Genomic DNA, 273,757 nt, shown 5'->3' on the forward strand with positions numbered 1-273,757 from the left:
AACAGATCCCTTTCCATTCCAGTATAATCCTACGAGGAAGTGCACTAGTCCAAATTCCCTGCATTTTCCGTTTCCTAAAGGAAGCAATGTTCCTAAACAAGCGGCATCCTAAAGAACATTTTAGTCATTATGCAAAAAAAAAATACATTAAACCTTGTTCTTAGCGCATGGCAGCATTAGTCGCTTATGTGCCATAAAAATCAACACAACGCTGTTAGGTATACCTTGGTTAGCTATACTATATGAGAAGCCTTTGGTCTGGTGTGGTCTATTCACATGACAGCTCTGTCATGCAGCTCTAATGTCCTAGCAATCGGAAAGTGACCTTTGGCAATTCTACAGATCTCTAAAGACGTGCGGGTGTTTGGTTTTGACTGGAGTGCTCAATTGTTTTGTAAGCCCGGTAAGCCTAGCATGTAGTGTGTGTGCACCAGGTTTCCCCCCACGACCACCAGCCACTCTACTCTGTTCATGGCCGTCGTGATCTTTGCCATAGCCGTATCACCGAATAGTTCCGTTGTTTTGATTTTTTCCAAGACTCGCATTTTTATGTCTCCCAGTACTCTGTCCGTCTCGCCCGTGTCTGTCAGAATGGTGTACACTCCCAGGCTGAAGAGTATGGCATGCAGCACTGTGATGGTGTAATCCAGGCTTACCGATGGTGTCTCCTGATCCGAATCCCATGTCCAAATCCCTTCCTCGCTCGTGAATCTCTGTCTCAGGTCCCTGGGATATCTGGCATAGTACTTGGTCATCTCATAAACCTGGTCGAGCTTCACCGCGTCCTGCCTTTCCCCTTTCGGGATGTGGTAGGTGGGCGTACCCTTCTTCATCAACAGATATTACCTGGTCCCTGTCTATGTCCAGCGAGGACACCATGTACAGAATTCCCCCAAACTGCAGGACCGTCAGCAGCATCTTGGCCACGTCTGTGGCCCCGTGGTACTGTATGGATGGCAGAGCCATCACAATTTCCGCGAATCCCACCATTGTTGCTGTCAGGAACACCGTTGCGGGGTTTGGCTGATAGTAGGTGAACCCCACCGTGGCCGCTACAGCCACCGCTGTTATCCCAACTATCCCGAGGCGGCCGTTCTCTATCACAATATCTCGTCGTTCCTGTGGTCTGGGGCTCAGGACTGCGAACGCCAGTGACACAACCGCAGTCGTCGCCAGCAGTATTGCCAAATAGTAGTAGCCCGTGAGGTACACCACTATGGCAAATACCATTCTGGTCCATTTGCACGTTGTCAGTGCCATCCCCACTGCCACCATAGGCAGCAGGATGTCCATAAAGAACGTGGTGTCCAGCGGCACATTCCTGTCCTCCAGGTACCTCCTCAATACCGTCAGCAGCGAGAACTCCTTGGATGTGGGGAAAACCTGGTATTCCGGATCACAAGTCTCGCAGTCGTTCTTGTCTCCCCATACGTGTGTTATCTTTCCTGCCTGTACCGTATAATGTCCCTTAGTTACTAGCACGTGTTCTACTCCTCCCCACACGCTCCTTGGTGTCAAGTCCGCGTAGACCAGGTTGATTGGGTCGTGCTTGGACATCCTGGTAATGTCGGACTGGTGTGGGTGGATGGCCACCATGTGATCTTCTTTGTGACCGTCATACAGGGCCGCGTACATGTCTGCGTAGGACCTTCCTCCGTTGTACAGCCCTCCTTTTCCCGGCAGAGTCCTCGTCGCCGCGTACACTGGGTAAAGCCCGCTGGGGTGAAGCCTGTAGCTCCATCCGAATTCCATCAGATCATTCAGGACCTCCTCTCCCGTTATCAAGAGCGTAAGCCCAGGGATATATCTGTCTATAGTGAGATACTCTCCCACTGCTCTTGTCCACTGGTTCATTCTTAGGTTGATTGACTCTTCCACTATGGCCTTAGCGGCTCCTGCCGTGAGTGCCACCCCCTCTCCGGTTCTCAGTCCAACATAGTAAGTGGTCTCATGGGAAGGCAGCTCTTTTATGATCAATTCCGCATAGTACCTGGTCTTGTCCTGGTTTCTCATCGCTATCCCTAATTGTAGTTGCTGTCCAAGTAGTTCGATCTTCTTCCAGTCTGGCTTGTCCTGTAGGCCATTGACGGCCACGGTCGCCAGAAGGAGCGTCACAATTACCTTCATGTCGTCTTGTCTTCCTCACCTTTGCTTTGTTTCCAATGCTTGTGTGTGTGTAGTAGTTTGTATGAGCTTTTCTTGTTGTTGCGCTGAGTCTGGAGCGATGGCTTTGGCTATTGCACTTGCTACCAAAGTAGGCTCCTTTTAACCGCATGAGGCGACAACCCCTAGCGATCCGTCGCGCGACGCCGCCGCCAACGCCTGTTGTTGTCGCTGGTATGGTGGCCAAGGCCAAGGTGGCTAGAAAGGTCTCGGTATGGAAAGGTTTCGCTGGTGCATACCGCTGGATGGATGGATGGATGATAGTGGCTCTGCCCTTTGTATCGGACGGCAGCTTGCGCCGCCTAGTCAAACTTTTGGACTCAACTAGCTACCAAAAAAGTTAGTCTAGCTACGAGTAGCTGTTTTAGCTCCTTTCTTCAAAATTTAGCTACAAACCTAGCTATTTTGGTGAAATCTAGCTTAAATCTGGCTACATTTCGGTAAATTACTATTCTGGCGTGAAAAATCTTTCTACAGACGCTACACATGATAGAACTGACATTGACCCTGGAACTGATGTCAGGCGCATAGCGCCATCTGGTAGTTTTTAAACAAGACGCAAACCAGACAAACTTGAGAGACCTGCCGGTCGCACCTGAACTTGCAGAGAGCCGGCTCCGTGAACTGCGCATGCGCGCCCAGAACCAAAGTGGAAAGGAGGATGCGTTGATTCTCTCGACGGATGTGACGTCAAACAACTTTTCAGTTCAGTTCAGTTCAGGCGTTCAGTCGTGTCCGACTCTTCGTGACCCTATGGACCATGTCACGCCACGCTTTCCGGTCTCTCACTATCTTCTTAACATCACATAGCTTCATCTGCAATGCCTCGAGAATGCCATCTAACCATCGCGTTCGCTGCCTACCCCTTCTCCGGCGACCCTCAACCTTTCCCAACATCAAATCTTTCTCCAGCGACTCCTCTCTTCTCATCAGATGACCAAAGTAGCTGAGCTTTAACTTTAGAATTTGACCCTCCAATGAGCAGTCAGGGTTTATGGTCGACAATATCGACTGATTTGATCTTCTGGCAGTCCAAGGAACTCTTAAGAGTCTTCGCCAGCACCACAATTCAAACGCGTCAATTCTTTGGCCGTCAGCCTTTTTCACAGTCCAACTCTCGCATCCATACATCCCAACTGGAAAGACCATAGCACGAGTTATACGGATCTTGGTTGGCAGACTAATGTCTCTGCTCTTTACAAGGCGGTCAAGGCTAACCATTGCTCTCTTTCCCAGAAGCAGGCGTCTCCTAATTTCATGGCTGCAGTCTCCTTCCGAGGTAATCTTGGAGCCCAAGAAGAGAAAATCTGTCACAGCTTCCACTTCTTGTCCATTGATGCTCCAGGACTTGATAGGGCAAGACGCCATGATCTTTGTCTTTTTAATGTTCAGTTTAAGCCCAAACTTCTCACTCTCTTCTTGTGCGCGCATGAGAAGTCTCTTGAGTTCCACTTCACTTTCTGCCATTAAAGTGGTATCATCCGCATATCTAAGGTTGTTGATACATTTTCCAGCAATCTTCACTCCAGCTGAAGACTCGTCCAGGCCGGCCTTCCTCATGATGCACTCTGCATATAGGTTAAATAGGCAGGGCGACAGTATGCAGCCTTGCCTCACCCCTTTCTCAATCGGAAACCAATCAGTAAGACCATGCCCAGTTCTGACTGTGGCCTCTTGCCCTTCATAAAGGTTCCTGAGGAGACAGATGAGGTGAATTGGAACTCCCATCTCTTGGAGAGCTTGCCACAATCTGCTGTGATCTACGCAGTCAAACGCTTTCGCATAATCAATAAAGCAGAAGTAAATGGGTAAACAACTTTTAGTATTTGTTTTTTTCTGGAAATAAGCCTCAAACCCAGATGCCAATTACCCCGTTTCGAGCCACCGGCCCACCGCACCCGAGCAAAAGCTGGCGCGCTTTTCGGGCAACGGGTGCTCGCGCCTTGCGAGCCTGACAACGGTACCTAGGTCGCTTTTCATGCGTCGGCTTGTTGTAGTTTGCGGGGCATCATTCCGATAGATGCAAATTCGGTGAAAATCTGATTCAGTTTGTGGATTGTTGCCCTAAATTCAACAGCGTAGCCTTCGGTCCTGTCCCTGGCCTGTCTGCAGCCTCCGACTACGGTGAGTCGTACGCGAATGATGGTGTTTCGTACATGCCCGCGAGCTCTAGGTAAAGCATTTGTCGGCGTTCTGCTACAGTCTTGCAGTTTTTTTAACGAGTTTTTACACGGCAGTGCAGCTATGCGGTAGTCACAATTACTGACGCGGCGTAATCGCGCGACAGTCTCCGGGCGAAGGCATGTGGAGACTGCATAATGGCGTCGATCCCGTTTCTTCGCGCTTGAAACAACCGTTGCATACCTGCTGCTGTGCACCGATCGGTCGCCGGTTGCTGTTGTCTTCGGGGTGCACTGGGGTATTGGGACGTACGCGGCGACTTACAGATGATGTGAAACTATTTGTGAGTCGAGGGTCACGGAAGTTTGTAATTTGCTTTTTTTTTTTTTTTTTTTTCAAGATTCTTCGTTTGTGGCCTAGTTTGTTTGGGCAGTAGCAGGCATTTTGGTGTGCGCCAGCGTGAACGCGCTGGTTTATGATCAGGAGGTTTTATTGCCTTCCTCGCAGCTTCAGCAGATAGAGTGGCTGGGCCCATAGAAACGGTCGTGCTTCTGTCAAAAAACTGTCGTAAGGTATTTATCTATGCGGCCCATACGTGGTGCTGCAGTGCAAGAGGTCAGCTTCTTTACAGTGTCGACGAAGTGCTAAAGGGGAGTTGCTGGCTAGCTGAGAGATAGTATAAATGTAAACTGGCCCAGTGCGAAATGAGCCCCAGAGTGAAACGAGCCTACTGCTCAGCATAAAATTGCCACAAGATACGGGCGTATACCCGCACGAATTTATTGTGCTTATATGCTCACTCGTTCCACTGTCGAGTACTCACATCGGTGCATGCAGCAATGAGGGTGGCTCTTCGGCTATCATAGGTTCTTGCCCATGAGAGTATCTGCCCTTTTATTACGAAAATAACTGCATTGGTAGAACTCGCTGAGATTATTTATATAGATTTAACACTTCAGATGCATGTCGCTACCGCAGAGTTCCCTAATATATATCTTTTGCCTGCTCCAACAGCGTCATCACTGTGAGAAAACTGGGAATGATAGCAGAAACAATGCCTCCATAAATAGTGGGCAGTGCTTGGCTTCAAGCTGCTGTCAAGGCCATTGACAGCTTATTTGAAAACAAAGCAATAATTAACCTGAGGTGGTACGTTTTGTTGAGGAGAGTGAGGCACCGTTGCATGTACAGCCAAAAAAGTGTCAAAAGTGTAGAGCCCGGGGGTCCGTTTCTGAGCCGAATATTGGCACTGATGTAGAATTAGTTGAGGCCTTTCCCACTGAAAGGGATAGGACAAAAAATCTTCTTGCCATCAACAAAGTTGGAATACCGGAAATTCATTACAAGCTGCAGGAACTGGCCCAGAAGCAGACCCCCTGGGCTGTACACTTTTGACAAAGACTGTACCTCGTAATCCTGTCAAAGAGCTTGGCAGTTGCCGCTATAAGCACTCTTCATTACAATTCCATGCAAGCCGCAGCATATTCCGCACTTACTGCACACATGATTTAACTTAGTCTCTCTGTTGCTATTTCAGTGTTTTGCAAGTGTGCTAAATATTTGTATTTGTGCTAGCATTGACTGCCAGTCTCGTTACTGCCTTTTTCCTTCTGCGGCAGGCACTCTCACTTGCTTTACTCAAATCAAATTCTACTGTGAGTGAGTTTGCTGAATTTATGCAAACTAAATGTAATTGCTGTATTACTCATTTATTTACATTTACAGAGGCAAGGAATACTCGGGGCCGACGTACGAGTTTCCTCCACCAGTTGGATTCCGCCGCTACCTCAATAGTGCAGTGAGCTGTAACTGGTGTGACCAAATGGACACTCTCACTCCTTCTACTGGTTTAGAGCGTGCTCCTAGTTAAGTTTAAAATATCTTGCTTGCAATGTATTTAATCTTGTTGTGGAATATTGTCACCCTTGCATTTGCTGATATGTTATTATTTGGAAAGCATTCAGAGTGATTTTGGACGCATGATTTGCAGTGGCGGGAGGTGAAGCACAAATGTGTGAATGCAATTTTTTGCCTCTCTAGTTTTCAGCCTTTAGAATTAAAGCAACAGATTGATATGTGAACAGGCCTGGCATGGATTAAAGAGTTTGTCATATACAACAACACCTGACCCTTGCGGGGGTAACACAGCTGTGGTTATCTGAGCAAAAGTTCTCTGTATGTGATGGTGTCCGAAACATGGCATTGTCTTAAGTAACTTGGCATGGAATCGGCCACTTCTTGCACTCTCTTGACAGCATCTATTGTAATGTGTGCTAGGCGACATGCCTTCGGATCTGTTGTATGTCTGCAGCAGTTGCCTTGATGTATCAAGATGGGTTGGTGGAAATTCCTATTCTCCAGACTACACCAATAAAATGCAGTGAAGCCAAATACCAGGAACCAATGTGTTATGTGGTTCATTGGGAAGGCTTGCCATTCTCGTAACTTTGCCAAATTGCTAGAAGCATTATTTTTAAGCCCGGTCTTCTTTTGCTCATAGCACAACTCATTTCGTGCATTTGTCAACTTTTTGTGGTTTATAGTTGGCACATTTTGCAGAGGGTGACAAAATTTGAGCTGGTGTGCTACGAAGGTTAAATATCTGCTTATTGAACTCTTCTCGGGGAGCTACATGCAAATAGTGCCTAATGTGGCTGTGAGGGCTTTGCACTTGATTGATGTACCGGTGCATTACTTGTGGCAGCTGGTCTACATTGTACAGGACTGCCACTTTGAGGAGCACCAGCACTGCTATGAAGCAGATTCACAGCATTGTTCCTGGTGGAAGCAAACCACTGCAGATGTTGTCCTCATTCCAGTGCAGCTTCAGCCAGTGAAGTTTCACAATGCCCGTGTTGGACAAACAAGAGGCCTATGAACTTGAGCATTTCACTTAGTCATTTCTTCCAAACATCCGTCAAAACAAGCAACCTGTTGGTTTCCCCAAAATCCCTGTACAATCATATTTATTTTTATTTTTACAAATAGTTTGTATCATAAGCTGGAGAGCCTTCACTCAAGTATACACTAGGTTCCTATCTACGTGAAAACTACACGCTTGTGTGCCAGTGTCAGCAGATCGTTGCTAACGATTGTGGAAACCCTCCTAAACAGAGATAAAACTGAGAACATGCAGCGATCATGTGTACATACTCAAAAGCAAGTGGGTACGGAAACCATGTGCACCTTTGGCCACTAGTTGGCATTACAGGTGGTTGTAGTACCTGAATCGCTAAAAGCTGAAATCAGAGCTTCTTCTGACAGACTCTTCTGGCTTCTTTGCTGCTAGTGCGATAAAAAAAATCTGTAGCTGAAGTTGCTGAATCACACAATTTCAGTGTTTTTTGTTGTGCGGCCTGATATGAACATTTCTCCATCTAAGCTGCCACCATTCTTCAGATACAGATCGCTTGTGTGTCACCACTTGGTGCGATGTTACTCTGTGTCACCAGGGGTAGAGACAGACAATTGGAGGAGGAGGATACGCTACAACAGGACATGTATTTGCAGACTAACAGGAAAAATAAGGAGGCCTTAGGAAAGCTAAAGAATACGGTAAACGCCGCTATGAGGCTCACTGAAAGAATCGCCAATCTAAAGAGAGGATTGCAGGAAAAGGAGTCAAGTCATTTGGTACAGGCATTCGTGATCAGTAGAACAGTTTATGCGACGCCTTGTATGAATATGGACGTGACGGAGGAAAACAAGGTGGACGCTATGATTAGGCTGGTGTATAAGGCGGCCCTTGGGTTACCTAACATTGCTTCTACCGAAAGTCTGTGGGATTCATCATCATCAGCCTGACTATACCCATTGCAGGGCGAAGGCCTCTCCAATATTTCTCCACTTAACCCGGTTCTGTGCTAGTTGCATCCGCTTCACCCCTGCGAACTTCTTAATCCCCCTGCTACGCTTTCCTTCCCTTGGAATCTAGTTTGTTACCCTCAGCGACCATCGGTTATCCTCTCTTCGCACTACATGTCCGGCCCATGTCCATTTCTTCTTAATTTCCACTAGAATGTCGGTAACTTGAGTTATTTCTCTGACCCACTGTGCACGCTTCCTGTCTCTTAATGTTACCTCTACCATTTTTCGTTCCATAGCCCTCTGGGTTGTCCTCAACTTAAGTAGAACTATCTTGGTTAGCCTCCACGTTTCAGCCCCATAGGTGAGTACAGGTAAGATGCAACTGTTGTATACTTTCCTCTTGAGCGATACCGGTAAGCTGCTAGTCATAATCTGCGAGTGCTTGCCAAATGCGCTCTATCCCAATCTTGTTCTTCTTGTTATTTCCTTTTCATGGTCCAGATCTGCGGGTACTACCTGTCCTAAGTAGACATATTCGCCTACTACTTCCAGTACTTCGCTACCTAATGTAAACTGCTGTTCCTTTCTGAGGCTGTTGAACATTACCTTAGTCTTCTGCATATTGATTTTCAAGCCTACCTTTCTACTTTTCCTGTCTAGGTCATCAATCATTATTTGCAGTTCATTCCCCGAGTTGCTTAGCAAGGCAATGTCATCAGCAAATCGCAGATTACTGAGGTATTCTCCATCTACCCTTATCCCTCACTGCTCCCATTCCAAGTCTCTGAATACTTCCTCTAAGCAAGCTGTGAATAGTACTGGGGAGATTGTGTCTCCTTGCCTAACACCTTTTTTTATCAGAATTTTGTTACTTTCTTTATGCAGAACTATGGTTGCTGTGCAGCCACTATATATATCTTCCAGCACTTCAACGTACGGTTCGTCTACCCCCTGATTTCGCAATGCCTGCATCACCGCCGAGGTTTCAACTGAGTCAAATGCTTTTTCGTAATCAATGAATGCTATGTTTAAGGGCTGGTTATATTCCGAGCATTTTTCTATCACCTGATGGTATAGATATGATCGATAGTAGAGTACCGTTTCCGAAGCCCTGCTTGATCCTTTGCTTGATTGCAGTCTAAGGTTGCCCTGATTCTATTAGCGATTACCTTAGTAAACACCTTATACGTAACAGACAGTAAGCTGATTGGTCTGTAATTTTTAAGGTTCTTAGCATCCCCTTTCTTATGAATGAGGATAATGTTTGCGTTCTTCCATAGTTCCGGTACTGTCGATGACACCAGGCACTGCGTATACAGGGTAGCCAGTTTTTCTAGCACGATATCCCGCCCGTCCTCCAACAAATCTATAGTTATTTGATCCTCTCCAGCTGCTTTTCCCCTTTGCATAGTTTCTATTGCTTTCTTCACCTCGTCCTTCGTCACTAGTGGAACGTTTGACTGTTTTCCCCTGCCGCCAATCTCATTACGGTCCCGACTATGTTGGCTACTGTAGGGATCGGTATGGAACGCCTCGGCTACTTTGACTATCTTGTCCATATGACGTTGCCCGCCTTGTCCCTTAGCGCATACATCGGATTTTTGCCTATGCCTAATTTCTTTTCCACTGTTGTAAGGCTTCCTCCGTTCTTTACAGCATGCTTAATTTTCTCCATGTTATACTTCCTTATATCGGCCACCTTGCGCTTATTGATTAGCCTTGATATCTCAGCCATTTCGATCTGGTCTGTTGGATTGGAAGCTTTCATACTCTGGCGTTTCTTAATCAAATCTTTCGTCTCCTTAGACAGCTTACCGGTATCCTCTCTAACTATCCTACCGCCTACTTCTACCGCGCACTCAGTAATGATATCTCTGAAATTATTTTTCCTTGCTTCTAGGGTAATGTCGCCATCCTCGGTTAGAGCTGAATACCTATTCTGTAACGAAATCCTGAACTCTTCTGCCCTCCCCCTCACCGCTAAATTCGTGGGATTAGGGGTACACAAAACACAGGGATGAACCATGGGGGGTGGGGGGAACTACCACCATTCCTGATCAGGGTTAGCTTTTTCTGCAGAAGACTTGTGGCTGCTGTGCGGTTTCCATACACTATTAACAGTGTTTCTACATATGCCTTTCCTATGCCATGGTTATGTAATCCATGCATGATTCATGCTTAGACTGAATCAAATGCTTGTAATATAAGCAGGTTGTATGTAGGGCTTGCGTACTGTATTTATATGATTATAGCACGAGTTACTTTTTTAGAAATTGCATCACTGAAACAGCACTTCATGCTATGTTCAGAAGCAATACCTGAATTTAACACTTTTCTTTTTTTGCTGGTCATCAAGATAGCTTTACCACCAGGCAAGCCAGTTGCGAGGAGAAGGCAAATTTCTGGCAACTTCGAGGCTGTAAAATGAGGCAAGGTTAAAAAAAGGTAACCATGGAGAAAGACAGAAGGTGGAAGTGAAAAAGAAAATAATAAAAAGGTGTAGTTATTGAGGGTTCGAACTCTCCTGTTTAATATCATTAGATCATGGCCAATGGGCACAACATGCAGGGAGCGATGGGGGATTCTAAGCGAGAGAAGAAAGCATGTAAATCTTGTCTAATCAAGAGGGGGGAAACGAGTGGGGGCATGTTCATGAACAGCGATAAGGAACTGAGTAGTGACAGTGAATAAACCACTCGGATACTTTTCTTTTGGATTTTTAAATGCAGTCTCCTTTATTGTCACATCCCCAGCTATGGTTGCCCTTAATGTTACGATTTCATGTTATAATCGTCAGCTTGTGTTGGAATCGTGACAGAATTGTTTTCTTTATATTCTCGACACAAACTCTTCCCTCGCATCATATATTCATTACGGAATTGTTTAACTGTAAATACGGTATATTCTGTGGTTCCTCTTTCATCTGATTGATGCCGTGAACATCGGCTGTGGTCAAGTGGTGTGCCTGAAATCCAGCCTGGCCTTTTTGTTCACTAAAGTCTAGGTTTCCTCTTAATCTATCGGTGATTACCTCATTGAATACATTTAAACCCAGTTATAACCTAACTAAGACAGGTCTGCAGTTTTATTTCTTGGTTCTGTGAAATTTTTTCGTGAAGAAGAGTGGAAACCAAAATAAGGAGTGCATATAAGTGAAATCACCGTGGGAATGTTTACAGCAAACCCCCATTTCTCGTAGTCATAAACTTGGGAAAAAACATTTTGCAATTGCACTGATAGGGCAACTGTGGCAGCAGCCTCCACCATCTCTCGCTGCAGTTCGCGCAACATGGTTATGAGAGGTGTGAGGAGGGTGGCCAGAGACACTTCGCCTGGGAAATTGTGAAGTCATGCCACCACTGCTTGAGCTTGACTGGCCGTGAAGGCACCTGTGTCTTCACGTATGTTCCCGCTCATTCTGCCCAGCACAGCCGCCCCAGGAAATACATACTTGCCACTCACATTGCCACTGCTTTCCTCCGTCCCCATTCCAACATGGGAGAGCTGTCATTGGAATCTTGCGAGCAGTTGCATGGTTGTGCTGTTTACCTTTAAATCTGTCAGTGAAGAACTTAGTGATAGATACTGATTAATAATGATAGTGACAGTGATGATAATGACAGAGATTACTATGATGTCATGACGTTACCAGGCGACTCGAGTACATGTGAAGGTTAACCCGATCCAGTCGTCAGTGCAGCGTCTTTCATTTGGCGTTTGCTCAAACGCCACATGACACAGCATACAAAAGCAGACGCAGTACAGCAAGCATCAGCAGCATTTCAAATTGGTTTACAGGAAAGAAAAGGCGTAGTATCTCACACTTCTCCGCGAACACCTGAATCGAGCCATAAGGAAAACGAGGAAGGAGGTGCCATAGTGGAGGGCATCAGACCACCGTGCAATAAAGGCTTTCACCACATTGCTCTTTAGTGGTCCAAAGTGCCCCTAAAGCTTTTACTTTTTGCTCGTATGAGCATTCAGTTCAGTGCTGCATAGTGTGATGTTAAAAAAGCAAGAGTACCAGGGACCGATGCATTTGTCACCTGTAGTCGCTCACTGCGACCTTGGCTGTTCCTTTTATGTTATTTTGTGTTTGTCATGACACATTCATATGTTACCCCGCCGGGGTGGTGCAGTGGTTAGGGCGCTTCCTCAGGATGCGGGATCGAATCCTGGCCTCGGCGACCGCTTTTCGAATAGAGGCGAAAGGCAAGGCGACCGTGTGCTGTGGAATGTCAGTGTACGTTAAAGAACCTCAGGTGGTCGAAATTTCCGGAGTCCTCCACTACAGCGTCTCTCATAGCCCGAGTCGCTTTGGGACATTAAACCCCACAAACCATTCCATGTGGTTCTGCCAGATATACAGTAACTTGGCACTAGCTAACAGAAAGTCGCTGTAGAGAGTAGTGATGCGGTACTAGCTGGTATTATATTGCGCAGGGCCACTCTAGCATTTTTTTTTTCTTTTTTCCCGGAAGCTTAAATGGAATTCTTTTTAACTCGGGCACAAAAGTTTTGCAATTTGCACGCCCATGCTCTTCTCTAGCGTTGCTCTGTGCCTGCACTTCACTGCAGTGCAGGCTTGAGCCAGCGGCAAACGTATACATAACCAGTGCTGCCAGCTTTGGCGAATTAGTCTGCTCGAGGTTGCGGTTACAAAAAATAAAAATAAGCATCAAGATACCCCGCATGCTCACTCGAGATGCAGACTAAAGGTCGTTCCTGCAGGAAGCATAATCAAATTCAGATGTGGGTTTCATTTTGAGCACAAGCAGAGTGGTGAGTGCTTTTCCACATTAACAGTGTTGAGCTGCCCTTCTGCCAGGAAGTGCTCTTTGCGAACTGATAAGTACAGTAGAACCCCATTATAGTAAAGTCACCGGGACCGGCCAAAATCTTACTATATCAGTTGTTAGTGATGACATGGTCCTGAAGATACTATCTCGTAATTAAAGTCTGCTTACTAAGCACATCTTGTTGCTTTATGAGAAGAACGCTCTAAAATGCCTTCCATCTCTCTCTTATCGTCTCTGTGCCATTTCCTTTCTCATTTTTTTTTTTTTACAGCTTGTAGAAGTACCTGTTTAGCATGAATGCAACATGGATACGAATACAGCCGAGCTTGATTTCAGCTGAGAACCAAAGCATTGCGTCAACGCGGCATCATCTTCCGCTGTTTCCATCTTTTAAGAGGCAATAGATGAAAAATGCGCGACAGTCCAGCACTGCAAAACCACACAAGCCACGCCTCCAATTGTTGCCACTACTCCTTCGTGCTGAACAGTGTTGTGTGAATGTTCGGCCGTTTCTTCGCTTCCCTTTTTCTTGCTGCACTTTTACTCTATTTTTAAGTGACCGGCCGTCTTCTCTTTGTGTTTGTAGTCAGCTTTACATTTTTCCCCCTACACGCTGCATGCTTTCCCTCACGGCTCCAAGGCCTTAAAGTCGACTTCTTCTCAGTGCTGATGAGCCTAGCGGTAAAACCATAAAAAAAAAAAAAAACACTACTTATTTTTTTTTAAGAAAAAATTTCCTCGCGATTCTATGTAATGCGTGTGCAGCAATGCCATTTCGTGAGAAGTCGACGCCATGGCCAGACATTGTTTAGTATAACCTAGTTTTACCAAAAGCATGATGGGACTTCAGTTTCACTTTACTATAGCAGGGTTCTACTGTACAATGATAACCGGTCATAGAGACTCCTCCATATTTCACGAGTGGAATGAAGTCCAGTTTTGTGCCCATTGCAGAAACAAGCTGAACAAGCTGGTCATTCTATGTTTCAGTTTTCTGGAGAAGGTGCTTTGCAGCAATACCTAGCCTTCAGGGGCCATACCTCCTAAGAGATATTCAAAAAAACTTGTCCAAGAAAAAGTATAGACAATGAATACGATCTGTGCAGGGGAGTATGAGCTAGGAGTTAGCACTGCTGTTCTCAATGCAGCTGATGGGTTACGACCATGCAAGCGGGTTGTGCCACCTAATCTACAAATCACAGTGCGACACATTGCACCCGTTCTCCACCCTCTGCCTCCTACCTTCTCTTCATCATCCCTCTTGTCTCTACTTTGCCACCTGCCAATCAAGGTCTCAAAGGGACGAACAACACAAGCTGTCTAAAGCCACCACTTGAAGGAAACCAAATTTTGGTTACATGTTGATATGACAGCGTTAAAGGCTGCCATTCACCAGAAAATTTGGTATCAGGGTTGTGAATGAAAAATTGTGGGTGATAGCCGGGAATTGATTGGTGGCAGGGTTGTGCAAAGTCACTTGATCATATGATATGGCAGATTTGGCAGGAGCTGCCAACTCGAGCTTCTCGAATCAGATGGGTAGGTGAAATGAATCGAACCCTCCAGGACTCTTGCATTTCAAGTCAGACATGCTACCCGTAGGTCAGAAAGGCACTTCATACGGCTAGGTTAAGGGAGGCTTTATATTTGTGTCAGGCAGTCTTTCTCATAATGTGGTAGTTCATGACTCTATGCTAAAGAGTATGTATAAGATAATGGAAGTACCACCATTGCCAAAAATAGCCAGGCTGCGTGCTCCGCTTTTCAGCCAAGTAGCAGATAATTCGTACCACTTCTGAAACTGTAAATCTGTGCAAAGTAGTAAAGGCAAGCTGCAGTCCTCACTTCTCAACAAGTTGTGATCCTCTAGAAATTCATGTTGACCTTGTAGGGCTCGTGGCGCGCCGCGCATTCGAAGGCCGCGCCACTTCCCAATGCTCCCTGCGCGCGTGCCTGTTTCCCTCTCCCCACTCGCGCGGGGATAACCGGTCCCGCGCGAGGGGGCTATAAAAGAAGGCACGCGCCGCCGTCGCGCTCTCTTCTTGGTCCCTGGCGCTTCCTGGTCCCTGGCTCGTCGCTCCCGCTTCCCTCCCGGCTCTCCACGGAAACGACCCGCAGCCACCCGGACGACAAGATCCCTGTGAGATTAAATATGTTTGTTATACGGCCCACTGTGTGTTTGTCGTGCGCATCCCTCGGGCAGAGGAATCGCCCACAACCTTAGGATACAAGCGAAAAGCTAAACATGCAGCCTGGTTACTTTTGGCAAAGATTGTACAAAGCAAGGGATTAGTGATTAGGAGAGTGCATGTACAGCTGCCGAACTCTTTACTAATGTGCACGATGGCCGCCTTTTCTCTTCTGCACATTGAAAAAGAGCTAACTTGCGAAAAGATTAAGTCTAACCAGAGGCTCACCAAGGCCTTGCCTTATTTTTACCTCTCTGCAAGGTCGATCCCTGCCAAGGCGCAGGGGTACAGAAAAAAATTAAGGCAGATTGCAGTCGTGTACAAGACTGATGACACAATGATGCTGTTTCTGTTTGCCTCAAGTTATCCGTGATTATACTTCGAGACTCATCGTGGCTATCTGTTGTCAGCGGACAAGTGTAACAGATATTATGCCTTTTCTTTCCTGTAAACCAATTTAAGACACCGCTGATTCCTGTGTGGTACGGCGTTTGAGGAAGCGACAAATGAAAGGCGCAGCACGGATGCCTGGATTGGATGCCTGGCAAGGTTAGCTTCATATATGCGTGAATCGCACGGTGAAGTCATCGGTCATGACCGGACATGATGTCATGTGGTTACCTCAGTTCAGGTTATTAGACATGACTGGATGTGACGTCATGATGTCACATCCGGTCATAGTGACATTACTGTGAACACATTAAGCTGCGCAGAATAGATGAAACAACCTCCAGCTTAAACAGCATCACTGTTGAAAGTGGCCGTTGTGCAGTCTAGTTGAAGGTTCGGGCGGCTGTATGCGAGCAAGGAACTGAGTGCTGTGATTTAACTTCCCAAAATAAATGCCACCGAGTGGTACTTTTTTCTTAATACAGGTCATACATTTACTAGAACCACCTTACTGTATTTTACAGCTGTAAATGCTGCAAAAAGCAAATTTTCTAAACTTGAGAATTTTATTCTGGCATGGCTTATATTCTCTAATCTCCAAAACAATTTTCTTGGGTTCCTTTACTTCTGGAAAACTTGAGATATTGTTGGAACAACTACGATGAGAACAGCAAATTTTACAAATTTGAAATTAAAGTGTATGAGAACATGCAAGATGGCGACCATGGCACAAACTTTTTTTTTTCCGCCTAAAACAAACTGGGGTAATGTTTGTCGTAGTAACCCAATACAGTCCTTTTCTGAACTGACGGCGGTCGAGCGTAAAAATTGCGTCAAATGGCATGATATGGGTCTGTGTGCAGGCTTCACACAACTCGTACTCTCAGGCAAGTCCAGTAAAAGAATCTGACTGCTGAGCTGCTACCCAGCACAACAGAACCCAGAATGCAACCTAATCCTACGTTAGCCTGAATACTTAATATTTTTGAGACAAAGCATTCATAAAAGGTTGAAAAAACTCGTACATGCAGAATGCGATCAAAAAATCTGGAACAAGTTTCATGACACGCATGCCATTTTTCACAGCATATCACACAACTTGGAAGAAAGTCGACAACTTCACTTTGAAAGCAAATTTTTGTGAAAATGTACAACACCACTGGGAAGGAAAACAATTGAAGCAGTTGAAACAAAAAAATTTGGTAGCGTATGTGTCAGTGAACCCTCAGTGTCTATTAAAGAAAGTGAAATCAATGATCTTCGACACTAGTAGAACCTGAATAGCGCTGTGTGATAAGGCTGTCCACAAGTGGCAATAAGCAAAGTTAAAATCAAAACAAAACCAAACTTGACAGAACTTGTACCAATATCACTGCTATGCTAAAATAAAATACACAGACACCATATAACCACTGTTCACAATACAAGTTCTACAAACCTGATGCGAATTTTTATATCATAGCTGTAGCGATACTAGCACAGCCTGATAATTACAGTACACCTAAACAATCACTCTACCTGCCTCTATGCATATATTGTATGCATATAGGCACTATGCACATATTGTACTTGACTACAAAGTTCAGCATGGTAGTTAACCAACATGCACATGAAACAGCTCGGTTATTGAAAAGCCTCTTCCAATCATGTTCAAAACCAATATATTCTGATCAAATCAACATGCAAAATGTAAATCTTTCGTAAAAAATTTCATTTTGCACACAAAGACAAAGGTAGCTTTACTGCACATACTGTAGCACGAGTTGAATGCTCCGGGCAAATTCTCATAGTGCTGCAGGGTTTTTATGTGTTTATTATATGAACGATGCAAAAAAATATCTGTGAACTCCATAAAAGGTGCCACATTAGAACAAAAATTAGCAGTGCTATGCCTAGATAATTCCACTGCAAGAATGCATCTGTGCTGACTCATGTTCTATTGCCATAAACAAAGTACAGTATGTAAGGAATACAAGGGATGGAGGTTTGATTCCCAGTGGAGACAGTATTTATTTATTTTATTTACCCCACTAATCACACATGTGCTCTGTGCTGTCGTACAGTACAGCAAGTAACGGCATATGGTACCTGTAGTAAGACATAGTTCATGCTGGTTACATCGGCTGTCATGCAAAGATGTAATAAATGCAATTAACACTTTTTGTAGTGGCTTGAAATTGTTGACGACTGCAACCCCGAGCAGTTCGCACATGAACACTGGCAACCACTGTGATTTCGTAGTATCGATGACAGTCGCCACAGGTGATGAGGGGAATGTCTGGTGCCCTCACAATGCATCAGCCATCTCGCAGATAAGTGCTGCCATTCAGCGCCACCATTGCAATTCTTGTTTAAATGGCTATGGGTTGTACAAACTGGAAACTCCAGCAGACTAACAATCTTGTGCATTCACAATGCCGTAATAACAACATTGTGTGGGTAGTAATTTAGAAAAAATAAATACATTCACAGTTAAAACTGGTTCACTGGACAATATTTTGTAAGTAATAATTCAACAATACTGCACAAGAATTTTCAAAACTCCTCTGAGCCTCACTAGGGCACCTATGAATGTTGTGCAGCCTTGGTGGATGGAACCGTGACAGATTATTGTAGATGAAAATGTAGCCATTAAATACTGTCCTTTTTAAAATGCGTGATAGAGCGCTACACTGCAGTGCACAGGTGTAGAACATAAAAACAACATGGCTGCAGCTGCGAGCTATCAGGTGGCTGTTGCACATACTCCATGATAGTAAATCAGGTATAGGTATCTTCCATGGGGCAGGTAGCTAGTAGCAGGCTAGGCAGGCAAACAGGGTTCGTTCATGGCTCTGGTCCACCAACAATGTGACAGTGCTACAAGTCATCTATACTTGGGCAGATTACCTAACATGCAGACAACTACTGTAAAGTCAAACACTGAACTTACAAAAAAAATTAAGTTGATAAATGAAATGTACTGCCTTTGGATCTGAGCAAGAATGAGAACAGAGGCAAGCCTGTTTCGATGCATTCCCTAAAGCCACATCTCTATGCTGTTCTGACCAGTTTATTTGTTTTACAAGAATACACTAGGAAAGAACCAAGCGATCCCACATTACATCTACGTTGCGCACTACAGTTATAAAAATAAAAATCATAGCTAACGAGTATGTGACCCCGTTCGGTAATGAAGTACATTTACTTCGCTGTACAGCGTACCACTCGTCTCGGGACTGACGGACAGCGTGTCAGGCCCTTATCATTTGCCAAAAAAAAAAAAAGCGAAGCTTAATGTACAGTAAATCAACATCACACACTATTAAGAAGCGGTCAACACACTTGAAACACAGTTCTATATTCAGCTAGTCTGCAAACTATTACCACAGTCATCATACATAAAAGCAACAACAGGCGCATACATGCAGCATGTGCTGAAAAGGCGCGTCCGATGCAAGTGCAAAACTGACGTTGGCCTCGGTGATCTTACGACTGCTAGGGGAAAGCTACATGCCTCACATTGACACTAAAAATTAATTCAAAGCACTTCTGACACAAACGTAAGCCTTCGATGTCTCTGTAGTCATTATGCCTAAACACAGCGCTTTATTTAGTTCTGCGCAGGCAAGCTCAGAACTTATCTCAGACAACCTCAAGTGCAGCAAGAAAGTAACCTTGCTGCAATGTTCACAGTTAAACGTCCCGAAACAAATCGTTCCCAGCTAATTTCACACAGCGATTCGCGGAAGAATCGCGGTTCTAGCGCAGGCACCATGCTTACCAACATGGCACTCGAGTACGTTAATGTTCCACAAATCAATATATTAACTGATTTCCTTCCAAAGAGCAATCAGCTGGCTTTCTATTCGACTTACCAAAGTGATGCTCACCGTGCGAAGTGCGTCGCCTGTGCTGTATAAACACAGAACACAGCCATTTTATGGTTCGTTAGCATTAGCAACAAATAGATAAAGCGCAAGACAGGCTCCGTAAAGCACTGGAAGGAGAATAACCAGAGTCAATAACGCGTCAAACATTTTTTTAAAACGTTTCATGTAACGCGCCGCAACTCAAATAATTTAGCGGAGGGGGCGATGATGATGATAATGGCGCACGCACCATCGTATCTGAAATTGTTGCAAATGAAACTATACAGTTTCAGTTAAACAAAGGAGGTGGTGACGCATAAACTACAAGTGCGAATTTTAATTATCTAAAGGTTTCCTTTTACTGAATTAATTTTTGTTGGTATTGGACGTTTTCGCCACCTGCAGCGCTGTCACTCAACCGTTGCAACGGCGCGTCATTTGAACCGGCTGGTTGTAAGGTGCTCGCACAAGTCTCTGCTGTTCTCTCGAGTTCTCTCTTCTCAGTTCAGCTCTCTCTGCAAGCCTCCCAGAGGCTGTATGACTCATTTATCTCGCCACAAGTAACTTTTAAACCACAGTTCAGCAATGCGACACTAGAGCCATTCAATGAAGGACTACACTTATTCCTAGTCTGGCAATTATTTCCTTTGCGCATTTTCACTCTGTCCATTCATAACAAAAACTTGGAAGAAAAATCAAGTGGCTAAGTGGGCTTCCCACAGTGCAGTTACATATCTATAGTTATTTCATAAATTGGCAACAGAGTTTTGATTCATCATCACTGCCTGCATTAGGTATGCTGAAGGGAATTAATGGTCTGCAATCATCGCTGCTTCATGCGTTACCTGCAGCCGCCAACCTTGGCTCATTTGCCGACATTATCTCTTCATCCCAGTGTCTGGTATCCCTTGCTTGTTTCACTCCCTCGAAACCTAATCGATTAGCTGAAAAGCTCTGTTTCCTGGATTACATGTCCCACTCTAATGCTTCTTTTCAGTTTTCTGCATCTTCATACTCAAAGATGTGCACCATGTGCTGCAATCTCAACTGCAGGTTCTCTACTGCAAGATGCCCAGCACTCTGTGTCATATGGTATGGTGTTGCGGCAGCATAGAAGTACCACCCACACAAACCATCAGATGAGGACCTGCTTATGCCCTCACCTTTTTGGACCAAGGACGCCACCTGCCCAGGGCAAATAGGGCCTGCTCATTTCAATAATAGCTGATTACTACTTCCTTGTTATGATTACCTTGAAACTGTACTTTAATCCACATCTGTGTTTGTGAAGGTTTTCCAAATTATTTTACTTTCTATAACCAGCTGCAGTCCTTTGCTTAGGTATTTTAAACTAATGTTTTAATATCCACTTTTCAGCCTTTCAAATGATCACATGATAGCAAGCTGCCTTTTATTACATTATATGTACAGCACCTTCCAAATTTACATTCACCTCTTTTTGCTCTTGGGGAAATGTTTCTCATGGTTCAGATTCAGAGTGACTACCTGGCTTAAAAGCATTACTCCCTTCCTACATCCGAAACCTTCCTACCTATGTGCAGCAGTGACTTTGTGGCTATGCATTCGACTGCTTATCCTAAGGTTTTAAGATTAAATACATGGCTACATTTTGGCAGAGGCAATATGTAAAGACACCTGTGGGCTATACAATGTCAGTGCATATAAAAAGGACACCAAGCAGTCAAAATTAATTAGCTCTTTCCCATGCTTGCCGTCTTTCATAGACCGCATTAGGTTTTGGCATTCCCGATCCCTGTGTGCCATGTCAATACCTCTACCTGTTGTAAAGTTGCTCTCATCACAAAGGGTTGAAAAATAAACTTTCATCTTGTAGTTTCTTTAGGTCCTTGAGCATGTGCTGTTATTGAGGCAGTGGGCAATATTTGGCTGGGGCCTTAGACATGCAATAGCCCAAACCAGATTCGAAATCGAGGAAACAGTTTAGCTGAAACAAATGTCGATTTCAGTCTCATCGACATCAACTGCAATGCCCGTTCTCTTTTTCTACAGGAATATAATGTAGACATGATAGAATGCTGTTCTCCCAAATGTTTTCCTATTGTCATGGCTACTACAGTTCAAAATAATGAGACCAAGAGCACGACACACAAGGAATGCTTATTCGCAATGGAAGCATTTTATTGCAAGCTATGAAGTAAATACATTTGTCGTGAAGAGCAAGCAAAAGATTGCAAAAAACCATCAAAACAAAATTTAAAACCCCATCTAGAAAAGCAAAAATCTAATGCCATGTTTTCATGGAAAGCAGCCATTTTTTAAAAAAGCCTGCTCTTTGAAGCTACTCACAAAATTATTTCAGCATAAATGCTCATTTGCTACAATCCTCTTTTTTTCCAACTAGACACAAAGTCTACAAGACCTTGTGTATAAAATGTCACCAACCAGCACACAGCTGCCATGCCATCAGCAAAACCCTGCGCCCAACTGCTCATTGCACACCAGCCAAAACTCTGCACTGCCTTTGGGCAAGTGGAAAACAGCTGCAAAGCATCTTAAAACCCATCCACCTTTTGTTTCTATTTTAAGGTGCTATCATTTCTCCTGCTTCAATCATTCCTTTCGTTTTCAGGTGCGATTCCATAAACTGAACTTGTTTATGAACCACCCTAGATTCGGAAATGTGTTCAAACCTGCTGTCTATGAGGCAGCGCCTTCAGAATGCGCGATTGCCAAAAATACTTTTGCAGCAGACTCGTTAATAACAGAGCTACAGCCATAAAAACCGGTATGTTTCTCTGCTTCCCTTCCATCACCAAAGAGTCTCTCCCTCCTCCCTGGTTGACTAGCCTCCACAAGAGACAATACGCGTAGGGCTGGTACATGTCATCATCATCATCATCATCATCATCAGCCTGATTATACCCACTGCAGGGCGAAGGCCTCTCCCATATTTCTCCACTTAACCCGGTTCTGTGCTAGCTGCATCCACTTGACCCCTGCGAACTTCTTAATCTCATCCGCCCACCTAACTTTCTGCCGCCCCCTGCTACGCTTTCCTTCCCTTGGAATCCAGTTTGTTACCCTCAGCGACCATCGGTTATCCTCTCTTCGCTCTACATGTCCTGCCCATGTCCATTTCTTCTTCTTAATTTCCACTAGAATGTCGGTAACTTGAGTTATTTCTCTGACCCACTCTGCACGCTTTCTATCTCTTAATGTTACCCCTACCATTTTTCGTTCCATAGCCCTCTGGGTTGTCCTCAACTTAAGTAGAACTCTCTTGGTTAGCCTCCACGTTTCAGCCCCATAGGTGAGTACAGGCAAGATGCAACTGTTGTATACTTTCCTCTTGAGCGATACCGGTAAGCTGCTAGTCATAATCTGCGAGTGCTTGCCAAATGCGCACCATCCCAATCTTATTCTTCTTGTTATTTCCTTTTCATGGTCCGGATCTGCGGTTACTACCTGTCCTAAGTAGACATATTCGCCTACTACTTCCAGTATTTCGCTACCTAATGTAAACTGCTGTTCCTTCCCGAGGCTGTTGAACATTACCTTAGTCTTCTGCATATTGATTTTCAAGCCTACCTTTCTACTTTTTCTATCTAGGTCATCAATCATTATTTGCAGTTCATCCCCCGAGTTGCTTAGCAAGGCAATGTCATCAGCAAATCGCAGATTACTGAGGTATTCTCCATCTACCCTTATCCCTAACTGCTCCCATTCCAAGTCTCTGAATACTTCCTCTAAACAAGCTGTGAATAGTACTGGGGAGATTGTGTCTCCTTGCCTAACACCTTTCTTTATGGGAATTTTGTTACTTTCTTTATGCAGAACTATGGTTGCTGTGCAGCCACTATATATATCTTCCAGCACTTTCACGTACGGCTCGTCTACCCCCTGATTTCGCAATGCCTGCATCACCGCCGAGGTTTCAACTGAGTCAAATGCTTTTTCGTAATCAATGAATGCTATGTATAAGGGCTGGTTATATTCCGAGCATTTTTCTATCACCTGGTTGATGGTATGGATATGATCGATAGTAGAGTACCGTTTCCGAAACCCTGCTTGATCCTTTGATTGATTGCAGTCTAAGGTTGTCCTGATTCTATTAGCGATTACCTTAGTAAATACCTTATACGTAACAGACAGTAAGCTGATTGGTCTGTAATTTTTAAGGTCCTTAGTGTCCCCTTTCTTGTGAATGAGGATAATGTTTGCATTCTTCCATGGTTCCGGTACCGTCGATGACAACAGGCACTGCGTATACAGGGTGGCCAGTTTTTCTAGCACGATATCCCCCCCGTCCTTCAGCAAATCTGTAGTTATCTGATCCTCTCCAGCTGATTTCCCCCTTTTCATAGTTTCTAATGCTTTCTTGACCTCGTCTTTCGTCACTGGTGGAACGTCTGACTGTTTTTCCCTACCGTCAAACTCATTACGGTCCTGACTACTTTGGCTGCTGTAGAGATCTGTATAGAACTCCTCGGCTACTTTGACTATCTTGTCCATATTAGTGATGACGTTGCCCGCCTTGTCCCTTATCGCATACATCTGGTTTTTGCCTATGCCCAATTTCTTCTTTACCGCTTTAAGGCTTCCCCCGTTCTTTACAGCATGCTCAATTTTCTCCATGTTATACTTCCTTATATCGGCCACCTTGCGCTTATTGATTAGCTTTGATATCTCGGCCAATTCGATCTGGTCTGTTGGATTGGAAGCTTTCATACTCTGGCGTTTCTTAATCAAATCTTTCGTCTCCTTAGACAGCTTACCGGTATCCTCTCTAACTATCCTACCGCCTACTTCTACCGCGCACTCAGTAATGATATCTCTGAAATTATTGTTCCTTGCCTCTAGGGTAATGTCGCCATCCTCAGTTAGAGCTGAGTACCTATTCTGTAGCGAGATCCTGAACTCTTCTGCCCTCCCCCTCACCGCTAATTCGTTGATGGGTTTCTTTCTTACTAATCTGTTGCGTTCCTTCTTCAGATTTAGGCTAATTCGGGACCTCACCATCCTGTGGTCACTGCATCGCACTTTCCCGATTACCTCTACATCCTGCACAATGGCGGGGGTTGAACACATTATGAAGTCAATTTCATTTTTAGTCTCTCCGTTAGGACTTTTCCATGTCCATTTCCGGTTCTTCCGTTTGCTGAAGAAGGTATTCATGATTCGTAAGTTACTGCGCTCTGCAAACTCAACTAGTAACTCCCCCCTGCTATTCCTAGAACCAACGCCATAGTCACCTACTGCCTTGTCTCCTGCCTGTTTTTTCCCTACCTTGGCATTGAAGTCGCCCATTAGTACAGTATACTGCGTCTTTACTTTTCGCATTGCCGATTCTACATCTTCATAGAAGCTTTCAACTGCCTGGTCATCATAACTACTTGTAGGTGCATAGGCCTGTACAACCTTCAGTTTATACCGCTTATTAAGCCTAATTACGATGCCTGCAACCCTCTCATTAATACTATAGAATTCATCTATATTACCCGCTATATACTTATTGACAAGGAAACCTACTCCTAGTTGTCGCCTCTCTGGTAAACCTCGATAACACAGGACATGCCCATCCTTCAGTACAGTATATGCCTCATTCGGCCTCCTAACCTCACTAAGCCCTATGACATCCCATTTCATGCCCTCTAGTTCCTCTAACAGCACTGCTAAACTAGCTTCACTAGCTAGGGTTCTAGCATTAAACGTTGCCAGGGTCAGTTTCCAATGGCGGCCTGTCCAGCGGAGCCAGGCTTTCTTAGCACCCCCTGCTGCGTCACAGGTCTGACCGCCGCCGTGGTCAGTTGTTCCGCAGCCGCTGGTGACTGAGGGCCGGGGTTTTATGGAGCTTATCATAGGAGGTTGTGGCCAATTACTGCACCAGGGTGGCCAACTCCTGTTCTGGTGAGGGAGTGCGTTGCCGGAGGTATTCACCGGCATCAGGTCGCACTTCAAACCTGTTTTTATGCAATTCCATCGACACTCGGATTTTTTTTTTTTTTTTTTTTTCATCCGGTGGAGAATTGCGCGGCACCGGGATTTGAACCCCGGTCCTCTTGCATGCGAGGCGGATGTTCTACCGCTACGCCACCGCTGCACCGCTGGTACATGTAGGCTCCCTAAATACGCGAAATGTGGAGCGCCATCTCTTAGTGCTTTGAGAAACTATGCCCGCCATGTTGGTTCGGTCAACAAAATGAAAACGCTGCCCTGTGCTGAGTAAAAACAGCTACAAGAACGCATCAAATGCAGTCATTATGGCCCCGACTTTTACAGGCATTCTTTTTTTTTTCTTGCTGGTTGGTTTGTGGGGTTTAATGTCCAAAAGAGACTCAGGTATGAGAGACGCCATAGTGAAGGGCCCTGATAATTCCGACCACCTGGAGTTCTTTCTTTAAGGTGCGCTGACATTGCACAAACATGGGTGCCTTGCTTTTTGCCTTCCATCAAAGCGCTACCGCCGCAGCTTTTTTTTTTTTTTTCTTGCTTTCTGCTACCAGCACCACCAGTGACCTTTGCTTGAAGGTTGAGAAGTGAGCTTTGGCTCATCCAGCTACAATGCCAATAAGGAGGAGGAGGGGGAGAGGCTGAGCTCAATGGGTGGCCGAAGCATAGGTGCGGGGCCTCTGGCCTTTCTTAGGAAACCAAGCCTGTGCATGTATGGATGTTCTGTGTTTTCTGTATTCATGGTTATGCATGGTGTACCATGGCTGGATTCGAGTGGCGACGGTGCGCTCTTTACGACCTACGCATGGAGGGTGCTTCCTGTCTGCTACAGCTGCGAAATCGTGGCACTGTGTGGCATTGACGCGTCTACTCAGTGATGCCGTCATTTGGTGTGCAACAAGCTGGAAAAAAAAAAAAAAAAAAGCGGAGGCTGGCCAAGCCTGCGGCTGCAAGCCTGCACTTTCACCCGGTTGTGATTCTTGCCAACGAGATGTCATAAACATGAGCGTTCAGAGCGACCTGCAGTGATTTTTGCCACTGTACTGAGAGTTATAGATGATAGGTGTGCCGGCCGTGAGCCATTCTTACAGGCTCTGGCTGTGTATCAGAATCTTGCCGAAGAGCCAAAACCAGGGAAAAACTCGCATAAAATATAGCTAAATTATTGGAACAGAGTTCTCCATCACTCGGAAATTGATGAAAGGAAACACCGCAAGTTTTTCAAACTTGCAGGCGTGGGCACGTCGTTCAGCGGAAATAAAGTTTAAATGCGTTACAGAAAACATACGTATGGGTCCGGACCGAAGGAAATACCAAAAGCACACTGCGGCCGAGAAGTTCAACTATTGTCATGAAGTTAGCTTCGTTACAAACTAGCCGCAGAGTTTAGCAACATAGGTGGCAGGCAAAGACAAGGGTCGGAAGGCTTTCCTACTATCCTTATATGAGGATGGTGATGAATGTCTCCTGTTATTTCGAGGTGATGTTGCGCACGCCTCAGAACAGGAAAAGCAGTTACAGTGAATGCGCTGTTCAAAGTGCACAAAAAGTGCAATAAGAGCAGGTTACCTTTTTTTTTTAATTTGCACTAACAACTTAAAACAGGTCAACGACCAGCCTGACTTGCAGACACGTGAAGGCGCCCGAAATTTTGGTACATGTGCAGAAGCAGACAGAAATGTGCCTAAAAGCGAAAAGATGCCGTCACACTGGCATATCATTTGAAATAATGCATGTAGGCAAAACAGGTACTCCTCCTTGCTCGGCCACTAATTGTAACAGGCCTGGCAGAACAGGCCCGAGAGGCCAAAAACGTTCATGTGATAAATTCTGTGCTTCTGTAGCCATGTCAATGCATTTTTGACAGTTCCCCTCATATCATGAAGGAAACAAAGTTACAGCAGGAAGAAAAAAATCAGCTTTTGTGCAGCATAATGGGACTGACCTTACAATAGTATGCTGCTACTTGCCTTACTGCAGACTGATAACCCGAATCACTGTTGTATTCAGATGGTAATTAGCACATGTTGCGCACTGTAAGAAATAAGACAAAGTAAGTATTACTACGATCAAAATGTGCTAAATAATACTGTTGCCTGAGCCTACACTGCACCGCTTTTGCGCACACAAAATTGAGACTACATAATTTCTCTAAGTATTTCGCTCACTCCGTAAACTGAACACTTGAACGCTTGAAGGCGCGAACGCAGGTGCGCACCGGGCGCTGCCACAGAAGCGAGTGGCCAGGGTTGGGTAAATCCTGCACTAACTTCACGGGGAAGAAGAGCTGCCATTATATCTGCGGCGAATGCGCAGGCTGTATGAAAGTGCACGCCGCTGCCACTTGAGTCTAGCCGTTGGTGTATGAATAGCACAGTGCACAGAACACGCTGAAGCATGCATAGACAAGGGCAAGAAACTAAAAGCCTTCTTTCTTGTGTGAGTGTATGCATGAGTGAAAACGAAATGCAAGACAAAAAAGTGCGTGACATCAGCAGACCAAGTGACACCCCTCGCCCATCAGTCAGAGAGAAACCAATGGATGCAGTATCTGTTGGTACCTCATCGACAAAGTTCGATGGCCAGCGCAAAGGATGAGGAGGTTTGGCTGCCTTATCGGGCTTGGTTAAAATGTCAGCCTGGTCAGTAGACCTTTAATATGTTAGCTCTCTTAAATGAACAATCAGAAATAAGCAAGGACATAAGTTGTGCTGGCCATATTGTGGACTGCTTTCAAGAAAATGTGTGTAATGCCAAATAATCTGAGGAGTTGAATAAACCGTTTGGGGCGCCCTGTTTTGTTTTCTAAATATGCATTGTAATACCATTTAACACAGCTTGGCCACCCAACTTGTGCACACCAGCTAACACAAAGCTTTAGCTGCGCTACACTAATCCCTCTGTCACACAAACACTTCCGATCGTCATTGAACTCAATCTGCATTCAGGCTTTCAAGAAGAATCCGGTGCTACATGGGCATTTTCAGTCAGCATTGAGAAATTTCCTACGTGGTCCGTCGTCTGCTGTCAGTCGCAATGAGTCTCAAAAGGAAATTTAAGATTGGGGTAATGATTGCACGATTTCAGTGTGCACAGCAGCATTCCGCTTTTGGCGCCTCAGGTCACCTAACCTATCTTCCCAGCGGTCAAGTGCTACAATGCAGTTTCTCTTCCACTCCACAGTTTCCAGCTGACGCAGTCGAAGAGAACGCCACCTTAGCTTCCACTGGCAGTAGACTACGGTGTCAATATTATAAAATTGGCCGTTCTACGAATGTTCTATCATGCCTTTTAATGCATTTATGTGTTATTATGTGCAGTTCTATTGCATTTATTCGTTTTCAAGTTTTAGAGCTCGTTGATGACGAGGGTGTCAATGACCGTGAGTGTGCTTGAAATCTCGAGAGCGATTGAGGAAGCAACCTTGAGTCAAGCAGGCTCGAGCTCAACTGCACTTGACAGTTGCCGTGTGACAACCTCGATCTACAATGAGTTGAATGTAGATCCAGTTCAATGAGGATTGAAACTGTTCATATGAGAGCGGTTTAACTCGCATCTTGCAGGAACAAACAGTCTATATACACCTTTTCATTAAGTTTTACTCGGTGCCACCATATTGTTCGCTCCTCCTCTCTGGACTGCTGCAAACCGGCTCTGCTTCCACTGTGCTAGCACCAAATGCACAAAGCAGTCCAGCAGGTAATATGGTGACACCCCGTGACCACTTATTGGAAAGGTGCACACTGCTATGACTATGCTACAGTATGCTAAGGAAGTGAACACACAAAAAAGCCAGGCAATCATGTTACTCTGGTAACGAATGTTTAATTGTGGCTGGCCTTGCATATGGCGGGCAGTAATGCATGTACCCCTGTCTTCGGACAGGACAGCAGGGTTGTAAGCATCTCCAGCAAACACTGAGCGGATGTTCGTTTTGTTATAAAAATTTAGGAGACACTTGAGATCTGTCTTTAAGAGTATAGCATGGTAGCGTCAATGGCTCCCGTCTGCAGCTTCCCTCAAAGATCCTTGATCGCATACATGCACCTTGCTATTTTATAAATGAAGTCGTTAAAGAACTTTGCTGCAACCTACAAAAAAAAAAATGTAGGAAGTGCGTAAGAGCTCTAAGATCGCTAAGGCAAACACAACCCGGCACCAGAATTAGAATATGTGACTAATAGGTACGGTGCAGGGAATGCAGCCTTATAGTTACGCGCGTCAAATGACAGATCGAATACCACACGCCCATCCTCCGAGGTCCTGTGTATAAGCGCATAAGTGGCCCGAGTATGCATGGGGTTGCCATTAGCCTCTTTGTCACCTCTCCGCGGCGGTTTGCACAGCCAGGATGCCTCCTTTCCTCCTCTCTGCAACGCGGCAACAGAGCACGCACCTGCCAGAGCTCTTCACACGCAAGTTCCAGTATGAAGGACGTTTTTTGATGACAATTTCTGATCACACTTTCTGTACATGACGCACATGAGCCAATTAAAATACAGCTATTTAAATGCCCTCTAAACACGTGAATATTGTGAATATAGGCATAATACATAAGATAAATTCTCAGCACTGGGTAAAATATTCACCAAGTATTGTCAAACATGAATATAAAAACAAGAAATTGTAATAAATTCTTGAGGATATACAAAAGGCAGAAAAATGCTCATTTCTTAAACTACAGCTTGAAAATGAAGAAGTCTTTCTTTTTTTTTGCCTCAACTCCTTCAGCACCATGTAATTTGTTTATTAAATAAAATATTTACACAATCTTGCTATTAGATAATACTAAAATGCAGGTATTTTGATCCTCACTTAAATAAATGCCCATGTTTTTGTTTTGGCTTTATATATAACATAAAAACCTTTTTCTCAGAACTTTGCAGAAAAAATCCAAAAAGTGAAAGAAAAGGCGGCATGAATATCAAAATAAGACAGCAAGAAAAATAATTCAGAATACTAAAAATATGCTACACTGCCTCTTTTATTACTAGTAAAGATATGGTGCACCTATCGGCAGATTTCTTTTTTTCGTAGTGCTGTTCGGAAGCAGTGGTCATTCTTGATTTCCTGCAGCAGTTGTTGAGAGTCTCATGTACCTATTCTCCAAATCACACTAACAGAATGCAGCGAAGCCCAACTGCCAAGGAAGTAATATTTACGTTCTGAAGTTCATTTTGAAGGTGTGCTGTTCTCTCAAAAATATAGCTAAGTTGCTGAAAACACCCATCTTTTAAGCTCAGCCTTCCTCTACTCATTTTACAGTTTATAGCATTGGCATTTCCAAACCTTTCAGGATTTATGACTGGATTATTTGGTGATATGTTTTCCACAAGGTGGGAGAGTTTGCCATCAAATTTGAAAATCTGCAATAGGAGCTCGGTGTTCAAACTCCACTCGATTTGCTTGAAGAAGTTCCACACTTGAAGTTCTGGAGAAGCCATATCAAGCAGTACCAAGCTTTCATTGCTGCTGAAACCCAGCGAATGGAAACAGAACAGTGGGAACACAAAATGAGCACGTGTAACTGACCAAGAGTGATCAGAGATTGAAACTAAGCTTTTCTTGGCCACTAGCTGAAGTCCGAGGCTGACATTTGACTGATTCATCATCTGAGCTGAACTGAGAGCTAGTAAAATTGTCTTCAAGAGACTTCGCTACTGCTCTCATAAAAAGAAAACTATAGTAGAAGCAGCAGAATCGTGTGAATGGCGCCAAATACCTCTTTATTTCGAATAATTTTTTAAATGTCGCACTATGCCAGAAAGAACAAAAAAATAATAATAAAAAAGTAAAAAAAAAAGCTGCACACAAATAGAAACTATGGTTGTCACAATAGCCCCACTGCAGTAGTGCAGTGGTTAAGATGCTAGATTACTGTGCCGGAGTACCCATGTCCGAACCCGACCGCTGGCGGCTGCTTTCGATGCAAACGAAGTGGCACCCGTGTGCTATGTGATGTCAGCGCGCATTAAAGATCCCTAGGTGGTCAAAATTACTCTGTAGACCTCCACTATGGCACCCATTTCTGTCTTTCCACTTTGACTCCCTCCTCCCTTCCCTTACGGCACAGTTCAAGTGCCCACAGAAACAAGTGACAGATTCCGTGCCTTTCCATCCCTGTGAACTAGTTACTATAATTACTTTTGTCATACTATCTGCCTAAATGGGGCTACATGTTCCAAACACAAAAATTTACGTCTGCCAGTGTGTGAGAACCATCATTCATATATGAACGATTGGCTTAAAGCGGTCCTGAAAGGTATAAGCCCTAATCCCTTAATTTGTGCCGGTATTATCTCACACATAATCATCAGCATACAACCATAATCTACCACATTGTGCCTAAGACCACCCAACATGGGTATAAAGCTCTGTTTTAACCAAGCTGTATGAATGTGGAGTAGCACGTCCGATACTGGATCCAAGGGTCTCGGAGGGTTCTATTCCACCTCACCCTCTCACCTCAAAGGAGCTGCCTGAGTTAGCAGCTCCAGATAGCGTCGTCCTCTCTTTTCTCGATTCTTTGTCTCTTTTGCGCTTTTCCACAATATGAGCTCCAGCCAGTTCGGCCATATCATGTGGCCTCATGACATCGCAGAACCAGACAACCAATCAGTGCATGGCCATGTCACCTGCCAAAGGCATGGTTGTGATTTTTCTCAAGGGTGACGCCTTTTACGCTACCGCAATAAAGCAACCATTCTACAATAAGTCACTTCTTGTGGAGCACTTTTCACTACTGCTGCTGCATTGTATGATATGGGCAGTTCAAATTATGTCCCTTCTGTAAAGAGCAGTTTGTTTGCACAGCCTCCTATCCAATGTGGATGTAGGCTACAATCCAGCACACAACAGCGGCAGGGCAGACACATTAAAAAACATGGCAGCCCTTACGAAAGCCAGCTGCTCTTTCAGCTGATAGAAAGTCCGAGATTTTCCCAATTCTATTATCTTGTAGGCAATGGACAGTAACCCGATCAGTTTAAGTTCGCAAGTGCTTGACAGCCCCTTTTTGTTAGGATCCTTCCAAGATTTTAATACGCTTGAGGTCGTGAGGCACTACACACACAAAGCAAGCAGTTTTTTTAGCACAATCTCCCTACCACTCTTCAAAGATCTGCAGTTGCCTATCCATACCAGCCGATTTCCGGAACCCTTTACATTGCTTCTAAGGCTTTTTTACTTACTCCATGACCAGCATCACGTACAACCTGCTCACATTACTGCCCGTCATCCTGACTGCTCCAGCTGCTGCTGTGACTGCTTCAGGGCAATGTCATCAGCAAATTGCAGATTACTGAGGTATTCTCCATCTACTCTTATCCCTGAAGGCATGTCATCTAGCACATAGTACAATAGATGCTGTCAAGAGAGTACAAGAAGTGGCCGATTCCATGCCAAGTTACCTAAGACAATGCCATGTTTTAGACACCATCACACATGGATAACATTTTCTCGGAGAACCACAGCTGTGTTACCTCCACACCGGATCAAGTTTTCTTCTAATGACAAACTCTCCAATAAATGTCAGGCCTGTTCAGGTATTAATCTGTTACTTTAATTCGCAAGGCTAGAAGCTAGACTGGCAAAAAATTGTAGTCACACATTTGTGCTTCCCACCTCCCCCCATTGCAAATCATGTGTTCCAAACCACCCAGAATGATTTTCAAATAATAGCATATCAGCAAGGGTGACAATATTACACAACAAGATTAAATACATTGCAAGCAAGGTGTTTTAAACTTAACTGGGAGCACGCTCTAAACCTGTGGAAGCAGTGAGAGTATCCATTTGGTCACACCAGTCGCAGCTCACTGCACTACTGAGGTGGCGGGGTAATCGAACTGGCGGAGGGAACTCGTTCGTTGCCACCAAGAATTCGTTGCCTCTGCAGATGTAAATAAATGAGAGTAATACTGCAATTACATTTAGTTTCCATAAATTCAGCAAACTCACTCACAATAGAATTTGGTTCGAGTAAAGCAAGTGAGAGTGCCTGCTGCAGAAGAAAAAGGTAGCAACAAGACTGGCTGTCAATGCTAGCACAAATACAAATATTTAGCACACTTACAAAGCACTGAAATAGCAACAAAGAGAATCTAAGTTAAATCACTTGTGCAGTAAGTGCCCAATATGCTGCGGCTTGCATGGAACTGCAATGGAGAGTGCTTATAGCAGCAACTGCCAAGCTCTTTGACAGGATTACGAGGTACTCGCAATGGTGCCTCACTCTCCCACAAAACATGCCAGCTCAGATTAATTATTGCTCTCTTTTCAAATAAGCTGTCAATGGCCTTGGCAGCAGCTTGAAGCCAAGCACTGCCAACTATTTATGTTGGAGCAGGCAAAAGATATATATATTAGGGAACTCTGCGGTAGCAACATGCATCCAAAGTGTTAAATCTATATAAACAAGCTCAGTGAGTTCCACCAATGCAGTGATTTCGGCAGTAAAAGGACAGATATTGTCACAGGCATGAACCTATGCTAGCTGAGGAGTAATGAAGTCACCCTCATTGCTGCATACACCGAAATAAGTGTGAGTACTTGACAGTGGAAGGTCTGAGCAAATAAGCACATGAATTCGGTCATGTATATAACCATACTTTTGTAGCCATTTCATGCTGTGCAGTAGGCTTGTTGCACTTCGAGGCTCAGTCCGCACAGGGCCTACTTACGTTTAAACTATCTCTCAGCTGGCCAGCAACCCCCTTTTAGCAGTCCGCAGATATTACTCATGTATTGCAGCACTACCACGTATGGTCTGTACAGATGAGTGTCACTTACCTTCCAACAGTTTTCCGAAAGAAGCCCGACATTTTCTATAGGCCGAGCCGCTCCATCGGTTGAAGCTGCGAGGAAGGCAATAAAACCCCGATTATAAACCAGCGCGTTCACGCTGGCGCACGCAAAAATGCCTTATACTGCCCAAACAAATATAAGCGAACTCAGAAATAGTTTTACGTTATCTTTTAGTCGCCTCATATGTCCCAATACTCCAGTGCATCCGGAAGACAACAGCAACCGGCGACCGATCGGTGCACAGCAGCAGGAATGGAAGTTGTTCCAAGCGCAATGAAACGAGATCGTGGACGCCAATACGCAGTCTCGTCGTCTCCTCACGCCTTCGCCTGGAGACTGTCGCGCGATAGCGCGATTACGCCACGTCAATAATTGATGATAACGCATGCTTGCGCTGCCGTGCAAAAACTCGTTAAAGAAACTGCAAGGAAGGCGATGGCAGAAAGACGACAAATACTTTACTTAGAGTTCGCGGGCATGTATGTACGACTCACCGCAGTCAGTAGGACTGCACCGAGGGCTGCGCCCTTGAATTTAAGGCTATAATCCACGAACTGAATCCGCATTTCACCGAGTTTGCATCTACCGGGATGATGGCCCGCAAACTGCAGCAGACCGACGCATGAAAGACAACCTAGGGTGCCTAGGGCTCGCAAAGCGCAAATGCTCGTTGTCTGAAAAGCGCGCCAGCCTTCCTTGTTTGGGCCATACTTTGGGCGGCTCAGTGAACATCTGGGTTTGAGGCTTATTTCTAGAAAAAAACAAGCACTAAAAGCTATTTGACGTCACATCCGTCCAGAAGAGCAACATATCCCCCTTTCCACTTTGGTCCTGGGCGCGCATGCGCAGTTCACGGAGCCGGCTCTCTGCAAGTTCAGGTGTTCCGACGCGGCAGGTCTGTGTGCTGACATCTACTACATCTACTGATGAATGGATGAATATGGATGATATATAGGAGCGTCCCCTTTGAACCGGGGTGGTAGCAGTAGCTATCATGCTCATTTTTCTCCCTGTATCTTAATTATTGATTTAGATTGGTTAACTAAACCATCAGTCTATTTATTAAATTGTTGTTTCTACATTACTAACATTATGTCACTTCTCTGCTTTTAAGCCACCAATCTTCCAGTCGTTTTTTGCTAGTTTCCAGCGCCGGTTTATTCACCTGGCCACTGCCTCAGAGCTTCAGGAACAGTGATTGCGCCTGCATCAACTTCCGGATGGATACCATTACATTCGAGTATAATATGGTCAATTGTTTCACTGGAGTTACCACATACAGCACATGTGTCATCTCCATTGTTAAATTTCTTTTTGTAGCTGCGTGTTCTAGCTTCAAAAAGTAGGGCCCTGCCTCTTGAGTTATCAAAGAAACCTTCCTTCCTGATCTGCATTTTCCACTTTCAGTATAATTCCACACTGTTTATTTTCCATCGAATTTATCAAATTTTTACCTTCTGTTTTTTTCACCTGTTGTTTAATGACATCCAGTATGTGGCGCCATCTGTCGGTGTCAAGGGGGTCTAGGCATGCGCAGTGGAACGCGTGGTGGCGGATCCCAGTAGCGGATCGCGGATCCCGGTAAGCTAAAACTCTCTAACATCAGGCGACACCATGAAACAATGAAAAGTACAATATTCACAATCGCGCGGTGATAGCGATGATATAGTAAGGCGTTTTTTTTTTTTTTCATGCTGAAAATGGGCGAGACCAGTGCTTTAGTTTTCCTTCGCTTAATGACAGCGCTGCAAAAAAAAAAATTAAGTTCGCGCAAAACAATATGCTTCAACAAAGCCTGCTTGGCGTTATTGGCTCAGCGACGGCGATACTACGTTTTATGTTATTTTGTTTACGCTGGGGGGGGGGGGGGGGGGGGTCTCGGCGAACCTACTGCTTCCCTTTATGTTGCTTATACAAAGCGATTCATGGTTTTAGAGCGTGATAACGATCCGCCCCTCGCTCCGGATCCGTGTTTTACCTTGTCCTGCCCCGCGGCGCTGACGGACGGCATTCTCCACGACTTAACAGTATACACACAAGTTCCTGTGACCTTTGCTAACATGCTATTTCACACTTGGTCATTTTATAATGTTGTAACACCCCAGCATTGTGCGTAGAAAACAAGTCGATTCAAAGGGCTGGGGATTTGCAATAGTAGCGACCTGCAGTTTTCGCCGATCCACCCACGTACTTATTTTTCCCCTCAATTGCTGACTACGGTTAGCGACCGCACAATCAGTGTTGGTACTGTTCTGAATAAGCACGCCAGAGCCTTCCCGTTTTGCTGAGTTTAAAAACACGTTCAAAGCCTATGAATGCGGCCACTCGCCGTTTAGACACCGCGGCCGGGCCCGGCGGTCTGGAAGGGAAATGGCGCCCGCGGGCACCTTTGCGGTACTCTGAAAATTTTCCAGTGACTCTATTAAACGCCGGCCAAACCAAAACCAATACGCAAACCTTTTTCATTGCAACAACTGAAGAGCATATGCTAAACCTCCGACTGGATTCAGTAGTGATGCGAAATTCACCGAATACATATTCGCTTGTGCCTCGATAACACTTTCTGGCTCTCACCCTTCACAACAGTGCTGTGCTGGAGTAGGCAAAGGAGGAGGAAGGAAAGAAGAAAAGGAGGACGGCTGAGTCGTGGTTCATCTTGGGTAGAATGACGAATAAGCGCTGACACATGGGAAGGGAAAGAAAACAGGTGCATGTGCTATAACTAGCAAGGGAATGGTTTATTACGAAATGGGGCTCCGCGGTGACTGATGCATTATCCTGCCAACCATGGCTCTATAACCCCACTGGAACTGGCTTTTCTTAACCCTTCCACTGCCGCTCCAGAGATTATTCGGGAGACCGTACACGCAGATCCCCTGCTACTTTCAAGTATACTCGTGTTGCTTTTTAGCTCACTCACTGCTGCTCTTGATACTGCTTGTCTAATAAAATAATGTGGGCATGTCGCAGCATCATCTATAGAGGGGCCACATAAACACTTGGAACTTCTTTGTAGGGTAAGTTTTAGGCAGAGCGCTTAGAACTTGTAAGTTTTAGACAACAAATGGAGCGGTTGTTTCGATGTTCACATCAAGATCATTGCAATGTAGCGCATCTGAGCAGCACGACCATGGCGGGGAAGTTTGCAATGTGCGTCCCCAGCGACAAACAGAGATTATTCGGGGCCTGTTGAATTTTGAATAAAATGGGAAGTGATACAGCAGCTCAACTTATTAATGGCTTATCGAGTGAAGACAGTTGGGAAGAGCCTCTGCCGCCTAATGAGTGGAGTAAGCATGTTTACATGTCGTTCAGAGCATCGTAGTGCCGCCAGACGAGCGCCGCTCCCTCGCAGGTTCGTGGGCTTGCCAGCAGCGGCCGGGTGATCCCCGGGAGTCCAGCCGAAGCACTATAGCGAACACGCCGTAATCACTGACTGACTGACTACACAAGCGGCGCGGCCTCCATAAATAGGGCACGCCGCGTCTGTCTGTTAAGGCGCGCGCTAAGGCTAGCGCGCACACACACTTAGCTTCGCTGGTTAGAGCGCTCCCTTTTCCTCCCGTCGAGCCGCGCGTCATCATTGGCTAGGTCCCGTACAATTTTCTGGAGACGTCTGGCATCTTCCAGACTGATGAATCACCGTCATCACCGGGTGATGAGAAAGAGCTATAGGGTGACGGCGGCGCGTTCAAAGTTATGCGCTCTCTCGTGCGGGGAAGGAGGCTTTTCTCGAACCTTGTGGAACTTTCGATGCAGCGCCGCACATGTGCGCCGATTTCGTGACAAACTGCGACGTGTCAAAGCCAAAATACATAGATGTGCAGTGATGGCAGAAGTCAGCATCTCGGTCCTGCTGAATTCTGTGAATTCTTCATAGCTACCTCCTAAGTTATTTTTTGGTGCGTAGCACTACTAGCCGCAATTACGGATTTTGCCGATGTCTGTCCGAAGCCGCTCACTGTCTCTCTTTTCGGGAACTTGAAGTGGAGGAAGAGAAGGTGGCGACGCGCGCGTCGCGCGCGGTTCAGTATTGGGGATGCGGACATCCGCACAGCAACAGCAGAAGCCGCTCTCTCTCTGTCCTTTTGTCTTTCCATGAACTTGAAGATGAAGGGAAAGTGGCGACGCCCGCATGGCGGAGCGGCCGCATAGATGCACCCAGGGAGAGTGAGAGAGGAGGCGTGTCTGTTGCGGGATTGGCGGCCATCACTGGGCAGTTTTGCACAAGCGTGTTACTCCGGGTGTCACTCGCGCGTCTTCAACTTCGGCATCTCTCCTCTAACGTCCCTAGATTCGTTTTTTAGTTAAAAAACGGATCTATGGACTTTACTCTCTCCTTTCATCAGTAACTCCTCAGCCTACAGATAGCAGACGTTCACGCGCGGTGCTCCCTAGATCTCGACTCCAAGCTGCTCGCCGTGTCGTGAAGCAGCTTGCGCTCACCTCCGTGCCTTAGACTCTCGCTACCAAGCGCGTTTCTCTTTCTCTTCTCTACTTCTCTCAGAGCAGTGCATGCAAAGGGGTACATTAATGTCCGCTTTCGCTCATTTCTGAAGATGGTGTAAGGACAGCTGAGGACCCGGCTGCGCCGCGCGTATGCTTCGCGTCGCAATGGATAAAGCCCTCTAGCTGACACTGCGGCGCAGGTTCACCGTGCTCGACGTGCTGAAGTACAACGGTTACGAAAGCAGCGGGATCGTGAGTCTACTGATTCTGATATTGGAGCTAAAGTACGGTGCAAGGATTTAGAAGCAAGGAATGAGGAAGCGTGCCGAGGGTGCTCAGGAAACTGCTCAAGACATTGAGCGTCGTCGTGAAACGGATGGCGAAGCGAAGAGGAACAAATATGTGCGGTAGGAACTACAGGAAAACGCGCTGCGCGATTGCCAGCGATGGAAATGGGATATGCAGTGCTGCGCACCTATTTCGCATTTGATTACCTATTCAAATCGGCCGTAATTTTTTTCCGGCCTGTGCCCATTTAGGCATTTCGTTACCTGGACCTTTGGGGCAGAGCGATAGCTGGGCTTTTGGTGAAGCGCCCGGCTGGGGACCCAATTGGATGGATCGTTCGATTCCCGAATGGAGACAATTTTTTTATTTATTTATTTTTTTTTTTTTAATGAAGAGGAGTCGTACACCTTTAAGCGTTGCTAGGCAAAACCGGCAGAGCTGCGCAAGGGGGCTGCGCAGCTGGCCTTGGTTGTGACGCCACTCGGTCGCGGCATACGGAATACGCGAAGCTCAGCTCGTAGCTTTTCGCTTCAAAAAACATCATCTTTTGTTTCCGGCTGCTTCCCGGAACCCTTGTACAGGGCCATATACAGGGGAGGCCCTGGCACAGATGTATTAAAGAGTAAAGAAAATGCAAGTTCCGTCGGGAGCTAAAACGTTTTTTTTTTTTTTAAATTACATACCGGAACATTACCAATAAAAAGTTTTTGGAGGGAAGGGTCTTTTTTTTTTTTTAACCGTAGGGATCACATTGTTTAATCTGTAAGCGCCACGCCCCTGATCGCGAGACGTTCTTTATAATTCCCCTTGTTTAGTGAGAATGATAGTAGGATTCCGCAAGTGAAAGATACTGCGCCTTTAATTTAGATGAATTTTATGTGTTCAATGAAATGCTGGTTGTGTTTGACAAAGGGTGCGCCGATGTACAGTCACGACAAGATGCTTCCCCAGAACAGCCGCGAAGGTCCGAAAAACTGAATCTTCCCAGAGCGCACTGACAGGCGCTAAGCCACTGCCAATTTCGGACTGATAATTAAGGTCTGCTCAATATTTCAAACCTACCTACACAGCCATCATCCACCTCATAGGAATTTACACATATGCATGACTTTATACCCTGGAGAGCTTACAAGTTCTATTTTCAGGACTGATGTCACGAATGGACACCCCTGCTGCAATCAAGCAGTCTTTCCAGTGCCGAAAACGTGTCGCTCTGGATTCAATGGGCAAACAGATTACCTTCGTTTGGCATCACCATTTCTGTGCCTCATTGTTGCTATTGGGAGGTTGCACATTAATATTTTCAAGGTGGTGTAGAATGATAGCTATGCCTACAAAAATGACTGTGCCGTTAAAATGACACTGGAAATGTCCTTTCATACTTTGTCATCAGAATAAGGAGCAGCACAGTGAGGGGTGCTTATATCCTAATCTTCTCTTCCCGCGTGTTCCCTTTCTCTGTCCATTGGGCACGGCTGGGCAAATCAGTGGCAAACATTGTGGTGTGGTTATCAAAGAACTGCTTGTCCTTTCATAACATAGCTTGTGCGCTAAAGTCTGGGCGCAATGCAAGCATGACTCTGGTATACACACCATGGCAGAGAACAAAATTAGCTATTTTTTTCTTAGGCTGATTAAACCATAAGCAATTTTTCTGAAGTAAGTGGTTCTATTACCAAGATCATTTCTCAGGTCTGAAAAATCAGTTGACTCCAGTGTAAAACATGCCATGCATCTCTGTTGCTAGTGGCTATGTCAACAGCTGGGCACACTTAGTGCAGCAATGAGTGCAACACAGGCAAAAATTATGGTGGATCGATGAGAAATGTACAACTTTATGTCAACATATGAACTTGTGGCACAAGCTCAGGATGAACACAAGCTCATGAAGCAGGAGGTGGACAGTCTGGCCGTGGGCCTCCTTCGTTGGTCTGCTGCTGCTGCACCTGCAAAAGGACATCTGGTATACTTGGGAGGGTCTCAGCACAGGCCAGGTTTCGAATAAACTTCATCCTAGCCACATGAAACAAGCACAGTAAACAGCCAAATCCATTCAAGACAAGCTGAGTTAGGCCCCATGAGGATGGTCAACCAGAAAAGGTAAGAACCGTATGGAGAGTGAAATGCTACATTATGCTAACTATGGTTAAACCTTGATATAACGAAGTCAGCAAAATCCATAGTTTGGTTTGTAAAATAAGAAATTCCGTCACATCGAAACTTGTCACCTAGTATGCACAGAACCCCGCAGAACCGTCATATGGTAACATGTCACCTAGTACGCAGAGAACCCTGCAGAAAATGTCACAGATCATTTACAGGAAAAGCATTTAATTACGGTGAAACTGGACTTTACAAGAGTGATACGGATGATGTGTCTCCATAGTTTGGGTTTCACCGTCATTGCTGGCCTTCTGAACTGTGACCAAATCATGACGCCACTCACAAAGCGTGGTGTACTTTGCCAAATGCAGTTGCTAATTCCAACCTTAGATGTTCCCTAGACATTATTTTGTGTTTTATCATAGGGACACTTTCATGTGCTTCTGTAAATTCCAGTAGCTTTACATTAGCTAACAGAGAGTCCATGTAGCAAGTCTGTTATATTAAGGTCAGTCATCGTAACACCTTCTTTAGGTGAAGCTGCGCATGTTGCAGTAGGGCTGCGGTGAAGAATCGAGAAGTTTCACAAAATGAAGAATCCACTACATGGAGGTTCACTATATCCAGGTTTAAATGATTGCAATCGCTGCGTCAGCTACGTCTGGTCTTGCTGGCTGTACAAATGGGTGGATGGATAATTCTGAACCCTCTGAATCTGGCAGCAGTGGCGCACATCACCTACACCACCTAGCTATGAATAGTAATGCATTTTGTACTTACTGTAGTTTTGATTTCAGCCAACAATCAGGTAAACTTCATTTGGTTATTTCTATCTGTTTAAAGCTTATATCTCCTCCAATATCCTTAAACCTCAATGCTTTGACTAAATAAAACTCATTGCCTAACCCTTTACAGAAAATTATAGTGTTTAGCCATTTCCTATCTCTTGGTACTTGACTCAAACAACAATGAGCTGCCCGTAGAATTATCATGAATGTTTCCTTTTGCTATTCCCTGCCTGAATGTTCTGTGCATTTGCAGTGCTGATTTGGCCTGCATCCTACATTCCACAGGCCCTTCTTTCTTTAACCTTCTTAACCGATAATTCCTGTGCTCTCCACTGGCAACTGAAAACTTTCCTAGCATGCTGCTTTTCCTCCCATTTCTCCCAACTACTGTTCAAGTTCTGTCTTGCAGCTAGCTTCTTTTCCTTTGAATGTAGACCATCCAAAGCCACCTTGTACCCCCTGATTAGGTACATTTTCATATGCTCCCCAAGCAAGCCTACCTACCCCATGTGGCCCATTTCTAAGTATGTTCGGACTCCTGGTCTCATACATAGGACTGCATTGCCAAAAACCAGACGAGGAGGAACAATTGTCCCTTTCCAAATCCCCTGCACTATTCTGTTCCTATTGTAATTCGACAGCACACTATTTTTCATAACTGCTGCATTCCTGCTATATTTAATCATCGCACATTTTTCATGCTCTGTCAAATACAGCGGAAACCACCTACAATGTAACAACTTAGAGGGCAGGATCAGTTATAACGCAGTTTTAGCCAGCCACTGGTCTGCCTCCCATAGTACTCAATGTAAAGCCATACTGCTTCTTATGCGGTCACTCGAAGTGAAATACTGGTTATAGTGCGGTTTTAAAATCTGCCCAGTGACAGTGTAGAAACAACAAATGCACCTGCCTGAGTGGCACCGCACATCGCGTCAAGTGTTTAGGGCACGACATAAGTGCGGGCTCTGCGCGTGCGTGCTGCTCGTTTACTCCTTCAGTCTCCACACGTTGCTACCGTCTTGCACAAGATAGCGCATCAGCTACTCTTTTTCGACCATCCTTCTGTCAGTTTTCTCCTTTTCATGCATCTGGGTCACACAGCGTTTTCTCACCATGACCCTGCTAACGTGTTCCTTCACATTGCTGTTTTCATAAAAGAGCAAAACGCACGTGCTTGTGTCTACATTAAAGTTTGGTCGTGCAATGGCAGCGCTGGATTTCTTTCGGTGTGATGTACGTCGGGCCGCTGCTGGAGAGACGCTTGGCTAGATTCCTGTTCACGAGGTTCGTTTTCCAACCAAAAGGCCTTGCTCAGAGATGCCTCGCTTTCTTTGTGAGAACGAAAAGAGCCGAGTGAGGTTTCAGCAAACCGCATGGATCACGACTGTGGAGGTTAGCGTGACCACCTCCGCAACGGCGGTTACAGTAATTTTTGCAGTCACGATGCACGTGGTATGCTAAAACTAATCTAAGCTTGCCAAAGACTTAGTGGGCTGCTTCTCGTTTGCAAATCAATAAGCTGTTCTTCAAAGGGAAGCCACGTATGTGGTGTATACTTTGACCTGAAAAAGATATTTGGTTGTAGCGTGGTACTACTTAGAGTGCGGATTTTCATGGCACCCGTAACATAAGCTATAAGCGGTCTACTCCGTGCTCACCTTTGTTATTTATCCACATCCTAACTGTTCCTTGTACTTATCCAACACCTCAACCGTGGTCTCCTGCGTACTCCTCTTGCTGTCCCAGTTATCACTAAAAATCATCACTACCGATTTGTTGTTGGTAAAGACCTAATCTGTCTCTCTCTGTACCACAGACGCCTATCAACCCCTGTAAATCTCCACTACTTTCGGCTTTTTTTTCTTTTTGTAAGGTGTAACGTCCAAAATTTTAACCCAGGCTATGAGGCCCACCCTAATGAAGGGCACCAAAAATATCGACCACCTTGAGCGCCCTGACATCTCACAACACATGAGTGCCATGCTTTTTGCCTCCATCGCAAAATGGCTGCCACAGTCTGGAATGAAACTGCATCCTTGGCTTTAGAAATCGAGTGCCCTATGCACCAAGCCACTGCGGCAAGGCTACCGTTTTTAGCCATCAGCACTATATAATCACTGTTCAATCCATTCTCCTTTCTAGAAAAATAATACGGCTGAAGCCTAGTCCACTCCTCTCCAGTCTTGTCTCTAATCCTCGTAGGTACAACACCAACAAAAGTGTCAAGGATACCCTTGCCAAAGCTTCCACTGTCTTTACAGGCTCAGATACCTTTTTCTCCCATTTTATCAGCAGCTGGTTACCTTTATAAATGCTTTCGAAAGGTTTGGAACTCCACCTTCGACACCCACCCAATGCTTCTAGAATGTCTTACAAGTTCTCTTGAACTAGTGTCATAGACTCCCTTGGTGTATAGAAAAGCTAGCCATAGTAGCCATAGGGACCCGAGTTCCATTTCTGCTATTTCAATGCACAGTGGCAATAAGAACAAATTGTCCTCTAACCTCCTTTGCTTCTGCACCCCATATTATAGCTCCCCTAGAACTCTCTCATTCTCTACCAACGTCTGCAGTCTGTCCTTTATAATCTGCTTCACCTGCTCAGACACTCATGCCACCTAGTGCATTGACCCCACACTATGTTTGCGAACTCTGAGGGGTCATTATGCCAAAGTATACTGCACTCCTTCCTAGTGTTCATTGCACTTGTACCTGAACAATGAGTGATGGAGAGGAGACAGGAGTGGCGGTGGTCGTGGACCCCTTCGTGGTGGTAGCGGGTCGCAAGCCCCCTGGTGGCGGCGGTCCAATGAGGCGTGCCAACAAAGGACGGGCACCTCGCGGGGGCACTGGGATCACCTTGATGCCCTTGATGGGCTGCCCACCAACAACCATGGCTGCTGTTGCTGTGCCGGGTGAACCCGTGGTGCCCACCATATACGCGGGGCTTGACTTGAGTGGGCCGCTCTGGTTGGCTGCAAGGTGGGGGAGAGGGCGTTCATTAAGTCATCAAGGACAGGCTCTCTACACTGCTAGAGAGAAACGCCTCAAAGTAGAGAGAAGAATGACTGATGAAACCAGAAGAAATGCAGGTTTTGAATATTTATGTTTAAAGTTAGTGCCTTGGCTGACCAGTGAATGCTTCTGTGACTCCTTAACGAGGACACTTACTGAAGACCACAATTGGTTGCCTTCCAATAGCCCAGCCCAGCCTTGCAGGGCAGACATGCAACAAGACAGTCACAACTAACAGAACCGCATAGTGGCACAAGTGATCACTGGATAGCTACAGGTGAACATTGTTACAGTGAATGCAGGGGTGCAACAGCTCAAACAGGATTTGTAGCAATTTTTGGTGCAGTGAAATCCATATTCTGAGCAGTTCACAGGAAAAAAAAAAAAACAGTTTGCAGCATGAATTCAAATTTTGGAGTCGTTAAATAGGAAAGAAACCTTACTTTCGACACAAACCTAGCAAGGCTCAGCTATCGCCGGCGCTGCATGTACCTATTTCCATAAATAAGCATTCTGTACTGCAAGGCAAGCTATCTCTCTCTCTCTCACGCATGCACGCACGCACGCGCGCACGCACACACACACACACACACGCGCACACACGCGCGCACGCACACACACACACACACACACACACACACACACACACACACACACACACACACACACACACACACACACACACACACACACACACACACACACACACACACACACACACACACACACACACACACACACACACACACACACACACACAAAGTCCTGGATGTAATTTGCAATAATTAATAAGACAGCGCCCGCCCCAATCGCTCATAGCATATAAAGTGAACATACTGCAAACGACACTTGCACAACTGGACAAGTGCTGGCACTATGCCAAGTTCGCTTTTCCCCATTGCTAGACCTAATTCAAAAGGTAAACGGACCATGACGTTATCACTGTGCAGCATCTTGGTGCACTGCCAAGAAATGTGTTGTGGACAGTGGCGGGTGCAACAAAGGGACGCGCTAACAACTGACACCGTTTTTATATTTTAATTCTTAGGCAAAAACAGGGGGAGGGTGGGTTCACTCTGGGAGCGGATTGGTTATGCGACTAAATACAGTGCATTTACCATAATGCAAATGGTTCTTGTCAGTTTTTTCGAGGCCTTTCGATTATTCGAACATCGGATAATTGGAGCTTTTTGCCCGATCCCATGAAGTCCAAATTACCGAGCTTTTACTATATTATCCGAGCAAGTTGCTCATTTTGCTTTATCGACGAACTTTCTGTCGACATAACGAGCAATGCAGAAAATGAGGTTCGTGTCGCGAATTTATATTGCACTCAACACTTCGGGCGCTGCTTGTGGGTGCGCAACATCCATTAGATCATCCATTAGCCTCTGCTGTCTCAACATCTGCACCTACGCGTTGCCAACAGATAGGGTGCACAGTGTCAGCAGACATGTTTCCATACTGAGGAGTCTTCACCAGATTCATGTATTCCAGCCTGTCTATAGATGGCTAGAAGGAACTGGACGGGTTTCGGATGATCATTGCTAACAAACATCTGATATCTGATGCAAGTCTCCCAACAAGTGGTCCAAAACATTTTCAAACAGACTCATCATTATAAGGTATCTGAATCCCACTCTAAAAGTCAGATACCCAAATAGGACCAGTGCATGTATTGGCCTCGAGATCGGGCAGAGTCGCCACCTTGCGGCTCAGCGGCGAAACCTACTCAGTGTGGATGCGTTTTCGCGTCGCGTGCCAGTCCGCAGTGATTTACGCGCGCGTGCGGCGTGTACAGGAGTGTTTTTGTTTGTTTCGCGGTTCCTGTGAGCTTTTCCTTACCTATATGCTTCTTGCAAAATAAATATGAACAGTCTATAACCCCACGCTTCACTAAAAAAAAAAAATACTTGTCCATGTCGAGCATGTCATGCTTGGATAAGGACATCATCCATCGCGGTCTTCGGCGCTTGAGATCCTCTGACATGCAATGTCTCAAACGAAGTGGTACTGTCGTTACCGCTGCGTCAAAGCAAAACAGGTCGCTGCCTTCAATAAAAGTTAATACAAACGCTCAGAAATCGCATATTTCCGTCTCTGTTTGGAAAACCGCAGCTACTGAAACATATGCCACCGCGGACTGCTTCATATAGCAGAATGCAGTTTGAACAGACCACTCTATGCCTACTATGCCGTCTGTATGCACGATAAAGTTGTGTGAGTAGTCTTTTCTTTTTCTCTTTTTTTTTGCTTTTAAACTTTTGTTGCGGTGTCTCAATGGCAAGGGCGCGCGACTGCTGATTTCGAGAACGGGGGATTCAATCACAACCGTTTCGAAAGGCGTTTCTCTGCTGGGGGATTTGACTGCACAATAAACAATCCCACGTGGTAAATGTGGTGTTAATAATGAAAAAAAAAACGACTCCAAAACCAGCCTCTGCAATCACCCGTCATAGCCGATGCCGCTTTCATGCGTTAAACCCGGGCCAATATGCATTTCTTTTTTTTTTTTGTTGTTGTTGATGGCTTCTGTGCATCCGTAAAAGTTTTAGTGAGCACATTTTGCTTTAGAGAAATGCTCGAATGTTTCAGAAACATATTCCCTGCACCTAATTTTTACTCTAAATATTACATAATACACCTAGATTAATGCACTTTAATGGAGGCCTATTATAATCATTATAATCCCTTTTCGTTCAAGTGCTGTCTTCCGAGCAAACTCATTTCTGACAAGGGGAGTAAAACAGCTTCATGCGCGCTTAATTTAAATATCAGTGTTTCGTTCGGGAATAAATACATCTTTATAGTCGCATGATAAGATGACCTCCATTTCTTTCGAAATAGTTCTATATCCGGCATCTGTTTTGAAAGCAACCCTAATATTTTACTTCGCATAAGATTTAGTCACTGCTAAATAATTAGTGATAAAGAAATTTTCAGCCTGTAAAATTGCTTCCCAGAACATGACAGTGCCCATGCGCAGTTTATAACAATGTCTTCGCAGCGAGTAATTCGTAGCTTGCACTTTAACGTTACTGAAAATTAATCGCTGATTATTGTAAATTCTGTCAAGTGTGTAAAAGTTCTCTCACACGGGGAAATTTATTGGCATTGCAAAACAAAATAATTACACTACTAATTTACCGTTATATATTAACATCACACACATCAGAAATTCCTTATACTTTCCTCGGTTTCAGGAAATCATTTACAGTTAGTGGCGCATGCAGTAATACGCTATCACATTCTATGTCAGTGGCCGCAAAAAGCATCTCGGCAAATTCAATCCACTCAGCGCTGTACACGTGAACAATCAGCTTTCCTGTGCGGCGAGGTTTCCTGTATATTGTCGGCGTGATCTCATTTTTGGGGGATACTTGTGCACGGTTGTCTGGGGCCAGAGTTGATGTGCAGTCAGTATAAAGCAACTCGCCATGCAGTGCGCTGCCAGTGCTACATTTAACCTGCTTAATCCTCGAGTCAAGTACGATATAATGAACCAGGCTTTCTCGATTCAATCTAAAGTATTGCAGGTATCTGCGTGGGCTTGACACTAAATTTGCCGGTCTCACTCACATGAGACGCGCGCAAACTGTTTAAAAGTCGATAAGAAAAACAAAGGCAGACCCAAGCAAATTAGGCAGGCTCAAACATTAGGCGCGTGAGCGCGGTACAGCGCAAGAAACGTGCAAAGTAAATCTGGAAGTCTGGTGGTTGCGTGCTTTGTTTTCCTAAAACCCGCTCTTCTTCTGCTGCATTGGCGAAATCCTTGGATCTTTTTCTGCAATATTGCAGAAATACTGCGGAAGACACGTTTTCATCGCCAACAAACCCGCCGTAAACTCAGAAGCAGACCTACGCAGCGTGCGTTTCTGCGAGCGCCGCCGGCTGCCGATCCACACTACCGGAGTGACGGTGGCGCCACCTCTAGGTATAGCTGGACTTGCACTTCAATGCGAAGCAATTGGGTGATGTCCCTACTACTTTTCGCTAGTCTGGGAGCTATTTCACATGATTTGGAATATTCTGGAGCTTGTTGTCACGCTAAAATATCTCCACAATCTATTTCATGTGAAACTCATAGCCATGAAACAACAAAAATAACACAGAAATACTGCTGTTCTCAGCGCAGCCTGCCATATGCCGTCGGTGCATTAGCAGACGGTATGAATGTGCCATTTTCTCGTTCAGTTCACTAAATAAACATGTACCAGTTAAAGCGTATCGATTTCAATAAATAATCACTAACAAACATAATTTTGGTTAGAAACACAGTTTATGCAAGCATTTACAAGCTTATTATGACAGCAGCCAAATAGCAGATGACACACACTGCAGCAATAGGGGACTGGTTGCAGCGCCAATTTTGCCGCCATGAATCTGAGAAGCAGTGCACTCCTCCGGATAGCACTTCTACTCACTTAGCCACCGTATCATGTATAGAAGAAGCAGGGCACACACCAGGATGCCTCTACACTGCGTTTAATACCCGGCTGTCTTCACATTTAACGATGAAGCAACATGACGCTCCGGCTCTACCACGCGCGCTTCGTCCAAAACCTCTTCTTCCTCCTTCACATTCTCTTTGCAGATTCCTGCGTGAATCTGCAACACACTCCGCGCCATGATGTGAGATGTATGTCGAAGCTGGAACGATGTCACCTGCGTGGTCTCTATGACAAACATGACGAAGTCGGTTTTTAGATTATCGCTCTTGAATATCAATGATGACATGAAATGCTGCACGAAGCTTCTAACTTCCGCAGCAGGTCACCAATATTGCAGATTAAGATGGATCCGTAGGCCATGGCAGCAGATTCGAATCGCACAATGTAGCCCACGCTCGGTGCAAGTTCTTCCTAGTATTGTTGTCCTATATGCCCTGCAACAGACTGCGCTGATTTGTCGGTGCTGATCGCCCACAGTACATCAATCCCTTATCACTGATTTGTTTGACCTGCAGTGACAGTCTCAATGCCCACAGCACTGATGCTTTCATCTGGTTCCTGCTGGGCCTCTCACTTTAGGCTCACTTTGTAAGGCTCCGGTTTGCTCTCCCTCTTCTTCTTGGTGGCCCCCGTGTAGTGCTCGATGACGCCAAGGTGGAAAAGTTGACGGTACAAGGAGCAGAACTTGGATGACATCTGCTTGCTGAAGCCCTGCTCCCCGGCATGAAGGTCCTGTTGTGGTTTCGTCCCACTTCACCGTAAGCACAATGCACATTGGTCTTGTTCATCAGTATAAAATGGCGAGTTAAATGCTAGAAGGTCGCAACTGCATGTCGAAGTTCTAGATGCACAGCCTTGACGTCAACATTCAGACACACCCCGCACACTCCAACACAACAGAAACCGCAAAATCCATCTCACAGTTATTAGCACAATGTCACTCACAGCGGTCACCATCTCTACAGAATAAGGCAGTCAAGGAAATGTGAATAGTCAGTGTAGCCAAAAATCGGTGCGCCCACCAGCATCAAATGCGCGTGTCTCCCGTGTGAGGAATTCATCATGCGCGGCACAAGCCGTCTGTGTGGAGAAAGCATTATCCCAATCGCACTGTGCCCTCTGATTTCAAGCCCTTGCTAGCTGTTTCCGTAGTCTGACCGCACAGCGCCGCAAGCAGCACGAACTTCACATCGGTGGCCCTCTTCGTGAGTGGCACAGCCACCTTGACCAGTTCGGTTGCTGCAAACCATTGCTCCGACCTCTTCTGATGCACATACGTGTCGAGATCACGGAATAATTCGTAATGCGCAGTCAACTCTGCCAATGGTTCATTAGGACATAGTCGTCGCTACTGCACTTTCCATGGTTGGACAATATGGCAGCGATATCACTACAAGACCCCGAGTTACTATCTGCAACCTCAATTCGCCTTAGCTGCGACTAAAGAGCATTCGACGCTGTCAGCGGAGCTACAGCGACCGTCTGATCAAAACCATCGTTACAGCCAACCTGCCCCACTGTTCTCGCTTTGGTAGGCTTCAAATGTTCGTACTGGGCTTTCGAATGGCCTATGTCTACATGAGCATGCAATTCATCATGAGCATCTCCCAGGCCACCATGCGCGGCGTCAATCTCAGTTGCCTCGACATTCTGAATTTCATCGCGTTGCCCTTCGCTTTCTGCCACAACTGCGTACGTGAGATCAGGCGCCTCGACCTTAAGAATCTCTGCAATGTTCATCGAGACCTGCGCTTCGCTCGGGACACTCCGAATATCAACCGGCTTCACCCCATCGCACTTTATCCGCACCTCTGTCTTATTACACAGTGCTTCACTGGTATCTTTTCCTTTGGGAGGAAGTGAGTGGCAATGTTCCTGCCCTGGTACTATTCCTGTCATTTCTTGCTCAACTGCTGTCTTCATAAAATGACGGCTGTCAACAGACGCCTGAAGGCTCTCGATGTGGTGGCGGAGAAGGGTCATCATTCGTGTGGCAATCTCTTCATACTCTAGTACACACGTGATGTCTTCTGCATAAATGTTGACTTTACAAGCTTGCATTTTCTCATTCAGCATGCGTAGGCCGTCGTTGCATGTTTTGAGTCTAGCGTAAATAAGCTTCAAGTCTATACTAGTCCGATCGTTTGATTTCAGTACTTCAGTTGCCTCATGGCAGAGCCGGGTCTGAAAAGGTCATTGAATGACACGCTTTCTTTGGATGCGGTCCCCGGTGTATCGATGAAGCCCTCTTCGTCTCTCTCCGGTAGGGTTCGTTGGCTGAGCACCTGGTATCTTCCTGGAGGGTAGTTGGCATTCCTGTTGCAAGCTCCAAGAAGGATCGATGAAGGAGCTCACATTACCTTCTCGGGTTTCATAACCAAAATTATAGAAGAAGCAGAGCGCACACTAGGTCGCCTCTACACTGCGTTTAGTACCCGACTGCCCTCACGTTTATCGATGAAGCAACATGGCGCTTCATGTCTACCACGCGTGCTTCGTCCAAAACCTCTTCTTCCTCCTTCACGTTCTCTTTGCAGATTCCTGCGTGAATCTGCAACACCGCGGGGCATGGGCGGTGGCAAAGGGTTGAAGAGGAAGGAGGTGGATTCCTCGCACCCGCACACTTGCTTACGTGGGTGGTTGAGACGGTCACGCGCTTGTATCATCCGCGCGGACATGGAAAAGCTGTTCACATCATCCCGAATCGTAACGTATTCTGTCCAATGTAGACTGTCCGGGACACTTCTAAAGTTCGTACCATCCCCAAATTCAAATCAACCGTGATCACATAATTGAGATATATTCTACTGTAATACATTTTTATTTTCAATGCTTGTGACAATCGTATGAATGAGATTCCACTGCATTTCCTTTTTGAATACTGTGGTGAGCCTGAAGAGATAACAAAATATAGCAGAAGGCAGGTTCAACACCCCCTGGATTTCTATTGACAAGCTACAAATCAAGACATTCTTAGATTTTTTTTTTTTTTCTGCAAGACAATTTTCACATCTCAACTTCTGCAATGCAGCTGCTTTAGGCATGTCTAGACTGAGAAGAAAATTTCGTACGAAAAATTCAAAGCTTGGAAATTTGAAGAACAATGAATGTCTTGACCTGCAGCATGATTTCAGGAGTGTGACGAAATGAACAAGGTCAAAATGTATAAAACAGTCGTGAAGAAATCTGCTCTGCAACACGATCACCAATACATTAAAAAGAATGAAGGGTCAGGAAAAAAAATAAAATATTTGAGGTGCTTCTCTGATATGCAGCGTGAATATTTGCAAAACAATGTTCTTAGAGTACTTCCTGGTGGACTTGTGAATTGCATAGAAAACAAGGCATGCAAGTGAAAGCAAAAAAATTAAACAAAAATTTGTTTGCCGTTTTTCGTTCTTGTGACTTTAAAGTTGCGTCCACCCTCCAAGGAACAGCAGGGAACTGGCAAAATGCAATAAAATGGCTCGCAAAATGGATAGATCGGTAGCGCCCCGAGCAGCGGTGATACCGAGATCATCCTTTCCACCCTCCCTCGTGATGCTGAAGGCAAAACATCGGTTGTGGAATGCCACCCAGGTTGCAGCATTCAAGATGCCACGTAGCCCACTTAGCCTTTGAATGTCAATTTTGCAATCTGTAATCCCAGCAATGGGCCTCAACCATGCGAGCACTGTTGCGAACCATGAAAGCATGAATAGGAAACCGAACCGTCAGGAGCTCTAGCGAGCGTGCTTTACTCTAACGTCCACTGTTGTGTAAGATGCCTAGTTTTAGGTTCTCATGAAAACTGTGAAGGATTAATTGTGTCCCTACGAAACAACCACAGCAGCGTGTGTGAGTTGCTACTTCACCCCATAAGCTGCCCTCCACAAGCCAGGTCGCTTCTGTCTGCGTGCATATAGTGACCGAAAACTGCCAGTTAGGCTCATTGCCTGTTGTTAACTGCATCGTGGCTACACACACCGATGTGCTTCATTGTGTTGCAAGTGTTTTCCGATCCACATGCATGCAGGAGCCACACGATGGCAGCTCGATGGTCGTCAGTGCATTACTACGAGAGGTTTTGCAGAGTTCAGACAGTCACTTCAGTGAGGAAAGAGCAAGCTAGGTCATCTTAAAATGTTGCAATGTTTGCTGCCAGCTTATATTAGCTAGAAACTCATACTTTAAATGTCTAGGATATAAGCAAACTGCACTTGGACAACTATTCAATCTATATGCAAATAGCTCAAACAATGAAAGATTGGTGCAGACTGAATCACAGAGCAAGTACTATTCGAAAACTATTTGAAATTTTTAATATATTGCCCCACCCCTACTTTTTTGGTGAAACATGCCTCGCCTACTCCATAACGGGTGCCCTCTGCCAAAAGTAAAGATCCCAAGGGGATTATTTTCAAGGTATGCTGTGTGGCATGAACAGCATTTGTAGTCAAGTTCTGACAGTGAGAACATCACCTGCGCCCATGTTTCCCAAAGTTCAGACAAACCCTCTTGGATTCTTCAATCTCGACAAAGGCTACACCTTTATTAACAACATCCAGTGTGGCTGCTGTTGCAATTCAGCATCGGGAAGCACTTGGTATTCTCTTCTCTTGAAGATGAGCACTTGCTTGCTTGGCAGCTTATTATTGTTGGGCAAGTTGATTCATGGTTTGTATCAACAGCCCAATCCGCACACATAAAGGAAAAAACACGAAAGCTTGTCCCATGTACCTTACCTTCTGCGTGTGTTGTCTTTTACATTTGTAAATTTTGTAGTAAATACTATCCCTCCGCCCGATTCTGCACTTGCTATTGTGACCGTGCGTCCAAGCAGGATGCAGCAGCCCTACACAAGTCTGACATCCACCTGATGCCACTCTCACCTGCCTGCAGGGAGAGCCTGGCACTACAACAGCAGGAAGCCTCAAAAGTTGATGTTCACTGTCATTCAGAGCTATTCTCACAGATGAGTGCAAATAATGCCTGGTTACATCACTTGACATGCCAGCTTGTTAGAGGAGGTGGGGCCACGAGTATGTCAAGGTATCGGCACAGCTTTGCTAACTACCAGATTATAACTTTCATGGCACATATGATTAGAGTAATCATGTTCCTGTTGTTCCTATTCATGTCTGTAATAATATAAATCCAGTAAAACCCCGTTACAAGAGACACTAAAAGAGCCCAAAAAGGATGTTTCTTGTAACCAAGGTCTCTTGTAAATAAAAATTCTTACCAACTATAAACGACAGTTTAGATTCCCTTAGCTAAATTCTGTTCCATATCAGTGTCCTGTCTTGTTGCTGTATGTCACAAACCGAAAAGGAGTATCTCCTCTTGACTGGAAAGTCATAATGTCCCCGTTGTTTCAGCCACTGTCATCACATTCCTGTATAATTGAAACAACAGGGGCATTTTGACATACCAGTCAAGAGGAAGTACCCCTTTTTGGCCCCTGACATACTACACTTCTTGGTTCCTGACATATTACAAGACAGGACACTGATACGGAACAGAATTTAGCTAAGGAAATCTAAACTGCCGCACATACGAGTTGGCATGAGTCTGCTGCATTACATGAGCATACCTGGGTTGCAAAGAAGTTGCTTTAGAGACCTGCATAAGTTGCATTTAGTAACAGAATGACTCTTGTAACCATGTCTCTCGTATGCAATGTTGTCAACATGGCAGATATAGGAAAACCAACCAAGCCATTTTCAAGTGTCTCTTATAAACGAGTGTCACTTGTAACCATGTCTCCTGTAACGAGATTTTACAGCACATAATTTTGCTCCTAACAAGACAGTAATGCTGAAATCTTGTATTTTTCTTAGGTGTGTGCGAATATTCGGCATTTCGACACGCGAGTTGGAGAGACTGGCACTATACTCAATTGCATATATCAAGTACAACACTGCCAAAGCTAGAGCTCTTGTTTGCACTCCCCGCATCCGCGATGAAAAATAGTGCCTGCTCTTGACGAGAGGAAATAATAGTTGCTTTGTCTGCAAGCTTAATACATCTCACATTTGCCATCAACTTCATAAAATGCACCTTTTTTTAGAGAGAAAGGATCGGATTCGATGAATTTGTATGTTTTGTTTGTCGTTCTCATTCCTGTCGTGTTTTTGCTGCCCCGCAACCCTGCCAGCTGTGCCCTCCACGCTGCGCAAAGCAGCGACCTCGACTGCTTCTTTGGAGCGAATTTTATCTATAAGATCCGAACTGCGAAGATGTCCAGGCATTCGAATAAAGTTATTGCAAATGTGTATGCTCGGAATCGAGCTTGTTTCCGCAGAAACCACACAGCCACAAAATGAGATGTAGTGATACGCCGCCTTTTTTTCTCTTGCGGACGACTTGCGTAGTTTTCGTTGTGTTGCGCCTGATGTATGAAACGGAGTATAGATGGCCGTATCTACGCCTTGTTATGCCAGCACAGCCTCGCGAGTGTCGAACCCACTTTTTGTTGTCCTCCGCCTGGAGTCCACCGTTGAACCAGGCAAACTTTCAAACTTGTACCGTCTTTGTCGTGCTTCGATGGCGTCAATTAATGTTACTAGAACCAGCTTCAGTTTAAAAACTCCGGAGCGCTGTGTGGCACCGCCACTGCCTTGCGCGGCGAGTGGCGCCACAGTTAAACCAGGCTTTATCGCACCGGAGCATTTGCCGGTGGCTGCAGGCCTTTCTACGGCGCGACCGTAAGTTTAGAGCGTTGCCTTGACGCCGTGGAACCCTAGCGGCTCCAGAAATAATGAATTTAGTATTCCCATTTCCTTGATTTTTGTTTTCATTGTTTGCTGAGTTAATAGATTCCATTCATGTGGGCGGCCTTGTGCGCAAAGTTGCCACTGCACCTGATAACGGTTGCGGGAAGGATAGGAGACGAGCCTCTTTATTATCCTTGCCTACGAGCTATTAAGGCAAAAGTCTTTATTGGCTCACCGTTGTCGTCAGCAAAAGTATCATGCTTTTGCGGCGGCTCTGATTGAATCGACACTTAAAAAAAAAAAAAAAATCAACAAACCTTGTCTTCCACCGAGGAATCGAACCTCCTTCCTTTGGCTCCCCAGACCAGCGTTTTACCACTACGCCACGCTCCGGATCATGAAACACCCTTCATAATTATCCTTGCCTACAGTGAGAATGATAGCGAGATTCCGCAAGTGACAGATACTGCGCCTCTCCTTTTCTGTAGACGAATTATAGAACGGCAGTGAACTTTAATGTGTTCAATGAAATGCTGGTTGTGTTTGACAAGAGGGGCGCGCTGTACCGTCACGACAGGTCATGACGTCACCAAGGAATTCATGCATATATGAAGCTGACCCCGCCGGGCGTCCAATCCAGGCGTCCGTGCGACGCCTTTCATTTGCCGCTTCCTCGAACGCAACACCACATAGCAAACAGAAGCAGACCCAGATGTCTAGGAGGCGTTAGTATAGCAGGCATCAGCGGCGTTTGAAATCGATTTACAGGATAGAAAAGGCGCAGTATCTGTCACAATTCTCCGCGTACACATGTACCATGCCGTAAAGGAAGGGAGGTATGTGAAAAAGTAGTCACCCTCTTTACTCGAAGCATCATTCACCGCCACATTCACAACAACTGTGTAGTATAATGCGGCAATTAGTATTTCGCCTTTAACCACAAAGTGTCTTGTAATATGTTTTTAAAGCGTGTGGGTGTCCGTGTGTGAGAAGAGTCCTTTCTGTGCTTGAAGGTCCCTTCCTCTTCATTTTATTATTAAATCACGCGCTCAAAGATCCTTTCCGCGCGGACCAGGCCCATTACTTTCCGAAAATTCTGAAAAAAGGCAGTGCACGCTGTGAAGAACTTGAAAGGAAAAAAGAGGACGTACACAGTGTGCTCGTCCACATTTGACCACGGTTCCATCCCTCTCCAAGTTGCCGCACTTTCTGTTTACAGCACAGTGCAACATCAACTTGCCTGTTGTCCAAATATATATGACTAGATGTTGTAGCATAACGTTTGCATTTAATTGCAGTTAACTAATTACGACAATCTATAGAGAGGTTCAATTATATTTCTCACAAGCTATCCAACGACATAGGATTTCATGCTGTAGCATGAAGTGAAATTTTTAATTACAAATAACTAATTAACGACAACTAAATAAGTCCCACAGTTAGTCTAGCGCAAGTATACTTTAGATAGGAATCGAACCATATATAACTTAAATATGTAGCGTAAAGTATAATCACCATTAAAAAATAAGTATAATAAATTTAGAACACAATCAGCGCAAAATATAATCAGAATTATACTAAGAACTACAATTATTCCAGCGCAATATTGGCATAAGCTCTACACAGCCACTGTGGACAAATTGTGTGCACACATTCCGTGCACGGCGGGTGAGAAACAAATAATGCTGCTTATTAAAATTGCCTACTGATCATATATTTTATTTCACATTACTTAACCAACAACTGGGAATAGTCCCTAATGATTCTGCCAAATTGCACAACTGGCAGTTTTTCATGCAGCTATTTTCATACTTCACTATTGCAATTGCCAAATGTGGCAGGGAAAATGCGGTTGAATTTTAAAGCCTGCTGTAGAAGCTTTTGAACATATAGACAATTTGTTTAACTAAAATGTGCAGAAATATCCAGTTGCTCAAAAGCAGGCCTTCTGGCGATTGATTGCTACCACAAATTGCACAAAATTTACCAGAGAAGTATCGCTTTCCCAGTTGGCGAAAATAAAATAAACATCCCACACGCGCTGCTGCTACACCTTAAGGACTTGAGCTACATGTGAGCGAAAAAGGGAGCAATGCGACAAGGCGGTGCGGTGAAAGCGATCATCGTTCGCTCTGTCGCCTACTTAGGAAGATATAGATGCACGCGAAAGCGCAAACTGGCGGCAACACGAAATGGCGACGACGCCCTGTGTTGCTGGTATAGTACGCATACTTCTATAATGTAGTACACCACAAAACTATTTGCAAATGCAACAACAGTCAGAACAATTGTAAGAATTGGATTATCTTGCTACAACATGCAAAACAAAATGCATTTAGAGCACACCATATTGATTTGAGGCGCTTAACACGAGTTAACTTGCGCTAAACAAGTAGTCACGTGACCTTGTTCTTTTTTTTTTTCTTTTGGTTGAGGTTAGACATTAGTTGAACCCTTGCACCATTGTTGGCACAAAGCTAGAAATTTATGTGGCAAAGCACAATCATAAGGCAACACTGCAAGAAAATAAAGCCTGCGAAATGAGCGGCACGGCAGTGATGTACGCTGAGTGTAAGGCACTGCCACGTATCCACTTCATGATTGCGCATGCACTTCCGGGTGCCCGAGCAAAATTTTCTATTTCAGCAGATCCGAGCGACGAGCCAAACGACACATGAATTTCTGTCTGCACGAAGGCTTCGCGCAACACGGGCCGCTGTCGCGCTCACATGAGTTTTTGTATATATGCATGTAGCTCATCCTCAAGAATGGTTGCTTGCAAAATTTTACATTAGTTTATAACCTTTTTTGCGACTACCGAGGTCGCAGCTGCTGAAAAACAAAAATACAAGCTCGCTTTATTGCTTTAGACAAATTAATACTTCGGAAATGCTGCCCTTCGCCTACCACGCACCAGCTTTCGCTGCCGCTCCACAGCATCAGTCAGGAGTTGGCTTCGACTGCCGCGCCACTTAACCCAAGAAGGCGCCAGGGGCCGCCCGCGATGTACAAAGGAGGCGGGGAGTTTTCAAACTAAAGCTGGTTCCAGTAACGTTGGGTGTCAATGGTGTCGCACAAGTGGAAAGCACTTCCCCTTGAGGAAAAGCTAGCCATACTCAACGCAGTCGACAGGCAGCCAGCACGGAAAAGAGTGGATATTGCAGAAGACCTTGGTCTGTCATCCTCTACGCTTAACAGCATCATCTCAAAGCGTGCCAAAACAGATGGGAATGCCGCACCCTTTGGCTTGAATGCTAGCATGCAAACCTCAACGAGGCTATAGTGCTCTAGAATATTGGGCAGTGTGACGACCGGCGCCGGAGAGCGGGCCGCTTTTGCGATGACGAGAACCGACTCCCGCGAGAGGGCGCGACGTGCAACAGGGGTGCCACGTTCGCTGCTCGGCGCGTAGTGGCCGCGGGATAGCGGGGGTACAGAGGAGGGGTGCGGTTCTCTTTGAAGCGATTTTCAGACGCTACGCAATTAGTGTGATAATAATTAAGAGGCGACTTATTCCAGGTGCTTAAACTGATCCCTGCCGTTCTTTTACATCTATCTGGAGACATTGTGCAAGCTTGGGTAGTCCTTCGGAGCAGCGCGCTATGTTTGAATCACTATCTGAAACTCTCAACATTTCTTCCTGCGGACAGTTACAAATCGTCCAGATGAGCAATTTGTACTTAATGTTTGCAACGAAGCGTGGTGTTTTGCATTCGTTTTTCCCGTAAGGGAATAAAGGCTACTGCCCAGGAGCGCTATTAACACGCGGAGAAAAACAGTGTACATGCGAATCAAAGCTTGTGCGTCGTAAGGCCTCCTTAGGAACACTTATTTTTTACAAACCTTATTTACGAGCACCTGCTTACATTTTGCAGCTTGCGCTTATTAATACATAACAACGTTTATCTTAAATTGTCAGTAATCTGTGATATATCTCTTTAATCGGTGTTTTTTATGTGCCCTAATCACCGCTTATATAAATTACAAATACAGTGTGCGAGCAAAACACATTTATTCACTACCGTACTGATTTAAAGCACTGTGGTATTTACCGGCAAAAAAATAAACAAGGTATACGCGACTCAAGCATTTATTCTTTGTTCGTGATTAACATATACGTATATCACGGACATTTGTTTGCGTGCCACTAACCAAAGGATGAACCAGCTGTTTAGATGAAAAAAACAAAAAGTCAAGTACAGCTACAGCATTACTTCAAATAAAATGTCGAAAATTAAACCTGTCACATACGTAATACGTTCATAGTGGGCACTTGAGTGCGGACGCTTTACTGGCATCAAATGGTACAGAGCAAACAAACAAAAATAAAAGCACTGATAATTACGCGTCGAATTGGCAGGTATGATGCAGTTCTTGGCGCGCACCGAGAGAAAGCGGAAAAATGCGAAAAAGATGACGAACACCTAATACGCAAGCAATTAAAATAATGCTGAAATCAAATGCGGACATAATACGTGTTTATTCTTTGAGTATGTGGTATTAAATATGAGTAATTGACTGGATATACTTGCAACTACTGCTTACCGCTATATATATTATCGGGCTACTTGCCGCGGGTGCTCTTTGCAGTACTAACCAGACTATAATTGTTAACAAGGTTCATAGTACACGTGAAATACTTCCAAGAGAATTTAATTATTTTCCCTTTGGAAACTCTTGTCGTGATTCACTTACTTCGCAAAGAGCGAAGCCGCAAAAACACTATAAATTTCATTGCTTCAAGTGGGAGCTTTTCTGGTGCTCCAAGTAGGTAAACTTTTTGAACCTTCACATTTTACAGGAAGATTGCAAAATCTGAAGTGCAAAGCAGTCGAAAAGGACCGTGCATCGAGCCAAATTTTTGAGTAAATTGCGACCTAGCTTCCAACCTATAGAGCTATTTTTGTTCGTGGTGAGAAACCGTGCCGGCCTCACAACCTCTCTTTCGCAGAAGGATGATCTAGCGGAAGCGAATAAGCGTATACCCTGTAGCCTCTGCGTCCTCTATTTCCCGTCGTTATTTCTTTTTCAAAGCTATTCATTTTTTTTTGTATGTACATAAAACAGGACTAGAGCGATCTTCTGGAGGCAATGACTTGCATATTACCGGTGGCTTGCGTACCCTAGAATGGAAACATTTTTAGAACAATTAGGTCATCTCTACCTCCATGCGGGGTAGTCCACATTTAATTCATTACAACTGAATGCCGACTTCTCTTGTGGCTTCAGTGACGTACTGTAGTCAGCATAGTTGGCGTGGGAAACAACAGAATATACCATTTTGGACTGTTTTGATAATAGGGTTACTCCTGCGTGGCGTGACATGGTCCATAGGGTTACGAAGAGTCGGACACGACTGAACGACTGAACTGAACTGAACTGTGACTAGTTTTAGTCAGCGCTCGAACACACGTGTTGTATGTTTCACTTCTTCCTACATCCTGCCTCCAAACTGCCCTCTTTTCAAAACGACTACATTTCTGGACGTGAATTAGGTGCTTTAGGAATGCTAAAGCAAGCTGTACGGCGAGTGAAGCGTGCTGTGCGAGTCGTACGCCGGCCCTCTCCAAGCTGTTTTCTTCGGAGCCAACTTCTGTCATGTTACTTCCCCGAGGTCTTGCCGACGGCCAAAATGGAAAATAAATTAGGTGATTGCTAACAGTACTGAGCACCGTTAACCGGCATATTTGTAAAATCTTGTCGCGAACAGCTCGAGACGACGCACAAGCAAACAAGAACGTACAGTCCGCGTGGTATCCGCCCCTCCACACAGCGCGCATACGCGGGCGCTCGGACGGCTGACACACCAGTTGCTGGTGGCGCCCTCTGCGCTGCGGCGCCTCCGTCATCGCAAAAGCGGCCCCTCGCTCCCATGCATTTCGCGGCGCGGTCGACACACTGCCCAATCTTCTAGAGCACTATAACGAGGCCCTTCTCACCTGGTTTAAGCAAGCTCGTGCTGCCAGTGTCAACTTTGGCAGGAGCATTCCGCATGAGTAGGTGATGGACATAGCTGACATATTGGGCATTACCGACTTAACGGCGTCAAATGACTGGATCGACTGCTCTCGAAAGAGGCATGGCATCGCTTATAAGATGATAAGCCGAGAAGCAGCAAGTGTGAACTTGAAAATAGTCAAAGATTGGAAGGTCACACTGTTCGCTACAATCGAGGGGTATGTGCCTCGAGACATTTATAACGCCCACAAAACAGGCCTTTTCTTTCGGGTGCAGCCATCGAAGTCCTTAAGCCTGAAGGGCGAAGTATGCCATGGAGGCAAATGCAGCAAAGACCGATTGACGGTGCTCCTTTGCTGTAACACGGATGACTTGGACAAGCCAAAGCCATGGGTAATTGGAAAATATCTGAACCCACGGTGCTTGAAGAACACTGGTTCGCTGCCATGTCGGTATAGAAGCAACAGTCATGCATGGATGACGTGTTCTTTGCTCAAAGAATTTATTCGGTACTTTGATAACAAGATGGGTTCCGAGTGCAGAAATGTTCTCCTTTTTCTGGACAATTATGCTACCCACTGAGAGAGCTGCCGTTTCTTCAGAATTTGAAAGCTTGTGTTCTTTCCACCTAGCATTACAAGCCATTTGCAGCCACTGGATGCCAACATCATAGAGAACTTATGGCAATTTCCACTGGTCGCTCCGGAGCACACTTTGTTACTCTGGGATGATGACTTCAAATTCCACTGGTCAACCAAGATAGGCTGCGAGTATCCCGCTAGTCGTTTTGAGCAACTCGGAGCCCTCTAGCTCGCTCCACCAACCAGTCGGATCTCACCGGAAGTTCTAGTCAGCAATGTCATCACTTCCGGAGGCTATGGGATTTTATTTGGCTGTTTCTAGTGGTTTCAGAGATATCAGCAGATGACACTGGGCATATCACCATTTTTCTGCACGAATATCTTGAAGTGCGTCTATTGAAAAATGTCTAATGCATTAAAATCGTCCAAAAGCAAGTTGCAGGAGGCCGCGCTCCTTCCTATTTATCAACCGCAACAATTTTGGTGCTGGGATGCTACTTCTACTTCCGGAACGTGCTCAGCATTACTTCCGCCGCGCGCTTGCACGTTCTGCTAGTCGACAAAGGCTGATCTGCTGTGTAGAGGTTTAGGTCGCTCTATTTCGGTTCAGGCGCCTAGCTCCAATCGACCAATGCATTGTGAAGCGGTGTTTCACACGTATTGGTCACCGACAGCAACTTACGGCCATTTCAATACTTGACGCTATGCACTACGTCACTTCAGTATAGAATGCAGTGAGTGCATCAACTGCAAAGCACTGCTTAACACAGTGTGGCTTCCCTATAGACAGAGAAAGGGAAACTGCCATGAAGGCTGAAGAGTCGGAAGTAGCATTTTGTGATCAAGAGCTAGCCAAGGCTATGCATGCGCTAGGTGTCACGAGAGTCACATATGACGACTACTATGGCCATCATGATGTCAGAGTGCCAGAGCATTGCGAAGATCATTGCGAATTCGGTCACGAGTGAAGCCGCTGACTGCGATGACAAGGATCACGAGCTGCTTGATTCCGGGGAGTTGACAGAACGCAGCTTTGGAGAACCTGTCGTGGCTCTGGACCTCCTCCGCAGGTACATCGCGCCTCAAAGCAACGCTGACACTAATGTGGTCTTCCAGGCTGCTGAGAAATGCATGGTGCTTTCCGAGCGAAAGAAATGGCAATCCATCCTTCTCGCATATTTTAAATTTTTCATTCATGGCTCTTAAAGCTATTTTTCTTAATTTTCGACCAAACTTGATAAAACTAGGTAGTCTGATTCAGTTTCTTCCACTGATTTCACATATGTAACTGTTTTTCCAATCGGCCAATTAGTTCAAAAGATAGATGAAATTAATTGTTCACAATTTGCAGAAACAATGAAAAAGTAACCACACTAAAACAAATTCATATTGACACTTTGCTAGGTACTAGAAAGCATAATGTGTACAATGTTAGGATAACTTTTTTGATAAAACAAATATTAGCGATGTTACAGCATTTTGAAATCCACCAGTCAAATGTGGGTGCCCTACTGTCTGACCTAGAGCAAAATTTAAAAATTTTTAAAACGTAAATTGCAAAATCTGCTCCTAACATTGTGTGCTTTGCACTTTTAGCTACATGCCACAACAAAAATTATGGGTCTACCTCCATTGAAGGCAGAGATATCGCTTCCACAAATAAGCAAGAAGTCAAGAATCGGTGTTTTGAGAAAACGAGAAAAAAGAGATTGGCTCTCTTTTAATCAAACATGTAGAAAAAATATTGCAATATTTTGCAATGTAAGTGACTAGAAGGCACCAGGGATGTAGTCAGACTGACTATGGCCACCCAAATGGCGTTTTTTGAAAGCGTGCTGCATGTCCGCAGTGGTCTTGCACTTGTTTGCAGATGCCAATGCTCTGCGGTGGTCTTTTTCTGCCATGCGCTTCATGCTTGGTGTCCCAGGGTTGAGGTGCAGCTCTTTCAATATTGCTGCAGAGGAGTTTTGGCAACCAACATTAAATCTCACGACAGCCTCAGCCACAGCAGCTTGCACCGTGAATAGTGAGGCATGTTGTTCTTTTCGTGCCAGTGACCATATCAGGGAGTGGAGGCATTCATTGGTGTTTTGAGTGCTGCCCCGTTGGCACCGCTCAAGAAGCCTTTCATCAGACAGGCACTCATAAATGGGCAACAAGGCCTCACATACGTGCTGAGGCAGATTGTAGTGGCGCTTAGGGACTGTCTCACCCTCAGCCCTTGCTGCATTTTGCCGGCACCATGAGTTCGGTCCTGGTGGGCAATAGCTGTTGTCCGAAACAAAGTCATTTGATGTTATGTAGCGATAAGTGGCCATCACTGACCTCTTCATTCTTTGCACATTACCCTTGTGAGTCTTCAGGGCCCAGCCATAGTAGCTTGTCAACTTTGCCACTAGGTCCGCGGTCAGTTTGCCTTTACCACCAAGGCCCTCCAAACCAGGGCCCTTATGTTTTGTGATGAGGTTTCGCAAGCTCGTGCCCATCCGTTTCTGTACATGGTTGATACAGTTTTCTTTCTCAACTGAAATGTACCCATACACCCGGGCATCCTGCAGCGCAAGAAAAGCGCGGCTGTCACCATCTGAGAGTAGGGTGGTGTATCTCAGGTTGTGCCGTTGCAGTGATCTCTGGAAGAGGGTGAGAGCAGCCTCAACTTCCATTTCACCAGCCTTCTTGGTGGTGTTTTTCTGACATGCATGGATCTTCTTCCAAGCCTTGTATGCCGGGTCACCTTCGCTTGGGGCAAGCTTGCAACCAGCGCCAAAATTACCCACGACCACGTAATCGAGAACCAGTCCTGTAAACAGCTCGATGACCGTGCCGACGCCAAATGGGATGAGTGGCCGCGTGTCATCCAGGAACCGTCGTAGGGCACAGCAATGTTTCCGGGATTCTCAACCTGCAACTCCTCATATAGATCCCGGACCGATTGCACGCACAGAGACGTTTGCTTCTCAGCAGCAAGAGCTGCCATGGGCGCCAGCTTCTTCTTCACGTACCTTTGCCGAGTTTTGTTGTGGAGTCCACGGTGCGAAATGTTCACGGTCGCAAAAATGTCATTGTCGATTCCCGATGGCTCGCATCGCACACGCAGCAAGGACGTTCACAACGAACGGGTGGCACTTCTCTTTTCCGTTCACACGGGGCGAGCTCCACACCGACGCAACATCACCGCAGCACGCGCACTCAGTAATAATCTTTACGGCGAGGCCATATTCACGTTCACCTTTCCCTACCGTGACGCTACCGCCGCACACCTTGTACTTCACAAACGACATCAACGCGTTCATTGAGTCCAAACTGAGGACAACGAAGTCCGTCTCGATGTCCGATGGCGCGGCCGCAACATCGTCAGCGCGAGTGAAAAAATCCATCTTTCGCTTGGTGGCCGGTGTTGACGAAAGAACTTGTAGCTTTTCATGGGCTTCCATTTCTCTCTGCAACAACTCCGTACGCTGCAATATTTCAGTGTCGCGCCGAATGCGGCTGCTGTCCGGAATGCATTTACTCGTCGGCGATCCGGTTAGGCCTAAGTCCACTTCGGTACTGTTGGCGGCGGACTATTTTCGACGCTGACCGAAGGAACTGAGCGCTTCTTGAAGTTGTAGACCGATCGTTTCTTCTTTTTGCCAAACTTGTGACTCGTGGCAAACTTCGGCGTTGCTTCCGACATCGTGCCGCACTCGTCACAAGACTCACGCATCGCCTGCGGTGGAGCAGACGACGGGAACTTTGCGCGGCCAATCACAGCGCACTTTTCAATCACGTGTTCTAGCTCGATGAATAGAATCGCGCATTTGGACTTTTTTTTATGCTCGGGATTCAACGTCACCAGTAAGCTGGCGGAGGCACTTGTGGCGGGAAATGGGAAAAAAAAGCCGCTCTTTCCGAGACCAAGATGGCTGCGATCGCATGTGTAGAAAACGACCTACGCGCCTCGGAAAAAACATCGTTTTTGCGCGGATTTCAGCCGACAGTGATGCTATAAATTGATTCTGTGGCCCAAATACTGCACCGCGAGATATAAAACCTGGCGAATTAAAGGAATAATAGCTAGGGGAGAGTCGGGAGGTCTGGGACGGTTGGAGAAGTGGCACACCTGGTGTATCTCTCTAGCAACTCGTTCAAAAAAGTTCTTCAAATAATCTCGAGGTGGCACTAGCATATGGATAGCCTGGGCGTAATGGCCGATTTCTGTGGCGTGTGGAAGTTGCTCCGATAAGAAATCACCGAATTCAAGTGTCAAAAGTAAGTATCTGCTATTTCAGTCACAGCTTTGTCATATTTAGAGAACGCGTAGGTCACTAATATAAATTTTTGTCCAAGAAGGTGCATCTGTGCCGTGCCTCGTGCAGTAAAATGTTTGGGCCTAAGGAGAGAACTTTCGCCACGGAACGTTTCTTTGTTGGTGCAATGCTGCTTGGGAGGAATGGGACAGTTAAGATGAGGGAGGAACGGGACGCTGTCCCATTCCTCCCGGCAATACGACTAGTGCTGTGGCTAGCGACTCTGCTGCAAGGCTCAGCCGCATTAGCCTAAAAAAGAGTTATTTTTGTTTATTTCATGTTTTGAGGTAATATTTATTCAGTGCCATCAAAATGGCATGAGATTGAAGATATGCTGGTTAGATGAAAATTCACGCTAGGGCACTCCAAATGGGGAAATAAAGACGCAATTTGAAACGTGAGCCTCCCGGGAGAAGGGCATAACTAGTTGGCTACAGCTGTAGTGCTGTTTAATGCACGCAACGAATTAGACAAAGCCGACATTTTTGAGCTTTGTGAGGGTGCTTGTTTACATTTGCATGCTATTGTTCCATTTGAATTTTCAGGAAGATGCCAAGGGTATACAAGAAAAAGCATCCCGAGAGGGTTCGAACGACGAACAGCTTGATGCTGGATGCTGTGAGATTAGTTTGCGAAGAAAAAAAAAGTATAAGGGCCGTAGCAGAAGCTCTTAAAATCTCAAAATCAGCCCTTGGTCGAGCAGTACAGAAGTACAAGGGTTGTAGTGCGAGAGACAGTATTTTGTTCAACTCCAACTTGGTCTGCGGTATGGTCTTCACAGGAGAAGATGAAGTACTTTTGAAAGAATATTTGCTGAAGGCAAGCAAGATGCACTATGGACTAACAAGAATGCAAGTTCGTTCCCTGGCATACCAGTTTGCAACAGCAATAAGTCGGAAGTGCCCATCATCATGGGAAGTCAACAAGTTAGCTGGAAGAGACCGGTTTCTGGGCTTTATGGATCGTCATCCTGAACTGTCGCTTCGATCGCCGGAAGCCACCAGTCTTGGCCGGGCAACGAGCTTCAACAAGCACAACGTCGATGCTTTCCTTTCTAATCTGAAAGGCGTCTACGACCGACACAAGCTAACTCCAGACCGCATCTACAACTGTGACAAAACAGGCTTCACAACTGCCCACAATCCGCCAAAGATAATCGCAGCAAGAGGAGAGACACAAATTGGCCAGGTCACATCTGCAGAACGCGGTGAACTGGTGACCGTCTTATGCACTGTCAATGCCATAGGAAATGCTCTGCCACCGGTATTCATTTTTCCACGAGTGAGATTTAAAGATTTTTTCCTGAAGGGCGCCCCAGCCGGAAGTCTTGGATTGGCAAGCAGGTCAGGATGGATGTCCGGCGAGCTGTTTGTACTGGCATTACAGCACATTGTGACACATACAAAGTGCTCGAAGGAAGAACCTATTTTTCTAATCCTTGACAATCACGAAAGCCATGTCAACATCAACACCATCAACAAGGCCAAAGAAAGTGGCATCATTCTGCTGACCTTTCCTCCACACTGTAGCCACCGCTTTCAGCCACTTGATGTATCTGTGTATGGACCATTCAAATCTCGCTACAACGCTGCATGCAATGACTGGCTTATAAATAATCCAGGGAAGGCCATCTCCATATACAACGTTGGAGAACTAGTGGGATCCGCCTACGTATCAACGGTAACACAAAAGAATATAATCTCGGGTTTCCACAAAACAGGTATTTGGCCTTTCAATAGCGAGCCCTTCACTGAGGACGACTACATGATGTCTTCAGTGACTGACAGACCCGAAGCTTCCCCTAGAGGAGTGCTGTCACCACAGCCAGCTACCGCAGTATGTGAAATGGATGGATCAAGCCTTCAAGGAAAAGTTCTGAACTCGAAGACGGACACTAACGCAGCTCGAAACATCCTCAGAGATGTCTTCACGCCCACGGCCAATGAAGGTGCATCGACGTCAGCTCCTTCTTCCAGTCGCATTATTCCAAGCGACCTCAGGCCCTATCCAAAGGCTGCGCCACGTAAGTCAGGGCAAAAAGGAAGGAAGAAGGGTAGCACCAAAGTGCTTACAGATACCCCAGAGAAACGTGCCATTGAACAAGCAACTGCGGAGAGGTTTGCACGGCGGAGTCTGAAAAAAAGAGCACCAAAGGCAGCTAAGATTGCTGCCACTACTCGTCCAAAAATGAAACGGCGTCGTCAAATGGATATAAGCTCTTCGAGTGACGAAGAAACTGTTGCCGTTGCCTTTGACGATTCGGGCAGTGACATGTCAAGTGTCGATGATGAGAGGCACGAAATTTCTGAGGTCGAATGGCCGAATTAAGGTTTTAGAGTGGAAAAAGGTGAATTTATCCTCGTCAGGTTCTGTGAAACAAAAAATCTGTCGTCTATTACGCGGGCAGAGTCGAGAGCTGTGAGAAGTTGGACGTCAGTGTCCGGTTTCTTCGAAAGAAAGATGAGAGCTCCCAGTTTTACTTTCCTCTTCACGAAGATAGAGCAACTGTACCAATCACCGACATTGTTATGAAACTGCCGGTGCCGACTATTGTCGGGGCAACAAAGCGCCTGCAGTCCTGCTTCAAGTTTGAAGTCGAACTATCAGCTTATAATGTTCGCTAATGAAGTTGTCACTACAGCATTACACATGTCCCATTCCTCCCAAGTGGTGTCCCACTCCACCCTAAGGTGGGGGTGGAATGGGACAGATTTTGGTGGTTGTAAATTGTTTTTTTAGAGCTGCCCTTGAAGAGGTAGCAAACATTGCTTCCCAGAATTTGTGCAACAAGTTTTGCTTTATATTTTAAATTATAAAACATCTGTTTGTATTCAAAATAAAAAAAGATAAAAATATATTTGTGAAAAGTGTCCCATTCCTCCCGACTCTCCCCTACAGATTCTGAAAATGTCAGTTTCAAAAAATCAATTTTTTTGCTATTTTTTGTCTCAAAGAGCCGTGTCCCCCCTTAAGCTCAATAAATAGTTTCAAGTTAAAGCTTCACGGTTTTCATTTATTTGCATACTTTCTTCAATGCTGCATTTTCCCAGCTGTGACCTTTTTTCCCCCTGCCTGGTCAGAAATGTATGAATGGGGTTCCACTGTGTTCAAAATTTCTGAATATACCGAAAATTTTCAAATCCACAACATATTCCTTGCATTGCACACTTCACCACAATGCCTCACCACGTGGACTGTGCAGCAAAGTAAATAGAAGTAGAGCAATTTGGGCGAGTTGGTATCTATCCATATCAAACAGCGAAAAAAGACGGGGAGTAAGAAAGGACGACACAGGATGAGCGCTGACTCTCAACTACAATTTTATTCACCATGTTAGACTACTTATACGCATGGGCGAAAGAAATCACCGAAAAAAGGAAGGAAAGGTATAAAAGCACAAACCGGACAGCAGATGACAAAGAGATAGTCTACTTTTCACACATACTTTTCATATTTGTTGTTTTTTGCGCTTTTGGCAAATAAAATTTTATTTGAGAGTCAGCGCTTATCCTGTGTCGTCCTTCCTTATTCCTCGTCTATTTCGCGCTGTTTGATTTGGATGTAATGCAGCAAAGTAACATCAAATTGCGATGGGGCCATTTTGTGATGAGGGCCTTCCCAATAGTGTGCGTAAAGCGAAGCATTCCACAAAACCGCGAAAGGCATCGTTATTTTTTCCCTTTATCTGAAATGCCCAATTTATTGTAGAGATCTTCATCAGACAGAACTACTGTTACACAAACAGATTTTGGCAGTTTTTTCAGGCCCATTCAATAGCCTGATCTTAGAGTTAATTCGGACATTTTTTTTTTGTTCCCTAGAATGCCAAATCAACGAGAGTTTACTGTATTCAGCAGCAATGTGACAGCTCCATCTGATTTCATGATGATCCTTTCTGTACACAGTGCCCATAAACAGAAAACCCTGTATAATATTTATCTGGATTTCTCAGTAGTGTGCACACCTCTGTGCAGTTGTAGATTAACTTTATTTGGAAATATCATGTGAATTTTGAAGTAAACAAGATGAACAGTGTTTGACATCTTTTTTTTTTTTGAATTTCTTTTTTTCAGTGGTCAGATATTTGACACTTGATTTCATATTCGAAGGCAGTTTTTCCCCATATTTGTATCGATTTGTATTCAATATTTCAACATTTGCACACCCTAATTTTTCATAAAAGCTTCAAATTACGGGACACCACAGACCCTAATCATCATTATCATTATTATTATTACTATTATTTACACGATTTTGCACTCATATAACCAGCTTAGGCCAGTAGCGACTGGTGGGAAGTACAAAAGCAGCCCATACACAAGGTGAAAAGAGAACAAAACAAGAAAAACAGTGCCGCCCTCCCCCTTCTTAAGAGCATATCACGCACCCAGGACAACCGTGGGCTGGGTGGCCAGCAGCATGGGAGTGGCGGTGGCCGGTGGACCTTGCTGGGCCACTGTGATGAGGCGGGGCGCGGGCAGGAACGGCGCCCCCTGGATGCGCAGTGCCGGCCGCGGGCTGCCCACTAGATTGCACACCACCTGCTGCAGGGAGAAAGACAGAAGGTGTGCCCCCGGAGCTTCTTCATGCGAAAAAAGAATTCACAAATACTCAATGCGATTCATGCAGAAGAGAGTGCCTTCTCCATGGACAGAGAAGCAGCCGCTGCTGTTTATGGGTTGAGACCGTGCGAGTGGAATTGAGTCCATTAAGTACCGTGAGAAATGCTGTACGCTCTCCCTCCAACCTACCAATCCAATCCAGCAGTCACAGTGTCGCACTCCACTGTCTACTCCCCTCACCCCTCAATCCTGACTGGCAACTGTGGTGCCCCCTCTTGGCTCCCACTTTACCTCCTTGTTCCCGCTGTTAACCTGCAAGTTGCAATACACAGAGGTTTTTGACCTCTCCATTTTCTCTTTTGTCAGCAAAGTCTTCACAAGCCAGTGCAGGACACGATGTGATAATAGGCATTCTAGTGCCAACACATTAAAAGCTTGCTTCTGTCCACTGTCTATGCTCCGTATGACACTTAGCATGTATGCAAATTTCGTACCTGCCCTGCCTTCATTTCACTTTTCTACCCAGGATGCAGCGACGATGAATTCAACTAACACTGTCACCAAGGACCATCTTTCTCTGTATTCCCCATATGCTTACTGCATCACATACACTATGACTCTTTTGTACACTGCCAAGCAGTCGAAGGTAGCCTCCTACAAAGATGAACGGTGGCACACAACCTTGTTTTACCATTATAATAGTTTTGGTCGCATCCTAGTTATTTGCTCGCTCAGTGCCTCATGCCTAACTGAAGGCTTTGTATAGACCTTATGCAAAATTGGTGCCTTCTATTGTACGTTTAGCGAACCACACCACGCGACACCATGTTGAAGGGCTGAGTGAGTCGGCCACGCTGCTTCAGCTGCTGCCATCGCACTAGATGTGTTTGTTTAGTGCTTTGGTTTTCGTGCTTTTGCCCACATTCAGAGCAAAAAATGACGGAAGAATGGACTATGGACTTGTACACACTGACTATATTCCCATTTTACTTTGTAAAGCAGTACTGCACTGCCAAAACTTCTAGCGAACGGCAATATCAGCGTAGCTAGAGGGCAAAACCTGCGTTGCCACTTCTAGTTTCCCTTTCTGCTCCTGCAGATTCCTTAATACGCTGCTCGAATAAGAGTCCATGAGTTTGATATTGCTTCCGGGTGTAAAACGTCTGCAATGTAATTACACTCTGTCGGCCACCGAAGGAGGCTTTCGAGTCCAGCGGGAGCCAGGTTCAGAGCGAGCCCGGCGCTTGGCCTCTATTGTTGGTGTTCCTTATGTCGTGCAAATACGTGTACACGAAGGAGCTTGATTTTGTTTTTCTTTTAACACAGGAGTGGTGCCTACTAGACACTGCACTGCAATGGACCTGAAAGCTATATTAATATAGTGCATGCATTACTGTTCCCATGCTCACTATGGACATTCAGCGGTATATATCTCATAAGCATTTAAACAAACAAACAACAACTCCCAACAGCGTGAATTTGCCAATGAAACCCAACAGGTTAACGAAGTGATTCCGCATGCGGTGATCCTCCTCAGACAGCTCGATCCTGTTGCTGTCATGATCGCAGTTTCATTTTGTGAAAATCGATACATTAGAAGATGCATTATCGATAGAAAATTGGTAACTTAGCGTGCAGTAGTCACATCGTGAAGGTCTGCCTTATAACCATACGCAATGTCAAGCGTGAACGTGTATTCGAGCAATGCAATGTGGAAATAAAATTTCGCATTCTAATTAGAGAGAGTAGTGAAATTCAACAAGGTTGACGACTGGGCAAGTTGGTAAGGGTTGATATTTACTAGCCAAAGGACGAGACACAGGGAAGAAGATGACAGGACAAGGCTGGACTAGCAACTGAATGTTTATTCAGTTATTCCAGCCTTGTCCTGTCATCTTCTTCCCTGTGTCTCGTCCTTTGGCTGGTAAATAGAGAGAGAGTAGTGCGGCGCCTTTTAAGTGCTGCAACGTTTTCTATCTGCATACCTGGAGGTAAGTATATGAAGAAAATCTCTAGACAGCTTGTATGCATCAAGCAGTAAATTCTGGGATGAGTTGGCATAAAAAGCTAGCAAATCAAGAGTAACACTCTTACAGATATTTTACACAATAAAGACTATGCGAAATCCGTCTACAGAAAAATGTACCGCACTGTGGGCGATGTATTTCATCTGCCTTGGCACAGGGTACGAATTTGAAATCTTTCAAAGTGGGAATGATATAGCTCCTGCAGCTCGAGAATCATGGGATAGCAGATTAACACAAGGGCACAAGACAAAAAAACTCATTGGATATAACTTGCTGCTTCTTTTCTTCAACAACCTTATTTTAGTTTTTCATACAGCAAGGGGCATAACAGTATGTCAGCATTATCGGTGCAAACGAGCATTAACCCGGCGGTCATGCAGCCCCCTATACTATTCTGTTTGGCGCTCCTCCGTTCAACTACTCTCAAACGTGGTGAAAACGTGCGTGCCGGTCGCTAGATGGCAGCACTTTTGCATATGGTCTATAATCATTTTATGCAGCTGTTGTCATGTGCTTGCAGAAAACTGTGTTTGTTGCTACGCGTCTCTATGCCTCATGCCTCTGGTAAGGCTAATAGGTGTGGCACCTATCGCCAGTCCATGTCTCTCTTTTGCACGTACAACAGGGAACCCCCCATTCTACATTATGGAGAGTACAGCGGTGGGCAGAAGTGCTCCCACAGAGTACATAACTAATATTTCTCAAGGCCTTGTTGGCAGCTAATTGCTCAGTTATTGAACTCTCTGTCTGTAATTTCCCCTTGTGGTGAACTGCTTTTTGGGCACAGATAGAGTCAGAATGAGAAGCGTGGTTACTTCTCACTGTCAAGATGTTGGTGAGAGGCAGGATGAAAACCCGGTGAGGGGTGAAAGAGCAGTCACAGTATTTCAGCTTTGTCACAGTGAAGGATGTCTGTCTGCACTCTTAAAATAAGGTGAAGTACTTTTCGGGTATGGACTTTCCCAATGTGAAGAGGTGGCAGTGTTGCACAATATGACTAACCAGAGCATAGTGCCAGTGACACCACCTACTGTGCACTTAGCAAACCAGTGAGTCTAGACATGTGGCAGGGTTCGTTTCACGAGGAGGGCCTCTGTATGCCAGCAGGCAGCACCCCGCATTCCACTGCACAATCACCTTAACAGACAGCTGCCTGCTCAACAAGTGCGTGCTCGCTGCTTGCTCGCTGCCCTACTGCTAGACACGTCACTTACATTTGGGTTCTCACAGGACAGCCATGTCACTGTAGCTACCTCCTCCTTGCTATGCAAGCCTAATTGTCAGTGGCTGTCACTGCCTCATCTAAGGAAGGCAGTGCTCTTCTGTCTATCCCTAGGAAAAGGATGTGACAAATGATTGCGAGACTAGGTAATGTGAAATCTGATCGCAGCTTTTCAAGTTTTAAGCTCTGAGATGTGTCAAGGTAAAGAATTTGAGATAGACAAGTTGCAGAAACCTAGAAGTCAGCTTCTCTGCTGAGCAAAAACCCCTTCACCATGGCGGCCAAACCTGTTTTGGGGGCAGAAATTGGGTGCAGTGCAGGAGACGTCTATTGTGACAATAATGGCCACGTCCATATCCTGCACCCCACTGCATGCTGCTGCAATTATGGGATTAAGAACCCATCCATGAAGCAAGTGTCTTGTGAGTGCCATTCATCGCGCCTCCCCCACCCCTACCTCCTCCAGGCTTTCAATAGCGAAGGAATTCTGCTCACCAGGTTTGTGCGTGACATCAGGCTGGACATAGAAGTATTCTGCGCTGCACCCAACTTCTGCCCCCAAAACAGGTTTGGCCGCCATGGTGAAGGGTTTTTGCTCAGCAAAGAAGCTGATTCTAGGTTTCTGAAACCTGTCTATAGACATGTCACTACACATGTGCAGTTATAGCTCACTCTAAATTTTTCCTCGTAACCATACTGCAACCGATCCACTAGTGGCTCAGTAGCTATGGCGCTTGACAGCTCAACCGAAGGACATGGGATGAAATTCTGGCTCTAGCGGCCACTCTTGAGTGGAACTGAAAAACATACTGCACGATGTCAGTGCACAGTAAAGAAACCTCGGGTGGTCGGAATTCCAGGACCCCATTGCTATGGCATCGATCATCATCATCACCATCATCACCACCAGCCTGATTATACCCACTGCAGGGCGAAGGCCTCTCCCATATTTCTCCACTTAACCCGGTTCTGTGCTAGCTGCATCCACTTGACCCCTGCGAACTTCTTAATCTCATCCGCCCACCTAACTTTCTGCCGCCCCCTGCTACGCTTTCCTTCCCTTGGAATCCAGTTTGTTACCCTCAGTGACCATCGGTTATCCTCTCTTCGCACTACATGTCCTGCCCATGTCCATTTCTTCTTCTTTATTTCTACTAGAATGTTAGTAACTTGAGTTATTTCTCTGACCCACTCTGCACACTTTCTATCTCTTAATGTTACCCCTACCATTTTTCGTTCCATAGCCCTCTGGGTTGTCCTCAACTAAAGTAGAACTCTCTTGGTTAGTCTCCACGTTTCAGCCCCATAGGTGAGTACAGGTAAGATGCAACTGTTGTATACTTTCCTCTTGAGCGATACCGGTAAGCTGCTAGTCATAATCTTGATCATAGCTTGGGTCTTTTTTGGGACATCATACTCCAAACCAAACCATACTCCCAATGACGCAATCCTTTCCCAGCTATTGTAGTATGTTATAGAGGAAGTGTCAACATAAAACCTACCTGCGCTGCTACCTTGCTTTATCGACCTTGCCTCAGTGGTGCGTGGGCAATGTTTTTAAGCTTGACCTTAAGGGTATGATGTAGCCCCGTTAATGGCTTCTGTCTGCATTTCTGGATCTGCATTCCTGTGTATGCCCCTTGCTGCCTACTTAATCACTAAACCCTTCACCTCTGTTATCTAACCCATAGGTACTCACCTCACATAGCGTACTGTCGTAAGCTGCCACAATATGTGAAAGACCAGCCACAATGATATAAAGCCATTTTAACCAAGCCATTCAAACATCCCTGCATGGCCTAGGCACTGCATGTCTGGCTCGGGATCTAAGGTTTCCAGGTTCGGTTTTCATCAGGCCTAATCATTTGGCAGCTACCAAGTTGGCACAATTATGACTTTTCAATTACAATGCCACCCATAGCACCGAGGACGGGTTTTTCGCTGAACGGAAGCCTTAACTCCATTAATATTACGCATCAGCCACACAAACCGATCATGAATCCTGCCCCCCCACTGCCGTACTCTACTCCACTATTTTCCACCTTTGCTTCTAATGCCACCATTGTCCTTTCTCCTCAACTGCATCCCCTGCCTCTGCCTTTCAATCTCGCCCTTCTCTGTGGTGCATCGCCGTGCTCTAGACCTTCTGCTGTCACAGCAGTCGTTCTCCGGTTTCTTCTCGTAGCACCACCCTCAGGTTGCACGTTCTTACACTGTAGCCACCCTTCGTGTTCTTGCCAAGGAAGCCCCATTCCAGCAGTGCATTTTTACACTCGCAACACATAGCCCAAGCCATTAAACCATTCACTGCCTCTCACTCTCTTCTCTAAATGCAGGGAGGGGATTTCCATCTCTCCACTCTGCTACCTGCTAGCCGTTGCGGGAAGCATGCCACTCTGCTACAACCTCTCACGTCCTGCTAGCCGTTGCGGGAAGCATGCCACTCTGCTACAACCTCTCACGTCTGGCAGGAAGCAGGTTACACCGACTATGATGACGACTGCACCAACGACACACAATAATGGAATGGACATCTGAGGGCTATCGACCAACACCGATCTGTGATGCAAGTGCGATGCGGCGGCGCTTCTGTTGCCAGGCTGGGCCGGTTGGGGGTGAAAACTAGACTTAGCAACCATAGAAATACATGAACCCAAAAAATTTCGAAGCAATTTTCTAATTTCACGGCGCACCTATGATCTCGTTATTCGGTACATAGCAACCATGAGCATCCTAGAACAGATAACAAAAATATGAAATCTCATTAACGAGGCGAAGTATTTTTAAAATCCCGCAAAACGTATGCGGGTGCGAGTTGGGAGGGTGACCCATAGAAACACATGTAAACACAACTTACCGCAACATTTTACTCGGTTAAGCAGCGTTGAACCATTCTCATTTTTTGGTGAACGTCTTGTATCACGCCCCAACATATGTTGAATGGCACACTATGTTCCCTTGCAAGTACTGCAAGTCTGACAACTTGTGGGACCGTTCACAGCACGATAAACTGACCGCGCACAGTTGCAGACGGCAATGCACCACTGGCGTTGTCGCTAGCAGACGCTTCGGAGCTCGAGGCGGCCACGGTGGGTATCGCCAGCTGCGCTATTGTCTGCTGCAATACGTGACTCTCGTTCGGTCCGTATTGTCGTACGGCATTAGACAACTGCCTTTCAAATGTAATTCTGTCTAGGATGTATCACTTGAGGGACAGCTAGTATTATCAAGCTAATTTACTCCATGCAGAAGCATATCAGACTGTAAACAAAACTGCACGATTCGCTACTTGAGCATTCGGGGAGTTTTAAAAGTAGACTGCCTCCGCAATGACGCAGCATACTTCTTCAAAGCGCTGGTCAATGTTTAACGACCAGCCACCACTTCTGGTGCTCTGCAAAATGAGAAAAATGTTGTGGTAAGTTGTGTTCACTTGTGTTTTTATGGGTCGCCCTCCCAACTTGCACCCCCATACGTTTCGCGGTGTTTTAAAAATACTTGGTCATGAGATTTCATACTTTCATGATCTGTTCTAGGATGTTTACGGTTACTCTGCACCGAATAAGGACATCATAGGTGTCTCGTGAAATTAAAAAACTGCTTAGAAATATTTCGGTTCCACGTATTCCTATAGGCGCTAACCCTATTTTTCACCCCCAGTCGGCTGCGACGCCACGAGTGCCCCGTTTGTTTGTAAAGACGGTGTTGGTCTATAGTCTAAAGCATGGGTTCAAGTCAAATGGAGGTATACAGCAGCGGTTTACCTGTGAACCCGAGACAAGGCGTGCCATGACAGGCTTGTTCTTAGGCTCCTGCTTGATGACGATAGTCTGGAAGCCCTTGGCCACCACCTTGGGCTCCGGTGGAGGAGGCTGCTCCTCCGGTGGCGGCGGGGGTGGTGGCGGCCGGCTAGGTGCCGGTGGCTCAGCCACAGGTGGAGGTGGTGGTTCAGATGGCCGTGGTGGCAGTGGAGGGGGTGATGGAGGTGGCCGTTTGGTGGGGCTCCCTTCGGAGTCAGCTGCCTTGGGGCTCTCCTTGGACTTCTGCAATAGCAGCAGGAGTCAGTAAACTTGCACTTATCCATTAAACATCTTTGACTCTGAAGACAAGGGTCAAACCACAAACCTTGATGTCATATGACTATGGTTGATGTGAATTTTGAATAGTACACATCCATTAAATTCACTGACTGCAGTGCTTTGAGTACAGTGGCAAGTAAAAAAAAATAAGCACTAGCAATAGGTCATGAGAGCAGAAGACTAGCTATGCACAATGTTACATTTTGCAAACAAGGCCATAACAAAAGAGCCAGATCATTTTTAGCAAAGCTGAAATCTGGGCGAGTTGGTATGCCTTCATACTGGGGAACAGTGCAACAAAGGCGAGACAAGCACAACACAGTGCTTGTCTCGTCCTTGTCCCGTCTTAAATTTACTCTTTCTCAGTATGAAGCCAGATCATTCCCACTCTCGTCTGAGGGAGCACAGCAGACGGTTTTCATCTGCAAAGAATTCATTTTTTTCTCTCTCGCTCTCTCTTTTTTTATGAAAGACTAAATTACGATTCAACAGCAAAAAAAAAAAAAAAAAAAAAAGAAGGTATTGCTGTTCAGAATGACAGTGCTGGAAGCAGATGCCAAGTGGAGAGTCGCGCACTGCAAGTCAACACCCGAGCCAGCACAGTGGCACTCTGGATGATCGGGCAACAACCCAACTGAAAGAGGCTGCTTACTGTCAATCTCCCCCACTTAAAGGCGTGAATGGCCTGCTGTGCCCCTATCAGCATGTTCACTGAGAACCACGATGCCGCACAGTGAAATTTCACCTTGCTCACTGTGTCACCTGCACTAATATTCGTTCACTAGCCACTATGCAATGAACACAATTTTGTCCCCACACCTCTACAGGATGCTAAAAACGCATGAGCACTGCTTGCACCCTTGAGTGCTAAACAATGTCTGTACATCGCAACTCACATGGTAAGCATCACGAGTGGAGCAGCCACAATTCAATCCCCTGTCACAAACCAATCAGTGTGAATACATTTTTCATCAGTTCAGTTCAGTTCAGTCGTTCAGTCGTGTCTGAGTCTTCGTGACCCTATGGACCATATCACGCCAGGCTTTCCGGTCTCTCACTATCTTCCTAACATCACATAACTTCATCTGCAGCGCCTCGAGGATGCCATCCATCTTACCATTGCGTTCGATGCCTACCCCTTCTCCATAAAATTCTCCATAATAATGCTTCCCCATAAAAATTTTCTGAGTTTTGGATGACAAATATTTTTCATGACCTCGTGCAATTAACATCATTAAAAATGCATTGCACATACATGACGGTAAAAGCCAACATACACAGTGGTGCAAAGTTAAAAAAATTTACAGGATTGCACTGAAGTCTGCTCAAGAGCGGAAATGGCAAAAGTCACTCTATAGGACCATTTGCACTGACAGCATCGCAATTGTCATCCCTACTATCATCATAATCATCATCAACTAAATGCACCGTCACTGTCATCACTACTACAATCATCATCATTATCACTAACTGCAATGTCATTCTCATTGCTACTATCATCCTCATGCTAGACAAAGAGAATTATGATCAGTTTCTCATGAGCCTGACGTGGCCGAGCAGTTCGCATACTCGGCTGGGGATCGGAGGGGTAGTTGTTCGATCATGGATGGAGACAGCTTATTTTTTCTAAACTGTCAGTTCATGCAAACATTTCCTGTAGATATTTCCACAGCCCATGAGCCTAGGCCTAAAGGCCTAAGGCCTAGTCTAAGGCTTTCACCTTAAAATATCCCAAGAAAGCACTGTCTTTTCTCCTTTATTTGCTAATTACGTATGTCCTACGACAACTAGCCCCGACTGTCACCCTCTTAACCCTTTGGTTCCTGGGGCCTACAACTGTGCATGTAATTTGAACTTTTTCTAACATCTTGACGAACTTTCACAAATTCCGTGATTCTGGACAGGTTTTAAATCAGTGTTGTGTAGAATGCAGAGCAGAATGAGATGAAGATGGCTACTCAATACCCAAGAACACTGAACAACGGTTGAGGGAGGGGGCAGGGAGCCTCGGTCCACAAGCCAACATTTCAACAAGGTGACTTATTTTTGTCCATGCCCAGACAAGTGCGGGGAAAACAAGTTCTTTATATAGGCAAATACAAAGCCTCTTGTACTGACTAAGGATTCTGCTCAACCCTTGTTTGGTTTCTTTTGATACTGGACAGAATGGTAGGACAAGTTCGTGCCTAGAGAAAAGGATCCCTTTGCAAAAACAAGAAATAAAGATTGTAATCGCTAAGCTTTGCAATGCGCCAGGAAAGTGCTGTTTAGTGGCATAATTTTTCTACTTCCCTTACACAACAGAATACTTCACTATTTACTAAAGGATATCGTAGCTTATATACTGGTTGCAGGAACATCCTCAAATAGTATGTTAATTAATTTGGCCACAATTTCTTTCGTTTTTAGGAATAGGACTGCAATTTCATGAGTATGACAGTGTGCAACATTCGGGAAATCGTAATGTTTTTCAGCTATTCATGTTACTTTTGTGAAGTGGAGGGTTACAAATTACACATCAAATTTTTTCTTGATATAGTAGTAGAAAAGAATGTATGCCTGGAAGGGTAAGAGCAAATATGGCGGCAGGCATGAATCTTTCAGAGGCCATGGATAGCTGCCTGCTCTCATGGCGGCAGGACATTGGAGGCAGGGGGGGGGGGTCTGCATAGAACATTCATATACTATCATGAGTAATATGAGCAGGAACATGCGAGCACGTGATAAATAACCTCTAAACCCACTTGGGGTGACGCTGTCGAAAACAAAGGGGCAAGGGCGCCGTAGTTCCACTAACTGTTGGCACTCCCACTTTGCTAGCGTTGCTGCGAAATGGCAGCTGATTGTGAGGCACAGGCTGCTAGTGAGGCAGTTATGGAGCCCAGATTACAAAATGTGCTGTCTGTAGTTCTGTGCCATTTAAAAGTTCATCAGAAAATGTTCAGTGCAGCATGCTTGTCACACACCAACACACATAGAAAAAAGGGGGGAAAAAGAGGGTTAACAATGGTATTTGGCACTGCACACAGCATAGTCTGTGATCTAGTTCACAGACTAGATCAAATTTTCCCAGAAGTTCAGAAATTTTTCACACTGTTCAATTATTTGGACCGTTTCCTGGGTCCCACTGAGTCCGAAAAAAATGGCAGTGGCTTAGCTCACCTATGCTAGGATATAGGTAGCATTACGCTACTATGCAACGGAGGCGCACAGCTGGGCATGCACCGGCGCCAGTGCGTCTGCCGCGGCTAAGATGTCACTCCTCTGGAAAGCGCAGACCAGCAAGGCGCGCCAGCTCAACGCCGCCAGCTGTGTGCCGTGTGACGTCACTGCTCCTCGCACTTGAGCAGCACGGCTCTCCAGGAACCACGCGAAACTGCTCAACCTCAGCCAGTGTAGCTAACGCTACAAAATCGGTGGGTGGCTTTCCTTTATGTAGAGTTTTATACAGACCAAATTTGAACACAATCTGTCGAGGTATGTAGGAGTCTCCTATGAGAAACATGGGACGCTATCTGTAGTATGAGGAAACAAAATAGCGCCATGCGCCAAGCCAAGGTTTTGTGGCACACTTTTTAAGCAGTGACATGCAAAAGTGCTTGCGGACCACTGCGATTACATCAAAATGGGAAAAAAAATTAAGAGCAGCTAATATCGCGAAAGCCAACTACTAAGCACCGGCACAAATCTGGCATTTAAGAGCTCACCAGACGAGGAAGCTTGTTCTTCTGGATGGCCTTTTTTGCCTTGGCTGCAGCTGCCTGCGCCTGGTGGATTTTCTCTGCAAAAGGAACACCATCCACTTACCACCAAGCCAAAAAGCGAAAAAGGTTTTTTTTTTTCAAAAGACACTGCTAGTTGGCCAAAAGGAGAAGCCAGCACATGCAGGACCGCATGCAGTTAGAAAAGCCTTTCCATTTGCGCCCGCCAGGATGACTCGGACTTAGTGGTCAGTGGCCTACTGTAGAACAGCGCAAAAGGAAGCAGGGGCAAGGGCAGCACCCAATACCTTGAGGAGACTTGGGCTGCCTAGATGACTGAGAGCGGGACACCTCTCCTTGCCCCCCCAGCACTGTTATTATTTCAGTGCACTAGCACTGCCAATTTCGCCAATGTTAGTCTGAAGCCATTGCTGACAACTTAGGCAGCATTTGTGAGATGGAGAACCACCGATAAAGCCCCTGTTCACCAATTTGTCTGTTAAAACCATTGGCAGAAGCTGCAAACTTGAACAGCACTTTTGAGATGAAAATTTAAAACACCGGGTACCTTGTATCCAGAGTCAGAAACATACTTATAGGACATGCAGGCACATTTGTACGGCTTGGATAAAGCAGGCTTCATAGCTATTTTGGTGGTTTTTCGAATAATACTGTGGATTATAACTGTATGGTAATGAGCATGCACAACCCAAAGCAAAAACAGAAGCGAAAACAGAAATACTAACAGCTAATTTACATTTGGTCAAACTACGCTAAATTAGCCCTCATTTTTTTGTTTTTGCTGGTCCCTATTCAATCACTCAGCCAAACCCTGCATGTCAAGAAGCTCTCCCTCTCACCAAATTCCTCCTCAGTGCGACAGCGGTGCAGGTAGATCCACAACTTGCGGTTGACGTCATACTTGACGCAGGGGTCTTTCTCGTAGTGCAACCGGTCTAGAGCTCCACTCACCACCGTGTGTATCTGGCACAGAGCAAGTCAAAGTGGAGATGCATCACCAAAGCTAACAAACCAAAACTGCCATTATTTGGTTCGACTGCACCTACAACTATGTTCCTTAAGTTATGCACACATTCACCACACTTCCTGCAGTTTAATGTCACACCATCCCTGCACTCAGTAGTTTGATGCAGAAGGGAACAGAAAAAGTTCAGTAGAGTTAGCCTCAACGGATGAACCCGCGAGAGCTGTTACAGTTATGGCTTAGCCAGACAGTAGCTGCATTCTGCCGTGGACACCACTGTCAGGCTTACCCAACCTCTGAGTTCTTCCCGAGGCAGCCGCATATTCCTTCACCCCAACTACAGCCTGCGAAGCCACCCACCACCAATCAACCTCTCTCTGTTCCCCCTCTATAAATGCAGAGAGAAATAATTCCCTCATTGCACTTTGTTGCCTGCCACAACCGGGAGGTGGCAGCTTAATTAAATTTAATTCCATTCCATTCAACTGCAACCTGCCCACTGTGGCAGGAGGACACACAATTCAAATACAACTTGCTCACCATGGCAAGTGGCAATTAAATTAACTAAGTCATTTCAATTGCCACCTTCCCACTCTGGCAGATGACAACTAAATTAGTTTGCCAAGTAACTAAGGTTATACGACCAATGCTGTAGGTTCCATAGGAGAATGCACAGTTATAAGGAGCCTGTGCTTGCTCGGGAGGATATTTTTGCAGGTCACTGGTAAGCAAGCATGTGAAGCACTACATCATATCTATGTACTTGCTAGGGAGGAGTTTGTAGTTGCTTAATACCTCCGTACCATGGTCAAGGTGATCATACGCAAGGCTGGTCGGCAGACCTGGCTCCTCGGGGTACATGTTCAAGTGAAAGGAGAGCACTTCCACATGCAAACCAAGCTCCCCTTCAATACCACATGATTCAAGCAATCTGTAGGGGCACACCATGCAACTCAGGATGGAGACAGAACATAGAGGAACACAAAGGACAAACAAGCGGTGTTTATCCTGTATGTTCCTCCGTGCTTTGTTCTAGTCCCGCTGAAACTAATAGAAAACCAACTAGCCCGACAGCTTGTCCTCCCCATGCAAGTGCTGGAGCCGAGTGCTAAAGGCCCCACCTGTTGATCACTGGCCACGGCCAAGTACTGGGAGTCCTTGAGCAGCTCACAGATGTCAGCACGCGTGCCCTCACCATTGGGAAGCCGAGCAGCCGCGTCCCGCACTGCGCAAACCACGAAAACCACAGCTGCTGTTACACTCAGCTAGCCACCACGCAAGCATGGGAGTGTCTGTGCAGGTTCTATCATGCTGGCATCATAGCAGGTCTCATTGTAGCCACTGCACAAGACGTATGCTCGTGAGACAGATTACAGCATAAGCTGCTGCTATATACAGGCCCGCATATATCAGAAGAGATGGCTTTTCGTCCACACCTTTCGCTCACTCACACAAAACAACAATAAGCTGGCAACCTTTCTGCGAGTTTTGTTACAAATCACTCTCGGTACGCACTGCTGATAAAATCTGCAACAACATGAGTTTGATGCTACTGCCAACTGCACCAAGCCACATGGAATGTACCATTTTGCGGCCTGCCGCCATCGCATCATACATCTTCGATGCAGGCCACCCTAAAGTAGAGTTGTTCTATCTGCTGATGCCTATTTTTTGCATTTGTAGCCTTTCAACCGCAGATCTAAATCCTCTCTCTGCCTAAAAAATGGTTGGGCTGAAAAAGCTTTGGTTGTGACACAAACAAAACGCAGCACTGACCAATGAAAAGTGCCAGCTTTTCTATGCCATAAGAGGCAGCCAATAAGAAGGCAAGTAATAAAAAGCAATTTAGAAATGCAGGAGACATGCGAAATGGGTACATTTTGACGCATTTTGACGAGCTCCAGCGCCGAGTTGGTGAGTCTATATACGATAATTTTCATAAAATACACAATTCTTGGTATCCATACTTTATCTCTTATTGAAAAAGAACTCAGTGAATCCATGCAAGACAAATCAATTTGCTCCACAATTTTTCTGCCCCAAAGACCTTGAGCTAGGGCGATATCATGCCACTCAGAGCAGACAAGGTGCCTAATCACAATTAAATCTGAGCCTTGGCACCGTCTTCAACACTTCTTGGGTTGGCTTTCAGCCGCTGAAGAAGAGAGCACAATTCATTTTAACCAAGTCTGCATCGTGTTTCCAGCACATGAAAAAAAAAAGAAAATTTTTTAAAGCAATTTCTATAGTTATCACTCGACCACAGCAGCATCATGAGCAGTCTGAGTCAGCACTGCTCTCAACTTGGCCCATGCAAGTTTTTGTTTCGACACTGTTATCTCTTAATAATTAATTAATATTAATAAATTAATACAACATGCAATGCATAACAGATACCTTTTAACCTGGCAAAGAATGGCAAAGTGACACGTCACTTCAATTTGGACAGCTTGTCAATAAGTGGTGCACTCGTGCTTAACAGGCTTGCGTATCTTCAGTCGCATTCATCCCATTTCTGTATTTGCTTTTCAAGCATGCAGGCCTGAAAAATACATCCTCGTACCCCCCCCCACCCCCCCCCAATGTCATAGAAAACTCATCTGACAAGGACACACTACTTGCCATGGAAAATGTGATAATGTTTTGTCGCCAATTTAGGTGAACGAGGAATTTGCAGTTTTTGAATGTTTAGAAAGTTCAAACTTCGTGAAAGCTCGTTAATTAGAACCTCTATAATTTGAATTTTAGGATAATTCGAACTACACTATTTGGTCCAGCCAAGCCTCATATTGATCTGTGCATAAAAAAGCCTGTTGATTCGAACGCAAATCGATTCTGCTACAAATAATTCGAACTACGCGTTGCGACGTCTGAACGGCTTGGTACACAACACGTGGCCCCCCCGCAAAAAAACGCCGCGAAAAAGCGACATAGTTGGAAGGTGCACACATCTGAAATGGGTACAGAAGATGGAACCGGGTAAAACCACGGAAGAGTGAATAAAGCCTAAATGGCGTCATGACTGGCGTGGCGGCCAGCAGTGCTGGAGGTTAGGCGGCCGCGGTGGTGGCTGCCTACTCTCTCTTCCGCGGAACCTCCTAAACTCGCAACCATGGTGGAAGAAAGTGAGGTGATCCACGGCGCTGCAGCGCTGGTACTGGGGGCCTGTCTTGTCGCTTGTTTCGCTGGTGCTTCTATGGGCGTGCCTGGGAAGGGTGCTTGATTTTGACACATAGGGGCGTTTGCCTGCTTGAAACAATTATTTATTTATTTTTTTTTTTTTTTTGTTGGAGGATGTATTTTTATATTTCTGCTCATGTTCTGGGTTATAATTTGATCCGGGGCAACATGAATGATTTTTTAACTGATATACAACTTCGATGTTTACGCGCTAATTTGGTAACGTGATATTTACGGAAAGCACTCGAGTGAGAGCCACGTAAAAGGCGTTCAAAGGAGTGCAAGAGAACTGGATTAGTCTCCACAACTGCCAACATGCGCAAGTTGTCCGAAGCTATCGGGATAGAAAGGGAATGCGGACACCGTGGAGTGCCTACGAGCTTCGCTATTCAAATTTCTTATCATGCTTCCATCCGTGTGGTAGAAGCGCGATGGGAAGAAATTCGAACAGCAAAACACACTTTTTGAATAACACGCTAACCTAGTCAGTTATAATACAGACGACTCCAGTGCTCTTTTGCTGCCAGCCAGAAATAAAAATAACTACAAGGTATTCAAACAGCAGAGCCCGTAGGTGCACCGATGTGTTCGCATTTCTTTTTTTATCACATAGTAAAACATTATGCCACAATTTTAAGCTAGGATGCTGCAATCAATTGTTTTACTTGTATATTGAATAGGTAACCAGAGAAAGCTTTGTTATCCGTAGCCTTTTTTTTTCTTTTTTTTTTTTTTGTTCACAAGAAAAGATGTCCATGTGAGGCATATAAGCAGGTAGCTGATACCATTACTCTATTTCAATGCTTAAACAAAACTTGAAGTGCATAAAAACTAGTATCAAAACAAAGAGCTGCAACCAGTACCGCATGTCATTCTCGATAGTCCGACGCAAGTACACATGGCAACCAGCTTGGGCCCTATCAAATATCGGCGAGCACACTCCGTAGGCTCAAAGTTACTAATCAGCAGCTGTTTGGGTTTGCGTTACCAAGCACTACTGGACATATGAAGCCTCACAGCAACCGTGGTACATATGCAATCATTCGATTGTTCGATAGCCGGCTAGCTGTTTGTAACAGCTGTTTTGGTTTTTTTATCGCTACCACAATGGCGTATAGTGGCTTACACGGGCTTTCTCAAACTGCGCGACTTTTGTTTCCAGACCGTCTTTGTTCACTGAACAGTCGCAACCTTACCGCAACATAGTAATTTAGGGAATGCGCTGTCATATGTATTTAGTTTATGCTCAGCGCATGGAAATGCAGTGCAGTTTGTTGATTGTGAGGTATAGGTTAAGTTTACAGCATATTTTCAAAAAACTGCTTCTACCCTCTCCAGCAATAAAAAAAAATAAAAAAATAAAAAAAGAGCTGCCAGGTTGAGCAGCTGGCTTTCTCACTTGAGGTGTACAAGAGCATAAGGTAGATATCGGGTCAGAACATGTGCGTCGATGCAGTCGCAATCTAAGAGACTGTGCGAGATGGCCTGGCAAATTATTGTAGACACGTCAGCTGAGCTGCCCATCACCCGTGATGCATTGCTATCGGCGGCACGATGATAAGACACTGCTCCTTTTTGGCCACACGAAGCAGCAGTCTGTTAGAAGCGCATTTAAAGTGCGCTCTAAGGCGGCGAGCGCAAGGCGTCGTCTGCTCGTTTCTCTCTCCTCTCTCGAAAATTGCGTTATTTGATGAGTAAGCAATAAGAAAGCTTCTGCCTGATAAGAAATTGACGAGTAAATAATCAAAACAGAAATGTATCGATATTATGGTCTTTTAGATATGACTGAAGGGGAAAATGATCACCGCGTGTGCCGCTGCTCCGTAAGCACGCCAGCAGAATTGGCAGAGAGGATGGCCCCCAGAACATGTGCTGACCCTAGCCGCTGCCCTCTCTTCTGGTCACACTAAGCGGCCGCTTGTTCGCTGCAGCGCGGCCGCACCATCGGAGCACCTCTCTTTCTTCCACTGTGCTTGCAACTAAATACTGGTTAATTCAAGCCATGTTAATTCGGAAATACGGATAAGTACTGCCGACGCAGTCGGGCGTTACGAATTATGCTTTTTTTTTTTTCTTTTGCGAGTCGTCCATCCCTTCACTCATCGGTCGTCAACGGAAGCATATGGTCAGCTATGATCCTGACGCCTGCTTTTTAGCATCGTTCGATTGAAAGGGCATTTGCTGCTATCACGCGTTCCACTGTCTGAGTGGCAGTAGACGGCACTCACCCCATTCGCCCATGGCATGATAAGGCAACCGTACTGAAAATGAGGCTAACGCAACCAAACAAGCACTGGCACTCAGCCAAGTTCGCTGGCCCCTTTGCTAGAGACAACGCCAAAAGGTAAACACACCGTGATGTTATCACTGTGCAGCATCTTGGCGCGCTGCCAGTGCTAACGACTGACGCCTTCTTTTTTTTCTCAAATTCTTAGGCAAAAATTGGGGGTGAATGAATTCATCATGCAAATGGGCTCGTTACGCAAGTAAATACAATACATTTACCGTAATGCAAATGGTTCTTGTCAGTTTTTTTTAGGCCATTGGATAATTACAACATCGGGTAATTTTAACTTTTTCCCCCGTCCCATGAAGTTCGAATTAACAAGCTTTTACTGTAGTTCAACCAGCGAAAGTGTGGTGCGAATCAAATTAAATAGCAAATGCTACCAGCAAGCAATTTAAGCTTTGAATATTCACACATCCTCAATCAAGATGTTTTATTTTGCGCAGCAGACTACAACAAATGACATGTGCTTGTCACTGCTTATCATGAGGAGCTTTTGTGATATCAAATTTGAATATTTTAAAACCAGGGGGCTGGCAGTTGCCGTTCTACAAGTAGATGCTAAGAACATTGATCATAAAATATAGACACCCTTACACACCAAAGCCCCTGACATGAGTGCCTCACACACAAGCCTCCCATTCGATCCTTGCTCCGCTCTCCCAATCTTGGCATCTGTTGTAAGAAAAAGTGTACGTGCCTTGATTCCTCCTTGCACTTAACCCTCCCTCGTAACCTATTGAGAATGGAGGAGGTGTCCCTTACAAGGACTAGGGCTGGGGCAGCCCTTACCTCGTCTGTGACGTGCCGATGGGGTTGTCAAGAAGATGCAGTGCCGAGCACATGCCTTAAGTGTCCAAGGCCAGTCGCCGAGGTGGATCTCCGCCACATTTTAACATGTCCAGGGATGCAGCCATCAAGAACAACACGACTACATGAGATGGGACTATCGGCTACAAGGGAGGAAGACCTCCACTTGTGGCTAATGGATGTTTCTTGAAGACAATAGACTTCCCAACTTACTTTAAGTTAAAGACAGCCCCGTCCTATGCCACATGACAAGTTATCAAATAAATAAAAAAATAAACAAAAGGTGTGTCAAAATTCAAAATTTCGAATACGAATCAAATATGTTTGTTATTTGATTCACATTCACATTTGAAAAACAGATATTTGAAGTTTTACAAATATTTGAAAATTGCCGAATACACTAAAAATTTTTGATTCCGCCACAGTGCTTGACTGCGTTGACTGTGCGGTGAAACGCTTTCAAAACACGGCAGGGCTCTTTTGTAAAGAGGGACTTCCTGACAGTGAGCACTAAGCCAAGCACTTAGAGTCATTCTCACGTGCAGGCAACCATCAACCTGTTCATCAGGCAACATGTTCATCAGATAAAATTACTGCGATGCAAATGGTTTTCAGCAGTTTTCTCAGGCCCTTACGACAGTTTGAGCTTTCAGTTAATTGGGACGCTTTTTTTTCTAGTCCCTTGAAGGCCGATTTAACCAGAGTTTACTGTATTAAGCAGTGATATGACATCTGCACCCGGTTTCATGCATGTTGTTCCTGTAAAATCAAACAGTACATGAAATCCTGCATGAAATTTATACCAGATTTTCAAAAGTAAGGTGTACAATTCTGTGCATTTCTGTTAATTTTATTCGCAAATACCATGTGAATTTTCAATTAACAAGATGAATAATGTTTGATATTTTCCAATCTTCAGCTGTTTTCTTCACTGAGCAGATATTAATTCGATATTCGAAGGCATTTCATTCTCATATTCGCATTCGATTCATATTCTAAAATTTTGGTGTTTGCACACCCCATTTGAAACATTTCCTACGAAATGTACAAAACAAACAAAAAAGATGAGCTAGCATTTGCAAGAACCACAGGTCATTATCTCATGATCCAATAAGGAAATGTATACAAGGGCATCACGCCTGCTGTCAGTTGTGTCGCTTAGGGAATTCGCAACTGACGAGTGTGGTGAGGACAGCCTACACCAGAAAGCAATGAGAGGATATGCAGGAAGAAGAAAGTGCGAACCAGCCACCTGCTACAAGTAAGCATTTCATCTACTATGGCAATGGCCACCACCACTCACATCATCAACATGATCGTGGGCTCTCCTTATGTGGCAGGCTCTTAGGCCCACAGGAAGAAATTTCTTCTCTCAGAGTCAGATGCTTGGTCTGTGCAGTCAAGACTGTGTCTCAAATTAAAGCTAGACAGAAAACTTGATTTTTGACAATGCCCAATCAGTTTATTTGTGTTGAGAAGGATTCATTGCACCAACCTTCGTGCACTCTACATGGTACAACTTTGTGAGTGGCGCACCAGAGAGACATGATCGTATACATACTGACCACGCAGGGCAACAAGCTGGGAGCTGCACATAATGTGCAGTTTGCGCACTTCTCAATCCAACCGGGACAGAAAAGCAAGGGCAGCTGAGAAAACCTTACTCAAGAGCTATCTGCAGGTCAGAACAGATGCCGTATTTGCAAGAAAATAATGCAACTCTCATTAATTCAGCCTTCAAGGAACCTGTAAACAATGTCCAAATTAAATGAAAGTTCGAATTAACAAATGGGCCCAAAAAAATTGCTGAGAAAAATCTGCACCACAGTAATTTTATCTCATAACACCTGCATGACAGCTGTCTCTCCATTTGCGATGAAATCCAAGTGAGAACATTATTTTCCGAAGGCAAAACAGCACAAGCTACACAGGGACAAGAAAGGAAGACGAGACACACAGCGCTGTGCGTGTCTCGTCTATTTTCCGGTTTATTCAAGCGCTTTACTTTATGCACACTGTCGGAATGCTAAATTAATGCTCCAAAATCGTTAAGCCTCTCCGCCAGCGTTTTCACTGTGCGACGGAGTTGCAGGGTGCCTCTTCACAAAACAGCCTCGTTGCGTTTTGAGGATGCTTGAATGCATGGTTCACGCAGCAAGGAATTGTGGTGAAGCGTACAGTGCGGTAAAGCTGCCCACGACCAGCAAGCAGTTTCCGCGTGGTCGAAGCAGCATGTGGATGCAGCCGAGGGATATATGTGTAGGTGCTAAAAAAGCCCGACGCCATCCCAAAATAGGAACAGTAACATGCCAAGAAGCGCCAAAAACAGTTCGACTGGTAAACACGCGCGCCCGATTGCGGCTATGGGTCGACATAAGTAAAAAAAAGCGAAACAGAAACTATGCGACTGAGCTATATTTCGGAAATGGGGAGCTACCAGTAAACGTGGCTGCCACAGCTCACCCCTGTTTCATGCAATTGAGGTTTGGGTAAGTCTATTTCAGTGGACGTGAGCTGTTCCGATCATACTGCGACATGACTCTCCTTGCGAATTAACAGAAGCGAGGTTGCCCATTGTTCGAATTAACGAGGCATCAGACATACTACATGAGCGTCAGCTGGGACCGAGACCTTAGCTCAAGTTTTCATATTAATGCTGGCCCAATTGTGAGAGATGATACTGTATAATGTGAAGGGGCATTTGAGACATGAAGAAAGATTAAAAAGAAAATACTGTGATTATAGACAGGTTACAGCTGAGCTATTGAAGGTTCGGGAGCGTAAATACCAAGTGTCCAAAAACAGCAGTCACACGAATGCTCCGAAGAATAATGGCAGCACCTCACCAAGCGAGAGGATGGTGACAAAGGGCGGTCGGTCTGAGACGAGCAGTGAGTGCTCGCGGGCCTTGTTGACGCCACTCTCCTTGCCATAGACTCCCTTCACAGGGCCCACCACAGCCTCATACCCATGCACCCGGAACGTGAACGCCCGGTGTGGGTTCTGGTACCGGATGCACTCCTGCACCCACAGAGAGACACACACAAAACATCACTTAAAGATGGGAAAACAACACAGGGTATAGAACAATGTGCTAGCAGCTTAACAAGAATAGACACTAGTTTTTAGTGTGTGTATGCATCTTTATACAGTCGAACCCGGATATATCGAACTCGAAGGGGATCGCGAAATAGTTCGATATATCGATAATTCGATATACAGAAATCGGCTTGTGACGGCACTTACGATGCGAAAAAACGATACCGTATGTATCGCATAATCAACCCACTCGCATAATGTACCCACCCTCTACTTTTGCACCCGAGAATTTGAAAAAAAAAAAAAAAAAATTGCGTTAAAGCCAGCTCGCTCATATGCAAGCAACTGAGCGATCTCAGTGACGAGCGGCAGCGACAGAGCAAAAATTTTTAAACTTGTTGAAACTGCGTCCCTCTCGCCGCTCGAGCCACTGCGGCAGCTCAAAACAAGGTTTCTGTATCGCCGCGGCGGCAGAAATCGCCAGCATTTTCGCTTGCATGTCGATGGCGCGCGTCAGTCCGTTTCGGTCGTCTCATCCACAGCTCATTGGCAGCGTGCCAAGATGCTGCGCAGCGATAACGTCGGGGCGCGTTTATCTTTTGATAGCTCCTGTGGTGGTGGGGAGCGAACTTGGCAGAGTGCCCGTGATGGCTTGATTGCACAAGCCTGGTTCGATTTATCACGTTGCGCTTGGGGCGGGCGTCATGATAGCAGCAGCTGACCGCGTGCTTTCGCTGATTCATACATGCAAGGATAAACAATAATAAAAAAAAAAAATTAACATCCCCGCAAAAAAAAAAAAAATCCCTGCCGCTTCTTAACGTCCGCAGCCGCCATATCTTACGCCACCCCGCGCGTACAGCACAACGGTAAGAAAAAAAATGACTCTCGTAAAAAACACACAAAAAAAAGAGAGCTACCGCTTCTTAACATCTGCAGGCGCCATAGCCACGTCCGCCGCCGCGCCGCCGCACGCAGAGTTTCACAACACACGCTGGAGAAAGCGTCCGACGTCTGTCTGAAAACGGGCTGAGCTGGCTTGGTGCATGCGTAGCGCGTGCTGAAGGAGAGAGAGAGCTCGGCAAAAGAATGGGCACACCCACGCACATGGCTTGCAAACGTCATGTGTTGGCGCGCGGGAAACGATAACTGCAGATGCGTGTGCCTTTGGGGAATGGGCGCGGCGCTGCCCAGACCAGCCGTCGCCGAACTGTCCCCTCTCATTCCTTCCGCGCGTGGCTTGAAAATGTCACGCGGCAAACGGCCAAGGGTGATGCGATCGTCTTTGAGGAAGGCACACTTTCCAGTGCGTGGTGCGGAGTTCGATATATCGAACGACCGGTGAAATTGAGTTCGATATATGATGCGGCTTTCCTATACTTTTACATGGGATTTTCAAGGGGATATTTCGTGAGTTCGATATAACCAAAATTCGATATATCCGGGTTTGATATAACCGGGTTCGACTGTATACCAGGCTCTGTAGCCATAAATATACTCCAACTTTTAAAGAAGACAAAATGTGCTAGCCTGGAATATTTTTTTTCTCCAAATTTAATTGGTTCAGACCAATAACCCAAATATTTAACTATTGGCTTCAGGAAGAGGGTGTCAATGTTGTAGGAGGAGGAGGAGGAGGAGGAGGAAAAAACTTTATTAAAAAAAAAATATAAACACTCCCAGGAGGACCTCTTAGTCCAGGAGCCCTCTGGCTGTTCCTTCTAGCTTAGCCCGCTCGACCAGCCGTAACTGATCTGCAGGTTGCGTGGCTAGAAGGGCAGCCTCCCAGGAGGAGGGGGTGGGGTGTTTGACGGGAGGAACGCGGATTGGATGTGGGCATTCCCATAAGTAATGGTAGAGGGTTGTAGATCATCCTGGAAAACAGTTGACCGAAATTTCTGCATCAATGTACTGCTTGTGCACAGCATACAGAATAAAAAGCTCCCATGTGAGAGTGGTGCTTCTTCAGCATCACAGAGAACCTTTTTTTCTCCCCACAATGGGCCTCTGCGTGTGCATCGGGCGAGAGATAAACACCAACAGCTGGTTCCGTGGCAGCTTTCCTGTAAGCCCCAGTAAATAAAGCACCATAAATGGTACCCCAGTGCAAATATTTCAGTCAGCTGTTATTCAAGATGAAGTTTTATTAGCCTTTACGAATTAAGTTTTAAGAACAAAAAAACAAAATGCTTCAGACTAGGCCATGCTTACCCCAACAGCCTTCAATTATCCCGCAATGGATTAATTAATTGTGTTTTTCTGATTAAAAAGTTAGTTGAAGTTCAGCAGTAGTGAGCACTTCTCCTTTTCTTAGTCTTCCATTTATTTGTGCGGTTCCATTCTTTCAAAATGTAATACCACTTGCTTACTATGCAAAAGCAATTTTGCAACAGAATTGGAACGTCATCTCCTTATTTCATGAGTTTTGGTTTTGCTTTTTGTGTTGCGACGCCTGTCTATATCTTCAATTCTGACTGATTGTTTGACTTCTTTTTTTTTCTTATAAAACGCCGGAAATAAGACGCCAGGCCGAGAAAACTGCGCAATTCTGTAGTTCGTTGTGGACGAGCAAAGTTCAAAACCACAATGATTTTTTCAGGACGAATGCTGTCATGGCTGACTAGATGTCCCAATATTTTAATTTCCTTCTGTGCAAAGTGGCACTTCTTAGTGTTGAGCTGAAGGCCCGCTGAAGCGAGACACGTGAGGACCTCATTCAGGCGCATGAGATGGTCGTTAAAAGTTGACGAAAAGATGACAATGTCATCCAAGTAACATAAACAGGTTCTCCATTTTAGGCCACGAAGCACAGTATCGATCATTCTTTCAAATGTCACTGGCGCGTTACAAAGTCCGAAAAGCATAACATTAAATTCGTAAAGGCCATCAGGAGTTGAGAAAGCGTTTTTTTCTTTATCGTCCTCATGCATAGGTATTTGCCAATAACCTGAGCAGAGGTCCAAAGTCGAGAAATATTCGGCGCCTTGGAGGGAGTCAAAGGCATCATCAATTCTTGGCATTGGGTATACATCTTTGTGGGTAATTCTGTTGAGTGCGCGGTAATCAACACAAAAGCGTACCGAGTCGTCCTTTTTTTTAACTAACACTGCTGGGGAGGGCCATGGGCTTGTCGAGGAACGAATAATATTGCGATGGAGCATGTCATTTACATTTTCTTCAATTGCTTTTCGTTCAGAGAGGGAAACTCGATAAGACCGTCGGCAAACGATAGAGTTACCTTCAGTAATGATGCGATGGTGCGCAACACTAGTCCGTCCCAGTGGTGGGGAAGTGGCATCAAAAATGGCTTGGTGGTGTCGAAGCAATGTCAACAGTTCTTGGCGTTGGTTCGGCGTGAGGTTAGGATTAATAGTCTTTGTGAGAACAGAAAGAGAGACGTCTGGTGAAACACGGTGCTGAGGCAGAGGGGTGGTGAGCACCATCAAGGACAAAGGTTGAACATCCACCATGCAGGGGAGAGAAGTTCCTTTTGGGAGCAAGAGGGATTCACGTGACGTGTTAGTGGCCGCTACTGTCGCTGAGCCGTTGCAGAACCTCACAAGACTAGACGGGAAGGCGATACCGCGTGCAAGATGACGATAAAATGGTGCGATGAGTACGTCCCCGTCAGTGATGTGGTCAGAAACAACGGTAAGCAGTTTTTCGCACTGAGGAGGCAAAACAGTATCAGCAGCGGCAACGAGGGGATGGTGTCGTTCAGAAACTTCAGATGAAAAATCGCTGTCTGATATAACACGGTCGCCATAAGAAATTGACGCCGAAGTGGTTGACAAAAAATCCCATCCAAAAATCATCAGATGCGCACATGGTGATAACACAGCAAACTGCACATGATGGCGGACGCCGTCAATAACCAACTCGTACGGTGCACTTCGCTAAAGGGCGCAAAGGAACGTCATTGGCTCCACGGAGATCAGGCCCATCATATGGTGTCGTCACTTTTTGCAAACGGTAGCACAAATCAGCGTGAATGACAGAAATTGCAGCCCCTGTATCAATCAATGCTTCGACTGGTAATCCTTCAGCGAAAACAGAAATCACATTACACGGGGGATCAGGAGGACTTTTAGTAAGTTCGCAGAGTGCAGTTTGACCTCCGAAACAGCAACGCTTAGTTTTCCGGATGGTGGACAGGGAGAGTTGTTGCGGGTCGGAGAGGGGAAACTGAGCGGCGGTACGGGGATAGGGACGGCCGTCGGGATGCATGGGTTCCACGAGGCTCAGACGAGGATTCTGGAGGTGGGGATGATCTTTGAGGTGGGCTTGGAATAATTCGGCGTTGATAATATGACGTTGAAGGCATGTCACTTTCGAAGGTGTCGTAACCAAGGCGTTCGTTCTGGAGGCGGTGACGACAGAAGCAGGATATATGTCCTCTAATGCCACAGTAATAGCAAACTGGTCGGGAGGGGCGCCAAGGTGCGTAATAGGGTGGTGCAGGTTGAGCCGTCGCTATTGCATTGACGTGATTGTAAGTTGGTGTCGGTCAGGGCGGGGGAACCAAAGGAGGGGAGGATGCTGCGACGTGCGCGTAAGTCGGTACGAGACGGGGTGCAGGAGGGTAAGATGCCATAGGTTGGGTGATTGTTGCTAGCTCTTCTTTGAGGATGCTGCAGAGACCGGCGTCATTAGAACTTACGGAAGAATGATCGCACCCGTGTCGACAGACAGGCTTGAGGGCCTGGAGCTCCTCGCGGATGATGGCTCGAATAAGTGCCCGCAGATCGAGATCAGCATAGGTCGGGCCAGTAGCGTTGGCGGGCTGCAATCGGGAGAACTGCAGCTGGTTGATACGTTGGCAGGTCGTAATAATGGAATCAATAGTTGAAGGATTCTGAGCAACTAGGGTGTTATAAGCCATAGAATTGATTCCTTTCAACACAAGGTGTACTCGTTCAGGTTCCGCCCATGGTGGGACTAATACGCCGGCAGAGTGCAAGTATGGCTTCTATGTAAGACGCATATGACTCATCAGGATTTTGAAGGCGGGAAGCGAGCTTGGTCTTCGCGATCTCAGTCCGAACTGCCGAGTCGGTGAAGTACTGTCGGAACTGCTGCTTGAAGCTGGGCCAGTTAGTTGTGTGGGGCTCGCGGTTGATGAACCAATTCCTGGCGACCTCAATAAGGTAGAAAGAAACGTTGAGAAATTTCAGAGCATTGTCCCACCGGTTGTAGGCATGCAGCGTTCATAGGTAACAAGCCAGTCATCGACGTCTGCATCGCGACGACCAGCGAACAGCGGCAGGTCGCGCTGTCGTGTGGGCACAGTTGGAGGGGGTGGTGCAGCCGAGGTAGAGGGTCCGGCCGGTTCGTGGGTACTGTCGGTAGACATAGCGATAGTGGCAGTTGCCAAATGGCGACTGGAACGTAGCTCCAGCGAGAGGCAGGGCCCAAGGCAGCAAGGGGATCAAATTTCACCTCCACCACTTGTAAAAGAAGGCTAGGTCGAGACGACGAGGTCGTGATGGCAAGGACAGCGAAGCCTTGTCTAGCGTTTCAATCCGATCACGAACTCAGGCGCGCGCCGGAGCCGGCGCCGCGGGACGATGATGATGGTATGTACAAATGAAAGAAGGTCCACAGAAGGCTCACAATATGTTTGTCAATTCTTGTATTGTAAAATATTTGAATGTGCCCCTCCTGCAAAGACCATGCATGGTCCGCAGAAATAAAATGCTATGCTGTAATGAAACAGCTTAAAATTTTGAATAGCAAACATCTGGGTTGAACGAAATACTGAATGCTTCACAATTCAAATGAATGTATGAAATGATCACAGGCCTACTGCTAACCTGTGAGCGGTACTGGGTTCGCTCGTGGTCCGTGGTGGGGCGAACGGTCCAGTCTGTGGTGGACTTTGGCGGGGGAGGGGATCCCTGGGAGGCCTCCAGGGCATCCATTGGCTCCCGGCCCTGTAGCCAGTGCTGGCAGAGCGCCTGCGTCTGGATGTCCGAGTCCCGTCCAGCCCCAATCCACTGCCACTGCTGCTGTTTCTCCTTGTAGTCCAGGTATGGCACAAAGTCCTCAGGAAGCAGACCTGCAAGGTTCCACCACCTTCTGCTCAATGCTTCTCCCACGCCTGTGCTTTCCTCGAAGCAGGGAAAGGAAGCCAAAGGACAGGCTAACAGGTCTACTTGGTACATCAAAAGGCTGCATGACATGCAAAGAATGGAGGACACACAGTAAGTACAGCAGGTGATAGACCTTTCGTGACAGGGCCTATGCTTGTCCTGTCTTCCATACGTTTCCACATCCGACCAAAAACTAGCGGCCCGAGAGTTCATTTTAAAAAATACACTCACTGTACTTGCACTCTGCACTGAAAAACAAAAACAGTCAAAGCAGCCCCACGAAGACACCTCTGAACAACAGTAAACTTTGGCCCCAACTATAGTAGACACCTGTTAAGATGAACTTTGTTCAGATGAATACTTGGGTGAGATGAACAATGTGAGACAATTGTTTGGGTTTCCATAGGACGTAATGTAAAAGAGATTCACACAAAAACTCTTACGTGCCCTTCAAATAAGAACAACTTTTGCAGCAACCACAAACCACGACAACCCCAAGCAATGACACTTATGGGATATCCACGCAGCACTGTCAAGGAAGAAAAAAATATATAATAGTATGCTTCTACGCAAGAAAGCACAGATCCACAACAAGGCACTGTAGTGAAGAACTGTTAGAGCCTGGTCTCTTGGTGGCTTTCCCCACTGTGGCCTCAACGTCCCCACTGAAGCCAGACTGCAAGAAAGCTAGATTGACCTGTCACCAATGATCCAGCAGATGATTTATGCGGAACTCCAGCATTTTAGACCCTATACACAATGCCCACCATCGGTGTTTTCTGACAATGCCGTTTCTTGAGAAGCACCCTCGTATGGCTTTCATGCCCAGGCTTAGCTCCATAAATGCAGCCCATATTGGCACCTGCCTCAATCAAGATTCAATGGCCAAGGACAGTCATCTCAGTATGACTGAATGAGAAGAAAGCAAAAGGTTTTGATTTTGCTCTTCACAGCCTTTTGCTCTCCACAGACCTGACATCTCAGTTGGCTTTAAAGAACACCACGAAATTGCTGGCAATGACTCAAGAGGACCATGCCATGAGTGTTGATATTGTGAACAAATAGATAAAAGAGACTTGGGCCGTTATCTCAGCAAGGTGACAACCTCAAGGACTTTAGGAAACCTGTGCCTACGTGCTTAAATGTGCTCCATGCGGTCAGTATGGTTTGCTGCTACTGCTCATCAAATGAAGTCTGCGGTCTCGGCAGTTAGGAGTCCCTCGATAACATTGAAAACTGCGGTCTTTGCAAAGCAATAAAAAAAAAAAAATGAAGAAATAAATAAAGAAAAAAATCTAGACTATTTTGCTCAATAATCTGTGTGATGTAAGTGGTTATTAGAGGACGACATTTTTTTCACTTCGAGGTGTTTTGTTTGCTGTTATATTGACTGTTACTTCTATATCGAATTGTGCATTTATCGAACACATAGGCATTTTATTGCAAGTTTCATATAGGATTCACTTTATTCAACTCAGTAGCAAAGCTAGACTATTTGTATTTGATTGAGTTTTAAAATGTACTGCTCATGTACCCTACTGGCTTTTGCGTGCTGAGAGCTCTCTGGCTAAGGCACTTTATCAACACTTATCAATATCAACACTCATGGCATGGTTCTCTTGAGTCATTGCATTGCCAGAAATTTTGTGGTGTTCTTTAAAGCACTGCAGCCAACTAGGTCATCATGGATGTCAGGTCTGTGGAGAGCAAAAGGTTTTGGTCTGTGGAGAGCAAAAGCACATAAGCCACGCCACGATCGAATGGGAAGAAAACTAAATTACACTGCACTTTAATGGTGTTTGGCAAAAATACCAGTTAATACTCATGCCACATGCAGACATCTGTTTGTTAGAAGCACCATTACATATTACAAGCTGATAATGCTTGAGCATATTTAAAAGTGTTTATGGCATCCAGCCAAGAGCTGCCAGTTGTGAGCTTCCCAAAATGCTCGTTTCCGTAGCACTGCACTCCTGCCAATAATTACACTTCCTTTTTTTTGTTTTTCTCACTTACCAGCCCCAGAGGTTAGGAAAAGATACAGATTCCTCTACGCTTTTCTTGGTTTGGTTTTGGTGACTGTTAGCTGTGGTGGATGGAAGCAAAATACAAAACGCACTGGTGTGCTGTGCAATGTCACTGCACGTTAAAGAACTCTAGGGGGTCGAAATCAATCCAGAGCCCCATCCACTGGAGATGAGGTGACTGCCACGGTTTTCCTAATGGGAGCTCAGCCTAACTGGATGCACTGGACACTGAGCTTTCTCTCATCCTTTTTAAAACCATTTGGGACCGTGCCATAATCCAGTTGTGTGCAAAAGAATGGCTCACCAATGTAGTCACCCGCCAGGAAGCGCAGCGCCGAGGACACCATATCCGGCCAGCTGTCGCGGCGCCCAAACCACTCCACCAGCGGGGCCCCCGGCGAGTGGCTCCACGCCTTGACCCGCTCCTCCAGCTGCATAGAAGGAAGCAAACTGAGGATCCTGCACTGTAGCATTGCCAAAGCTAGCACAGCTGTTTGCAGTGCTGGACACAAGGGGCAGGAAACAATACCCCATCGTTTCTTCTCTTTCTGAGTGCATGCCAGCTATGCATCAACTTGCATCACAACACATTTCAAAGGTGCCTTGACACAGCAGGCGTCATCTGTCAGGACAGTGGCATGATCTGCAGTGTTTAGCACATCATAGTAAACATGTGGCAAAAACTGCAATGGTACACAGTTCCGACAATAATAAGATGGAAAAATGGGCTGGTAATAAATATTTCATTTTTGGGTAGTTACAGAGTGCAACAGACGAAAGACAGACTGAAAAAAAAAAACAGGCGAGCCCTGATTGCAAATAATATTTAATTCATAAAATGAACCTTATACACTTGGAGCTACAGTCGCAAGACCAAGGCACTTCTGCACACATGCTCCGAGTGCTTGCTAGAAAAAAGACCCCATCAATAAGCCAAAAGCAAAAACCCTTACAGCCTGATAACAAAAAATAAAAACGTACTGTACTGTGAAAGAAAACAACATCTTTATCTACTAGCAGTAAGGATGGCTGTCTAACGCATTCTTCTTGCCTTTTATGAATAAAAACGCTTCCATCAACTGCCTTTCTCTGTCATCATAGCTGTGCATGAAAAGCTGACGATGAAAACTATGCCCACAACGCACAGTGATTCTGTTCAGGGGGCTGGTTCAAAACTGCACAGAACTGCTCTCTGGGCATCAACAGAAATGTTTCAAAGAAAAGACTGCACACATGCTTTTCACTGCTTCAAAAAATTTAATATGAAAGTATCATATTTCCCGGTGTACAAGTCGCATCCCCCCCCCCACCCCCCACAACTTCTTCATTAATGCATGTTAAACAAAGCTGTGACTCACTCACAGCAAAAAAGCAGCCTGGCATCATATCGTATAAGCGCGTGTAAGGACTGCACTCATGTATGGGCCGCACCCTCTGTTTCCGGAGGCAAATATATTTTTTTTTTAAATCCGTGCAGGGGCCACACCCAAACTTACCGCGACTCACAGCCTTTAAGACGCATGCGCACAGGAGCTTCCAGATGCCACCCACGGATGGCGCCCGAAGTCGCGGGTCATCATCATTATATTTTCCCTCTGCCGCCAGCTTTCGCAATTATACATATCGTGGTATCCCCAGCCCTGGCCACCACAGCTTTGTTTGTGACTGTCAGACACATGAGTAGTAGTAGCATGCTTGGCGTGGTTGCACGCCATAGTTGCGGCTCTTGTGTAGCACTTACATGCGTTTATACGGCATACACCATCCTTTGCTATACCCAGTAAAAATGTGTGCAAATAAACTCGATGTTCAAAAGAGAAAAAACTTCAGTCAAAAGATAGTATCTTATGGGCAAAATGATAATTGCAATATCGCCAAAACCAAATCGAGTGCAATAACAAGCACATGCTGCCATCATGTCTACTAATGCCGTATTCTGACGAGGCTCAATTTCACCATCACATCCATTCAGTTTTGCGTGGCTTATGCTGTATCTCAACGTGATGCTGCCTACGGGATGAAGGGGCTATGGTGTTAAACTGAAGTTATGTGCTGTTGCATATATAGCACAGAATCACAACCAGGCCACACAGACAATTTAATGTGATAAAAAACGACATTGTGACAGGTGCAATCCTGCAAGATCGCTCCAATCGAAAGCAAGAAAAAACTGCAAGGGCATTATGAGTGCATATTGTGAACAGCTAAATGTTAGCAGTGGTGTGACCCCAAAAGGTCTCACAATATCTTGGCATGCTGCCAAGTTAGCCAAGCAAACCAGTGCACTCAGCTTTCACCAGAGCAAATGCTCCGTGTCGCTAATCCCCCCGCAGTATCTTGGCCTGCTTCCAAGGTCTGTGCTGCAAATGGCTTGCACAACGACAAAAAACTGAGGTTAAGAGACAACTCTAAAAGCAGATTGTGGCAAGGCAGTACGTTTCCAAGAGACAGAGCGAAGCCTACACACAAAAGCTGCTCCAAATATCTTATCTCTGCGCTCTCACAAAGGGATCCTCAGTGCATTTTCATGGCACCAAATGAGCAGCTGTGTCTTCTACACCAGTATGGCTTTTGTGTGGTATATACATATATTTTTTTTTAATGTGCCATCTGCACGGAGTGTGGCTTATACGCACGTGCTACTTGTAGACCGAAAAATATGGTGGGTTTCAAATGAAGCATTGGCCGGTGCAGTGTACGCAACCTGCTATTTTTCTATGCCCTGTGCCCCCTTTGCTTATAAACATGATGCTTGCTTAAAGCAACGTCCAAGTAGATGTGCAAAGCAACTGCAGCACCTCGGCCGAGGTTCCTGCAGGTCCTGTTGCCCTAATTATAAATCTATGTACGCCAGCGAGCCTTTGTGAAAAAAGCATATCACTTTGGGCACGCTTTCTGCAGTATGGCTTTAGTGCTTTTGTCTCCCTTCCTTCTTACCTTGGCTGCTGACATCTTCTGTTCAGCCGTGTCATTGAACAGATCCCTCAGCAGGGCAAAAAAGCACGAGGGCTGCTGCACTGTGGGGGGGCTGGCTGGCCGACCCACCCTGGTGGGCACCACGGTGGTGCCACCAGCCCCACCACCAGCACAGGCCGCTTCGAGGGGGTGAACTGCCGCTACGGCCAAGGCAGTGACCACAGGGGAATCCTCCTCATCCTCCGAGTCGGGGGCAGGCAGTAGCTCGAGGGGAACACTGCTGGCGGCTGGGGGTGATGGAGGAGCAGGGGGTGGGCTGCTGCTGCTGACGCTAGCCGCCACCAGGGCAGGAGGTGGTGGCCCACCACATCCAACACGAGGCCGCTTGTTCCGTCCATCCTCTGCACATTCAGAGTGCTCATTTCACAATGCACAGTGCAAAGGACGCTGACTGGGTGCCTGGATGCATCCTATACAAACATTATAAAAAACCTTCCTTCCCTGGACCATGCCATCAACCGAAGCAGAACTTACAAAAAAAAAAAAAACTCCTTTACTGAAGCATATCATACTACATTCTCATTTAATAACAATGAAAAAGCTGGATATGCACCAGCTTAAAAAGAAATAATCTTGACAACATTTCACAGGCTCAACGCAGGTATCGCAGCAAGTTGGTAGCAATACATAGGCAGTGTGACCCCCAAACACGGGCACCGAGAGAATATAGGGCACAACAAGCGCTCACTTCCACTTCTTAACTCCAGGAAGCAAACACAGAGAGTACGAAAGTCATAATAGTACAGTGAAACATTGTCATTCGAAATTAGTTAATATGAAACCCTGAATAATTTGAGAAATTTCTGTGATCCCATAATTTCAAATGTATATTTGAATAGATAATTCACAGCAGCAGCAGCCTGCATCAGCCCAGTTGATTTGAAGATTTGGGGTGCTATGCGGGAACGTCCAATTGTTGCAAACCAATGAAGCAATGGTTCATTGAATCTGCAAATTTATGCCAGGGCTCGATATGCCGTAACACCCTAATCCCAAACTCCCCAGCGCTTTGTCAAGGCACAACCAGACTGGAGGCAGCGGTGCATGCCCGATGGAAGCAGAGAAGCACTTACGAGATGGCCGCAGCTGGGGCCTCCGTGACAGGTTGGTCCGACTGATTACATCCTCCAGGGTCACTGACGAAGTGTCCAACTCGGCCGTATTCTGCAATGCCACACAGCAGCACATCTTACCCCTGTGAAAGACCCCTCTTCTTTGGGTCTTCATTCACGTGCCACAGGGTACCGTTCTGACCTAAAGTTTCAGCGTGGGGCTCTGGGGCATATCAACAGTGAATGAGTACAGTAGCCGACACATTTTGCATTTTGCAGATGCAGCCTCTGACATGCGCAGCTTCACTCTCACCTGGATCCATGATATACATACTACACCGATCCTAACAGAACGGCACACTTCATCGAGGCAGGTGGGTGTGTGACATGGCATGTTAATCAGCTAGCCATAAGCCTAACACCCTCGAGGGCTTGGACAAGCCAGACTCATCAGTAAATTTGCTGTCATATCTTGCACCTGACAGGCCCAGCCCATTGTATGTATATTGTGGCCCTCTGTGTCCAACCTGCAGTGAATTCGACTTGTGCAACATGAATTGTTCGGCTGCCAGGTGAATACTGGCTAAAGTTTTCTTAAAAAATATGTTCCCTCCACAAGATTCAGTGCACTGCTTACTCTGTGTACCTGAGAGTGCCAGGCTTACGGACAAAATTGAGGAACTGAAGAAAAAAGATTTATGGGAGGATAGTAGGTAAAATAGACAAAAATGATTTTGTTTTTTTTTCAATTTTGTCATCAAAAAATAGTACAATATCTTAACAAGATGTCTTTAAAATTACAGACTGAAATGAGCAACAAAGCAGTTTAACAGCCCCACCAAACATACCCACCGCTTTATAAAGGAGGGGTGGCCTTCTTTATATGACTTTGCACGTAAAATTGTTATATGAATGGAAAGAAACAGCGCTACTAAGAGGGGTGGGAGAACAGACAAAACACATGCGCTCGGAGGATGAGGAGGATCCCCGTGTGGTCACTGCCCTGGCCGTAGCAGCAATCCACCCCCTCGAAGCGGCCAGCACCAGGGGGGACGGCCAGCCAGCCCCCCCACAATGCAGCAGCCCTCATGCTTTTTTCGCATGTGTTTTGTCCTTTGCTTTTTCCTTGTTTTTTCACTGTCCTGTTCTTCCTTATACGCTGCCTCACTTGAAGCAATAAATAATATGGTTGCTCAGCGCATATGTTTTGTCTGCTCTCCTGTCCCATCTTAGTAGCGCTGTTTCTTTCCATTCGTGAACATGTACCAACCAGCCCGTATTCGCCCTCTTCTGAAAATTGTTATAATTTTTGCTCGGAAATTCATAGGTCAGTTTCTTCTTTCATCTAGTTCTTAATTTTTTTCAACAGAGGACACTTGAAATGCTTCAAACTGGGCTTCCTGCACTTTTTAGCGAGCGTTCCAAGACGTGTTCACAATACCATTGTACACATATATCCACTGCGCCACATTCTACCTATTTCTGCAACTGATGACGTGGACAATGCTGTTGGGTACCACAATGATGGATATAAAGTGAGGAAGAAAGTCCTTGAGGTGCTCGACAAAACGATGGCAGTGTTCTGCACTGTAGCCCTAAACCAGGCGGACAATTGTCACGTAGCCAAAGAACACTTCTGGGCCTCAGCAAAAAAGAAAAAAAAAAGACAAAAAAAAAAACCAACAACAACAAAGCAAGGGAAGCCCAGAAAAGCAAGCAGAAAAGGATACGAACCCAAACAATAAGCCCAATGTTCGTTTAGGTGTCACAAAAAAATGAAAAACAATTATACCGCAATTTCTGAAAAAAGCTGTTTTGGTGCCTATTATATGAACATTTTCTCATCAACCGTAATGGGTAATAAAAGTAAACTCTCAGGACACTTAGATGTATGCCTGCTGCATTTACTGAACTACAGAAATCACGATGTCCCCAAAAGTTGTTCTTTTAATATATAGTTATATAATTGAACAAGTTGTGATAAACCGAACGTCAAGGTTCAAAAACATTTTTTATGTAAAAGAAGCGAACTTGCGAAATTATTTCAGATCAGTGAATACTGTGCATAATAAAGAAGATTGCTGTGGATTTTGCTTCTTCTGGTGGCAAGAGTTTTATACCCATGTCACACGGTCATTTTCAAAGGCGATTGATTCTATAGCGTTCGAGATTTTCAATCGCGATTGAACTCGATGAAGTTTTGCTGCTGCTACACGGCATAACTCGAAGGCTGTTGAAATAGTTCTGGTTTTTTTGCCAAATCTTCGTGGCGCCACTATCGTTGCTTTCGGTTTTGCTTAAAGAACTAATATCTTTCTATAAATGCTAAATAAAATATAACTGTTACTTTCTTTAATAACTGCAGGTTTTTAGTTGTTATTAATGAACAACAGCTTTTTTTTTTTTAAACGCTCTGACAATACGGCGGTGCTTTTCATTGTGTTTGCTTTTTTTGGCAGCGCAGGTTACAGTTGTAGAGAATACAAAAATAATGTGCTTTGAAAAAGATCGATGCTATTTTTTAATTATTGCGCACACTAATATTTTACGGTGTAAATTAAATATATGAAATAATAACGCTTGCTCATGTTTTTGTATCATAAAGGCACTGTGCATGACTGCGCATGGTGCTCCTCGGGTCAACGCTAGCAACTTTGCGTAACGTTCGAAGGCCTTCGAGATCTCGATAGCGTTCTGAGCTGTTCCGTTCGACTCAATGGCCATTGAAAACACCCGTGTGGCTGCGTTCGAAGGCCTTCAAGTCGATAGACAATCCGTTCGAGGGCCTTCGAAATGCCTGTGTGACAGCGGTATTAGTACTTTGTAAATGTACCTTTCCCAATGTGCTGCTTTACAATATTTATTAACTTTTACTTAAAATCTGCTCATTAGTTCTCAATGAATCTTGGTGTACTTGATGCCAGCTCATCCATAAAACACACAACCAGGTTTCAAGGTTCTTGTCTGAGCCTTAACTGAGACACATTAGATCATCCTCACCCACACCTCACAGGGTGTCATCTCCCCTTAATGATGGAGATTGTTAACAATTATCTATGTATTTTCATATCCAAATATATTTATACATTTACTTTTTACATTGCCTCAGGTGGCTCATTCATCTACGCCCCGAGGCATTGAGAAAACAGGGTGTAGACGAGCCGCATGTGAAAGTACTGGAAGCTGTCTACAGTGGTCATGCACCATTCACTTGAAAGGAAAAAAGCTTACCACGCCAGCCAGTCGCTTCTGCCGGTGCGCAAGTAGCATGTCACGAAACCTCTCCTCAGTGATCTCGGACAGGGTTAGACATTTGCTCAAAAAGTGACCAGAACCTGCAAAACAGGAAACAGGCCAGAGCAGAAAGCCAGAGATATCAGATAAGTAGACCACAGACACCCTCACACAAAAGTGCAGCAAACAAAAACTAAATACCATTACAAACTAATTTTGTATAAAACTGCACTTGGTGCATTGTGCAGCATTACTTCAAGTTAGAAAACTTATCTTTCAGGCTTTGGTGCGTCCAAAATGATTCCAAGGGAAGGAAAGCATAGCAGGGGGTGGCAGAAAGTTAGGTGGAAGGATGAGGTTAAAAAGTTTGCGGGGGTCAAGTGGATGTAGCCAGCACAGGACCGGGTTAATTGGAGAGATATAGGAGAGGTCTTCATCCTGCAGTGGGTATATTAGTCTAGCTGATGATGATGATGATGAAAGCTCAAACATGCTTCATCCATCTGCCACCTTCTGCTTTCTAAACTCGCTTACCTATCAACTGAGAGCCACCCAGAACACAGTTATGTGATTTACCATGTAACGATAATCAAGTGAAACTAACATCACTGCAAGTAAATGAAGCCTCGCCTATTCATTTTCAAACTCCCAGCATTGCAATATGTTTTTAATAAATAATAATTTTAATTTACATCACCGTAAGTTGATGAAGAAGGTGGGAATAAAAGCAGTTAACGCTTGACAAAGTTCCCACTCCCTTTACAGCAAGTGAGCAGTGGCATGCGGCAGTACTTCTATCACAATAGCCAACAAAGAGGTGAGAAAAAAAAATAAACAGCCAAAGTTGATTTAAACGTAAGCAAGAAAAAACAATTTGCTTAGAAAAAGAAAGCATGCATCAAAACAATAACATTAATTGCAACTAAAACCACGCTTGTAAAACATTAATTCTACAAAGGAACATTTACACAAGCTAATGAATACGCACTAAGAAAAGAAAGTTTCGCAGAGAAAGATGTTTATATTCACATCAATTAGTTTATTAAGCAGTAATAAAAGTTGAAATAGAACCATTTGGAGCCCATAGTTTGTTCTCGTGGGTGGCAATACCCAGTGTAGACAGTAATGGTGTAGATATGTACATTGAAATAACTGAATGTGGGCTAAGTCTGATATATTGATTATGCATTATTGCTTCTCTGTCATATAGGTGCACAGGAGTCTATAAGCATGAAGACTGAAAACGTCAATAAACTTATTCCTGGAAAATAAGCATTTAGTGGAGCGTCTATTTGGCAGGTTATAAACAATTCTGAGAGCCCGCTTTTCAAGAACAGCTAGTTTTCTCAGACTGTTATGTGTAGCTGTGCCCCAAATTAATCGGCAGTAGTTTAAATGTGAGCGAAACAATGCATGGAAAAGCAACAGTTTGACATTTTTGGGGAAAAAACTTCTGAAACGCGACATATGCTTTTATGCTTTTAAAGCTACACATGTTATGTGGTCCTCCCACAACATACTTTGGGTGAATATTACGCCAAGCGACCTAAATGACCTTACTATTTCAATCTGTTCATTGTTATAGAATTGGGGTTCGAGCTCACTGCACTTTTTGATTTTGGGTGAGAAAGTATTGCTTTAGATCTTACAGTATCTACAGAAAGGATAATTTTAGTGGACCACATTTGTATTTTCTCCAAGACTATGTTCGCATTGCTTATTAAACTGTTACTAGTATCGTCAGCGTAAATTATGAACCAAGCACGTATTATATCATTAATGTATAGATTAAATAGCAATGGTCCCAGGATACTCCCTTGGGGTACCCTGCAGGATACTATTGGCGGAGCTGACTTTGATTCATTTATTTGGACATTATACATTCTAATATACATTCCTTCTGGTGCACAAGAGCAAGTTCTGTTGAAAGGATTTTCCTGAAGCCATATTGGCAGTCGGAGATTATACTGTGTTTATTTAAAAAACTTTTCACTCGTTTAAGAATCAATTTTTCTAACATTTTTCAAAAAACAGGCAAAATAATAATTGATCGATAGCTCCCAAAATTATTTTCATCTCCTTTCTTGCATGACTATTTCTCTAGCAACCTGCATTTTCGAGAGAAAAGTGGCAGTTTCTATACATAAGTTATGTGTACTAATGGCACGGCAATAACGTTTATGACGTGCTTAACTAAACGTATCTGGATATATTATCCGCATCACTCGAGGTGCTGTTCCTTAGGTCTCTAAACGTTGACAAAATTTCGTGCATAGAGACAGATTCTACAAACAAAGATGAAGGGCATCAGTCAATGACTAGGTGAGATGAACGGGTTGAGAAATTCAATAAGCAGTTAAAAAATTGTTAAACTCTTTTGCGAGACGATTGAGATGATTACCTGAAAATTTTATGCGATTGTTAATTACCTTACTGGGGCTTTTAACCTGCGACACGCCAGAGTCGAGTGACCGAAGCTTGCACCAGAGTTTATCAGGGCAGTTCGAAGCAGTTTGGAAGTTAGTTTCATATTATCCGTCCTTCGCCTGTCATATGTTGGAATTCAGTTTATTTCTATACTTCTTGAAGCATTGAAAAACAAATTCTTTGGTGTCAATTAACAGCTGACATAATTTGCACTTTTCTTTAATATGCGACTAAAATTCATGCAATATCTACGGCTTTCTTATGGTATCAGATTGCCTCTTTAGCTTTTCAGTAAAATACATGTTATAAATAGGAATGAACTTTGCAAGAAATAAATTCCAAGCATTCTCCACACAATTTTCTTTGTATAATTCTGACCAGTAACCATCTAGAATATTGGAACGAAATCTTTCTAAAGAACTTTCTGTTACACATTGGAATATAACTTTCTCACAAAGGTCTCACTTATAAATACCCATATGATCAATGATGTTGCAGCATGCAACTCCTGAGTGAGTGAATGAAGAGCCAATGTTAGTTAGGAATAGATCAATGCATGTTTGAGAGCCAGGGGTTACACGGGTTGCATTGGCAATCATATTTGTAACACAATAACATCCGAGTAAAACTTAAAAATCTGCACTGCTCGGAGTTTGTAAAGGAGAACCCGCAACTCAGGCGCGCACATCCTTTGGGGATGCGAAAATAACCCGCCCTCAAGGGCCTTTCTGCCCGCTCCCTCTGCGGAAAGCTGGGACCAACTCCTCACCAAGCCAGACGAGAACACACAACTTGCATTTATTTCGTGGGCCCAGGACGTGCACCCCCCCCAACGGGGGCCACACAGGACCCAGCTGCCCTAATTCACGACATCTGGGGCAAATAAAGTTGTTTCTCTCTCTCTCACTCGCTGCAAACCGACTTCAACTCATGGCTCATCTAGAGTGACTCCTATGCACTCACCCACCCACTCATCTCGACTCACTCATTCATTTGGGCTCATTCAGTTCTACTCAATATACTCATCTGGACTGACTCGTTTAAGTTCACTCACTCATTACGACTCAAGACATACATGGAAGGGCATACCGAGCATACCGTCTTTAATCCTAGGCGCACAGCAGGACACTAGGTATTTGTGCTTCAAGCAGTTTGGTTGATAGTTTTCCATTATGTGAGCAAAGCGCCATGTATAATTTTTACCTTGTAATCAAACACACAAGTTTATTGCAATAAATAGCCAGGACTAGGACTAAATAGACTAGGACACCATTCACTTTGTGCTGGACAATAGTGAGAACAATCACCATGGTCAAAATGCACAAAATACGCCAGGGGGTACAGTCCTATGCAGTATAATCCTTGATGTTATCCTTTGCGTGTTTTGTTTTTGGTTTCACGTGCATTCTCCTTAATATATTTCCTCTGTTTTTTCCTATAAACCTTCAGTTCTTAGACAGCAACCATGTTGTCTTCTCTTTCGCTGGTCCTTTATCTCCTTTGTGCTGGTCCTCAAGATGAAATACTTCCAATTTGCCCAATACAGCGTGATGTTAAACAAAATATTTTGGGGCGCAGAAGTCTCACTTCTCTAGAGAAATGCAAAAGCATTAGTGTTTTGTTGATGCTGATGATTCTAAATCATGTGACACTTTGTCACATGACTGCAGTATGAAGTCATCACTTTTTTGCAAGTCCCCCTGAATTGTATGGCACATTTGTGATCCTGATTCCCATGGCACTTCTTTTTATGACGAGTTTGACATGACATCACATGATTAGTACAAAGTAGCATGTAACTCACATGGCAATCACAAACCTTTTTCCACCTTTTTTTTTTTTGTGCCTGACAACATCACATGACTAGACATCATTACATGATTTAAGTCCATACAATGCCACATGACCTTTTGGGACCACAGACTTCCAGCAACAGATTCTGTGGACACTTCCAGCAATGGCTTTTCCTTCTGATGAGCCTTATAAAATTTTCGCTGTAACAAGCAAATTTTGCCAACCCACTCACCCGTGTCACACCGGTGGGGTCCCTGGGGTCCCGCAGCCAGTGTCGATGGGACCCTGTTTAGTTCGGGGCTCAGGGCGCTTTCAAAGTGGTGCACCTGCCGCCGGTACTTTCGCAGAAGCTTTGGAGGTCCTCCACCCTCTGCGCACAGCAATCACAATGCCGACAGCATGAACACCAAGACATTCGGCGAGTGAATGCCACTGCCTAGAGATGGCGCCACAAGTGCGCAAATTGCAAGACAGCTTTGCACAAATGCCCGACGACTACATGAGTCTAAATTCTTACTGATTGGACACGACAACTACTCTGTACTTTTAAGGTACTAGTTTCTATGCCAGCTTGATGTGCACATATATTTGTTGTATTTATTTATATGTTCTAAAAGCTTAGGTATAATAAAAATATTACTTCAAAAACTACCGTATGTTCGCACTTTCATAGGCCAAGCATGCTACTGTATATATTACAGAAAAAAAAGTAACAAGCTAGTATAGGCAAGTATAAAGAAAAAAATTACAACTGCTTCATGAGATGAATAACTGCACAGAAGCAATCCTTTACTACGCTAATTTTCATCCGTCCTTTAATAGCACGACACAAATAGAGTGGGAAAACAATCAACTGGTGCAGCTTGCATTATCTATAGTCACCTGCAGCAAATACATTGGTAATCTGCCCTAAAATGTTTGGCATTGGTAATTTGACCAGCAGTTTGTTTTTTGATGTTTTCTTTGACATCCTTTTTCCCATGTTTTCTTTTGAATACATCAGCAGTGACACTGAAGAGTATCCTGATGCATACATCTAAGATCTGGGACTTCACGCACAAACCAAAGTTCCAAAATAAGCTACATTTCACTGTTGTTTGCATCCTGCGGGAGCAAAGCCCAATTTTATTAAACATGATATTCTGTTGCTCCATGCTGATGACAAGTGTGAAACCCTGAGCTAGTGCAATGTAGGCCTCTCGAGCTTGCACGTGCAGACATCTTATCATGCTCGTATGCATGGCTTCTTTACAGTTCGATCAGTGTGTAGATTTAATACTACAGAATTCCATGGTGCACAAGTGTTAGACAGCAAATTGAGGTGCTGAAATATTACATCATTAGATGCAGCTTGGTTTTGAAACAAAAAGTAACAATTACTAGTTTTCAACTGCTGACACAAATAACCAGATCACCAGGAACCGTTACATGTTACAAAAAGTAATAAATGCATTACAATATTTCATTTATGACAACAAAACAATTACTTGTGATGAGTTATATACAAGCCCAGGTATGCCCCCAGATGACTTCTGCCTGGTGAATGAAGCACCCTCTCCCTCTCTAGCTCAAATGTTGACCTGCAGGTAGGTTTAGAAAAGCTCACCAGCCTGCAAGACAACCCAGATTCCTATTCTTTCAGATCCACAGATGACAGCACATACAGAACATATGCACCACCACAAGAGGGTAAATTTTATTCTACTCTAGGTGTGTGAAGACAGTGTGCTAGGGGAGATCACAGTGCTAGCGTGTCAAGAAGAGCTAATCAACTTCCATGATGCTTCAAGCAGGCTACACGCAGTTAATGGAATCATGAGAAAACCAAACCTGCTTACAACCTACACTGACACCAGTCCAGGATAGCAGAAGCAGATGGCCCACATAACGGCAGTGCCTGACTGCCTAGGTAGGAACTGTACAGAATGATGGATGAGCTTGCTAAGTACATGCTCATCAGCAAAAGGCCTTTCTTTGACCAACAAAAAGAAGGATTGAGGGAATTAGGGGCAGTGCCTATGCACTGCCCCTAATTTGCACCCACTTTCCATAGGCATTGCAGTTTATGTTAGGACCTTCCTCTGCAGCGCTGCCGGCAGAGTCTTTACCATTCCTTGCCTTGATGCTCTATCCATTCCGAGCAACTTTCCAGACCAGTGGGGGAGACCAACCAGTAGCGCCACGTCTTGGCGAATAACTTTGTTAGGATGTACTTGCCACCTGGCTCAAAGGTGGCAACACACGACCCTTGTCTTCACTGCAACGATAATAGGCCTACTGACGGCTTCAACTGAAAGTTCCAAGCAATTCGTTGCCTTCGCCGCCAGAGCTCATGTCCCGTCCTAGCTACGAAAGCGTCATCTACACCCGGCGATGGAAACTCCGGTGAAATGCACGCTCGTGGGAACTATATAAATATTGAGCGAAAAGCCACAGACAGTCACATCTCACGTGCGTCAGCCGTCACGCCAAGTCGTAATCAGCTTGCCGGAATTGTTACCAGAACGGTTGCCAGTCGAGCTTTTTGCCACTGAATTTCTGAAGCTCCAGCTTAGGCAACCTCAGTTGTCCCGAACGGGCTGCAGGTGATCTTGTCGTGGGTTCTTTTGCATTCATTGTGCTTGCTGCACAGTTAGAATTTCTTTCATTGAAACGCCGAAGCCTTGTCCTCATTCGTGTCATGATAGCTTGGCACTGACGAACACCTTTGCATTCTTCCGCGAGGCCTTCGTCATGCACATGCGGCTCAATCAGGGCATCTAGCTGTTTAAGATCTTTCGAAACAATGTCCAATTCATCTGCTATTTCTGCGATGAGGTCTCGTTGCTGGGGGCTGAGGTCATCCGTTGTTGTTAGTCCTCCAAGTTCCCCGTTGAGTTGGTTCAGTTCGGCGCGCATCACTTTTCTCTTTGTCTGCAGTCACTCCATCGCCGTCGTCCGTTGCAGTTAGAATCGCTGGCCTCAAGTTGCTGTTGTTCTTCGCTTATTCCCAGGTTTCGGCACCAAGGAAATTGTTCTTTTTTCAATGACGTTAGCGAGAACTTTTTGTAACAACAACAACATATCGTTTATTGTCCAACTGCACACAAAGAGGAACTGGCCGGAGAGTATCGAAAAGGAGCACTGCACTGCTTCAGAGTCACTGAGTGCCTGTTTTCCGACCTTGAAGAGAGTGCACCCTCTGCGCGTCAACCCACCGACCACACAACATACAACACAGGCGCGCACAGCCATTCCCCACGGGGAAGATGGGCGATTCCAGTCCATGTCCTACACAGGCGGCGTCCCTCCCTCGGAGTCAGTGGGATGGCCCAGATGTTGTGCCATGAAGACTGCGATAGCGGAAGCGGCACGTGGAATATTCAACACATGTAGTCCCCCCACACGCAGTAGTAAAAGTGGAGATATGGACTGGCCGAAAGAGAAATAACAAACTCTACAGTTCTGCTGAAAGTTGAACTAATGAAAGGACGGTTGCTTCCTATGTTTGATATGGCAAGGAATTAAATGATCTTCCATTCAGCACTGCTGCAGTAGCCTGCCCATGCAATGCTTTAAACTGGACATCTGATACCAAGCTTGTGGCATACACATCACTAATAAAACCCTTACTGGAAGATGCCAATGCCATTTGGAATCCGCACACTAAATCAGACATTCATGCACTAGATGGTATTCAGGGAAGAGCGATAAGATTTATCTACAAAGCTTATGGCAGGTACATATCGGTTACCAATCTAAATGAAAGTGACGGCATGCCAACACTTGAAACGCGCCGAAAGATTCATCGGCTGCAAATGCTGTGCAGTTTAACAGAAGAAGAGAGACTAGGTGGAAATGTTTCAGACTAGAACTAATGCATATCGCTCTTCCTTGTTTCCCCAAACCATAGCAAAGAGATTGTGAACTTGTCGTCGATTGATTCATTCTTGACTGCTGTTAAAGACCATGTGGCAAAATACTAATTGTTATCTTTGCTCCCCACTTCGCGTACTGAAGCTGAACCCTAACTGTTCATATCTCAATGCTTTACATTGCGGTGTATGACCCTACGTTTGTATTCTTTTCTTTTTTCCGTGTTCTTTAAACTGGTGTATACTTGTGTATGTGCACATTTTATTTCCCCTTGTTAATCCTTTCTGCTGTCATCGAAAGAGAATTAGCTTGTGTTGCTTTCCCTGCCTCACAAACAGTGCTAGTTTTATCAGCTTATGTGAATGCCACTAATGTTCCTTTTTGTTGCTTGTACCCACTCCTGCCTTGGCCGCTAATGGGCAGCCGAAAGTATTTGATAAATAAATAAATAATAAAAATAAATAAAAAATAACATCTATATTTTCAACAATTAGTAAAACCGTACAAAATTTTGTGTACTCACCTATAGGGAGCTTGCATAAAGCGATGTACGATGGGTAATTCACCATGATGTTGTCGACAGTGGATGGCAGGCAGCATAGCTAGCTATCATAGCGCAGCCAAGCTGAATTGATCAAGCGCCTTGTCGTTTTCAACTGTCCACCGAGCGAACACATGGCTGTTTGTGCGCTGTCCTTACGTGTGTGTAGGTTGCCGACAGTTCCTGAGGAATGTATGTGTCGATGCTGCGCCCGAAAGATCTGGCACCCTATAAAGAAATGCAAAGCAGTGCGACGCGGACCCAGTCAAGCTACGCGCGGACGACTGACTGCACTATGCGTCTGGGTCTGTGGCTGCCCTTCGACATCGCCCTCATTCATGATTTCTAGTTCTGGCAACAAGTTTTATGCTTGCCCAGATTGGCGTCGATTTCGCGTCTGTTGACCCATGCGAGTCATTTGTGTCGGCGTCGCTAGAGGAATGCTTTGCCTCCTTGCACTCGTGCAGAAGTATTTTTTTAATCGTGAAGAACCCACAGTCGGCCTGTCCGATCGCGCCAGCATCGTCTGCGCACATTGTGCTGCATCGTCTGCTGCCAGCAACAACAATATGGCGGATTACTCAGCATGCACCGCTTCATGCAATCTCCCTAACAAAAAGGTTTCTACTGAAGTTGAGGACAACGCAGAGAGCTATGGAACAGAAAACGATAAATATAATGTTAAGAGATAGAGAGTGTGCAGAGTGGGTCAGAGAAATAACCCGAGTTAATGAAATTTTAATGCAAATCAAGAAGAAATGAGCATGGACAAGACATGTAGCATGAAGGGAGGATAACCGATGGTCGCTAAGGGTAACAAGTTGGATACCAAGGGAAGGAAAGCATAGCAGGGGGCTGCAGAAAGTGGATGGATGAGGTTATGAAATTCGCAGGGGCCACGTGGATGCAGCTAGCACAGGACTGGGTTATAGGAGAAGTATGGGAGTGGCCTTCACCCTGCAGTGGGTATAGTCAGGCTGATGATGATGATTTATTTTGCGTTTATTGCTGTACCCTTTCTGTATCCAGTGCCCTTAAAAAAGAGGAAGTGTCTAGATATGATAAAATGAGACAGTGTGTGAAACATGGCAGGCATTGTCACCGTGCCCACCTGAGCAGAGGTCGTCCTCGTCCGACGTGCGTGGTTCCCCGAGGCGGTCACGCAGCTCCTGCAGCTCGGTACAGTAGCGCCAACGGGTGCGCTGTGCGAGAGGCACTTGGCGGAGCCCACCGGTAGCCCCACCTCCTCCTCCGCTGCCGGCCCCGCCACCCGGCCGTGGGGCCACGCCCCCCCAGGGACCCCACTCGAGGCTGGCATCCAGCAGGCGCTGCACGACGCATAAAAGATGGCCCCCCCCCCCCCCCCACGAAAGGTCAGCATAGATCCAAGTCAAAACACTACAGAATCAGGTACAACTAAGTTGAATAAGTGTAAAAAAAGTTGGGCTTGTTGGTGCAACCAAGCCTGTGACTTCATGTTTTCTGAAAAAAAAATATATATATATAATAATAAATAAATAAAGACAGCAATCCCAATTTGTATCTCTATTGCCCACCCTTTCCATTGTTTTAAAGAATTAACTTCAGTTTGCAGTGAAGCACCACCCAAATTCACAAGTGCCATACACTATCCCTCTCAACAAGCAAACTGGCTGTTTTCAATATAAAGAGCTAGCCATACGATGAAATTAACGCTCAGAAGTTTCGATGCCTCAGGCACGTTCAATATAGTAAAACACTACATTTCCTTCACTGATGCGAATGTTAATGAGGACATGATATAGAACCGTAGGTGCTATGCTCCATTGTTGCCAACAGTTGGTTTTCTTTCCTTTCTACTACAGTGGCCTACACTGCAAACCCGGCATTTTGGACCGACATAACCAATTTGTAGCACAGAAGGCGTGGTTTATCATGTTCTCATAAGTTGCCAAAAACAAAATTCCAAATGTTTGGCAGCGATAAAATACCAAAGCAACTTCCAAGAATCTGACAGTGGTGAGCCACACGCTACATGGGCCAGTTATCCAAGGACCAAGTTTAAGGTATCAGGAAAACCGCATACGAGCGTCCTGTTTGCTTTCTGTTCTGCACCATCATTTGTCACATGGGCCAACCAAGCTCGGATGCTGCTTTATCACAGACCAACAAACCACAGGTGATGAGAGCAAAATGACTGACCACCTCCTTTGAAAAACAGCGAAGTACAATTTTTTGTTTGGTTCACAATATGTTACTCGTTTAACACCCACACCCAAGGTACTCATCTTATCACTTTCCCTATTCAGCTAGCATGTGCTCCGCCATCTTGTTTTGGTTAACTACAATATGCACGAAAGTCTACTCGCAAAATTTCACATGGGGCCCTTGAAAAATGAGCAGAGTTGGGGTGACAGCGCAAGCGGCTGCGCACAAATCCTGCCTATCAAATGGTGCATTGTATTTGCGCATCTCAGGCATGCACGCAACGGCACGTATATGGATAATAGGAGGCACAGCACTGCCAGGCCACTGCAGCTAGACCACGTAATTTTGGTTTCTGAGCTTTGACACCAACTCACAGTGACGATGGCTATCAGGCAAGCATTAGCAGCCATACAAGCACAGCCGCGTACTGCTTTAGGATGCTGACTGGTAGGTCGCTGGCTGTTTCTTTCGCACTTCTGACACTAATAGGTGTTCCCTGCACTTATGTGTTCCTTCATCATGACAAAACACACGTGTCAAGGGCTTTCCACTTTTTGTAGAATGGAGCCTCTTCACAAGGCTTTACCACACTTTCAGTAGAAGCACTTGGTACGTGTTTCCACTCTTTGCACATGCATTCAAGGCCAAAAAACTATCTTGACTGTATTATAGCATAACGCAATGATACACAGTCTTAAGCTGCACTTCTTTTTTCCAATTTCACGAGTGAATCCTGTAGCCTCCCTCGATGACTGTCAATTTTTTTTAATGTGAGAGCGTTAGTGCCCCCATGTTGAAAGAAACTGTCCCTTGATGGTGCTGGCGTTGGCGTCGGCCATTTGAAGACCCGCAGTCTTGAAAATGGCAGCTTTTCATGCAACAGCATTAGTAATCTGATGTTGGCCAAAAATGTACAGCGACATTGGTGTCAGCTGCCTGAAGCATCGCAGAGGTTTATGCAATGTTACAGGTTTTAAGAAATGAACTGTAAAATTTAAAATTTGAATGTTAGCACTTCCCTACAACATACACATATACACATGTGAAAAATTCATTACAAAAGTTTCAGCGCTCAACCTTGTCTCTGCTCCAGCATTTACCAGCTATATTTTCAGCACCCATTGCCTAAAACGATTCCATCCCACAAGGCAGATCCTCCTCGCAACGTCGACCGGTTACTATCAGAGGATGTTTAAAAACTCTTGTGTGTTATTGTAGAAAGTGTTACTTCAAAATAACTGCATGTCAATAAGTGTCAAACTGTGAATAGTCTTTTCTAATTTATACTACCTCCAATAATGAATTGCGACGGTTCAAGGTTGTTAGCTTTGAAAAACTTCTGGCTGGTGCCTTAGTGGTGCCACCAGATGCAGTTAATGTGCACCGCAATTTTGTCTGCATTGCATGCCCCCATGCCTCCAGATGGCCCCACTTGTTCTAGCAGTATACTCGTGTATGAACGATCATTTTGAAATTTGCGTGTACCACTCTTAAACTGCCACCTATTATGCTAAGAAGCTATGAGCTCACATAACAGCACCGTCATCGACGGAACCGTCCACAAGTGCCGCTGCCAGTCGCAAAGAAAGCTTTCAATGAGAATGCGACCACCTTCAGAACCAGCAGGTGAGAAAGCTAACCACGGAAGAAGACGCAGTGCTCCCCTCATCACCAGCGGCGACTTAAATGTCGCCGCTAAGAAATCGCAATGGTTGCCAGTCTTCATGCACAGTCTTCATGCACAAACTACTTGGGGTCACAACTGTTAATAACCCACTTCAAGACACTACCTGAAGCACATCTTGTATTGATTATATTGTTGCGTGGTGGCATATGAAACACGGCGATGGAACACGGCGACACAACAGAAACAACTGCGTGATGACATGATGATGAAATATGCTTTAATGGCCAGCGGGACTAGCGCGAGCGCTCCGCCCCGCGCCACTGCCCGGTTCGCCGTCTTCGTAACAATATCTTTGTGCGACATGTCAATGTAACCAGCATGAATATGTGTGTTACTTCAGTAATTACATGCCACTACTTGCCATTCTGTGTGATAGCACAGCAACACACACGTGATTAAAACTCAGTTTCCTCACAATCTGTACAACAGAACATGGGCCAGCACGCATGCATTCCTAGAGTGGAATAATCTAGTTGTAGAAATAAATGGGCTGGCAATTTTTGCTTTAGGTAATGAGGGCTCGGTTGCTCCATGAAAGAATGAGCCTTGTTCTTGGTCGATGCTGCTGGTGGTGCTGCTGAGGGGCAGTGCCACCAGCAGAAAGGAACCCTAGTCTTCAGTCGGGCGCCCAGTGCCCTGCTCTCACTGATCCCTGGCCTTGCACCGAGCTGTTGGTAGCCTCTAGGCTGCTCACTATGAAACTGACACATCTTCTCACTGGAGAAGTCAATGCTGCCCATATGAGCAGACAACGCCTGGCCTTTTTGAAGCCTCAGAGCATCATGGAGGAAGGACAAGGAGGGCGAGCAAACAGAGAGTGGGATGAGTAGGGCAGTGCGAGAAATGGGCACCCAGAGGGTGGCTGCCAAGGAGGGGTTGGGAGATACTGAGGAGGGAGAAAGAAAAGCATGTCCAGAGCAGCACCCTCCACCTGCAGCAAATGTTGCGCAAAGCGCCACCCAAAGATGGATCAGAGGCAGTGGTGCCATGTGTCTAGTACAGCAGACTAGAGGGAAACACTAAGTGGGAAAACTAAAAAATGCTCAATAACTGCAGACATGATGTTGCTCAAACTCTTCACCAAAATACAGTCGAACCCTGTTATATCGAACCCGGATATATCGAATTTTGGTTATATCGAACTCACAGAATATCCCCTTGAAAATCCCATGTAAAAGTATAGGAAAGCCGCGTCATATATCGAACTTAATTTCACCGGGCGTTCGATATATCGAACTCCGCACCACGCACTGGAAAATGTGCCTTTCCCAAAGACGATCGCATCACCCTTGGCCGTTTGCCGCGTGACGTTTTCAAGCCACGCGCGGAAGGAATGAGAGGGGACAGTTCGGCGACGGCTGGTCTGGGCAGCGGCGCACCCATTCCCCAAAGGCGCGCATCTGCAATTATCATTTCCCGCGCGCCAACACATGACGTTTGCAAGCCATGTGCGTGGGTGTGCCCATCCTTTTGCCGAGCTATCTCTCTCCTTCAGCACGCGCTACGCATGCGCCAAGCCATCAGCCTGTTTTCAGACAGGCGTCGGATGTTTCCTGCAGCGTTTGTTGCGAACCCTCTGCACGCGGCGGCTGACGTGGCTATGGCGCCTGCGGACGTTAAAAAGCGGCAGCTCTCTCTCTCCTTTTTTTTTTTTGCGAGTCATCCTTTCTTATCGTTGTGCTGTTCGGAGATTAAGAAGCGGCTGGCGTTTTTTTTTTTTTTTTTTTTTTTTTTCGGGAGTCGTTTATTCTTGCATGTATGAATCAACGAAAGCATGCGTCAGCTGCTGCGATCATGAGGCGTGATAAATCGAACCAGGCTTGTGCAATCAAGCCATCACGGGCACTCTGCCAAGTTTGCTCCCAGTCACCGCAGGAGCTATCAAAAGATAAACGCGCCCCGACATTATAGCTGCGCAGCATCTTGGCACGCTGCCAAGAAATAAGCTGTGATGAGACGACCGAAATGGAGTGACGCGCGCCATGGACATGCAAGTGAAAACGCTCGCGATTTCTGCCGCGGCGACACGGAAACCTTGTTTTGAGCTGCCGCGGTGGTTCGAGCAGTGAGAGGGACGCAGTTCCAACAAGTTTGAAATTTTTCGCTCTGTTGCTGCGATCGCTCAATCGCTTGCATGTAAGCAAGCTGGCCTTAACGCTTTTTCTTTTTTTTTTTTTTTCAAATTCTTGAGTGCAAAAGTGGAGGGTGGGTTCATTATGCGAGTGGGTTGATTACGCGACAAATACGGTATCGTTTTTTCGCATTGTAAGGGCCGTCACAAGCCGATTTTTGTATATCGAATTATCGATATATCGAACTATTTCGCGATCCCCTTCGAGTTCGATATATCCGGGTTCGACTGTATATCCATTAAATAGACACACCTCCGACAGTCGTTGCTGAACAGTGGTAACCATCCATGAGGTTTTTTTGTATAGTAATTGAATTGAAACATTTTTCTCTTCACTTCAGCTAGGATGTCATCAACTCACTTGTGTTCTCTCAAAAGGAGGAGGAGGGAAAAAAAATGTGCTCACCTTGCGGGAAATGAGGACCTCCTGGAGCAGACGGCAGTGGTATCGCCGCTGGTGTAGCCGGTAGTCCCGGTAGCTAGCCTTCCGCACCAGTGACGCTGTGCGTGCAATGTCAGGCACCAGCAGTCCATCTGCACATTACAAAGAGGAGGAGAAGGGGAACGGACAACACACTGCAGCTCAGCGGCACCACATGTTCAACGAACGCATGGCTCAGTCCACCACTAAAAGTAATCGTGCCAACTACCTCCAGCTGCGGCAAGCGGCTGGAACAGTAGGAAACAGAGGAGAAGAGGGGGCACACTGCTACAAACTTGACATTTTCCGTACACTTGAATATGACCATGGTGCTTCACTTTTGTGCCTCTCAAAAAACTTTGGCACTCAACTTGTCACAACAGAGAGAACTTAGTGCTGTTATTACATTTCTGCACTTCTCAAAAACATCAAACACGGTGTTGCGTCCAGTCGAGTGTCAAAGGTCTTCAAAAGAACTAAAATGAAATACATCATGACCGAAACCAACCAGTCCAATGTGAAACTCTTTCAACTTAAAAATGAATTCTTGCACACATGCTATATATCTATAAGCCATGTTCCGGGTGGCACTTGTGGTAATAACAACATTTAAATTACGAGAAACAAAAATACCTGCAAAAATAGAACAGTGGATGGCCATTATCAAAGCTCAGTTGCCAGAGCACCCAGACTTTTCAGTGCAGTATTGTGACAAAAAAAAGAGAAAACAAAATGTGCACAGAGAATACTCTGCTCTTCAAATTTCTTGTTGCACTTGTACATGGCCAGTAACAAGAACACACTAGAGGCATCACTGAGTGCGTCATATAACAAGCACAATGACAATAAATGAAAACTGCAGAGTGCAAAAGCGCCACCCTGGATAATACATTTCTTTCTATTGCCCTGTACCTACCATATGAGATCAAACAAACAACCAAGTACCCATTTTGAACAATCACAATGGGAAAATTCTCATTTTTGCATAATGTATTACATACCTAAAGCCCTTGCCGATAGCTTTCATTCTGTCACCTTGACAACTCTTCTAGCTCAAGCTCCACATTCTCGTTTTCGTGAACTATGACATGCAGCAAAGCCCACTTGTGAAATTACTTGAGAGGATTTGCTATTTGCTTTGAGCTAAACGATCTCCACACATCCCTATTCAAATGTCATTCAACTCGCCATTCAAACATACCAGTGCAGCACAGATACATTCAAAACTCAATTTAACGAAACCCGATTTATTGAAGATACCTCGATTCCGCCTCATAGGCCTATAGAATACAATGGCTGATTAACCTCAAGTAATGAGAACAGTTTTGTGATCCGTTCCGATTTAACGAACCTTTTTCTTTTTTTTCTAGACACGCAGCTGGAAGAGCGCCAACTTTTCAATGTTTTGGACAGAATGGCCAAAAATTTATTGATTGCGAGGAGCAGCAATATCACAGTCTTTGTCCCCCTTTCACCAAGCTGTGCCGTGCAACACAAGGTTTATAATTTTGAGTTGAATTCACCAGATGACCAATGAAGAGGTGGATGCCCATCATCTGCTGCATAAACGAGAGAACGAAAGATATGCTGGCCGCACTGCAAACTTATGAGGAATCCAAGCAGCCGTTGCTTACAAAGCGCACTCAAGCGAAGATTACAGACTTCTCTGCCTGGAGATAAATTTGTAGTCCGCTGGGGCTCTTCTTGTTCAGGTAACAATCGTTGTTGCTTCTTCTCATATGCACTAGTGGTGTCTGTTTGTTCTGCACGCCACAATTTCATTTCAGCATATTTACGTTTTGTCAATATGATGTCACAGTAGCTTTCTGGATGCCACTACACTATATAATTGAATTTACCAAATGACGTCACTTCATTTAACAAAATTCCCAATTTAACAAAAACAATTCATGGCACCCCTCAGCTTCGTTAAATTGAGTTTTAACTGTATTACTTATGCTGAGAACAAGCTGCTCTCTGTCTGTTTCCTACGCTCTTGATTGAAGAAGCAGCAGTGTTGCGAAATGGTGAAATGCATCAATTATTTCCTCAACGCAAACCTTCAGTACCCTGTGGGCCAAGGTCATGAGACTGGACTTTTGCTGACGGCCCCTTTCAATTAGCCAACTAGGCAGTTCATAATGAAAAAGAAGGAGGGGTAAGCAATAGGGTTGTACAGAGGCCCCTCCTCATAACAAGTGCAAGCTGAACCACAAAAGGTGTCCTCCACTCACCCCTGAGTCGCAAGAAGAAGCAGTGGATGGGGTTGCCAAACTTGAAGTTGCACCCACTGAATAGCCGCCTGCCGGGGGAAAAAAAAAAAAAAAAAAAAGAGTCCTGAAGCCGCACAAGAAATACACCCCAAAACAGCTCAGTCAGGGCCCAATGTGACAACTTCAAAATACAGTTGCCAACTCAATTTTTTATATTTACAGCACTTTAGAAAGTGCATCTAAAAATGAAACAGCCAGAGGAATCTGTTACCTTCAAAAATTCTCCGCAAAAAAATTACAAAATGTGCCCACTGCCCCGTTCCACACACACAAAAATTGAATACTTTTTGGACTGTAGCTGATCCACAACAGCTGCAGTGGCTTTGGCACTCAGCTAATGGTCCCAAAGCCTTGAGATTCAACCCTGGCCAGAATGGCCACATTGCGATGGAGAAATTAAAAAATGCTCGTCACTAGAGACAGGCAGTCCCATGGTCAATGGGTAGCTTCGGGACATTAAACCACATAATTCAATCTACTACTTGTTTCACCGATTTTGCAGCACCATTATACAAGTTGCATATTCTATGCCATCTAGCATAGAAGCAGTGCACATATGTGTGTATGTCATTTTTTTTCCTTACGATGCCAAGCAAATTTAGTTTTGTTCAATTAGTGTTGCAATCTGACATAAGTTAAGCCAGTTGTGATTCTGTCATATCCACATCATGCATTTTCTTAGGCCAGTCTCTGACCTAAGTGGATGTAAACAGGGCCACAGGACCTTCAGCCAGTGACCTAAACCAATTTTGCACTGCGATGCTCGCAGTTTTGCTGACCCCACCCGAGTCTAAATCTTGCAGTGCACTGTATGAGCCCTTTGCAAAACTCTGGTAGTCAGCTTCTCTGCACAGCAAAACCCCTTCACCATGGCGGCCAAACCTATTTTGGGGGCAGAAGTTGGGTGCAGTGCAGAATATTTCTGTGTCAAGCCTGATGTCCTGCACAAACCTGGCGAGCAGAATTCCTTCGCTTTTGAAAACGAGGAGGAAGTAGGGGCGGGAAGGGCGATATGAATGGCACTTGCAAGGAACTGGCTTTGCCGATGGACTCTTAATACCATAATTGCGGCAGCAACAATAGACAGAGAGGTGAATAAAATGGACGTTGCCATTATTGTCACAATAGACGTCTCCTGCCCTGCACCCAGCTTCGGCCCTCAAAACAGGTTTAGTCGCCATGGTGAAGAGGCTTTTGCTGTGCAGAGGAGCTGACTTCAAGAGTTTTGCAAAGGATCTGCGGCTGAGAACAGTCTGCCAACCATGATAGCCATGCAAGGTTACACATAGCTTAATGGGACCTGCATCATAGGGCACGCATGTGGTTTTTATTCATTGGCTGCATAGCACCAGACATTGTGGTACCTGAGCACTCAAAAGTTCACCGAAATCGTATTAAATAATGTTTTAATTCTCTCCTGATATGCGCTTTTCAAGCCAATGGTCTTGAAACGCAGTGGCAATTTTAGGCAGCAGCTAGGTTTTGCACTGCATTTCCGACTGGTTGAGTGTCCAGTTTTAACACTTTTCCTTTCTTCTCAGGAAGTGAATCTAATGTATTATCAGTTTAAGTGCTGCAAGACATTTCGCAAGAGACAAAATCTGAAACGAAGGTGCAAGAGTGAGAGAAAACTCTTACTTAAGGACAGTTTTAGGGGCAACATTTTACATTTAGCTTCAAACTGTTGCAAAGGCAAGTGCTGACTGCTGTTCAAACTGCATAGAGAAGGCAGCAACAAAAACTGCCGATGATTAAATTAATTCGTAATGCAAAGCTTTTTCAGGTTTTCAATAAATTGAGGCAAAGAATTCGAGCAAGACATGTATGTACAATTACAGATAACTTTCTATTTTTCACACGTTTCTTTTTCAGGAAACACACCACTAACAGTTTTTGACAAACGCAAATGAGGCCTGGGCTACAATAGGAAAGGCAGCGGCAGCACTAAGCGGAGAAACTGTGCACGCAGTGGCAGACGAAGGACTTCCACCAGTTGCCTCGCTCATGGCTTAGAAAGAACTGGCAGAGAATAAACTATATTATAGGCAGGGGGTTCGCAGTGGTGAACGGCGGTGGCTATGCGTTTCGGCTCGGGTGGTGCCGGCTACCGAGTGTTGCATCGAACACAGCCAACGTTCCGTTGAACGCATCAAAGTTCACTGGTGTTCTAGGCAGAATTCACTTTTATGCTGGGAGCATGTGATGCGGGCACATGTTTTCTTGCTCCACACAGTCAGCCTTCTGCAGTGGTGTGCACATGCGCAGTGCAGAGCCTGGTTACAAGGGACAACACCAACGGCGATAACACGAAACGCAGGAACGGGCACCAAAGAGCTGTGCTTTAAAGAAGGAAAGTTAGTTGACTCGCCAGAATATATGAAGGAAAAGGCTGAACGAGGGGCAAAGTTGGGACAGCTGGTGTGCTTTCCAATCCTATCAACAAAGAAACATCGGGGCACTTCCTTTGTTCAGTTTCACCTCCGCTCTGTCCATGGTGCGTACGCGGAAGGACGACTTCGTCAAAATGTGTGACTGTGGCCTGCCCTGGTGATGCAACAATTGCAAGCAAGCTTCCATTGCATGAGTGCAAAGCCCGGTTCTGCTTGGTAGCACCCAACGAGGGTATTAGATGAATTAAATATGTTTTCATCCAATACTGAATTTCTCAAGCATAGTAACTTTTGTTTGCATGCTCTGATTTCAACGGTTCCTTTTGTATTGGTGTCAGAAATGCACGAGGAATTCATTCCACCAGATCAATCGGCAGTGATTAAAACATTGTAGTTTTGATTTAGCATAAAGCATTGAGCTTCTAGGCACGAACAGTTCATAAAATTATTGGTGAATGCCTACCAGTTTCGATGCAGTGTGCGACAGTAAGTACAGCCTAGAAACCAGCGGGCAACTGCATAAGCATGTAGGCAGGAGAGAAAATGCAAGGCGCATCTGTCGATTTGAGATTTTCTGTCTTCCCCACATTTGTGTTCACAACATGCTGCACAGATCCAACGAGCTTCCTCCACTGCATCCATCTCTGAGCTCTTATTTTAACCTCGTTTTTCCCTCATCACAAAACAATGTGTATGTGTATAGTTGTGGCCACAATATAATCTGGAGCATGCTTCGGAAGTCAGACTAATCTCATTAACAAGAACTGAGAGGGATTTGTGACGGGGAATGCTGCTAATGTGCTCGCATGTAAACCCAGGAAGCCTTCCCATTTTCTTCTAAGGAATGAGGAAAATTGAGTTTGAAAGCCAAGATATGATCTGCCTTGCTCTGGCTGTGTGGAAGGAGAAGGAAACTCACTGCAGGGTTTCCACCTTCTCCTCCTTGTCATTCTCACCAAAGTTGGGCAGGAACTCCTGCAAAGTCAGAGCATGGGATGGCAGTGGTTAATTCACAAGCCCAAGAAAACTTTGCCAGGCCCTGGAAAGAGCCTGCCTTTGAGCATGTCCATGTGATGCTACTTCTGACACTGGGGAGAGACTATACTTGGCCTGTATGAATAAACTAGTGCCCCATTCCTATCAGAAAAACAAGAACAAACTATATTCCCAGAAACTTGACATTTCGTAACACAAGAAAGCCAGGAAATCAATTACAGGCATCAACACTACTGATGCTTTCCCAGGGCAAAGAACATGAAACAATTTTTTTTTCCTTAATTAAGAACTGTCAAGGGCACTAGGCCATCTACATATTGCAGACCAATGTGCATCACATGGGGCAATAAAACATCATTTAAAAGCCTTCTAGAGCAAGCAGCTATTAGTTTCTTCAGGTGATAGCATCACAATAAAAAAATGGGGCCCTCAGTTTAGTTCTCAAACCTCTTATGTTGGCAAAAAAGTACAAGGAAAGTTTGAGCAGGATATGAAGGTGTGCTATGCCATTAGTTTGTTACCGATGGCACAAAACACTGAAATCTGCAGTTTCATGCTGTACAATTAAACACGAGGCACATTCAGGAAATGTGTCAAACCATGTTTGCTCGAAGAGCACTTACTTTGCATATACTTCTGAACAAAGTAATTTAAATGAGCCTGTCATTTATTCGGCCCACAAAAGTCAGTAAAAAAAATGGCTACATGGCAAACAATGTTTTCTGCAAATCCTCGTTTACATCACACCCACACACAGTCTCGGTGCCGGCTCTTCCTATAAACTGTCACCTGTCCCACTCAGCAAAGACAACATCCCGGTAGATATGATGTGCTGCGTGCTCTAAAACTGCCATATCTATGCGCACAAACTCTATGACCCGAGTAATTTTTGTGCCATAATTAAAACCACCCTCTGACTGCCTCAATGACACAAGCTTAACAGAAAGGCCCACCACCATTACGCACACATTCAGAGGCACTCAGATCATATGACGTCGACTGACTTCGCTGCTAGGTGCGTGCTCCCCATGCTGCTGTCTAGCCAAAGAAGAAATCTGCAGCAACATGAAGAGATGAGTCAGAGCTTTGCCAAAACAATGGTAACTTTGAACCTGTTTTAGAATGTACACTTAGGGACACATTGAGTGCCGCATTACCGTTACATTCATTATAAGGTCCTTAATCAACCTTCACTTTCAAAATTGTGTCAGCAACTAAGTTCACGTCCAGCTGAACTAATTTTACAGGGGCTTTAAGAATAACTGGTGCAATGTGTCACCCACTTCCAAAGAAGTAAATGAGGAGCTATATGCAGCAATTTTAACAATCTCTATCACTATGATGCCCTTTTAGTTTGGCTCAGTACATTTTATGCAATGATGACATCACTGCAGTTTGCTGAAGTGAAAATAGTGTAACCACTAGTTTGCACTGCTGTGCATAGAGGGCACCATCGATCTATAAAGCATTGTTAAATGTTTCCTCCGCTAGATTCTTTCTCTATGCGATACAACCAACAATCCTGCAGAACTAGCCAATGTGCCCTTAACTGCTGTCACAGTTAAAAGGAAGTTTCAGGGGGAGGACCGCACCATGAGGCGTATCTTGTGCGCCTCGGAGAGAACATTGTTCCAGGTGTCGATGCTGAGCACGGCCCGCAGCAGCGCTTCCTGCTCGCACAGCACCTGTGGGATCTGCACCACCTGGCCCCCGAGCAGGCACCGCTCCATTGGCTCTACTGCCCGGTAGTGATGGGGGCCACCACCAGAGGGTGTCACCTGCACATATGCATGCACTCATGCACTACAGCACCCAGATGTGTGGCACAAAAGCATTTACTATATGAAACATATCTGCAACAAATGTGGCACAGGAAGAGAACAATGACATGCCTAATAGAAGAATGGAGAGGAAACGATAAGATGGGAACTGAATAGTGTGCCTCTACAGGGGATGGCAGGCTAAGCTACCAGATACCTGATAGCAAGAAAACGACAGGGCCAGACTCAAATGGACACATTCAGTATCCAATTTCATAGTACAGCATGCCCCAGATTAACATCGCAGGTTGTCTGCAGATAAGGAATACCTCTCTTTCTTCGTCCTCCATCTTCCCATTTCCAAATTCGAAACTCCTATAAGTACCCTGACCAGATAAGGGCAGTAGGCCAGATTTATTATGAATAAACGAGGTAGCTGCCAATGCTCTTACTTGGGCTAGTTGCTTACTACATGCAAAAAAAGTAGTGAACGCAAATACCCAAACTAGAGTGAGACAACAAACCCACTGTGGTTACTCAAATTGTAGCAAAGCCTCAAAAATAGTTAAGAAGCTGCTTCTAGAATGCGTACCCACTTAGGCCCAAAAATATGGGAATGGAATCTCAAGAACGAGAGATATCAGTCAGGGCATTGAATGCAGACACCTTCCCACTCAAGGTGCAACCCCACTACCCATCACCCCAAACTAGCCCGGGTTTTCTGAAATTTCTTTTTTAAGCAGCAGCCCATGCTGAACACTTGCAATGATCATCATCATAACCAGCTTTACTATACTCACTGCAGGAAGAAGGCCTCCCCATATCCCTCCAATAAACATGCTCTTATGCCAGCAGCATCCATTTGATCCCCACAAACTCCCTAATCTTATCCACCTACTCAACTTTTTGACATCCCCTGCTACACTTGCATTCCCTTGGAATCCAATTTGCCACCATTAGGGATGTTTGGTTACCTTGGCTTCTCGATATGTGACCTGCCTATGCCGATTTGTTGTTCTGGGCTTCTACTAGAGTGTGAGTAACGTGTGTTTGTTCCCTGACCCATTCGGCACGCTTCTCGCCTTTTAACGTTATGCCTACCATTTTCAATTTAAGTTGAGCTCTTTTTGTTAGCCTCCAGGTTTCTGCCTTGTAGATGAGTACCAGCAAAATACAGCTGTTACATACTTTCCCCTTGAGGGATACCCGTGACCTGTCATTCATGATCTGATAGTACATGCTGTATGTGCTCCAGCCCAATCTGATCTTTCTAGTTGTTTCCTATTCGTGATCCACATCTGCGGTGACAACTTGTCCTAAGTAGATGCATTATCTTACTATTTCCAGATCCTTGCTACTTATCACGAACTGCTGTTCCTTTCCAAGGCCATTAAACATTACTTTAGTCTTCTGCATATTGATTTTAGTCCTACCATTCCATTCTTCCTGTCTACCTCATTAGTTGCCCTCTGCAATTTGTCACATCAGCTACTCATTATGTTTGCAAACATAGACTTAAAAACATGCATAAATTTTTTTTTTAAACCATTCCTATAAAAATCTCCGTGTGTTGTGTTGTGCTTTATGACGCATAGCTGTCATGCGACAAGCACGAAAAATAAATCTGTTTTAGAGTAGTACTACGCACTTCTTCGAGTCTCCATTTCTTGTCGCTGGTTTCATCATGTCTGAATCACACCAAGCAACCTCAAATCATGTATTTATTTATTCTTACGTGTTTGCATCAACGATGCACCAAATATGAATATGCATGTAAAACCTATCTTGCCTACTGGCAATGACAGTTTACTACTGGTTATTGATGTATGTGTCAAAGGACGAAGGGAAGAAAAGTCAAGTAGACCTTTTCTTTTTTTTTTTTTTTCCAGTAGCATACCCTGCTAGTGGCTAGGTATGTATAAAATTTTGGGCCTAGTTGGGCCACAAGCCCCACAATTTTTAGTTGAGTCTGCTAAGATCCCTCATATCTTTACTGCAAGCATCCTTTTACAAAGGTGAGGTGAGCTTATTTTGTAAGCAGCGCTAGTTTCACCCCTGGCCACAGTAGGTGGACGCAAAACATTTGTGAACGCAACTTCCGTGCTAATTTGACCATGCTAACTGGATGCTTGTGGGGAGCAGGGAATTTTTTCTCCTGTTGGGGAATGCCTGAGGAGTGTTTTTGTGGTAACTCTAGAGGAATGCCCTTTTCCCTGGACTTTTCAGTTAACAAAAGCAGTGGAAAGCTCTTAGCCTAGGGGTGTGTCCCAAGCAGTTAAGCTGACGCACCTCGTACGGCAGGTGACGCGACCATCGGTACAGCGCTTGCCCAAGGTCAACTGCACGCAATATACCTTCAAGCCATCCGAAATAATTGTCTTGAAACTATTTAAGAATGGCTCACTGTGGTGCTCACAGCCTCATGCAATATACTAAAACAACTTCCATGACATGGGCATGCCCATCTGAAATGAAACTTTCAGGCTTATTTCTTGTCTTTGTGCTTACTGCCCAGAGCTGCTCAGCACATTTGACGCAAGAAAAACCAAAGAGATGACAGAGGGCATACGGTGAAGAAGTTTTAAGCAAAGATCAAAGCAGCATGTGTGTCAAATGTAACATCCATCACAGACATTAAGAAAAAGAAGTTCATGCACACTAGCCCATTAAGCAAAAACATTATTCTCAGAAGTACCTAACTATTTGAAGTTCATGTATGCTAGTTTTTATTATTACACACATTTGGCTCAAAACAACAGCTATCACTTGCATGCATAACTCCACTGCTTTTTCTTTAGGTTGTATGTAATACTGTCCGCTATGTGATGTGATGCCAACCAAGAAATGTGTGAGCATGAACATAACATATTTCAATTAAATGGTAAGGCCAGATATTTTTTGAACTACTTCTTAAGTGGGAAATGTACCATTAACTACAAAAACAAAATGGAACACAGGAAAAAAAATGTGCAGAACATTTTCTTTTTTTTTTTTTTTCATTACTACTCAGCCCAGTAATGCAACCCTCCCCCCAACCACAGAATTTTTGGGTACACACAAAAACAAAATGGAGCACAGGAAAATAAATGTGCAGAACATTTTCTTCTTTTTTTCATTACTCAACCCAGTAATGCAACCCCCCTTTATAGAATTTTCGGGTACACCACAGGTCACAGCCCAATGATCACAATTAGGCACCCAAGGCTTTTTCTACACTGCTAGGACCAGTTAGAAACAAACACAGATAAAACTAAAGCAGTCATCTTTACATAACAGCACAGACAAGTAATTTGCATCCCATAAAAAGAATTCTTAGCTTAGCAATTCAATATAATGTGGTTTGGGTGTAGCACACATTGACTGTCTTTAAGGTATGCTGCCTAGTGTTGCAGATGTCAGTGCACGTGACATTTACAAAAAGTTCAGTTACTTTACAGGCTGCTCAATAATACTAATTGGTGGAGGGGGATAGTCGATGCACATCTTTGTAAAAGGACTTAGCACCAAAACATAAAGTCTGTACAGGGTTCAAGATCTCTAGAACCTTTTGAACATTTTTCGAATCTGAGCATTACACACTGCAAACTGTGCATATATGAAGTTCGTTTTTTAGGTTATGTGATGCTAAATATTATCTTTGTCTTTCAGTTTGTTGCATACATCAAAATCATGTTGACAAGCTCTACTGCTGTATACTGTTACGTAAACTCTGTTAATATGATTTTGTAAGTTGTAATTTTAGACCTCTTCCATTTTTGTAAAGCCAAGATTTCAGAAGCTTCGTCAAGCTGCCTGGAGCAACTTGCCCTGAAAACCTTCCAGCCTGCTCTGGAAAATGAAAAAATGAATTAATAAATTATACTTTCATTCGTTTTCAATATTTTGTAGGCATTTTCAACTTTGCTGTTGTGCTTGGCGATAGACAGAAAAGGAATCTGCTGGTTTTACCTCCGGTCTTCCTGCTATGGAATCAGATACTGTCAATATCCCTCTACATAATTTGAATGCTGCTGAACAGCGACCAATTTTCTTGGTTTACAGACATATTATATGCAAGAAACTGGGACAACCCCAGTGGTGGCTCGTGAGTTTCGGACTTAGTTATTTGACAGCTTTTAAATGTAACAGTGAGATCAGACGGCATTGGAAGCAGGGACGTAAATTCGAGACGGCATCCAAGTCAGACACTGTTGTTTCTTCGACTCGGTAGCACCACTGGACCGTCGGCTCGTACAGAAACAAAACATGCACCAGTGAGCTCTCGGAAGCACTACTTGAAAAACTTAATATCATCAGCTAACTAAAGCATTTTAAAGGTCCATAAAGCACTTTACGCCGCTAATCTACAACTACAAAACACAATGAACTGCGCAGACCAAACAGAGCACAATTTTCGTTTTTCTGTCCTGTAAAGCTGCGCAGGAAGTTAGTTTCATATCCTGCTAGCCGGACGCATGTAATGGCCATGACGCTCACCTCATCATCTCGATGGTACATCAAGCTCAGAAACGTGGAGAACTGTGTTCAGAGGTGACGAGATTACTCTTCCATAACAGGGAAACCCCCTGTTATATCAACGGAGCACCTATCCAGAAACGACGCCGCAGGCAGGCTCACATTTTGCGCGTTTAACACCACCCGCACTGATACAATACAACGTCATAAAATGATTGCTGCACACTGTTAAATGTCACAACGGAAATAAAAGAACCAGACAGTGTTAACTGAATGTATCACTCCCGTAGTCACACATTTACAATACTCATCGAGCTAAACTCAGCAACGTTAGCAACGCTTTCCGCTTGACAACGGCGTTGTCGATGTTCTTCGGTATGTGAAAATCACGATGAGTTACTCAATTTAGTCATTTTAGTGCCCTAAAAAAAACAATACTTCATAATGTAAAAATAATTAGGCAAGTAAAACAATAACACAAATGTACTTTGCTGTGATATAAATATAAAACAGTTGCATATGCTTATGCGAAAAGAGTTTGAAGCACTTGCAGCCCATACGTAGACATACTTAGCCAAGCGCAGACGCTAGCAGCATTCTATCAAAGTGATCCAAGCGTTGTGTGTGTGCGTACCTGTGTGCATTAAATTCGTCATGTCGTCTGAGCGCTACAGCTTCTCTTTAACAACGTTCAGGTGAGCATTTATTATTCAGACTTTTGAAGGAACACATTGATCATTGCTACAAATGGAATGAAGAGTGCCACTCTTCTTGTTACCGAGTTATTTCATTTCTTGCTAGGACCAGTTTGTGCTGTGTCATTATATGCGCCAACTTCCTCGACATGCTCGCCAGAATAAGCGTTGATAGCGAGTTATTTTTTTGGTTTCGGGGGCTGAAAAGTTGCCACAGTAATATCGTGGTTCGTGGTTAGTTTCGCGGGTATGCAGAAAGGGCGGTCCGCGTGCGACAAGGCAAGTTGATTCGGCGTTGAGTGGCTGCCGCTTGTTGATTTCAAACGAAAGTTCAGCGCATCGAAGGACGACGACACTAGAAACTAAAGTGACAAGGGACGCATGGGCTATGACTTACAGGTTTATTTCGAACCCGAATTGGAATATATAAATGGGCCATGACTTCAGTGTGCACTTAGAAACAGTATTGAAAGAAACACGCGAGCCTTTGACGGTGCGAGCCGATCACGCATCTGTGGTTCTACAGTACTGTGCATCGTAAAACACATTCAAAAGTTTTTCCCGTCTGAACCGTCTCTTTTGTGGTGCGACTGCGCACGGAGCTTGCACGCTGCCGTAACTTTTGTCTTGTAGTAAACGCAGTGGTACGTACCAGATTCAGCCATGCACAGTGTAAACCCTTAATATTCTTCCTCGAGAACCACCTAGCAAAAAGAAGAAAAAGCACCAATGGGTCCAAACGGGAAAACTTTCACAGTGAACAAGCCGGTGATCGAAGCGGTAAAACAGTTTTTCTTCTCGACAAAGATGCAAATACTATATAAAGATGCATTGCATTAATACCTTATTATACTTTCTTTCCATCAGCTTTGTAAAGCCCTGTGTCAGCTGTGCACCCCAGAGCACTTGTTTGGTGTGTGTGTGCCGCTTTTGAAATTGTAAGCACTGTACCAAAAATTCTTGCTTTAAGGTGCAGTTAAAGTGCAACGGAGCAGTTCACTGGTTTGTAACAGTCACAAATGCATGATTGGCATGCCCTCACGTGTCCCTTTCAAATTGCTCCTGCCTCTGCATTGCAAGTATTTAGTGAGATGCAGATCTGAATGTTTAGTAAAGCGAGCCTTCGGACTTGCTTTTCTTCTTTTAAATACAAGATCAGTATTGCATAAGGACGGACACAGAAAGAACAGGTGCTGTTCTGCCTGTGTGTCGTCTGTGTTCTTCCTGCCTCTGCGCCGTTCATTTTTCATTTAAAAGACTGAATATGGTAAATGGTTGATCTCTCTGTATGCAGCCCCTCTGGGAAGCTGGTGCAGATTGAGTATGCGCTGGCTGCGGTAGCTGCTGGGGCACCATCCGTTGGCATCAAGGCATCCAATGGCGTGGTGCTTGCGACAGAGAAGAAGCACAAGTCCATCCTGTATGAGGAGCACAGCATTCACAAGGTGGAGATGATCACCAGTCACATCGGCATGGTGTACAGTGGCATGGGGCCTGACTACCGCCTTCTGGTACGGCGGGCACGCAAGCTGGCCCAACAGTATGAGCTCATGTACGATGAGCCCATTCCCACCTCCCAGCTGGTGCAAAAGGTGGCCTACATTATGCAGGAGTACACGCAGACGGGGTAAGTGCACTCTCCTCTTGCACTGGGAGCACACAGCACACATGTCCTCGGTGAAGGAGCTTTGCATGGGCTGGAACATGCAAAATCATATTATGAATTGCAATTTAAGTGGCAGCAGCATGGTGTCTGGCATGAAAAATGCAAAGGACGATCGAAAGCAACTTGTGGAACTTGGATGTAGGCAGCTCCCTCTGTAGTAAAACAAACATGCCGAGTGGCAATGTGGGGCATAGCTGGAATAAGGCGAAGTGTAAAGAGACTGCATACAGGAAAGAAAACTGACAGGACATGCAATGCTCCTCCTCACATGTCCTGTCGTCTTCGTGTCTATATGTAGTATTTTTGTGCTGGACTTTTCTCCATATTTTCTTTTGTTTCTTCGGGCTAGTAGTAACTGTGGTGCAGCTAAGATAACTTGCACTAACGTCAGAGCGGCCTTCATAGAGCAGACTTACCAAATGTAAATTAAAAATCTTGTAATTAATGTAACCTGTGTCAGCTAAAAGTAAGCAAGCTTGTAAAAGACCATGAGATGTAGCCCCAGTAGCACCATCTGAGAGCTGTTGGGAGTTGTGCAGCTCAGACTGGAATATCTTCATTCTCCAAAGTTAACCAGCGGAGACTACTTAGCCGTGTTTTTTATTATAATCTTAATTATTCATTTTTTTTCTGCCTTTTTAAAGATTAATGCATCTGTATAAACTGTACACGCTCTGGGACTTACGTTAACGACAGAGCTTACTAATCTTGTTAGTAGTTACTACCGTTTAGATTCAGGGAGGGAGAGCAACCATTTCCGGAGTCTACGCCATCACTGCATTGTATATGACTGCAACTGGTGCTGGTTGCTTTCTCTTTAAATTTCTTCTTGCCCCTCACTGTTCAATCAGTTCTGTCAGTGCATTCATGTGTACAAATTCTTCCAGAATCGGGATAGGTACAAGTTTTGAAAAGGCTGTAATTATGTGCACAGCATTCCTATTTATTGTTTCTAGATCAGCTGTTGTTTTGTTAGTCTATGGTACGGAGCAGCTTTATTTACTGTCCTTAATAAAAAGCTGCCACATGAGAGGCTGCGCTCGCATCTCTCACCCAGGGTACACACAAAGCACGGTTGGCAGAGAGAGGGCTCCGAAGGAGAACAGAAATCATTTTATGAAATGCGTCTTGGGATGCTGAAGTAGCGTTTATGTCATATGGAAGCCTATTTTATTAAGCAGGTTGTCATTGAAGGCTGTTAACAGAAAAACCTACTTCATATAAAGTGTAGCTTGGGGCAGACATTTTAGTCAGCTGTTTTACAAGGTGATCTTTGAATTGGTGCTTTGTTTTTGAAAACAGTAATTAAGAAGTTAGCTAATTAGACTTTACTGATCAATAATGAATTAACTTCGGAAACAAAAAAAAAATGCTATGTACTACTTCACGCGACTCAATAGACCTCGGTAGGTGTCACTGGGCTAGGACACACCATATTTTCTAAAAGCTTGGTTACTTTTAGCTGGGACACCTAATATAACAACATGACCCAAATGAACAAGCACAATTTCATTACCCCTCACTACTTGTGCACAGTCTCGCACTTTAACAACCAGAAAATGATTCGGAAGAATTGTAATTTTTTCTGAGAACGGAAGTGATGGGAAGAAGTTATTGAGACACATTGTTAATAGTCTCAGTACTGAAATGCTTGTTGTAAATTAAAAGGTAACGTGTGCATGTGTAGTTCCTGTTGTTTTTTGTTTTTTTTTCTCAATGTTGTGGATTTTGCATTTGGGGCTTACTTTGAGCTCGCACCTGCTTGAAGTCGGGCAACTGTGCAGAATTTTGAATTAAGCAAACCAATATTGACATATCTCCTGCTCTGACCTGCTCTGTCGACACTGAGGGTGGTTCACCATCTTGGTTTCTGTGGCGTCACGTGAAAGCCATTTCTCGACCAGCTGACTTAGCTTTCATCTCTAGTCTTGTAATTTAACTAGATTTTCAAATCCTGTGAAGTCGTATTTCTGCGCTTAAAACTTCAAAACAGGGAATTTTTCAATGTCAGTCACAATGACTGCTGTAAGTGTATGTTCTGGAACTCGACACTTCAGATTTGACCTGAACCATTGTTTGCAAGCAAGGTGGCTAAATAGCAAGAGCAGACACATTCCACAAGGCAGGCACTGCTTTCTGGATGTGCACGGTATAGGAAACTTTGAGATGATTCACTGCGTAAAAGCAATCTCTGCAGACATGAAAATAACTTGCTTAAGTGGAGTTAGAAGTAATGGGATTCACGCAGTAAATGCATCGCGGGCACCCGAACCTTCTCCACTGTACAAACTCTTGCGCTACAAATGGTTTTAACGAGGTTTGAGTACCAGTTAAATCAAGAGAGTTTAGAATATATGCACAGTGTTGAATCACATGTTTTTTCCATGAGTGGTGAGCAAGGTCACAGACTCATTTGATTCAAAGACAGCCAGTTTCTTTTGCCATGTTTGATTATTTCTTTGACTTTACATGTAAAGCTTTCATTACAGCCATGTTGTGGAATGGCTTCTTACAGCCCCTTGAATTTGGTCAAATATCTGAGTGTGCATGAAATGCAATAAGTGCTACATTGTTTCACTTCATGGTTATGTGCGGTTGTTACATGAAGCCATCTCAGTTGTCCAAGGACAAAGAAGGGTCTGGTAACAAAATCTTGGGCTGTAGAGATTGAGAGCAAGATGGGCCATGTGCACCAGGTACAAAGTGCCCTGCAAAATACAGCGTGCATGTTTGTGTGTCTGGCAGGGGTGTGCGGCCCTTTGGGGTGTCCTTGTTGGTTGCTGGCTGGGACAACGGCCGGGGATACGTCTTCCAGTGTGACCCATCGGTAAGTTTGCAACACGAGTGCAGCGATGTTGTTGCCTCGAGGTATGTGCCTTCCTGCTTTTTACAATATTGTGCACTCTGCTACAGAACAGGACAAGTTGTGTTGGAGTCAGGAACTGCAGGAGAGAGTTGTTTGCCGAGATTGAAACATGCTTATGTCCTGGTCATGACGTAAGAATATGTAGGTGTTGACACACACTGTCTACTAGAGATGGTTTGATTGGTTTATTGTGCTTAACGTTCCAAGTGACTCAGGCTGTTAGCAATGCTTTAGTGGCAGGCTGTGGATAATTTCGACCACCAAAGATTTTCAACATGGACATGTTGCCTCTAACGAAATGAATCTGCTGCAGCCAGGGTCGAACACAGGTCCCCTGACTCAGTAGTTAAGCGCCTTAACCACTGAGACACCATTCCATTGTATGCCATGGTGGAGAGCACATACAGAAAATGTTCGCACTTGAGTATATGCACCAAATACAGTGGCACTGAGGTAGGTATGGCAACGTGCTGTCACATCTTAGTGTTGGTGGTGTAGAGCTGCAAAAAAACACGAAAAGTGTCTTGCTTTCAGCAGTGTTTCAATTTGTGTTCTTGTTTTGTGCTGCCAGAGAGCATTGAAACATGTGAACATTGTTAGGTTCTTGGCTTCAACATTGTGTTGGGCACTATGCATGAACAAGTTTTGCTAAGGAGTAGGCTATTTGTTAGTAGTTTAGTGTTCGTTGCACAAGCTCTAGTGATAGTGTGGACCCAGCATGTGGACGATTGTTGCAGCCTGTGCGCCTTGTGACATATTGGTTGCTTTTGTGGCATGCCTGTGAAGACCAGCATTAGCAGCTTGCTAGTGTCCCCTACAGACCAACTTGTGATGGCTTGTGTCTTTGACAACATGGGAAACATCGGGAATCTCAAGAAGGCTCTTCAGAAATTGCAGGCTGTTTGCCTCTAGTGGAAGCTTGAGAAATGCAGTTCCTTGCAAACGAAGTGCGCTTTCTTGGCCATGTCATTAGCAAACAACGCTTTGCACCTAACCCACGGTGTAAGATAGGAGAGGTGTGTCGACGGAGGCTGCGGGTGCGGCGAGTTCTCACTCGGTGTTCTCGGTTTACCTGGTAGATGGCGCTGGCGCACTGCGGGCCGCAAGCTAAGAGACGAAGGAGCGGCACATGTGCAAGTGTTTGAAAAATGCACATTTTTCATCGGAATGGCCCGCTTATTGAACTTCATTCGTGTAGATAGACAGAAAAGCAACAGTAAATTAGGAACGGAACATATCTCAGTACTTCTGTGTTTTTGGGAAAGTAAAGCGGCTATAAGGGAAGGCATGATGCGTCGCGATGGCCGTGCTCGTATAGCAATGCGAGGTTGGGGATTCCTGCACAGCAACTATGTTAGCGTAGCGGTTGCTAATGTCTCCAAGACGTATTGCAGGTTAGTAGAAAACTCGGAAACAAAGCAACTCGCCATTATCATTTACTGCAGCGAGATCTCGTTGGTATGCACTCCTGGCTTGCTTTTTTTTTCAGATAAAGAATGAGGGTAATACAGTTCCTTGTTCTTGCTGTTACTATGCAATTTCAGAAGAAGTTGAAACAAAATAACACAACTTTTATTTGATACACGCAGCAATGGGCTCAGATAAATGGCAAAATTAAGAGTAGTCGAAAGCATAGGGGAATAAAACCAAAGGGATGAAACAGGCATGAGAAATATGTGCAGAACTGTGGCAAAACATGAACCACTTTCGTAAAATGTATCATATGCAATATAGAAAAATCCAGTAGATCAGAAACGTCTCTCGCTGCATTTTCCATTTTCAGTGTTTGGATGAAATCACCCAATTTATCTCCTAATGCGCTATGAAACATAAAAGGTACCCCAATTCATTCAATACTGCACACCTGCTCTCCCCGTCAAAATACATATCATATACTTGCATTTAAAATAGTGGTTATCTCTGGCGGCACAATGAGTCATCGCTGCAAAAATTTCTCACACTAGGCCAGTTTAGATTGCTTCCTCAGCTCTCTTGTTTTGTTTGCCCTTTCACGTGTTTTTTGCTTGCAGTATTGACTCATTCTCATTGAGATATAGTAGTGCAAGATCTGTGCAGTTATGTCAATCTTATGAGTGGTGCAGGGGAACGCGAAATGAACGGTGTCTAAGACCTCATCCAGAGTTTGCTCATAAGCGAACTTGCTTTCAGAGTGTTTCTGAAAGGAAATTTTCTGTGGCAGAAACAAGATTAAATATATTGGTAGTGGGATGCAGCAGTTTTCCACGGGTCTTGCAGTTTACAAAGGCTGATTCAGGCTTTTCTGAGAGCTGTGTTGGTGCGACAAGCCCCTGCTTGCATTCTGAACATGTCGTGTGCTTCAGAAGTTTTCGGCACAAAAACCCAGTAACATAGTATATAATACAGTCTTCCACATTTTCAGATTGGTAAACATGCTCAAACACATTCTCACATTCTACTTCTGCGTCAGCAAGGCCATCAAGGTTTCGCTTCAGCTTCTGAATTTTACTTTCTTTGTCCGAATCGTCTTGAAATGCTGATGTAAAATCTGACAGCGTAAGAAATTCTGACTCATTTACATTCTGGATCTGGCAGTTACCAAATTTGGGTGGCTTGATCAAGCTATATATGGACAACGTGTTGTAGAGCTGAAGGAATGTCGGCATCGACGGATGCTCATTGTGACCACCTGCCTGGTGAATTATTCCAAAAAACCTCTCAAGAACATCTTGATTAAACTTTCCAGTGAGCACATATTTAAAACCACAGACCTCAAGCAGATATTTAGACAGTTCGATTGCGGACAGGATTGTCACATTCAAGCCCTCAGCAGTTGACTCTGTCCGAAAACACTCGCGGGATATTCTGCCAGAAAGAACCTCCCTCTCCCATGTGTTCAGCCAATGCAGGGAGGATGTTAGCACCCTCAGATCTTCACCGCCTAGCTTCATGCCCTCTTTCGGATGACCTCGGTTGAGCGCATCAAAGAGGTAATTCAGTTTGAGGGCAAAATCCACAGTGGCTTTCACGTTTTCTAGACCTGACACTCCTCTGCTCGAGTAGTACTCCAGACCTTCAGCAACACTCCTGCTGAATATTAGCGTAGCCAATTTAACCCGCATTTTTTCCGTGTTAGATGGGTACAGATGAGCAAGCGTCAACTTTGGACAACCCCTAAGGTAGCCAGGAAGCTTTCTGTCTTCAACGTACAGCTTGTCATAATGCACCCACATTAGGCGGCCCACCTTAGTTAACAGCACCTTCTGTTCCAGCAGGCGGTTCCTCACACATTTCACCAGATGTGGTGCATCAGAAAAAACATAAACACTGCGCTTATCATCCAAAGGGTGAATAAATGAGTGTGTTGTACATATTAGTGAGCCACTTACAGAGAACTGCTTCCACATGGCTCTGTTAGTTGTTGCCCCATCACAAACAGTGGCGTCAACGAACACTCCCGCATCCTCAAGCAACAAAATAGCTTGCAGTACTAGTTGAGCGAGCACTGTCCCTTTTGTAGGCCCTTTGCTTTGCGAAGACTGCAATCAGCTGAGAGTAGCTGTCACCAAACGCACGAAATATGAGCACAAGCCCGTGGTCTGCAAGTTCGTTCGAAGAGCTTGCTGCTTCACCAAAACCCGCAAAGCCAGCATACGTCATTGTCTCAGCATTTACTCTCATCTCCTTCCTAACTTGAATTTCATCAAACACTAAAACACCATGGCGCTCAGAGCTAGACTTTGTGGCAATCTTCTTCTTGGAGGCCGCAAAGAAACGAGGATCAAATACACATTTGATCCGAGCCATTGGCAGGTACTTTCGTACCGTGGTCACACAAGGCAGTGGCAAGATCTCATTGCCTCTCAGAAATGAATAACCAGATGGACTTCAAATATGCAAAAGCAGGCATATCAAAATCCAGTGCTCTGTGTACCGCCTGTTCTTTTTGTTTCGGCATCTAGCAGCAGACACACATTCCTTAATTAATTCCAGCTGAGCTGCAGGCAGCTTTAGTGCCTCCAGTTTTTCGTTCAGCCCTTCAGTAGACATGCTTTTCATCTTTGCTTGGGCCTGCTTCAGTTGTCTACTCATAATCTTCACACGTTTCATTGAGCGTTCCTTCGACCTTTTCAGTGCATTCCTTGTTCTACGGAAAGTAAGCATGCCGTCCTGATTTGGCACAGATGTGAAGCGAAAACGCTTGATCGGTCTGGTTCCATTTTTGGTGTCGGTCACCCTCTTCTGACGAAGACTAAGTGTGTCAGAAAGACTTGAGCATCATTTGCATGTGCTGTTGTTTACAGGAACAAGAAGGGGGCACTTTTTGTGTCGCCACCGGTTGCAAGCATCGACAGATGCACTTTCTGGATGCGCCAGTGGATAAACACTAGTCTTTGGTCATCCGCCACAGGTGGGCATTTCATGCAGGCTTTGCAGAAACATCTTGACATATTCAATTGAAGCAATGTCGTCACTGATGTGAAACTCCTGAGTGGATAAGTGCCTTCCCATCACAACCACAGACACCTGCATGCTCTGGTCAATGTCAACAATCTTTGTGGTGACCAAGTGACTTTTTTCTACAGCAGTGATAGCGCTTGTCGTCATTCCATGCACCTTTGGGCTTGTGCTTCACTGCATTTCCGTAAAAGCTACGTTGCGTACGCCGTCCGTGTCTCACCTGTGATAGCCCCACGATATCGACGGAAGAATAGAGGGTACTGACAGCTCAAACAAGTCGTTGAAAACTTGTTCCCGGGGCCGTTCGGCTGGCTCTGTGACTTTCGTCGCATCAACATTTACGGGAGCAGCATCAGAGATTTCACAGTATGAATGTCCTAAACGATCACGGTCACCCTCATTCAAATTGCCTGCCTCTTGAGCACTCTCGGCCTCATGAGTGCGATGAACGTGCCTTTTGTTAGGAACGTTGACGAACTGCCTGGCTGCTGGTCTTCTGCGCTGTTTGGTTAGCTTCGATAAGTGCGCTGGACAATCTGGAAAAATCGACGGCACGGTGTCTTCAGCCAAACATGTTCTACGTGCAGTACTTGCCAGGACGTTGCCTTTGTATTCAGCAGTCCAGGTTTTCGAGACAAAACGAGGCTCGAAATGTCTCTCACAGACATGATCCGATGGTTGAAGAACCCGATCCTTCTGCGGAATGGCGTTTCTCCACAGTTTCAGGCGGGCTTCGTCTTTCGGCGCCGAAAATAGCGAAAACTTTTGCTGGCATGACTTTTAGCTAGTGCTACAACGCGGTAAAAAGCACTTTCTTCCCATTGTCTGAAGACACGCTCGCCGAACAATAGTAAATATGATACCATGAAAGACACACGACGCAGCACTGCCAGCAAAAAAACATGAGAAAGAGCTGTGGGAGGCCCAGCAGGCCCGCAGCGTGCAACTGCCATCTGTTGGGAAGCGCACGAACCGCGAGCGTCTACTCCGCACGCCCTTTCCAAAGGGTGAGCGGCGCGTTCAGGCACCTCCCCTATCTTACGCCATGACCTAACCCGAAAAAAGTGATGTCAATCGTCAATGCACCAGCTCCAGAAAACATTAAGCAGCTACAAAGTCACCTTGGCCTACTCAACCTTTTGCAAAAGGCTCTCGCAGAGCATCTCGTCAAAACTGCATCCCCTTCACCAGCTGCTGTTAGGAGTTGGAACTTGGGTATGAGGAGAAGACCAAGCAGAGGGTTTTTCTTTTCAATGAGAGCAAAACACGTTTTGCTGCTGCTCCTTTCTTAGTTCATTGTGATTCGAAGAAAGGAGATTATTCTCAGCTGTGATGAATCACCGCATGGACTAAGAGCTGTTCCAGCACATGTTGAGAGGGATGGAACTTAGAAACCAGTGGATTTTATTTAAGATGTTTGCTAATCCTGTTGAAAAATACTGCAACCAGATTGACAAAAAGGCATTAGCCTTGATGTTTGATGTAAGCGAGTTCCACCAGTACCTGTGTGGAGTCTGGGGATGGCTATTATGCCTTACTGCCCATAAACCCCTGCTAGTTTGTTTGCTTCAAATTGTGGAATTCAGTCAAGCATCCCGTTGACTCAGCAGCTGGACCTTGACTTGTTATCAGTTTAGACTGATATATAATCCTGAAAACATGTTTAGTCATGCAGATGGCCTCAGTAGATTTCCTCTTCTAGTGAGTTGTGAAACTGTACCTGAGTACGCACCAACTGATGCATTCTTGCTGGAACAAGGTTATCCTGGCGTTTTATCCCCAGCAGCCATTGCTCGCAAGACTAAGAGAGACCTTATACTCTCACAGGTTGCCCATGTTCTTTCTAGGGACCCTTTTTTGTTGGAGAGCTGTGCTGTTTGCCAAGTTTTTTAGGAAAATCCCAGGGACACACGTATTATGCCGGGGCCATTTCCTGAGAATCCATGATCTCAGGTTCAGACTTCGCAGGTTCCTTTTGGGGTCACTATCCTTTAGTCATTGCATTTTTTTTTTGAGTGGGTTGAAGTTCATCCCATGTCATCACCATCAGCTGAGTGTTATTTCAGTGTTCACAACTGTTTTTTCACAGCACAGCTTGCCGGATGCAATCGTGTCTGACATTGCCGTTTGCCAGTAGCCATTTATGCTGAACTATCGCATTGGAATCCAATCATGTTAATTCCACCTTACTAGTATCCACTTCTTATCATGCAGCAGAAAGAATGGTGCAGGCTATCAATGACATACTGAAGGCGAGTGCACCAGGAGACATCAGAACTCAATTTGCCTGACTGCTCTTCCAGTATCAGACGACACCGCATCAAGTGACCAGGCATGAACCACATGAATTACTGATGGGTAGGAAGGTTAACTATGACCATTTGTGTCATTTTATACTATGGGTATATACCAGAAGTCTCAGAACAGATCCACTATAGATCTCTGCCACTTTTATAGAGAGTAGGCTCAACCTACTCAGTCCAGGAAGACGTGGACCAAAGCCATCTTCAAAGCCTGGTCGACCAGACTACGTTGGTCATTTGGGTTGGGGCTTGACAGCTGAACCTCCCGAGGCTCTTAAGCTAGGTCTTTAATGCTAATGGTTCCATGGGCCACTTGCATTGAGAGTTTCTTAAAGACCACTTCACACTTCAGCTGCCGTGGGCACTCATCATGAACTGGTGCACTACTAGCTGCAGAACCACAACTTCCGGCCAAAAAATAAACATTGTTTTTACAATCATAAATGTTCTAACATTCAATATGCTGGCTGTAAATTACAGCAAACAAAGCTGAACAGAAAAGTACATCAGTATAAAATTTTCTTTAAATGGTTTGCATGTTGAGAGGACTAAGGGGATTGCAGCCTCATCTACTTTGTCTGTGTCACATTTGTTGGAATAGTTGCTCTGGTTATTTCTCTATAAAGGTGAAATCCACCTTGACATTAATGGAGTGAGTTTGCTTACCAGGTGTGATCCTGCATCAATATGTCTGATACCTGATTTGCTTCGTATGGTTTGGTTAGGGCCTAGACTCTTGTCGGCTGCCATTCTTTACGTTGCGTAGGAGGCGTATGCCACGGGATGGGGCTACTATGATGCTTGTGCTGAGGTCTTCTGGTATATTCTGGGTGGTGTGTCGACACTATGGCTCCTCTATACTCCAGTTTCTTTAGGGTTGCATGCCTTGTTTCTGATACCTTTAAACATTCCAATTGGTTGACTTTTTATATGTTTGCAAGCTCTTCCACTTGTTGCGCAGAGGCATGTCCAGATATACTAGTAGCGATTTTAATGGTTTTTGCTGATCATAATGTTGAGCTTTTACATTTTTATTGTAAAAGCAATATACTCTAGGTTTCTAGCCTTCAGCATAGCGCGGCGGTAGCCACGTACGTCTTACCCACGTGACGTTGTGATGTCACACCCCACGTGACACTAGGGTGTGGGCTGGCAAGAGCTGCCAACTTGGGTCTCTCGTTTCACATGGGACGGTTATGTCAGAATCAGCCTGCTAGGACTCTGGCATTCACGTTACCCCAATAGGCCACTAAGGCACGTTGATATGAGGTGTTTAAAGCGGGGCTTTATATGTGGGCTGAGAAAGAAAAATAGAAGAACGCTCGGTCACCCGCAGCTAATGCCTTCGCTCAATATTTGTTTCAGCAGCGTTGAATCCCCTTGTAATTTTTTTTTTCTGCCACTCAGTTCAGACTCTTGTTATCAAGACCTAGAGGGATTCGGTGATCACCATTTTTACTTAAATGGTGGTGTAGCCAAGTTGCAGGGATCATTGCTGCGCAAAAACTTCCTCACCATACTGCAATGTGAAAGCACTGAATTCTAACCTAGCTGAAGGTTTCGCTGATTTCCGGATTCCAGTTTTCATCCACCTAGCTGCGTGTTGCCATGGCAGCAGACAAGTCCTGCTTAAGTTTAGATGGTAATCCCATGACTTGCTGTGACCATGACTACTGACTTCCTGATAACCATGACCAAGGTGAAATGTTCTTAGGCCTCATTAACACTAATTAAACCAGTGTGAAGCGCAGGTTAGGGAGTGAAGTCAAAACACGTTTAAACACACCTTAGCATTATCACACCTTGCAAAGCCTGAGCATGTTAGGCACAACTTGTGTTAGGCTTAGATAAGGCTGATAGGCCTAGTTAAGTCTAAAATTCTGTCAGGTCACATTACGGTACCATGTTGCAGTCTGAACACACAATGGCTGCTTCCTAAGCCTAAATAAACTAGATTATGCAAGATTAATAGGGCTATAACTAAGTAGCAAGGCAAGACCACATAACTTTCGCACATAAAACGTTTAGCTATGGCGGAACCACTGTATCTTTTTTGTTGTTGTTGTAGCTCATATAAGGACCGGACAGCTGAACGGGCGGCGCCGCCTGTCGGCGCATCGCTCAATCGCTGGAATGCGCCGGCGCATTGCCAGCGCATTGGAGCGTGCTGTTTGTTGTTGGTTTATGTGGAAATTGGAAATCCTAAGATTTAGTTGACGTTGTGCGTGGGTATATCCTCAAGAGAACAGAAAGTTGGGCTAGTTATGTGAATATGTCTAATGAAATAAAGTCTGGCCAAACAAGGCTGGCGAAACGTGCTGCGTTGTTGGCTCCACTGGCAGCTACGCAAACTCGTCGGACGCTTTTAAGCCAATTCATTTATACGGGTTTCCACAGAAGCATGAGTGGCGGGTGACTTAAGCATGGTTCTTTGAAAGGCAAAGGCACAAGGAGGAGGAGGAAGATGAGAAGGAAAGGCAGGGAGGTTAACCGGTAAAGGAACTGGTTTGCTACCCTGCACTGGGGGAGAGGGGTAGGTAGGTATAAAAGTTGTGGGTGAGGGAGGGATGGGTGATGACAGTACAGTCGCATCATAGACATGTCACATCACATAACAGTGATATCACGTAACATCAGTCCTATGCTTTTCATAAAGCGGAGCAGTGCCTGGGAGGCCTTCACCGCAGACGATCGCCGTGGCCAGGGACCTAGGATCTTAATTTCAGTTAGTGGGCGTCCATCTAGACGCTCCAGCGCATGGCATAAACACTGTCTTTCCTCGTTGTATATGGGGCACTCACAAAGAATGTGGCCTATAGTCTCGTTGCACCCGCAGTTTGTACATGCAGGGCTATTTGCCATACCTATCACAAAAGAATAAGAGTTTGTAAATGCTACACCAACCCACAGGTGGCACAGCAGTTTCTTCACATCGGGGTAGGCCAGGGGGAAGCCGGAGCTTCAGGTCAGGATCCAGGGATTTTAAGCAGCAGTTCGCAAACTGGTCAGAATTCCACAAGGAGAGCGTGTGTTCCCGCACAAGTGCGCGAAGCCTGCCCGCTGCGTCTGCCCTAGAAAATGGAATCAACACACAATCGCCGTCTTGGTGGGCTGTTCGTGTGACCTCGTCCGCCCGGAGATTGCCCACTATGCTGCTGTGTCCTGGAAGCCATTGGTAGATGATTTCATGTCCTCCATTTATGGCATAGTGATGAAGTTGTCGTCTTTCCGTGGCGAGTTGCTCATGGGCTCCACGGCGAAGAGCCGCTTTTAAGGCTTGCCAAATAGCGGCTTGACTATAGCGGCTTGTGTAAGGCTTGACTGATATGCCTAATAGCGACACATAGAGCGGTTAGTTCTGCAGCTGTTGAAGAAGTACGGTGAATTGTCCTAACTTTTATTTCTGTAGTAATTGCGGGTATGACCATGGAGCCTGAAGAACTCACGGCATTCACTGCACCGTCTGTGTAGACATGCATACGATTTGCATGGTACTCATGGAAGCATCCAAGAGTGATTTGTTTTAGTTCTGTCGGCGATAGCTCTACCTTCTTCCTGATGCCGGGTATTGAAAGAAGCATGTGTGGTTTATGCAGGCTCCACAGTGGAGAGGACGGTCTAGATGCGGGTGTAAACTGGGACGGCAGAATAGCGCGATGTGCTTTAACGGTCTCTGTAAACTATGTACGCGGCCTGGTAATAGGAAGACTGGCCAAATAATGACAGGAAACCCGGGTGATATGTCGGAAATGTGCCCTCAGGGCGTGAACTGTTAGGTAGGTAGATATGGGATGCTCCTGAGCAATCAAAATGGTAGCAGCCATAGAGGCACATTTCGGCAATCCCAGGCAGGTTCGCAGAGCTTGAGCTTGAATGCTCTGTAGAATTCCTAAGTTGGTTTTCCTGACATTTCCAAGTGCAGGTAAGCTGTACCGAAGAAATCCCATAAATAATGCGTGGTACAGCTGGAGCATCGACCGCACGGACTCTCCCCATGACCTTCCCCCAATAAAGGCAAGTATGTGAGCAATTGCAGGCTGCGAGGTTCGAAACTGGGTTTGGGCCCATTAAGGAGGAGGAGCACGCAGCGGGGTTTGCGGACCTTCTCCCAAATGCACACCCCTGGAAAAGCCGAGCGCCAGGCCTGGGGACGCTTGTACCCATTTTTACCGGTGGGTGTCCGGCGGCGGGTTTCGAACTAACCACCTCCCGCAGCCGAGACGGGCACTCTAACCTCAACCGTGACGCTGTTAACATTCTGCATACATTATATCAGAAGATTTGGACAACCCTGCAGTGGCCACAGGATTGGAGGAGGTCAGTTTACATCCCCATTCCAAAGAAAGGCAGTGTCAAAGATTGTTCCAACTACCGCACGATCGCGCTTATTTCGCATGCTAGCAAGGTGATGTTGAAAATCCTCCAAGGAAGGCTGCAGCAGTATGTGGATCGGGAGCTTCCGAATGTGCAAGCTGGGTTTCGCAAGGGCAGAGGAACTAGAGACCAAATTGCCAACCTTCGTTGGATCATGGAAAAGCAAGAGAGTTCCAGAAACCCATCTACTTCTGCTTTATTGATTATGCGAAAGCATTTGACTGCGTAGATCACAGCAGATTGTGGCAAGCTCTCCAAGAGATGGGAGTTCCGATTCACCTCATCTGTCTCCTCAGGAACCTGTATGAAGGACAAAAGGCCACAGTCCGAACTGGGCATGGTCTTACTAATTGGTTTCCGATCGAGAAAGGAGTGAGGCAAGGCTGCATACTGTCGCCCTGCCTATTTAACCTATATGCAGAGTGCAACATGAGGAAGGCCGGTCTGGACGAGTCTTCAGCTGGAGTGAAGATTGCTGGAAAACGTATCAACAACCTTAGATATGCGGATGATACCACTTTAATGGCAGAAAGTGAAGTGGAACTCATGAGACTTCTGATGCGCGTACAAGAAGAGAGTGAGAAGTTTGGGCTTAAACTAAACATTAAAAAGACAAAGATCATGGCGTCTTGCCCTATCAAGTCCTGGAGCATCAATGGACAAGAATTGGAAGCTGTGACAGATTTTCTCTTCTTGAGATCCAAGATTACCTCGGAAGGAGACTGCAGCCATGAAATTAGGAGACGCCTGCTTCTGGGAAAGAGAGTAATGGTTAGCCTTGACCGCCTAGTAAAGAGCAGAGACATTAGTCTGCCAACCAAATTCCGTATAACTCGTGCTATGGTCTTTCCAGTTGTGATGTATGGATGCGAGAGTTGGACTGTGAAAAAGTCTGACCGCCGAAGAATTGACGCATTTGAATTGTGCTGGCGAAGACCCTTGAGAGTTCCTTGGACTGCCAGAAGATCAAATCAGTCAATATTGTCGACCGTAAACCCTGACTGCTCATTGGAAGGTCAAATTCTAAAGTTAAAGCTCAGCTACTTTGGTCATCTGATGAGAAGAGAGGAGTCGCTGGAGAAAGATTTGATGTTGGGAAAGGTTGAGGGTCGCCGGAGAAGGGGTAGGCAGCGAACGCGATGGTTAGATGGCATCCTCGAGGCACTGCAGATAAAGTTATGTGATGTTAAGAAGATAGTGAGAGACCGAAAAGCGTGGCGTGACATGGTCCATAGGGTCACGAAGAGTCGGACACGACTGAACTGAACTGAACTGATGTGAGCAATTGCTGTCAGCCTCTTTTTCATGAATGAAATATGGGGAGTCCAGGAAAGATTTCTGTCGATGATCACTCCCAGAAAGTGATGGCTGCTTTCGTAGGGTATTGGTTTACCATCAATGCGCACGGTGTAAGGTGACATGTTTTTGAGTGTAAATGCAATTAGCGAACACTTTTCAGTTGATATCTGCAGACCTTGCAGGTGGAGGTAGGACGCAACTATATTTGCCACCTTTTGAAGCCTCGCTCTAACCTGTGGGCGCGTAACTCCTGATGCCCAGATACAGATGTCGTCCGCATATATTGAAAGTTGCGCCGGCTGTGGTATTAAGTCAACAAGCCCGACAAGAGTAAGATTGAAGAGTGATGGGCTTAGTACTCAACCCTGTGGGACTCCACTGGAAGTGAAATGAGAAGATGTTGGGCCATCCTCAGTCTGCATAAAGTGAGATCTGTTGGATAAATAACTGCGTATCCAGCAAAAAACACTACCGCCGAGCTCGGCAGCTTCCAGAGCGTCCAAAATGGCCTGGTGAGTGACGCTGTCATGTGCGCTCTTTATATCCAGGAACAACGCCGCAGGTAAGCGCTTCAAAAATTTTTTGCCGTTGTACAGATGATACCAGGTCCACCACATTGTCAATTGAAGAGCGTCCACGTCGAAACCCTGACACTATATCCGGAAATATGCGGTAGTGCTCCAGGTACCACTCAATACGTGTAAGCAGCATTCTTTCCAGTACTTTACCAATGCAACTAGCCAGTGCAATTGGACAGTATGATGTCAAGTCCAGAGGCGATTTGCCAGGTTTCAGGAGCGGAACTAAATGGCTGCACTTCCACTCATCTGGAACTGTACCTTCACTTCATGATTTGTTGTAATATTCCAAAAGAGCGTGCCTAGCTTCTTGTACAAGATTTCCAAGCGCAGTGTATGTTACACCGTAGGGACCCGACGATGATGACCGTCTGCAAGAAGCCAGTGCAGCGTCAAGTTCTTCCACGGAGAAGAGAAGGTCCATTCGTGAATCCCGTGAAGCTGGAACATCGCTGAAATGTAGCGTTGCCGTTAGAGTTGATTGGCCTGCTACCCTAGCGCAGAAATCTTCTGCTACCTCGACCTCACTACATCTTTGATAGAGTGCGATAGATTTGAATGGGTAGAGCTGTTTAGGGATGTTCGGAGACCACGAACGACGTTCCAGATGCGTGATAAAGGCTTGCGGGGATAAAGCATTTCACAGAATGACCGCCAACGTTTTTCCTTGAGGGCTTGAATTCGGCGCTGAATTTTCTTTTGCAGGTGCCTCGCATCTCTGAGGTCGAGGCATGACTTCATACATTGGTATCTACGCTCTGCCCTCCGTCGCAGTGCTCGCAGGCGCTCTAATTCCGTATCAAACTCTTTGTAGGTAGGCACTGGGGTGAAGAAAGACGTCGCGTTTATTATGGCCTCCTTAATTTTCTCTTCAATACTTTCAGAGAGGCCTGCTGTGCAAGCATCTTCCATAACAGGGTGCGCACAGGTGCTTGAAAACCTTGAATACCATTGAATTACGGAAGTCTGTTTTCAAGGCCCTTAAAAACATTGAATTTATGACTGGTCCTTGAAGATTCTTGAATTCCTTGAATACTAAATTTGAACTGGTGTTTTTCGTCATGAAAACGTTTTTGTTGCTAAACTTTTATTCTTGACTGAGTTCTGAATGAACTGCGGGGAAGGAAACATATCGATTTTTATCCTATTTAGCGCATTCTCGTTAGGCGGCTGGCAACACTGCAGTGGGCGCGCGGCTGCGTCGTCCCATCGCTATCGCATCGCCATCACTCACCGAGCCCAACGTTTTTAGATAGGTTTACCGAGCCATGCGGCCGTGTCTATGCTGGCGTTGCCCTAGTGCTTGCATTTTTGGAATGAGCGTGGCTTCTGCCTGTCAGCGCACGTGATATTTTCATACGTGACACAATGCCCGGAAAGAGCAAGTTTCAGACTACGTGGCTCCACCATGACGAATACAAGCAGTGGATTGCGCCTGATACAACGAGTCCGCATCGGGCCAAGTGCAAGCTTTGCGGTAAAACTGTGGATGTGACTGCCATGGGTGAATCCACTTTAAAAAGTCACATGAAAAGCGGCAAGCATATTGGCGCAATGAAGGTAGCGCAAGGGAGCGCGTTGAAAAGGTACCTGACGCTGGTCGCGGTAAAGCAGTCTACTAGTGCGTGTTCCTCGCAGTCGCCAAGCCTAAACGATGCTTGCAAAGCGCACGAGCTTGTCACTGACGCTGAAATTCTTTGGACTCTGAAAGTTGTGACATCCCACTTTTCGTACCGGTCGTCATCCCAAGCAGGGGAGCTATTTCAGCGCATGTTTCCGGACAGTGAAGTGACAAAGGCCGTTTTCTTGTGGTGAGAAGAAATGCGCCTATATGACGTGTCACGTTCTCAGGCCTTTCTTTCTTTCATCATTGCAGCGAGAAATAGAACAGTGTGAATTCTATGCCGTACTGTTTGACGAGTCGGCAAATGACTTTCTGCAAAGTAAGCAAATGGATGTGCACGTGGGGTGTTGGGACTCTGCTCACCAAGTGATGACCAGGTATTACACCTCCGTTTTTATGGGGCATTCCACAGCCGATGACATTCAGGAAAAGTTGCTAAGCGCCCTCGAGCCTTTGCCTCTTGCCAAGATTCTTCAGATATCGATGGATGGGCCTAATGTCAATCTGAAGTTCTTCAAAGGTCTTCAAGAGCACTTGCAACAAAACCACCAAGTTCTGTGTGTGGACTTAGGCACTTGTGGGCTACACACAGTGCACAATGCTTATAGGGCTGGAGTTTCAGCGACTAAAGGGGGACTTGACTGCTTGTTGTCTAGTCTGAGTGCAATTTTTGAAGGTGCTCCAGCACGGAGACAGGACTTTTCGGCAGTTACAGGCCAAGATACCTTTCCTCTTAAGTTTGTCGCCCACCGGTGGGTGGAGAATGTTCCTGTAATTGAGAGAGCGTTGCTGTTGTGGTGTGACATGAAAAAGTACATTGAGGCTGCTAGAAAAAAAGAAGTCAACCTGCCAAAATGTGCATCATTCAATAACTTGTGGGAGTTCTGCTGTGATGCTTTGCTGCCAGCAAAGTTGAATTTTGCCTTATGTGTGGCGATGGCACTGAACCCTTTTCTGGTAGAGTACCAGACAGACAAACCAATGGTTTTTTTCCTTGCAAGGGATTTAGAAACTGTTCTCAGAAAGCTGCTGACGAAGTTTTTGAAATGTTCAATCCTGTCTGCCAAAGGGATAGTGGGTCTGCTGAAGATCGACATTGATAATGCCGAGAGCCATGTTCCACTTGAAAAGGTGGATATAGGCTACAAAGCAGAGCAAGTTCTCAAGAATTCTAAAGTGAGCTCAAAGGATGTGTTTCAATTCCGGATGGAATGTAAACAGTTTTTGATCAGTGCCACAAAGAAAGTTCTAGACAGAAGCCCCTTGAAGTTTGCATTTGTTAGGGGCCTTTCTTCACTAGACCCACGACAGATGTGCTTGAAGCCAAAGGAATGCCTTGCAGGTTTCAGAAAAGTGTTGGACACCCTCATCACTGCAGGTAGAATGGCTGATCACCTTCGAGACATGGTGCTGGCCGAGTACACGGAGCTCCTGCGCGAGCAGAAACATCAGCTTAGACAATTTGACAAGTGCGCTGACAGACTGGATGAATTTTACCCTGATCTCTTGAAGTTCAGTTCAACCAACTCGAAGTTGTGGAGCATTGTGAAACTTCTGCTTGTCCTCAGTCATGGCCAGGCAACTGTCGAGCGTGGATTCAGTGTAAACCGACAGGTGTGCGTTGAGAATCTGAAGGACCTTTCATATGTTTCACAACGGATCGTGTGCGATGCGGTTGAGAAAGCAGGTGGTGTTCTAAACATTCCAATCACCAAGGAACTGAGGATCGCTGTGTCAGCTGCAAGGCAAAAGTATGGAGCATACTTGGAAGCCCAGAAAAAGCAGGACCTTGAAGCTTCAAAGCAGAGAAAAAAGCACTGCATTGAGGAAGAGCTTGATGCAATGAAAAGAAAAAGAAGCTGGAATTGACAATTGATGATCTCATGGCATCTGAAAATGCCTATGCTGATAAAGCAGAGGCAGAAAACAATGTGACACACATTGTAAAGTCCAATAGCCTCAGAAAGACGGCCAAAGACAAGAGTGAGGAGCTACACGCCATCAAGCTCCAAATTCAACAAAAGCTGCTGGAGCTCCCCTGAAGTAGCCCTGAGGAGCTGCTTCCTAAGGATTTTTTTGTTTTGTGCAGTTGAAGCAGTGGACAATATTTTGTGAGAGTACAGGAAATAACCAACAATTTTATAAAACTAATTTTTTACTTTTCTGCGGGATATGACCAAACTTTCACTGTGATATTTTATGAAGCTATATTTAATTTTTTTCTGTGCAATAGAAGCAAATCTGCGTAGTGATGTTTTTTTTCTTTCTGGAATATTTCAGACGTTTTAAGAGCACTGCTTGAAAATCTTTGACATGGAAAAAAAAGTTAAGCCCTCGAAGGAGGCCTTGAAAATCCTCCTATGGGGGCCTGAAATTCCTTGAATATCCTTGAATTTTTTTCTTTGCCACCTGTACGAACCCTGCATAAGTGCTTGAAATGCCGACCAATCGATGTGGCGTATTCGTGGGACAGACGTGGACGTGGAAAAGCTATTAATGATCACATATGTAGAAATGTGGTCACTTCCGTGTGTTTCTATATCTGCAAACCATTGGACGTTGTTGGTAAGGCATCGAGACACGAAAGCTAAATCAGGACAGCTGCTGTAAGTTGCCCCTCGAATAAAAGTCGGTGTACCGTCATTAAGACACTGCAGGTCATGATCAGAGGCGAAGGACACAAGCTTTCTTCCCTTGAGGTTCATTCGAGCACTTCCCCACATCATGTGGTGAGCGTTAAAGTCTCCTATAATGATCCAAAAGCCAGGTGTAATCGCCATCAAGTCGTTCAACCGTGTGGCGTCAAAACGACTTGATGGCGACATATACGCACCCACAAGTGTAAACGTGAGATTGCGCTTCTTCACTGTCAGGCAAACGTATTGGTTGTTGTTGCTGGGAGTAACCGGATGGATTACATATGTGAGTTCTCGCCGAATATAAATGATGACCTTGCTGTTTTCCTGGTGCGTTGGAGATGCAAATGCCTCGTAGCCTGACAGTCGTAAGATCTTTGGTACATTCGGCTCACAAATAACAAGGATGGGGATGCGATTTGCATGAACATATTGTCGAATATCTGCAGTTCGGGACTGAAGCCCACGGGCATTCCATTGAAAAATAGAGGCGTCCTTGAGTTTTTTTCCAAATGTTAATGCTGGGGGGCCATTGTGTCGGCTACTGTAGAGCCCCTAGAACTGGTGTTAGCGCGTCCAGAACCTGTAGCGCATCTGTAGGTCTTGGCCATGTTCCACATCATGACTTTTCTCTAGCTCGGTAGTAGGTGCAGGAGATTCAGTTTGCGGAGAGTTTCCTGGCTCAGCGGACGTGGAAGGTTTTAGTAGCGGTGGCCAGATAACGTTTGAGGCACCACCTCCATATTCACAGCCCATCGAGGTCCCTTGATTTAAAACTGCAGGCATAAGAGTAGGACAAGATGCGGGAGTGCTCGAGGCCTTGCTATCAAAATTAACTTCTTTATTAGATGATCTTCGGCGACGCGAACGACGCCATCGCACCTTAGCAGCAGCCTCTCTGTGTGTAGATTGATCCCGCACCATTTGCTTCAGCACTGCCCGTTCTGTCTTTAAGCGGGAGCAGTCCTTTGAGGAGGAGTCATGAGGGCCATGGCAGTTGGCGCACTTCAGAACAATCGCACGGCAAATGTCGCCGCTATGTGACTCGGAGCATCTAGGACACAAGATGGAATTTTTGCAGACCGCACTTACGTGCCCGATCTTCATACACTTTCTGCATTGAAGTGGCTTGGACACGATTGGTCGTACCGGGTGTCGGAAATGTCCAACCTTCACAAGCGATGGTATGCAGTCTCCCTTGAAATTGAGCTTGATGCATTTCGATCTCCCAAGGCGCTGCACTTGCAGTATGGAGATGCTATTTGATGCTGGTTTGATTAAAACTGGTAGATCAGTGTCAGCGATGGCCTCGTCAACATTGTAGATGACGCCGGCTATAGTGCCACTGTCCTGAAGAATATGGGAGCGCACACTGATGTCGCCGAGTTTGTTGATGGCGGTCAATTTCTCCAATGCACTCCGCTCCATGACATCAGTGGCAAAGGCACGAAAATATGTATTTGGTTACTATGTGGTCATGGGAAGTGCCGAAGTTTTAAAATTCCGCTTGCTACCGGATGCTCTGAGCCTTCTGTTCCCCAGGAGTGACGGCATGAGAGTCTCGGAGTCGAAGCCGCACTCCTTCATCAGTAGTCACTTTATTGACAATTGGAAATCGAAGTAACCCAACAGCATAAGTTACAACACTAGCATTTCCCCGCCTGTGTGCAAGAAAACCCCAGCACGGAAAAAGAAAAGGCAGCTCCACCATCGTCGTTCGGGCTGCGTTATGATCTTCAGTGATGGGCAGAAACAATGTTTGTGCAGCTGCTTTCGCTGACATAGTCAAAGATAGTTTACTTTTTTCTCTTAACAGAAAGAGCAGATAGGAGACATGAACAATTCCTATTACCATGATCTTGTCATTTTTCCTTTTTTCGTTTCTTAACCAATGAAAATGCACTGAGAGCTCTGCGTTGATACTCATAGAATTTGTTAACATTTGTTTGTGGCATGTCCATTTCGCCTAATAAGATCACTCATTTCACAGCTCAATCAATACCGCATGGTCACAAAATCTGCTATCGGCTTCATATAAAAGTCGAACAAGAAAAAAAATACAATTTAATTTGTGGAAACGAGCATAAACGTAGCATTTTTTTTTTTTTAATTTTGAAGGCTGTGTAGGAAATTTTTTTTTTTCCGCATTCACGTTGCACCTGACACGGCTTTACGTATTTTCTCAGCAGCGCCCATTTCCTGGCCCGCCTATGTACATGTGTTTCTCATCGGCGTTTTAGTGAACGTGAGATTTCCTGATTGTGGCGTAGTAAGACGACCGTTTTACCTCTCTCAGAAATTGCTTCTATGGCCAATGTAAACAGATTTAGCAGCAGTCCGGCAAGCTGCTGTGGCAAAGTTGTAAAAGGAATGGCTTTCAGTTATCCCGATTCCTTTACGTGCAAATAGAAAACTACCTACATGGTCGTGTCCCCTCACACTCATCAGGTATCGAGGTCAGCTAGATATCGGCCGTGCAAGTTCTTGGTACGCCAAGAAAGTAGAACACCTTAGCGACCGAGCCATCAGAGGGATTCATTTAACAATAGAACGCCCTCTTAGTTGTCGATGGCTTATCTTACAACACATCACACTGTGTGTGTGTGTGTTTTTTTCGATTGTATTCAACAGTTTGACAGTATTGTACTATTGCCTTCAGGTGTTCAAGGCAGCTGCGGTCAATCGCATTGAACTTCCTGTGCTGAGAGAACACTTAAATAAGCAAAAGCCAAATACTACCAAGATCTCTCTATCATAACAGGCGTCCAAAAAAAAAATAGGGCCACTGATGGCAGGAAATTCAATTTTTCTTTTTCACAACCTCCGCAGCGTGTCGAGAGAAAGGTATGTATAGTATGATATTTTCTAAGTCAATTGTATGTAGCAGCTCCGAGGTGTTCAACAAAAGCATTGTCGTATATGTAAAAATGATGCTGAGGTGGTATTACTCATTTGGCATATATTATGATTAAGTTTGATAGTCTCAAGGCCGGGTTCAGTGAGCTATTGTAGCGTAATTGTGCAGGAAGTCCTGGAAGTATATGTGTGTTTGCTATTCCAGCCATAAATAGGATCCTACTTTTGTCTTGCTTATTTTTCTCTAGCTTTTACAGCTCTCGTTGCAAGGTTGAAACTGGAATGTCATTTGTTATTATTCTACTCTGAATCGTTTGAGCCTAGCTTTTACCAAAAAAAGACGGGTGCAGCATCTTTTTCATTTTACATGAACGCTGACCATTAAAACTACCACTACTACGGTGCCACGGCTACACGGCTCGGCGGTATTCGATCTTCAGGCAGGTTTCGACTAGACCTAATATAAGATGGACGCGCAGTGCAGGCGCAATTCCAGTCTTTGAAGTCGTCTTAACAAGTGCCTAACGAAGGTGTTCCTATCGCATGGTGAAATCACGCGCGTGGCATTTTCGAGTATATAACAGAAATACCATGCGCCGGGTGGTTTAAAAAAAAAAAAAAAATTCACGCCCTGCCAAGGGCCTTTTTCTTTTTCGCGATTTCCCGGTCAACCTTGCGATTACTCAAAGCATCTCAAAGCTCTCAAAGCCACACCGCAAAACGACGTGTAGGGACATGTTCGAAAACTCCTCGCAGAACGAAAATGGCTGCGCCGCTCAGCTGCCTCGGCACTCCGCTGTTTCGGCACTCCGCCGTGGGCGGCGCTGTTCCGCCGAGGCGATGGTGGCGCCATACAACGGGCGCCCGGTCCCTATACGCTTCAGTTTCAATGCAAGCACCATCCTTCTTATTAGGATTATAATAATCACCCTATTAATGCAGTCCAATCTGAATTTTTCTTTAGTGTCTCCGTAAGCTAGCTGATCTAGATATAAGCAGAGCCCCTTTTCGCATGTTTGTGGCTTGTCTGGTTTATAGTACAGTCGAATCCGGATATATCGAATTTTGGTTATGTCGAACTTATGGAATATCCCCTTGAAAATCCCATGTAAAAGTATAGGAAAGCCGCATCATATATCGAACTCAATTTCACCGCTCGTTCGATATATCGAGCTCCGCACCACGCACTGGAAAGTGTGCCTTCCCCAAAGAATATCGCATCACCCTCGGCCGTTTGCCACGTGACGTTTTCAAGCCACGCGCGGAAGGAATGAGAGGGGACAGTTCGGCGACGGCTGGTCTAGGGCAGCGTCGCGCCCATTCCCCAAAAGCGCGCGCATCTGTGGTTATCGTTTCCCGCACGCCAGCACGTGACGTTTGCAAGCCATGTGCGTGAATGAACCAGAGAGGGAACGAGAGGGGAAAATGCGATAGAGCGAAGCATTCTTTTGCCGAGCTAATTCTCTTCTTCCTCTCTCCCAGCCTTCGTTCGCAGTAGTACACGCCCGTTTTCAGACAGAACGTCGGACACTTTCTCCAGCTCGTGTTGGGAACCCTGTGCGCATGGCGACTGACGTGGCTATGGCACCTGCGGACGTTAAAAAGCGGCAGATCTCTCTCTCTCTCTTCTTTTTTTGCGAGAGTCGTCCATTCTTATCGCAGTAGCGTAAGATGTGGCGGCTGCGAACGTTAAAAAGCGGCATCTTTTCTTTTTCTTGCGGGGGGAGTCGTTTATCCTTGCATGTATGACTAAACGAAAGCACGCGGTCAACTGCAATCATGACACTGGTTTTTAGCATTTTTCGCTTCAAACAGCATTTAGCTATCACGCTTTCCAATGATTTTGCGGAAGTGGACTACGCCCGCCCCAAGCGTGGCGTGATAAATCGAACCAAGCTTGTGCAATCAAGCCATCACGGGCACTCCGCGAAGTTCGCTCCCTGCCACCGCAGGAGCTATCAAAAGATAAAACACGCCGCGACGTTATTGCTGCCCAGCATCTTGGCACGCTGCCAAGAAATGAACTGTGGATGAGACGACCGAAACAGAGTGGCGTGCGCCATCCACATGCAAACAAAAACGCTCGCGATTTCTGCTGCGGTGGCTCCAGCGGTGAGAGAGACGCAGTTGGAAATTTTTCGCTCTGACGCTGCCGTAGTCGCTGAGATCGCTCAATCGCTTGCATGTGAGCGAGCTGGCCTTAACGCTTTTTTTTTTTTAATGCTGGGGTGCAAAAGTGGAGGGTGGGTTCATTATGGGAGTGGGTTGATTATGCGACAAATACGGTATCATTTTTTCGCATCGTAAGTGCCGTCACAAACCGATTTCTGTATATCGAATTATCGATATATCAAACTATTTCACGATCCCCTTCGAGTTTGATATATCCGGGTTCGACTGTATACCTATGCTTCTTAATTCCTGGCAGTAGTAGTAAGCACCTGGTAACATTGAGTGTTACTTCTGTCATGCAGGGTGCCTACTTTCCCTGGAAGGCAACAGCCATGGGCAAGAACCAGATGAGTGGCAAGGCGTTCCTGGAAAAGCGGTACAGTGAGGAACTGGAGTTGGAGGATGCTGTGCACACTGCCATCTTGACGCTTAAGGAGGGCTTCGAGGGACAGATGACGGCTGACAACATCGAAGTGGGCCTCTGTGACGCCTCGGGCTTTCGCCGGCTGTCACCTGCCGAGGTCAAGGACTATCTGGCCAACATTGTCTAGCAAGGAGAAACATTAAAACAAACTGCCACTGCATCCACATGTCTGTTGCTGTATTGGAAAAAGACGGACTCGTGCAGTTGAGGGTTTATTATTTTATTGTTGCAGGAGAATGAAGAGTCATTTTTAATTAAACTTCAAATTTTTGTGAATGGTCATGTGTTTTCATGTTCTAACATACGTTCAAGGAACAGAATCCAGGATACGCAGTGCTCCTCAGCACCTATAAGAAATTTTGGGGGCTCCTCTAAGGCTGAAAGGATTGAGAACCGATGCTGTAGTTATTTCTGCACACCACAGTCATCTTGCTGACATGGTACGTATACCCCTGTCACACGGGCAGTTCTCCATTGAGTCAATGGAGATTGAACTCAAAGGGGGTCTGCCACAGCTGCATGGCAGTTTCCAGTGACGATTGAACTCTTTCGACATTGACTCAGTGAGGTTTGCGAATGATCATTGGAATGCGAAGGAATACTGAGAGCAGTCCCACACTCACCATAACATGAAAAACGACATAATCTCGAAAGAAACAAAACATCTTCTGGATTAAATTATTTAGTCTACATTAACCAGTTCATCAACTACCTTCTCAGGAGTCAAGATGATCGCTCTGTAGGCAGAGCATGTGTGTGGCAGTGCGGTGTGCTGCAGCATTGCGCATCGTTAGCCCATCGTTGTTCTGCCGTTGCTTCCCGAGCTTATGCCGAGCTGTGAGGTATTTGGATACCCTTCTCCGTATGAAATAGCTCTCAATGCGATATCTGCCTCTCTTTATTATTTTACTGGATGATGATGATGATGTAGCCTTCTCTTCGTAATGGGCGGGGGCCTACCAAGGGCACCCTGGCTGGTTACATACAAATACATGCACTACATACATATACAGTGACACTGTCGAGCGCGAAGTTAATATACTCACAATATCGGCGAAACAGTATCCGTAAAAACAGTTCTAGTGTCGCACCAGCGTCCATCACTCAGTCAATCGGCGCTTCGTCGCTGAAACAGCCGCCTGGTTTGCTGCATTTGTTGTACAGCTCTCGCTCGAAGAGCGAAAACCTAGCACCTGTGGAAGCATAGCGCCCTCCTGTGGTGGCGGTGGCAGCTTCTCGCAGAATAGGATGATGTGCTTTGTTGTCTCTTCATGCACTCTGCAGGCTCTACATAGGGTGCATTCGACAGTAGTGTCAAAGCGCTTTCGATAAGTAAGCGTTGGCATAGCACCTGCGCGTGCCTCAAACAACAAGCGGCTGCCCACACTGTTGTCGTATAATCTCTCAACAAAGATGTCCTGCTTGGCTGCCCGGTACATTTCATGCGTCGACTTCCCTTCCATGGCAGCCATCCACGCCTTTCGCTCTTGCGCGCCCACTTTGGCGTCAACTGCTGTGGCCCATTTCTTCGCACTGTTGGCTTGTACTTCATTGCTGAAAAAACCGAACTTGTGACAAAGGTGGTGGAGTCGCTTGACCCATGTAGTCCGCAGGCAGTTTTGGCTGGCATAGTCGAAGACTCTGCGTGTCCACATATCTTTGTGCATCAGTCACAGCCTGCCTTCGTAGGTTATTTTGCTGTTTGCTTCTCGAGCCCCGAAGGTAGACCAACTGAGGTCTCCCTGCATTGCCTCGTTAGCCACTCGCCCATGGCACCCCGGCGCCATACGCTGCACTATAGCTGGCCACGCTCAAGCCACTCCCTTGTGGGCGATGTCACACAAATGACCGCGTTAGCAAATGACAGCGTGGATACACGAACTACTTTCCACAGTTCGCGGACCATAACAAAGCGATTGCAGCCCCATAGGCATCGCCATCGCAGTATGTGCCCCGCTCGCCGTGAAGCCTGTTTCAGGTGTTCCTCATGCCTTGCTGTATATTCTGGCTGCGTGCTGAACCTAACGCCGAGATATCGGTATTCCGTTGCCATCTCGAGGACGTCCCCAGTAGGTAAGTGGACCAGCTGCTTGGTGTCCAACGGCACTGAGAAACTCAGCACTGCCGGCTTCTTTGAAGTTCAGTTCAAGTGATGTCATGGCTTCAGCGCATATGCTGATAAGGGCCTGGAGCTCTGCACTTGTCTCTGCCATTAATACTACATCATCGGCAAAGACTAGGCTTGGTAAGATCCATCGGTCCTTCACACCCCCACTAATGTAGCTTAGTGTGAATCCCAACCGTGCATCCAAGAGCTTTCGCTCCACCCCAGCAACATACAACATATACAGAAGAGGGTACAACGGGCAGCCCTGCCTCAATCCCTTCTGTACCACTGGCTCTGAACTGACGCCGCACACTGCAGCCACTACTGTGCAGCGTGCATAAAGGCGACGAAGCACTCCGATCCAGGTAGGAGGCATTTCCAGTGACTCGAGGCATTGCACTAAAGGCTCATGCGGTACGCTGTCATACGCCTTTGTGACGTCCATAAAACAGCAAGTCGGTCCACGAGCTTCCCTTTTTGCAATTTCAATACATTGGGTGAGGACAAAAATATTATCCTCCAGCCGCCGGTCTCGACGAAAACCATTTTGGAGCTCCTTCAGATGCCCATTTTGCTCCGCCCAGCCGCTCATCCACACTTTTAACACCTGGGTAAAAATTCTGTACATTACGCTTGTCACTGTCAGAGGCCGGTAGTCCCGCAGAAGGCCACTGTCCCCACTGGAGCCAGTCTGCTGGTATCAGTGCGCCTTCCAGAATATCACTGAAGATACCCGCCACGGCAAGGTGTCAGCTGCGTATAGCTGCCTCACGTGGTCTGTCAGTATGCGGTGGAGATCGCCCATCTTTCCTGTTTTTTCATCCTTGATCAGCGGGTCTAGTGTTCTGCCGTCCATAGATGCTACATATGACCAAAATTTAGCTGCTACTTTTTTCAGTTCAGTTCAGTCGTGTCCGACTCTTCGTGACCCTACGGACCATGTCACGCCATGCTTTCCGGTCTCTCACTATCTTCCTAACATCACATTCATCTGCAGTGCCCCAAGGATGCCATCTAACCATCGCGTTCGCTGCCTACCCCTTCTCTGGCGACCCTCAACCTTTCCCAACATCAAATATTTCTCCAGCGACTCCTCTCTTCTCATCAGATGACCAAAGTAGCTGAGCTTTAACTTTAGAATTTGACCCTCCAATGAGCAGTCAGGGTTTATGGTCAACAATATTGACTGATTTGATCTTCTGGCAGTCCAAGGAACTCTCAAGGGTCTTCGCCAGCACAATTCAAATGCGTCAATTCTTCGGCGGTCAGACTTTTTCACAGTCCAACTCTCGCATCCATACATCACAACTGGAAAGACCATAGCACGAGTTGTACGGATCTTGGTTGACAGTGTAATGTCTCTGCTCTTTACTAGGCGGTCAAGGCTAACCATTGCTCTCTTTCCCAGAATCGGGCGTCTCCTAATTTCATGGCTGCAGTCTCCTTCCGAGGTAATCTTGGAACCCAAGAAAAGAAAATGTGTCACAGCTTCCACTTCTTGTCCATTGATGCTCCAGGACTTGATAGGCAAGACGCCATGATCTTTGTCTTTTTAATGTTCAGTTTAAACCCAAACTTCTCACTCTCTTCTTGTACGCGCATCAGAAGTCTCATGAGTTCCACTTCACTTTCTGCCATTAAAGTGGTATCATCCGCATATCTAAGGTTGTTGATACGGTTTCCAGCAATCTTCACTCCAGCTGAAGACTCGTCCAGACCGGCCTTCCTCATAATGCACTCTGCATATAGGTTAAATAGGCAGGGCGACAGTATGCAGTCTTGCCTCACTCCTTTCTCGATCGGAAACCAATTAGCAAGACCATGCCCAGTTCTGACTGTGGCCTCTTGTCCTTCATACAGGTTCCTGAGGAGACAGATGAGGTGAATTGGAACTCCCATCTCTTGGAGAGCTTGCCACAATCTGCTGTGATATACGCAGTCAAACACTTTCGCATAATCAATAAAGCAGAAGTAGATGGGTTTCTGGAACTCTCTTGCTTTTTCAATGATCCAGCGAAGGTTGGCAATTTGGCCTCTAATTCCTCTGCCCTTGCGAAACCCAGCTTGCACGTTAGGAAGCTCCCGATCCACATACTGCTGCAGCCTTCCTTGGAGGATTTTCAACATCACCTTGCTAGCATGCGAAATAAGCGCGATCGTGCGGTAGTTGGAACAATCTTTGGCACTGCCTTTCTTTGGAATGGGGATGTAAAGTGACCTCCTCCAATCCTGTGGCCACTGCAGGGTTGTCCATGACATAATGTATGCAGAATGTTAACAGCGTCATGGTTTAGGTTTTGAAGCAACTCAGCTGGAATGCCATCAATTCCACTAGCTTTGTTCTTAGCAAGGCTGGCTAAGGCCCATTCAACTTCACTCTTCAGGATGCCCGGCTCGAGATCAGTAATCACAATAGTCTTATGTTGGGTTTGCACATTCGGGTCCTTCTTGTACAGTTCTTCTGTGTATTCCTGCCACCTCTTCTTTATCTCTGAGGCTTCAGTGAGGTCCTTGCCTCGTTTGTCCTTTATCACGCCCAGCTTAGCAGAAGAAGCTTCTTTTGATATCTTTGATTGTCTTATACAGAGCTCTTGTGTTCCTTAATTGGCTGTTGTCCTCAACTGCCTGGCACTGTATGTTCAGGAAGGCTTTCTTATCTCTCCTTGCTATTTTCTGAAAATCCGCATTGAGATCCTTGTATCTTTCTCTTTCCCCCATAACTTTTGCCGTCCTCCTTTCCTCAGCTATTAGCAAAGCCTCTTCAGATAACCAGTTTGCTTTCTTGAATTTCTTTTGCTTTGCAACTACCTTAGTAGCAACTTCTTGTATTATATCTACGAACATCAGTCCACATCTCTTCGGGCGCCCTGTCTTCTAGGTCTAATTCTTGAAATCGATTCCTCACTTCCACAGCATATTCTAATGGAATTTGATCCAGATCATACCTGAAAGGCCTTCTAGTTTTCTGCGTTTTCCTAAATCGAAGCTTAATTTTGGCAACAAGAAGCTGATGATCGGTGCCACAATCGGCCCCAGGCCTTGTTTTTACTGCTTGTATAGCGCTTCTCCATCTCTGCCGGCAAAGAATATAATCGATCGGATTCCTGTACAGACCGTCCGGTGAAGTCCATGTGTACAGGCGCCTTTTGTGCTGTTGAAAATGAGTATTCGCTATGGTCAGGTTGTTTTCTTGACAAAACTCTAGTAGCCTCTGCCCAGCTTCATTTGTCTCGCCAAGATCGAACTTGCCTATAATTCCGGATATTTCTTCACTTAGCATTCCAGTCTCCTATGAGAAAAACGACGTCTGATGATGGGGTGCGGTCTAAAAGGCATTGTAGGTCCGCATAAAATCTCTCAACGTCAGCTTCTTCAGCAGTAGTGGTCGGTGCATAGACTTGGATAACTGTTATGTTGAAAGGGTGACCTTGGATCCAAAGTGAAATCATTCGGTCGTTTTTGGGGTTGTACCCTAGCACTGCTTTGCCCATTCTTCTGTTTACTATGAGAGCGACCCCATTCCTTCTCTTGGATTCGGGCTCACAATAAAAGACATAATGGTCGCCGGAGTTAAATTCTCCCATTCCGGTCCACTTGAGCTCGCTGATACCCAAGATATCAATGTTCAATCTGTCCATTTCTCGCTTCACGACATCCAGTTTACCTTGCGTCATAGATCTTACATTCCATGTTGCTATATGGTATATCTCCTTGCAACATCGGACTTTCCGGTCGCTTCCCGACACATCCACAACTGAGCGTCCTTTTGGCTTTAGTCCAGCCGCTTCATTCGTCCTGGAGCTACTAGGAATCACCCTTTGTTCATCCCCAGTAACATGTGGGACGCCTTCCAACCTGGGGGGCTCATCTTCCGGCGCCATATCTTTAATGGTATTGTGACTGGCCATAGGGTTTTCTTGGCAGGAAATACTGGAGTGGGTTGCCATTACCTTCTCCAGTCAATCGCATTTTGTCAGAACTCTCTGCCGTGGCCTGTCTATCTTGGGTGGCCCTACACAGCAGAGCTCACGAGTTCATCGAGTTTCGCAAGCCCCTCCGCCACGAAAAGGCGGACTTATCTCCCCGAGCGTCTGCCAATCTGCCTTGGCAATCTTGCGCTGTGTGATAGCTTGCATTTCATGCTTGTGTTCAAGGTAAAAGCCCCAGGCTGCAAGTGCCTCATCTGTGGGCATCTGCACAGTATAGCGGTGTTGGCGGTTTGCAAGCCTTCGCGCTTTATAGGCAGCTTTCACCTCATCATCCCACTACCTTTTCCTGGAACGTCCTCCTCTCGAACGGGCCACATTCTCATGCCTTGCCATGATGCTACGCAGTTCAGCCACGTACTGGTGGTATGTCGCGGACTCTTCACGGGACAGGCTTGTTTCGAATTCTTCTGCAACAGCCTCGTATGCCTTCATGGGAAGGAAGCGTTTGGGAGACCGCCCGCGATCCTGCAGTGGACTGCACCTTGCGGAGGTTGTAAAATCGTCGTATGCGGTTATGGTCGCTTGCTAGGCTATATCGGCCCTCTTCATCTATGTGCACACGACACATGAGGGAAGCTAGGCACCTGCTAACAAGAGCATAGTCTATGCAGGTTCGACAGCCCTGAGCACCACGTGAACGCACCTTGGCAGTCCGCCCACAGATTAGTGACCTCGAGTGAAAGGTCGAGCCAGCGTCTGCAGGAGCTTACCATTGCGATCTGTGTACCCGACCAGCTCTGGATGTGGCCGTTGAAGTCGCCGAGCACAATGATTTCCTTGTCGAGAGCCCAGCGCCTGATATCCGCTTTGATGTGCTGAATGATGCTCAAATTTGCTTGGTATTGGTCCGCTGACACACCTAGATACACAACACACGCTACGATCGGGGTACCAAGTATATGCCCTGACACCCATGTGTGATCATTGCAGGGCCCCTCCAGGTGCAACCATTAACTGCTCTGGTGCCACAGGAAGCCCACTCCACCACTCTTACGCGAACCAACACATCTGTTACTGCCAGCCCAACACCACATTGGACTGACGGGCGGTTCCTCCAAATCTCGTAGGTGCGTCTCGGCCACTCCGTACAGCGTCACATCTTCCTCAAGCAAAGTTCTGTACAGCTCCTTCCACCTGGCCAGCCTCCTGCCACCATGTAGGTTCAGAAAACCCACCACCACCTTTTCTTGCCTCCTGTTGTTGCCCGTGGCGCCATCTGGTGGATGATGCACTCACTACTCTATGGTAATTGAAACTGTGTAGCAGCGGTGCATCTCGATGACCCTTGGAAATTTCAGTGGCCATTAACGTGATGAGCATTGAGAATGTCCGTGTGACAGAGGTTTCACTTTCATCACCAAGGTAACTGCACATTGGCAGTGCAGGAGTTAAGGTATGCAAGTGTATGAATGTACCAATTTTAACTGCTGATCTGTGAAAAAGTAGCACTCAGGTGCTTTAGCATGAGTGTTCATTATGCTCTGAGCAGCGTCGTGCTGCTGCAATTCATAGGACTTGTGTACATGCTTGTGGGGTATTGCACTGAAAATTTGACTAATTTGTTTGCATGACAGGATTATGCCCTGAAAGAACATAGTATACTACAAAACACAGGCCATGGAGTAAAGCCAGAAACAATGCTTGTTAGCAAGCCGATGGCACTCACACTTGTTTCACAGTATTAACAAGTGAATTTAGCATAACACGAACATGTTCTCAAAGGTAATGCGTGACTTAAAAGCCAAAGCTGTCATAATATAGTTATAATTATACTATAGCCATATGTATACGTTGCCATGACAGCATGCAAAAGCTGGCCGCTCCACGCTTCCATGTCGCATGTGGTAGATGACGCGCCCGGCAAGGAGCAAGAATTGACTGCAGCGCTGCTAATTCTTGCAACGGCCACCGGGGACACACTCCTCTCTGGGCGGTATGGGGAGCTGTAAAACTGAGTTTGTTCTAGTAATGTTGGCTTTAACTTCTGGTCTATGCCATCCAAATGCTTTGGCGCTTCTTGGAAAGTAGCTCAGTGGCCACGCACTGGTTTAATATAAGTTTTCTGTACAGATAGTTTGACGTGTTTAAGCTGCCAAGTGTAGCACATATGAAGTTGAAACGGGTACGAATGTAGCTTAAATGTACCTTCTAACCCAACTCCCGCCGGTCCGCTTAGCACCTGGAGCTGGCAGGCAGCACATGTCCAAGAAGCCCTTGTATCTTATCATGAAAACTATAGAAAACCTGTAAACAGTACAGTGAAACAATTTCTCATTTCATCTGAAAACATTTTAAATTGCAAGTTTGCCTCTAAAGCACTTCAGAATTCAACCTAAAAGGTAAAAAAACTGTCCAGAGGTTGTAAATTTTAGTTTTGCTAGGAATTGTTGTTTGAAAAAAAAAATTGCAAAAAAACTGATAGGAAAAAAGATTAAAGAGCAATTTTTGCTTAAAAGCATCTCGGAATGCAACCTGAAAGGCAATGAACCTAGAGGGGTAAATGACGTGCGACTTGGATGGTGTAGCTAATAAAGTTTAAAAGTACAAGGAAACGGGGATTCCAACTGGTGTCTATAGCCAGAGCACTAGCCATATGCTCCACGAGAAGCTTTTTTTGTTATTCAACATAGCATTTATTACAATGAAGCAACATTTTATGTACATGAACTATGTACAAACTATTAGAAATCAGGGCAATCAGGAGCAGTTTGACGCTCACTGCTTAACAGTGGCAGCAGTGTTCTGGCTTACCCTATTGCACAAATATAATTTCCACTACGTTCCATGGTTCATTTGCATTGTATTGTCACAGTTCGGAAATTTGTGTCCGCGAGCTGTACGCTATTTGGTTGAAATGATTCAAGGTAACCCCCCCCCCCCACTGCAGCAGCCCTTTCAATTTTTTTTATGCCTATCCTCAAGGTGTGGTGGTTGAAGTGTCCACTGAGACATGAGACAGTTATACCACCCTTTCCTTTCCTCAAAACCAGTTTTCGTTTCTTCTGCTATTCTCCCCTCCACTTTAACCCCAAGGCTTCCACAACCCACGATGGTCACTTCGGCAAAGACTGCAGTACTAATCCGATCCCATTAAAAGAAAGAGGGTAGGTTAGATTGGGAAGATGGGGCTGAAACAAGGTGGTCTCACCTGCACCACATTTGTATTGAAAAAGAACCAATGGCGTGGTAAGTTGCATCCAAAAACAGCATGCAGCTGAGTTGAAATGGCTGCCGAATGCACCACCATTGCTGCAAGTTAGTGGTGAACCTTGGAAAGCAAAACTACATGGCAAGATTAGTTTTCGGCCTGCTGTAATGTGGATATAATGTGCGCTGTTTACAATACTCCATGTAATAAGCAGGGTTTTTAAAAAATTGCTTGCCAAACCAGTGCCCTTATTGAGCCCCATGCAAAATTCAGCAAGTTGGCTTTACCGGATATAGTTGTTGACTGGGTTGAGGTGCCTTGGCCCACGCTATATAGAATAGTTGTGAAGGCCATGGGTGTGGACAATGAGTGTCTTTCACATTATGGGGGGCTGAAGTGAAAAATCTGTATTTGCATGTTGTGATTGTTCGAGGCAGGTGATCGTCCATCCTTTCAGCATGGATGATATGTCGGAAAATCTTCTTGCGGAATTACAAGCAGTGTCCAAGTGACCTACGTGCTAAATGGTGGAGAAGGAAGGGAAGAGGATGCCTTTCTCGCACTCTGTCTTCTGATAATGTTTCCCATATAGTGTGGATTTGCTCCGGCCTGATTTATGATAGTCGGCAGTACTGCTTCAGTCACTGTAAAATGCTCGAAAATTTTCCAATACCGTGTTTCTCTTATAGAAACAAAGAAGCACTCAATTCCTATTAGGATTTGGTAATTTCACACACTGGTAGTAATCACAGTTGCCAAATTCAGGAAATTTTTCTCATGGCTAGAGACTCTTGAACATTGTTAACAGCGTAGTTCACTGGCAAATGAGCTGCTCAGCATTTCTTGGGAAGCGGTTTTTCTCCTTTCGGGCGGTGACTATTTGCATGCAGCACTTAGCAACTGTACTGTCTTTACTGGATAGTGTGTTCACTAGCACACGACAGTTTCCTTCCTAATACTTGCCAGCTGGATGTATGTTAGAGACAAGATGCTCCGACTTCGTGCCCTGCTGGTCATCTGCTAAAGGTCCCTTTTCAAGCATTTGAACTGAGAAGAGGCGAGCACCAGGCCGAGGTAAATCTGGTACCCATCACAGAAAGTACTAGTCAGCACTGGGAACCGAACGTCCGAAATGCCAAGATGTACCGCAAGCTTGCACTGCTCCGACATTAACACGAGCATGGAAGCATCATCTGCCGTGTCGAGGTCGAGGCCGCGTTGCTCGTTGTGTGTGATAGCAGAACTGCACGACAGTTACAGCACAGCTCATCGTAGAAGCATTGCGCGGTCCCAGATGCTCTATACACAACACTGCTTTTCAGGGCGTCTTCCTGGCGTAGCAGTCTGCGCCGGCGCCCATGTAAGCGGGCCAGCGCTGTCGCTCGAAGGGAAGGGGGCCGGTGCAGCGGTCGCAGACGCACTGCAGCCTTGCACTGCTCCGACATTAACACGAGCATGGAAGCATCATCTGCCGTGTCGAGGTCGAGGCCGCGTTGCTCGTTGTGTGTGATAGCAGAACTGCACGACAGTTACAGCACAGCTCATCGTAGAAGCATTGCGCGGTCCCAGATGCTCTATACACAACACTGCTTTTCAGGGCGTCTTCCTGGCGTAGCAGTCTGCGCCGGCGCCCATGTAAGCGGGCCAGCGCTGTCGCTCGAAGGGAAGGGGGCCGGTGCAGCGGTCGCAGACGCACTGCAGCCGCACACGGTACACGGTCATCTGTCCCATGCGCCGGTCGAATGGGTCGTAGGCCAGCTGCTCGTCGTCCTGGTCTCCGCCACCACACTCGGCCTCGACCAGCTGCTCGAATGCGTCGTGGTCGAGCCCGTACAGCGGGCTGTCCACGCGGAATCGGGCCGCCTCGTGGGCCCGCAGCCGCTCCAGGCATTGCTGCTGCTCGGCCGACATGGTTCGCACGCGGCTGGGATGGAACCAGAAGGTAGCGAACACCAGGTCTGTGCTGCGGGGCCGCGAACCAGGAAGCAATGTGCCTGCGTCAAGAGTATTTACCTTAAATCATTCTAACTGGCCAATTAAGTTAGATACAATTTGAGATCCAGTCGATCATTTGTCTGTGGAACCGCTCTGGAATGTGTGGACATAGCCTCTGGAATGCGCCGCTGAGAGGAGCACGTGCGAGGGGCATATGACAGCGCTTCCGGGTGCGGCCGCGGCTGCCGCGCGCGGATATGCCACGTGCTAACACGCGTGCGGATGCCACTTGTAACTCATATCCTCGGATCAAGTAGTTGTCATCTGGCAATTGGTCATTCAGCAGCGGAAGAATGAATGACGATCGAAAGGAAGGACAAGCGAGCAGCAGAGACGCCTCAACAGAGAGAAGAACGTCTCGCCAAGCGGAGATGCAAGGATGCAGGGTGTAACAGGCGGCGCATAGCAGCTCAGAAGGGGCTTTCGGACGATCAAGGGGAACTGATGACAGCGACAGAAGAGGGTGTAAAGGCCCGTCGTGTAAATGATCATTCCGTTCGACTGTCAAAGTCCATCTGCGACTCGAACATTTGAAGCTAACTTCGTGAACTTCAGATTCCCAGCCATGGTCAGATGACGCTGGGCCGAGTGTTTGTGGAAAGTGCAAGGCCTTCCTGGTCAAGTAGAAAATTCTACTGTATAGGGTCAGCCATCGATATCCACCCCTACCCCCCGGTATGCCAGTGTTGAACGACGTAGCCGAACGTTTGATTTCTCCACGCATTCCCTTCATTCAAATCCGACGTCTAATGTACTGGCATAACGGACAGTTTGGAATTAAAGGCCCGTAGTTACGTTCCGGTTGACACAGACGAAATGTTGAAGGAGTTGCCGCAAAATATCGAACAGGATAAGTCGATTGTGGTAAACACTAAGAGACGGATGTTCGCCAAGACAATCTACTTGTTTAATGTTGTATCACGAAAAATGCTTGCTTCATGGGTAGGAGTGCTTCGGGAATTGCCTTATACAAGCACTATGACATTTGTATAGATAAGGCTAAGTTGGAGAGAATCTACGATGAAGCCATTCTCCTAGACATAGAGAAAAATGTCGAAGGCTCCTACCTAACAGATTTCTCTGACCCCATGGGGGTTTTGTGACGGCCCTGACGCTAGACCAGCATACTCTGGTTTATGACAAGGAAACTTGCCGTTCTAACGATTGCCCCCGGAAAGGGGTAAAATACCGCTAAGCATTCTGTATATGATAGTCACGCAGAAGAGTTGTCATTCCCACAGATTTACTTGGGCCACACCCTTCACCATGGCTTCCAGTGCACGTTCACGTTGCACGTTTTCTATATTGGCTATCAAGGTGTTGCGATACCGGGTTTCCTCTCATGTGACGATGATGTACCGTAACAACGAGGAGACCTGTAGAATGACCAAAATGTGGAAAACCCAGGCAAGGCTAGGCAGACGCTTGAACAAGACTTGGCGTTTATGGAGCGAGTCTGCATCTACTTAATTAGATAAAGTGTCGCTGCTGTCAGGCATCTGCCTTCGATCGCAGGGACCAGTGCTGTGTTAAACTTGTGGAGAGCGGCATTGTTAAGCAGTTTACGTGGCGCCGCAAACATTTTTCGAACATACAGTTAACGTGGTTGCCACCTGTGTACGGGTTTCAGAGCTGTGCGTGAATTTGGGGGAACAGGGAGCAGGACTCGTTTAGTCATGATAAGAAACAGAAATTCGACTTTAATTTGGCATCAAATCCAACATCCCAACTACACAGAGGGGGACTGCCATTGATCTCATATATCATTCAAAACTCTGCATACATTCAATCGAAACGGTCGCGTGTTACTATACTGATCACCAGGCCGGCCGTCTTTTTATGCAGGAAATTAAGAAAATGATGTGTAACGACCAATATGTCTTCAATCATTATAAGCTCAACAATAGCCACTGCCATTCTCTTTTAGAGCGCAGCCCTGTGGCACCCGTTCCTGGGTTTCGCGGCGGCGGCGGCGTCGTCGGCCTCGTAGCCAGTTTCGCCCCCCTTTCAGCTCCCCAGTTGGAGCCGGCGCTTCAGCAACCGGGGCCTCGCAGGAAGAGGGGGGGGGGGAGGGTACACTCAGCGGCGAACGATGGGGGCAGGAGCGCGCGCAGCAACCGGAGAACATGAGGAAAGGAAGAGGGGAGGGGGGGGGGGTCGCCGGAGGCAGCGCTAGCAGCGACTGACTGCTGACGCCGCTAGCGAGTCAAGACAACGTGACTGCGTAGAACACCGTCGCCGCCATGCAGAAAGAGGAGTGCTCCCCTCCCCCACCCCCCTCTTCCTGAGTGGCGGCGAGGGTGATCTCCGATTGCCGAAACGCCGGCTCGCTAAGCGGATCACGGTGCGTGCATCCCGTTCTCACTCACTTCACTCGCTAGCGGCATCAGTCAGTCGCTGCTATCTGTTCGTCGCGCAACGTTCCTATGGACCCACGCACTGCCTCCGCAACCTCCCGATAACTCAATTGCTCTCTTCATTTCTCCGACCACAAAGCTTCTTTCATGGCAGCCAAGAACTGTTAGTGGAGTGTGGAATACGTGTGAAAAATTAAAAAAAGAAAGTTGTCTGTAAGTACATACGTGTCTTGCTCGAAATATTTGCCTCAATTTATCGAAAAGGTGAAACAGCTGACGAACTTCGCTCAAATTTCGCATTAGGAAGTAACGTAATTGTGGGCAAATTTTTTCATTTACTCTTTTCTTTCCGGTGGTTAGCTTGTATGCATGGTAGAGCGTGAGAAGGTGCGAGGAGGCTGCGGGAGGAACCTTAAAGTACGCTTCCCTGTAATGCGCGGATCATATTCGTGTGCCGACCTTTCTAGAACATGCTCTTCTTTGGTCAAAGTTCTAAGTGGTGAAAAAGTTCTCGGAGGCTAATGATAGCCAAAGTACTCATGGCGCCACTTGTGCACAAAGCGAATTGCGAGGGCAGTTCCAACAAGATGTTTTAAACGGGCTAGGCCATGCACGTCGACGTCTCACCCACCGGTGGAGATGGTGCGCTGCACACCGCCCGCGTCATGCGGCCCCACATGGCGGCGCTCGCGACGGTGGCGGTACTCGGGGTGCTGCTCCAGGAAGCGCTCCCCGATGGCTGTGAAGTTGGGTATGCCACTGTACTCGACGGTCCGCTTCCGGTCTGCGCCGAGAATTAAGGGCTTCAATCCTAGTAACATATAAGCCGAATTAAGCTACAAGCTGCGTTGAATCATTACAGCGAAGGTCGTTCTGATCCTTTATTCTTGGCCAGCGCAAAAGTTACAGATGCTTTAGTGCGGGTGATATAAATCATTATGTCGTAGAAAAGTGGTTTTCGCGAATCGGTAACTTCCAGATTGAGATGCTCTATTTGTGTTAACGACTCGGCGATTCCCGCGCAATGAAAACGTAGACTAGTGCCCCCGCCAGATGTTAGCCTAAATGATAGAGAAGCTGTCGCGTGGAGGCGGCTACAAACTAATACCTTCATGAAGCCGGTCTGGGCTTTTCACGCGCTACCAGACCTTAAGGACAATGATCAAACATTGTGGGGCGAGAGGGACCCTCGACCACATAATTTGGGAGTGCCTACAATCATCAGGGATAGGATTTGAATATAACAAGTAGAGAAATCTGGGACACCCTGCTGCGAAGCGCGGACCCTGCGATCCAGCACCTCACAGTCCATCTGGCGGAAGAGGATGCAACAAGCCAAGGGCTACCTGCCAGCCTCTAATCCGAGGGCGCACGACTACCCGTCTTCTCCGACACGCGTGCCGGGAGCGGGAAAGAGAACGCCCATTTCCGATGGAAATAAAAGTTGTGCAATCAACCAACCAATTCATTTATAGACACTTGTGACGTTTGTAAATAAAGGTGGCGGTGTGGTCTGCAGCGATGCAGCGAAAACGCACCAAGCCTACACTGCGTCGAGCAGCGCTGCTTTCGAAATCAACTTGCGCGTGCAAATATTTCGGAGCGTGCATTTTCCTGGATAGTAATTCACTTTTTTCAGCCTAAACCCAGAAAAAACTGCCAGACGGAGTGCTGTATCGGCTTTGTTCCCGCTTCTGTAATTTGCCAAAGCAGCTTGGATACGGTGCAAGATTTATTTGAATTAAACAAAATAGGGGAAATGCTGGATATTAAAACTATAATCGTGTGCATATATAGTTTTGAATCGACTTCTAGCGCATGTGAGGACAACGAGAAACAGCCTTTCTCCTAACATCTTGGAAAATAAAAATATGGAAACTCAAGTCATACATTTACTTTATAAGAAAATGTGATCTTGTGCTTTGTAACTTCAATGAATACGCTGGCAACCTAATTATTGCATGATGAATAGACATTTCAGGTACTGGTCGAGGTCTCGCTTCACAGATAACACATACTCAAGCTAGTCCTCAAGAAGAATGCTCCATTTGGCTTTTTTGGCTTTATAATAGTTGCGCAAATGTATACATATATACGTCTTCCATATTCTAGCGAAAATATTAACCATACTTTATAAAATATTTGTGGAAGTGAGCGTCTTATTCTGCTTTTATTTTGCATCCCTCATAACTAATGCCACTTTGAGATGTCAAACTGCATGCACAAATGCGTATCATGGTCAGGTTGGAATGGCTTCTTGTGGCATTTTGTGTGGTCGCCTGGTTATGAAAGACCTCCGGTATAGCTCTAGTTCACTATAACCTCCAGTGAGAAAATTCCAATAACCTGAGAAATAACACTGTCCGATCTTTTCATGATATCAGTGGCTTTCAGTGTCTTTCAGACAACAGATGTTGTCAGTTGTTGCAGCGGGCGAATGTGAAAATGGAGAAAATAAATTCCCGTTGTTTAGCTCCAATTAAACCTAGTATGTTGCGAAAGCTTGTACGCGCAGTTACACATAGTAAATCTCTGTTGTCGCAGCTTGCTTATCTCATGTTTGCTGCCAATTTAGCTAAGACGTATACAGCGATTACCCCAGATCGGGGCTTCTCGGTCTCGTTGTCGACTAGCCTTATAGCACGCAGCAACGACCGGATCCGTCGACGTTTCTTCCCGTAGTCGCCGTTGATGTTGGTCGCAGTATACGCGCGGACTTTCCATTTATCTGAAGAATGAACACTTCTCATCCTCATTTTATAAGTGGCTGAGTAATGACGTCGACTGCAGCAACTGAGCATGCGCGACTCTGGCTTCACAAGCGTCGCATCTGCAGCTACTGTGCATGCGCAACGCGTACAGCGAGGCTGTGAAGTCGGCTGCGGCGGGGCTAAATTCCGTTTCGAGGGACTTTAGGCGCGGCGCAACTCTGACGCCACACACGGCACGCCTGTTGCTCGGCGCATGCGCAATAGCAATTCCGGCTCATGCTCGCGGATCATGTCTGTCCGTTCCGTTACGTAGGAGGCGGTATCTGGCAGCTGACATGACCGAGCAGTAACTGGACGTAGGGCTTCTTTACATTACGTTTGGCATTAGCTGCCAACTCGGGCCTCTCATTTCGGAGGGTGATATCAGAATCAGCCTACAAAGACCCTTGCATTCACGTTATCCCTAGGCCACGCAGGCACGTCCATACGGCTCGGTTAAAGCGGGGCTTTATATGTTGGCTGGTAGTTTACGCTCTCGCGAGTGAAAACAGAGAAAAGGTCGCGAAGGTGGGAGTGAAAACAGAGAGAAAAAGGTGCCGTAGTGGAGGGCTTTGCACCACCGCGCGATAGAGACTTTCGCCTCATCGCAGTTTAGTGATCCAAAGTGCACCCTAGAATTTTTTTCTTTTATTTATTGGAAATATCCGAATAACCAATGGTCGCTTAAGGGTAACAAACTGGATTCCAAAGGAAGGAAAGCGTAGCAGGGGGCGGCGAAAATTAGGTGGGCGGATGAGGTTAAGAAGTTCGCAGGGTCAAGTGCATGCAGCTAGCACAGAACCGGGTTAATTGAAGGAATATGGGAGAGGCCTTCGCCCTGCATTGGGTATAGTCAGGCTGATGATGATGATGATAAAAAGCCCACTAAGGCATTGATATGGAAGCAAAGCAGGCCAGAACGCAAACAGGATAAGAGATGATGTTATGGGGATATGTGACGGAAGTAAATCTTGTCAAGTAATCTGGTGTAATGGAGCTTTCGCTTCAAAATTGCGGGAATTTACGCATGGCTTGTACCTATACGAGTGTAAGCTCTCTTGGGGTGCATGGTTTTGCACCTCAAGGCTGCATACGGTTTGACTTTGATTAAACTGTACTGGTTTTCAGATGATGTGACGTAGGCTAGGGTGCCGCAGTGGACATTTCTTAACTCCCTAACGTTGCTGTTGTCCTTTTTCTAAACATCCGCTGGAGTCCTACGCAAGACAGATAAATTATGGCCTTGTTTCCTGGAGGTCGGCTTGCAGTAGTGGTTAGCACGCTAGGCTCAGTAATGGAAGGACTGTGCACGGTTCGAGTCCTAGCGTGAACATGATTCATTTAATTTTCTTATTTTCGTGTAAGTCACACTTTGACCTTGGCTAGCCCTTAGAGGTCATTCGGCCCCAGCTAGGCGGTATCCGAAGTCGTGTCCCAAGTAGTAGAGCTTTAATTCTCTCAAAAACTATATGCATAGTGCTAAATCCCAAGCCGGCACGTGTTACTCGACGTCGTCCTTAGAGCTCGGTGTGACCGCTGAGGATTACTGGCAGCAGCTTTTCTGCACGAACAGATACTTGGGCTATATAGTGCGTGTGCAAGGAATCTGACAGCGGCTACCCTCCGTTCGATTACACGCGCACAGAATATCGCGTCTAAAATTCTCAAGTTGATCGAGAGCATGTCAAAACGTGAACGAGGTGCGAGGGTTTGTCCTGTTCCAATCATAGCGCGGCCGAAGAGCTGCCATGAGGATTAATATCAGTTAAGGCTGTGAACGAAGTGATCCAGATATCATAGATACTGCGGTTACCACGCATTGATTTTAGCAGGGTGATACAAGCATGATTTAAAACAATGACGTAAAGAAAAAGAATGCACTGAGCACTGAATGGTTATACAATAGAAACCACAATACATACACAATATACAGCGCTGGGCTCAACGACAAAGAATAAATATGTACTAACAGTTATAAAAGCTGCAATACTGCAACGCTAGCCTCGGAGGAGGTCGCTCTCCATGGCTGCTGACCGTCGCTTTCAACTCCATCGCACCATAAGAAAATTGTGGACACTGATGCGGTTTCCTTTGCTGTGCCTCGCGGCGCAGCCAACAGCACCACACCTTGTCGGAATGACGCGAATTACGTTATAAACAAGTAAAACACGGCACAATCAATGCGCACGGTCCCGGCTTTTGCCTACGCAATGAATGTCACTGCGGTCGCCAGCACCGCGGCACCTGCTTCACCTCACGGGACGGTTGTCCAGCAGTTCCTTGGAGCACTACCGAAGCTATGGTGAGCGCAGATACCTAGTACAGAGGCGTCGTCCTGAGTTCCGACGCTGCGGAATGTAGTTCCAGTGTAAAATTGTCATGCAGGCATGGGATTATGTCCTTTGAGGTGCGCGTTCACGAAACGCCGTTTCAAGTCGAGTCTAGACCTTAATCCAGTGAAATATTTGATTGATATAAGTTATGCTCGTACCAACCTGCTAAATTTAACGCGTGGCAACTGTACCATTTATAAATAGATCACTTCGTTTTAATCTTAAACAAAAGGCAGCCTAGAATAGTGCTTATTTTGAATGTGAGTGTTCGATTAAATGTACTGTTACTTCTTCGTTTGCAGCGTAACCAATGCAACGTATAACGTTAATAACATTTTTACATCGCTGTGTGCTCACCAGAGTCGTAGACGAGTGCGCCGGGCGGCCGACCGTCGGTGCCCAGGGCGTAGAGGCGTGTGAAGAGGCGCGACCCGAAGCGCAGTCGGCAAAAGTCGGCGCGGCTGCGCAAGAACACGCTGGTGCCAGCGGCTAGCGCGAAGCCCTTGCCCGGCGCACCGCTGTGGCAGTCGGAGAGCCAGTAGAGGAAGAGGTCGTGGCCACGACCGGGCATGCTGACAGCTAGAGGAGACGCCTGTGCACCCAGCGCCGAGCGTACGGGGCGCCCCAACAGGGGCCGCCCCGTGCGGCCGTCCAGCACCGTCGTCTGGCTGGCTACGTACAGCGGGAAGCCCGGTCCCATCTGGTAGCTGACCATCACGTCCGGCGTGCCGTCACCGTCGAACAAGCCCACGGCGGGCGTGCTGTACGACTCGGACTGGGGGAAGTGGCGAGTCCAGATGCGCGCGAAGCTGAGGCCATCCAGCGCGAACGCAGTAGAGTTGAAGGCAGCCATGACGATATCGGGGACGCCGTCTCCGGTCAGATCGACCAATGCCGGCGGTGTCATGATGCCCTTGTGCGGGTCTGTGTAGATGGGGCGCGCCGAGTCGGCACGGCCGGCGAGCAGCTCGCGTAGTGGCAGGCTCCACAGAGAGCCGCCGTGCGTCTCACCGCCCGTGCCGAACAGCACCAGCTCGCTGCCGTCCGGGTACAGCAGCAACTGCGGCGAGTAGTAGCTCTCGCGGCCGTCGGGTACCACTGCCCAGCTGAGCAGGCGGCCAGAGCGGCCGCTCACGACCAAGAGCCTACCGGCGAGACGACCCGAGGCGCCCGGCTCGCGGAGCGGGTCCCCGCCGTGAGCCACCAGAAGATCAGCCGTGCCGTCGGCGTCGACGTCACGAATGTGCTGTGCCGTGTACATGTTTGAGCGTTCCACCAGGGCCTCGCCGGCGCCAGACAGCGCCCACAGCAGGCCGCCCGTGCGCCCGCTCACTGCGTACAGCCCCTGCAGTACAGGGACTTCAGAACACCGTGTTGCAATCCATGTTCAGACCTCAGTGTTGTGTTAGTAGGTGTTGTACTAAAAGAACTCCGAGTTGCACGCACCGCCATGCGGCCCCCAGCCACGCAGTCGGCAACGCCGTCGCCGTCTAGGTCCAGCCGGCAGCTGAGCGCGAACAGCTCGTGGGCCACGTAGATGCGCCACAGCTCGTTACCCGTGCGACCGTCGAGCGCCGCCAGTCCGCCGCCACAGCCCCGGGGACCCGAGGCCGGAAGGTAGACGTCGCAGGCGACAGCGGGGTACCGGTAAGCGTCGAGCCCTGTGCACGTCGTCATTACAGTGCGGTGGAGGAAGGGGGACGCTCAATGCGAGGGGTTCTAACCGGTTCCGAAGCCGAAGACGACATCCAGCTCCCCGTCCCCGTTGACGTCCAGGTGTCGGAAGGCCGACTCCGTGGTGAGCATGGGCAACGTGCGGTGCCACACGTCCTGCACCCGCAGCTGGCGGCAGCCCTCGACGTGACGCGCCCGCCGACGTTGCTGGTGCTGCCGGAGCACCAGCGCCGCTGCGCCTTCACCGAAACAAGCAGACTGCTTTCGCTCAAGCACATGGAAGGTACACCTCAAGAACGGAGCGGTAAATACCGAGATTTCGAATGCGACTTCTCCTGTTCGCTGAATGATGTGCCAAAATTAGTCGAAGCGAATCGGGTACAATCTCAGGCTTTCATATAACAGGCACAACGTTGCGGTAAAGACGGTCACAAAGTAAATATTCTGACTTCCTGTTATGGGGGTAACCCCTAAAGGAGGTCAGTGGGGCCTCTTTTGAGAGCTGCAATACCGTGCATGGCTCCACCTTTAGCTGCCTCTTTGCTCAGTAAGCATCGCGCTTGTACATAGATGTTCGTTTTGTACGTATATATTCTACCATAAGTGAACAGACATACGTATATTCTACTCGTTGCCGAAGCTAGACTATTCGATTTAGTTTCGAAAAAAAGTACTATTTGTGCACCCCCGGCTCAGATACCTCTGGAACAATGGCCTCGACCTGTTGTGCCGACTCGGTGAATCGCCTTGCACTCGACAGCCACTTTGCGACGCTGTCAGCTGCGAGGCTGTTGACCGATGCGCTATATGTCGACAAGCAGGTAGACACATTGGCGGAACATTTGCCGCACCGTTCTCGAGTTGCATCCACATAAAACGGTAGCAGGAATCGGATGCGCTGAAGAAGCGGGCAATATTGCTGTTGCCAGAGCTTGCCGTGCGAAACATACCAAGTGCGACGCAGGCCAGCAGAAGCCAGAGGGCGGCGCCGCACCTCCGCCGCCGCGCGCCAGCCGCCGGTCCGCGCCGAAGCACGCGCACCTTGCGGGGGGCCATTAGCGGCCGGCTCGGCTCCTCGTCCGACATGGTCCTGCACCAGTGGCCGACCAAAAGCGCCAAAGGTGCACGCTCAACTCCACGGTTACTGACACGTATATCATTTGGAGTGCTGCGATATTCTAAACGAATGAAACGGCGGATTCGCCTTCAGCGCTGTTGTGGCTCCTGAAATGAAATGTGACGTGGTGGCTGGCGTTATTTGTACTTTCACGCAAAAGTGCATGTGCTTATTGAAGATTGGGATCTGTTGCATTGCCGGGTGGCCAGTCAAATGAGGCGACAAGCAGACACCGCGTGCGTTTCAAGCCATTGGCAGGGCCGCCGTGCTCACCGGTATAAGGCACGTGCAGGTGGCCTCCGTTCAAGACCTGCAGCAGCTGGAGTCGTGCGAACCCGAGAAGGCGTGCGCTTTAGACGACGCAGCCCTCGATTACTGGTGTAGCGCCTCGTTTCGCGGCCGATGGATGGCGGTCACACCAGATAGCGCGACCGCGAAGTCTGGACGTCTGTTCTCAAGGGCAGCCGACACGTGTGAGAAGTAGCGACATGCACCAGCTGTCCTCCACCGCATGGTTGTCATCGGATGCACCCCGGCGATAGAGCCGCGTCGTACTGCGCCGCCTCGCTCGCCGACCGGAGTGCCCGGGCGACCGCGCTGATCGGGCCCCGCCAGTAGGCGCGCGTGTGCTTCAACGGTCGATAGCGTGACGCTGTGCGCTCCTCGCCCGTGGGTAAAATAGGGAGCGGCGTGGAGATGCGCACGTTTCGAAAAGCGCGGTACCTGCATGGCTCTCCGGCAAACTTGCGAAATTTCATTTCAGAGCCAGAGAGGGTTAGTGGTAAAAGCTCCAAAGTAGATAAACTAGAGTAGTTGTGTAATATATAAATTGTGCTTCAGTAAAGAACTTCAGCTGTTGAATCGCGGAACTGCTTGTGGTTATTGAAGCCGACAATATCTGCGAGGTGCATGGTTCCAGTCGCGTGAACTGCGCGGCAAAAGTGACTCGAGCTAAAGCCGCCCGCGCGCGCGCTGTTCCGAATTCACGGAGATGTCACTGTAGATGGAAACCGCAATTGACCGTAACGCAGACGCATTCTTCGCCGCCATCACCCCGCTCTCCCTGATTTCCGGGGACTGTTCCTGAGCACCACTGGACTAGTTTATGCTACGCACTTTTGTGACCACATCACACTACAATCCCAAGCCACGTAGCCGTTTGTCTCAAAAAAGGGCACACAGCCTGCATTCGATATATGAGACTCCGCATCGCTAAAGTGCATAGCGATTGTCCATGGCCACGTGTGAATCACCGGAATGAGTGTGTTAAAGCACATCCCCAAGGTATTTGGATCCGGGTGCCGGAGGACGCTCGGATGCAAATTCTTAACCCTTACCCCCCCCCCCCCCCCCCCTACTTACTCGCTTTTATTCTCTCTCACAGACGGACGCGCTTGAATTAAACTTCTCCATATTTCCTTCACAGCTGTATACTGCTTGGCCTCAACCGTATACAGACGCAATCATTCCCCCTGTGCTCTTCCAACTAATGGTGACCTATAGTGGTAATAGCATGGTTCGCATGCGGCAGGTGCTGGGCTTGACCCCTAGCTCAGCAGGGTTCTCGGTGGTGACACAACGGGTGCAAGTTTTCCCCATTACCTGGTGCCTTGCTTCTCCCTGCTTATACGTCTTTCCGCGCGATGGTAATGAATTCGATCCTCGAAAACTGTTGGAACGCGCCTCCTTCACGGCCGTCTATATCAATTTCTGATCGCCCTAGATCACTTAAACCGTTTTCAATATGGCTTTAGAGTATTCAATAGTGCTGTACAGCCTATCGTGTCTTCACGGCCGTCTATATCAATTTCTGATCGCCCCAGATAACTTAAACCGTTTTCAATATGGCTTTAGAGTATTCAATAGTGCTGTACAGCCTATCGTGTCTCTAGGCGTGCGTCTTGACTATTTTCTCTTTACCAACACACCGGCCGTCCTCCATATAGATCTTAAAATCGCATTCGACTGCGCACGCCGACACCCTTTAGTTCTAGATTACTCCGCCGCCGAGATCTTCTACCTGTCATCTGCCGCCTATTCGAACTTTTAATTCTCTCACAAAGATTAGTTTTGGTTTTGCTCCCGGTGGAGGCAAGGAGGTTTCCGCCAAACCTACTGAAAGCCCTCGGAGTTCGCCTAGCTATCCGATTCTGTGGAACATTGTTATTGCTGGATGCTTAAAGTGTTCCTTACATATATTGACTTCTATATTCAGGCTTACGTGGATGACACCATAATCCTCGTTCCTACTCGCACACGCCGCGACACTTGAGGTGTTGTATTCCGAGGTCTTTGCACGTGTGGCCCGTTGGAGGACCAAGCTCGTTTCGCTATATCGTGGCCGAAAACGTATTCCACGCTGTTTATGCATTGTGTGGGCGTCATATGGGAAAGCGCAGGCCTATATATATATATATATATATATATATATATATATATATATATATAATTCGGTTTTGTGGCTGATCGCTTGTGAGTTTTAAAGACTGAAATGTCAATTTTAAAGAGTCATTTGTGATCGCTGTCTTTTTTTTTCTGCCACATGCTACTTGCCTCAGGGAAATGGTGGATATACTATCCACCCGTCTTTCATACCGCTATTTCTGCTCTCTCGCTGCGCTTTATGACTCCTTCACTGTCATACAAGGTGCCTGGTCATCACTATGACCTGATTACCGCTTCCATGAAAAAGTTTCTTCCAGCAAAACGTGTGCCCCTTGCGTTGACATGGGCCTATCACCCTACGCGAACGTCTGCGTCGCAAGTTCTTTTCCCCGCGCTCCCTTCACCATTGAAATTGGAGCTCTCCAACACATGTGTTGCTCTAACCATTAGTACCTTTCCAGTAATATTTGGTGTCCACGATTATCACACTCGCGATGTCCCGATTTTTTTTCTGGTGTGACGACCAATAACTCATTGGCATATTTCCCTTCGCTCGCCTCTCACCTTTTCCTTCATTCTTCTTCTCAGGGGCTATGTTTTTGCCGACAGGGCTTACACTTCCATCTCTGCGGGCGTAGTCTTCGTGGCGTTGCCCTTTTCTGCAGTGGTGACCAGTGCCGCTTATTGGGGTCGACTGGCCTTTCATGAAGACCGAATGGGGCGGCCGCTGCATACTGTCTGCGTTTGTATTGTGTCCTTTCAGTCTGAATTAGGATGGTGTTCAAGAAAAGAGGGCTGTTACCACTCTGCATTTTGTTTTTAATTGTATTTACTGCCTCAGGTCATTAGAGGGGTGTGGGATGAAGAAATGATTCAATTAACACACGACTACTGTGCGCAAGTACCCGGGTTCGATACCGACTGCCGACAGCTGCGTTTCGATGAAGGCGAAACGAAGAGGCGTCCTGTGCGACATCAGTGCACAAATTACTCCGGAGCTCATCACCTACTGACCTCTTTCTCTCTTTTATTTTTAACTTCCTCCTTCCTCCCTTCCTTACAGCGTGGTTCAAAAGCCCACAATTAGTGTTACGGATACTGCGCCTTTCCTTTTATTATTATTATTATTCAATGAATGGGAAAAGGTTTGTAGGAAAAAGCGATGATGTAGTCCCTGCGTCCAGGGAATATGTGAAGCAGAATTTCTCGGTGAAAGACCTGCTGCCACCAAGTGTCGGATTTTTGTAGATTTCAGTGGTGGGCAGTCCCACAGCAAGTGGTAAATGTCGGTTTCAACGTCTTCGTATTTGCATATCGGACACCCTGCATGGGTGGGGACATAAATGAATACCAGGTCCGAGTGAAGGCAGGAGTGAGGGCAACCTCGACACGGATCCTCTTCAGTACGGTTGAGACCGCGAAGGTCACCGCATGTGCGGCGCTGGAGGTGTTGCTTTCTTGATAAAAGGAGAGTTGTATTGTCCAATTGAAGGAGGCGTATGAGCATGGAGTCACTCCCCGGGTCGCTAAATCTGCATATCTTTGAGAAGGCAAAGTGTCCCGAGGGACCCATTCAATGCGTATAGACTGTGGAGTGCGTGCTGAGAACTGGTGCATGTCCTGACATTATTGGGCAGCGGCTGACACGTCGGAGCAACCTGGTTCACATGCAAGCGAAACTGCTAGCGATTTCCGCCGCGGCGACACAAAAACCTGTTCTGAGCTGTCGCAGCAGCTCTAGCGGCGAGAGCTACGTAGTTCCAACTCGTTGGAAATTTTTCGCTCATGTCGCAGCCGCTCGCCGCTCAGTTCGCTCAATCGCTTGCATGTGAACCAGCCTTAATGATTGAAAGGCCGTATTTTATTGCGAAAGCAATACTACCCTAATGGCGAATTCGAGTGGGAGAGCAGGCGCACTCGAGAGCGCTTCGAAAGTGCTCTCAGACAAGCGGGCGCCCTCCAGTGGGAGAGAAGGACTAGAATCACTGGCTTCCAATGGTAGAGGAGGAGGGCTTTTTCTCCATGGTAGAACTAGAGTCAGAGCCGAGGGACTAGAGCAAGAACCCTTTTTGGGCTTCGCTGCGCTGACAAAGGCCAGATCCAGAGAATGGCTGCGCTGTGCTGACAGGGATTATCAGGATATGAAGAATCGTGCGCAAGGGAGCATAAATTAAAGCTTGCGCACAGACTGAAACTGAATGTTTGAAGGAGGCCTATTACGCATATGCATCGTGATAACGACTGGGACTAGAATTACAGCCTGCACAAGGGCCCTGCAGACTCCCAGTTTTCGAGCCATTTCTCCCCCCTTTTTTGTCTTTTTTTCTTGCACGCCTGATTCACGCCATAATCAGAATTCTACCACAAAACATTATTGTGCCGCTCGGAAACAGGTTCGTGCCACAAAATGCAGTTTTTATGCTGAAATCGGCATAATCCAGTAATGACGTTGGGCGAAGCATTGGAGAGCAGGCGCACTCGAGAGCGCTTCGAAAGTGCTCTCAGACAAGCGGGCGCCCTCCAGTGGGAGAGCAGGAGTAGAATCACTGGCTTCCAATGGTAGAGGAGGAGGGCTTTTTCTCCGCTGAGAGCACCCGACGGCACTCCCGGCTGCTCCCTCGTCATACCCTCGTCTAAAGCGAGAGTAGAGGAAGTCACATGGCATAAAGCGTCATATCCGCGCCATCTTTTTTTTTTCTCTTGAGTCGGCGACGCTCAAAATGGCGGCTTCAAAGCGTCGGCGCTCGGCGAGCGGAAAGCATTCCTCAGGTGATGTATGCATGTTTGAGAGTCTCTGCTGGTGTCGAAAGGGCCAAAGGAGGCAGATCGCCGTGCTTTGAGAACAAAGGCATACAAAACAAGTGGTTCTACACGGAGCGTTGGCCTCTCCTCGGGTTGCAACTGCCGCCGTTGTGGGCAGGCGGAGAATGCTGGGGAGAGAAGTGCGGTGACATGGTCATGGCGCTCTGCTCTCGACACACAGAGAGCGTTCCAGTGGGAGGACAGTTACACCTTTGCTCGGTGTGCTCCTGTACTGCTCTGTACGGCTCGGAGCCTCTGCTCTCGTCCCCCCAACCAAATTCGCCATAAGTTTCGAGCCTTCAGCGTATCGCGGCTGGTAGCCACGTCTTACCCACGTGACGTGACGTCACATCCCACGTGACACTAGGGTGAGAGCTGGGCTACCGACTCAAGCGGTCGGCGTAGCGCGGTCGCAGCCGCGGCGCAGCGCCTGATGTCACACCCCACGTGACACAAAAGCGAGAGATGGGCACCCAACTCAAGCGGTCGGCGTGGCGCGGTCGGAGCCGCGGATGATGATGATCATAACAACTTCATTTTCCATCAGATTAGGAGGCCCCCAATTCCCGCCCCCGGCACGCAGGCCTAAGGGATGGGAGCAGAGACCTCCGCGATCAGAAGCAGGTAAATAGATCTTGGCTCTTCGCGGCTTCTTCTACCAGGCGGATGGCTTGTAGCTGTGGAGCAGGGACCTCGCTCCGCAGCAGGGCTTCCCAGGATTCTCTACAATTTACATTTGTTTTAGCCCCTGGGGAGCTAGTACATTCCCAGATTATATGGTCGAGGGTCCCTCTCTCCCCACAGTGCTTGCATTTATCGTTTCTCCTATCTTCCATTTGGACATAATATGCCCAGACCGGGTTTACAAAGTTCCCAGCTTGCAGGCGCCGCCATGCGACTGCCTCCCTATTGTTTAGACTTTTATCCGGTGGTGGCACCAGTCTCCTGCTTAACCTGTAATTTTGAAGAATCTCCGTATAATTTTGCAGACGCTCGTCCACGTTCCGGCAATCGGGCGGCTCCACAGTTACCCGGAAGTAGAGAGCTCGGGCTAACTCGTGGGCCGCTTCGTTGCCAGGAATGGACGTGTGTGCAGGGGTCCAAATTAGGCGAATTTTCCTGTTTAGTCGTCTACTGGCCAGAATCCTTGCCGCTTCCGGCGAGACCCTACCCTTTCCAAAATTCCAAATAGCCGTTTTGCTATCGCTGATAATGAAATTGGCTTGTGTTCCGACGCAAGCGAGCGCTATTGCAACTTCTTCAGCCGTTTCGGCGTTGTGGCTTCTAATGGTGGCGGCTGATACCGGGGCACCTCGGCCGTCGACCACCGCTGCTGCGCGCTGTGACGTGACACTCCACGTGAAACAAAGGCGAGAGCAAGGATCATATAGTATCTCCTTGGACGAGAGATGGGCTCCCAACTCAAGCGGTTGGCGTGGCGCGATCGGAGCCGCGGCTACGCGTTTCGCGCTCCTCCCGCTAGAGGCGTAGCTGGTGCTCACGTGACGCGTGACGTCATGCTGAGAGATGAGCTCCCAACTCAAGCGGTCTCTAACAATCCTTACAGACTCACAAACAGCATGCCGCAAATGTCTTCGCGGCAGAATCGGGCACAGAGCGCTCCGCATACGCCGCTCTGAGGGCCACATAACACGACAACCAAACGAAAAACCAATCAAGCATACAATAGTATGGATGCCGGCACACGCGGGAGTAACAGGTGTTACGTTTCCCCACCGACAAGTGGGACAGCTGACGCGGCCACCGCATAGCAACAGGCAGAACCGCGAGCGGATCGACCATTTCGGCGCCGTTCATCGGCCGCGCAACGCTTCCTCCCGCGGGCGAGTCTCAACGTGATCCTGCCACGCGCCAAATGTGTGTGCGTGGCGTGTGTGCGCAAACGCCGGCCAAGCCTGGAGCTCGTGGGAGAGTGCGCCGCCCTCGCCCGTCTTCAGGAGGTGGAGGAGATGCGTTCGGACCACTTGCCATTGAGTCATCCCATCTTGCCCAGACACGTTGGGCGCTCCATTTCCTGTGAGGGTTTACCCTTTCCCTGTGAACGGGAAAACCTATAAAAAGCAGCGGCCGACTCCGCTGAGACAGAGACTACGTTGACGCGCCGTTGGCACGACGCTAGACACCAGCTGTGTGAGAGTGTCTGTAATCTCTCCGGGTCAGCTTCTCTGCCCGTTTATTCATGATGTTGCAAGTAAAGGTTGTTTCGTTAGAAGACGCCTCGTCTTTGCTGGCACCTTTGATGCCGTCCGCCGTCCACGGAGCCGCCAGGCCAACGCTACCGAGGGGCCGAGCGCCGCACGTAATAACTGGTGGCAGCGGTACGCAACCCCAGGCACTCGCGACCCCAAACCTAACACAGGGAACCAAAAAGCGGACAGGATAGCTCGAGGGTACACTTATTACCGAGCATCCAACGTAGGCGACCTCGAGGGGAACGAACCTGTACCCCAAGATTTTTCGGCGATACTAAACCATTACAAGGGCTGCAGAAAGCGGTACCCACCACTACACAGTTCCCTTAGCAGAGAGGACTCAGTCGCGTGGAGGCAGCTACAAACGGGCTCGTACCCGAACCTACACGTACTCAACAAAATGTATCCCACACAGTACACTGACAAATGCCCTTGGTGCCAAGAACCACCCACGCTGTACCACATAACGTGGGCATGCCAGAGGATAAGCGTGGTACCCGTTATAAGAAACCCGAGTGCGGAGCAATGGCAGGGACTGCTCTCCAGCGATCGCCGAGTCGACCAAGAAGGTATGATTCGTCGAGCACAACTGGCAGCAGCATCCAGCGGAGCATCCAAGGGCAACCGACCTTTGTCTTAGAAGATGGACGAAGCCATCTGAAAACCGCAGAAGACAAGCCAATCTAGAGCTAAAGTTTTTCACTCACTCACTCACTCACTCACTCACTCACTCACTCACTCACTCACTCACTCACTCACTCACTCACTCACTCACTCACTCACTCACTCACTCACTCACTCACTCACTCACTCACTCACTCACTCACTCACTCACTCACTCACTCACTCACTCACTCACTCACTCACTCAAGCGGTCGGCGTGGCGCGGTCGGAGCCGCTGCACGGCCGGTCTCGAGGGAGAGCGCGCTTCTCTTCTCTTAGGCCTCTCCAATGGGGTTTGTCTCAACCGCCCGCCCTGCCTTGGATCGGGTCGCCACCGCCCCACTGTTGCCCCTCCGCTACAGCCGTTCACGAGCAAGGGAAACGCGCGCTCGCTTTTAGCTGTGCCCGCGTCAGTTGCAACCAGCAGGTCCTGTCATTTCGCCCCTTATGGTTTATACAAAGGCCGTAATCAGCATCGAACATTTATCGTGTACGAGGAATAAAATGCAGTCAACAATCCGCTCTCGTGCGCGCACCTTCGTCAGTGCGGCCGTGCACGGTCGAATGAAGCTTCGGGTACACTTCAACATTTTTTACCCCTAATTTTGTACAAAACTAAATTAACTAGGCTATGCAATGTGCCTTTGAATGTTTTAATTAGCAGGTGTAGCGCGACCTGACGCGAGTGCATGGTGAACTGTTGGGTGAAAATTCTGTCAGCCGCTACCGTTTTCGTTTATATCAGAAGAGGCACCGGAAAAAATTCATGGCGCGTCTCAGATTCAGAGTAAAGAACAAAAGTTTACTCATATAGTAAAAATTTCACTTGTCTATAGTGGAGTGGGCTGTTCTAGCTTCGTTCAAAACATATCAGTCGGTTGAAAGACCGATGATGTATATGTAGTCTAGCGACTGCTTTTAATCAAGGAAATGGGCATAAACAGTTAAGCAGAATCGAAAAGAGCGGCAAACAATAAAAACATTGTCCTTCAAAGTTACACATTGCACTACATATTCATTAATTCATCAAAATGCGACCTGCGTCTAGAAAATTCAGTCTCAAAATCTTCCTGCACGGCTTGTGCACATTGGCCTCTCGTTCCTCTTTGTTACTTTCCTGGTATAATTAATTAAGAAGAAAAATTCTGAGAAAATTTTCAAATATCAAAGAAGCGGACCTAATAATATAGCTCTTGTCAACTCCTTTCGGGCAACTCAGTGTTGAATTATGAAATGCTGACTGAATCAGGATCTTAAGTACTTCGAGAACATTTGTGTGTTGTAGGTGCACCGCAGCTTTTTCGAAAAAAAAAAAAAAAGCTTGTCCAATAAGGCAACAAGCTCTGGTTTCGGATAATGCAGTCCACTAGAATATTTTCCTCGTAGAAGAGCGTACTGCATGGGGCTGCTTCTTTCGCTAGTTTCAAGAAGAATAGCGCGAGCATCACACTCAAAGTTGATTAACTGAACGATATATCCAGCGACGTAAAGTAAACCGGAATATGTGACAGCGGGAAATGGGATGGTAGGAGATGTCGTCACTTCCTTCAGTGCCTTGATTTTGCTCTCAGATGGAACGTCCGTCTTGACAATGTAGTCATGTGCAGCTAGCTGTTACGGCCCTCACATCTAGCATATGTCGTTCCCTTCCGCACATTAACCTTACTTTCCTGAAGGGAGCCTCAATGGGTCGCTATATAGGGCTTGAAATGAGTCTTCAGTGAGAGTGTCCTTCTTTAATGCTTTAGAAGTTGCTTGCATACTTTCATTATAGCAGGTGAACTCATTTGTACATAACTCACTGCATCGAGTATCACATTCATCATTTTTTTATTACGTCTTTATTTCTGCTTACGGTAGGCGTTTACCTTGCGGCAGAACTAAGTTGCTTCATGGATGTAGGGGTGGGGGTGGGGGTGAAGGTTGGGATAGATATGAGGGACCGGTGTCCACTTCTTCCTCGAGGTAGGGTCGTCCCGAGGTCGGCTCTATTGGCCTCTTTTTACCACTTCGAGCACAAGTGGTGTCATGAATATCAAACCATTTTTAATTGTTTTCATAATAAGCTTAATATCATGTAAAAATTTCATTAAAACAATGTTTATTTGCACAATTAAAATAATGTTTATAATACCACACATTGGCTAAGATATGAATTATAAGAACATTTAAAACTCAACCCTACAATGTTTACTTTGACTGTTATATTAATACTTTATATTATACAAGCATTTTGCAATTTACATTACATTTTTATAAAATTATTTTCATCTTCGGTGCTACATGGATGGTTTCGCATCTAGCGCTGAAAGACGGTTTTGCTGTTGCAGACAAGTTGCTATCATGTTGGACTTGAAGAAGCTTCGATGTGATCACTGCTGCTTCAGTATTTTTTTTTTTTTGTTCCTATTCTTCTACAGGTTTGGGAAAAATTCGGATCAAAATGGACAAAAGTAGCTACCATGCCGCAATGTATGTCATGCTTGAAATCAACGACAGTGTTTTTTATATTCGTTCACATGTGTAGTACGTTGACGACATGCCGTTGCAGCATCTACCTTCTGTGTTCTTTCATTTCGGGGCTGCACTCACCAGGAAACTCGCGAGCGACAGCGCGAAACCAGGCAAAAGCCACCCGCCGCCGCTGAAGCAGACGCGGAGCGAACAGTGAGCAGGTCGCGCCCCTTGCGGCGGGGGAGAGCGTAACTTAAGGAGAAACGTTCCCATTGTTCCCGCGGTGATTGAGAAGGCCGTAAAAAAGAGCGCGCGCTCTCCCTCGAGACCGGCCATGGCCGCGGCTGCGCGCTTCGCGCTCCTCCCGCTAGAGGCGCAGCTGGTGCTCACGTGATACGTGACGTCAGGCACGTTCATACGGCTTGGATCCCTCGTTTCACATGGGACGGTTCTGTCAGAATTAGCCTGCTAGGACCCTCGCATTCACGTTACCCCTATAGGCCACTAAGGTACGTTCATACGGCTTGGTTAAAGCGGGACTTTATATGGGGTGAGGAAGTAGAAAAATAGAACAAGAAGAACGCTCGACCGCCCGCAGCTAATGCTTTCGCTCAATATTTGGTTCAGCAGCGTTGAATCCTTCTAATTTTTTGTTAGTGATTATTGAAGCGGAAGCTTCACTATGGCAGCCAAATCGAGCCTTCAGTGTCAGTGTCGGTGGGTCCATGAAAGAGCGCCAACTCGGACCTCTCCTTTCATGTGAGAGGGTGACATTAGAATCAGCCTGCCATTAGACATTTGAATTCACGTTACCCCTATGCCAAGGGCAGGAGCGGCCAACTCGGGTCGCTCCTTTCATGTGAGAGGGTGATATCAGAATCAGCCTGACAGAACTCTTTGCACTCACGTTACCCATGACACGCAGGCACGTCCATACGGCTTGGTAAAAGCGGGACTTCCCTCAAAGGATGAGCTTAAATGTCCCCAATAATGTAGCGCCCTAAACTAATAGGGCGTGATAGGGGAATAATGTAGCAGGGAAAAGACGCTTCCGCTTCCATCCAGATTTAACCAGAGCTATACCACAGCTATTGTTTTCTTAATTCGCATAGTAGAAGTTAGACTAGTGACGTAGCTTGAAGAGTGTCAGTCGTGTCCTTACTCTGTTAGCTTAATTTTTGTTTTAGTTGATCTCTTCCGTCCTACAAGTGGGGAGTGTGGCTTTCATTCTGCACTTAACCTTCTGGCAACCAAGGAATATAAGAGGTGGCTTCTCCGTGCACCAGCTGTGGAAGCTTGTGGCAAGTCTCCACACTACTAAGCCTTATGACACCTTTTTTTTTTTTTTTTTTTTTTTGGCGGAGGCTTAAAATCATAATTCAATGAAAAGCAAATAAGAAAACATGAAAATGCAATAATTTTATTTTCTAGCAGAGTGTATATTGAAAGCTGTAATGAAGTTACGCAGTGACGGCGTCATGCGTAGAGATGGTTGAGAGGAAGAAAAAGTGCTTTTGCGGACCAGCAGTTTCATTATTATTAATATATATATATATATATATATATATATATATATATATATATATATATATATATATATATATATATATATATATATATATATATATATATATATATATATATATCTTTTTATGCAAGTATATTAAAAAAAAATTATTTGCTACCCAATTCTTGGCGGATCCCCCTCTGTGGGTATGTGCCATAAGTTATTTGGACAACAACAACAACAACAACAACCACCGCCACTCCGATCCTGACCGCTACCAGAGGATGAACTCCCACTTAACAGTTGTAGTTCATATCTCTTTTTTTCGGGGGACATTGCATCGCAAAAATACACCAGTGTCATCATCACCACCATCGAGAATATCGAATGCGTAAGGCTTTACAGCAGCGCATGACTGATCGAAGTAAATCCTCCTCCAGCAACCACGGGAGTTGCGGGCTCTTCCACGTGCAAATCATGCTACACCAGCCAAAACCCACAGCAAAAATATTCTTAACAGCATGTTTACACTACTTGTTGTGTATAGAGAGAGTATTCCATGCAACTTGAACCAAGGACTAAAAAAAAAAAAGCGGTTCTTAACAGCTTGTGCAACTAACGAAACACTGTTTTCTGACGTGTGGCGCTCTCGAGACTATTTTCAGTTCCATTTAATTGGATAACCGACTACCTCAACTGTCTTTTTTTATTCACATTAAGGTCGAATATGTTCTGCTAACTACAAGAGAGGGTCAAAATGTGTTTGTTTGTTTGTGGGGTTTAATGTCCCAAACAGAATGTTCAATTATTAATGTCCCAAAGTGACTCAGGCTATGAGAGACGCCGTAGTGGAGGACTCCGGATATTTCGACCACCTGGAGTTCTTTAACGTGCACTGACATCGCACAGCACGCGGGCGCCTTGCTTTTCGCCTCCATCGAAAAGCGGCCCCAAATGCAAATATCTTCTGCAAACGTATCCCATCCGTGGTTCCAGAATTAAAAAAAAAATTCTTAAAAAAAAACATGAACAGCGCGATTACTCTCTTGCGCTACCCTACTGCAGCGCTGCGAAATAATAATAATAATAATAATAATAATAATAATAATAATAATAATAATAATAATAATAATAATAATAATAATAATAATAATAATAATAATAATAATAATAATAATAATAATAATCTATCAATCAATCTTTATTTAATGTGCGCAGGAACAACCATGCGGTCTTCGTGCTGCAGCACAAAAAAAATGACAATGCACACACAAGTTTTACACACACACAGAGAGAACACAAAAAAAGAAATACATGAAATGAAACTGAGACCAAACGTGTCACGGAAAGAAAGAAATCAATGAGTAGCATGTCTTATATACACAGTCAGAGAATTGTAGAGCACATCACGAAAAAAAAAAACAATAGTTGGAGAAAAACAACAACAAATAACTGACATTGATTATAGTAATAGAAATGTACACAAAATAAACAACCATTCCAGGCGCAACAAGTGCCTGGTACTTAAAACACAGGCTAGAAATACAGGGAAATACAGGGAAATACAATTAAAAAAAAATAGAATTGAACGCGGGACAGTAAGATTCGAATATAAAGTTTAAAGTTAAAATATAAATGCGAAACGGATAAAAAGCAGTACAAGGTATTTTAAACAGCACTGAACAGGAGAAAAAGCAAAACGTGAAGTAAATTAAATACAACACTTAGGCTAGAAAGGGGAGGTTATATGTGATAAATACTGTTTAGAGTGCAAAGACACGAACATCCAATATAAATGAAGAGAGCGAGTTTTGGAAGATGTCAAGGTGAAGACAAAAAAAGTTAAACAACATCTCCATTCTGTCAAGAGGGGAATGGGAATGAAGAAACGGAGAAACTTGAAATGGTCTGAATTCCCTCATGCTCTTTCGCGGAACGCGCAGAAGGATGTACTCTAATAGCTGAGGGCACATAATGTGGCCATGAAGGAGCTTGTACAGAAAAATTATATCTACTTTGACACAACGGCAGTTAAGAGAAAGAAGATTCAGTGGGGTACTCTTGGTGGAGTGAGAGGAGAAAGTTGAGCAAGGAAAGCGATATCGAAATATCCGTAAAGTTTTTTGCTGTACTCTGTCAACCTTGTTTTAGTTCGATTTACAAGTGCCACTCCAAACAACCGACGCGTACTCCAAAAGCGGCAAGCATATGGACAGGTACAGCTTTAGGAATGGAAGTGAAGTACGAAACTCTCTCGAAAGTCTGCAGACGAATCCCAGTGTCCGCATAGCCCGCTGAGCAATGCGTTTAGTATGAGAGGAGAAGCTGAGGGTGCGGTCTAAAGTACACCAAGGTCATTAATTTCGTCAACCCTGTCCAACAGCACAGAATTCACAGAATAATGGTGGAGAAAGCTGTGCGTTTTACGAGTAAGTGAGACAATCCTAGTTTTGAAAGAATTGAAGGTAAGTCGAGTCTTCGCACACCAATCAGAAAAAGCAGATATGTCCGATTGCAACAACACGCAATCTTGACACGAATGCATGACCTTAAAGATTTTTATATCATCAGCATAAAGAAGAAACGACGAGTTCTTGATGACGGAGGAAACGTCGTTAACAAAACCGGATAAGAGAAGCGGGCCTAATACAGAACCTTGAGGAACTCCACTGGTTGCTGGATAAACGAAGGAAGTCTGTCCATTGACACTGACAAAGCAGGAGCGATTTAGGAGATAGTTACGTAGGAGGGCTACGATTGAGGCTTCTACACCAGAGAGTAGAAGCTTTTTAAGTAGTAATGAATGAGTATCAACGTCGAAAGCTTTGCTCAAATCACAGTACACAGTGTCAACCTGACCTCTCTGAAGGACTGCTGCAGAGGCATATGTCATAAACGTGACTAGGTTGGTTGAAGTAGAGCGACCCGATATGAAGCCATGTTTATTCGGTATGATGACATGTTTGAGATGGAAGGAAAGTACATTATGCAAAGCTAATTCGAAAAACTTTGAGGTTGCACATAGAAGAGAAATCGGACGATACTTAGAAACATGAGATTTGTTTCCTGACTTGATGACTGGAAAGACGCGTGCTATTTTCCACACGCAAGGAAAGGCAGCATTTTTCAAACAGTTATTAAATATAGCGGTCAGTACTGGTACAAAGACACAACTGAAGGGTTTTATTATGGCGGCTGGAATGCCATCAGGTCCAAGAGACAAATATGGTCTCAGACGCTTAAGACTCGCAGTTATTAACTTCTCGTCAAAGAGAAAGGAATTATATGGTGCACCAGATGGAGGCATACGGAATCGCAGTGTGGAGATTTGTATACGGAGGAAAATTGTTGGGCGAGACAGGCGGCAACATCCCGAATTTCCGACCTTTGAGAGTCAACTAAGCTGATAATGGAATCCGATTTAATGGAACGCTTGCGAACGTACCGCCAGAACTGACTAGGACGATTAGTGGCACTCCTCTCTAAAGCCTCAAGATAAGAGTCATGGTCCCGCTTGTATAAGCGTTTGCAAAGAGAACGCAAGCGGCGAAACTCATCTGCCCAACTGTGAAACCCGGGGCGTTTCGCTTTACGATGGGCCCGTTCTTTCAGTTGTAAAGCCGTTCTCAGTTCTCTGGAAAACCAGAAAGGAAACTTCCTACGAGTAGGAGTATGCAGATGTATGTACTGATGCATATACCATCAAGAACTATTTCAGTGAAGCTACTGACTCGTCTGTCGGCATCACTAATGTCATTTAAAAGGGACCGACATAGTCACCACGTGCATACGCGAAACAGGGCGAATTCCCCGCCCGATCTGAATTAGTAGAGCGTGAGGCAGAGACAGAAGTAGTCACAAGAAGTGGAGGGTGAAATTTGTCACAACGAGTAAGCGGTATGTCGGAACTCGAGACGCGAACGCTTTCTAAATTCGATAGACAGATATCGAGAATATTACCAGAGCAGTTTTCAATGAAATTGTGTTGCTGCAAAGAGTTAAAGGCTACAAAATAAAGTAGCATGCTAAATTTACTTAATATATAATGATTATTGTGAGAAGTAAGTGAGTTCCAGTTCATACCTGGAGTATTAAAATCGCCTAAAATGAGAAGCTTGTGTTTGCTATGACGATCAGAAGTGCAAGATTGCGGGCTAGTTGGTACTGCATAATGAAATAAAACAGCGCAAGGAATGGGACGAAAGACGAAGGAAAGGAAACAGACACACAGGCGCTGACTAACAACTGAAATTTTATTCCGATGCAGGACACATATATAAGATACAAAGAGGGGGGGGGGGGGGGGGGCAAAGGCGATCCTGCACAATCACCGAAACAGTGTAGTCCCGTCCAAGAGTACAAACGATAAAAAGGTGAAAGGCCGAAAAGACTAAAAGCGATAAAAGCCACGGTGTAAGAGGCCGGGACGGAAAGTAAAACCGGTAAAAACATATACATAGCCAAAAAGGCAAGTAAAAGCGTTAAAATATAACGGTAAAAAACACGGGTCTAAAATCATGGCACAAAGTGATTAACAAAAGTGGCGGAGAGGGGCATTTATGAAAAAGATTAAACATTTACCCGGCCTCTCAGAAATTCCAATTCCTTTTGCGACAAGCACAGGGAGGCTGCACTCACACAGTGTTCCTTTGCGCTGTGGATTTCGAACGCTTCTGCGATTTCCCTGGATATCTTATGCCGTCCTCTAGCAAGAATTGTGCAGCGATTGAAATCTGGGTAACAGGTTTCGTCCGGATCGTCATCGTTATGTTTACACTTTTTGCAGTGCATGGCGAGGTGTCCGGAAATTGCAATACTGTTTACGTTGTTCCTGTGCTCTTGAAGACTAATGTTGAGGCACCTGCTTGCCTGGTCAATGTATCTCTTCCCACAGGATATGGACAGAGAGTAGACGACGCCGGTTTTGCAGGGGACGAGTTGTTCCGAATGAGTCAGCCCACATCCGCGGACGATCAGAGGTTTGTTTACCTTCGCGCAAAGGGCGGAAAGCTTATTAGGCGCTGAAAAGACGACGTCAATCCCTGAACGTTTCGCGACTGTTTTGAGGCGGTGGCTCACCTCATGAATGTAGGGCATTACGACCACTCTTCTGGGCTCCCTGTTGGACGCCGCCTGTGCGTGATGTCGTCCTCGTTTCTTGGCCGGGGAACCGGCCACGGACACCAGAACGTTCAGGGGGTATCCCGCGGCTGACAGGCGCTCGACTTGGTTGCATAAACTATCCTGGAAATGATGTTCACATGACTTCTGAAGCACATTTTGAAAGCAAAGTCTTACTATCCCTCTCTCAACGAGTTTTGTATGGGCAGACATAAAAGACAGAAGAGGTTTCGTACCCCTGGGCTGATAGGACCAGCAGGTATGCTCGTTAGAGATATGCAGTCGCAAGTCCAGAAATCTGATTGAGCATTCATGCGGCGTTTCATGCGTCAAAGCCAGAGGAATACAATGGCCAAACATGGAAAGAATTTCTGCTACCATTGGGTTAAATGCTTCGTGGCTGCAATTCAAAAGGACAAGATATTCATCCGCGTAACGAAATTTTTTTACTACGCTCGTATCAGCGATCCTGTCATTCAACATCTTATCGTATCTAGCAAGGAAGAGTTCGCTTAGAATAGGTGCTACGCAAGAGCCTATGTAAACACCTTGTTTCTGTATATATGTACGTTAACCTGACGTACCATAGGAAGGATTCAGATAAGAATTCACAAGTCGTAGAAAATCATCAATGGAAAGGCTTAATTCGTGCTGAAAATTTACGGCTCCGAAGGTGCCGATAGATTCCTCAATGCAAGACAGCAGTCCTCTGTGCGGTAAAGAATAATACAAATCTTTGATGTCTACCGAGAAGGCGTTTAGGTTGCAGTCATGTTTAATACTTTAAAAAATCTATAACCTTTTCTAGGCCATCGATCACAAAGGGGTCATCAGCGGTCAGCAATTTTAACTTGTCTCTAAGATAAGTCGCGAGCAATTTCTGCCATGACTCCTTTTCGGTTGCGATTACACGGAAAGTGCGTTTTAGCAGAAAAAAAAAAAAAAACACAGTTCCACTGAGACAACTCGCAGCTTTAAGTTTACAAGCCAAATTGTCCAGTTTTAGGGACTTACATAAAGCCACAGCTTGCTTTTTCACCTTGGAGAGGTGGGCGTGATCCCTATTGAATACCGTCTCGAGGGTGGCTCTTGAGCTAAATTCACCCGCCGACAGTGAAGCCGCCTTCTTTATCAGAAGGGACCATAAGTAGTTCATTGTTTCGAAGATAGTTGATGGTGTGACGCACTAGAAACGTTTTGGAGGATGACTGGTACTTGCAGAGTACGTCGACGCCTTCCGAGAGGCATCTGGTCTTGTCGCTGTCGGGTGCTTTCTGTCCAACCATCCGCACCAGCCCGAGAAGCTCTGCGGCGGACTTTTTTGGTTCTATGGCAAATTTTAGGCCTAGGCTGAGGAGGCGTTTAACGTTGTTTGGTAAGTGAACGTCACCCACCGTGTGCACAGGATTGCAAGGTCTCGTTGTCTTCTTTGGTAGCCACGTCCGTAGCGTGAGTAGGACTCGCTGCCAGATGAACTCGGCGGTGCTGTGAAGAATGCGAAGACATTCACGCCACTCGCCATTTGAGGATTTGGAGGCGCTCAATCGTAGGAATAAGGCGTCCTTGTAGAGGCGGCGTGGTCGTTGCCACTCTGACCTCAGGAGCTTTAACACTCGAATGCCGTGGCCGGTCGAAGGTGCGAACCCACCAAACAACGCAAGGACTTCAGGTGGTAGTATTTTGGGGCGGATGCAAAAGGAAAGGGTCCGGGACCGACAGATCGCATTGGCAGTGAGAGAGATGAGAAAGTTTGGTTTACTGGTGAAACAATTAACAGAGCCCGATGAACAAGAAATTTAGTTCAGAAGTGCAAGATGCCAGGCTAGTTGGTACTGCATAATTTTATTATGCAGTACCAACTAGCCCGGCATCTTTTTTTTTTTTTACCGTTATATTTCAACGCTTTTACTTCTGTTTTTACCGGTTTTACTTTCCGTCCCGGCCTCTTACACCGTGGTTTTTATTGCTTTTAGTCTTTTCTGCCTTTCATCTTTTTATCGTTTTTACCCTTGGACGTGACTACACTGTTTCGGTGATTGTGCAGGATCGCCTTTGCCCCCCCCCCCCCCCCCCCTCCTTTTGTATCTTATATATGCGTCCTGCATCGGAATAAAATTTCAGTTGTTAGTCAGAGCCTGTGTCTCTGTTTCCTTTCCTTCGTGTTTCGTCGCGTTCCTTTCGCTGTTTTATTTCGTTATGCTATGACGAGTTATAACATGTTCGATTGAGAGCAGAACATCATCATAGGCTCGAGGAGGAAGACTCGGAGGAATGTAGAAAGCTGCAAGTAAAAGATTTTCATGTCGATTTAAAGTGAGATCAAGCCACACACATTCGTCAAAAGTTTCCAGATCGTAACGTCGAACACACTGCAGAGAACTGTCAATAGCAACGAGCACCCCTCCCCTTCATCTTTGTTTGGGTCCTGTTTCAGGGCGGTCGCTTCTAAAAAGAGAGTAATGATTAGGAAAGAAATCACTGGAAGGGATATCGCTTGACAGCCAGGTTTCGGTAACTACAGCAGCGGTGTAACAACTGGCCAAAACGCTAGAAAAGAATTCAGATCCCTTAGTCCGAAGACCTCGGGCGTTTTGATAACAGATGTCCAAATTAGGGGCCATTGCAATTTAGCGTCAGTTCGGAGGAATGCAGCGTGCCGTCGTGAAACTTCCCACGAAAGTCCTTGTAAATGCAGCCCATCGGCCACATCGAAGGCTCGACAAGCTTACTGTAGGATTATTCATCAACTTCAATATGGAAGGACGAGTAGGAGTCGTACCTTGTATTCAGCTGCCGGCAGTAAATGGGGGTAATATTCACTGATTTTAGATGGTTGATAAGGTCTACCGATGTTGTTTTGGGACTCAGCTTAGAGACGAAAATAGTCTTCGGACGCTTTTTTTTGGTAATTGGCAACGTTCAGGACAGATGAGCTCGATGCGCCAGTCATGGCTCGACTTCGGTGCTTCTTCATCGCACTAGGTGGATTAACCGCACCGGGGAGGAGCAGAGGCAGATGATGAACAAGTTATATCGCCTGGAGTCATCCCTCGATGAAGAGCGGCGGAGTAGTCCACAGACGGCTGCTCCTCACGGGTAAGATTGCCCACGGAAACGACGACAGGACGATCGACGAGAGGACGCTCACACTGCGAAGCAGCGCGCCGCACAAGCTCATGGCGTAGGCCGCGAACATCGGCACGTAAAGAGGCAACGACCTCGGCTTGTTGTACGAAAGCCCGCGAGTTCTCCCCACGAAGACGCTCGTTCTCCTCCCGTAGCTGGGCAACCTCATCGCTCAGAAAAGAGATTCCCTCAAGCGCGTCGAGGAGGAGAGCCCGCAGCGAGGCAAACTCGCCGCCATGTTCGCCGGTCGCGGTTGAAGGGGGAAAACCCGTCGAGTGGCTGGACAGGAGCGGGGCGATGGGAAAAAGGAACGTAGCTGCCGGCGCACCGACGTCGCTAAGCCTAGCACCGTCAGACGACGACGACGCACACAAATGGCCGAGAGCCGGACTTCAAGAGTTGCAGCTCATCATCCGCTCAAGTGACGCACTTCGTGTGAACACGTTTCGCACAGTCGGCACAGCGTGCGAAATAATAATAATAATAATAATAATCAATCAATCAATCAATCAATCAATCAATCAATCAATCTTTATTTAATGTGCGCAGGAACAACCATGTGGTCTTTGTGCTGCAGCACAAAAAAAAATAAATGAAAAAGCACAAACATGTTTACACACACAGAGAGAACACAAAAAAAAGAAATAAATAATACATGAAATGAAACTGAGACGAAAAGTATCACGGAAATTAGGCAAACAATGAGTATCATCACTTATATACACAGTGAGAGAATTTTTTAGCACACCAGGAAATAAAGAAAAAAAAAAAAACGGTAGGTAGAAGAGGAAAAAAAAAAAAAAAAAAACAGATGACTGACATTGATTATAGTAATATAGAAATATACATAAAATAAACAACCATTCCAGGCGCAACAAGTGCATGGTACTTAAAACACAGGCTAGAAATACAGAATAATACAATAAAGAAGTAAAATTGAACAAGGGACAGTAAGATTCGAATATAAAGTTTAAAGTTGAAATATAAGCAAGAAACGGATAAAAAGTAGTTCAAGATACAGACAGCATTGAACAGGAGAAAAAGCAAAAAGTGAAGTAAATACAATTTAAGGCTAGAAAGTGGGAGTTATATGTGATAAAGTACTATTTAGAATACAACGCTACGAACATCCAATGTAAATGAACAGAGCGAGTTTTGGAAGATGTCAAGGTGAGGACAAAAAGAGTTAAATAACCACTGCATCCTGTCCAGAGGGGAGTGGGAATGAAGAGGAGAAACCTGAAATGGTCTGAATTCCCTCATGCTCTTTCGCGGAACGCGCAGTAGGATGTACTCTAAGAGCTGAGGGCACATAATGTGGCCATGAAGGAGTTTGTACAGAAATATGATATCAAGTCTGATACGACGGCAGTGAAGGGAAGGAAGATTCAGTTGGGCGCTCCTGGTGGAGCGAGAGGGGGAAGTTACAAAAGGAAAGCGATAATGAAATATCCGTAAAAATTTTTTTTGTACTCTGTCAACCTTGTCCAAGTTCGATTTGCAAGTGCCATTCCAAACAACCGACGCATACTCCAAGACCGGGAGGCATATGGACAGGTACAGTTTTAGGAACGGAAGTGGAGTATGGAACTCTCTCGAAAGTCTGCAAACGAATCCGAGTGTGCGCATAGCCCGCTGAGCAATGCGTTTAGTGTGAGAGGAGAAGCTGAGGGTGCGGTCAAAAAGTACACCAAGGTCATTAATTTCATCAACCCTATCCAACAGCACAGAATTGACAGAATAATGGTAGAGAAAGCTATGTGTTTTACGAGTAAAGGACACAACCCTAGTTTTGGAAGAATTGAGGGTAAGTCGATTCATCGCACACCAATCAGAAAAAGCAGATATGTCCGATTGCAACAACACGCAATCTTGAAAAGAATGTATTACCTTGAATATTTTTATATCATCAGCATAAAGAAGAAACGAGGAGTTCTTTATCGCCGAGGAAACATCATTAATAAAAACGGAGAAGAGAAGCGGGCCTAGTACTGAACCTTGAGGAACTCCACTCGTTGCAGGGTAAACGAAAGAAGTCTGTCCATTGACACTGACAAAGCAGAAGCGATCAAGGAGATAGTTGCGTAGGAGGGCTACGAGAGAGACTTCAACGCCAGAGAGTAGAAGTTTTTCAAGAAGTAGTGAGTGAGTAACAACATCGAAAGCTTTGCTCATATCACAGTACACAGTGTCAACCTGACCCCTCTGAAGGACTGCTGCAGAGGCATACGTCATAAACGTGACTAGGTTGGTGGAAGTAGAGCGACCCGACATGAAGCCATGTTGATTCGGTACTATGATATGTTTCAGATGGAAGGAAAGTACGCTGTGCAAAGCTAATTCGAAAAGCTTAGAGGTTGCACATAGAAGAGAAATCGGACGATAATTGGAAACATCAGTTTTGTTTCCAGACTTGAAGACAGGAAACACGCGTGCCATTTTCCACACGCGAGGAAAGGCAGCATTTTTTAAACAGTTATTAAATATGGCAGTCAGTACTGGTACGAAGATATAACTGAAGGCTTTTATTATGGCAGCTGGAATGCCATCAGGTCCAGGAGACAAAGATGGTCTCAGACGCTTAAGACTCTCAGTTATCAACTCCTCGTCAAAGAGAATGGAATTAGATAGTGCACCAGATGGGAGGCAAACGGAATCACAATGTGGATGTTTGTAAACGGAGGAAAAATGTTGTGCAAAACTGTCGGCAACATCCCGAATTTCCGAACCCTGAGAGTCAACTAAGCTGATACTTAAATCTGATTTAATGGAACGCTTGCGAACGTAACGCCAGAACTGACTAGGACGATTTGAGGCATACCTCTCTAAAGACTCAAGATAGGAGTCGTAGTCCCGCTTGTATAAGCGTTTGCAAAGAGAACGCACACGGCGAAACTCATCTGCCCAATTGTGAAACCCAGGGCGTTTCGCTTTACGATGGGCCCGTTAATAATAATAATAATAATAATAATAATAATAATAATAATAATAATAATAATAATAATAATAATAATAATAATAATAATAATAATAATAATAATAATAATAATAATAATAATAATAATAATAATAATAATGTTTGTTGCCACTTTGTAGATGATACAATATGGTCCAGCTCGTCAAAGCCAACAAGAGGCTTTAGGGACAGGGCCCGGCAGTTACGGCCAAGACTACAAAAAAGGCAATAGATATAGCAACGCTTCTCGTTACACCCAAGCGAGAGCAATAAAAAAAGGAAAAAATAGGTTAACAGCATGAGTATTGGGAAATGCAACAGTAAACCCAGAGTAGACGTCAAGAAAATAAATAAATGAATCAACCAATATACTATCAATACGGCAATGCCAGCGTAAAGAACATGACCCAAATGTAGTTATGCCGTATCTGAGAACACTGTACGCGAGTGCATGAATTATAGCTTCTTTCACTGACACCGGCGCTGAAGACTTCATATTGAAGAGGTGGTGAAGGGTGGCAGTTCCTGGCCCTATGGGGCTGGGACGGTCGGTCAACGCCGCTTGCGGCGGGGGCTAGCCAGCCACCGATTTTTATCTGTTGTAGGCCGTCATTGCAGCCGCCACTGCTTCGGTGGTGGACTTCTCGGCGCGTGTCTGTCTCTCCCGCTTTTGTTTTCTGCTCTACTTTCTCTCTACTATCCGCACGAGGGAGCGGAGGCGGCTCAGCTACAGAGCCAGTAGCAGGTCCATGCATCCTTCTTTTACTTCTTCCTACAGCCACAACAACAAAACATATTGAAGAGTAACCATGTAACTTTCCGTAGCTTAGCACACAGATATGCCAAGTGGTCACGCCAAGATAAGCTGCTGTCAAAAACAACACCGAGATATTTGATCGACTTTACATATTCTATTGGCTTGCAACAACAGGGGAGGGAATCATGATCATGCAAAAATACTTGTCTATCTATAAGTAGTGCCTTTAAAGGATTTCTGAAACATATAATTTTGGTTTTGTTTATGTTCACCGAGATTCAATTCTCGGAAAACCATTTCATGACATAATTAATGTTTTCCTGCTGCACATTCACTGCCGTCTCGTAGTTTATATGCTTCGTGAGCAGAACTGTGTCGTCCGTGTACTGAAAAATCAAGCACTTGGATGTTACTGAGCTCAGATCATTTGTAAATTCATTAAAGAGCAATGGAGATAGAATGGATCCCTGTGGTACACCCGCTTTTACAGGGAGCTTTCCATTGTGCTCCATTTGGCTGTTAATTCTGACCACGTGTGAACGTCCGCATAAGAACTTCTTTAAAATAGCATAGACAGGATCTCGAAAGCCCAGAAGGTACAGTTTTTCTAATAAAGTAGTATGATTAACCGTATCAAACGCATTCTTAACGTCTAGGAAAAGAGCAAATCTAAACGTGTTTTCGTCGAAAGCAGTGTACAACTCATCAGCAAATTCCTCAAGCAATAAAGTAGTACCTCTTTCCTTAATGAACCGATATTGACGTTTTGAAATGACATCAAATTTGTCTAAGAAGGAAGTCATGCATTCGAATAGGAATTTCTCTAGTATCTGTAATAAAATTAGCAGGATAGAAATCGGTCTGTAGTTCTCGATAGCGTTCTTTTGTCCTCCCTTGAACAGCGGCCTTACGATAGCAGTTTACGGCGTTTTTCAAAAACCCGGTAATCAAGAAGAGCAGTATGTCCGAAAGAGCATGAAAATTGCGCTGTATCAGTGCAGCCGATACACCATCTATTCGGGCGGACTTGTTTCGTCGGAAGCTAAACATTAGCCTGGCAAAATCGTCCTTTGATAGCCTTGGAAAATACGCGGAAGCTGATAAAGAATTTTTTAGTGCACATTTAAAGCCTTGCCGTGTTGCTGCAATTTCGGCCGCTAGCGTGAAATACTTATTGAAATCGTCACCTTTCAACACAGGTTTGTCTACCGAAACTTCCGAACAAGACAGGTTCCCATCATTTCCCCGAAGGTGTCTAATCAGAGACCACATTTTTGCAGGATTTTTATAAGATCGTTGGAACTGCTGCTGAAAGTACAGACGTGCGGATCGAATAAGTGCCACAACCCTGTTCCTGGCGGTTCTGTATTCAGAACGAAGGTCGTTGTTTTTAGGAGCACGTTTAGAGCGTTTCCAAAGCCAATCTCGACTTGCGATTGCCCGCGTAATTTCAGAGTTTAACCAGTTGTGATTTCGCTTTTTCTTACGCACTAGTGTCCGAGTACACGTTTCTTTCAGCTGGTCAAGTTCATTACATAACTTTGTGTAACTATCTCCACCGGTTCGCCTTCAGTTAAGTGTGCCCAGCGAAAGGACCCTATCAATTTATCCATTTTTTCATGTATTATTGTGACAGCATATTAGCATCCCTGCCACTTGATGCAGTGGTTTCAGACAGCTTATTAATAATAATAATAATAATAATAATAATAATAATAATAATAATAATAATAATAATAATAATAATAATAATAATAATAATAATAATAATAATAATAATAATAATAATAATAATAATAATAATAATAATAATAACCAATCTTTATTTAATGTGCGCAGGAACAACCTTGTGGTCTTCGTGCTGCAGCACAAAAAAAAAAAAAAAAGAACGGTAGAGAGAGAGAAAAAAACAACAACAAATAACTGACATTGATTATAGTAATAAAGAAATATAGATAAAATAAACAACCATTCCAGGCGCTACAAGTGCGTGGTACTTAAAACACAGGCTAGAAATACATAATTACACAATTAAGAAATAGAATTGAACACGGGACAGTAAGATTCGAACATAAAGTTTAAAGTTCAAATATAAGTAAGAAACAGATAAAAAGCAGTTCAAGATACAGATAGCATTGAACAGGAGAAAAAGCAAAAAGTGAATTAAATACAAATTTTAGGCTAGAAAATGGGAGTTATACGTGATAAAGTACTAATTAGAATACAACGCTACGAACATCCAATATAAATGAACAAAGCGAGTTTTGGAAGATGTCAAGGTGAGGACAAAAATAGTTAAATAACCACTGCATCCTGTCCAGAGGGAATGGGAAGGAACAGACGGAGAAACTTGAAATGGTCTGAATGTGGCCATGAAGGAGTTTGTACAGAAAAATGATATCAACTCTGATACGACGGCAGTGAAGAGAAGAAAGATTCAGTTGGGCGCTCCTGTTGGAGCGAGAGGAGGAAGTTGCGGAAGGAAAGCGATAATGAAATATCCGTAAAATTTTTTTTTTATACTCTGTCAACCATGTCCAACTTCGATTTGCAAGTGCCATTCCAAACAACCGACGCGTACTCCAAGAGCGGCAAGCATATGGACAGGTACAGTTTTAAGAACGGGAGTGGAGTACGGAACTCTCTCGAAAGTCTGCAAACGAATCCGAGTGTGCGCACAGCCCGCTGAGCAATGTGTTTAGTATAAGTGGAGAAGCTGAGGGTACGGTCAAAAAGTACACCAAGGTCATTAATTTCATCAACCCTGTCCAACAGCACAGAATTCACAGAGTAAATGGTAGAGAAAGCTATGTGTTTTACGAGTAAAGGAGACAACCCTAGTTTTGGTTCAAAGAAGGGAAAGGCGCAGTATCTGTCACACTTGTTCTCTGGAAACCTGAACCGCGCCGTAAGGGAAGGGAGGAAGGTGAGAGTGAAAGCGGAAAGAGAGAAAGGGGTGCCGGTAGTGGAGGACTCCGGAGTAATTTCGACCACCTGGGGATCTTTAACGCACACTTGGGGTAACGGCCCAAATAGTTGCGCCGATGTGGCAGTGATCCGTTCCACCATCGGACAACAATAAGTCCTCCTCGCGCGGCAACAGCCCATTATGTGGCCCTTTTCCCAAGCAGTTTACCCCAGAAGAGCCGAGCACCAGGCCGGGGGAAAGCTTGTATCAATTGAAAAATCGGTGGGTAACCGGCGGCACCAAGATCCCCAGGGGGTCGTTTCAAATCAGCGAAATTTGCGCCATTGCGTGCCAATTCATTGTATTTCGCGAGCTTTTTTAAATATTTGAAAGAAGGGTCACGCGGATGAAAAAAAAAAATATTTCGATCGGTGTCCTATAAAGGGAGTACTTAGAGCGTGTGATTATTATTTGTTAGTTATGTACGTTAGTTGTCTATAAAGATACTTTCACGAGCACCACATAATTGTAATCAGTGTGCGTGTAGCTTCACACAGCAAAATTATCTCGAATTTTTTAAATCTTTGGCTCTAGTTATCCGAAACATCGGTGACCCAGCAGCTATTATTCCCGTAATGAGTAGTTATAATGTTACCGAAATCAATATGTCTGGGTGAAAATTCTTGACTGTTGGATTTTAAATATAATTTTAATGCATAACTCATTTACTGACTTTGAATGTGTTTTTTGTTTTTTGTCTTTGAGGTCAAACATCCGACCTCAACCTCCCAATATGAGTTTCAGGTGAGGTTGAATGAGGTAGCTTGTATACAGACTGCAAAATGGAGGTGAGGTCGCCTCTGGAGACCTCAGTCTCAGCTGCTGAGGTTGAGATTGAGTGCAGTCATGAAATTTTGTTTCAGTTAAAGGTGAGGTCGAAGTTTTTGAGATCAAATGCCCACCCTTTTCTCTTGCAAGCGGTTTTCTCGGTGTCCGTACATGATTTCCGCTCCAGAGATACATGTCATGCCCTCTTCATTCTAGGGGGAAAAAGCAGCTCACCAGCATAAACACGAGGGAGGAAGGGGTGAGACACGTGTTTATGCTGGTGCGCTGCTTTTTTCCTTAGAATGTCGTACTAACTCCCCCATCAGCCTACGCTAAAGTCCTTGCCGACATTTCACGCCTTCGCTCCGTTCATCTACCACGTCCTGCGCACTCGGCAGTTGGGGCAGTGAGCCAGCGGACATGTCTGCCTTTCTTGAATACACCCGTTGCTTGCCCCCAGAAATCATGAGTATCGCCGCGCTTTGCTCGAACTCAGATGCGTTTTTCTGTACAGGTACTCAGGGCGGCTGCTTGGTCAGCACATGTCTCAGGCACACTTCTATTCTTGTACCTTTGGTTCTTCATACCCTTCTTCATTCCCTCTTCCCGTTCACTCGTCTCCGGCCTTACGTGTTACGGTCGTTTTTCTTCGTACTTCCGATTTGATACCTCTCCGTTGTCTTCCTGTCCTTGTGGTAAATTTGACGCACTGTCCACTTACTCGTCACCTCGCCCAGCGGTTGCCCCGTTTTTCGGAAATCCTGCCGACTTTCCCCCTCTTTCCTTACTGCTATTAGGTGACACGCTATTCTCATCCGCATCGTGGCCAGCGTTTCTAATGATACCACTCTATCTGTGTTTGTCCTTTTCGAGGTGGGCAATACTAACCTCTTTTTTGCACCATTGGTCTCTTCCGTGTCTCTTGTGGTCGGGGGAACCAAAAGACAAATTTGTGTGGGCTATGGCCCTGCCCTTGCCAACAAGACATATATCTTTTAATGCGAAAGCGTTACTTCGCTATGTTCACAGATTTCTGTCCGCAGACCGTGACCGCAGGCCGTGTCCGCAAAATCTTGTCCGCAGCAGTTGCGAGTAATTAAGAAGTGGTAGAGGTTAATGAGTGGTGTCAATCGATAGAGGCTGACGTAATGTTGCGGCAGAAAAATTAATTAGGCCAATAGGGTAATTAGGTAATGAATTATAGGCAAGCAAAAAATGTAAAAGTTGTCTGCAGCAGTTGTGAGTAATTGAGAAGTGGTAGAGGCTAATGAGGGGTGTCATTCGATAGAGGGGGACGTAATGTTGTGTCCCAAGTAATATATGTCAATAAACTAATTAGGTAATTAATCACAGGCAGAACACGCGAAATCTTGTCCGCAGCAGTTGTAATAGAAAAGTCATAGAGGGTAATGAGTGGTGTCGATAGAGGATGACGTAATGAGTGCGAGCAAATAATTAGGTCACTAAGTTAATGAGGTATTAATTAGAGGCAAACAACGTAAAAGTAAATGCGAAATTGGTCTCCTTGGCGAATGGCTTGGCGCCACATTTGAATGAATCAAATACTAAAATAGGTAAATAAATCAGTCAGTTAAGGGGACATCAAGGATGTGACGTCACGCAACCAGAAGCAGAGCCGAAAAAGGGCAGAGAAAGGGATTGGCGCTCAATTTACAAAACCGTGTCCGCAGCAGTAGTGAGTAATTGAGACGTTGTAGAGGAATGTACGTGTGGTGTCAATCGACAGAGGATGATGTAATGTTGTGTGCAAAATGCTAATTAGGCCGATAGGCTAATTGGGTAATTCATCATCATCATCATCATCATCATCAGCCTGATTATACCCACTGCAGGGCGAAGGCCTCTCCCATATTTCTCCACTTAACCCGGTTCTGTGCTAGCTGCATCCACTTGACCCCTGCGAACTTCTTAATCTCATCCGCCCACCTAACTTTCTGCCTCCCCCTGCTACGCTTTCCTTCCCTTGGAATCCAGTTTGTTACCCTCAGCGACCATCGGTTATCCTCTCTTCGCACTACATGTCCTGCCCATGTCCATTTCTTCTTCTTAATTTCCACTAGAATGTCATTAACTTGAGTTATTTCTCTGACCCACTCTGCACGCTTTCTATCTCTTAATGTTACCCCTACCATTTTTCGTTCCATAGCCCTGTGGGTTGTCCTCAACTTAAGTAGAACTCTCTTGGTTAGCCTCCACGTTTCAGCCCCATAGGTGAGTACTGGCAAGATGCAACTGTTGTACACTTTCCTCTTGAGCGATACCGGTAAGCTGCTAGTCATAATCTGCGAGTGCTTGCCAAATGCGCTCCATCCCAATCTTATTCTTCTTGATATTTCCTTTTCATGGTCTGGATCTGCGGTTACTACCTGTCCTAAGTAGACATATTCGCCTACTTTTTCCAGTATTTCGCTACCTAATGTAAACTGCTGTTCCTTCCCGAGGCTGTTGAACATTACCTTAGTCTTCTGCATATTGATTTTCAAGCCTACCATTCTACTTTTTCTGTCTAGGTCATCAATCATTATTTGCAGTTCATCCCCCGAGTTGCTTAGCAAGGCAATGTCATCAGCAAATCGCAGATTACTGAGGTATTCTCCATCTACCCTTATCCCTAACTGCTCCCATTCCAAGTCTCTGAATACTTCCTCTAAACAAGCTGTGAATAGTACTGGGGAGATTGTGTCTCCTTGCCTAACACCTTTCTTTATGGGAATTTTATTGCTTTCTTTATGTAGAACTATGGTTGCTGTGCAGCCACTATATATATCTTCCAGCACTTTCACGTACGGCTCGTCTACCCCCTGATTTCGCAATGCCTGCATCACCGCCGAGGTTTCAACTGAGTCAAATGCTTTTTCGTAATCAATGAATGCTATGTATAAGGGCTGGTTATATTCCGAGCATTTTTCTATCACCTGATTGATGGTATGGATATGATCGATAGTAGAGTACCGTTTCCGAAACCCTGCTTGATCCTTTGCTTGATTGCAGTCTAAGGTTGTCCTGATCCTATTGGCGATTACCTTAGTAAATACCTTATACGTAACAGACAGTAAGCTGATTGGTCTGTAATTTTTAAGGTCCTTAGAGTCCCCTTTCTTGTGAATGAGGATAATGTTTGCATTCTTCCATGTAATTAATTAATTGTAATTGGGTAATTAATTAGAGGCAAAAATGGTCTCATTAGCGAATGGTTTGGCGCCACATTTAAATGTATCAAATACTACAGGAGTTAATTAAATCAGTCAATTAGAGTGACGTCAAAGATGTGACGTCACGCAACCTGAAGTCGAGCCAAAAAAAGGCATAGGAAGGGATTGGCGTGCAATTTCAAAGTATCAAAGACTAAAGTAGTTAATTAAGGCAGTGAATTAGAGTGACGTCAAGCAGTTGACGTCACGCAACCGGAAGTAGAGCCGAAAAAGGGCATAGGAAGGGATTAGACTAAAATGAATGAACAAAAAGTGAATTAATGTGACGTAGAAGATTTGGCATCACGCAACCGGAAGTAGAGCCGAAAAAGCGCATATGAAGGGATTGGCGCGCAATTTGAAAGTACTAAAGATTAAAATGGGTAGATAAGAAGTGAATTAAGCAACTAGAAGTAACTAGAAGGAACCAGAAGCAACCAACAGTAGAATCTGTGCTTTCGCGTTACTCCAATGTAGATTCTGCAGTGCTCTTTAATGTTTTACGGAGAGGAAAGGCGTGGCTCTTGTCCCACATTTTAGTGCGCAGTTGGGCCACGCACACTCCAAGAAATAACAAAAATGTGGAAAAAAGTGTCTTTTAAATAGCATTCTTATGCCACCTAATGAACGGAGTATACTTGGCTCTGCAGAGAACAGTCTGCGGCTTTCTTGTTTCACTGTAATGTAAGTATCCAACTTTTGGTTGCCTCTTTGCAGCGCGTTTAATATAGTAGAATGAGATAGCGCACAGTGGGTTACACGTGTTTGTTCCAAACATTTAAAATATCCTTTAATTTGGGCTTACCGGCCGATGCGGTGGCTTCCTGGCTTTAAAGCTCAAAGAAAATTTTCAGTTTATATTGTGTAAAGTCGGAACCTTTAACGTTCCATCGCTCGCGTAAAACTTGCTCATTGCAGCAGTTACGCGATAAGGAAGGCGACGCAAGGACGGATGCGTTACCTAAAAGGGTGAGTTGGCCAGCTGGCCCTGTCATTTGATTATTGTGCGTCCACGCGGCCATTCTTGCCTCGCGTCGCTGAGAGGACACTTGCGCGTCCGGCGCTCGCCGGCGCGTTCTTGCAATGCCAGGAGCCAAGCGGCTGAAGCCTTTTACGTTTTTCGGCCGTGTGCCGCAAGGCACCACAACGCTAGAACTGACGAAGATCCTAGTGAAACGTTTTTCGAAAGCGGAACTTGGTGGCGTTCAAGATTTCACAGGCGGGAAGTTCGAGATTTTCCTGAAGACTAGGGCTGCTGTTGAGAGATTCCTGAAGGATCCCGTCGTAGATTTTAAGAAAACTGCGGTGACTTTTGAGTATCGGGGCACGCGCGCGAAGCTGGTGCGCGTCTTTGGCTACTCATCGGAGCACCATGACGTCGAGTTGGCAAATGCACTTCAGCCCTATGGCAAAATTATCAGCGTTGCTCGCGTGACCGTCCCCGGTTTCCCGTTAGTCACCACGGGGATCCGACGGATCAAGATAGACATGAAGTCTGAGATTCCGAACTTCCTAGATGTGATTGATACAACCATCCAGTGCGAGTATGAAGGAGTCAAGAGGGTATGTCGCAAGTGCGGATACGAAGGCCACATGGGCGCGAGTTGCACCACGCCACAGTGCGAGCGTTGCGGCGCGTATGGGCATGAAGTGTGTGATGCCGTGTGCCCTAAGTGTGTTGAGGACCACGCTGTAGAGGCATGTAAGAAGAGGTCATTTGCGTCTGTATTAGGGAATGAAGACGTGAATGAACAGCCAGCCGATTATTGGGAGCAGCCCGCACCAGCACTCATGCTGGCAACTCCTGAAAACCCGAAAGATACTGAGACGCAGGGTGATGCGTCTACAAACGCCGTCACCGAGGAAGATAGCAAGGAGGCGACGGCTGCGGCCGCGCCATCTGAAGAATTAGAGGAAAAACAAGCAGAAGTTGTCTATGAAGACCACGAGGTGCCCCCAACGTCCGCTGCCGGGAAAGCGGTTACGGACATTGCCGCACCCTCTACAGCGCCCGAACAGAACCCCGAAAAGAAAACTGAAACTTGACACTGCCGCCCTCAGTGGCCGCCACGGTAGAGGAACAAGAGTGTGCAGCCGGCGTCGCTGCCGCAACAAAAGGCCGATCGGTTGAAACTGAAGAAGATGAAGAGAGGGACATGAATACGACCACAGTGCACCCCAAACGCAAGCGCAATCCCAGAAAGAAGAAAACCAAAAAATCAGCGCCATCAACATCAACGGAATCTTCCGCCGACACGCCGTTGACGAAGCGTGCGTTTCTGAAAAACCCTCCACCAATAAGCGAGAGCAGCTCTGACACTGAAAGAGAAATGCCGAGCCAACCTCCCTGTCACATTTGCAACACAACGAATTGTGATTGCTACTCGGACATCTCGGACATCTACGACGCCGATTCCACAGCGGAGTCACCTTCCACTTCTCCCACTGCTCACGACACCGCTCCCTCCTCATGAGGTGGTCGTGCATTTCCCCCTTCCTTCCTTTAGCTACATCCTGGCCTTTTCCTTCGTTCTCGCAACGCTAAACATTCGCGGCTTTACTAAAGCTGCGAAACAAGCTGAAACAATAGACATAGCCAGCGCCAAAAAGATCGACATTCTCGCACTTCAAAAAACTTATATTCACCGGCAAGAACAAATTGAAAATTTCGACCTCCGTTTCAGCACAAACTCCTATTGAAGTTTCGGAAGGAAGGGTTCAGGGGGAGTTGCGCTCATCTTCCTAAGAGACGCCGGCCTGTCAGTCCTACGCCATGATCGGGACAACGCAGGACGCTTTGTCTCGATTGACCTTAACAATGGCATGCGCATCATTAATGTATATGCCCCATGCCGTTTTGGACAGCGAGAATTTTTTGAGGGGCTAGAAGAGAGATTTATTGGCCCAGCCAAAATAGTGTTATTTGGCGATTTTAACTGTGTCCTCTTCAAAGAAGACCGCCGCTCTCTTCGGGGTACACCGAGGCGGCTTAGACGAGACCACAATGGCGCACAGGCCTTGCGTGATCTGGTGGAGGAGTTAGACTTAACCGATACTTGGCGCGCACTCCAACCTGGTCGCGCCGGCATGACCTGGTCTGGCCGTGGTCTCGAAAGCCGTATTGACCGCGTCTATGTCTCTGCTAGCGTAGCTGGTTCCCTGCACTCTGTGTGGGTATTCCCCAATGCCCTAAGTGATCACAGGCTGCTTATCACGCGCTTGTGTGCGGCTGATATTTCTCCACGAGAAAAGGGTTGCTGGAAATTAAACACGCGACTTCTGGATGACGAGCGTGTCCAGCAGGAAGTCGTCAAAGTTATAGAGCGTTACGTCTCCCCTAACATGGATGCAGCAAGCTGGGATAATATGAAAACCTCCATCAAGATTTGCCTCCGAGAGTGGGGGAAGAAGATGGCGCGGGAAGAGAGAGAAGAAATCCGAATAGTATCGGATGCCATCATCGCGCTATCGGCCCCATTTTCTCAGGGACCAAGCATCCCCGCGGCGTTGGCCACCCTGCGTAAGGAGTTCCATCGTCTTCTAAATCGGCGCTGGGACAGACTTCGCGCAACAGCACGCGCTGAGCGATGGGAAACCAAGGCATGGTGTTCGCGTCATCTGCTACGCCGTCGCCTTGCCAGAAAGAACGAAACCTTCTCTGCAGTCGAAGATCCACTCACCGGCCATATTGTTACGAACCCTGAGCAGCTATTGAGTTTAGCACGCGATTTCTACATCTAACTTTATGCTGCTGAGCCCTGCACCCCCACATCGTTCCAGCTGGAGGCAGCAACTGACGCACCTAACCTAGACGACACATGGCTGTCGTCTGAAGAGCTACACACAGCCCTAAAACAGATGAAGCCAAACAGAAGCCCGGGTATGGATGGACTCCCGCCAGCTTTTTACATAAAGTTTTGGCCGTCGCTAAAGACCGCTTTCACCAACTTAGCAAACGACGCCCTAGAGCGAGGGGAACTAACTCCAAGTATGAACGAAGGCCTCATCACACTCCTGTGCAAGGACACTTCCAGGAGCAGCGACCTTAAAGCTTGGAGGCCAATAACCCTTCTAAATGCGGACTACAAGGCAATTGCCAAATGTCTCTCCTTACGCCTGACGCCTGCTCTATCGTCAATAGTAGGCCCGCAACAGGCTTGCTGTGTCCCAGGCCATTCGGTAGAACTCCATGGAATGGCTCTGAGAGACCTTTTGACATGGATGGAATCGCGCAGCCTCAATGGCTTTCTTTGCTCCCTGGACCAAGAGAAGGCATTCGACCGCCTGAGTCACGAGTACCTGTTAGGACACTTGAGCTCGCGCGCACTCCTGTACAATACATAAATATGTGCAAGGCGCTTTATGCCGCACTACAAGCAGCAGTCATTGTACAGGGGCTCATCTCAATGCCATTCCCCGTGGAAAGGGGTGTCCGACAAGGTTGCCCCCTCTCCCCGTTGCTCTATGTCATAGCGATTGAACCCCTCCTGCAAAAGATTGTTAGAGATGGCGGCATCCGCAAAACACCATTGCCAGCGGGCCCTCCCTGCACTCCAGTGTTCGCCTACGCGGATGAGGTTTCTGTGGTGGTGCCAGACACAACATCAGTGGAGAGACTACTTGAATTAACTACGGAGTACTGCCAAGCGGGTGGGGCTCGCCTCAATCACAAGACGTCCACTGTTATGGCCTTGAACACGACCCCCTCCCCTACCACTATCCAATCGATCTTTGTTACTCGCGAAACACGAATCCTCGGATATTTCTTCGATTAGGCTGGGCCAGTGCCTAGAAATTGGAAAAGGGCTGAAGAGCAACTAAGCATCAAAACCCAAAATCTTGGTGCTCTAAAATGTCCCCTGACTGCGCAGGCCACCATCATCAAGACAATGCTGATTTCTACCCTCAGCTTTGTGGCCAGCATTCTTGACATCCCCCCAGACAAGAAAAAACAGCTCCAGAAACATATATACCGATTTTTGTGGCAGGGAGCCCCCGATAAGGTAAAGCGAGCCATTGTCTGCCTGCCCGGATTCAAAGGTGGCCTGGGGCTGCCTAATCTTGATATTCTCGCAAGGGCTCTGCACATCAACTGGACATTCAGAGCCGTCGAATGCGACATGCCGCTAACAAAAACGATGGCTTCGTACTATCTATCGACACGGCTGCGAACATTCACTGAGAAGGCCCTACACCACAACACCCCGCATGCAGGGTCACCCCTATCATTTTACCGAACCGCAGCCACAGACTTAGAGTACTGAAAGAAAACCCGTCTGACGACTCACGAACCATGCACCTGAAAGATATTATCAATATGATCACCCCTCCGCTCCCTGCCCGCCTATCAAGCTACATGCTATGTGCAGAAAGACCCAGTTGGCAATACATAACCGCCCACTTCCTCGATGCACGCCGAGCCTCCCTGATGTGGAGGCTCGCAAGAGACATCTTACCAATCAGAAGGCGTGCCTTCGTCCCTCCGACGTCAGGAATGATTGACCTGTGTCCCTTCTGCTTGGCCCGAGAGACAGCGGAGCACATCTTTCTTGACTGCCTAATTCCCGCAGCACTCCTAGAGCGTCTGAGAGATATGTTCGGCCTCCCCGGGATCCCATACCCCACCGTGCGCTACTTCAATCCGCTTTCAAAGGAAGGGCGCAAGCAGTTTGTCTTGACACTGGCAGAGGTCAACTATCAGATGTGGTTGGCCCGCTGCAAAGCGGCCTACTCGAACAAGACTCCGAGCCTCCATGAATTGAAGGCCAAAATCAGAAAAGAACTATGGTTCCACCTAGAGAGAGAGAGAGACGCCACTTAGGGAGAAAGAAGTTTTTTGAAGAATGGGGACACCCCATGGTGATCTTCAAAGAAGAAAACGGAAATCTCGAAGTGAGATATTAGAAGACTTGCTCGCGTCAAGCTTCGACCCACCGGGGTTGTGCGGACGTGGTGCATATGCACTACGACCCCGCCCCGGTGGGAACAAGCCGGATTGCATGAGCCCCTTGGCTGGGAAATGCCCGCTCCCCGAAACAAAAAAAAAAAACCAAACCTTATGGTGCGGGAGGCTTTGCCTGTGGTAGCCGTAGGATGATGATGGTCGCAGGTTGAGGTCTGTACCCTCACAGGAGGATCGCACCTAGTGCATCCTTCCTTCCATCTGACAAGGCAAGGCCTCTCAGGTTCTACCAAACGGTAGCAGGCTTTAAGACAGCGGTCGACAGCGACCTGCCTGACATCAATATTTTTGAGGTGCCCGCAATGCAAGTCAGCGAGATGGCTGCCTCTTCGCGTCTAAACCACGACGACCAGCTCGCACGGCCGTCAACAAGTGGCGTCGGTGGGCGGTGAGCCGTGTGCCTTCCGAGGTCTGCGATTTCGTGTGGCGCTGACGATGGAGCATGTTACCTACGCGAGAACGCCTCGCCATGTGGCATGTCGTCCCGAATGATCAATGCCCAAACTGCGGCCGCACGGAAACCATGAGGCACGCGTTTTTGAATGCCCAGTCGCGCTGGTCATGTGGTGCTTAGTGAGAAGGATGTTCTCCGTGCACGGTGGCCCTGGCGCCAGGCCACCACGCGGATGTTTTGCGCGGCTAGTAGTCGCCTGTGCATATTTTGTGCCGTGGAAGAGGCGTTGCCTTGCTGAAGTCCGTAGACAACCAGCCAGGGCCATGTACCCAGCGCTGCAGCGACTGCGTCTTCTGTTGTGGAAGTATCTCTCTGATCAACTGGACAGAGATGGAGAGGCGCGGTTTCTGCAACGCTGGCACACCCGTTTCTTCGTCGCTCGGGACGGCAGGCTTGTTATGCCAGCTTTTCTTGTTATGCCAGCTTGTTATGCCCTTTCAATCATGAGGAAGATATAATCATCTGTCATTAAGTTTCTCATTGTAATTCCTTTTGAGCTTGTGTTCTGTAGGTATTGATGAACGCGGAAGGACTATTAATATGTGATTGTTGCTAGTATCGCACCTTTCGTTGTCCTCCCATGTATGTCCTACAGTGCGTGTGTATGTATATACAAGTACCTATGTGTGTGGAAGACTATAAATTCCCTCTACTGTTTTCAGTTACGTGCAAAGTAGTTTTGCTTTTCGGGCTAATTCGCTTCTGTTGCAATAGCAGGGTCTCTTGGTACACTTTGTTACTGAGAGAAACTCTGGCACCTCGGGGACCCGGAAGTGAGCACAGTAACGTGGATCAGTGCATTTTCTTTTTCTTTTCCGGTTTTGGTCTCTTGCGATTGACTGGTTAGGCCATGGCAGACAAGGCTGCTGCAGACGACCCGTCACCTCTTAGTGCCTCTTCCTTGTGTGACGTGGCTCCTGACGTCGTCTCAGAGCAGACGTCGAGCTATCTGAACGCCGTCTTGACTGCTGGCGTCCTACAGGAACCTGACAGTACTCACCACTCACTGTACTCACCACGGAGGACATAATCTGCCCAAATTTTACGCAGAACATCATGGTGGCGAGCACGCCCTTTCGAGAAAATGCAGCCGCAGTCAGCGCTTACGAAACTGCCCCAAGCGACACCTGCAAAGGGGTAATCAGATGCATCGACACTGCCGACGATCACAGGACGATTGAAAGAAACATTGTGAATGACCGCAACCCCTTGGCACATAGCGGCGAAAAGAATAAAGGACTCAGGATCAGTGATCATTGTGTTCGATGGTCTTCGCGTCCCAAACTTCGTTAGGTATGGACTCACATTGGTACCCTGCTACTTATATCGCAGACAAGTAGACATATGCTACGTATGCGGCAAAATCGTGCGGACGTTTACCCCGAGCCGGTCTCCACCGAATGCAGGGGTTGCGGACTTCCTAACCCCACCTCATCCCACGTGTGCGATCCGAAATGCAAGCTGTGCGGGGGCTTGCACGTGACGGCGGACAAGGTGTGTAGGAAACGCTATCTCATTCCATACGTAGTACGCGCACGACGACAACGAGCGCGACTGGAGCAACAAGAGGAAGTACAGCTAGTCGAAGAGGACAAGCAGCACGCGGCACGAAGCCGATCTAGGTCCAAGACGCCGACACGCAGCCACTCCCGCTCTCAATCGAAGAGCCGTGCACATGCGAGGACAAGCAGAAGTCGTTCTCAGGTGCGCTCCGACGGAAAGGACAATGGAGGCGATGGCACGTGAGCGGACAAGGTCAGAGACGCTATGACGCCAACACCAAAGAAAAGTGAGCCCCGCAACCCAGATAGCGAATAGCTATGTTAGAACAGGAACTAAGAGAGCTAAAAGCCGCTTATACTAAGCTAACACTCGAATTAACTGCAATGGGTAAAGCAAACAGCAGTAAGCAAGCGCTCACACCTGAACCATCAACCGCTATCGAAACTCCCCAACTCGTTGAGACGGAGACATGAACAAATCGAAGAATGCCCGCCTCCTAAGAAACGCTCTTTAACGCAACCGCGAACCACGAAGGACGCTATGGCCGCCATGAGCGAGAATATGAGGCTAATGCACAAGAGCATGGTGCGAATGAACGAGAAAATGGGCATATTTAGCTCACGAGTACAGAAAATGGAAATGTATCTAAACAATACGGTAGTACCGGCAATGGCGAGGATGAGTTCACAACACATCGGTGCGCAAGGCCCTCCTCGCGATGGTATCACTGCAAGCGAAGGGGGCTACAACGGCCAACATGGCAGTGCCGAATAAGACACGCAGTCTCCGCGTCTGGCAATGGAACTGCAGGGGGATCGCCTCAAAAAAAGGTCTTCCTGCAGATGGTCAAATCAGAAACCGCGAAACCACACATCATCATGCTACAATTAAGAAACACTCACAACCGAACTGGCCATTACGGGCTATAAGGCCGAAGCCCACAGAAACGAGCAAGGCAGAGGCGTCGCTTTACTGATTGGAAAGAAGGTCCCGTACATTCGGCCTGAGATCCGCCACACAACCTGCTATCTAGAACACCTCACGATTGAGATCATACCGAACGACTACGTAGGGAACAAGCAAAGCATCATCCCCACCAATCTATACAGCAGCCCTAAGGATACGAGGCAAGGGTTTAGAGGCATTCTGGCCAAGATTGCGCATATCGCCAGAGACAGTCCGCTGATTATAGGTGGAGATTTTAACGCCCCACATCAGGTTTGGGGCTACGCGTATCCTTCTAGCAAGGGATGTTGTTGTTGTTGTTGAAAACTTTTATTGTCCAACAGAGAAGGACCACACCGCCTGGGCCGCTCTGTCTCACCCCCCTGTAAGGGGGAGGGGACTTAGCGGCCCAGCCGCACGGGATGGTCGCATTAGATGCTGGCCGGTTTGGTTTCGCCGGCGGCCTCTGCTGCCAGTTGGACGGCGGTGAGTTGGAGCTCAGGGTCCGAGCTTCGCAATAAGGTTTCCCAGGCTTCCCTACTGCTAATGTTTTGCGCTCTGCCTGGGGAAGACAGCCTCTGATCTCTACTTTACGCTGATCACAGACCCGGAGACCCCAACCAGATGTGGCACTTCCACATGTCGAGACACCACACCGGACCTTACTTTCGTCCGGGGCCTAGATAAATGTGCCTGGGTACAGCTCGGGCATAGACCTCGGCAGTGACCACTATATTATCCGAATTGATGCAGAGATATCGGGAAAGAGGCAAAGGGAGTACAAACTTATCGATTGGGACCAATTTCGTGCAATACGGGCGCAGCCATCCAACTCATCAGGAACAACCACAAAGCACACGATAACGAGCTGGACCGAGCAGCTCAAAGCAGGCATCGCAGCCTCGGAACGAACAATTACCACGGACGTTAAGGTAGAGAGGATGGGCAGTCGGCTAGTGAATCTTCTCGAAGCCAAACATTCCATTTTAGCAAGGTGGAAGGGTCAACGTCTTAACTGAAGACTACGAAGGAAACTTGCCGAACTCAACGAGACCATTGAACAATAATGCGTGGTTCTCTCCCGACAACAATGCAACGAAGTCTGTAACTCTCTCAACGGGCAAATACGCAGAGGAAGCAGATGGGGACTCATAAAACACCTCCTCAACGAACACGGAACAAAGTCAAAAACTATGCAACGGAGCAGGCTAAGTAAATTGGTACACAGCGCGAAGCTAACCAGTAGCGCAGAAGCCCTTCTGGATGACCTTGCATAACGGTACTCACCGCTCTAAATCAGGGCTACCCAGTACCTTACAAAGGAAGAGCTATGACGGTGCCCTAAACTCACAGCTAGATACGGACTTCACAGAAAGCCAAGTACGCTTCGCCATTCACGAACTCAACAGTAACTCTGCAGCAGGTGCCGATAGTATCACAAATCGGGCTCTCCGAAACTTAAAGAACGACTCGGTCACGTTCCTAACGCAACATATCAGTGAAGCCTGCAAAACTGGACAACTACCTGCAGAGTGGAAACATGCCAATACTGTTCTCATCCCAAAACCGGGCAAGCCGCGGGGCCTACCCAACCTAAGGCCGATCTCACTGATGTCCTGCTAGTAAAGCTAGCCGAACACGTTATTCTGAATAGACTATCGGAATACGTAGAAGAAAAGGAGTACTTCCTTTACAATATGATCGGCTACAGGCCAGGTCTCTCAACGCAAGACGCTATGCTACGAATCAAGAAAAGTCTGTTGGATCACCCCACACCAGACACCAAGGCGCTACTGGGACTCGACGTGGAGCAAGCTTTTGAAAACATCCAACATCAATCTATTCTCAAAGCCATATCTGACCACAATCTCGGAACACGCTTCTACCACTACGTCAAGGCGTATCTGGAGGATCAAACGGCCGCTCTCCGGATAGGCGAGCCCGTCTCGGAGGGCTTTATGTGGGCGATAAGTGAACACCACAAGGCTCAGTACTTTCACCATTCTTATTTAACTTGGCGATGACAAAGCTTTCTCGCGCACAGGGTGAAATTTCTGACGTGGAGTGCACCATATACGCAGACAATGTTACCATCTGGAGCACCGGTGGCAGCGATGCAGAATTGGAAGGTCGCATGCAAGAAGCCATCGCGGTTACCGAGGCCCATCTTGCCCCAATCTGACTTCGCTGCTCTTCTAGAAAATCCTAGCTACTCATCTACCACCCCCCAAGACCAGGGCGCCCGTCCAACGACTGGCGCCGACACCACACACCATACATAGAGTTACACGACCGGGGTGGAAATCGCATATCTACGGTCGACAAAATACGAATTCTAGGATTAATCATCCAAAGCAACGGGTCCAACTGGGCGATGCTCGACAGCATCACGATCAAGATTCCAAACGCGATCCGGATGTTTAGGCGCATCATGAATAGGCACAGGGGACTGAGCGAGGACAACGATATTCAAATGGTCCACGCTTTTGTACTCTTTCACATCACATACGTGGCTGCAATGCTCAACTGGAAAAAGGAACATCAGAGAAGGCTTGAAGTACACATACGCCGAGCTTTCAAGACAGCGTTGGGGCTTCCCGATAATGCCTCCACTGAACTACTCTTACAGCTAGAAGTGCACAATGCCCTTGCCGAGGCACAATCATCGAGGCACAGCACACGGCACAGATTGCACGCCTGTCAAGCAGGAAAGCGGGCAGACAGATTCTCGTCAAGCTCGGCCTGAACACCGTAGCAGAACACCAAGCAGAAGTTACCTAAAGTCGTGCGAGAAGCAATCAATGTGTCCCCCTTCCCAAGAAACGTATACCCGATCCACAATCAAGGAAGAAGGCTCGCCCGCGTCAAAGCTCTCGCTGCGGACGCGGCACAGTTTTCTGACCAGACAGCTTTTGTGTATGCAGCGTACATACTGGGAAAGCATGCCTACTTGGTATTCGACGGACACGGCGTACGCGCAACTCACTCACACTTTACACCAAGAAGCCAGAGGTAGCTGAACAAGCAGCGATAGCACTAGATCTAAAGGACTCGAACTTCACAACTGCATACAGCGACTCTAGAGCAGCCACTCGAGCTTTCTTCAAGGGCGGGATAGACAAGACGACGCTACGGATGTTAGGCGGAAGTAACATCACCGATCACTCTATCGTATGGTTCCCGGCACACATGGGCAGCTTAGGGGGCGGCCTACTGGATTTCAACGAGATCGCACACGAGGCGGCGCGAGGACTTATCGACCGCGTCCCTCCGCTTTCCCCCGCTACTCCACATATCGAGTACAGAGATCAATTATTCACGTATAACGAGCTCACTAAACACGTTTATCTAGGCAGAAGAGCATTTCCCCTCCCGGGTAAGAAATTAACCCGCAGCCAATCAGTCACGTTACGCTTGCTCCAAACGAACTCATACCCCAACCCCTGGCGCATGAAGCACATCGACCCTGACTATGACGGACAACATGTGTGTGAACGGTGCAGTGACCGTGTAGACTTAAACCATATGCTTTGTGGTTGTGCATCGAGCGACGCCTACACCAAGAACAAGGAACATTGGGACAAAGTGTTAAAAAGTGCTTCACTACATGATCAGCCTCGGGCTGTGCAGGAGGCCCGCGCGGCGGCGGAGAGCTTCGGGCTCTTTGTGCAGACGTGGGCGCTGCCCTTTACACCTGGCGCCTAGCCGAGTGTCCTTCAGGACTCCTACGAGAAATAAAGTTTTACCAAACCAAACTCACCACTTCTAGGAGGCTCCCATTATCCCTGGGTCTATATCTCTCAACTCTCGGGGATTCTGGGCCTTTAGGCCGATCGTGGTTCGTTAGTGGCCAGAACCCGCACGATTGAAGTTGGGAACGGACGCGAACCCCATGGTGGTTCATAAGTGAATTATAAAGGCGATTTTGACATGATGGGTTTCGCATCAAGGAGAGTCCACATGCCTCAAGCTAGAATCTGTATAACCACACGGCGCACTTTGCATGTGCAGCTGCAGAGGTTAACCATGCATGCATGATCCTGACCTCTCTGGAAGCGTGCAACAAGTTCTCAGAGCGCAGGCTGTAGGGGTGTTCTCCAGGGCGACCGCGGCTAAGGATTATCTTCACGAACTGAAGCGGGCCCTCAAGGTGCCCTGGCTTTCGCTGCTGCCTTGCGCGACGCTCTTATGTTGCTCTTCTACAGTTGGACATGCGAGTTCGGTTCTGGATTCGATTTATTAGGGTCTCGTAAGCGCAGGGACTGCATGATCAACTGCCACATCTGTCAGACGTTACTGATATCTGTCGCAGCCTCGGGTAACATTGGCCGCGAAGTGGCGGCATTAACCAAGGCGAATATCGATCTTGAATCAGAGCCGCAATCTTATGGCCTACTAACTGCGCCCTTAAGGTTGCCTTCAGAGTCCCTGAAAACCTGAACTGCTGACGGCTTCAGTGTGTCCCGAATCGAGGCCATTTGACCCTTGCTCAACATCGGGATGCCCCAGCAAAGAACCCGCGCGTAAGCCTGGCCAGGATCGACCCAGATGCCACGCTAAAGGACCTCTTCGAGACACTGGCACTGGGAACCCCACTTTTCATGTGGAGCTAGTCTCCCGCAGGATCACGCTATCTTTCACTCAGAGATCCAGACAGCTCGTCCACGTCATCGAGGCTGATCTCCCAGCCTACTTTGGTGTGTGCCAGGCTCGTTGCGTAGCCGTCGCATGGACTTCCATCGAGGTCCGCGAGGATTTTCATGTCCCACGCTGCACGTACTATGCACAATACAGCCACGATTTGGAAGTCTGTCAGCAAAATCACGGTCAATTGAAGGCGGGCTGCACTGTGCGAGGCCCCATATATGCCTTGTCGCCTTTTCCGAATCGAATGCAGGCCCATAAAACGAAGTGTGCCCTCTACCCTGCAGCCGGTCGCCTATCTGATCATTCCACTTGTGCTCCGTTTTGCGTCAACGTATAGGATCTGCAAGCGCACTGATTATGAGCCTTTGCGATCAGGTTGTCCCGCATCTCTTGCCCGAGAACAGAGCTGCCGCCAACTCAGTCGCCTTAGTGGTTCCGCACTTGAAATTCAATTTTCATCTGCTTCTCTTTGTTTTTCCCCTTATGCGCTTCCTTAGGAGAGGCTTCTTTTCTCTCTCTTGTTTCTCTTCGCAATTTGACTCGCGCCATCACACATCTGATTTTCTTCACCTTCTTCGCCCTCGTTTATTTTTTTTATTCTCTGTTTCTCGGATCCCAGGGGTACCTGCCCCTTCTTAGTCGTCTTTTTCCACCGTCACTTTTTCGGCAGGTCTTAAGTGTGCTGCCGTAGCCATTCCTTTCCCTAATTGTCGGCACACTTTAATAATTTTGTGTCTCATGCTTCTTGCACCCCCTCCCCCATGTGTTTATCCGCGCAAAAAATTTCTCCTCTGTAATTCTTCCTTTTCCCCCCTTTCGCAGTCGTAGCATTGTTGTGATCCTTCTGTCTCCCTACCCCCTTTTTTATGGCAACTTTTAATTACATTAGAACAATGACACCCGGCGTGTGGCGGCTGCCGTACAGCTGGAGTCACATTCTCAAGTCTTCCTTGTCTTCGTGGCAGTTTCATGTCCTTTTATTTGGCGCGTGGACAGGTTACGAGTCTTCTACGAGGGCTTTGGTGCTTCTATCGCGCCCACTCGAGCTGGTTCTTGCGTGTGAGTCCAATTTGAGCTCTTTCCCTGTACGTCTCATCTGAAGAATGGCAGATTTTGAACCATGTTTTATGATTTTATGTTTTCACAAGTCACAAGCGCAGATGGTCTGTACACTCATTATCAATATTACCTTTGTACACAGTCAGAATAAAGCACTTACCTGCACATGATATGGAAGTCCACGCAAGGCACTATATTACCGGCCAAAGGGCCGAAGGATTGATGCACAGCTTGTTTGTCTAAGGGATTTGACTGCAGATACGAATCCCTACGAGCAAGTTAAATGTGCCGTGCCACAGCTTCAATGCGTGAAATTAGAAGCGTGAAAGCGTGAACTGGAAACTAGCCAATCATGGTCTACGTGTGGAAGCTGGACATCCCGCCCGCACCACTTTGACCAGTTATCGACCTCGCCCGCTCCGATGCTACAATGTTGTGTCCTCTGTGGCTAGGAGTGGCGTTTTCAAACGCCTATTCCCATCTCATCGGAATGGCAGACTCTCCAACGCGTGAGCAGTGCGGGCGTGTTGAAATGATTGCGCACATACTTAGTGACTGCACGCAGTTTGATCGTGAGCGTGCCCTCCTGGCTGCTACACGCCGCTGCATTGATTCTAGACCTCTTACACAAGCTAAGATTCTGGACCTTTGGATGTCACCTTCATCAGAAAGGAAATCAGTGAAGGCGCTCCCTAAGTTTTGAAAGGACTCGGGGATTGAGTTCTAGACGCTCTCTACCCACTATAGATCTCTGGAGATGTGACAGGCTCCTTTCCTTGGCGCTCTTTCTTTCCCTTTTCTCCCTTTGTTTGTTCCCCTCCCCACATGTACGGTGGCCTTCTGGGCATCGCCTAGTTAACCTCCCTGTCTTTCTATTCTATTCTCTCTCTCTCTGCACTCATGCATGATCTTTGTGATTGTAAAGTGAGCCCACAATGCAAGTGTTACAACATCCATTTTTCAAAAGAAGACCCCTACCCATTCATCACCACAGCACTGTTTACAAAACGGACGAGCGAAGTAGCTTATAGATATATGCATCAACTAAAACTTTTCTTGCGCTTGTAAACTTGTCGCTGTACTATTTGCAATACCCGATTTCCGAAGCTGAGGGCGTTGGAAGCGTGCTGTGCCGCCGGAGAGAAATCCTACTGCACCGACCTCGAATAAAGCTGCGTTCCTTTTTCCTTTCCTTCGCTGTTTCATTAATTCTGGATGTCATACGACAGCTTCAAAGGGCAAGCAACGAGACTAGAAAACAAGCGTGATAAATATCGGCATGTTAGAAAACCGCTATCGACGAGCGCAGTGAAAGGAAATAACAGCGCGGCGTTGCAGCGTGTTGAGCACACAAAGCAACACTGCAATCAGATTTGTGCAGCAGCGAGGGATAACTGGCACGATGTTTCTCACATCAGCGCCGAGGCAAGATTGAAGACCCTAAAAATTAATTTGGCTTTGCTCCTTCAATGTTTCGTTATTATTCCACATCATGTAAGACTGCAGGGGCAGCAGTACTACTTCTGCAGGCGTATGCATTGTGTCATGAAGTTTTGCTGTCACCCTTTTAAACGTGCTGCTGTCTCAACAGCTGGGTTGTTTGAGGTGAAACTGCAGCATAGAGCATGAGTAATGCGGTAACACTGACTCGTACTAAGTTACACAGTGTAACTGACCCAGTTGCGCATAAGGGAAGCACGTAATTATTCTGCTCTGTGATCGAGGGACCGAAAGTTGAAGAGATTCAATTATCCTTGAACCAAGTTTTGCAAGCATATATCCACCGGCCGCAGCCTCAGCTGTCGATTTGATCTTTACTCGATTCCGCGCTTGGTATAGCTCAGCAGCGGGCTAGTCTGACTTGTTTTTTCGGTGTTGTCAGCCATGCAGCCTGCCTGGCATGGCTGTGGTCTCTGTCTTTAGCGAAAATGGCTTCCTCTACACCGCGTCATTTTGTCACGCTGCCTGGTGGATTCGCCCGTTGATGAAGATGAAGATGCTCTCTGCACAGCGCGAGAGTGTGCTACAGTTCTTACATGAAGCGTGATTAGCTGCCTAGGCACGACTATGCAGCTCAGAGCGAGAGTTCAATGTCACATGTTCGGAGCCAGACGACCTTGTGGTCGTTTGGCATGGTCAGCTCTAAAAACACGATTTCTGCCCGCACTGCGGGCCGCCGAACCAGATAATTACTGTAATTACTATGTTCTAACTTACTGAGACACAGAAGTTGCGAAAGAAAAACTGTCGTGAGGTCCGCGTCGAGAGGTGACGAGCGGGAGCCGCAACCTTTTACGTGATAGCTTCTACAGCTAGTCAGTAGTAAAGCCGTCGCCGTCGACGTAACCAGAAATTAAAAACTTGTTTTCCTTTTATCGCGGGAATACGAAATCATGCGCCCAGACATTGTTCAGCAAAAACAAAACCGATGAGCGAGAGAGGAAATTTTTTTACATTGCAACAATGTAAAAAAGTTTCATGCGGTCGATTTACTGACTAATAAACATTACCCGGCGTACTTGCTGCTTTATGCTCTGTTGCTTGTTTCTTCCCTTTTTGAGTAGACTACAATTCACGTGACCATCTGCGCTTTGCGTCAACAAAAGCCGCCATTATCTTATGTCTAGCCTTGGTGGAAAGAGCTCGCGTGGAATTATAAACTCCTCGGTTTCAAGGATAATTAAGCGGTGGAGGCACGTAATGTTTTGTTTTACGGTTTTACTTTACATGATATACCTCTCACAATAATAAGAATCTATCACAACTTCAGATTGCCCTACGCCAGCTAAATTAGTAACAAAGAGTTTATTCCCTGATATACTTTTCCGGTCCAGGACAAAGTCAGTTTAAGTAAAAGAATGAACGCGGCTATTATATTGCAGCACAATTTGACTATTGAACCGGAAACGGGCTACACGAGACAAAAAGCTGGCTAAAAGTATTTACTCGGCGTAGGTTGGTTGTATGTGGTTATCAGCTTTTACTAACTTGTTACGCGTCATTCACTTGCAAAACAGCACCACGAAAAAAAAAAAAAAAGTCTCTGCTGTTTTAAATGTGAAGAAAACATTGATTGAAAACTGTCGCCGAAATTCGGCCACAACAGGCAATCGCCGCCCTCCCAGCTACGCAAGCTTTGTCAAAAGAAAGGTTCGCCCACTAAAAAGTTTTTAAAAATTGTTAGACGTTTCGGGCTCCGCCGGAAAACCTTGTTCACCGAATGGAGTCGTTAAAGTACGAAATTAAGTGCGTCATTCCGTTAGTGCGCAGAAGATTACAGGGCAAAACTTTATTGGGTGGCTGTCGGCAGGGGATCAGGAGGCTTCCTCCCCGGCCTTGCGCAGAAGCTCTTTGAAGTCAAAGGGCGTGAAGAGGTGGCCTTCGCCTTTGAAGAACTTGTTCATGAACTCCACCCTGCGGACGGAGGCACAAACACAAATGGTGGTCATCAATGAATTTCAAGGCCACTCTTTACGCAACATGGGCGAGAAAAGAACCGCCCATAACATGACGCAATGTCCTTTGTGGACGCTTCACCGGTGACAGAGTGTAAAAAAGAGAACAGTTTTCATTTGGACGACAGGAATTTCTACCATTACTACAGAAATCGCCTTTTATACTATATACCCCATAATATACGGGCAGGGAGCTCAACTGGTCAACGGCAGCGCGTCCGGCTCGAGAGTTGTTGTTGTTGTTCTCCTCTAATTTGATGGCACATGCCCACACAGGGGGATCGGCCAAGTATTGGGGTTGGTTGGTTGGTTGGTTGGTTGGTTCATAGGAAGGGAAAGGCGCAGTATCTGTCACACTTGCTCTGTGGACACCTGAACCGCGCCGTAAGGGAAGGGATGAAGGTGGGAGTGAAAGTGGGGTGCGGAGATATTAGATTTTGAGATGTATACCTACATCGCAAAAATAAAAATAAATTCTAGGGAAGTGAGAAGGAAATGTAGATATGAAAAACCAAAATAAAAAAGAGTAAATACTAACGTACGCAGTAGGAGAATACTAAGATTTATATGTACAGAATAAAAATTCAGCTCGAGAAAGCATATTTGCAAAGCAGACGTTTTGTTTCTATTAAGAAGTTTTGACTGGCGTTAAAAACAGACCTGTGGCTGTACCCAAGCATGGTGGCACCGAACGATAATAAAATCTGGCTGCTCAAATTAAGACCTAGCTGTTGTAACGGCTTCTCCAAATAATCGAGAGTATTTTGTTCACTTGTTCTGCCACTTGTTCTTTCACCTGTTCTGTCAGCTTCATCCTCTTCGGGACTGTTACAATATACCGTTCAGAAAACTCGGATTCACTTCATTACAGTTAAGGCAAAAACAAAATGTTATCGGCTTTTGTTCTATGATAAGAAAGCCCTTAATTATATTCCTACGGGTTCAGAGCTCTCATCATTTCGCTTCTCTAGAGCAGTTTATATGAACGATAAACATAATTTCGCTGGGATTTGGACAGCCCAACTCCACCAGCCTTCTAGGTGGATTCACACAAGGCTAAATTTTACTCCTCTTTTCCGACCGCGGCGGCTGCGTTTCGATGGAGGCGAAACGAAGATGCGTCCGTGTGCTGTGCGATGTCAGCGCACGTTAAAGATCCCCAGGTGGTAAATTACTCCGCAGCCCTCCACTACGGCTCCTCTTTCTCTCTTTCCATTTTAACTCCCACCTTCCTCCCTTCCCTTACGGCGTGTTGCAGGTGTCCACAGAAAGAAGTGTGACAGATACTGCGCCTTTCCCTTCCTGTGAACCAATAATTTTAATCTTTGCATTAATGATGCCAGGAAGCGCAAGTTCTAACTTCAACTGAGTCTGTGTGCTGACGAAACGGTGCTTGTTTCAATTGATTTGGCTTGTTTTGCTGCTTTTAATTCTTAATCTTCGATATGATGTTATACGTCAATCCGATTGGTATGAATCTAACTCAAAATAGCTCCACTAAAGCTGAGCCCGTTTGTTTTCACAACCCTCACACAACAGTGCCATCAGATTCCTCAGTTTTTCTTCGTGCATATAATATCCGAACTTGTTTTTGCTTACTATTGTTACCTTCAGTCATTGTATGAAATACTGCGAGTTGTCTTAGAATGCGTATATGGGGAATTTGTACAAGAGACTTCGTGTAGACTCGCGTGCCTACTGTACATAATAAAAGAGCTCGTGCCTTGCCAATTAGAAAGCTAGTTTTGCGTGCCCTGGGATACCCGCCGTGGTGGCAATAAAGAAAAAGGAAGTGGTGGTGCAGAGGTTACGGCGCTCGACTACTGTGCTCAAGGATGAGGGATAGAATCTCCGCCGCAGCTGCCGCATTTCGGTGGAGGCGAAAAGCAAAGCGCCCGTGTGCTGTGCGTTGTCAGTGCACGAATGACATCAGATGGTGGAAATTTCCGGAGCCCTCCACAACGGCATCTCTCATAGGCTGAGTCGCTTTGGGACGTTGAACCCCATAAACTAAACAGTTTTCACGCCCTGGGATATACATCGTTCCAAGTCGCGTTGTGGTGACAGCAGCCCGGCTGTCAGAGAGGTACCGAAACTTTTTTCTTTTTAAAGATAATTGTCGGTTGGGCTAACAGGCGCCCCCCCCCCCCCCCCCCAAAAAAAAAAAAAAAAAAAAAAAAACAAACTATGCAACCTGTTGGCGGCGATAGCGGGAAACGTTCCCTGCGGTCGTCAAGCTGCACTATTTCCGTTGCTCTCTGCGACGCCGAATTTAAAAGCAGCAACGCAATATTGAGATAAGCATAGGTCTTTAGGCGCACAAAATGAATAGTTTCCAGCCGCGCGCTTTGCCTTTGAGATGCCGTCTTCGTCAGGGAAGGCTCCGAGTCCACTTTAAATAGACGGCATGTTAGCTTGCAGGGGTCGAAATAGCGGCTCAAAAGCTTTTCACTCAATTCACTATGGTGAATCGGCGTCCAAATAAGACTCGGTCTCCCGGCCTGAGGTCAGCGTTCCGTAATCGTCACTTGCAGCACCGAGCGTCGGTACGTTGTTTGTCTCTAATATGCAGACGGGCGAGTCACCGGGGTTCCTCTGCGTGCTGAAGGCAGGCAGCGACATTGAGGTTGTCCTCGTGCTACATGCTGCCGCATGTTGTCGTGGGCTTACAAGTTTGAATGGAGTTGACCTAGTTGTTTCCTAGCTGGGTGTTATAACGGTGGTGTGCCACGCCTTGCGTTGATCGTAGCGTGCATGTAAAGTATGTCAGAGATTGTTTTTACGATGTTCCGTAGGTCCGTTGATGTGCGGATGCTAACCAGTTCTTCTCAGGCGGTTTGTCTGAGTGTATCTTAAGACATACTGATGACTGGTATCAACAGTAAAGCCCACCCACCAGGACCTGCACTTCAATACAGCGCCCTTGAGTACATCCCTGCATACGCCTGTCTCCTCATATATCAGCCCTGGATACCATCAATGCATACTACAATCTCGACCACACTCAGCCACCGGCTATGGCTACTGAGGTAACAGCTCTGCGAGAAGCTATTACCTATATTCTGCAACAATCCCCTGCAGCTTGGATTATTTTTGGTGATTGTCGCGCTGCACTGCAATTGCTAAAATCATCAAGAATTCAGGAACAGCTCGTCATTGACTTAAATAAGCCGCACACTAAGGCCTGCGAACTGCGTCAGCGCATTGTGCTACAGTGGTTACCTGCTCAGTGCAGCATTGCGGGCAATGACTGCGCCGACGCCGCTGCAAAACTAGTACCTGAAGATCCATCAAGAATTCCAATTCCATTCTCACGAAAAGATGCAGCAAGACTTATAGCTACTGAACCATGGCGATTGCAGCACTCTTGTGGTGTGATCCGGACCATTAATACCGACCTCAACATCGAATAGATCCCACACATGTATTTCGAATCCCACGCAATTTGAGCCATCGTAACAGTCTGCACGGAAATCGCTTGAATGATGCACTAACTACTTCCTACGTAACGCCGGTATAGCCAGCAGCCATCTGTCCTCTCTACACGTGATGTGTGGTAAGATTTCGAACATTTGGTAATTTCCTGCCAAAAGTTTATCGCACATCGCAGGGCATTCCATAGTAATTTAGGATTAGTTAAAGATACAGCCCTGCACCTTGAGCATGCCCTCAGTCCATGGTGCAATGGGTCTTCAGCTGCGCGACCTACAAAAGCCTTAATAACTTTCCTAAAAGACACAAGGTTGATAAAGACCCTTTGAAAGTCATCTGTGTGTAATATATGCATGTGTGAAAGTGTGTGTAACCGATTTCTTTCATTTATTTTTTTCCCCTTCTTTTTCACCCTCATCAGGAGTAGCGTGCTAGGCTGAGCACAAGGGAAGCATCCCTTGTCAATAAAATATATCTCTCTTGATTTCTTGGTTATGTGCATCTTCTCCGGATTGGCCGGGAAAGGAGAAGTCGTCTTGGATGTCTGTTAGCTCATCGAGGAAAGCTATCGTCGTACGCTTGTTGTGGTATTATTCGGTGAAGTTTGCCACCTGATTGTCCTTTTCGGAAAGGGGTAGGATGCCGAATCCTGAATCCAAAAGCAACTGGGTGTTTTTCTCGATGACACCTTCCGTGGTATATTCATTTCACCCTCGAGGAAGGTAACGCGCTTGCTTGGGATGCTACGCTGAATTCTTCATCGAGAGCAGTTAGACCGACGTGATGCTTCAATGTTGCCGTAACAGGTATGGGTCTGCCCGTTGGAAGCTTCATGAGTTTCGAAGTTTTACGATCGCTCGATGTTCACTCAGAAAGTTCTCTTCTAAAGTCACGCCGCGATAGCACAGCAGCAGGATGAAGAAGTTGTTGGTCTTGCGGTGCATCGCCCCGGCGATGTCATGTGGTGTTATGTGGTGGGAATTGTGTCAACTGATGTCATTGCGCTTCTCGTCGCGATGCCGAGAGAACGGTGGGAGGCAAGGGTATGGCTAATACGACTTGGTCGCAGTTATATGGTACACTGCGCAAAAGGTGAGACATTAAGCGAACCGCTGCAATTATTATTTTGGTGTATAAAAATATACAGCTCAATAATTTCATTGGGCACGCATATTAGCGAGGATAGCCTATGCATAACTTAGAAATAACCGCTTCACAGTCAGAAAAAGCTTGCGTGCAGCTTATTCAAAACGCGGGGTATCTCCACTTTTGCGCAGGGGTGGACACAATCGGCGATATATATGGCACAAAATACGCATGGCAGGCTTTACAAAGCGCCAGATTAGCATTGGTTGAAAGAAGTTTGTCAGTGTGTCGCGACATCAGCTCATGGTATTACTGCGATAGGCCGTTGCTGTTTCCATGGTGTCCTTCGATACCCACCAATGGAGACGCAAGGCGTGCAGGAATGCGGAGAGACCCTCCATGACAAGCAAGATGCTGATGGTGAGGCCAGCCCAGGCGGCAAACACTGCGAACATGGCAGCCGCGCCTAGGAAGCCCGAGGACATCGACAGGCCGATCTTCATCACCATCGTCCAAAGCACCTCCGAGAGCTCTGCATGATCGCAGTTATTTTCACCACTGAACAAGTCGGTTTAATTCTGGTTTAATTCTTGAAGCAAGGTAATATTGCGAGAATACATTGCGAGGTTAGGAACGAGCATAATAGCGCTGGTCGCATACCCTGTATGGTGTATGTTCTTTTGTGCCACTTAACCACGTCTGAATACTCATTATAAATACTTAAAAGTTTGACTTTTCTAAACATTCGCCTCGCGTGCAAGAGGACGAATTTCGGCTGATGCTGCACAGTTATTCACCGGATTACAATATCTGCGTTCCGACTGAATTTCATAACAAGGTCCTGGCTGCGCGGCCACTGCCGGAGTCCCTTACCAGAACAAGATTTGATACTGGCCACAACCTCCTACATGAATGCTAAAAAAAACGGCCCTCTGTTCCTAGCGCCTACGGAGCAGCTGACGACGGCGGCGGTCAGGCCCATGATGCAGCGGAGGGTGCTAAGAATGTCAAGCTCCGAACAGACTGCCCATGGAAAATGAACCAAGGAACGTTTAAAGCTAAAGCCCTATGTAGTAAGGTTAGTCTAGCAGTGCTGTTTGAAGAATTATCGGGAATTAAATGAGATATTACAGGGCGTAGTGGGGTTAGGAGGCCAAAAAGCGCGGACATGTATAGTGTGTTATCTGGGCAAACTTGCTACCTTTACCTGCTTAACTTAGAGAATGGCAGTCAGTGAGTCGGACGAAATGTATGCACCGGAACCTGTGATATCTCGACAATAGTACGTTAATAGCTGCCTGCCTCCTCATTGTGGCCGATCCGCTACGCACCTATAAATTGTAGATATGTAGCAAAGTGACCATTATCCTTCAGAGGACAAGCTGTAAAATACCTATAAAGAACGAGAAGGCACAATCTTAGCGGTACTATCCGCAGCGTATATATGCGCAGTAGATATTCAAAGAAGTTAACAGAAGAAGCTAGTGACCAACTACGTCGTAAGTAAGAAAGTACACGGTTAGCTTCGTTAGCGATCGCTGTAATATGGGTGGTATAATAAAGGTCATGCGATATGTTAATTCCTAGGTACTTTCATGAGGACGCAGAAGAAATAACGGCACCACAGAATACATAGCTGGCGTTGGATAAAAGTCTCGGCGATGAAAAGAAAGTGACGACGTTTTATTGATATTTAAGGACATTAACCACTTTTTACACCAATATTCGATACGTAAAGGTCAAATTAGAGAGCAAAAACATCGGCGTTATTGTTAATAGGGCGGTAAATAACACAATCGTCGGCAAATAGGAGAATGGTAGATGAAATGGTTGAAGTGACGTCATTTACATATATTAGAAAGAGTGGAAGACCTAGGACGGTGCCTCAACGAAGGAAGTGTCCCACTCACGTGCGTGTGCCAGACTGAGCGCCCACAGCCGGAGGTAGGACGCCGTGTTGGAGATGGCGCCCAGGCAGTACTCGATGGTGTGGATCATCTGGTGGATGACCACCTCGCCCATCTCGATGTGTTCCCCGCTAGGTCGGTCGGTCGCATCCTGGGACGACGTCAGTGAAGCCTGACCCAACGCCACCGGCGAGTGAGAGTGCCTGCGCGAAATGACGGAGCACTTCTGTGACAGGAAGTTGGTAGTGTGAAAATGCATATCTGTGTTTATAAACAACACATGTGTGGTAATTTGTGTACATATTTATGTAGAGGGTTCCCCAAAAGCACGACAATGCAAGGTATTGATGGTTCAAAACGTATGCCCGCTAGTAGTACGTGGCTTTCATTGAAATGCGCTAAGAAGGTTGCAAATGTAGGCAAAAAAATTTTTCAGCATTTTGCATTGAAAAATGTCGTTTCGTTCCGTCAGTGATTTTACAACGATAATACAGAGACGCCAGTGTGGCGGAAAATACATTGATTAGAGCTTACGCTATTAAAAGACGTTCTTTGATCAATACGTTATTTATGACATTAGCGTTGACAGACGTCATAAGAAAATCACAAAATCTACAGTATTTATAACGCATTTCAAAATTATAGTAAGTAACATAGACTTAAAGGAATGGGTGAACGCTGCCAACATCTAATTTGTAAAAAGTACTGATATGGATTGCGGATGAAAACTCGATGATTTCGGGGCTACTAATTGTTCGTGATATAATACAAGAAGTTGCAACTAAAGTAGTTTCAAAGCAAAAGAAATGCAAGAAAGCAAACTAGTTATCTGAAGAGGTTTTGCAAATAGCTGCGGAAAGGAGGATGACAAAAGTTATGGGGGAAAGAGAAAGATGCAAGGTTCTCAATGCGGATTTTCAGATAATAGCAAGAAGAGATAAGAATGCCTTCCTGAACATACAGTGCCAAGCAGTTGAGGACAACAGCCAATTGAGGAACACAAGAGCTCTGTATAAGACATTCAAAGATATCAAAGGAAGCTTCTGTGCTAAGCTGGACGTGATAAAGGACAAACGAGGCAGGGACCTCACGGAAGCCTCAGAGATAAAGAAGAGGTGGCAGGAATACACAGAAGAACTGTACAAGAACAACCCAGATGTGCAAACCCAACATACGACGGCTGTGATTACTGATCTCGAGCCGGACATCCTGAAGAGTGAAGTTGAATGGGCCTTAGCCAGCCTTGCTAAGGACAAAGCTAGCGGCAATGATGGCATTCCAGCTGAGTTGCTTCAAAACCTCAACCTTGACGATGCTGTTACGTCCTGTATACATTATGCCAGCAAATTTGGACAACCTTGCAGTGGCCACAGGATTGCAGGAGGTCAGTTTACATCCCCATTCCAAAGAAAGGCAGTGCCAAAGATTGTTCCAACTACAGCACGATCGCGCTTATTTCGCATGCTAGAAAGGTGATGTTGAAAATCCTCCAAGGTAGGCTGCAGCAGTATGTGGATCGGGAGCTTCCGGACGTGCAAGCTGGGTTTCGCAAGGGCAGAGGAACTAGAGACCATATTGCCAACCTTCGCTGGATTATGGAAAAAGCAAGAGAGTTCCAGAAACCCATCTACTTCTGCTTTATTGATTATGCGAAAGCGTTTGACCGCGTAGATCACAGCAGATTGTGGCAAGCTCTCCAAGAGATGGGAGTTCCAATTCACTTCATCTGTCTCTTCAGGAACCTGTATGAAGGGCAAGAGGCCACAGTCAGAACTAGGCATGGCCTTACTGATTGATTTCCGATTGAGGAAGGAGTGAGACAAGGCTGCATACTGTCGCCCTGCCTATTTAACCTATGTGCAGAGTGCATCATGAGGAAGGCCGATCTGGACGAGTCTTCAGCTGGAGTGAAGATTGCTGGGAAACGTATCAACAACCTTAGATATGCGGGAGATACCACTTTAATGGCAGAAAGTGAAGTGGAACTTAAGAGACTTCTGATGCGCGTACAAGAAGAGAGTGAGAAGTTTGGACCTAAACTGAACGATAAAAAGACAAAGATCATGGCGCCTTGCCCTATCAAGTCCTGGAGCATCAAGGGACAAGAAGTGGAAGCTGTGACAGATTTTCTCTTCTTGGGCTCCAAGATTACCCCGGAAGGAGACTTCAGCCATGAAATTAGGAGACGCCTAGGTGCTTCTGGGAAAGAGAGCCATGGCTAGCCTTGACCGCCTAGTAAAGAGCAGAGACATTACACTGCCACACAAGATCCGTATAACTCGTGCTATTGTCTTCCAGTTGTGATGTATGGATGCGAGAGTTTGACTGTGAAGAAGGCTGACCGCCGAAGAATTGACGCGTTTGAATTGTGGTGCTGGCGGAGAATCTTGAGAGTTCCTTGGACGGCCAGAAGATCAAATCAGTCGATATTGTCGACCATAAACCCTGACTGCTCATTGGAGGGCCAAATTCTAAAGGTAAAGCTCAGCTATTTTGGTCATTTGATGAGAAGAGAGAAGTCGCTGGAGAAAGATTTGATGTTGGGAAAAGTTGAGGGTCACCGGAGAAGGGGTAGGCAGCGAACGCGATGGTTAGATGGCATCCTCGAGGCGCTGCAGATGAAGTTATGCGATGTTAGGAAGATAGTGAGAGACCGGAAAGCGTGGCGTGATATGGTCCATAGGGTCACGAAGAGTCGGACACGACTGAACGACTGAACTGAACTGAATTCCGATTCATTAACATGGGACTCGCACATCACCAATATCTGCGCAAAACTCAGTAAAACAACCGGGGCCTTATCTCGCTGCCGCTCATTACTTCCAGTGCACACTTAACTTCAAATATATCAGGCGCTGTTCTTCTCATACATTAACTATTGGAATTTGGTGTGGCTGACAACAACTAAAGGCAACATTAAGAAGGTTTACATGTTGCAAAAGAAGATTGTGCGCATTATAGCTAACATTGACTACTTCTCTTCAACTGAACAGTATTTTCCTCAATACAATATAGTCCCGATACAAAACATTTATGAATTTCGTATGCTAGCTGCTGTCATTTTATTTATCATCACCCGCTTTCAGGCAGTTCATTACGTCTATCGCATCCTTACAACATTATCAAAGTAATGCCTCTACACGCAGCACTGATGTGTGGCTGATTCCACGCTTCCGCACCAATTACAAACTACAGTCTTTGAAACATAATCTTCCACAAGTTCTCAATAAGTATGATGAATTTAGCAGCCCCAACCTCAACCGATTACGGCAGTATCTTTTATCCCATTAGATTTTAGTGGGTGATATTTCCTGCTATCCTGATTTTCAGAAGCCGTTAATATGAAAATGTACTTGTTTCCTGTATGCTTCCCTTTAGAAGTACTATTCGTATTGCATCTTTAGATTGTTTTTCTCTCTCGCATCTATTCTTTGAATTACGTCATTGCTGTTTTGTTGCAAACATGTATCCATTTTGTCCTATCATAGTTGATTTTTTCACATGTACAAATCTGTACCATGAATTTCGTGTATTTTATTTTTCATTGTACTGTCCTATGCATGGTAGGCCACCATGCCCTGCCTTGTACATCGGGTACCTGGGCCTTGTCAAGCTGACATGACAGCTTTTAGCCCAGGTGACCCTTCAGAAGCTTTCTGAAAAAAAAATTGAATTGAAAATTGAATTGAATTGAATTGTAACAGAGGCTGATCACAACGGTGCCGTTTATTATCCTGCAAGTGTTTCCATCTCGGCGCAATAATTCTGTAGAATCCGAAGTCACAAGTTCCAGTGACAGCTTGTTCCATAATTTCATAGCTGACGGAAAGGAAGAATACTGGAGTGTGCCACATCGAGAGAGGAACGCTGAACATTCGTGTGGTAAACTTGTTTGTTTGGTTTGACACATTTAACATTGCAAATCGACTATGGCTGTAAGAGGCGCCATAGTGGTAGGCTCCGGAAATTTTGACCACCTGGGGTTCGTGAAACTTGTTTATAGGATAAAGAAAGAAAATAAACTAGTCGGCATGTTGCCAGATTTTTTAATGTTTGCTCCCTTTTACCTATGTGCGACTATGCTGACGTGAAGGAAAGACTAAATAATAAACTGAAGGGATTTTCTTTTCCTTCCTTAATTAACAAGTACATTTGCTGCAGATTTCTGTCATATTCAAGGACCACATAACTAGACGCTCGACTTTAGCAGGCAATATTCGTACATCGAAATCCCAGCTGTGAAAATCATCTCAGCATGTTTTCTCACTAGAAGACAGACCATTAAAAGATGCATGAGGTTTCGGCATGTTTATTCAAACTTAATTAATGAGACCGTCTGTGAAAAACGACATTCATGACCATTAACATGAAAATTTAAGCGTGCACCAAGACGAAGAGGGAGAAGGACTCTAGACACACGAGCGTGTTTATACCGTTTTTCTTCTTCGCCTTTGTTCTAGTGCGCGGCCAAGTTTCCATGTGTGATGTTGTACCACCGTTACTGGTTACTGGATACCGTTACTGGTCGTTAACTGGGGCGTTGTTTAGATGGCGTAGCCACCTGCAAATGGCCTGACCAATATATTCACTCAGCACGCGAGTGAGTCTCGTTAACGAAGATCACAAATACACTAATGCCCAGCGCAAACCCACTGGAAACAGCGGATTACACATTTCACTTTTCAAATTCTGTCCGTTTATTTTAAAGCCCTGGCTGCGATTGAAAGAAAGAACGTTATCTAGAAGGCTACGCACTATATGATGTATAAGTTGTGATAGTTTTCCGCTGAGCAAAAAACTTGGGATCAGCGCACTGTCAAATACTTCAGGAATGCCCTGAACACTGCGTGAGCTTGTAGGCAGGAGTGAATTCTTGTGTCTAAACTATATATTTTGTGTTCAATTACAATGGAATTAGCTGTACGAAGTATATTGTTAGGGCAAATTAGATTTTGTTTTTCTATACAGTTGGTAAGTGCCGTGCTGGTTATACGCTCTATCGTTTTACAACAGCGGGCGAATTCGGCTTGTCAATTCAAACCTTAAAACACTCTGCTTGTCACTTATTCTTGTTACCTGCATTGTGGTGAATAGGAAGAGCCTTTCACGGAACCAGTCTATCGGCAGAGTGGCGGCTGGGTGTGACAAAGTGAAACATGCGTGCAGGGAAGCTGTTTAACGTTCCAATGAAATTCAGGCTATGAGGGACGCCGTAGTGGAGTCCTCCAGAAATTTCGACAAAGCGGCGTCGCGTCATGGTTTCGATCATACTCCGCTTGGTCGCAGCCAAAAACGAGAATGTCATCAATGAGATTGATAACTTCGGTTAGTGCGCTGAGAGTTTCAGACATACGCTTTTAGCTCATTATGTCCGGAGGCCTTTTACTTTGGTTGCTTGAGGCTGGGTGCCAATCACATGTTAGATTAAACACACATTAAACGGTTAGTGAATAATCAAGAAATAATGTGCATGTGCGCGAACGAGGACAATCTCGTATCACACTCGTAAAGACGGAACTGAAGGGTTCCCATATTTTGAGCATGCGGAACTTGCTTTCGCTCATGACGACTTCGCTGTTCTTTCCGTGCTAGTTTACAACACTTTGGCTTACTTTTAGACGGCTTAACAATGATGGGTTTTCGATGTTCTGTTTTATTTTCTTGAGTTTTTTTATTTCCTTTCCAGGAAATTATATATTGTCACAAATATATAAAAATAGAGATAGAGACAGCCCTGTGGTCAGCGCTCGTAGCTCCTAACTGCCCGAGCTCCTTCTTATTTCTCTGCCAGCTGGTAAGCCAGGTGGCATTATTCCCTCGCCTCCAAGAAAAGAAAAAAGAACAAAGTCACGGAAGCATTAGATGTGCCAGTACAAGGTAATCAACGCATGCTGTCACACCACGGCATCACACATCGCCACATTGCCATGACATTGCATCTCACATCACTTGATAAAGTAGGATTTCGGTGGGGTGATGTGCACAACATCGGAGCGAGGTTGGCGACGGCTATAGATTGGCTAACACAGTCTGGGACCACATCATATGTGACGTTCGTTACACGGCGCAATATAGCGACCGAAGTATCGGCACATTTTTCTGACAGTCCCGGGCGTATCACAGGAGTCCAAACCCAAACTTGTTTCCCAAGTGCATAACTGACGTGCCGGTGTCGAAGGTTGTGCCGGTGCGCATCCGCAGGCTGCTGATCTTGAATGTTGAGACACCCAAGTTTGGCGCGCTTCCTCAGCGCGTTGAGAGAATAGCTCAGCTCCAGCGCCAATGGCTTGTCTTCAGAACTGCACGGTATCATGGCGTCCGGCATCATCTGGACGTCTTTTCCATATATGAGACAAAACGGAGTGAATCGACTCGTTTCTTGCATGGCGGTGTTATAAGCGTATGTCACACAAGGAAGGATTTCATTGCAGTTCTTGTGCTGCGCGTCCACATACATCGAGATCATATCGGCGATGGTCCTATTATTCTTTCCGCCAGCCCATTGCTTTGAGGGTGATATGCCGTAGTCTTAATGCGGTGGCTTGTGTGGCTGGATTCGAACATGTCTCGAATAAGATGTGCCGTGAACGCTGTGCCTCTGTCAGTAATTACATACGATGGAGTATCATACCTCAAGACGATTCGGTACAAGAAAAAATTGGCGATCTCAGAAGAAGTGCCCCGTTCCACGGGCTTTGTTTCCGCATACCTTGTTGAATAATCAGTTGCAGCTATCACCCATTTGTTACAGGCTGCAGACCTAAGGAAGGAGCCCAGAAGACCGATACCGACTTGGTCGAAGGGAGTAGCAGGTGGTGTAGTTGGCTGCAGGAAACGTGCAGGCTTGAGCGGTGGTGACTTACGGCGTTGGCACTGGCGGCAGCCCCTGACGTACCGGTGAACAATTGCATCAAGGTTTGGCCAGTAGTAGGCCTGGCGAACTCGAGCAAGCGTGCGGATGAAACCTAAATGTCCGGTGGATGGTTCGTCGTGACTAGCAAGAAGGATGTCGTCACGCAGATCTGAAGGAACAAGGAGATAGGCCGAGTTCCAGTACTTGAGTTACGCTTGAACAGAACAACGTTGCGCAAATAAAACAAAGATGAAGATCTGGAAAGATGACGGGGCACGTCAGCAGCACGACCCTGCAGGTGGTCAATGACTGGTCGAATTCGTCGTCTGCTCGCTGTCGTGCCATCAATTGTGTGTCACTGACCACACCAAGGAAACGACTTTCATCTGTCTCATCATCCATCCCGTTATTACCGTTCTCTATAGGACCACATGACAACGTGTCGGCGTCTTCATGTTTGCTCCCAGATTTATAGGCAGTTGTGTAATCGAATTCCTGCAGCCGCAGAATCCACCGGGCCAGACCACCAGGTGGGTCTCGAAGACTCGCCAGCCAGCACAGGGAATGATGATCGGTTATCACCTTGAAAGGGCGATCGTAGAGGTAGGGCCGGAACTTCATAGTGGCCCACACAACGGCCAGGCGCTCTTTTTCCAATGTAGAATAATTCCGCTCAGCACGAGAAAGAGTGCGGCTCGCGTATGCAACAGCATTTCGATGCCAGTCTGATGTTGGACGAGTACAGCACCGAGTCCAGCGCCGCTGGACTCGGTTTCAGCTGTCCCGTTGAAGTGCGCAAGTACAGGAAGTGTTTGCAGCCGTCTGCGCAAATGCTCGAAAGATTCTTGTTGCTCGGAGGACCAGACAAAAGGTGTATCGTCACGTGTCAGACGTGTCGGCGGATCATCAATCGTGGAGAAGTCTGGTATGAAGCGGCGGTAGTAGGCGCAGAAACCCAGAAAACGTTTTACACTTTTCTTGTTCGTGGGAACAGGGAATTTCGCTATGACGACAATTTTATTGGGATTTGACTTGACGCCGTCTGCACCAACCATATGGCCAAGAAACTTCAGCTTTTTGTAACCGAAGTGACATTTCTCAGGCTTGAGTGTCAAATTAGCCAATCGAAGAGCATCCAGCACACTTCTCAGGCTTCAAAGTGCTGCTCAAACTTTTCGGAGAACACAACGACGTCATTCAAGTAAACTAAGCAAATCTGCCATTTAAGGTAAGCATATCCTTAGCTTGTGTTTGGATGGCCACGCGTTTCTTGGGGAAGATGCGGTAAGGTTGCTGCCGGATGGGTCGGTCATCGTTGGATACAATATGGTGTTTAGTAACGGTTGTTTGAAGCGCCTTGGATGAGGATACAAGGCAGGGTGCATGCTCCTACAGCAGAGCCCTTAAGTCGCGATACTGATCTGCGGAGAGCTCCGAACTAATATTGATGCAATCTAGCGGTCCGGGCGGAGGGCTCACGGTGTTAAATGCAGAGCAGGCTAAAGGTTCTTCAAATGGGCTGGCAAAGACGATCGCCGTAGCACGAAATAGATGTCGGTGTTCATTCGAAAAGTAGGACCTCTGACTGTCCTAGACGAAGGTGGATGAGGCTTCGCACCGCACAGATGCCGTGGGTTAACAAAAGTGAATTATTTCCCTCAGCGAACACTGTACCATCACGTGGACGTTCGCAGGCGGCACACACAAAAACACTGGCCCGGGGGTATCGTAACACTATCCGCGGAAATTCTCGCTGCCGAACAAGACTGTTGAATGGCTGAGTCACTATCCGCATTCTCGGTTGAAAACATGATGGTGCGTTGCCTAAGGTCACTAACAGCTCTATTCTTCCGCAGAAAATCCACACCAAATATAAAGTCGCGTGAACACTCCTGGAGCACAACGCACCTAACAACAAACGTGGTGTCGTGAATTTACATCCGAGCTGTGCACTATCCTATCGGGGTGGCTATCAGCGGTGCGAATCGGTGTGCCGGACCATGGAGTCATAACTTTTCGAAGCGTGGCCAGTCTGCCGCTCAGAATACAGAAGTCCACTCCGGTGTCCACCAATGCACTTAACTTGTGTCGCTCTAAAACTACCGGTATTCAAGTGACAGGCGGTTGTGCATTTCAAACGTTGCCGTGGTTTTCGTAGAGTTGATATCCGCGGCGTCGGGGGGACTTCATCGCGATGACTTCTAGCGGCCTCGCCCCCGGCGGTCGCCGTGTTTAGTTTCCCTGGCGGGGGCTAGGGGATTGTCCAGGTTCCCCACGTGAAAACGTCTGCAGAGAGACGGCAAGGAGAGGGAGATCGTGACAGTCGCCGCTGAGAAGATAGACGCTGTTCAACGACATACTCTTGTCCACAGGGTGGTCATCGCGTGGGGGTACCCCGCAGGCCTATTTCACGATAAGGGCACTGTCTAAAGAGATGGCCAGGTTCGCCACAGTGAAAACAGACAGCCCTTCGATCGGGAGCACGCCAAATGTCTGATCTTCGCCGAGGCGGTCGTTGACTTGAAGTGTACTGTGCCCGCTACACGCATGGCAGAGGATCGTGCGAGACAGGAGAAATTGGCACCGGAGCTGGTGCAGTAGACAAAGGCGGCATTGGAACTTGTCGTACAGGGACAAATGGCTCTGATGATGGGTCAGAACGTCCCAAAACATCCGCGTATGTTGGAGCTCTGCATTCTTCTGAGTAGAATTGTAGGTGATCACCCAGTGACTGAGGCCTGGTGGCTTGCTGTACCTCGTCGCGAAAGATCTCGACAATAAAAGCGTCCTGCGGTTGAGGCACTTTGCAAAGCTTTTGCAGTTCGTCTCGCACCACAGAGCGAATGAGTTCGCGGAACGATTCACCGGTTCCTCCATAAGCCGGAAGTGTCTCAATAGGGGATACAGCGAAATACGGTTCATTGTAAGCGTTGGCCTTCTGCTGAAGAAGCTTCTCCATTGTCGATGCCTCTGACAAGCAATCAGCCACCATAGCCGGAGGACTGCGCACAAGGCTAGCAAACAGCTGTTCTTTTACGCCGCCCATTAAGTGGCGCAGTTTGTTGTCCTACGACATGGCGGGATCGGGACGGCGGAACAATCGCATCATAGCTTCAACATACATTGTGACGGCTTCATTGGGCGTCTGGAAACGAGTCTGGAGTGCCGGCTCAGCTCGTTCTCGGCGATCTGGACTAATGCAGTCCTCGAGAATTGGACGGCGAAACTCACACCCGGAAGACAAAATCGCCTCGCGGTTCTCGTACCACGTGCGAGCGCCGTCTTCGAGGCTGAAGAAGACCTATCTAAGCTTCGCGGCGTCATCCCAGTGATTAAGAGCGGAGACTCGTTCGAACTTGGGGAGGCAGTTTTCTACGTCTTCCTCCGGTTTACCTCAGAATGACTTCGGTACTCGCGGAGTGTGCAAGGTGTAGAGAAGAGTACCTAGCGCGGGGTGTTGAGGGGCAGTGGCAGCGGCCGGCTCGGTTTGCTGCGGCACCGCACATTGCATGGCTGCTCGGAGTGCAGGCCCTGAGATTGGCTCGAAAGGTCCATGTTCGGGTGGCAGACCGAGGTTCTTTCGGCTAACACGGTGGATCGGTGTCTGAACAAGCGTAGAGGTAGACTCCAGGTTGAGAGGAGGTGTGCGGGACATACAGTGAACGACCACCAAATATGTCACAGATATCTAAAAATGGAGATAGCTCAGTTGTTGTTGTTGTTCTCCTCTAATGTGATGGCACAAACCCACACAGGGGGATCGGCCAAGAATTGGGGTGCAGAGATATTAGATTTTGAGATGTATAACTACATCGGAAAAATAAAAAAAAATAAATGCTAGGGAATAGAAAAGGAAATGTAAATATGATAAACCAAAATATATAAGAGTAAATACTAACGCACGCAGTAGGAGAATAGTAAGATTTATATGTACAGATTAAAACTTCAAAGCATATTAGCCAGGTAGACGTTTTGTTTCTATTAAGAAGTTTTGAATGGCGTTAAAAACATACCTGTGGCTGTACCCAAGCATGGTGGCACCGAACGATAATAAAATTTGGCTGCTCAAATTAAGACCCAGCTGTTGTAACGGCTTCTCTAAGTACCGCTTTCTCATCATGGTAAAACGGCGGCAAAATATCAAGAAATGATCTATTGTTTCCGGTTCCCCGCAGAATGCGCAGACAGGAGAAAGCGCTAAACCAGACCTGTGCATATAGAAATTTAGGGGCGGAATACGACAGCGTAGCCTGGTTAGAGAGACCTCAGTCTGCCTTGATTGACATGATTTCCTATTCCAGAAATACTTGAGGTGCAGGTAGTCATCCGAGGATAAAATAGATCCAGACTGCGTGCTTAATAAGGCACGCCGCCGAAATCGTGCTGCTGTTATGTACGCTGTTGCCGGGAGGATGGGCAATACAGGGCCGTTCAGAGAATCAGTTAACAGAGACAGCTCTGTGGTCTCTTCTTCTTCTTCTTCCTTGATATTTTGCACATACCCACGAAGTGAGATTAGCCAGGGTTCAGTGTGGACTGCCAAATGTCCTATACAAACTGAATTAGTGTAATAAAGTAATTGACAACTAAACAAATACATAAATGTCATATACAAACTGAATGTAGCTAAAATGATTTGGAATTTTGAGGTGATAGGAAGAGAAATCAATGAAATGGGTTAAAATGTAAAAATAATAAAAAATAAAATAAAAAGTAGTATAATTCAAACACATCAGCGCTAACACAAATTTTCCGTTAGCAATATTATAGTTGTGAAGTAACTCACACACCGTTTTTAGGACATGCCCTTTGACGGTTGCACCAAAGGAGAGGAAGACTAGGAACTGTAAATAGCTCCCAACTGTCCGAGCTCCTCCGCCTTTCTCTGCCAGCTAGTAAGCCAGGTGGCAATATATATACATCTCCTATCTGTTTTATATTCTAAATGCTGTTGATTCTTCGCTTTGAAAATTTTTCCATCTCGGGGTTCTGCCTTTTAAAGCAATTTGTGGACACCGCTTCTTGGCTCAGCTGTTGTTAAAAGTGTTTATGAAAACGTGCTTTATTATCGCATTCGCTTCGGTCACACGGCGTTTTTCCCCTCCGTGCTTGTTTGGTATTTTGATAGCGTTATATCCGAGTCTAAAAGAAATACAGAACCGTGTCAAAAACACGACAAAATAATCTGTAGTTCTTTCGTTAACGTCAGATTTTTCTGTAGTTCGGTAGTACTTTTCTGTAGTTATGTAGTTTTTCTGTGGTATATTTTTGTTTTCTGTAGTTCTGTAGCCCTTTTCTGTCGTAACTACAGAAATTTCTGATGTTACTACAGAACGTTCTGTTGTCACAACAAGTTTCCCGTCAAAAACCGCACAGAAATTTTGTCGTTACAACAGAAAATGTCTGCGCTTTTTTTCCGACCGGGTTAATACACGACAGTTTGAAGAGACAATCATTATTTTAGCTTCAATTTGACTTCTTCTATTTTTCAATGCTCAGTACGCACTACCAGCACATTGCGAGTATTCTTCACGATGAAGAAATAGCGTGAAGGGGTGACGAATACAGACAGGGGCGGCATTCGAAAATGAAGAATTTCGCGGAAATAAAACACGAGTGTTATACACCAATAAAAAAGTAGAAAACGGCTTCTTTGGGAAGGTGAGCCACAGGATGCATAAGTTACACAGCAAAACGGCGTGTGTCACAGTGTCACAAGCTGCGCGGCTTCCAACGAAAATCAATTTTTTGTCTGGGTTTTATTGTGTTTTCTCCGCAATAGCCATCACCTTAGAGTTGGTGCCTGTTCACATCGCTCCTGTCCGTCTTCGACGTACTTTTGACATATTTTTTGTTGTGAACGTGAATTAACTCGACCAACTTGCTTAACTTTAGTTTTCTTTAAGATGACCTCGTTGGCTCTTCGACGGCCACGCGCTAATGCGTTGTAGCCTGGTCTCCTTGGCAATAAAGAGTTAATGAAGTTGCGGATTTTTGTTTTCAGTTCTGCTTTATTATGTTTCAAGTATAAAACAATTTGCTTAATTTCAAGTTTTGATGAAATGGCGTTGGTTTCAGGTACGACATATTACGCCCCTGGCGACATCCCTAAAGTCGAAGAATGATGTTGCAGGAAGGGAATTGTGTAAATCAGTCCTAATGAAAGTCCCTGTGGGCAGAAAAGGTCATACAGCTACTGGCAAAAAGTAAGATCCCTTCCATTTCGCTATGTAGTTTGTTCATAATCAGATGTTCAGGTAGTACTTCAGGCATGGTAGACAAGGGTCTGTTTGCAAACAGTGCAGAATTATACTGGTACACCAATTTCCCGCATGCATTGTGTTTCAGACCTCATATAAAACGAAAATAAGAAATGCGGATAATGTTTGCTTTGCTGTATAGGGGCTGACGTCCCTGAACGACTCGGGCTATGGGACACCACTTATGTCCCAAGAATCTTTAGCGCGCACTGAAACCGTACAGTGCATGGGCGGCATGTTTTTCACCTCCATCGATAAGCGGTCGCCGCGGTCGGGTTGGTACCCACGTCTTCGAGTTCAGCAGTAGAACGCTCTAACCAGTGAACCACTGTGACGGGACAAATGTGGACATGTCTCTCATAGCGTCTCTCATAGCCTGAGTCGCTTTGGGACGCTAAACCCCACAAGCCAAACCAAATGTGGACATGTTCTACTTTGAGTTCTATGTTTATATTAATAGTTGCTTCGTTCGACACATTTGAACAAGGTAGTTCTAATGGCACAAAGGTCAACTGTTTTTTCTTTTCTGTTTCACTTGAAGGTATCGATGTTTTCCTCAAGAAAAGTTGTTATAGAATTGGCTTAGCCATATTTCAATCTGCCGCAGTAATTATATTGCAATTCAACATTATGTACAGCGCGAATAACATAGACAGGGGAAGAAACACGCAAACAAACAAGCGTCGACTGTCAACTGAAATTTTATTAGGAAATACTCGTGCTTATAAAGGCCTCAAACCCAGCACATGCAGGCGCACAAAGCATGAAACACAACAAAAACAACAAAAACAGCAAACCAAACCACACGTGCGCATTAGCCTCATTGCACTTCAGCAGTACTCCTAAGATAGTTCAGTTCTACCTGGTGTAACGCCACCGAAGGTTTCGCAACGCACGCGGTGCGCAATGTGGCGATCAGATACGCCTCTACTATTTCCCGGCACACCTAATTCCTGTGGCTGAAGACAACGTTGGCACGCTCCAAATCAAGAACACACACGCTATCATTTCCTTTGCTAGTCACGGCAATGTAAAACGGGATTTGATGAAGCGGCAGAGGCCCCCAGCGACCTCTCGTGCTCTCTCAGGCGGACGTTGAGGCCCCTTCCAGTCTGCCCATAATAAAGTTTTCCACATAATACGGGTATGTTGTGCACGACGCCCGTGTTGCACGGCACGTATCTAATCACGTGTCTGACACCTCACGCTCTTGCAATGGGCCTCGACTCGTCCATTCTTTTCCTGACCACGGCACAAATCTTGCCAACCTTATTCTCAGCAGTAATGCCACCTGTATGCCGAACCTGCCGGCAACTTTTTTGAGACGATGGGAGACACCATTTAGATATGGAATGGGGGCAATCTTCTTTTTATCACCTGTACTTTCCTGGGCTTTTCGGCAACCCCCTATCATTTTCACCAAGAGCCTCTCCGTCAGACGCGCGAGGCTCTGTACCGGAAAGCCAGCCTCTTTGAGCCTTGAAACCTGTGCGTAGAAGCTGTCCTCTATCAAGTGTGGGCAGGACTTAGTCACTGATGACCCATGGCATGTCATTGCTAGGCCATCTTTAACAAGCCTTGAGTGACCAGACTCGTGGCTTAGAAGGGATTTTCGCGATCGTTGTGCATATTTCCAACCCAGGTGATCTTCGGTAAAGGGCAGATTAATATCCAGAAACTGAAAAATGTTGAACGTTCACCAAATCGCCTAGTTTTCGATATTGCAATTATTTATATGCCTCTTCCCATGTAGGGAACTGAGCAGACAGTGACGAAGTAGGAGGAAAACGAGGACTAAGGGTAGTTCCGAAGGGGCCACTGGCTCGAGCAAACCTGCACCAGATTCCCATTCATGTTTTAAGCTTAACTTTTCTACTTTTTCCTCAGGAGCGAGCAAGAAGCGGCTTCTTCAGCGTGAGGTAACATTCTCGTATCGTAACTCCGTGTTCGTATCGTGTGATTGCAGTTAGCTTACCGGGAGGAGCTTGACGCTGTGAGCTCTCTGTCAGGGCTCTCGCGCTGCTCGACGGAGGGGCCTGATGAAGCCTCCCGCTGCTGTGTGCTGTACTCAGCCTCCAGGCACGGCGTCAGGTCGGACGAGCTGGGCTCCTCCTCGAGACCAGCCTGCGCGCAGAGCGCCTTCTCAAAGGACAGGAAAAGATTTCACCTCAATGGGTCTTTTTTTTTTTCACTTTTTTTACCTCACACACACAAGCCGCAACACTACCCAGTACAATAACAAATCAATTAGCCCTATTCGTAATTTTCTAATTTGAATGCATTGGATCAAAATCAGTTCTGTTTTAGCCACCAATTCGGCTCGAACATTTAATACGAATTTGTGCTTTCAGTTGAAATAACTGGTCACTCATCAAGATCAAATGGTTCACCAATTGAACTCAATGGCATACCTATTGGGCCCAAATGGTTTGAGCTTATTGCATAAAAAACAAATTCGATTTTGTAATTTTCTAGAGGAGTACAAGAGTGCCAACATTTATACAAGTGGATTGAAATGACAAGAATTACAAGCCTTTACATAAATTAAGAGAGGCAAGCATGCATCACACACACGGAACTGATATAGATTCAATGCTTATACCCACAAGACACTTTGCACAGACTTATATACTCCATTCGCTGGAAACTACTGCTGGAGCCAGCGACACTTCTCTATTATTCAGTCATCTTATTTATATATGCGCGCACTAATGCTAGACACGATGAAATCAATTAGGACGTATAAGAGCGAAATAATTTTTATAACTTAATTTTTTCCCTATTACCTCTTACAGATATATATACATATGTATAGATATATCCGTCAAGGATATCACTGCTTCACGCTTGGACTTTTCCCATTGAGAATGTTTCCTTTGGACCAGATGGAACTAATGAGTGTTTTCACCTGATAGTCGCGGTTTCAACTGAACACTGCAGTCAGTTCGAAATTGTCCAATTAACCAAGCTAGTAGTGATGAAACCATTTGGAACCTCAAAAATCAGCTGTTTATTCCTTGTTGGAATACCTAAATGCATGAAACAAACAAACAAAAAAAACTAATGGAGAACCAAAATTAATTTATAAGCTCAGCTGTATGACCTGTTAGAATCAACTGGTTCTTTTGGATCAAGGTGGAATGCTCACTTGGACCCATTGGGTCTTTTACTGTGATTGGTTTCGATTCACTCACAACTGAAGAGACCCATTAGGTTCTTCCAATCTGGAAGTCCAGTTCAAAACCCAAATGGTATCTTCACTCTCAGTTGGAAAGTCCACTTGGTTTCTTCGCTCCCATTTGGAAGCCCAAATGATGAAGCCCAGGCAATCTGGCTGGCTACATAAAGGACGGCACACCGGGCGGAACCTGCATTTCGGCAGCAGTGCTTCTTGAACACACACCTAAGCATATCTGCTTTTGTAGGTGAAAATAGTCATATCTTGTTTCATTCGTGCTTTGCATTTGTGCACTGCTGCAGAGCGAGGGTGCCACTCCTGTGCTTCTGTGCTTGATATTACCTTGTTTAGTGTGCAGTTTGTATGAACAATGCCCAAAAAGGCAATTGAACTTCGTAGCGAGATACATGAAGACTTTGAGGAAATTAAAGAAGTTCTAGAAGAGCTCAAGATTCTCAAGATGGGAATAAAAGAGGAAATTCAGGAAGTACTTCGAGAGAAGAGGGCTCTTAAATCACAAAACGCTAAACTGGCTGAAACAATTGAGGAGCTTGAACGATACCGGCGCTCTAAGAACATGGAAATTAAAGGCATTTCTTTTGACGCTGAGCCAGTTTCCATAGTAAAGAAAATTGGCAACCTTGTAGAAGAAGACATTAATGAAGCAGCTATTGACATATGTCACAAATTTTCTCCCTCAAAACACAATGAGACTAACATCATTGTATGGCTTGTGCAACGCACTAAAAGAAATGCCTTCCTCGCAAAGCGAAAATTGACACCAAAAAACTTCGGTTTTCAGTAGCAAATCCAGTGTTTGTGAATAAGCATTCGACTAGGAAGGCGAAACAACTGTAGGGAGAAGCTAAGAAAAAGGAGGAGGTCGGAGGGAAATATGTCTGGACAGCTGGAGCAAAGGTGCTGGCTAGACGAGATGAAACTGCGTCTATCCTGCATATTTCCAAGATTGAAGATGTAGACGAAATGAAATAGATAGCCAGAACCGGAGTAATACATATGAATAAGAAAAATGGATACCCCGAACAGCCTTGAGTGTCGCTATTACGATTTTAGAGACTTTAATGACACCTACTTAGGCTTTACCAGATGCCTTTCTGTATTGCATATAAACATTCGTAGCATGAGGAATAAGCACGACAGTATATATGAATTACTCGAACACACTAAATGCCGTTTTGACTTACTGTTTGTTTCGAAAACATGGTTATCAGAACACGAAAGTCCGGTACAGAACCATCGGTTTAAGAAACAGAACCATCGGTAGTGGTGGTGGCGTAGCCGCATATATAAGAAATAGCATAAAGCATAAAGTTGTTCCAGAATTCTCACTGAAAAATCAAATGTAAAATGTCTTTTAATTCATTCCAACCTGGGCTCAGTAGCCGTGGTTTATAGACCACCCTGTGGGAATAAAAGTCGTTTTTTTTTTCTTTTATAGAAGACCTCTTATATTACACCTAAATAAATCTGGTGAAAACTTCGCAATATTAGATGACATGAATATAAATACGTTAGCGGATGATACATATGCACGACAACTCAACACTGTAATACATTTCTATGCATGTTTAAATGTTATCAATCAGGTGTGACTGAACACAGTTCAACACTGATTGACTTGGGCGTCACAAATGTGCATCCTCCTGCCTCCTCAGCCGGTGTTCTTTCTGCAGATGTAAGCGATCACCTTCCTGTTTTCTGCTTCTTACCACTTTCTGAACTAATAGCTAATAAAACTATTCACTATTATCGCCACATAAACGATAATTATCTTGAATATTTTCGCTCACTGATCATCAATGTCAACTGGGGATTGATACTAAATGAGCCTAACTGAAACGAAGCATGCAATTTATTTTTTTCTTACTTTGTTGCCTGCTATGACAACGCTTTCCCTACGAAAACTATTACTAGACAGCGTAATAAATGAATGAGGAAGCCTCGGATAAATCCTGCACTCTACAAAAAAATACAATATAAAAATAAAATGTACCAATCATTTGTAAAAACTCGCGATGTAAATGAACGTGTCCAATATAATAAATATCGAAGTCAAGTTAGCACTGAAATAAAAACTGCGAAACTTCTTTACTATGAGCAGCTATTTAAACGGGTTTCTAACGACCCGAGGAAAATGTGGAACGAAGTTAGCAGTCAAGCGGGAAAGAATGTGCAAGCAAAAACTTTGATTGTTACATCATATGACTGTAGTCTCGGTTTTACGGAATCAGTTGTTGCAATAAATGACCATTTTATAAACTGTGGAAATTATTCCTGTAGTGATTAAGGCACATCTGCACTTGTTTTACCAAATACTAGCGTCGTCAACTCAATAATATTGTCCCCAACCTCGCCAGATGAAGTAAAATTAATAATAGATAAACTGAAAACAAACTCTGCCGTTGGATTGGACGATATTAAGGCTGTTCCCGTAAACCATGTATCCGACATCATTTCACCAGCTTTAGCTCACATTATCATTCGTATGCTTGAAACAGGAGTATTGCCTGATAAACTTAAAATAGCTAGAGTGTGCCCAATCCATAAAGGGGGAAGTGATAATTGTCTAAAATAATTACGACCCATATCTGTGCTTCCAATCTTTTCGAAAGTGTTTGTAACTACTATAAATGAACGATTAACAAGTTTTGTTGAGAAATATACTATAATGAGTGCTGCTCAGTATGGATTTCAAGAAAACAAGTCGTCTCAGTATGCTCTACTGAATATCAAACATGAAATATTATAAAATATTGAAAAGCGTTTGTATACAATAGGTCTATTTTTAGATCTGAGGAAAGCTTTCGACTGCGTTAATCATGATGTCCTTCTTTCTAAGCTTTACAGCTATGGAATACGGGGAAATGCCCACAACCTCTTAAAGAATTACTTGAATAGTAGATATCAGTATGTATCTTCTAATAACCTGTTGTCGCCAAGAATAAAAATTGCAAATGGTGTTCCACAGAGATCAATATTGGGACCTTTATTATTTAACATATATTTTTATGATCTTCCCTCTATACCTTTCACACCCTAAATCATTTTGTATGCAGACGATACAAACATTCCAACACACCATTATCAGTCTTACAAGAGGACGTAAACAATTACTAAAGCCATCTCTCTGATTGGTTCCACATAAATAAGCTGCAACTAAACGTCAATCAAGCAAAATATGTTATATTTAGGCCAATAAACAAGCCACTCTGTAATGATATTACAATCATGTTCCGCTGCAAAAGATTACACGAGGTAAAAGAGCGAAAATTCCTAGGCGTTTGGTTTCGAAATGACATGTCATGAATGCACATGTCCATTAACTAGCTGGAGAATTAAGTAGAGCTGTCGGATGCATATATAGAATTATTGAACTTATTCATCTATGGTTGAAGAAAACGTTGTATAGCACACTTGTTCTTTCTAAACTGTCACACGGTGCTCTAGTATGGGGAACAACTACTGCCAACAATTAAAACCTGTTGGTAGTATTACAAAAAAGGGTATTAGGAATATTGAGAACTATCATGGTAAGCCACGCGATCTTCCTACTGAGCATCTATTTATTAAATATACAATACTTCCAGCCACACAGATATATACTACTACAAATTATTGCAACACATAAACAACAGTAAGCTATACCTAACCACTTCAGGTCAAACTACGTCTAAGTACTCACTGCGTAAAGAGCAAAAAAGAATACCAGTAACTAGAACTAACTACGGCCGACAGACCTTAAATTTTCAGATACCGCATTTAATTAACATCGTGTCAGTAAACTCAATTTTCAACATCCCATATTTAAACAATATGTCAAATTATATTTGATAAACCACCCCATCTCTTTTCCTTAAGCGTGCCATCCACCACGACTGTAAATACTAATGTATATATGTATATTTAATATTTTCTGTGCAACATGAGATATCATGCTATTTATTTTTACATGTATGTACGTATACATATACATGTTTGTTTATTATTTATTCATGTTTTTGTGTGCAACTATATACATTTGAATGTATATGAGTAATATATACATATATCTGTATTTTGTTAATAATTAATCATCCTGTATGCAAATTGTATAAAAAGCGAGCATTTCTGTTTATACACATTTACTGTAGATAACCATATTGTATTTTAGCATTACTTTGATGATGTATTTAAGGCTGAAATTGCTATCTGGGGCAGGAGCCTCTGTCAGGCCTTGTGCCTTTAGCTTCTGCTCCACTTTCACTGTAGAAAGGAATCTAAAAAAGAAAGAAAGAAAGAAAGAAAGAAAGAAAGAGAGAAAGAAAGAAAGAATTCACGTTACCACTATGCCACGCAGACGCGTTCACAACAGGCACAATAAAAATAATAATAATTGGTTCACAGGAAGGGAAAGGCGCAGTATCTGTCACACTTGTCTCTGTGGACACCTGAACCGCGCCGTGCAGGAAGGGAGGAAGGTGGGAGCAAAGGTGTAAAGAGAGAAAGAGGAGCCGTAGTGGAGGGCTACGTGGTAAATTCGGCCACTAACGTGCGCTGACAACGCAAAGCACGCGGGCGCCTCTTCGTTTCGCCCCCATTGAAACGCAGCCGCCGAGGCCGGGATCGAACCCGGGTACTCCAGCATAGTAGTCGGGCGTCTTACCACTGCACTACCCCGGCGGGGCCACTACAGGCATGAAAGTGGGTTCTGCACTGAACGCCGGTGAACTTTGATGCGCTAAACGGAACGCTGGTTGTGTTCGATGCAACGCGCGGTCGCCCGCAGCTCCACATTCGGTTCAGCAGCGTTAAACCCCTCTAAGGAGGTGGTAAAGGGTGGCAGCTCCTGGCCCTACGGGGCTGAGACGCTAGGTCAACGCCGCTTGAGGCGGGGGCTAGCCAGCCACTTATTTTTTCTTTTGTAGGCCGTCATTGCACCCGCCATCGCTTCGGTTGTGGTGGACGACGGCTGTTGTTGCGGCGCGCGTCTTTCTTTCCCTCTTCTTTTATTTCTTGTCTATTTTCTCTTCTGTCTGCACGAGGCAGCGGAGGTGGCTTAGCTACAGAGCCAGTAGCAGGTCCGTGCATTTTCTTTTCTTTCTTCCTACGGCCACAACAACAACAACAACAACAACAACAACAACCCCTCTAATATTTTCCAGGGGAGAAATATGCACAGAAGGAAACTACACCCACGTCGCCCACGCGCTGCTCTGTACATTCAGCCACCGGTTACTCGCAATGATGCATTCAAGTACAGCTTTTTTCTGCGAGTAATTAATGAATGGAATGCACTACCAGAGTCTGCCGTCAAGTCTTCTTCCATAGGCGTATTTACAGATTGGTTGAAAGCCCGTCTTTTCTGAAGATCCAGTGTTCTAGGATATTTTTGGTTTCTGTTTTTTTTTTAATGCATGTTACAAGTGTTCTGCAGCGCATTCTATCTCTTTTTTATGCATGCAAATAATTGCACTTTCTTTTTGTTTCGTGTGATGTGACAGCACAATTTTGTATCTTTGTGTTCAACCACTTCTATATTGGCCCTCTCTATAGCTTACAGTATAATAAACAAACCGACATGGATGCGGAGCCGGTAGTGGTCATTCTGTCGACGCCTTCAAGACGATAGAAAGAAATAAGTGTCAGCTGAAGGATGGTTAATCGGAAGGTGTGAAGTAGGACCCTAACTGCAAGTGCATAGAAACATGTTTCTCTCAAGTTCTCTACCTCAGGACATTGCACAAACAAAATATCTGCACAACTGTGCTCAGATGTTTGCATCACCGAGCACCGTAATTATCGGCTGATTTTTTTAGAGCTAAATAAGAAAACTGTACGCAAGTCCTAAGGAGGTTGCGACCGAAATAACTGCACAAGGATGCAAGCAAATGGCGCCAGGCTTCCCGTTGGTGGGCGGCACCTCCAGTGCGAAAGCAGTGTACCCACCTGTGTGGTGCCGTGGACCTTACTGAGGTAGAAGATGTAGAGAGGCTTTGCTGCCAGGAGCCAGGGAACGCTCGCGAATGCCACCAACAACAGGATCTTCTCCACGGTTTTCTGCACAGTCGACAAGACATCGAGTAACCTTCAATATCGTACAGGCGTCGTCGCATTCTGGGATTTGCTTTTTTTTTTTTTTTTAGCGAGAAATCTCGGCTACTGAGCTGTGGTACGTGGATTTCATCTAGCAGGCCGCAGCGTTTTCATGGACGCGAAACTAAAAGGCATCCGTGTGATGTGCGTTGAAGATCTGCAGTTGTTCTGAATTAATCAGGAGCAATACGGCAGTATGTAAACGGGTCGAAAGTGTGACGCAACCGTTCTTTGTGCAGTGCTCAAGGTGATGTATTTCGCTTCCAATTTAATATTAATCTCCTAGTCAAGTTGGAGTCTATAGTTTGTGTTGGGGATTCTAACAGATAACCTATGTAGCTCTAATTGTATGCTATGCCGTTAATAATATGTGTAGGTGTCCAACAAGAAGTTAGAGAGATGGTGTGCCTTCATTCCTCAAAAGAATCAAACTAAATACCTAAATACAGAAGCTATCATGTAAACTCTCAGGCTTAAGCATCTACGAATATATTTTTCATTTCTCGGAATGTACGGCCGCTTACTGGGTATCGATATGCCAAAGAACTCCAAGACATTCATGAGGAACTGGAAGATGAATCTGTTGTCTCTATAACGCTATATTTCAGCCAAATTATTCTTCATCTTCAAAGTTTTGGTAACCAAATGTATTTGGAAGCGGAGTAGCGCACCCTTGTGGTCACGCGCTCAGACTTGCCCCTGTTCTAGTTTTATGCTGCCTTGAACGTTTCCGTATCGGAATGATCGTATATAGGTTATATGCATGAAACATTGCGTCAACGCAGTAATTGCCCTGTTTAACGGAAATCTGATACAGCATCTCAGCAGAAATCTGATACAGCGCAGTGCCTGCTGTCATCGACGGTACCGGAATCATGGAAGAACGCAAACATTATCCTCATTCATAAGAAACGGGATGCTAAGGACTTTAAAAATTACAGACCAATCAGCTTACTGTCTGCTACGTATAAGGTATTTACTAAGGTAATCGCTAATAGAATCAGGACAACCTTAGACTGCAATCAAGCAAATCATCAAGCAGGTTTTCGGAAACGGTACTGTACTATCGATCATATCCACACCATCAACCAGATGATAGAAAAATGTTCGGAATATAACCAGCCCTTACACATAGCATTCATTGATTACGAAAAAGCATTTGACTCAGTAGAAACCTCGGCGGTGATGCAGGCATTGCGAAATCAGGGAGTGAACGAGCCATACGTGAAAGTGCTGGAAGATATATATAGTGGCTGCACAGCAACCATAGTTCTGCATAAAGAAAGTAACAAAATTCCCATAAAGAAAGGTGTTGGACAAGGAGACACAATCTCCCCAGTACTATTCACAGCTTGTTTAGAGGAAGTATTCAGAGACTTGGAATGGGAGCAGTTAGGGATAAGGGCAGATGGAGAATACTTCAGTAATCCGCGATTTACTGTTGTCATTGCCTTGCTAAGCAACTCGGGGGATGAACTGCAAATAATGGTTGATGACCTAGACAGGAAAAATAGAAAGGTAGGCTTAAAAATCAATGTGCAGAAGACTAAGGTAGTGTTCAACAGCCTCGGGAAGGAACAGCAGTTTACATTAGGCAGCGAAGTACTGGAAGTAGTAGGCGAATATGTCTGCTTAGGACAGGTAGTAACCGCAGATCCGGACCATGAAAAGGAAATAACAAGAAGAACAAGATGGGGATGGAGCGCATTTGGCAACCACTCGCAGATTATGACTAGCAGATTACCGGTATCGCTCGAGAGCAAAGTATACAACAGTTGCATCTTACCTGTACTCACCTATGGGGCTGAAACGTGGAGGCTAACGAAGAGGGTGCTACTTAAGTTGAGGACAACGCAGAGGGCTGTGGAATGAAGAATGGTAGGGATAACGTTAAGAGATAGGAAGCGTGCAGAGTGGGTCAGAGAAATAACTCAAGTTGCTGACATACTAGTGGAAATCAAGAAGGAATGGGCATGAGCAGGATATGTGTTGTGCGAAGAGAGGATAACCGATGGTCGCTAAGGGTAACAAACTGGATTCCATAAGGAGGAAAGCGTTGCAGGGGGCGGCAGTAAGTTAGGTGGGCGGAGGAGGTTAAGAAGTTCGCAAGGGTCAAGTGGAAGCAGCTAGCACAGAACCAGGTTAATTGGAGAAATATGGGAGAGGCCTTCGCCCTGCAGTGGATATGGTCAGGCTGCTGCTGCTGTTGATGTTGATGACACGGCATCGGCGCAGTAGTGCGAAGCACCGCCAAGCGGTATGGACGCGCGCGCGCCGAAAGGACTGGAATCTTAGGCTGTCTGTGGAGTTATTGTTTAACGTTTCCGCAGGGTGCGACAGAAGATAGCGACAATACCAAGTGACCCGACGAGCTCCTTATACTCTGACAAATATTCGGACAATACCTCTGCATCAAGTATTCGCTAAAATGTACGACGTGTTTTCAGCGCGAATGCGTCTTTCCTTGCTTGAGTACTCCCATCTTCTACGTTACAACGCAATAATCTCAAACTTCGTCGTAGCCTACACCTGTGGTGCGCTAATAGACGGGCCGCTGTGCATTTTTTTTATAAAACTTTATTTTGAAACAGAGATGCCAAATGCCTTTAGCAATGCGCTGCTGCGCCAGACTTCTTCCCGGGCACAAGAAATATTTATCACAGTCTCCCAAGACGACTTATCTATTTGGCTAGGACTGACTGCATATAAGCTCAGGGGCATTACAGCCTTAATCTCCGCAGGTACTAGTGGACTGAACGTTTGGGAAAATATTTGGTTTGCCTGATCCTCGGCAGGAATGGCCCCGGTTTGTCAACTGTACGAGAGGGGCCCGGGGCCTTTTCGGGCCAGCTCTTCGAGAGCCGTCGAATCAGGCTACGAAAGGCGAGTCTCATCCCGTATGGACGATTTCAGTTTTGATGCCTCGGCGCAGCCATCTTAGTTTGATGGTGGCGCCCCGTATGAGCCAAACTAGGAAAGTCCGCTCCGGCTCCTCTTGAAGCCATCTTGGGCTGTGCTGTGCGTGTTGATGCTGAGATTCGACAGTGCAAAAGTGCTGTTTTGCGGTGTTTGTGAAAGCTATCCGACCCCTTGGTGCTATTTTGTGGTTTGTTTGAGCTCGCCAGCAAACCGTATGTTATCCGTTTGGCATGGCGGCAGCAGTAGGAAACAGCACTAGCGGCCGGGGCGACCGCGAAGGACTGCGCTCCGTTTCCGCAGGCCGAACTCGTCAAGAGTTAACTCTGAGGATGCATCTGTTGTATCTCCACGATACATGTATTTTCTATTATATTTTATAATAACAATGGTATCTGTACACACAGACACAAAGCGAATGAACCGTACGGGCAGCTATCGAATGCGGAATACAAATACTACGAAATATGTTTTTCAGTCATCGCCGCATTGATTTAACGTGAAGTGCGACCCATTTCGATATACGATCGAGCTATCCTGCTTCAACAATATATACTTTCGAGTTAAACCACGGTTCAAGAACAGCACGTAAAAGAAGTAGTGTCTAAAGTATCATCCGTCGACGTTTTTATGGGTGTTCGTCCTGCGGCGCAACCACATCGTATCCCCGTCCCGTACGTCGTAGTAGCATCGTTTGCGTGCCGTATTGTTGAGCAAAACTTCGCAGAACGTGCGCTCTCGGCTGCACCATGAACATTCGCAGCACATACAGCAGCGCTTACGAAAGCAGCCCCGCCCGCTGGCGCGGCGGACGACGGCACTCTCGCCGAGCGCTACTCCCTCATCGCTAGGCCTAAATTGTTTCGTATCGAAGGCACATCCGACGGTGCTTTGTAATTGCTCAGCGCTAGAGTAAATGGGCTCTCATGGAAACTGCCTTATTGCCGATCCCATTGTATAGGTAAAAGAAAGATGCAAATTTCGTTGACTCCTTAGCAGCGGAGCCAGCGTGTAGACGATGAGCCGCTCGCCGCACCAGCGGCAATGCGTTGTGAAACTTATTTGTATTGCAGTTATCAATAACACGGTACGGGTCAGAAATCCCCAAGCAATACCTTTTCTTTTTTTTGCTGTCGGCTTATTGTTTAAGTGAAGAGCAGATTTTAGCACGCTCTTCTGGCGCTGACGGAAGAGATCCACCGTATATATATCGTTGGCGCGGAGGGCTTGCGGGAGGCTGTCCGGCATGTGTGTTTACTACGACGGAGGAAGCGAAATGGGCACCATATTCGTGAGTCCGTCATTTGCACTAAGTTTATCTGGTTTACGCAAAACGTTCACAGGCGAATTAAATCAGGATAAACAATAAAGCGGTGAAGCACAAACATATCACAGCCACACTCAAACTGTCGTTGCATGCTTCCCGCATACGCTCTCGGCAATCATCTTGCGACTTTTTTGAATGCTTGTGAAGTCCAAGATCACGCATTGCGCTCCCGATGACATTACCACTAAAATGGGCGCTAGTAAAGGTATTTAAGTCTCTCAAACAACAATATACTGAAATGCAAGGCCGTTCTGTTATGCATGAAGCGTGCGAATGCACAGCCCACTCGGTACTGGCAACAAAGGGCCGGCGCAAGGAATCTGTTAAGTGAGTATTTTCCTCCTCTCCTGCTTGCTCTCGGTAAAATGGTACCGGCCACCTCAGTCATGTCTGGAAGCAAAAATTCCCCAATGAGGCCGAAAAGTTACATTTCCACGGCCTTCTTGCAGCAGCTTGAAACCTGCGTCAATTTAAAAGAAAAAGTGAGACACCTGCGTCGGGTAGAGCAGGTCCTGGTAGCAGGGCTCCTTGGTGTACGTCATGAGGAACATGTTGATGAACATGATGAGCAGGCTCCGCGAGCAGCCCACGCCCTCGCCGTTGGGTGCGCCATTGGGCAGAGTCCACTTGTACACTATAAGGGCGACCAGGTAGCCGAACAGAGAGCCCAAGAACAGAACCTCCGGAATCAACTGGCTCCAAATGTTCAGGTAGCGGCGAAGGAACCTGATTTGTTGAAAAGCACGAAAAGAGAATGTTCACTTTAAATGAAGCATTTGTGAAACACTGTTTTTAATACAGGTCGTCAGTCTCAACCTGCCTGATGAAAGCACTTCATTTTAAACAATGGCGCGGAACAGCCCCCTTTTGTTCGATCTTTCACTTGACTTTAAAATCACCTTCATAACCCTCTGCAGCTGCTATTGGGTAATTTGTAGATCAAAGTATTCATCTACAAAAATAAAAGTCACTGCTTTATGATATAACGGGTTGCTGTATATAAAAATGCTAGTGGGCATCTGACTGCAGTAATGGCACTCAAAAGGGCGTTGCAGTCCACAACAGCTAGGGAGGGAAAGCGAACCCGAAAAAGTTGTACTGCGGAAAATAATCCGGGAAGTTTGAAACGGACCAACAGTGCGGTTGGATATGTGGGTCGAATGAGAAATAAAATTTTTGTGGTAGAGGGTTATCGCGATCATGGGTTTGGGAAGATTATTTTCAGAAAGTATGTTTTGCGGAGCGAGTTACAGCATGACTCCCTGGCTGCACGCCTCCCATGCATTCGCACTTATGCCTCATTTTGCTGCACTATCCAGACCTTTTTCTTTTTTGGCCGGTGATGCGAAAAATGTCCCGGGAATAATTTTTTCTGCTAGTTCTTTCATCTTGTTTTTGAAAATTGATCACTTATCCGGAACAGAATGGCGACGAAACGCAGAACGATAAAAAACGAAAATGTTCGTGATTTCTTTTAACTGAATCTTCATTTCCTTTGTCGTACTCACGGATTATTTTCTTGAATGTCTGGCAGTATGTGGGGAAGAAAACAAGAAAACCTAAAGTGTAATGCATGACAGAACGGTCACTGATTTCACGCAGGTAAGTGATCGATGTTAACCTTTCAGGGTTTTTGGTTAGTGTTATGTCCAGAACGTTTAAAGATCTATGAGTAATGCGAGCCGGCTCTGTCGCGAGGCGTGCTACCGCAGCCCGGAGCACGCAAAAACGAGGCACACACCAAGCCGCACAGCGGGCATAGGACCCTCGGGCTTTATCGGCACTGCCTTATATAGTGACGGAAGCAGTGGTACGATCTCGCGGAACACGAACATACTACAGGTTCGAGTGCCAATTTCTCCCAGATCAAATTTAAACACACGTCTAAATTGTAATGAGTCGAGAAACAAGTGGCTCTTAGAAAATACCGGTCAATCACACAATCCAGGCCGTCAAAACAGTGTTACTCGCCTTTCCAGCGCAGTCTTCGGTGGACCGAATGGCGTTTCGTCCTTGAAGTATCTGCATAGCAAATCGTCAACTTTATCATGTCTTGTTCGTAGAAGACATCAGTTTTGCGGGCTTGTCAATGTTTGGAAGGAAGCAACATGAAGGCAAACTTGTTTCGCTAAAAGCAGTTTCCATTGCTTTGGATTCGGGACGTGAAGTACAAAATGGGCTCTTTGATCAGCGTGTTTACGTTCGCGTCGAAATACTCTGCTCGCAAAAGTGGGTGGTGGTGGCAACACGTGTAATTTATTCCTTGCCAGCTGATAAGCCCCCCGTTTCTTGTGAAAAATAAAGTAGCACATGCGGTGATCTGTCAGGCGTCGCCAACTCGGAGCATCGCCCGAAATAATGAGAATAATGAGCAATGGGAAACAAAACAGATAGCTGTTAGGCGAGCGAAATTATTACGGACTCAGAAAAGATCCCGCCAAGCCAGTCTCTGCACGTCACGGAATCCCACAGAGAACCTGTTTTCGCACGCGACTGCTCCAGCATTGGCTAAATAAGTTGCGCCCTGAAAATCGCATTCATTCGAGGAACCGCTAACGTTTGAAACGACAGGCCAACCTCTCGTATTTTGTGTTTGTGTTGTCCTCTTGGCAAGATTATCCATATGCACGTCTAAGGGAATAAGGTTTCTTCGTAAACACAAGCAGGCACCACAGACACAGGAATGCAGTTGATTGTTTTATCGTTTTCAATGTTATTTAGAACGCAATACCGATTAGCCTCTTTCATGATCTACTAGTAGGTGCCCTTTCATCCTGCAGGTAGACATATAGGCGCTGTGATATGATTCCAGGGCGAAATTAAACCCCCACTTACAAGTGATTCCACGTGTTTAGCAGCACTCCGAACATCATCTGCATCACTCCGAGAATCACGGCCATTTTCATCTTGTAGGAATTTGTGAACGGAATTTTGTTCTGAGCCATAATCCACACCTGTAATAAAGAACGATATAAATGTGAACCACGGCACGCAGCAACGCAAGTGTTAGCTAACAGATGAGTGTCAGAACAGGGGCTGTTTGCGGACAAATACCTAACCTCTGATAGCAGGAACACAGCATGAAACCATAATTCTCGGCATGCAATGTTCTGGTGGGAGTGGGCCAAAAATTACTGACTACACCAAAGAGTGGTGTATAGACCGTTTTCGCGGCGAGGAGGAAAATAGCCTCGAACCGGAACGCGCTGCGCGGCTCCTCCTGTCTGGTATGTGCGGACGCAGGGATAGCAGCGAGGGCGGCAGGGCATTCTACGGAGAAAGCGCACACGTTGCAGTCTTTTGCACACAAAGTGTCTTGAATAGCCGCAAAGTATCTAAGCCGATTAGCTGATGTGAGCGACGTGCTTTCTTTCCCTGTTCTTTCTTCTTTCGCCCCTTTCTTTCCTTGATTTCCCTGATCGTTTCATTTCCGCCGGCCGCAGTTTAGCTGCTAAGAGCTGCCGCGGTTAACGCAATCTTTTTTTTTTTTTACTCAGTTGTTTGCATTAACAAAAAAATAACAACCAAAAGGAGATGATTAACAGAAGATAAAAGATTAACAGCGGGGGTATGGGCGTGTGTTACTCCACACTGTTCCACTTGCAACTCACTCAATTGGGCGAAGATGAGCAGCTTCTGAATTTCAAGCCCCAACCGAAAATGTTTCGCTTTGGCAGCCTTTCGTGCGAGTTCCGAACACTGTGTTGGTAGAGTAGGGACCGGAAAAACTGAATACCTGTGCAACAACGGCAGACTTTGAGCAACAAGCGGATGATATCAGACTTTGGGCAACAAGCGGATGATATTCCTTGCGGCAAATATTTACGAGATGCTGTCAGGTAAAGAAGAACTATTTCGATTCAGTCACCTGAGGTTAATGCAAGTATGAAAGAACCTGTCCCACTTGAAGACAACAATATACTAATAAATTGGTTGTCAACTTATTTAGTGAAACAGGGCTACAATATTTTTTTCTAAAACATGCATCTCGTAAAATTTTGCTGCCGATAATAAATGGGAATATGATCATAGGAATAGCAGCGATTGCTTGCAGTAAGCAAACCTTGCGACGAAAAAGGGACTATATAATTGCTGACAAAAGCAACTTTCGATGAGGTCATTATGGGACATAATTTAAGGTCCCTATTCCATAGGCATCATTTGTCCATTTTATCTTGTATTTTAATGTCAGCATGACGGCAGCGTCAGACAAACACAACTAACGCCCAGTCAGAGAAAATGCAGGATAGTAGCTTCCGCTGTTGACAAGTCATCGCCACTCCCCGCACATACCGGCAAACAGGTGGTTGAGTCATGTAGGCAATGCTGAAATCCGATTGCCTGGTAGTGGACGCTTGAACACCCTGCCTGATTGTCACCCAACAAAAGTAGCCAGGGTAGAGTAAATGGATCCGAAATGGATAGTGGATACTTAAGAATAGAATCCCAGTGGAGGTGTGGGAACTTCCGCAGTAGCCACTCAAGCAGTAAAGAGTATATGAATGATCGGGTGACCGAACAAATCTAGGGGCAACCTATTATATTCCATGATTATTACTCAACTGAATCTCCATACAGTCTGATGAATGGACAAAAATACACTTGTGGTGAACATATAACACAGCAGTATACGGTGCCGGTAATGTGAAGTTGCTGCATACGAAGTTATTAAACTCTCAAATCATATTATTAAGAGACTGAACAACAGGCATAATGTTGGCGCGAGTACGATTCCTGCTCGATATGCAATCGGAGATCTTCAGATACGTGAAATACTGCAGATACGTGAAATACAGCATCAGTAATGTTCTTGTTCCAGGAGGGAGCAGCATCTATTGTACGCAGTGAGATTAGGCCGAAGTCGGCAAACTTGTATTTTTGTTCGTTTGCATTATATGATGATAGATCAAGCTCTTGGCTCGCTTGGCCTGGTGTTATTCACCTTGTATGATGCAAGTGCATATCTTCCGTCCCTTACTACTATTCCTCAAATCATCCCAATACCTACGCTATGAACTGACTTTCATTCAGCAACCGGCACCGCGACAGGGATGGAAATTGAACACAACTCATGTAATGCGCTAGTTGCTTCAATCATATCGAACCAACTTGACATAAAACGTTCTATCCGATCCCTCTCAGCCCATTTTGTTATCGCCCTTAGATGTTGTAACCAGAAGAGCACGGTCACCTCGGTGGTTTACTCTGAGATAATATTCGAGGGCAGACTAAAGCTGAAGAGAGCCAGATAGCGCACCGAACAAACATAAAGTTGAGTTTTCTTAGACTTGAAAAAAAAAAGATAGTGGAGAACGGGTACAGCACATAGTTCTGGTCTGCTGTTTCAGTACCTGTTGACTGGAGCAAAAAGCTATATGTCACATGAAAATAATTTCCTGAAAACTTCGACATTAAGCGAAGCACCACTTCTTTTCATGAAAAAAAAAAAAAAACAGCGATTAAAGGGCAATGTCTGCTCACCGGGTCGAGGCCGAACGGGTACGGCGTGCCCAGATAGTTCTTGTCTGGGGTGAGGACGACGGCCGTGTCGGCAACAGTCTCGTTCCTGCGAACAAGAAAAGGGTAAGTGGTGTTTCATTCAAGCAACCGCGCAAGCTGTCGTTGCTTCGGTGGTCAGTGTAACGGTCGGTGTAACGTTAAGAGATAGGAAGCGTGCAGAGTGGGCCAGAGAAATAACTCGAGGTAACGGCATTCTAGTCGAAATCGAGAAATGGGCATGGAGAGGGCATATGTAATGCGAACATCTGATAACCGATGGTCGCTAAGGAAAACAAGTTCCATTCCAAGGGAAGGAAACCGCAGCAGGGGGCGGCGGAATATTCGGTGGGAGGAGGATAATGAATTCATTGCTCCTGTACATGAAGCTTGTATACAAATTGTCATTTTGATAAAACGGAAACGGAGAGCCGTCCATGTGCTGTGCGATGTCAGTGCAAGTTAAAGAACCCCAGGTGATCGAAATTTCCGGAGTCCTCCACTACATTTGGGACGTTAAACTCTATAACCAAATCAAAACCAAACCAAATTTCCAAGTCGGCATGTTCTCGATAGCGAACGCTTCTTAGAATTTTTGGTTACATTTTGATTTCGCTCTGTTAAGGAAAAGGAGGCGCCGGCGTGCGGGTTCCGGCCAGTGTTCGACTACTTCTCATCGATCAATTACTAGCAAATTTTGCTGAGAAAGTAAGTAGCCATTTGTTGAACTGGACAAACATAATGCACTGTACCTGGGCCTAACTTCAATTTGCCATTCCGCATAACACTAAAAAATGAGTCAAATATTGATCGCAGAGGAGGTATCAATTTCTAACTTTCCAGTTGCACTATACGAACTTTCTTCCTTGTCATCTAGGGCATTAAATGTTGAGTACAAGATTTTGTCATCCCATGCAGTCTTCAGCCAGGCCTGATGACACCGATGATGGGAAAATTGAAAAGGCTGCCAGGTAAAGGAAGGCGCTTACCCATACGGTATGTTGTCCGGGGCGCGCCACCTTGAGCCAAAGATGTTAGCCGACTTGGAGAATATGTCGTTGTAAATGAAGCCCGTGTAGATGCTGAACAGCCCCATCAGCAGAATAATGTAGCGACCGTTGAAAAATGTGTCCCATATCTGCGCAATGCAGAGAGAATGATTAAGAGCCCTGGCTCAAAGGACGATTTACGTCAGTCTGTTCGAACATGCTTTCCCCTAATATCACACTCAATGGTTGTCGAAAGAATTATCTTCATTAGGAATAAAGTCGAAGTGTTCGTATTGTGGTCAAAATAAAGCTCCTTTAGTATTCGTGGTGCTTAATTTAGGTGACGCGTGTCATACATTTATTTGATTCAGCGTTCGGTTTGCAGATGTTGTTAGCTTTCCGGTAGTGGGTACGTTGTATGCAATATTGTAACCTAATACGCCTACCTATTCATTTATAGAGCTGCCATATATGCAAAAAAGGTTGCTGATGTAGAACAATAGGCGCCACATACGCTTTCTTGTGCTTCGCCAGAACAAACAAATTTTAAATGAGCAAGGCTATAGTCGGCTCCTACTTTTACGTGGCAGTCTTTTAAGCGTGATCTTATCAGTTTATAAAAAGATTTCTTGGAACATATAATGTCCTAGCGCTTCGAGCAAAATATGGTGTTTCAGAAAACTAAGCGATTTTGGAAAGTCAATGGCAATCTCATGCTTATATAGCACTTAGTTTCAACAAATATAAGTTCATTCTGAACAGCCAAAAGGGGCACATTCGGTTATTTCGATTTTATAAAAACTAGATAGGAAGCTTGCTATGTCGTTTCTTTTACGAAGTCTTTCTCTGCATACATTGAATAATTTTTCATGCTTTAGAAAAAGATGGTGCATTGATAACGGTCAGTAATTCGATAAGCTGCTCTTATCTCCACCTTCCAACACTGCATTTTTTATGGTTGTCTGCAATATAATTGGAAATGTGCCACTAGA

General features: G+C 45.9%; 4 protein-coding genes, 1 long non-coding RNA gene and 3 pseudogenes across 7 annotated transcripts in view; 3 read left to right on the plus strand and 5 right to left on the minus strand.

Annotated features, from left to right (window-relative positions):
- Positions 1-25,412: 25,412 nt before the first annotated feature.
- Positions 25,413-34,794, minus strand: LOC146187002 (uncharacterized). 2 transcript variants are annotated; one of them, XR_014708189.1, is made up of 3 exons: positions 34,551-34,794; positions 34,042-34,106; positions 25,413-33,142 (listed from the first exon to the last, which is right to left on the minus strand). It is a non-coding gene; the product is annotated as an uncharacterized LOC146187002 (long non-coding RNA). The 2 variants fall into 2 exon arrangements; XR_014708188.1 differs by having other exon boundaries at positions 34,219-34,794.
- Positions 34,795-40,604: 5,810 nt separating this feature from the next.
- Positions 40,605-135,230, minus strand: LOC146187003 (nuclear factor related to kappa-B-binding protein). 2 transcript variants are annotated; one of them, XM_084607542.1, is made up of 20 exons: positions 134,890-135,230; positions 130,246-130,431; positions 128,577-128,632; positions 125,229-125,296; positions 122,980-123,107; positions 117,680-117,896; positions 112,405-112,542; positions 107,949-108,052; positions 104,739-104,829; positions 103,627-104,006; positions 100,994-101,120; positions 98,384-98,628; positions 92,378-92,552; positions 84,376-84,479; positions 83,130-83,253; positions 82,276-82,349; positions 78,254-78,532; positions 71,066-71,219; positions 44,399-44,661; positions 40,605-40,739 (listed from the first exon to the last, which is right to left on the minus strand). In XM_084607542.1, the coding sequence occupies exons 1-20, from the start codon at positions 134,908-134,910 to the stop codon at positions 40,677-40,679; spliced, it is 2,997 nt and encodes a 998-aa protein (XP_084463668.1). In that variant the 5' UTR covers positions 134,911-135,230; the 3' UTR covers positions 40,605-40,676. The 2 variants fall into 2 exon arrangements, with proteins under 2 accessions (XP_084463668.1, XP_084463667.1); XM_084607541.1 differs by having other exon boundaries at positions 71,066-71,222.
- On the plus strand, positions 67,228-69,006 carry LOC146187004 (uncharacterized; annotated as a pseudogene).
- Positions 135,231-135,408: 178 nt separating the features above from the next.
- On the plus strand, positions 135,409-163,079 carry Prosalpha2 (proteasome alpha2 subunit). The gene is made up of 4 exons (XM_084607543.1): positions 135,409-135,563; positions 136,858-137,190; positions 139,975-140,056; positions 162,680-163,079. Exons 1-4 carry the CDS (start codon positions 135,523-135,525, stop codon positions 162,926-162,928), a joined length of 705 nt encoding a protein of 234 aa, XP_084463669.1. The 5' UTR covers positions 135,409-135,522; the 3' UTR covers positions 162,929-163,079.
- LOC146187006 (uncharacterized) lies at positions 144,129-145,357 on the minus strand (annotated as a pseudogene).
- Positions 154,842-157,150, plus strand: LOC146187007 (uncharacterized; annotated as a pseudogene).
- Positions 163,080-171,792: 8,713 nt separating the features above from the next.
- On the minus strand, positions 171,793-184,240 carry LOC146187008 (uncharacterized). The gene is made up of 6 exons (XM_084607544.1): positions 184,105-184,240; positions 183,205-183,393; positions 182,927-183,141; positions 181,838-182,825; positions 177,029-177,181; positions 171,793-174,039 (listed from the first exon to the last, which is right to left on the minus strand). The coding sequence occupies exons 1-6, from the start codon at positions 184,238-184,240 to the stop codon at positions 173,639-173,641; spliced, it is 2,082 nt and encodes a 693-aa protein (XP_084463670.1). The 3' UTR covers positions 171,793-173,638.
- Positions 184,241-233,047: 48,807 nt separating this feature from the next.
- LOC146187009 (V-type proton ATPase 116 kDa subunit a 1-like) overlaps positions 233,048-273,757 on the minus strand; it is a 127,263-nt gene continuing 86,553 nt past the window's right edge. Inside the window, exons 12-21 of the mRNA XM_084607545.1 lie at positions 272,766-272,914; positions 271,762-271,846; positions 269,116-269,234; positions 268,252-268,302; positions 266,772-267,006; positions 261,891-262,001; positions 254,742-254,890; positions 239,657-239,856; positions 238,104-238,278; positions 233,048-233,187 (exon numbers count right to left, since the gene is read on the minus strand). Of these exons, the coding sequence (XP_084463671.1) occupies positions 233,088-233,187; positions 238,104-238,278; positions 239,657-239,856; positions 254,742-254,890; positions 261,891-262,001; positions 266,772-267,006; positions 268,252-268,302; positions 269,116-269,234; positions 271,762-271,846; positions 272,766-272,914 (1,374 nt within the window). The 3' untranslated portion in view covers positions 233,048-233,087. The remainder of the gene's footprint in view (positions 233,188-238,103; positions 238,279-239,656; positions 239,857-254,741; positions 254,891-261,890; positions 262,002-266,771; positions 267,007-268,251; positions 268,303-269,115; positions 269,235-271,761; positions 271,847-272,765; positions 272,915-273,757) is intronic.

Source organism: Amblyomma maculatum, chromosome 6 (assembly GCF_055883805.1).
Source record: "Amblyomma maculatum isolate TAMU_Amacu chromosome 6, ASM5588380v1, whole genome shotgun sequence".
Taxonomy (NCBI): domain Eukaryota; kingdom Metazoa; phylum Arthropoda; class Arachnida; order Ixodida; family Ixodidae; genus Amblyomma; species Amblyomma maculatum.

Excerpts from the sequence above, each read along its gene's own strand:
- LOC146187003 (XM_084607541.1), bottom strand. The coding sequence starts at position 134,910 with ATGTACCATCGAGATGATGAG. Across the intron at positions 130,432-134,889 it reads TGTACCATCGAGATGATGAG|GTGACACCCTCTGGTGGTGG; the intron begins GTGAGCGTCATG and ends GCATATGTGCAG. Across the intron at positions 125,297-128,576 it reads GAGAAGGTGGAAACCCTGCA|GCGGCTATTCAGTGGGTGCA; the intron begins GTGAGTTTCCTT and ends TTCCCCCGGCAG.
- Prosalpha2 (XM_084607543.1), top strand. The coding sequence starts at position 135,523 with ATGTCGTCTGAGCGCTACAGCTTCTCTTTAACAACGTTCAG. Across the intron at positions 135,564-136,857 it reads TTCTCTTTAACAACGTTCAG|CCCCTCTGGGAAGCTGGTGC; the intron begins GTGAGCATTTAT and ends CTCTGTATGCAG. Across the intron at positions 137,191-139,974 it reads CAGGAGTACACGCAGACGGG|GGGTGTGCGGCCCTTTGGGG; the intron begins GTAAGTGCACTC and ends TGTGTCTGGCAG.
- LOC146187008 (XM_084607544.1), bottom strand. The coding sequence starts at position 184,240 with ATGTCGGACGAGGAGCCGAGCCGGCCGCTAATGGCCCCCCGCAAGGTG. Across the intron at positions 182,826-182,926 it reads TGGCTGGGGGCCGCATGGCG|GGGCTGTACGCAGTGAGCGG; the intron begins GTGCGTGCAACT and ends CCTGTACTGCAG. Across the intron at positions 174,040-177,028 it reads GCAGCGCACCATCTCCACCG|GCACATTGCTTCCTGGTTCG; the intron begins GTGGGTGAGACG and ends CTCTTGACGCAG.